The following is a 236,930-nucleotide window of genomic DNA, read 5'->3' as shown; positions in this document are numbered from 1 at the left end:
TGTAGACATGGGGTCTTGCTATGTTGCCCAGGCAGGCTGATCTCAAGCTCAATCCATCCTGTGGACTCAGCTTCCCAAAGTGCTGGGATTATAGGTATGATCCACTGTGCCCCACCCTCAAACAAATTTCCATGTTGGCAACTGGAGCTAGATCTTGCTGGAGATCTCTGAAAGACAGCATGGAATCCTCGAACACCCCCTGAGGGGTGAGGCATCCAGGGCATTTATCTGCCAACCCTCAGGAGTTGGCATTTGTAGATGGCATGCACAGCCAGCTCCACTGGCCTTGGCAAAGAGAATTGCCTCCTGGAGCCGGAGGCCAGTTCCTGTGTTCAGAAGGGAAGGACATGTCTTCTGTGCTCCCTGTGTCACGAGGCCCCTTCGATAGGCATGGACCTTCATTCTCAAGTTCAGGGAACCCTGTGGAATCTTGTCCTTGTCCTCCAGAAAGAATCCTCTCCACCCTCAAGGTCCCCTCTCTCTCTCACCTCCCCACCAAGCCTCCCTGGACTCAATGTCTTCTGTCCCCTTCCCTGCCCAATGTCCACCTCTCCAGGCTCAACCTCTGTGATCCAGTGCCATTGGGGCTCTGTGGGTGGCTGGGTCCTGGTGGTTGGGGACCGTGAGAAGGGTAGTCCTATCTGTCGGGTCTTAGATGGAGCATCCAGATGGCCACCCTTCATACTGCCCCGAGTGGCCCCTGCCAGCGCCTCTCTGGAGTGTCATTAAGCTGACAGTGTTTGCCTTGCCTCTGCAGTAGGATGCATTACTGAAGTGGCCTCTTGGTCACCTAGCTCTGAATTTTCTTGGCTCCAGAAAGAGGCTGGTGGGCACAGGTCCCCCGCAATGAGGCTGTGAAGGGGAGACAGGCAGGCCTGGGCCAGGCATAGGAGGACAACTAGGGCTTCTCAGGAGCTGTCTCAGCCAAGAGTCGCACACTCAATACTTAAAATGGCTTCAGGAATCTTCCAAGACTGAAGATTTCCCCGGGCGTGGTCTAGAGCCTGTCTGCCTCAGAGCCATGAGCAGAGCCAGTCAAAAGGCTTGCAAGGGCATCCTACCCCAGACATTAAAATAGACTCTTGGGGCTGGCCGGTGGCTGGAATCTGCGTTTGTAGTCAAGTGCTCTTCCTGTGTGACTCAGCAAAGTGGGGGTGCGTTTGGGGGAACACCCGGGGCTGGGGCCTGAGCCCCCCACCCAAAGCCAGGTTTGATTCTTGCATTTCACTCCCTGCCTTCCATCCAGACAGGCCCAAGGATGCATGAGGTGTGGGATTAGCCCATCTCCATCAATGTCTGTCGCCTCAGAGAGGTCCGAAGGCTCTTAAAATGCAGTTGCCATAGCAACAGCATTCAGCCAGTGGGGACCACAGACAGGGAGCCATGGAACCTGGGGTGCTGGGATGGAAACTGACTTGTGAGAGACCACAGCTACTGCTAGAAGGAAGGGGGGCAAAGTGGGCATAGGTAATCTAAGAATCCTTGGGCAGGAGGAGTCCCCAAGGCTACCTTGTGCATCCTTCTGTCCCCAAAAAGAACTGTACCCCAACAATCTCTCCCCTCGCCGCATCCCCTGGGGAAGAAGGGAATGCAGAAATGAAATATCATAATGAGTAACAATGTATAAAAACAACAAATAATAACAGCTAATGTTTCTTTTGCATTTTCTTTGTGCCTAGCTTTGAGCTAAATCCTTTAAAAACTTTACAGGGCTTGTTGATTTTTTTTTTTTTTTTTTTTTTTACAACATTGTGAGGAGGGATTCCACCCTATTTTACTGAGAATGAAGCTGAAAATCAGAGAGGTTTGGCGGTACCTTGCCCAGTGCCACCATGAGGGGCAGAGCTGGACTTGCCCTGGGCCTAGTTTATTGGCTTTGCCTGAGCCTGCCCACAGTAGGGGCATGGCATGGCCTCCCCCAGAGATTCCCTGTGAGTGATGACATAGCTTTGAATCAGCAAAGCCTCGGTCCCTGAGAGGCTGCTCTGAGGAGGCAGAGGCCACAGGTCCCCTCCATGGGATTTTTAAACAAAGTTTGAAGCCTGCTCTGGTGGAAGAAGATGGGCTTTCAAGGAACCCCAGGTCAGCTAGTGATGTGACTGTGTACATCCCGCTGTGATGCAAGCTCAAGGGGCTGGTAGGCAAGAGGCAGAAGGAGGAGCACAGCCTGGAAGTCAGGCACTTCAGGTGCCACTCTTCCCTGTTGCTGATGGCCTGGTCACCCGAGGCAGGTTGCGTCCTCTCTCGGATGCTCAGTTTACCCCATCTTTCCAATGGAGGCATTGGATGGATGAGGATCTTTCTCATCTTGGAAAGCCCTGCTTTTGAATCCAGGATTAACAGCCTAGTGCCTGTGAATAGACAGGTGCCCTTCAGTTTTCCCATCTGTTCACTGGATTTGTCAAGCCTGCTGGGTCAGGAAGATAAGATCTCTGGATCCTTGTGTTCTGCACCAAGCCTTCTTCTTTTCCAGAGGAGTAGCCATCTTGTGAAGGAACAAAGTTTTGAAAAGACTTTTCACTGCTGGGCAGTCATGTGGGGCAGACATAGGGCTGAGCCCAAACAGAAGTCTAGGCACTTTACAGTTTGCAAAACACTTTTTTGTCCATATATTTCCCATCTGATATTTACTACAACCCTTTCGGTCACAGAGGTCATACTCTGAGATGGCCCCATTTTACAGATGGGAAGACGAAAGCCTAGAGAGGGGCAATGACTTGCCCAAGGTCACACAGCCAGGAAAGGGGCCAAGAAGGAGAAAGTACAGGGTCGGGGCCTGGTTCTGGATCAATGCCAAATCCAGGATTGTGGATGACTCTGTGTTTTGTCAGCCACTCTGAGGTAGGCCCCTCACACCCTTGTGACACAGACAGGGTGGCTGTCACACCCACTTTAGATCCAGACAGGGTGGCTGGCGGGGGTCAGAATACAGTCTGACCTCATAAAGCAGAGATGTCCTGTTCTCCAGGGGCTGTGAATTGGCCTCCAGCCCAGGACAAATTTGCCTGGTCCCAAAGCCCAGCTGAAAATAGCTCTCTGAGGCCAGAGTCCCCTGCAGAGCTAGTGCTCTGGATAGGCGGCGGGACTCCGGGAGTCCCATTGCCCTCTGCCTGGGGCACGCTGGGGAACTCCGGGTAGCCGTGTTCTTCCTTAGGATCTCCTTTCCCCATCTGTGAGATGGAGGGATTAGGTCAGACCAGGGAAGGAAAATTGGTGTTGTTTTGTATGTGGAACCTCTGACCTGCCCTCCCAGTCCTGCTTCCCTCTCTGTGCACTGACCATCCATCCAGGCACCCAGGTCGGAAACTTGCAAGTTGTCCTCAAACCTCCCCTTAACTCCTAAATTCACTCTCCTGATCTCTCTGATATCTTCTACTTCTCTCTTCCTCCATCGTCCTCACCCTCATCCCAGCCTCCATCCTCTAGCCCCAGACAACTATAACAGGGTCCTCAGTGGTCTTCCTGCGGTCACTTGGATCCCCTTTATCTGTTCTCCACCCAGAAACGAGAAGAGTCTTTCAAAATGTAAAATAATGTCAGCCCTGCTTAACCCTGAACAGTAGCACCCCATAACTCTCCAGATAGAAAACCCAACCTTCCTGTGATCTACAAAGCCTGTGTCGTCAGCCTCTACCCTCTACTTCAGCTTCATCTCAATCTCCATGTCTTCTGAGTCCCAGAAGCAATAACTTGCTTTCAGTTCCTCAGCCATTCCAAGCTTTTTCTGAGATCAAGTTCCCCAGAAGTGGACCTCGGGGTGAGGATTCAGGTACAGGTGATTCATTGAAGAGGCGATCACAAGAGAAACCAGGAAGGGAAGCAGAACAGGGAAGGGAGGGAAGCCAAGGTGCAATTTCAGACCAAGTCCCAGCCTCTGCCTGGCTGCCTGGGGGAACTCTGGAGGATATTTTACACCTCCAAGGCACTTCAGGCTTTCTGCAGAATCATGTGGCACAAAGCAGAGTCCGATAGTTCCAGGGCAGACCTTGGAAGAAAGTTGCAAGTGTGGGCCCATAAAAGATAATATTCTGCACCAAAAATATGTAAAAAGCTCTCACAACTAAATATTACTACTACTAATAATAAATTTTAAACTGGACAGAGGACCTGAATAGGCTTTTCTCCAAAGAAGATGCACAGATGGCCAATAAGCACATGACAAGATATTCAACATTACTGGCCATCAGGGAAATGCAAATCAAAACCACAAGGAGATGTTGTTTCACAGCCACAAAGATGACTATAATAAAAAGACATATAACAAGTGTTGGTGAAGATGTGGAGAAATCAGAACTCTCATACCCTGCTGATGGCAATGTAAAATGGTGCAACTACTTTGGCAAGCAGTTTGCCAGTTCCTCAAACTGTTAAACATCAAGTCATCATATGACCAAACAATTCCATTACTAGGTATATACCCAAGAGAAATGAAAACATATCCACACAAAAATTTATACATGAATGCTTATTGAGAATTATTCCTGATAGTCAAAAAGTAGAAGCAACCCAAATGTTGATTAGCTATTGAATGGATTTTTAAAATATGGTATATACACATAATGAAATATTATTTAGCCATTAAAAAGGAATGGAGTCACTTCTGAACATTTTATGAAGCCACTGTTGTCCTGATATCAAAGCCAAATATGGACATAACAAAGAAAATTACTAACCTTATGAATATACCTTATGAATATAAATGCAAAAATCTTCAACAAAATGCTAGCAAACCAAACATGACAGCATCTTAAAAGGATTATACAGCATGACCAAGTGGGATTTATTCTAGAAGTGCAAAGATAGCTAAACATAAGAAAATCAATCAGTGTAATATGCCAAATTAATGGAATGAAGGAAAATAAACCACATGACCATCTCAATCAATGCAATAGCTTTTCATGATAAAAACCCTCGGAAAAATAGGAATAAAAGTGAACTTACTCAACATGATAAAAGGCATTTATGAAAAACCCACAATGAACATCAAACTCAATAGTGAAAGACTGAAAGCTTTCTCTCTGAGGTCAGGAGGAAGACAAGAATACCCACTTGCAGCACTGCTCTTCAGTATTTTACTGTAAGTTCTAGCCAGCACAATTAGACAAGAAAAAGGGAAAAAAGGCATCCAAATGGAAAAGCAGAAGTAAAACTATTTATATATTTAAAAGATCAGATCTCATTATTTTATATCTCAAAAATCCCAAAGAATCCACACGAAAGCTACTACAGCTAATAAATTCAGCGAAATTTCAGGTTACAAGATCAACACACAAAAATCAGTTGTGTTTTTATATACCAGAAACAAACAAATCAAAAAAGAAATTAAGAAAGCAAAATTTCATTTACAACAGCACTAAAAGAATAAAATACCCAGTAATAAATTTAACCAAGGAGATGAAAGATTTATACACGGAAACCTACAAAACATTACTAAAAGAAATTAAAGAAGACCTAAATAAATGGAAAGACACACTATATTTATGGATAGGATTATTAAGATGTCAATACCACTCAAAGCAATATATAGGTTCAACGTAATCCTATCAAAATTCCAACTGCTTTTTTGTCCAGAAATAAAAAACCAATTCTCAAATTTAAAACAGATTGCAATAGGCGCCAAATGGCCAAAACATCTTGCAAAAGAAGGTCAAAGTTGGAGGACTCAGAGTTTTCCATTTCAAAAACTACTGCAAAGGTATAGTAATCAAAACAGTGTGGTACTGCCATAAAGATAAATGTATGGACAAAGGAATAGAATTTTGAATCCCAAAATAATACCATGCATCTATGGCCAATTGATTTTTGGCAAGGATCCCAAGTCCATTCAGTGGAGAAAAAATAGTCTCTTCAACAAATTATGCTGAGACAACTGAATTTCCAAATGTAAAAGAATAAAGTTGGACCCCTGCTTCACACCATATAAAAAAGATTACTAAAAATAGATCAACAACTTAAATACAAGAGCTAAAACTATAAAACTCACAGAAAAAGCCAGGTGCAGTGGCTCACGCCTGTAATCCCAGCACTTTGGGAGGCCGAGGTGGGTGGATCAGGAGATCGAGACCATCCTGGATAACACGGTGAAACCCCATCTCTACTAAAAATACAAAACAAAACAAAACAAAAAAATAAGCTGGACATGGTGGCGGGCACCTGTAGTCCCAGCTACTCGGGAGGCTGAGGCAGGAGAATGGTGTGAACCCAGGAGGTGGAGCTTGCAGTGAGCGGAGATCACAGCACTGAACTCCAGCCTGGGCAACAGAGCGAGACTCTGTCTCAGAAAAAAAAAAAAATCATAGAAAAAAACATAGGGGTAAATCTTAATGAGCTTGGATTTGCCAATAGATACTTAGATATGACACCAAAAGTACGATCAATGTAAATAAAAATGGATAAATTAGACTTTATCAAAGTTAAAATATTTAGTGCATCAAAGGAAATTATCAAGAAAGTGAAAAGGCAACATATAGAATGGGAGAAAATATTTGCAAATTGTCTATTTGATAAGAGTTTAATATACAGAATATGTGAAGAATTTCTATTACAACAACAAAAAAATACAACCCAATTACCAAATAGGTAAAGAACTTGAATACTTATTTCTCCAAAGAAGATGTACAGATGGCCAACAAGCACATGAAAAGATACATCACCAGTCAACAGGGAAATACAAATCAAAATCACAATGAGATACCATCTCGTAGCTACTAGCATGGCTATAACTTTTTAAATGCAGAAAATAACAAATGTTGGCAAGAACATGAAGAAATTAGAACCCTTATACATTGTTAGTGGGAATGTAAAATGGTGCAGCTGCTGTGTAAAACAGTTTGGAAGTTCCTCCAAAAGTTAGAATAGAATGACCTAGCAATTCCATTCCTAGTTATACACCCAAAATGTTTGAAAACAGAAACTCAAAGAGATACTTGCATGCCAGTGTTTATTGCAGCTTTATTCACAATAGCTCAAACATGGAAATAACCCAAGTGTCCATTAACAGATGAATGAATAAACAAAATACACACATATAATCCCACTTGTTTTATATAATCACATTTTGTTATATATACATATACACACGCACACACATACAATGGAATATTATCCTGCCACATAAAACGGAATGAAGTTCTGATACATGCTACAACATGGATGCACCTTGAAAAGATTATGCTAAGTGAAATATGCCAGACACAAAAGGACCAATATGTATGAGTCCATTATATGAAATATCTAGAATAGGCAAATTCATAGAGACATAAAGTAGATAAGAGGTTACCAGTGGCTGAGAAGAGGTGGGAATGGGGAGTTATTGCCTAATGGGTAGGGAGTTTCTGTTTGGAGTGATGAAAAACTTTTGGAAAGAGATAGTGGTGATGGGTGTACATTGCAAATGTAATTAATGTCACTGAATTGTGCACTTAAAAACAAAATGGTAAATGTTATATATATTTTACCACAATAAAAAGTGTTTAAAGGAAAGAAGTGCTGATACATGTAATAATATAGATGACTTTGTAAACATTATGCTAAATGAAAGAAGTTAGTCATAAGAGACTACATATTATGTGTCTCCCTTTATAGAAATGTCCAGAATAGGTAAATCTATATACAGAGAAAGTAGATTAGTGGTCACTTAGGGCTGGGGATAGGGGAGGTGGGAGGATATGGCAGTGATCCCTCGAGGATACAGGATTTCTTTTTGAGATGATAAAAATGTTCCAAAATTGACTGTGGTGGTTGTAAATATCAGTGAATATACTAAAAACCATTGAATTGTACACTTTAAATGAGTGAATTGCATGGTGAATTGGCGATATCTCAATATAAGTTGTTTAAAACACACAGACACACACACACAGAGAAGCCAGAGGAGGGAAGCACAGCATTCCTCAGTGTGATTTTGATTTGCACTTCCCTGTAGACTGGTGATGTATCTTTTCATGTGCTTGTTGGCCATCTGTACATCTTCTTTGGAGAAATAACTATTCAAGTTCTTTACCTATTTGGTAATTGGGTTGGATTTTGTTGTTGTTGTAGTAGAGATTCTTTACATATTCTGTATGTTAAAGGTATCTGGGTGTAGCACTGACAGTGTCTGCTACAAGCTCTTTCTCATCTCAAGGCTTCAAACTTTTCAACTAGCTAAGCCCTCCTTATCCTTCAGATACCAGCAAGAGGTTCAGCCTTTCCTGACCACTCCGAAGTGGTCAAAATCCTCTTTTGTTAAAAACCAGGTACTACTTCTTCATAGCATGTATCTCAATTGTCATTTTGCAATATTTTATTTAATGCTTATATCCCCTACTAAACTGTGAGTTTCATGAGAGCAGAAATTGAGTCTACCTGTTCAATGTATGCTTTGCACAGGGAAGAAACTTAACAAAATTTGTCAGATAAATGAATGAATGGATGAATGCCAGATCTTTTCGATTAGTAGGGGCTGCCTCCAGCACCTGGTTGGCTCAGTAAGAAAGAATTCTATGGTTGATTAATGATGTCTGCCATGGGTGCCAGCAGGGATATAAGTAGTAGATGTGCCCTAACTTTGCTGTCCTTGAACTAGTAGAGCCACACCTCAGGATCCCCCATCAGAGGGGGTTCAGGTCTGCCTAGAAACAAGAGTCTCACCTCTCCCCCAGCTCCCAGGAGTGCAGTTGTCATCCCAGTTGGCCTTGCTAATCAATCACACAGCCACGCAGTGCCCGTTAGGATTTGTCACTGAGCCACATGCAGGTGCGCCAGGCAGGAGCAGGCAGGCTCGTTTGCATCTCATCTACATTAAATTTGCATACACCTCCGCAGCTCCCATCTCCTTGCAATTTTCAAGTTAAAATGTCATTACCGCTCCTGTGAAGCCTGTTATTTCTTGATTTCATTCTCCCTGTTCCTCTCCCCCTACTCCCTCCTCCGCCTTAGACACTCAAGCCTGGACTGGGAAAAAGGAGGTGGGAGTTTTCGCTCGGGTTCTGCTGCTGACTCACCGGACTGCGCTCTCTAGGCCGTGTCCGTGGCTCCAGGCACAGCGGCAGGAATGTGGCTGAAAGAGCTGCCCTTGAAGCAGCCACAGGAAGGCTAATAGGAACTTAGCCACTCAGTGTTCTCCACACTAAGCACCCAATTCCCCGCTGCCAAAGCCTTTGCTCATGCTGTACGCTCCTCCCGGAAAAAAGCCTTCTCCCTTTTCTGCATGTCAAAGTATTACCTACCCATAGTAAATGTCCAACAACCTCCACCCATCAGTTCTTTTTCCACCGTGCCACGGGCCACTGGTGTAGGCTGACTGGGTGCGGCGATAGACACGTGACTCAAGGTAGCCAATAAGATTCTTTTCTCCCAGGATTTGGCTTTGGGAATCAGAGATGCTAGGTGGGTTCTGGAGGGAGCATGTTTGGAGGACCACCGTGTCCAGCTACGTCCGTAGAAAACAGAAAGGTGGTCCCCACTGAGGAAGAACCAAAGCTGACAGGCTCAGAGCCAGACTCAAGAGGCCCAGAGGCAGCAGCGGCCCTGGCTCTGGGCTCAGGCCCTTCCCTCCACCCCCAGGTCAGGCTGCCCTGCATACTAGGGTTCCTCTGGTCACCACCCTGCTCCTAAGCCTCCTCTTCCATCCTCCATTCATGCTTGGGCAAGCTCTAGGGCTTCTGTTCCTCGCCTGGGTGGAACAATAAGCAGATTTAATGTGAGCTCAATGAACTTTTTGGGGGAAAGAACTTGATATTTGACATCTCAAAGAGACCATTGAAGTTGTCATGAAGATAAAAAGCTGAACTTCAGTGAGCTTTTGTGTTTGTAGTTACACTGAGAAAAGGGAGCACGATAAACTCTTTAGAAACAGGTGTTTCTTAGGACCTTAATCTTGACATGACTATGACCCTGCCCAGGGGCCACCTCCTCCAGGAAGCCCACCCTGATGCCCCTACCCAAACCTCTCCTACATCTCTGAACCCCACAACCCTCAGTGTGTCCTTCATGCCCAGCACTCACTCCCTTAGCCTGGCCTTCATTCCCTGCAACACTGTGAGTAACCCCAGGGCAAGGCCTGAAAGCGTGAGGTCTGCCTTTTTCAGCATAGTTAATAATAACATTAATACAAAATATGAATGACCTCTTATTTACTGAGCATATATGCTATGCCAGCATTGTGGGTCATTTACCCTGCATTATCTCATTTTAATCCCCCATCACTTCTACAGGGGCCAATTGGTTCTATAGATCAGGAAACTCAGGGTTAGATGGATTAGGTAATGGGTCTGAGCTCATACAGCCCTTACGTGGTAGAACCAGGATGCAAACTCAGCAGTCTCATTTCAAAGTATATCCTACATGTAGACTTGAATTCCCCTAGGGGTGCCCCCTGACTTGAGGAATCCTCAAAAATATACCTGCCCCAGAACACTTCGGCCCTAACCTGTGGCCAATGCCTGAGTGACTGACATTGGTGCGTCTAGTACTTGGAGTTAGGCAATGACTATTCAGTAGAGAGACCAGACATCCCTGCTTGTCTTGGCCAGAACTGGTTAATGCCAACAATCACCACATCATTATTAATAGCTCTCCAAAGTGTTCTGGTTTGGCCAATAAATGACATGGTCACCCCACCCATCTGTTGTGTTTCATTAAGAACAATGTCTCCCCAGGCATGGGTGGAGGGAAGTGTAGATCTGGTGTCCTCCACATCGCTGTGCAACAAGACAGGGGCTAGGAAGTCCCAGGCTAGGGCAGCCTCACGGTCGATGGGATGTGGGGATGAGTCACAGCCGCTGTCTGATCTGCTGAGATCTGCAGGGAGGAAGCTGCTCACTCGTGCCTGCTCCTCCATGGTTCCCACGCATCCAGCTCACCCTGGGGAAGGAGCTAGGGTCCAGCTGCAGCTTCTGCTCCTCACCTCAACCCCTCTGGAAAGGGTTACCTGGTTTCCTCTCTGAGCCTCGGTTTGCCTATCTGTTAAAATGGGGACAATTGGCCGGGCACAGTGGCTCATGCCTGTAATCCCAGCACCTTGGGAGGCCAAGGCGGGTGAATCACTTGAGGCCAGGAGTTCAAGACTAGCCTGGCCAACATGGTGAAACTCCGTCTCTATTAAAAATACAAAAAATTAGCCGGGCGTGGTGGCACATGCCTGTAATCCCAGCTACTCTGGAGGCTGATGCACAAGAATTACTTGAACCCAGGAGGTGGAGGTTGCAGTGAGCCAAGATCGCACCACCGCATTCCAGCCTGGTCAGAGTGAGACTCTGTTTCCCTCCCCCCCCCCAAAAAATGGGGACAATTATCCTGGCTGCAGCTGCTAGGATAGCTGGGGTTGGGAAGTCTGTAGGGCCCACCTGCTTCCACACTTGCCAGGAACTCCTGACAACATAGCCGGATTCAGCCAGGGGCCCTGGGAGTTCTGGTTGCCAGTGGCCTGGGTCAGGAAGCTTCGAAGCACTTGAACAGGGCTGGGAGTTTGCCAGCATGCCTACACTTTCAGGGAAGGCCGCTTCCCACCCACAAAACGTGCCCCTGAGCGCGAGTGCCAGGCTTGGGGTCCTGTCCCAGCTCCACCATTCATTCTCTAAGTCACATATCCTCCTCTGGAAATGGGGGTGACAGAGGAGTCCTACCCTCTAGCACTGTTGTGGGGTTGTGCAAAGTGAAGCACTGGCATGTGAGTGCCGTGAGTGGGAGGTGGCATGATTATTAATATTAGACCCTTTTTTTTTTTTGAGACAGAGTCTCACTCTGTTGCCCAGGCTGGAGTGCAATGGTGCTATCTTGGCTCAATGCAACCTCCACCTCCTGGGTTCAAGTGATTCTCCTGCCTCAGCCTCCCAAGTAGCTGGGATTACAGGCATGTGCCACCACACCTGGCTAATTTTTTTTTTTTTTTTTTCAGTAGAGACAGGGTTTCACCATCTTGGCCAGGTTGGTCTCGAACTCCTGACCTCAAGTGATCTACCCGCCTTGGCCTCCCAAAGTGCTAGGATTACAGACGTGAGCCACTGTGCCTGGCATAGACCCATTTACATACAAGGGATTCTGAACCCCCAGAGGCCTCTGCTGGACCGCCTCAGTGGGTTCTAGTCTCAGCTCAGCCTCTGGCTTATTGTGAGACCCCAGCAAGTCCCTCCCTGTCTCTGAGTCCAGAGGTCCTCCTCCAACTCACTGTCATTGCTGGGGAGAGGATCAGATGGTGGAGGAGGTGGAAATTGAGAATGAGCCAGGTCAGGGAGCCATTGTTAATTTGACAGGGCTGCTCAGGCTTTCAGATCTCCCCGCAGAGCCTCAGCAACCCCGACCTCAGTGGTTCCTTCCACTCTGCAATCATCTGCGGCAGCCGTGTGACCCTGCTGCACCCCAGCCTCTGGCAGGGACCCCATTCCACCCAGCTGCTCTCTGAAGGCCTCTGCTCTGGGGGTCCGTGCCAGGGCCCCAGCTCCACCCTCCAGCCCACCACACATAAGCACATCCTGTGGCTTGGGAGGCATTTCCCAGCTGGTTTTGTCTCAACATTTCCCCATGTGCTTGGCCAACTCTTCTGCAAATGCTGGGGTCACCAGGGCTGATGTGTGGGTGGGAGCTGTTTGCTTTTGTTTCCTTCTTTTTTTTTTTTTGAGACAAAGTCTCACTCTGTTGCTCAGGCTGGAGTGTAGTGGCACAGTCTTGGCTCACTGCAACCTCCATCTCACAAGTTCAAGCAATTTTCCTGCTTCAGCTTCCCAAGTAGCTGGGATTACAGGCGCCTGCCACCATGCCTGGCTAATTTTTTGTATTTTTAGTAGAGAGGGGGTTTCACCATGTTGGCCAGGCTGGTCCCCAACTCCTGACCTCGTGATCTGCCCGCCTCGTCCTCCCAAAGTGCTGGGATTACAGGTGTGAACCACCGTGCGCCCGGCCGTCCTTATTGTTTGTAAGACAAAAGGCTTAACTCTGACTCTGAATACAGTCCTACTGCAGCAATGGCTCAGGGTTACTTTGGAAGGAGACCCAGGATTAAGCAGGGGCTGGTTTTGACCAGAAAAGGCTTGGATGGGTCTGGAGGGAGGAGTCTGAACAGCTTGGGCTTCCAGTAACAGGGCTGATGCTGCCTTGAATCAGTGAAGCAAGGTTTTAGGCCCAGACTCCACGTGGGGGCCTCCCACCATGAGCATGGGGTAGGTTGTATTGGCCATAGTTGGCCACATCACCCATCCCATATAGTTTTCCTACACTGTGACCTTGACTCTCCTTCTGTTGAGCAGTGGGGTTCTATGTTCCTTCCCCTTTGTGACTGCCTTGACAATAGAGTGTGACGGAAGTGACAACATGTGGCTTCCATGGCTAGGTCATAAAAATGCATTTCCACCTAACTCGCTTGGAGCCCAGCCACCATGCTGTGGGAAAACCCAAACAGTCCACGCGGAGAGACCCCTCAGAGAGGCCACACGGAGGTGCTCTGGCAACGGCCCAGCTGAACTCGCAGCTGACAGCCAGTGTCAATCCCCAGACCTGCAAGTGCGGATGCTTCCAGACGATTCCAGCCTCCAGCCATTGAGTCACGCTTCAAGTATTCCCAGCTGACATCACGTATCAGGACAAACTGTCTCTCCCTGTGCTATGCCTGCTTTCCTGACCCACAGGACCCTGCGGGTTTTACACCACAAAGTTGTGATGCAGTGATAGTAGCCAGTGTCTTGCCAGGGCCTTCCCCACCCAAAGTTCAGGGCGGCATCTCCCTTCCTAGGGGCGGCTTCACCCCGCTCTCATCACTGGACCTCACCCAGAACATTCCTTCACTGTCCAGGTGAAGAAACAGGATCAGAGGATGAGGGACTTGCCCAGAGTCCACGGCCTTCCGTGGTTAACTGCTTTGCACAGGGGAAGCTCTGACCCAGTCAGATCCCTTAGAGCAATCAGCAAACTGCAGCCTGTAGATTGGCCTCGGGACCTGTTTTTGTAAGTAAAGTTTTATTGTAACACAGCCATGCCTATTCATTGATAGATTATCTGTGGCTGCTTTTGAACTACAAAGACACAGTGGGTTCCGGCCCACAAAGCCTACTATCTGGCCCTTTACAGAAAAGGTTTGCAGATAATTCCTGCCTTAAAGATGTAAGTAAACTGCAGTCCCTTCTAAAAGCTCAAACCTCTCCAAAGGACAAGTTGAAAATTTTTTTAGCAAGAGCTCTAAGGAGATCTGGGTTCTAATCTCCGCGCCCTCTCCAAGCCTCAGTTTTCTTTTCTACAAAACAGGGCAGTAAGTGTTCCTGCTAATTGAGAGTAAATCAGGGTAAAGCGCCCCTCTGCGCCCAAGTGCCAGCATGCAGCAGGCCCTCTTGTGAGCCCCTGCCCACCCCTTTCCTTCCACCCACAGAAGTTTCCGGCATTCAGGGAGGGCAAGAAAGGAGCTGGAGCCCCCAGGGAAATTAGCTCCTCGGCCTCGGTGGCTTCACCTCATTTAGGATGTTAATTAAATAGATTTGCATAATGTGCTCACTGAGGTGTTATTTTACTTGCACGTTTAAATCATTTAATCATCTGTGTTTTCCCCTCTCTGAATCGTGATGATGCCAAGATGGGGAGGGGCTGGTGGAAGAAAGATAGGAAACCAGGAGCCTCCAGGTCTCTCTGTGTCTCCTTTCTCTCTGTCTCTGTCTCTGTCTCTGTCCATCTCTCTTCCTCTCTTCCTCTCTCTCTCTCTCTCTCTCTCTCTCTCTCTCACATGCACACACACACACACATATGCAAACACATTGACAAAATGCACTCAGGTTTGTAACCCCAATGTTCAATGCATCCACCGTCTCCATCACTGGACTCCAGCCACACCGGCCTTCTTGCCATTCCTCACACATCAAGTGCATTCCTGCCCCGGGATCTTTGCACTTCCTTGTCCCTTGGCTTTGTATACCCTTAGTGCACTCATTCCCCAGATATCCACATAGTTTCCTCTCTCGCTTCCTTTAGGTCTTTACTCAAAAGTTACCTCTTGAGAGAGGACTTCCTTGACCTCACTGTCTTATTTAGCAGTTTAATCCCTCTGTATTTTCCTGCAACGTACTTATCACCGGCCAATATTATGTATACACGTTTATTTGTCTGTTGTTGGACTCCCTTAGCAGAATGTAAGCTCCACAAGGGCAGGCCTTTAAGTTTTGGGTTTTGCTCTTTTGCTTGTTTTTGTTTGCTGCTGTCTCCCCTAGTGTTTAGAACATTGCCTGGCACACAGCAGGTACTCAATAATATTTGTTGAATGAATGAACATGCATGGAAGGTTTGCAGGTCCCCAAAGGACAGGCTGTGATACCGTGAGGTTACAGGCTGCCCAGGGATGCACACCAAGCCCCTGCCAGCTCTGGGTCTAGCCGCCAGTCTTACTATCGCACAGGCTGGGCTTTCTCCAGAAATAGAACTGTTTCTGCAATAGCTCTGAAAGCACTGACTCCACGTCAGCTTCCCCTGAGGGCTGACATTTCTCAAGCAGCCTTCTGGGGAACTGGGCAATTGTTTTGCAACTCAGGCATCATCCGTGGGGTACCCTAGGGGCCAGGCTGATAAGCCCCAGAGGTCACAGTCTGACCACAGAGGGCACCGGGAGGAAGGCTCTGGGGACACAGGGCCAGAGGTCACTGAGAGTTCTGAGACAGCTGCTGTGCCCACTTCTCAGTGGATATTTTGAGCCAAGGTCAGAGCTGGAAGCCCAAGCTTCTTCTGCACCCTTGCATAGATGAGGAAACTGAGGCTCGGTGAAGGGATTCAGCTTGTCCAAGTCTCCTGAACAGGACCAGCCTCCCCCAGGAGCTCGCGGGGCTGAGATACCCTCGCCAGCGAAGCTCTGGGCAGCTGGCTGCTCCACTGTCTGTGTTGTGTCTCTTCCCCCGCCAGACCTCAGCTCAGATGCTACTTCCTCAGGAAAGCTCTCCTTGATGCCCTCAGTTTACATCCAGTTTTTCTATTCTCAGAGAACCTCCCTCTTTCCTTTAGAGCTCACATCTCCTTGCAGTGATGACCTGATGTCTGTCTCCAGCCAGCCTCTAAGCTCCATAAGGGGAAAGACCAAGCCAGGCTGTTCTGTTCACCGCCCTGCTCCTGAGCCTAGCTCATAGTGGGTGCATAGTAGGGTCTTTAGGACTATTTGTTGAATGAATGAGCACAGCATGTGCAAAAGTGTGGAGGCGAAAAAGTGAGGAAGCATTTTGCAGACAACGAGGTGAGCACAGAAACTGCCCAGGTCCTGGGATGGTTGCTCAGCTCCTCTGGGCACCTGTAGAGCCTAGGAATCTCTTTCCGGTCTCCAGCACAGCAGCTCCTGCTATGCACTCAGCCCCAGCAGCCTGCACCTGTGTCTCTTGTGGGCTGCCCCAGCTGCCAGAATTTCCTTTGCCTGGGCATAGGGGGAGCTGGAAGTGCCCGAAAACTGATGCCTCCTCTCATTCCCTTGGGGGTGCAGCCACTACCCAATGACTGCCAGGGCAGGGGCAATAGAGACTCCGGCTCTCCTGCCTCTGCCCTGCCTGAGGACTCACCTTGCTGGCATCCCTGTACTTGGCCTCCTTCACTTCCCTACCCAGCATCCCGCCTGGCTCTGGTGTTTCTTGTACTTGGCCTCCTTCACTTCCCTACCCAGCATCCCGCTTGGCTCTGGTGTTTCCTGGGGTCACTCCCTAATAAGCCACTTTCATACAAATCCTGTCTCCGGGCCTGCTTCGGAGTCCCACCTGCAACAGCCCCTCCCACTGAGGACCCCTTTCACACCTGGCTGAAGCTTGAGTCAGATACCCCTGGATCCAATCCCAACTCTGCTTCTGAGCAGCTGTAGGATCCTGGGTGAAACTTCATTGACCTCCCTGACCTCCACAGCAAATGGTGCGGCAACAATTAGAACCAGTATTTGTAAGAAACCTGATCCAGGCCAGGCCCTTATCCAGGGATAAGTGGTCATCGTCATCATCATCATTTTCTAACTCTAAGCATCTAGGAGTCCACCACCTGTCGAGCCTCAAATGGGAAACGCATGTTCAGAAAAGCAAGCACCCTGGTCCTGAGCCGTGGACATGCCAGGAACTTGGAGGTCTTATTCCAGGAAGTCCCAAATAATCTGCCTGGCCTCCAGCTTCCCCGCCTCTGCTCCGTGTTCTTGGCCCAGCCCCCAGCATCTCCATAACCTCCTCCTGACCCTTGTCAGAGCAGAAACCTAAACATCAGGGCTTGGGGAAGCCTCAGAAAATCCACGTGGGTTGGCCCCGCTTCGTCTTTCCTCAAGCCTCCTTCAGGATGACTGGCTTCCCAGCAGCTCTTTAAAGAGGCTTCACTGCCTTGCTCCACCAGGCTTTGGCTCCTGCTGTTCCCACTCGCCTACCTGGCTAACTCCTACATATCGTTTCAAGGATAGCTCCAACATCACCTCCTCCTGGATGCCTTCCCTGACCATGCGCTTTCCCAGGTTGGGTTTGGTGCCCTCTTTGGGCACCTACATCTTCTGTTCTTGACCCAACAACATGGAGCTGGCTACACTTGTGCGTATTGATACTTGCCTCTTGTCTTGTCTGTTTCCAGGAGAATTGAGACTGGTTTGTGAAAAGCTGAATCCCAATCACCCAGCATAGGGCCTGGAATACATTAGGTGGGTAAACAAATGTTTGATGAATGAATGGATGGATGGACGGTTGGATGGATGGATGGATGGATGGATGGATGGATGGATGGATGGACGGTTGGATGGATGGATGGATGGATGGACGGACGGATGGATGGATGGATGGATGGATGGATGGATGGATGGATGGACGGACGGTTGGATAGATGGATGGATGGATGGATGGATGGATGGATGGATGGATGGACGGTTGGATGGATGGATGGATGGATGGTTGGATGGATGGACGGTTGGATGGATGGATGGATGGATGGACGGTTGGATGGATGGATGGATGGATGGACGGTTGGATGGATGGATGGATGGATGGACGGTTGGATGGATGGATGGATGGATGGATGGATGGATGGATGGACGGTTGGATGGATGGATGGATGGATGGACGGTTGGATGGATGGATGGACGGTTGGATGGATGGATGGACGGTTGGATGGATGGACGGTTGGATGGATGGATGGATGGATGGATGGACAGTTGGATGGATGGATGGACAGTTGGATGGATGGATGGATGGATGGACGGTTGGATGGATGCATGGATGGATGGAGACACCAAGCCACCTCCAGATCTTCCATCTGAGTTTGTTCCCCCATGTCAGGGAGTGATGAGTATGACCGCTCACTGTGGGTTTCACTGTGTGTGTTTTTATTTTTTGCTTTGGTTTTGGTTTTCCCCTTTTCTAAGGAAACAGTTTTAGTCCTGAGGGGCTCTGTCCTAACTCTCCCGTTACCAGGAAAGCGTGGGCCCCGGCATCACAGGAGCATCTGGCTGACACACTCCTCTTTGGGGGTGTTCCAAGCACACCCTGCACTCTCCGAAGCCTCTCCTCTCCTTCTCTTAAAGCCCTGCAGTGCGGTGGACAGCTAGACTTGAGAGTGACTCAGATCTGAGTTCTAGTCCCAGGCCCACCACTTTACCAGCAGACTAATCTTAGTAAGCCACTTCCCTACTGCGTGCCTGTTTCCCCAGCTGTTAAATGGACAGCTTAGACGTCCTTACAGGCATTCTGAGGCTCCTCTCCCTGCTTCTTGCCTCTGCAGAAAATAAAGGGTCAAAATATGTGCTCAGGGAGAGAACAGAGGTCTCTTTTCAGAAAAAAAGGCTGGAGCTCAGGGCAGGGCTGGGGGCCTCATGCTTTGGGACCTGAATGTCCTGAAAGCCCAGCCTTGGCCCTGGGAATGGTGGCTTTGCCACTGAGGCCTCCAGCAGGGCTGGGCAGGCTGAGCTGGCAGAAGAAGGAGGCTTGTTTTTCAGGGCCTGGCCTTCCCTGGGGGTGTCTCCTCCTTGGCCTGCAGGGCTTGGCCCAGCCCCTGGCAGAACCAAGCTCAGCTAGGGGTGGGTGGTACTGAGGGTGAGCCTGCCTTGGCCCGTCTCCCTCTGTGATACTGACCCAGCCCCACTTTAGCCTTCCCTGCTTTTTAGCCTGGACATACCTTCCCTGGAGGCTACCCCCCAATGCCTGGTTCTCTTGGACCAGGGACAGGGAGTGGTGAGAGCTGAGGGGGCTGCCTGAAGCAGTGACCATAGAAATTGATCAGGGCAAGATTTCTGGACATCAGAGCATGGTGGTTAAGGGCCTGATGGCCACTTTTTAAAACTCCCAGCTCTGCCTTTTGACCTTTCTGGGACTTAGTTTACTTAGTAAAATGGACTAATGATAGTATCAATGCTGCTTTTTATTTGTTTGTTTGTTTGTTTGTTTTTGAGATGGAGTCTCACTCTGTCACCCACACTGGAGCACAGTGGTACAATCTTGGCTCACTGCAACCTCCACCTACTGGGTTCAAACTATTCTCCCGCCTTAGCCTCCCAAGTAGCTGGGATTACAGGTGCAGGCCACCACGCCCAGCTAATTTTGGTATTTTTCGTAGAGATGGGGTTTCACCATGTTGGTCAGGATGGTCTCGAACTCCTGACCTCATGATTCGCCTGCCTTAGCCTCCCAAAGTGCTGGGATTACAGGCGTGAGCCACCGTACCATACCAGTATCAATGTCTTTAGGTTGCTAAGAGGATTGGTAAGTGATTGATCACTCATAACAGTATTTGGCACACAGTAAATGCTCTATAAACTTTATACTTGAATCCATGGACCCATAGAAGCCAGAAGTCTCGGCTTTTCTCTGAAGGTTGAATTCATGGGGGGGCTAGAGAGAATGTCCAGGCAGGGAGGAATGAGAAGAGAGGGAGGCTCCCTGGCAAAGTAGAACACGAGGTGCAGTGGAAGGAATGTTTCTTTGGCTAGGAAGTGGGCTGCTTTAAGTTCAGAGACCCTGGGAGTGTGTGTATGCAGTGAGGAGGCAGGGTGAGGGCAGTCCCCTGAGCTGAGCTCAGGAAAGCCTGGGTCCTAGCCCCAGTTCAAACCTGTGTTGCTGTGTGACATAGGAAAGCCACCGCCCATTTCTAAGCTTTGCATTTCCTCTCCTTCTTGGAACCATCTGGTCTCCAGGAGTTGTTTCCAGAACAATCAGTGATTCTGGCTGAACCCAGAAGACCAGCTCAGGAGCCCAGCTGAGTCAGCGCGCAGAAGATGTGGTCCTGAACTCCGCTCTGCTTGTCACTTCCCTTGTGCCCATTTTACAGATGAGGACGCAGGCTCAAAGGCTGACTCACTAATAGTTCCCCACCTGTTCGTGGCAGGGATGGGTTCAGAGCTCTCCTGCGTGCATAATAATCCACCTACAGGAAATAAACATATCTGTCACTGCAGTGCACAAAAACAACTATGTAGATTTTTACACACTGGGGGGTGTTCGTTTGGGATTATCTGATTTTTTCTTTTTCTTTTCTTTTCTTTTTTTTTTTTTTTCTTTAAGAGATGAGATCTTGCCCAGGCTGGAGTGCAGTGGTGCAATCGTAGCTCACTGCAGTCTCAAACTCCTGGGCTAAAGGGATGGGATGATCTGATTTTAAATACAGGCTGCCTCGAGTATTCAGAGTTTGCTTTTGGGGTTTCCAGGTCGACCCAGAGTGTCTCAGAGAAAAAGCAACTACCCATGGAGTAGGGCTGGAACTGAGGCACCAGGGGAGACACGGGAGATGAGGTGAGTAAATTAAGAAGCTGAGCAGACGGAGAAAACAGTGGCCAGGGGTAGGCGCTCGAATGCTGACATTCATGTCTGACCAAGCTGCCATTTCTTAGAACGCTGAGTCCAAGGTGTTGAAGTCATGTGCTCCTCAGGAGGCAGCAGTGCTTGTTTATTTAATGATGACAGACCTGACATTTCCATTTGGATGTCTGAGGCAACTCAAACTTCACATGTCTTGAACTAAATCTTCTGCTTTCGCCCCACTAAACCAGCAACTCCTGCAACCTTCCCATCCCGGGCAATGACAGCTCCCTCCTACTTAGGTCAAAACCCTTGGAATCACCTTTGACACCCCTCTCACATGCACACTCAATCTGTTAGCAAATTATGTTGGCTCTGCTTTCAAGATGTATCCAGAACTTGACCCTTTCTCACCAGCTCCCCTACCTCCACCATTGTCTCTGGCCTAGATTATTTCAATAGTCTCCTTACTGGTCCGGCAGCTCCAAGCTTCCCTGTAAGGTGATCTGTTCCTCAAGCAGTATCTGGAACATCCTTTTAAAAATCTAAGACACATTGCTTCTCTCCTCTGTTCAAACTCCTTCTGTGGCTCCCATCTCTCTCAGAGCAAAGGACAATGTCTTTGGAATGTTCCAGAAGGCCTAAACAGTCTAGTCCTCTTTGTTGGTTCCTTACAATACCTCTGGGAAGTAAGCAAGGGAGGAAGGATTGCTCCCACTTTACGGGTAGGAGAACTGAGGCCCAGAGGGTAGAGATTATGTTCTTAGGTCTGAAGCACAGAGCATCTGGGGACTCTGTCCATCACTCAGTCCCAGAAGCCTGAGTGGGCAGCTGCTGGTGCCTCTCATCAGATGGGTCCGCTCAACCCACCCTCTCCGCAGAGCACTGGCTCCCCGCCCATTCTCCAGAGTCAGACCCGATGCCAAAATAGGCTAATGGACACTGTGTGCTTGGCCGGGGCAGGCCCTCGGATTCCACCCCTTTTTAGGCTAGATCAGAGCAGTGCATGGTCCACTCTGAGCTGCTGAGTAGCCATCAGAGGAATTTAAATCCCCTAAGCCCTGGAGTGGGTCAGTCTTAGGCAGCTGACTTTGTCCCTGCTCTGACTCTGACTCGCTGAGTGAGCCTAGGCAAGTCACGTCTCTCTTCTGAGATACACTCTCTCCACCTGCATGGAGTTCTTTTTTTTTTTTTCTTGAGATGGAGTCTCGCTCTGTAGCCCGGGCTGGAGTGCAGTGGCCGGATCTCAGCTCACTGCAAGCTCCGCCTCCCAGGTTTACGCCATTCTCCTGCCTCAGCCTCCCGAGTAGCTAGGACTACAGGCGTCCGCCACCTCGCCCGGCTAGTTTTTTGTATTTTTTAGTAGAGACGGGGTTTCACGGTGTTCGCCAGGATGGTCTCGATCTCCTGACCTCGTGATCCGCCCGTCTCGGCCTCCCAAAGTGCTGGGATTACAGGCTTGAGCCACCGCGCCCGGCACCTGCATGGAGTTCTAACATTTAGGCATTGGAAGAACAAATTGATGGAACCTGGGCTGTATCCCTATGAGGCTGACAAAGAACCAGAAGCCAGAAGATATCAACGATCAACTTTTGCCATTGCCCTTAACAAAGGTCCATGGTGGAATGTCACAGGGCTCTGCCCCCAGCCCCACCTGTTCACCAGGTCTATAGATCATTTTAAGGTGGGGAGATGGCCCAGTACAGCATAGCTAGGAGGGGCAATAAGGCATTGGATATCAGAACCAGGATGTCCAAAGATCCTGACCAGCAGGACCGATGAGCAGAATATAAGCAAACAAAATATAATAAGAGTGGCTGGGCACAGTGGCTTGTGCCTGTAATCCCAGCAATTTGGGAGGCTGAGGATGGAGGATCACTTAAGGCCAGGAGCTTAAGACCACCCTGGGCAACACAGAGACACTCTGTCTCTACAAAAAAACACACCAAAAAAGTTAGCTGGGTGTGTTGGCACCCACCCATAGTCCTAGCTACTTAGGAGGCTGAGGTGGGAGGATTGTTTGAGCCCCAGCGATCGAGGCTGCAGTGAGCTATGAATGTGCCACTGCACTCCAAGATGGGTGACAAAGCAAGATCCCATCTCTAAAAAAAATTTAAAACTATATAATAAGAGTGACTGCCAACCCCCAAACTTGGACTCAAATGCCAACAACTAAGTGTGGAGTGAAGAGGTTAAGACTGAGATGGAGTGGGTTTAAACTGGTCGTTCTCTAGGGGACATTTTACATAATGCATGGGGTCGTCTTTGCACTGGGGGCTCTAGTGACATTTACAGGGCAAGAATCAGGAATGCTGGGCATCCCATAGTGGATGGGACAGTCCCACACAACAGAAATTTGGCCCACATCCTTTGTAGTTTTCAAACGTCCGCCAGATGCAAACCTACGACAACTATAAATCGGTCAGCCTTTACTACATTGCAGTACTGAAAGGTTTCTACAAGAAGTTCCGTGAAAAACTCAGTAACTTAGAAAAAGGTTGTTATTGACAAGGACACATAAATGGAATGGCAGTGAGTCAATTATTGAATAACATTCTCATTCCTCACAGCCTCTCTAGTCAATGTGTTAGACCATCGCCAACTACATATCTAGAGGAAAAGGGTTCCAGGGCATGAACGCAGTTACAGCAAAAACAGTGAAACCAACTGCAGATACTTATAACAGAGGAGATGTGTGACTCTTTTTTACAATCTTACAGACAAGTATTCATAAATTATTAGAGATGCAAGAAATCTCACTGAATCTCACAAAATGACCATAAGGATGAGCATTTTAAATTTCTGTTGTGAAAACGATACATTGAGATGATGAGGTCACCATTTGTTTTCCAGTCTTGCTCAGAAATTGTTTCCACAGGTGCCCCATGTGGCTCCTCCATAGCGTCTTGGATTAAAGCTGCTTTCATGATCTATTTGCTTGTCGCCTCTGCCTCATGAGGGATCTGAAGGCAGAATGCACCCCTCTGTTGCAGGTGGGATTTTCAAGGAAGATACATTTTCTGGGTGACCACACAGGTACCCTGGCCTATGTCATGGGAGTTCTTTATCACTGCACACTGAGGCTCACCTTCCTTATTTCCCCCACTGACAGGCTGCAGCGTGCCTTGGGGGTACTCTCCTTACTACAATTAAAGTCTTTCTTTCTGTTATCACATACAAATAAGTCAAGTCTGTTATGTCTTGCCCAAACAGCAGGTATTATTTCAATCTTCACCCTCACCTCCTGCCATTTCATTTTTTGGAACTTCTTTTGTGTCATGGCGTCTGGTCTGCTTACATCTCTGGAATCCAGACTTACTAATTACGGGCATACAGGGTTCTGGCACTTTCATTATGCCTTCTTGGGTAGTTGCGCCCAAGAACATATTGAAATACACTTTATTTTTTTTATCACAAATCACTTCCATTTTATGTCTCCTTTATATTAGAGACATTGCATTGATGTATGTATGTATTATCATCCATAAGTTTCATTTCAGACCATTTAAAGGAAAGAAAGCATAAAATATTTGATAGAGAAGGGGGCTTGGGTAATCATACTTGTGGGCTTAAACTCAGCTAGAATGTGTTCACGTGTTCATCAAAAGATATGTGGCCAGGTGCAGGAGCTCACACCTGTAATCCCGACACTTTGGGAGGCCGAGGCAGGTAGATTGCTTGAGCACAGGAGTTTGAGACCAGCCTGGGCAACATGACGAAACCTCGTCTCTACCAAAAAATTCAAAAATTAGCCAAGTATAGTGGCACACACCTGTAGTCCCAGCTACCCGGGAGGCTGAGGTGGGAGGATCGCTGGAGCCCAGGGAGGTAGAGGCTGCAGAGAGCCCTGATGGTGCCACACCACTCCAGCCTGGGTGACAGAGTGAGACCCTGTCTGAAAAAAAAAAATAAATAAAAGATACGTGCAAGAATGTTTACAGCAGCACCATTTGTAATAGTTCCAAACTGGAAACAACACGAATATCTCAAAAATCTCGAAGCTGAATGGAAACATAAACTGAGGTGAGGCGCACAAAGGAACACCCACAGCAGAAGAATCAGTCACTCACAGCTACACTCAGCAGTACAGATGGGTCTCACACGAGCATGCGGTTGAGTGAGAGAAGCCAGCCACAAAAGAGTGCGTGCTGAATGACACCACTTATAGAAAGTTCTAGAATCAGCACAACTCATCCATGCTGTTAGAAGGCAAGAAAGTGATTACCTTTGAGGGATGGAGGGTGGATGGAAGCACAACGGGAACTCCCGGGGTGATGGTCGTGTTCCTGTTTTGTGATCAGATGGGTTCAGTTTGTGAAAATGTATCAAGTTGTACAGTGATGTGTACTCTTCTGTATATAGGCTCATATTAGGGTTCTCCAGAAACAGAAAACAGAGCCAATGGGGTGTGTGTGTATGTGTGTGTGTGTGTGTGTGTGTGTGTGTGTGTGGAAAGAGACAGAGAGAGACAGAGACAGAGAGAGCAGAGAAGAGAGGAGAGATTTATTTTATTTTAAGGAATTGGCTTACATGACTGGAGACTGGCAAGTCCCAAATCTGCAGGCTAGGCTGGCAGGCCAGAGACCCAGAGAAGAGCTGACGTTGCAGTTCAAGTCTGAAGGCCACCTGCTGGCAGAATTCAGTCCTTTCCTATGAAGGCTTTCAATGGATTGACCAAGGCCCACCCACACTGTAGACAGATTGCTTCACTCTGTCTGCTGCTTTACTTTCGTGATCTGCTTTACTCAAGTCGGCTGATTTAAATACCAATTTCATCTTTAAAAAGATCGTGGCCTAGCCAAATTGACACATAAAATCAACTGTCACAATGCTATACCTCAATTAAAAAGTGATTAAAGTGGGGGGTGCTTTGGACTGAGGGTTGGGAACCACTAATTTAGTTGAAAGCTCATAAAGGGACCCACTTTTTTTTTTTTTTTTTTTCAGATGGAGTCTTGTTCTGACTCCCAAGCTGGAGTGCAGTGGCGTGATCTCGGCTCACCGCAACCTCTGCCTCCCGGGTTCAAGCAATTATCCTATCTCAGCCTCCTGAGTAGCTGGGACTACAGGCGCACACTGCCACACTCAGCTAATTTTTTGTGTTTTTAGTAGAGACAGGGTTTTGCCATGTTGGCCAGGCTGATCTCGAACTCCTGATCTCAGGTGATCTGTCTGCCTTGGCCTCCCAAAGTGCTGGGATTACAGGCACGAGCCACTGTGCCTGGCCAGGGACCCACATTTTAATTACAATCACCAAAGGGCGAGTTCTGCATTTGGTTGCACAAGCAGGAGTATTGTAACCGGATCAAGGAAGAGGATGTGTGTTCTCCCTGTCCTCCCCCCTCCCTCCTCCACCTCCTCTCCCCCTTTCTGCTGATTATTCATCACCTGGAGAATTCTAGTCATTTCTGAAAGCTATTCCTTCACAGTGACCCAGCTTGTCATGGAAGTTATGTGCCAAGGGAGTAGCCAAGAAAGAATGATTGGTATCTCAAAGAAACACGATTCACACAACAAAACAAAAGCCTTCAAAAAGAATAGGTGCCCTTAACCTCATAAAGGGCATCGATGAAAAACCTACAGCTAACATCATACTTCCTGGCAAAAGATTAGATGTTTCCCTCCCAAAGATCAGAAACAAAACAGTGATGCTCATTCTTGCCACTTCTATTCGACATTGTACTGGAGGTTCCAACCAGAGCAATTAGTTAAGAATATGAAAAAAAAGGCATCCAGATGGGAAAGAAATAAAACTATATTTGCAGATGATATAATCTTTTATATACAAGAAGATGGTAAGGAATCAACTAGAAAATTACTGAAACTAATAAATTCAGCAAGGTTGTGGAACCTGTATGTAAAATCAATATATAAAAAGCAACTGTATTTCTATACACTAGCAATGAACAATCTAAAATCCAACTGAGAAAACAAACTTAATTTACAATAGCATGAACAAGAATGAATTGTTAGGTATAAATTTAACAAAAGGTACACAGACTTGTATACATAAAACTACCAAATATTGTTGAAAGAAATGAAAGATCTAAGTAAATGGAGACACACTCCGTGTTCATGGATCAAAGGACTTAATATCGTTAAGATGCCAATACTCTTGGAATTCGTCTAAAGATTCAATGCAATCTCTGTCAAAATTCCAGCTGGCTTTTTTTTTTTTTTTTTTCCCGGCAGAAATTGACAAGATGATCCTAAAATTCATATGGAATTGCAAGAGACCCCAAATAAACTAACTACAATGCTCAGGTAATCAGGACAGTTTGGTACCAGCCTAAGGATAGACATATAGATTAAGGGAATAAAATGGAGCATGCAGAGATAAACCTTTATGCTTATGACCAATTGACTTTCAACAAGGGTGTCAAGACCATTCATTCAACAGGGGAAAGAAGAGTCTTTCAACAAATGATGCTAGGACAACTAGATATTCACATCCACACCACACATAAAAATCAACTCAAAATGGATCATAGACCTAAATGTAAGTTAAAAGTACAAAACTCTTAGAAAAAAACACAGGAATAAACTTTCATGACCTTGGGTTAATCTAAATCTTCTTCGATATAACACTAAAGGCACAAATGGCTAAAGAAAAAAAGACTGAACTTCATCACAATTAAAAAGTTCTCTGTTGGCCGGGCGCGGTGGCTCAAGCCTGTAATCCCAGCACTTTGGGAGGCCGAGACGGGCGGATCACGAGGTCGGGAGATGGAGACCATCCTGGTTAACACGGTGAAACCCCGTCTCTACTAAAAAATACAAAAAACTAGCCGGGCGAGGTGGCGGGTGCCTGTAGTCCCAGCTACTCGGGAGGCTGAGGCAGGAGAATGGCGTGAACCCGGGAGGCGGAGCTTGCAGTGAGCTGAGATCCGGCCACTGCACTCCAGCCTGGGTGACAGAGCGAGACTCCGTCTCAAAAAAAAAAAAAAAAAAAAAAAAAAGTTCTCTGTTGCAAACAGTATCATCCAGAGAGTGGAAAGACAACCCACAGAAATTTAAAAAAAAAAAAAAAAGGAAAATCACATATCTTATTAAGGGATTTGTATCCAGAGTATACAAGGAAGCTTTGCAACTCATATAAATATGCAGTGGTTTACACCTGTAATCCCAGCACTTTGGGAGGGCAAGGCAGGTGGATCACTTGAGGTCAGGAGTTCGAGACCAACCTGGTCAACGTGGTGAAATCCTGTCTTACTAAAAATACAAAACTTAGCTGGTCATGGTGGCTGGCACCTGTAGTACCAGCTACTAGGGGGGCTGAGGCACAAGAATCACTTGAACTTGGGAAGTGGAAGTTGCAGTGAGCCGAATGCATGCCACTGCACTCCAACCTGGGCAACAGAGTGAGACTCCGTCTTTAAATAAATAAATAAAAGTCATATAACTCAACCTAAAAATGGGCAAAGGATTTGAAGAGACAATTCTCCAAAGAAGATATGTAAATGGATAGTAAGCACATGAAGAGATGTTCAGCATCTTCAGTCATTAGGGAACTGTCTATCTAAACCATGAAATACGACTTCATACCCACTAGACTGGCTCTAAAAAAAGGAGAGACAATATTAAGTGTTGACAAGGATATGGAACAATTGGAAATTCATACGTTGCTAGTGGGAATGTGAAATTGTGCAACAACTTTGGAAGGCAGTTTGGTAGTCCCTGAAAAAGTTAAACATTGAGTTACCATGTGATCTAGCAATTCCACTTCTAGGTATATATATCCAAGAGAAATTTTTTTTTTTCTCTGCTAAAAATTCCTTTATTAGAGAAGAAGAGGAAGACAAGTCCCAGGAGACAACCAACAATAACTCCCACCACCACCCTTTCTTTTTCTTTTCTTTTTTTCTTTTTTTTCTTTTTTTTATTGAGACAGAGTCTCCCTCTGTCGTCCAGGCTGTAGTACAGTGGCGCGACCTTGGCTCACTGCATTCTCCGCCTCCTGGATTCAAGCAATTCTCATGCTTCAGCCTCCCGAGTAGCTGGAACTGACTACAGGTGTGTGCCACCACGCCCAGCTAATTTTTTTGTATTTTTAGTAGAGACGGGGTTTTGCCATGTTGGCCAGGCTGGTCTCGAACTCCTGACCTCAGGTGATCCACCCGCCTCAGCCTCCCAAAGTGCTGGGATTACAGGTGTGAGCCACCACGCCTGGCCTCTTTTTCAAACACAAGCAGTCCAATCTGGCAAAAATATCAATCCTTGGATTTGGAGAAAAAACTCGTAACAGGCTTCTCTGACTTTGCCAGACATCTTCCATCCACACATAGGCGGAGCCAGAGACTGTAATAAATCAGCATCAGGGGGAGGAAGCTCCAAGTTTGATGACATATGTGTCAGAATGTCTGTCTGAGTAAATTCCTGACTCTTCACCTGAGTGAGCTCTTGGAGGAGTAAACTGTTCCGCTGGCCAAAGGTAGAGAGCAATATCAAAACTCCATGTACACGCTCCAGTTGACTGAATACCATGAAGCATTCTCAGCACAACAATATAGAAAAACTTCAAAGGAAGGATTCTTCCTCTAAGTTCCACCAATTACATTACTTGGGCCTGAAACCATCTTGTTAGACTGCATGTTGAGGCTCATTATTCTAGATTTGTTTGGTGCTGTCTTTGCATTCAAGTCTTGTTTTCCAGAAGAAATGCAGGCACAATCCAATTGCAATTTTATCATCATGTGTTTTGAATGTTATAGTTAGCCTCCATTCCCCTTCCTTCTCCTTCTTAAGTATCACTAAAGCCTTCTCGGTCCCTGACCAACACCCCAACTTTCGCTGACACAAGCCTCCCCAAGAGAAATTAAAATATACATCCACACAAAAACACGTACACAAATGTTCACAGTATCATTATTCACAAGAATTTAAAAGTGGAAACAAGCCAGGCTCAGTAGTTCACGACTGTAATCCTAACACTTTGGGAGGCTGAGGCAGGAGGATGGCTTGAGCCCAGGAGTTTGAGATCAGGTTAGGCAACACAGTGAGACCTTGTCTCTACAATCAAATGAAATAAGAAAAAATTAGCCAAGTGTGGTAGCACACATCTGTAGTCCCAGCTACTCAGGAGGCTAAGGTGGGAGGATTGCTGGAGCCCAGGAGGTTGAGACTGCAGTAAGCCATAATTGTGTCACTGCACTGCAGCCTGGGCTACAGAAAAAGACCCTGTCTCTAAAAATAAAATAAAAGTGGAGACTACCCAAATGTCTATCAGCTGATGAATGGATAAATAAAATGCGGTATATTCATATAATGGAACATTATCTAGCAATAAAAAGAAATATAATTCTGATATGTGCCACGACATGGATGAACCTTGAAAACATTATGCTAAGTGAAAGAAGCCAGCCACAAAAGATGACATATTGTATAACTTGATTTATGTGAAATGTCCGGAATAAGTAAACCTATAAAGATAGGAAATAGGCTCACGGTTGCCTAGGACTGGGGAGAGAGGTAAGGAGTTGACTCCTAATGGGTATGAAATTTCTTTTTTTGGTGAAGAAATGTTCTAAAATGAGATGATGGTTTGGTGATAGATCTACAACTTTGTGAATACACTAAGTATCAAATTGTACACTTTAAATATGGTATGTTCATTATGTCTCAGTAAAACTATTTAAATAAAAAGAACGAATCCTTAACTTGTAAGTTCTATGGTAGAGATTTAGTCTAAGGAAATAGTTGCCAACAGGCTCAAAGATGTAGCGTATATCACCCAGAGTTCAGGTGCAGGTCACAGAAACCACATTCACTACTTTCAACATAAGGAGATTTAATGCGAGAAGTTGTGTTCTTGCAAAATCATGAAAAGTTCTGAAGCAAGGGACCTGGGCTTCCAGGAGTGATTCTTAGAATGTCACTACTAAACTGGCCTGCCCAGGAAAGATGCTGCCTCTGCCACCACCCAGAAGCTTGGGCACTATTGTCTTCAGGAATTTGTCACCTTAGCTTCACTCCAGCCATCAGAAGCGGCTGATGTCCCACCACCACTTCTCAACACTCAAGAGTTGGTGACCAGGCACTGTAGACACAGCTGTAGGAGGTCCCAATGGCTTCACAACTGGCAAAAGCTGGAGGATGACGTCTCTCTTACTTTTGCCTTCAAAACCTCACACAAGTGCATTTAATGGGAACTACTTAATTGGTCTCTAAACCCTAGCTGCAAGGGAGTTGGGAAATGCAGTCTTCACCCTTCCAGCCCCTGCAGTTGAGGAAGACATATAAGAGGAGGTTGAAATTGATATGGAATAAGTCAATCCACCTTCTGGGCCCAAGGCTACAGGGATGGCACTGTTTGCAGTAGTGAAAAAAATGGGAAACAACCTAAATGTGCAAGAAAAGCGGGGCTTGATAAGTTAGGATTCAGCCATGTGATGAAATTCTAGAAAACCAATAAATGTGTTGTAGAAATACATGTGATTTGAAAATGTTAGGCACACAGTGAAAAAAGGCAAGGGACAAAATTGTGCTTAGAGTCAACTTTCATGACAGTAGGAACCACATTCTCTGGTCCACTGCCTGCCACATGCTTGGCACAGGCTGAATGTTCAACAAATATTTCCTGGACAATTGAGTGATTCCATTTTTAGAAATTAAACACATAATTATGTGAGTTTGTATATACACATACACTTAAATATGATGTAGCAACACTGAACAAGATAAAACAAAATGTTAACACTTGTTCTCTTTGTTGGTGATATTTGGATTGACTTTAACTTTCATCTTTTCACTGTTCTGTATTTTATAAATTTTAAACAGTGAACATGTATTATGTGTAATTACAGGGAAATCACAGATGTTCTTAAAGCCACAGAGAGAAAGCAGGCCTGCCTCATTTCTTCATCTCCCCCAGGGCCTGGCACAGAGCTGGATCCAGAGTGGGCGCCAAGCCACGCTTGGAGACCAAGTTGACCTCCATTTGCTGCCTGAGAGATTTCAGGGTCTTTCTTTAGGAACTCATGGGTAGAGCTGGGCTTCTAAGATAATCTAGACTCTAACATAGTAGTGCTTCTCCCCATCTAAAACTGGCCAAGTACCAAAGCCATGTGACCTTTCCCAAGTGCCAGTCTTGAGTGCTTGCTGAGGCTGTCCCAGGGTGACTTCAAGCTCAAGGATCTTTAAGGGCTAGATCAACGACTCAGCCCTGCCCCTCCCGTGCACCCATCAGGTCCTGGGGCCATTGTTGTTTTGATCTACAAAGCCAGGCCTGACCTCACTGCTCCCAGCTGTGCTCAGTCAGGCAGAGGCTTTTTAGGGATTGAGAGGAGGGTTGGTCTGCCCTCTGAGGCTGCCCCTTGATATCATGAGATGTCTCTCAGGGGTTGCTTTGTTTGTTCCACTTTCACTTACACAGCCGTTAAGGTTTTAGGTCACACGAAGAGGGGAGTAGGGACCAGAATGAGAAAAATGCGAGTCCCAGTTGGCTCTGTGCCATCCAGAACCACACAGGCTAGTGAGGTAAATTACGAGCCTTGCTTTCCACAACCAGCTCTGCCTCACACTTTCTGCCAGTGGACGGGGCACTGACAATGGCAGGCCCTCTTCTTCCTCAGGGCCTTTGGGAGAATTGGAGGAGATCCCCGAGTGCTTGATGGTCAGTGCCAGCCATCACTCCACTGATCACCCCCATTAGCCAGGTGGGGAAACCAAAGCTCCAGAGAGGAAGGACACAGCTAGGGTCACACAACTGGAAAAGGAACACGTAACAAGAGAGTTTCCACATCAGCCACCATATTTGGAGACTGCAGGGCAGGCCCGAAGGGGAGGAGCAGAGAGAGGGATGTCACAGAGGACTGGAAACTGGTCCCACTGGGAACAGCTCACTTCACAGGACCTGCAAACACACCCCAGCATCAGGCTCAGCCCCACCTACAGAGACCAGGGTGGGGGCAAATGCTTCCGCCCCGATGAACGGTGGGTGCCATTTCCCTTTCTGGCCTCAATTTGCTCTTCTTTTAAAAATGGCCCAGGAGGATGATAATCACTAAATTCAAGATCTAAAATTCTGGCCAGGCACGGTGGCTCATATCTGCAATCCCAGCACTTTGGGAGTTCAAGGTGGGAGGATCACATGAGGTCAGGAATTCAAGACCAGCCTGGCAAATATGGTGAAACCCCGTCTCTACCAAAAATACAAAAAAAATTAGCCGGGCGTGGTGGCACAGGCCTGTAATCCCAGCTACTCAGGAGGCTGAGGCAGGAGAATGACCCCAATCCAGGAGGCAGAGGTTGCAGTGAGCCAAGATTGCACCATTGCACTCTAGCCTGGGCAACAGAGCAAGACTCTGCCTCTAAAAAAAAGAAAAAAGAAAAAAAAAAATCTAAAATTCCATGATGAACAATTCCAGCACTATTTTCCCAGAATGCAGCCTTGACTATGCCACTTCCCTGCTTTAAACTTTCCCATGGCTCCCTGTGTCTTAAACTGAGCCTGGTAGACAAAGACCTTTGTTGTCCAAGCCCCACTAACCTCTCCAGTCTTGACATTCCTTCCAAGTACCCCCAAACCCCAGCCATATTGTTTGACTCCTTCTTCCTGTGAATTCTTCACACTATTACTCACTTCTGTAACTTTACCCCTGTGTGCACAGACAAGTCTCTTTGCATGTCTGTTAGGCTGTTCTTACATTGCTGTAAAGGAATGTCTGAAGCTGGGTAATTTATAAAGGAAAGAGGTTGAATTGGCTCAGGGTTCTGTAGGCCATACAAGCATGGTACTGACATCTGCTTGGCTTCTAGGGAGGCCTCAGGGAGATTCTACTCATGGTAGAAGGTGAAGGCGAAGTGGGAGCAGGTATATCACATAGTAGGAGCAGGTGCAAGAGAGAGAGGGGGAAGATGCCACACACCTTTAAACAGCCAGATCTCATTAGAACTCACTCACTATCACGAGGATAGTGCCAAGGGTATGATGCTAAATCATTCATGAGAAATCCACTTTTAAAAAAAATTTTACTTTAAGTTCTGGGATACATGTGCTGAACGTGCAGGTTTGTTACATAGGTATACAAGTGTCATGGTGGTTTGCTGCACCTATCAACCCATTACCTAGGTTCTAAGCCCCGCATGCATTAGGTATTTGTCCTAATGCTCTTCCTTCCCTTTCTCCCCACCCCTCAACAGGCCCCAGGGTGTGATGTTCCCCTCCCTGTGTCCATGTGTTCTCATTGTTCAACTCCCACTTATGAGTGAGAACATGTGGTGTTTGCTGAGGATGAGGGTTTCCAGTTTCATCCATGTCCCTGCAAAGGACATGAACTCATTCTTTTTTATGGCTGCAGAGAAATCCACTTTTCATGATCCAATCACCTCCCACCAGACCCCACCTCCAACACTGGGGATTACAATTCAACATGAGATTTAGAACAGACAACATCCAAAATCTATCAGTGTGAAACGCTCCTCTTTACCTTATCTGCAAAACTCATATTCATACTGCAAAACCCATGTTGTGTCACCTTCTCCATGGAGGCTGCCCTGATCTGTCACACAGAGAGAATCCCTTTTTCATCTGGGGGTCTCTCAGGTCCCAAGCCTTCTTCCACCACGACCCTGAACACTGGTTGTGAAAATTAATTGTTGTTCTTGTTTTTTTGTTGTTGTTGTTGTTACTGTTTGGAGACAGGGTCTCACTCTGTTGCCCACACTGGTATGCAATGGCACGATCATGGCTCACTGCAGTCTCAGCTTCCTGGGCTCAAGCAATCCTCCTACCTCAGCCTCCCTCAAGTAGCTAGGTCTACAGGCATGTGCCACCATGCCTGGCTAATATTTTATTTTTATTTTTGTAAAGACGAAGTCTCACTATGTTGCCCAAGCTGGTTTTGAACTCTTGGGCTCAAATGATCCTCCCACCTTGGCCTCCCGAAGTGTTGGGGTTACAGGGGTTAGCCCATGCCAGGCCAGGAATTACTATTCGCATAGTGAGCACCTTGTCATCTGCTTTGTCCACTGAGCTGAGAGTTCCTTGCCAGCAGAAACTGTCTTACTCACAATTAAGCATACAGTAGGTACTCAATACATGTTCAGTAAATAAATTATCCAATAAGTAAATGAATCTTTCAAAAACCCCATAGCTCTGTCTCTGGTCATGGGTCCTTGGACAATGGGGCTCCTCTCTGGCCTCAGGGTTCCCAGCTCTACAACGGCAGGTAGACCAGACAGTTTCTGAGGGCATGACCGCTTTCTCCCCACAAGCTACAATGAGTCAGGGACCCCAGTAACGTCATCAGCTCACTTAGAGCCCGTTTGGCTAAAGAGGAAATTGAGACACAGTTAAGCAATCTCCAGGGTCACACAGCATCTAATGTGTGTGGGCCAAATCTCTGTCCCTTCATCATCAAGTTCCCTCCACGCTCTCCCGAGCCCGCTGTGTGGATGCAGCACAGACGGCTCAGGCGCCACACTACACCCAGGCTACCAAGACAAAGAAGAGCACGCCAGGCCGAGGGAACGACCAGTGCAAAAGTTCTAAACAGAGGACACTCCTGGCAAGCTGAAGGAATGGCAGGGAGGCCAGCTTGCCGGGGCCAAGTGAGCAGGGAGTGGCCAGAGAGAAAGTCTGAGAACAATAGGAGCAGATGGTGGAGGTCTTGGGGACCTGAGGAGAACTTTGGCTTTAATCAGAGTGAAGCGGGCAGTCACTGCAGGTTTTGAGCAGAGGAGTGGCAGGAGCTGACTTAAGTTTTAAAGAGATCCCTTTTGCTGTTGTGCGGAATACAGATTGGAAGTGGGGATCAAGGGGAAAAACAGGGAGACCTAGTCCAGGTGAAAGAAACTGGTGGTTTGCACCAGAATGATGGTGGCGGTGGCAGAGGCAGAGGTCGTGAGAAGTGGCCAGATTCTAGAGATATTTTAAAGGCAGGGCAACCAGGATTTCCTGAAAAATTGGGGTGGGATCTGAGACAGAGGAGTCAAAGCTGACCCTGGGGACTGAGCCTAGGGAATGGTGGCGTTTGTGTCCACTAAGATGGGGATATTGCGGGAGAGTGAATAGGGGGTGGGGCACATCAGGAATTTTGAGGAGGTGATTAGAAACCTGGACCTGGGATTTAAGAGTAAGGACAGGGCTGAAGATGCAAATGTGGGAGCCTTCAGCACATAGATGGCATTTAAAGTCAGGGATGGTGAGTAGACTGAAGATGATGCATGTAAATTTTAGGGCCCCTGTACTCAGTAAGCCCTTGGCAAATGATGGCCAAGCGGCCGTTGATGAGATGGTTGTCATCAAGACGTGATCCTGGAGTTAAGCTGTGAAGGATAAAAAAAGCACGAGAAACACTATGCACAAACAGGGTGTGAGCAGGGTCCTCCCACCTCCCAGCCCAGCCTTCATCCTCTCTCACCTGGACAACAGTACCACCCACCTCCTTCTGCTGCTCTTCTCGTCCTTACTCCCTCCTTAGCTAATGCTGGTATTTTGCAAAAAGCACGGGTTTCGGACCTGGGCAGATCTGGTCCTGGGCAAGTGCCTCACTTTCTGCATCTATAGTCTGTGCCAGAGCATGGGGCCAGGACCCACAGGGAAGGAATCAGACCAAGTGTGAATCCACCCAGACAGACCACAGGGCCCACCCCAGCTCCAGTGACCAGAGGCATGCTCCTTGCTTTCTCTGACCCCTACTTTTTTTTTTTTTTTTTTGAGACGGAGTCTTGCTCTGTTGCCCAGACTGGAGTGCAGTGGTATGATCTTGGCTCACTGCAAGCTCCGCCTCCCAGGTTCACACCATTCTCCTGCTTCAGCCTCCTGAGTAGCTGGGACTACAGGTGCCTGCCACCACACTCGGCTAATTTTTTGTGTTTTTAGTAGAGACAGGGTTCACCGTGTTAGACAGGATGGTCTCGATCTCCTGACCTCGTTATCCACCTGCCTCAGCTTCCCAAAGTGCTGGGATTACAAGTATGAGCCACCATGCCCAGCCTCTGGCCCCTACTCTTTACATCTGGAAATTGGGTGATGGAGCCATTCATCTTCTAGACATAGAACTACCTGAGAGAAGGATTAACTTATGGTCCTTGTCATCCAGATGGGGCTGAGAACAAACAAACGATCAAAAGGCAATCACGGCCAGGCGCGGTGGCTCACACCTGTAATCCCAGCACTTTGGGAGGCCAAGGCGGGCAGATCACCTGAGGTCAGGAGTTCGAGCCCAGCCTGGCCAACATGGTGAAACCCCATCTCTATGAAAAATACAAAATTAGCCAGGCATGGTGGCACATGCCTGTAGTCTCAGCTACTCAGGAGGCTGAGGCAGGAGAATTGTTTGAATCCAGGAGATGGAGGTTGCAGTGAACTGAGATCATGCCACTGCACTCCAGCCTGGGCGATAGAGCAAAAGACTCCATCTCAAAAAAAAAAAAAAAAAAAAAAGCCGGGGGGGGGTAGGTAATCACATGTATAAAGCTTCTTTACACAGAGCCTGGCACACAGGAGGTGAACAATGACCATCCTCTCTCACCTACCCTCAGAGCTGACTTGCAGGGGCACAGATGGAATCAAGGTCTTTGAAGCCCTTGGAAGTAATTATAAGAGTAATAAAAACAGTCAACATCTGCAGCTTTTCCCTGCGCCAAACACTAAACCATGCAATAACTCATTTATTCTTATCTACTCTGTGAGCTTGGTCCCCTCATTACCCCCATTATCAGGGTGTGGAAACTGAGGTCAGAGACATGACATTTGCAGTAGCTTGTACAGCTAGGAGCTGTTGGGCCTTGAAGCCCCAGTCGCTGTGCCTCTGAGCTTCCTGATGGGCCTGGGTACTGTCCTGTGAGCACTGGGAAGGGAGGTGACCTGCGAAGCAGGTGAGTCTGGCTTATAGGTGAGGCCCCCGTCGCTTCCCTCTGCCTACCTCTCTGTGCCCACAGGGGCTGCCGCTTAGGAAACCAAAGGGTTAATCTAATCGGAGCTTCCAGGATAGTGCACAGGGTGATTTATTTTATTTAAAAAAGTTTAAAAAAGAAACCAGCCTGTCAAGTCTTGTTTAGAAAACTGGACATTCTGAAAATATTGGTGAAGAGAGGGGGCTGCACCCCTTAGAAGATTCTTAGCAAAGGGGGGTGATGTGAATCCAAGGTGACAGGGCTTTTTTCATTTTTTTTTTTTTTAGGCCAGAAAGGCAGGAAGTACAAATTGCTCTTCTAGGGGTCAACCAGCTCTGGGCGCAAGCTCAGGAGGCCGCCTGTGGGGACTGATGGCGGAGTGAGTGCTGGGCTCCCTTTCCCCCACCAGCTTCATTTCCCTGGAATTTTTCATCCGGAAAGAAGGGCCTGATGTCTCCACTTTCACAGCCACCGCATGTGAACATCACGGACGCTAGGGGCATAGAAATTCATTACTTGGTCCCTACTTGTCATTTCACACATGGGAAACTGAGGCCCAGAGAAAGGGAGTGAGGCATTTATTCGATAACTCATCAGTCAATAAACACTCACTAGAACCTTCCTTGTGAAAGTTCCCTCCCACCAAGGTGACTGGGAAATTAGAAAGGTGGCTGTGGATTCCTTTGTGACTTTGATTTAGATTTGAGTACCTGATGTGTGGTCTGGGGCAGGTTATTTAGGCTCTCGAAGCCTCTGTTTCCTTGGTAAAATGAGGTCAATAATCCATAAACCCCACAGAGTCACTGGGAGAATTAGGCGAGGGAGCTGTCCCTGTCCCATTCAGCTGCTGAGCTGCATGAATGAAAAGAGGCTCAGGGCAGCTTAACCACATCCAAAAAATTAACTGGAAGGATGTGGGGATGGCTTACAGGTATTTGCCCAAGAGAAGTGAAGAGTCTGTCCACACAAGGAGCTGTACCTCTACGTGTATGGCAAGTGATCTCCATAATCTCCCAGAACAACCCCAGGGTCCTTCAACTGGTTAACGTACAAGTAAATCGTGGTATATTCATTTGACGGAATAGTACTCAGTAATAAAAAGGAATGAACCGCTGATATCTGCAACAACAGGGATGAATCAAATGCATTACGGCAAGTGAAGGAAGCCAGACACAAAAGGCTGTGTGCTGCGTGATTCCATGCCTACGACATTCTGGAAAGGCAAAACCATAGGCGCAGTAACCAGATCAGTAGTTGCCAGGGAAGGAAGGTAGGGGGAGAGTACTGCCTGCAAAAGGGCATAAGGGGAATTGGGGTAGTGACGGAAATGTTCCGTATCATGATTGTGGTGTAGTAACACGACTATATTTGTCGACTCACGGAACTGTATTATGGGTGAATTGCACTGTATGTAATACAACACGGGTGAATTGTATGTAAATTTTAACTCCATAAATATGACTTTAAAAAAATCAAGTAAACAGCTAAAAAGCCCAACTTTAGAAAAGATGAGAGCTGACGTAGTTCTAGACATGAACCAGCAAATTTCAACCATTATTTAGAACTTGTGTCAGAGTTGTAAGAGTCAAAATCCCAGAAGAGCGTCTGATTGGCTGACTTTAGGTCCCAGACCTGCCCTTAACTAGAGTGGGGTGGGGCCTCTTGATTGACAGTTTGGCAGTATCAACAAGACTATGGAAAAGAGCAGTCAGCCAGAGGCAAAACAAAGGACTCGTTATGCCTACAGAGAGGACACCACCAACTGGAGATGCCTGTACGTGCGTGTGGGGTTTATTATTCTGGAGACCGAGCCCTGCCCTTCCAGGACTGAGGCCAAACCTCCCGTCTCCTGTGATGCTGGCGCGAGGTGACGGCAAGCACCTCCGCAGATGCAAAGATCGGGATTTAAACTAACTGGGTCAAGTTGAATGTTCCCTCAGACCTACAGCATTCAGTTGAGGCAGACGTCACTCAAGCGGCTCATCAAACAGGCAGGAGAAACAAGTGGTCAGTTTAGCCAAACATGTGTTCAATTTAGTCAAACGAGCTCCGCCACCGCCCCCAAAGGGTCATTCATTTCCATGAATGAAAGTGTGTTTGACTCTTATTGACTGAACTGGGTGTGCCAGGCAGACACAGGCAATGACTCAGCCTCGTGGGAGGGATGTAGGGGAATGCTGTATATGCGGGTGCTTCATCCCTCCGTGTCTCCAGCAGCCCCACATGGCCATGGGAGCCTGGCCAGGCATCCACGACGCAGGCTTAATTCCCTTTGCATGCTATTCCAGCAAGCACTTCTCGGCGCCCCTGCTTCACCCTTTCTGAGCTGTGTGACCTTGGGCAATACACTGCACCTCTCTGAACCTTCATTGACACAAAATCACAGAATAGATTTTCAAGCACTTTCCAGGGTGGTGCTGCAGGAGCACTTTGAGACATAAACAGTTTGTGAAGTAAACAGAAACTCGGTGTAGCCCTCAAAATTACGTTTCTTAGATGTCATTCAGTTCTCATCTTGAATTTCTTATTTATTCATGTGCTTGTTTATGGGTTTGGTTCTGCAAGACTGTGCCAATATTAACAAAAGCATTTTAGGGGTTGATTGTGGATTGGGGGGCACATTTACTTTCTCTTTTATCTTCGACTATACTTTTTTCTATCTACTTTGCCAGAATTTCTTTATTTTGGAGTATTTCCTTTTTTAATAACAGCGCAATTCTAAATGTAAAACAGGTTATTCTTTTGTTTGTAAAATTAACCTTTAATTACCTAAGTGATACATAACATTATTTATTCACAGAAGACTTGTCTCACCTTCCAGGGAATATTGAAATCACCTTTCATTACCACCGTATTTCCCCCGGTTATGGCCCCCAACATCCCCTCCCACCCTGCCAGCAATTTGGAGTGGATTTTTCCAAACCTTCTGTATATTTACATTTACATACTGTGCATATATTTACTTACCTGTTCCCATAGAAATTGAACAGCCTGGTGGAATCGTACTTCATGGAATGTCCTGCAACGTGCTTTCTTCGCTCTACCTTATGACTTGGAATTCTTTTCATGTCCACACACAGGAGACTGTCTCTTCTTTTTTTTCAACTGCTGAGTAATATTCCCAGGCATGGCTTCTTCATCCATCCCCCTCTACTGGGCACTTAGGTTGTGATGGGTTTTTGCCATAACAAACAATGCTGTAAAGACCCTTCCTCGACACATCTCCTTGGGCACATACATGTGCAGTTTCTGTTAGATTTTTTTTAAATTTGAGAATGAGACAATATTTGCAAAGACTTTCAGAGCTTTATTCTTGGCTTTTTTATTTTAAATCGTTCAAACATTTTTGAAAACCACGTTATCAAGAGATATTTCACATACCATAAAAGTCATGCATTTAAGTGTACAATTCAATGGCTTTTAGTCTATTTACGGATTTGTGCAAACACCACCATCCAATTTTAGAATGTTTTATTTACTCCCAAAAAGAAACCCTGTATCCATTAGCAGTCACTCCTCATTCCTCCCTCTTCCTTTCTCCCTTCCCTTGGCTCCTGACAACCCCTGCTGTACCCTCTATATCTATGAATTTGCCTATTCTGGGTGTTTTGTATAAATGGAATCAGATGATATGTGGTCTTTTGTGACTGCCTGTGTTCACTTAGCCTGATGGTTTGGAAGTTCATTCTCGTTGTAGCATGTGTCAATGCATCTTTCCTTTTTATTGCTGAGTAATCAACCACCTTTATTTGAGTGCTTACTGTCTACCAAGAATGGTGACAACCTTCACGAAAATCCTGTAACGTAGGCACTGTTTTTATCACCCCCATTTCACAGAGGGGAAAACTGAGGCTTGGAGACGTGCTGTGACTCGCTCAAGATCACATAGGACAGTCCATGGCAGAGCTGGATTTGAACCCAGGCCCGTGTCCTCGTAGTTGAACCTTGCTGCTGCTAGAAGAACCTAGAAGGGAGTGAAAAGTGTCTTGTGGGGCTAATGTGCAGGTCACAAAGTCTCTCTACTCGTAGGATGGCTCTAGGTCACCATGGCAATCACTGACAATTGCCCTGTGAAGCTGCACAGAAAGAGCAGGACTGTTTATCCCAACACCAAATGGCCCCATCTGTTGTCAATGTCAGAGCTCCGGTCCTGCTTGTGCAGTTTTTCTGACCCTCCCAGCACCTCCCACCTCTAGTGTTTCCTGAGCCCTAACGTCTCCTCATCTTTTGGAGTTGTCATATCAGATGACCGTCTTTGTTAGGATCGTGTGCCAAGGAAGGGATAATCCGGTTGTCAGTTTTGATCCTATGAGAAAAGCAAATCTTGCTGCCAGAGATGGCCAGAACTCTGTTCTCCAAAAAATCCTAAAACTCCCCATTCCCTTGGGTGTCTGGATTGCTAGGAACTGGAGCCACTTCATAATAACAATAATAGAATCGACTTATTTTCCTTATCTCCCATTTCTTCTGATCTCATCCTTTGAGCCCAGCAGGATGGTGTGTCGGTCGTGTTGAGTCTTTTTTGAAGAAGAGGAGGCCACAGCCAATAAGAGGAGGGCAAGCTGGAGCCTGGAGCTGCGGCCCCTGCCTCACGGACTCACTGCCGGTTCTAGCATTTGAGCCTCATCTTCCATCGCACTCCTTGTTAAATGCAACACCTATTCCAAAGTTATATAAAAACAGCTTTCTCAAATTTCAAAACTTACCAGTGCCTGTCCCCCAGTCATAGCCTCCCATATCTCCTTCCACCACTGCCAGCAATTTGGAGTGGATTTTTCCAAACCTTCTTCTGTATGTTTTTATGTATGTACTGTATGTATATTTACTTATCTGTTCCCATAGAAATTGAACAGTCTTGTGGAATCATACCTCATGCAATGTCCTGGCTGGTACAGGGCCACTATTTACTTCTATAGTGTTTGGAAGCCCCAGCCTGACTCTGCCCTGACTTGCAGTGTGGCCTGCGGAAAGGCTGGTGCCCGCTCTGAGGCCCAGCAGCGGGTATTCCTACTCTGTGCTACCCACACATCCCCAGGTCTGTCCTTTGTTTATCTCCCAATGGTTGTCCTGGGATTGTAGAAGATGTGATTGGAGGGTAAGTCAGACCCAGATCTCTCATCTCTGGTGCAGACAACAAAGACTGAGAGAGGCCCCAGCACCTCACCCTGATTCCTGGTCCTACCAGGGGCAACTGGCACCACAAATCCTATCAAACAGAGCTCCCGGGCTAACCTCAAGAACCTGGCTTGGTTCTTTCTCTCTCCTCCTTAGAACCCCTGGTGCAGGTCATGAATTCATTCAACAAGCCTTTACTGAGCAGCCACTGAAAGCCAGAGGGGTGGAGGGAGACAGAGATACACAAACACTAGAACTTATACAAGGTAGGCTGTGACTATGTCCTGTGGGTGTGGGGCCAAGAGAGCAAGAAGGAAGTCTCTGGGTGGGTTTCAGGAGGATGGGTAAAGCCTGGGTTAAACTTCGACAGGTGAAGAGGGAAGGCCAGCCCGGGTAGAGGGCACAGCTGGAGCAAAGGCCTGGAGGTGGGTGTTTGCAGGGTGCATTTGGGGGCGAGTACTGTGTCTGGTGAGGCTGGAAGGGAGGAATGTGGAAGATGTGATAGAAGGGTAAGCTGGCTCAGCCCTGCAGGGTCTTCAGTGCCTCGTGAGGTCTGGGATGTGATTTCCACTTTTACAGAAACAGAAACTGACGCTTCGGATAAGTAAATAAAAGTACCTGCCCATGGTCCATCAAGCTCAAGGGGCTGGGACCCTATGCCAGCTGCAGGGACAGTGGAAGGGGGAGGGACTGCACTTGGAGGGTGGTACATTGTGGAATCAGAACTAAGGACAAGATGACCAGGTCAGTCTCTCCATCTGCAAAGTGGACACACTGAAAGAATCCTCCCTCCCCACGCAGATGCATGTTCTCTGTTCCCCACAGCCTGGGAGACCCAGATCCCGCCCCAGACAGGCCACTCTCTCAAAGCGCTTGAAAGGTCACGCCTGCCTCCTGATATTTTCCCTAAGGCCCCATCCTAACACCCCTACCCCACCCCCTCCCACCTCAGGGGAGTCTGCCCCACCCTCCCTATGCTCCCTCACACCAGACACTGCTCATCCCGGTTAGTCAGTAGTTGGAAGAAAAACCTCCAGATGCCCCGGCACACTCCTACCCGCCCCACCCTCCCTCCCTCTCACATCAGCTGTCCACGTCTGTCTCTGGCCTGGAGGCACCTTGTCCTCGAGGAGTGGCTGAGCTGAACCAGGGCCTGAGAGCCTGGTCATGCTGTGTGACCTTAGGCAGTGTCTCCGAACTTTCTGAACTTTAATCTTGTTTCTGTGTTTCCTTCCTTCCTTCTATTCTTTCTCCAGCTGTGGTAACTCATCCCTCCCTCAGGCCATAAACGTTTATTAAGCGTCCAGTGTATACCACACACCATGCGTTAGGAGCACAGGCTGCAGTCCTTGGAGGCCTCACTTGCTGAAAGCTGTAGAACTGGACATGGCCCAGGCCCCTGAGGACTGCCCTGGAGGGCACAGGGAGACAGGACTGACCTCTGAACCTCGCGGGAGCAAGCACAGGTCCTGCTTTCCCACCTCCTGACCGTGTGGCCTTGGGTGAGGCACTTCCCGTCTCTGAGCCCCGGGTTCCTCATTTAACAAATGATAAGAATCATACTGTGAGGTTTAAATGGAATGTCTGACTGGTAGTGGGTTATTCCAAAGTTTCTAAATATTCACCTTCGTCTCCACCTTGAGGCCTGAGAATCCTCGGGGAAGGGGCTGAATCTCTCTAACGCTGGGATACTAGGCATCAGTGGCTGTGGGAACAAGATTTATTTGTGAGACACAGTCTTTCTGAGCAACACTGACCAAAAACTCTACATTGACTGCAACCTGCTTCACCCACACACGGGGACTCTCCCTTTTCTGGAGAGAGTCCTGACTCTTGATGACATCATCATAAAGCTTAGATGATGTTTATTGAGTACTTACTATGTGACCTGTAAGCACTGTAGAAACATTATCTCTAATCCCCAGTGTCAGGGACTCTTACTATACCAATTTTATAGAGAAGGAAACTGAGGCTCAGAGAGGCCTAGTAACTTGCCCAGGGTCACAGAGCCAAGAGTGACCTCAGAGCCCTCCTGCTGTAAGCATTGCACAACACTTCCCCTGAATGGATGACAAAGGGCCCTGACTGTAGCGTCTGGGGATCTTGAGCCCATAATCACCCTCTCTGGGACTCAGTGGAGTTTTGAAACCTTTACAACCACTGAGGTAAGACAGGGCACGGTTTCCCAGTCCCTTTGAACAAATGGGAAAACTGCAGCCCAGAGAGGGGCAAAGGTACCTGGTCACTGGGACTGGAATCCAGGTCTCTGGGCCAAGCCTGGGTTCTGGTCTCTGTCTGCCACCTTCCTAGAAGCCAGTCCTTACCCCGGCTGGTCACATCCTGGGGTTGCTCAAGGCCATGCGTCACTCAGGTGGCCATAGTTCTGTGGAATGTGGGAGAGGAAGTGGGGCAGCTGGCTGGGTGCAGGACAGGCCTGGAATTCTGTGCTAAGCCCTGTGCTGGGATCCAGGAATAATCTAATGGGATTGTTCTCACAGCCAGCATCCACTGAGGGCCGACTATTTGGCTGCTGCTGTACAAACTCTCCATGAATTAGCTCACTCAGTCCTCATGACACTCTGTGCAGTGGGTACCAGTACGACCCCCATTTTACAAATGAGGAAACTGAAGCACAGAGGTTCAGTGACTTGCTGTGTAGTGGACATGGCTACACAGTGAGGAGGCCAAAATTTAAACCCAGGGCTGGGTGACTTACCCACTCTGTGTAATGAACTAAGTCCGGGCCCGCAGGAAGAGGCGATAATGATGTTCAGAACGGAGCTGCTGCTGCTGCTGATAGAATTGATGATTTCTCAAATCAAACATTTTTGGGGGCTGGTGGTGAACCAGGCACCATGCTGGACACTGTGGTCAAGAAGAGTTTAAAAATCTCGGGTAGGCCGGGCACAGTGGTTCATGACTATAATCCCAGCACTTTGGGAGGTCAAGGCGTGCGGATCACTCGAGCTCAGGAGTTTGAGACCAGCCTGGGCAACATAGTGAGTCCCCCATCTCTACAAAAATTAGAAATATTAACTGGGTGTGGTGGCGCACTCCTGTAGTCCCAGCTACTCAGGGGAGCTGAGGCAGGAGGATCGCTTGAGCCTAAGGGATGCAGGCTGCAGTGAGCCAAGATCGCGCCACTGCACTGTCTGGGTAACAAAGTGGGACCCTGTCTCAAAAAAATAAAAATAACATGCTTAGGTGGCTCCCTGTCTTCTAAGGAGCTCCCAGGCTGAGGATTTTGAAGGAAAAAAATACCTGGTAGAAAAGGCCAAACCCATCCTTTCATTGGGGGCAGGGCTGACACCTGTGGAAACATAGCCTTCCTTCCGCAGAACTGACTGTCCCTGCGCCTCCTGTCTCTCCTTGAGGTCCCAAAATAGGCAGGTTCTGGGACACTTGCTATTTCGGTGCCAAGTCTCAGGGCCCCCAGTTATTGCATGCTCGCCATGTAAGGCACCCAACATCAGTCATTTAGATTGAGTCTTACTCAGGTCTGTGAGGGACGGATTCTTGCCCCCATTTTGCAGAGGAAGAAAATGAGTCAAAATCCTGCCCATGGCCACGCTTGAACCCTGGCCTGTTGACCGACTTCCCTCTCGGTCAGGTGATTCTCCTCACCCTGCTGTTTCTCCAAGCCTCCACCAACTGTGAGGAACAGTTTCTGCAACAATCTCTGTAAAATGGGGCAATTACAGGTCAGCTGGGCTCAACATGGTTTGTGGGTTTGTTCACTGAGACTCCAGCCAGAGCCCATTTGACCCAGGGAGAAATATCCATTGAAGCAACACGGGTTTTTTTTCCCTGTTCCATATGTCATCTAGGAATGGAGATGGGGGCTGCTTCTATAGTCCAAATTCATCAATAGATATAGAGCTTGTTCCGGAATGTAGAGCTTGTTCCAGCAAAAGTGCCAGGGGAGCCCCGTGGGCCTCTGTCTCTCCAGGAACCCTTCCCGCTCAGGGCTCACAGTGGATCTGGAAGCACAGGAGATCAGGAGACCAGAGAAACCAGGATGAGAGATAGGCCCCCTGGTTGCCAGGTTCGAGAAGTCCTAGGCTGAGTCCCTGGAAGGTTGGCCATGCTCCTTTCTGGCACACGGTGGGGCCTCAAGAAAGCTCAGTGGATGGATGGATTGAGGGAGGGAGGGAAGAGAACATGGAGGGAGGGATGGATGAGGGATGAGTGGATGGATAGATGGATGGGTAGGTGATGCAAGGGTGAGTGGATGGATGGGTAGATGGATGGCTGATTAGATGGATGGCTGATTAGATGGATGGCTGATTAGATGGATGGATGGGTAGATGGATGGCTGATTAGATGGATGGCTGATTAGATGGATGGCTGATTAGACAGATACAAGGATGGGTGAGATTGGAGGATTATCTGGGTTTTGCTACAGGAAGGGACACGGGTGTGCCTGTTTTTGCAGGTGTGTCTGCATGTCTGTACCTGAGTCCATGCCGGCATGTCTACCCACCTCTGAGTAGCCACATATTTGTGTGTCTGTGGGTGCCCTCTCTGATTTTGCATCCACGTCTAACAGTGGCATTTGGTGTCCGGGAGCTCTGTATGTGCGCCAGGTGCCTGTGGACACCTGATCATCTGTGTCCACAGCTGTGTGTGGCTCGCAGTCAAGGCTACCTGGCTGTGCCAGGCTGTATCTACGTCCTGGTGTGTCTCTGCAATTTGAATCTGATGTTGTATCCATGTCACTGTGTCTGTGTGTCCAGCTGTGTCTGGTGTATCCGTGGGAGTGTATCTGTGTCTGTGTGTGTATCTCTACAGCCCTGTGTGTCTGTGTCTGCTCCCCGTGTATGTGTACCTGAGTATGTGTGTGTGTGTGTGTGTGTGTGTGTGTGTGTGTGTGTGTGTGTGTGTTGGGTGTGGGGAGGTGTTCTTGATCCCAGATCTGACCTGAGAGTCCACGTCTCTGTGTCCAGGTGCACCCAGGTTCCGTTGTGTGTTTCTGTGAAGGTGCTGCCTGTGTCTGTATCTGAGTGTATGTGTCCACGTGTCTGTTCTCCAAGGTCTGACTCTGTGGGTCCAGGTGTGTCTATGTCCTGGGCTAGTTGTGTGTCCCTGTCCGCTCCCCCAGGGGGCGCCCTCGCCCGGCCGCCGTCCCTCCTTCGGGCTCCGGTCCCCTGGGTAAGCCCCAGCGCTGGCGGCGTGGGCCGGGGACTGGGCACTGGGTGGCCTCCCAGGTCGCCGCCTTCCCGCGGGGCCCCGCCCCCGGCCCGCCCAAAAGCGGGCTATAAATTAGCGCCGCGCCCCGCCTCGGCAGTGCCAGCCGCCAGTGGTCGCACTTGGAGGGTCCTGCTGCCAGTGTAAGGAGCCACCGCCCCCGCCCCCGCCCGAACATGGCCGAGGGTGAGTATCAGAGTCAGCGCAGCCGCCACTCAGGGGCTCCGGGGCATTGGGGGTCAGGACCTGGTGGGAGCTGAATTCCTAAGTCCTGATTTGGAGAGCAACAGGCAGACTCGGCTGGGTGGGGAGGCGCCTCGATGCTGCTTGGAGCCTCAGTTTCCCGGTCCACAGTGCATAACCATTAACCCTTGCCTCCCTGGATCAGGTGAGGCAATGGAACGCAAAGGGGTCCCGGCTGGCAAGAACCACCCGTACCTAAGTGTTCTGAAGCCAGGCCAGCACCCCCTGCACAGCTCCAGGCACACATCAGGGAGCCAGCCCCCACTGACTGACCGGGGACACGTGCCAGTGGTCCGCCAGGACAGTAGTTTCCAGTTTGCAACACTGTAACCCAGTGGTGTGCAAGCCAAGCCTGGCTGAGTCCTTGGCTCCAGCGGCCAGAGAGGAGCTTTCAGCATCCTATCCGGGAGGCTTCGGAAACCAGGCTGGTTCTTCCCGCCCTCACGTTCTGCAACCCCAGACCTTGGCCACTTGTTGAGTCTCGCCTATAAAATAAGAACAACAGTGTCAGTCTTTGGTGCATCTGTGAGGAAGGAGAGGAGTGGAACAGAGGCTTAATTTCATACCTGCACCCTCCTCCCACATCCCCCCAAACACAAGCAGCACTGTCTTGGGTCCCAGCGGGAGGAATTTCTACCATGGAGGATGTCACTGCTGGACCCAGAATCCCAGCTGGCTCTTGGGTCAAGTTCATCTGGGGATGGCTTCTGCACCCATTGCAACCCCCAGGAAGGGGTGTGGTACAGGGACATGGGGCAGGTGGAGCAGGAATGGGTGGCAGGAACTGTGGACCCGCCTGACCCTGCTGTGTGATCTCAGCCACCCGCCTCCCTCGGACCCAGCTCCCAATACACTGTGATGTGTCGCTTTGGTGGCCGCTTGTCCTCAATGCATCTTCTCACCCCCCCGTGGTCAAAAGCAGGGCTCAGTGGGGCTGGGAGATCCTGGAGATGCCAGTTATGATGAGCCCCCAGCCCCGTGTCACAGTGGGCACTTCTGACGGAGGTCTCACTGGCCTGGAAGACCTAGGCCTTTTCTCAGTGCAGAAATCCTATAAATCCTACAATTCTAGACCCCAGTGTTTCTGCACCTTTGGAGCTGGGCGTGATTTCTGGAAACCCTTCTTCGGACAATAGATGGAGAAAATGCCCCGGCTCCCACAGCCCAGGGACTGGCCATATCTCCAGGGTCTTCCACGGGAACAACAATGGCCTCTTTCATACTCAAGCTCCCTGGGACTGAAGTTTCCAAAAACAACATTTTCTCACCGCAACAGGCCAGCAGGAAGTTTTCCCTTCTGGCCACTGAGGTCTCTTCTGTTGTGATTACACGGGGACCGACATCCCTGATACTTCAGTGGCGCAGAACTATCTGCCCCCAGGTTTGAGAACAACACAGGACGTGGCGAGGGAGGGTCGTAAGAGGGGCTGGAGAACGAACTGAGCTGTAGCGAGGTGGTTCCCAGGGCAGAATCCTAGGGAATGCCACAGCTCTGGATTCCAATCCCAAAGCAGCCACTTGCTCTGGGACCTGGGGCCACCTGGTGTCTTTGTCTACAAAATGGAAATCATGATAGCATCTAGGTAAGCGGAGTTGTTTTGGGATTTAAGTTGAGATAATTCACATAAAAGGCACTTTGCATGTCATTTTTGGAATAGTCGAAGGTGAGCCGGAGACCTGGGCTCTCCCACTGCAAGAACCAACTTGCGGCGTGACTCTGAACAAATTCCTGCCCCTGGGCCTCACTTGGACCACATGCTGTCCAGTGGCCCCACTCTCAGAGAGTCTGTCTTGCCCACTCCTCCTACCTTAAGGGCTTCCCAATCTTGACCTTGAGCTTGCCAAGGTTTATGAGATTTGTTTTCCCCCAAGACCCCACCCATCTGTCACCCTGACTGTGCCCTGGTCCTCTGCTCCATCTGAAACTGTAAATGGAACTTTTACATATCAAGCTTCTGTCCTGGGCTGGCCCTGGGGAAGGGGGTTCCCAACACGTCTTCTAGACTCACAGCAGCCCCTTGAGACTTCAGAGGAGGAGGCCAGAGAGGGGGAGACACTTATCCAGGCTCACACAGCAGCACAGCAGAACTAAAATCTACCTCTGGAAGTCTTCAAAGCTCCTATCATGTTAAAAATGTTTTGTGGTGGAGAATATTGAACATACATAAAAGTAGATAGAATTGTTTAATAAATTCCTATGTCCCCGTCACCCAGCCCTGACCACCGTGGCGTCTCCTGCCCTTGTGCACCTTCTCTGTTATTCGCCAGGAAATCTCAGACATCACATCATGTCATCTGTCAATGTTTCAGTATATGCCTTTAAAGGATAAGGACTCTCTTTTTTAACACAAGCAAATTAACAAAAATTCTTTGATATCACCATTATGCCATCAGTATTTAAATTTCCGGTTGTCTTGTACATGTAATAAATGTTTTAAAATACGTTTTTGAAATCAAGATCCAAATAAGATCAATACATCACAATGGGTTTACATTTCTCTTTACAGGTTCTCTCTTCAATGTTTTGTTCATTTTCTTTCTTGCAATCTATTTATTAAAGAAACCGGACCCTTTGTCAATAGTTTCCCTGTGTATGAAGTTTGTCAATTACATCCCGGTTCTATGTTTAACTTGTTCCTCAGCCCGGGGTATTTCCTGTAAATTGGACATTGGATCTAAAGGCAAAGCCCATGTCATTGACCTATACCAAATACTGCCCCTGTTTAAACCAAAAGAACCCTCTGATAGCAATAGAATAGCTCATGTTTACTGAGTATTTATTACACAACAGACATTGTACTAAGTGTTTTACATGCATTAATTCATTTCATGCTCACACCAGCCCTGGGAGGTAGATTCTACTGTTCCCCATGGCTGCTGGAGGTCACACAGCTAGGAAGTGCCACAGGGGTCACAACCTTGTGATTAAAAGATTTAGGGAAAGCTGGGCACTGTGGCTCACACCTGCACTTTGGTAGATCAAGGCAGGAGCATCGCTTGGCCCAGGAGTTTGAGACCAGCCTGGGCAACATGGCAAAACCAAAAATGAAAAAATTATCTAGGCACATACCTATAGTCCCAGCTTACTGATAAATGAAGAAATTAGTGTTGCATGCCTGTCCTCTCAGCTACTGAGGAGGCTAAGGTGGGAGGATCCCTTAAACCCAGGAATTCAAGGCTACAGCGAGCTACAATCACACCACTGCACTCCAGCCTGGGCAACAAAGCAAGACCTTGTCTCAATTAAATTAAAAAGAAAAAAGGGGTTAGGGAGATTGGGCCCCGCCCAGCCCCTGTGTGACCAGGGTTGGGGAGAGAGGTCAGTCAAAAGAATGGCCATGCTTCATGGGGAGTAAGAGGGTACAAGGCCCCCATGTCTAGGGAGGGCAGGTGCATCGCTGGGGGTCTGAAGGCTGCCCCCGAGGCTCATGCATCTCCTTCTGTTTCCATAGATCTGGTCTTGGAGAGGTGTGATCTGGAGCTGGAGACCAATGGCCGAGACCACCACACGGCCGACCTGTGCCGGGAGAAGCTGGTGGTGCGACGGGGCCAGCCCTTCTGGCTGACCCTGCACTTTGAGGGCCGCAACTACGAGGCCAGTGTAGACAGTCTTACCTTCAGTGTCGTGACCGGTGAGTACCTGCATCCTCACTCTACCACCACCACCACCACCACCACCACCACCACCACCACCTCCTCTCCACCCTGACATGTCCCAGACCCCTGACAGAGAACAAAACAAATAACTTTACCCCTCTTTGTTCCCTGGGAGATTGCCACCTGTCATTAGCCCCATTTTAGAGATGAGGGAACTGAGGCCCTGAAAGGGAGAAGATGTCATGCAGACCACCAGCTTTGTGAGCAAGGCTGTGCCTCTGGACCCCTGAGCTTCTGAAAGCCTATTATCACCAGGGTTGCAGGTCAGCCTTCAACGAGGAAAGCTGATCAAGATCCCATCTACAGGCCGGGCGCGGTGGCTCACACCTGTAATCCCAGCACTTTGGGAGACCGAGGTGGGTGGATCACCTGAGGTCGGAAGTTCGAGACCAGCCTGACCAACATGGAGAAACCCCATCTCTACTAAAAATACCAAATTAGCTGGGTGTGGTGGCGCATGCCTGTAATCCCAGCTACTTGGGAGGCTGAGGCAGGAGAATCACTTGAACCCAGGAGGCAGAGGTTGCAGTGAGCCGAGATCATGCCATTGCACTCCAGCCTGGGTAATAAGAGTGAAACTCTGTCTCAAAAAAAAAATCCCATCCACAAGCCAGGCACAGTGGTACATGCCTGTAATCCCAGCTATTTGGGAGGCTGAGGTGAGAGGATCATTTGAGCCTAGGTCTTTGAATCCAGCCTGGACAACATAGCAAGACACCACCTTAAAGGAAAAAAGAAAAAGATCCTGTCTGCCCTTTCCCATATCAAAACAACTTTCTAATCCCTCTGCAGCCTGAAATCTGTGCAACCCAGCCAGGCACCTGGATCAGGCCCAAATCAGGCCTGGGTGGCAGAGAAAGAGCCCAGTTGGCTTCAGCCTTCTATATGAGCAGTTCTGGGTCCCAGCAGTTCATTCTCCAAGCATTTGGCAGCTGCCTCAGTCTCTGAGGCTGGACAGAGAGACCTGATTCTAGCGCAGGCTGGGTTGCCTACCTGCTGTGTGACCTTAGGCAAATTACTTAACCTCTCTGAACCTGAGTTTCGTTATCTGAAAGCCCTCATATTGCAAGGTTCTTAAGTGTCTGCTGTGGGGGAGGGCCTGCGGATGTTTGCAGCTGTTGCTTATCTTCATACTGGGGCCGCAGGAATGGGTAAAGGGATGCCAAGGCCCCAGGCATCTCATCCCCAGATGCGTCGTGCCGAATTTTCTTTGTTGGCCATTCCTGGGAAAATGCCCTCAAATGCCAAATTAGTGGGGCTGGTTTCTGGTGGGAGCCACTCCCTTGAGGTCAGTGAGGGGCCACCTGGCTAGGACTCGGGATGGGAAAGGCCAGCTCTTTCTGAAGTATCCGAGGGCAGAGATGGCAGCAAGCATTCCTTGGCTGAGGCCTGCATTGACCTAGAAGGCCGTTGATAAGGCTTATCATGGGGACTGCAGGCTCGCCTCGGATACCTCCTCCATCCGTCTGCTCCCTGCCCCTGGCCTCCTGGTGGAGACACACCCATTGCCCAGGAACTCCCCCCATAAGCACCCTGGCCCCGTAGGTCACTTGCTAACAGAGCCAAGGAGCCCCCAGCAAGTCTCTGACCTTCCAGCCTCAGTTTCCCCCTCTACGAAGTGGAAAGTGAGGGTACTTGGCAGTTAAGGACTGGATCTGGTGGCCTGAGAAAAGTCAGGCTTGTGGTAGTGAAACTCACAACATCTATGGCACACCCGCTGAACGCATGCTTGTCTTGAATCCTCGCAGCTTAGAAGTTATAAAGGACTCCATTTTGCAGACGGGAAAGCTGAGGCTCGGAAAGGTAGTCACTGGCTCAGGAGGGTCAGTCACACAGTGAGTTAGGGACACAGAAGGCTTCCAACCCTGACCGCAGGGTGAGGCTTTTCATCCGTATGTCCCTGCAGTAGGCACACTGATCACAAGTGCCTGCCGGGTCTCAGTGTGTTCCTCTGTGAAATGGAATGGTAGGTGAGCTGCTGGCTTGGGCAGCCTGTGATTTCTACTTTCTTTTTTATTTATTTTTCTTTCTTTAAACTTTTATTTTAAGTTCATGGGTACACGTGCAGGTTTGTTGTGTAGGTAAACTCGGGTCATGGGGGTTTGTTGTACAGATTATTTTGTCACCCAGGTACTGAGTCTAGTACCCAAGCATTATTTTTTCTGCTCCTCTCCCTCCTCCCACCCTCAAGGAGGCCCCAGTGTGTGCTGTTTCCCTCTATGCGTCCATGTGTTCTTGTCATTTCTCTCCCACTTATAAGTGAGAACATGGATTTGGTTTTCTGCTCCTGCGCTCGTTCGCTAAGGATAAGGCCGCCTTCTTTTCTCTTCTTTTACTCTCCAGATGTCCCCTCACCTTTTTTTTTTTTTTTTTTTTTTTGAGACAAAGTCTCGCTCTGTCGCCCAGGCTGGAGTACGGTGGCGTGATCTCAGCTCACTGCAAGCTCCGCCTCCCGGGTTCACACCATTCTCCTGCCTCAGCCTCCCGAGTAGCTGGGACTACAGGCGCCCGCCACCATGCCGGCTAATTTTTAATATTTTTAGTAGAGACGGGATTTCACCGTGTTAGCCAGGATGGTTTCCATCTCCTGACCTTGTGATCCGCCCACCTCGGCCTCCCAAAGTGCTAGGATTACAGGTGTGAGCCACCGCACCCAGCCCAGATGTCCCCTTTCTTATTTCTCCTCCAATTGTCTGGGCAGCGTAGTGTTAGGTGATTAGGGTCCTGAGTTTGGGGTTGGGTGAAGGGCCACTGCTGACCTTCCCACCCCAGCCAGCTAATCTCTGTCCTCCAGTCTCCACCAACTTATCTCAAACCATAACCAACCTGCCCTGGTCACTTCCGCAGCCCCTGTAGGCAGCCACAGAGGAGCCCAGATCTCTGAGTACAGAGTGCACACATCTTCCCTGTCCAAGCAACCAAGAAATTCCCGAGGCCTGGGGAAGCCTGAGGGACAATACCAGGAAACCGGGCCCTCCCTCAACTCCACGCCTGGCCTGGGTCAGCACTCGGTTCAAGGCCTGGCCAGCTGACTCTGCTCCTGTGCGGGAACATTCTAGCTTGTGATGGGAAACTGAGGCCCAGAGAAGCAGGAGAGCTGGCTAAGGTCACTCAGCGAATGGAGCTGAGTGAATGTGAAAGTGAATGTGTGGCCTGACCCCACACATTCCTAGATGTTGTGTGTTTTCACCCAGACAGTTCGAGACCTGACAGATTCTGTTATGGGGTCCAGGCCACACTAGACAAATGCCATCCTTGTTAGAGGGATAAAGCTCTGCTTCCCTCCAAGGATGGGGTTGGGTTTGAGGGGGTGTGGCTGTGGCCGTAGGAGTGAAGTCAGCCTGGAGGAGTGAAAGTAACCCTTATGAGGCGAATAGAAGGCTTTACTCTAGAAGGTTCTGCTCACCCACCCCATCCCAGCCCGGCCACCATGGTCTGGGATAGTGGCCAGGACCCTAGGCTCCCTGTGGTCATTTGGGCACAGAGTCGTCCTCATGGTGCCCCTGGTCCCACAAAGAGGATGATGTAGAACCGCAGCCAAGGACTTTGTGAAGCCAGCTTATGTGAGCAGCGGGTGGACCGTGGGACAGCCTGTCCTTCTCCTGTCCCCCCGAGATCTGGGAAGAAAGGGGTGTGTGAGTGTGTGTGACTGTGTGTGCATGGCTGTCCCAAGATAGAGAGAAAGGGAAATGCGTTTCCTGACTTGTCCCCGAGGGTAAAATGTCAACAGCGACATTGGCAATGGGACCTGGCCCAGGCCTGATGCCACAGAGACCAGATCATTGATCCTCTGAGCGGGGACGTTTCTGAGATTGGAAGGAGGGCCCTTAAGAATTAAGTAAGGGCCACAAGCATAAACTGAGGCTGTCCTGAGCAAACTGTGATGCTTGGTCACCCCAGCGCCACCCCGCTCAGCCTCAGTTTCCATATCTGTGAAGTTCTTCAATAAAACTAGACAATCTCTACCTTCCACTCCAGTTCTCATAATCTACTATTTAGCCTGAGAATTCATATTTTTAGTGGCCCCTTCTAATAACACTGACGATCGCTCACATTTCCTGCATGATAACTGAGCTGTCACTGTTCAAAATGCTTTCTATGAACTCTCTCATGGAACCTTCGAAACAGATCCAGGAGGCGTTCATGAAAACTGAACAAGGCTAACTATGATTTCCTGAGCACTTACTATACACCAGGCGCCTTGTGGGATGCTTGGCATGCCTGTCCTCTTTAAGCTTCACAACAACCTTATAGGGAGGTACTGCCACTGGCCCCATTTTACAGATGAGAAAACTGTGGCATAGAGAAGCTAAGTAACTTGTCCAAGTTCATAGAGCCAGTTTCGAACCTGAGACTGGACCCTCCCGGGCATGTGGCCTAAGCCCGTTTTCTTCTTGGATAAGAAAGCAGATCAGAGAGGCCTGGTGATGTGGCCCAGGTCACACAGTACTCAGGGGCAGAGTGGGGGAACCAGACCTAGGGTGGGTCTGGGACCCCAAGCCTGCACGGCTACTCCCCGAATGCCAGCTCTGGAAGTCAGGGAGCATTCAAAGGCTTCCAGTTGGTCCCTGGCACTTGGGCAGGGCCCCAGAGGCCTGTGTCGTGCCTGTTAGTTCATGGTTACATTTGAGCTGGGTGTGGGTGGGGCTGGCTGGCAGGGAGGAGGGGGCTGAGGGCTGGGAGGGAGCCCCAGGGTGAGCAGGCCCCAATAATGTCAGCAGCGGGTGGGCAGAGCTGCAGAGAGGGAGATGTAAGAATAAAAATAAACTTTCCTGGGCACCCGCCCAGCCAGGCAGAGAACGTCCTCTGTCTCCTCTCCACCACCCATGTCCAGAAAGTGACCGGCCCCTCCTCGCCCTGCCCATGACTCAGACCTGCCTGTGGGGGTGGCCCTCCCCTCCACCTGGAAAAGTCCCTCAGGCTTCCCCAGGCCTCGGGAATTTCTTGGTTGCTTGGAGAGTGTGCCCATCGCTGTGCCTTTGAGAACCCGGCCAGGGAGTGTCCTGTTTGGGAAGCAGAGGCACCGTAGAAGACAACTGAGAGCTAAAGACCCACTTCAGATGCGACCTTTGCCACAAACTCCTAGGATATCCTTGGGAGACCCCCTTCGCTCTGAGCCTCAGTGTTCTCACCTGGGCAAGGGGTCTCAAAGGAAGCAGGTGCTTCATAAAGTGTAAAAGGCTGTAGGAAGGAGAGGGGTGGTTATGACCAGCATCTCAGAACTGCCTGTGGAGATGCGGGGGACAGCAGTTGGGGGGGCTCAGGGAGACAGACACCTAGAGGCTGTGTGGGCCAGCCAGCATCCTCCGCTGGCCTACCGCAAGGGGCTCTCCGAGGAAGGAGGTCCCTTCCTGCTCAGTGTCTGGGCTTCCTTCTCTGAGGGAAAAAGCGGGACGCTAGCAGGTAGAGGATTTAGGCAGGAAAGGGGGGCCCTGGGGCATCTTGCCTAATCCTTGTTTTTTTTTTTTTTTTTTTTTTGGAGACGGAGTCTCGCTCTGTCGCCCAGGCTGGAGTGCAGTGGTGCGATCTCAGCTCACTGCAAGCTCCGCCTCCCGGGTTCACGCCATTCTCCTGCCTCAGCCTCCCGAGTAGCTGGGACTACAGGCGCCCGCCACCTCGCCCGGCTAGTTTTTTGTATTTTTTAGTAGAGACAGGGTTTCACCGTGTTAGCCAGGATGGTCTCGATCTCCTGACCTCATGATCCGCCCGTCTCGGCCTCCCAAAGTGCTGGGATTACAGGCTTGAGCCACCGCGCCCGGCCCTAATCCTTGTTTATGCTACACAAATGAGCCAGGCAATCCCAGAGAGAGGGATGGGCTTGTCCCAAGTCACGTCATTGCAGAGCGGTGGAATGAGCCTTGGCTCCGGGTTGCCTGGCTCTCTCTCAGGAGGACTCTCTAGTTGAGGACATGTGTATGCCTGTGGTTTTTTATGCATTCCCACAAAACCACCCCGAAAGGCTGGGGTTCTGAGCCCCTCTTTACAGATGAGGAAACTGAGGCTCAAGGAGACAAAACTTCTTGCCAAAGTTATTTCAGTGGTTCGTGGCAGAACTAGGCCTGGACCCCAAGCCGGGGGACCCCAGGTAGGTGCCCTGCCGTGCCAGCCCTGCCACCCCTAGCTCACAGCTACTGCTTCTCCCTCCACAGGCCCAGCCCCCAGCCAGGAGGCCGGGACCAAGGCCCGTTTTCCACTACGAGATGCTGTGGAGGAGGGTGACTGGACGGCCACCGTGGTGGACCAGCAAGACTGCACCCTCTCGCTGCAGCTCACCACCCCGGCCAACGCCCCCATCGGCCTGTATCGCCTCAGCCTGGAGGCCTCCACTGGCTACCAGGGATCCAGCTTTGTGCTGGGCCACTTCATCTTGCTCTTCAATGCCTGGTGCCCAGGTGAGCCACACGCCGTCCACTCACAGCGTTGGGGTGGGCAGGGCTGGATCCGCCCATGGAGGCCACTGGAGGTGGGAAGAACAGGGGATAAGAGACACACATCAAAGTGGACTGGGTGGGGCCCACTGTGCTCCAGCCTCACAAAACCCTCAAGACATGAGTACTCCTGTTATCCCTGTTTATAGAAACAAAATGAGGCCGGTCTCAGTGATCCATGCCTATAATCTCGGTCCTTTGGGAGGCTGAGGAGGGAGGATCACTTGAGTGAGCCAGAAGTTAAAGACCAGCCTGGGCAGCAGAGCAAGACCCTGTCTCTACAAAAAAAAAAAAAAAAAAAAAAAAAATTTAACAGTAGCTGGGTGTGGTAGTGCACGCCTGTGGTCCCAGCTAATTGGGAGGTTGAGATGGGAGGATCATTTGTGTCCAGGAGGTGGAGGCTGCAGTGAGCTGTGATTATACCACTGCACTCCAGCCTGGATAACAGAGTGAGACCCTGCCTCTAAAAAACTAAAAATACAAAGAAGTAGAATGATATGCCCAATTCCAGATATTTACCAAGGGACTTCATTCACTGTTTGAGGCCTGTGTATTCCCAGACCACTATGAACTGGGGCTTAGCGGCGACTTGGTTTCAAAAGCTACACATCAGAAAAAGGGTGCCCAGCTGATGCCCAGGCCCGGGCACTATGTCCTGGTTCTGTTTCATGGGGCCCTGTTTTTGTTTTTTGTTTTTTGAGACAGAGTTTTGCTCTTGTTGCCTGGGCTGGAATGCAATGGTACGATCTCGGCTCACTGCAACCTCCGCCCACCAAGTTCAAGCAATTCTCCTGCCTCAGCCTCCCGGGTAGCTGGGATTACAAGCATGTGCCACCACGCCTGGCTAATTTTTATATTTTTAGTAGAGACAGAGTTTCACCATGTTGGCCAGGCTGGTCCCGAACTCCTGACCTCAGGTGATCCACCCGCCTCAGCCTCCCAAAGTGCTGGGATTACAAGCATGATCCACTGTGCCTGGCCGAGGTGGGCAGCCATGTTTTAAATCTCACCCAGACTGGTTTGGGGAAGGGAAACGGGGAGTGAGGTTGGGGGGAGGGCTGAGGGAGGGGGGTGAGTAGGAGCAGTTTGACTGTCCAGCTGCCTTCTTACGCACTGTCTCAGTCGGGCCTCTCAACAATCCTAAGGGTGACATGACAGCGTCCCCACTTCACACACAGGAAACTGAGGAGGCAGGGGTTGCCCATCACCTCCCCAGGCCTCGATTTTCCCATCTAACTAGCAAGACAGTCGGGTCTAATGATCTGTTTCCTTTCTGCTCTAATGAAACAAAGCAGGGGGACAAGCATCGTGGGCCAGGCCCCTCCTGGGAATTGTGTGTCCGTCCTCAAAAGGGCGGAAATTCCGGCCTCCTGGCTGTTAGACCACCACCTTCTTGCTGGCCCACTGCTTTATCTTTTTTCTTCTTTATTTTGAGGCAATTTATATTTGAGCAGAAAGCTTTTAAAATTTTTCTCGTTTCCATATTTTGACTTTTATTTCCCAGTATAACAGTAGGCCATGACAGCATTCTCTTTAGAAAAGCTTCAAGCCCAGGTGCAGTGTAATCCCACGTCTGTAATTCCACACTTGTAATCCCTGCACTTTGGGAGGCTGAGGCAGGGGGATCACTTGAGCGAGGAGTTCAAGACCAGCCTTGCCAGCATGGTGAAACTCACCATCTCTATAAAAAAAATACAAAAATTAGCCTGATGTGATGACACACACCTACCTGTAGTCCCAACTACTCAAGAGGCTAAGGTGGGATCATCTCTTGAGTCCAGGAGGTTGAGGCTGCAGTTAGCTAGGATTGTGCCACTGTACTCCAGCCTGGGTGACAGAGAAAGACTCTGTCTCAAAAAAAGGGGAGGGGAGGGCTTCAAGACTACAGAGAAACGGCCTCACCCTTTGACCCCTCCTCCTGGGGGAACACCATTGTTAGATATTTTGCGGGGGCTCCCCTCCTTAGGCCAGTCTGCACGTGCCTGGAGAAACTGCTGTATTGTTTAGGGCTCTGTCTCTCTATCACAAACATAAAAGGATCCCACCGTATACATTAACCTACAACTTGGTTTTTTCCCCTTGCAATACACTGTGAGGATCTGTCCACATTGGTCTGCATACATGTGTTCATTCATTCTTTCTTTCTTTTTTTTTTTTTTTTTTTTTGAGACCGAGGATCTCTCTGTCACCCAGGCTGGAGTGCAGCAGTGAAATCTCGGCTCACTGCAACCTCTGTCTCCCGGGTTGAAATGATTCTCCTGCCTCAGCCTCCCGTGTAGCTGGGACTACAGGCATGCACCACCACGCTGGGCTAATTTTTGTATTTTTAGTAGAGACGGAGTTTCACCATGTTGGCCAGGCTGATCTCAAACTCCTGACCTCAGGTGATCCGCCCACCTTGGGCTCCCAAAGTGCTAGGATTATAGACGTGAGCCACCATGCCCGGCCACATCTGCTCATTCTTTCTAAGGGCCTCGAGTGTCCTGTGTCTTGCCCATGTGGATGGTCTAGCCCCCACTGATGGACAAGAGGTTGTGCCTGGAGGCTCATGGCACGCAGGGACCATGCGTCAATGAGCACCATTGCTTCAGACCCTGTGGCCAATGGAATGATTTCTCGGAACAGAAGTAGCCTTACTGGATCCCCCCGCCCCATAGGTTTGTTTTGAATTTTAGTCAACTGCAGAGGGTCGCAACTAGTTGGCAGCTCTGCCAACAGGACAGGAACATGCCGGTGTCCCCACCCTTGTCCACACCACAGGGTTTCAGAGTTCAGGGAATGGGGAGCGTGGTTCTGGGGGATGGCCCCCTTCCTCCTGCTTGGCCTCACCCGGCGGGTTGGAGTGGCGGTCAGCCAAGCGGCACAGTGACTAAAGTGACCCACATCCCGGGGCGGGAGCTGTAGAGCTGGTGATGCAGAGGCAGGAAGTTGGGCTGGGGTGAGCGCAGGAGCGCTACGGGAGGAAATCAGTCTGATGGGTGGGAAAGGGCCAGGTCTGCCTGGAAAATGGGACCCTCTTATACGTCAGCTCCAAGACCAATATGATCGAGTGCCAGTTATATGCAAGGCTTCACGTCCCCAGTGCCCCCACCTTTACCAGATGGAGACCTGAGCTGGGGACGTCACAGTCTTGGCATCCTGAGCTGGGGTGGGGACAGTTCAACAAGTGCTGACACTCATTCTAATGTTGAAACACTGTGGGTTGTCCTTTCTCTTTCATTCTTTATCCCACATCCTCCGGCTGCTGCAGAGCCATTATAGTTCATTGACTTCAGGGTTAATTTTTATAGAAGTTTCCAGAGCCAAAGATCAGAATACACAAGAGACTTGGCCTCTTTCCCATTTTTCCTCACTGTGATGAAAGTGGGGGCTGCTGGTCGCCGCAGATGGGCATGACAAAGCCCAGGGGTCTGAGGGTCCGGCAGCTGCTTCCTTCCCAGGCCACCTTCTCCATTAGACCTGACAGGCACAGTGCCTGGGGCCCGAGAAACTTTTAGGGGCCCGTGAACATGTTTTAATTTAATTTAAAATCAGAAGAAAAAAATGAACATTTAAGTTGAACAATAGGTTTTAATATGTAATACTGAGATAGCTGTCATTAACCAAGGCAGTCATTTTTCAATTACTTGTTTTCTCATGGAGGAAGGAATGCATGAAGTCAAGACTGCCTGCGGCTCACCAAAGTCATAATGCGGCTCCAGATTGCCCTTTTCTTGGCCTCAGTTTCTTCACCAGTGAAGTGGAGTCAGTAAAGCCCGCCTGATCTTTGGCCTCCTACCATCTGGTCCCAACTTCCTCAGCCCCCTCTTCTCCCCTCACTGGCCACAGACAACTAAATGCCCTGCATTTTCCAGCAGCCAAAACTTTGTTCTTTCTGGTCCTCTGCTTAGAATGCCACCCTCCAGGTTCCAACTCTCTAAACCTTAATCATTTTTCAAGACAGCATTCAGATGCCACCTCCTCCAGGGAGCCCTCTGTGACTCCCTCAAGCTGGACAGGACCCCACCTCTCCTGAGCTGCAGGAATCCTTTCTTGGCCTTCCCCTCTGCTACTGAGCTCTCTCTCCCTTGAATCATGCGCCTCCCTCATGCTACCTCAGGGCTTTCGTTTCCAAAGCACCTTTCAGATCTGCATTTTGGGCTGGCACAGTGAGATGTTAAGGTGGGCAGAGAAGGCAAAGTAGCCTACCCAGGGTCACACAGCAAATGAGGCTCAGGAGTTTCCTAACTCCTGGTCCAGTGCTCCTCTGTCTTTAGTCTCAATTTTCCTAGCTATAAAATATTCCTGAGCCTTGGTTTTCCCATCTTTAAAATGGGGCTTTCAAGGGTCCGTTCCTCATAAGGCTGTTCTGGAGATTAAATTTATTAACACAGGCCAGACATTTATCACAGGTCCCGGCACGTGGTGAGTGTTGGAGAAATGGCAGCCTTTGTTGTCACTAACCGATAACACCTTATCTCACTGATGTGGGATTATTCCTTAATGGTGACTTTCTCTAATTAAAAGAAGGATGGATCTCTGAGACACTGGCTTGGCCTAGGGAGGTGGCACCCTTGACTGCCAGATTTGCGGGGACCCTGGGGCCTCTGCAGACCCAGAGCTGAGGTCCCTTTCTTCCTGCCTGCAGCGGACGCTGTGTACCTGGACTCGGAAGAGGAGCGGCGGGAGTACGTCCTCACCCAGCAGGGCTTTATCTACCAGGGCTCGGCCAAGTTCATCAAGAGCATACCTTGGAATTTTGGGCAGGTAAGGGCAACACCTTGTTTCTCCCAACCATCTCAGGCCCTTCTGTGTGCCTGACCCTGTGTCTGGGGGCAGCCAAAGCTGCATAGGTGGGAGTGAGTCACAGAGTCACCCACTTCATGCTGTCATGGATGCAAAGGCCCTGAAACAGCTGAAGGTTCAGAGAGGGCCAAGGCTGGCCTGAGGTCACACAGCAAAGGTGGTGGCCCTGGATTCAAGGTGGGGAAAGAACTAGGAGAGCCTTTGGGAGCTGTGAAGTTGGTTGGTATCCCGGGAGGGGGGAAGAGGGAACAGTAAAGCTCATGTATTTAAATAATAGGCAGTACTTAGAGGGCACTCGCTGTGTGCTAGGCATGTGCTAAGAAGGGGCTTTAAACCCTCACCCAGATCAGTGGTTCTCAGGATCACTGAAAGACGGTGTTAAAATACTAGGGGGTGAGAATTTGCTCTTCAAACAAGTTCCCAGGTGATGCTGATGCTGCTTGTCTAGTAACCGTACTTTGCGAACAAACAAGCCTGAAATTTAGGGACTAAAAACAACCATCACTTATTATTTGTTACAAGTCTATGGGTCAGCCGTGCATGGCTGTCTAGGCTGGGCTTGGCTGGCCTCAGCCGATGGCTCATCTGTTTCATGTGGTTTCTCACTCTCCAGCCGGCCAGCCTGGGCTGGTTCTCTAAACCAGTGATGATAAATTTCATTTATCATCCATCCACCTGTAAAAATTCTTGAGACTGCTGGGAAAACTCACAAAGCAAGAACTATTGCACCCCTGGCCACTCAACCTCCTGGTGTGTTAGGAGGTATTGGCCTCCTGGGGTGGGGTTCACCCTGAGGCTTCCCCCAGCAGCCTCTGGGGCAGGGTTCAATGTTCAGGCCTAGAGGGTCCTACCCTGAAACCATAGGGAAATCTTCCCTGTATGGTCTCAGGCTCTGACCAAAGTTTTCTCATCTGAATATTGTCATGATAATTGCAAAACTGTCTGCCCAGCAACCCCATAGCCTGCTGTGGGATAGAAATGAAATGGGGGTATGACCGTGATGCATAAAATACATCAGAAAATGAATTGGCTCTGATTTTTCATGGCTTTTTATTCTCTCCTGAGAAGGAGAACAAAGTCAATTTCTTCCTTTATTTCCCAGGGTCCTGTTTTGTATCCGGGCTTGTGCTGGGCTATGGGACATAGCCCTTGCAAAGCTTCTGAAGGGGATCACAGTCCAGGAAGATGAGACTTAGAGGAAGGAAGGAATAACAGCCTATGGGGATCGGGGGGACTTCTTGAAGTAGGGAATATTTGAGCTGGGCTTTGAAGAACAAATAGGAGTTTGCCACGCAAGGAGGTGTGTGCACGATATCCTAGGCCAAGGGAACTATGCATGTGAAAGCTCAGAGGTTGGAAAGTTTACGTCACGCCTGAGACGTACGTTGTAGCTTGGGGCATACCTTGTGTGTGAAGGAGCCCCAAGAGATGAGGTGGGAGAAGCCAGCAGTGTCCAGGTTGTGGAACAGCCCTGAACATCAGGCTGATGGCAATAGGGAGCCACAGAGGGTTCACGCCATGGAAGGCTATTGTGCAGCTTGGAGGGAGATCCGGCCCAGGAAAGGACCACAGAGGTGGGGGGAAGAGAGCAGACAGAAGGGCCCCGCAGGTGGATGGTCCAATGGAAGGTGGCAAGAAGGGGTCCTGCTTTTGAGAAAGATGACATTTGAATGGCAAGGCTGAGATGGTGTGAGCCCTGCAGAGAGCAGCAGGAAGCGCATTCTGAGCAGAGAAATAGCACGTGCAAGGGCCCTGGGACAGCGAGCCTGGGCAGAGTGAGTATGGGTGTGAGTGGTGAGAGATGAAGTCAAAGAGGGGATGGGGGCAGATTGTGAAGGGCGTTGTGGGTTGCACGGGGAAGTCTGGGTTTTACTGTGGATACGGTTGAAACAGAAGAGTGATGGGACTGGCTTTCTGTATTTAGAATCTGTCTCAGTTCCCATCAGAGCAGTGTGTGTGGGCTGGGTCGGAGGGGGACGAGGGGCTGACATCAGCTCTGCAGGGTGGGCCACGCCTTGGGGAAGTGGGAGATTTGGCTGAGCAAGAGGAGAAAGGGACAGTGACAGGGCCCAGGGTGACCCTGAGGGGGAGCCCCAGGGACACTGGGCTGCCCACTCCATGGGCTCCTGCTCCAGATTCCCAGGTCCCCTCAACCAGGTCCTGGATGAAGATTGTCACCCCCTTTGTCACACACTCATGGCTCACCCAGTCATTGTCCCACTCCATTCCCTCCTGGGCCAAGAGAAGCTGCCACCAGAGGGATCTGGCAGACTCAGCTGGAGCCTCGCAGTCTGCTGTGTGGGACAGAGCAGGAAACAGTGGAGGCTTCAAGGCAGGCTTCCTGAAGGAAGTGCCTTCCTAGCTTCCTCCTTCTTCTCTTGTTTCCTCTGACACAGTTTGAAGATGGGATCCTAGACATCTGCCTGATCCTTCTAGATGTCAACCCCAAGTTCCTGAAGAACGCCGGCCGTGACTGCTCCCGCCGCAGCAGCCCCGTCTACGTGGGTCGGGTGGTGAGCGGCATGGTGAGTGAGTGGCAGGGCCTTCCAGGGTGGGGCCCACAGGGGGCTCCCGCAGGCCCCTCCCTCGCAGTGGAGACACAGGCCATTCACTGTGCTGGGCGCGGTGGGGGGACCTAGGAGATGGGTAAGTCTCGAGGAAGAGACCTTACATTGGAAAGATATGATTTACACAGATGAGGCTGATGCTGTGAGATCCCCCAGAGCAATTAATTTATTCAGTTCTTCAGCGGATGTTTATCAAGTACCACTTGTGTCCTAGGCACTGGGGATACAGCTGTGTACAAGTCCCGTGTGATCTCTAACTTTATGGAGCCTGTGTTATAGAGGGTAGGGGAGAGGAGACAGACACTAACCAAAATACCGTATGAACGAGCAGGCAGTCATAAATGACGGTGCACGCTCTGAAGGAACCCGAGGTGTGACAATGCTGGACCGCAGGGCCAGGCTCCGGGAGGGGCTGAGAGGCTCCCTAAGGTGGTACCCAGGAGAAGGGCATTCCAGGCAGAGGGTACAGCTGTGAAAAGGCCCTGAGAAGGGAGCGACTTTGGCAGGTTTGAGGAAGGAAGGGAGGCCAGTGTGCCCGGAGTGGAGTGAGCAGGGCCTGTGGGTGCAGAGGAAGCTGCAGAGGTGGGCAGGGGTGAGACCAGAAGGGCCTCGTGGATCGCGGTCAGGAGGCTGATTTTATTCTTGAGGTAATGGGAGTTCAGGGCGAACGACACAATCTGGGGTGGGAGACCCAAGCAGGTCTTTGTAAAACTGAGATCACGCCATGTCACTTCCCGAGCAATCCTGTGTTCTTCACAGGACAGAGTCACATCCCCAGCATGGCGTTCAAGACCTTGACCCTGCCCCACCTCCTTCTTCCCCATCTCCCTCCTGTCCCCGGCTCCAGCCCCCACCCTCTGCCACACACCGCAGTCTGTCACACCATGGCCCCTTTGCCCCTGCTCTTTCCTCACCGTGGAGCTCCCCTCCCCGCCTTTCACCCCACGCCTGCTGCGCTCACGCTCACCCAGGCGGCACAGCTGTCACCCCATCCCAGGTTCAGTCCCCGTGCTGCCCTACTGGTTGCAGGTCAACTGCAACGATGACCAGGGTGTGCTGCTGGGACGCTGGGACAACAACTACGGGGACGGTGTCAGTCCCATGTCCTGGATCGGCAGCGTGGACATCCTGCGGCGCTGGAAGAACCACGGCTGCCAGCGCGTCAAGTACGGCCAGTGCTGGGTCTTTGCCGCCGTGGCCTGCACAGGTGAGCTGCTTGCTGGGATGTGGGTCCTGAGCCCCGGGAGGAGCACAAAGAGCACCAGAGTAGGAATCAGGACATCCCTGCCCCTGCCACCAACACTCTCAATGTGCTATGTGGCCTAGAGCCTGTGACCACCCTCTCCGGTCCTTTATCCAATAGCCATTCCTCCGGTGGTGGTCAGGATCAAGGGCTATTATTTGGGAGACTGCACGGGCTCGGGGCTGAGAACTTGGGCACTGGAGCCAAGCACACCTGAGTTAAAAACCCCCACCCTCCCACCACTTGCTCTGTGACCTTGAGCAAATGACTTCTTTCTGAACCTCAGTTTCCTCATCTGGAAAATGGGGACAACATCAAGACCTTCCTCCTAGAGTGGGTGTGACATGAAGCTGCTCAGCACAGAACCTGGCCCAGTGTTGCTCTCAGCAAATATTAGCCAGTAATAACTGGATCCTAACAGTAACATCAGTGTCAAGAAACAAAGCATGTTCTAAATGTCAAGGGGGAATAGCAAGCAATTTAAAACCAAAAAAGTAAAAAAAATTTAAAACAAAAATCTTAAAAATTTAAGGCCAGAAAATATTGATGGTTGTTGCCAGGCTAATCACGGTGCTTATGAAAATGGGTTAGCATCACACACTGGCTAAGAATGTGGACTCGAGACAGGAGGATCGCTTGAGGCCAGGAGTTTGAGACCAGCCTGGGCAATGTAGTGAGACCTTGTCTCTACAAAAAAAATAAAACAAATAAAAATTAGCAGGCATGGTTGTGTGTGCCTGTAGTCTTGGCTACTCAGGAGGCTGAGGCAGGAGGATCACTTGAGCCCAGGAGGTTGGCTGAAATGAGCTATGATTGTGCCATTGCACTCCAGCCTGGGCAACAGAGCAAGATCCTCTCTCTCAAAAAAAAAAAAAAAAAAAGAGCACAGATTCTGGAGTCAAGGCCTGGGGTTCAAATCCTAGCTCTGCTTCCTACCAGCTGTGTGTCCTTAGGTAAATCACTTAACTCCTCTGAACCACAGTTCCATTGTGTGTAAAATGGGCGTGACAGTAGTGTCTTTATCCTGGGATGGTTGTGAGGATTAAATGAGTTAATATGTGTGAGGTAGCTGAGCGTGGTAGTGGTGCACCTGTAGTCTTAGCTATTTGGAAGGCTGAGGCAGGGGGATCACTTGAGCCCAGGAGGTCAAGGCTGCAGTGTGTCATGATTGCACCACTGTACTCCAGCCTGGGTGACAGAGCGAGACCCCATCTCTAAATAAATAAATGAATGTGGGAAGTGCTTAAAATGATCTTGGGCGCATGATAGAAAATACTTTTGTGATGATATTTATTGTCATGACTATCATTATTACCAGGCTCAAACTAAAAGGCTGGTCTAGGCTTCCCAGCTTTTCTGATTCCAAAACCAGTGCTAAGGCCCTGGAAAGGGTCCCTGGGAGGCCCCCAGCACATCCTCCACACCAGAGGCTGGGTCAGGGCAGCCTAACCTAGGTTCTCAGCCCGGCTGCCCTTGCCTTCTGACCCCTGCCTCTCTGCCTGGGACTGCCTGTTCCCCGTGACCTCTAAGTTCCTTTTTCTTGTGGAAACTCCCTCATCCGAGACACTTCCCTCTGAGAGCCCTAAAACACATCTTTTCAAAGAAGCCCATGGGTTTTCCTGGAGAAAACCCACAATCCAAGGCCTGGGTCCCCAGGCTCACCCGCAGAAACCCTGGTCACCCTGGTCACCCTGGGCTATGGCCGCCTGAACGTTTAGCAGCAGATCCTGCCCTCCGCTGCCCACTGCAGGGCTGTGTTCCGGTCCCTGCAGCCTCTTCCCAGGCTGTGTAGGATGGAGCCAGGGAAAACTTGGCCAAGAAAAGGGCTGTCTGACCACCGTGGCCGTAGAGTTCGTATGAAGAACCAGTGGTGAATTGGCCCGTGAACTCTGGAGCTGGACCGCCAGGGTTTGAATCCACCTCTGCCTCTAACCCCTGGGTGGACTTGGGCAAGAGAATTGATGCCTCCAAGCCTCAGTTTCCTCATCTGTAAAGTGGAGACAGTAGTGACTGATCTCATTCATAGGAAGCTCTTCATACCAGGGCGAGATCACTCCGCACAGTCTCTGGCTCTGGTTAGCCTTGGGTTTGGGGATTTCCAGGGGAGCCTGGGGTTCCAGCTTTCTCAGCCGGATCCCTCGCTGCACTTCCTCGATGTCAATGAATCAGCCAGCACTGATGGACGACGTTTGCCATAACGGGCACCGTGACGCACTGTGCTGTTCCCAGGCACCCCCTCAGTGCTTGCTCTGGGAATGAGCAGATGAGGCTCTGCCCACACCTGCGGCCTCTCTCTGAATCACCGCAAATCCCCACAAGCTGCTATTATTCACTTCTCTTACTGAGGAGGAAATGGAGGCTCAGAGAGGGCAGGGGCTTGCCCAAGGTCACACAGCTGGTGAGCGGCAGGGTCAGGCTCTGATCCAGGTGTGCACAGTGCTGGGGCAGCCTCCTGTTAGACCGTGTCCTGGGAGGCCAGGACACTATCCCTGGGGGAAGAGTGGCGCTTGGCTCCCTGGACAGCAGAGACAGGCCTCCCCCGTCCTCCGGTGTGTACTCAGGCCCGTTGCATGGTGGGATAAGAGCTGCGGTTAGGACACCAGCCTTCGCTGAGGGCAGCCTTAGGGCAGCCTTAGGGCTGAGCTCTGCCCAGGCCTCACGGGGACAGAAACCAGGCAAGAGGGGGAGGTCATAGCTGTTCCTTCCTCCTTCCTCCCAGCTCCTACAAGTCTCCTGGCAGGAATCCAGGGCCAACTGGTAAGCTCTTACCCTGGCCCATCGATGGTGGCCCCAGGGCAAAAGTCACATCACTTCTCCCCCTCTCCCAGACTCAACTTCAATCAAAGCTAGAAGTAAAACAAAAGTCCCACAGATTACATTATTACATCATCTTGTTTCTCTTCATTTTTAAGATACTTTTTCTGTGAATCTGTTACTTTTACAAGACACTTAAAAAGCACATTTTTAAAATGAGAGAGTAAAAGCACCCATAATTCCGTCTGCCAGGAGCACCCAGCGGGCCGTGTAGGTGAGATCCACGCTGGGGTTTTACTCCCTCCCCTGTGCTCCTCGCCTCTCCGAGCTGAGCTCAGCTTGCAGATTAGTCAATGTCCTGTCTCTGTTTAACATGTCATTGCAACATCAGCCCCTTTCCCAGCAAACAGGGCCTTGGCAGGAATGCAGGGCCCTCCCTCCTGACAAGTCTGAGGACCCTGGCCTGTGCTGCGACCTGCTTATAGGGCCACATGCATCCGTGTTCTCGTACATTGGGAGTGATGATGAGTCCCCAGTGGCATCACTAATACACACAGAGATGGAACCAAGGCCCAGAGAGGTGAAGGACTGGTCCCAGGTCACACAGCTGGAAGCAGCTGGGTCTCCCGACCTCTGTCCCCTTCTCTGCCTGTTCTGCTGTTTGAGTCTTTAAGACCCTATCTTGGGGAGAGTCAGTCATTCAATCACTCCTTCCCTCCCTCCCTCTTTCCTCTCCTCTCTCCTTCCTCCACTCCTTCATCCCGTTTGACAAAATAGTCAATGACAGGCCTGTGCTGGGCTCCAGGATCTAACTTAAGACAGATCCCTCACCGTCCTTGGAGGGCTAATTAAAGAATCCCTCACATGCCAGTACACTGGAAAGGATGACGCATCTCCAGCCGTGCTATGAATGCAAATGATCAGGCAACCTGAAGCTGGCAGGCAGCCTTCCAGGCAGAGGGAATGGCAAACACCAATGCCCTGAAGCTGGCGGAGGCACAGCATGCTGGAGGCCAGTGTGGTGGAGCACAGTGTGCGAGGAGGGTGTCAGGGGCCAGACCCTGCAGGGCCAAGGGCCGTGGCTAGGGCTCTGGCCTTGACCTCAAGGGCCATGGGGAGCCATGAACAATCGATCAGAGGAGTGTTGACATCAGATTTGTATTTTATTTTATTTTGAGATGGAGTCTCGCTCTGTCGCCCAGGCTGGAGTGCAGTGGTGCAGTCTCGGCTCACCGCAACCTCCGCCTCCCAGGTTCAAGCAATTCTCCTGCCTCAGCCTCCTCCTGAGTAGCTGGGGTTACAGGCACGCACCACCACGCCCAGCTAATTTTTGTATTTTTAGTAGAGATGGGGTTTCACCATGTTGGCCAGGCTGGTCTCGAACTCCTGACCCCAGGCCCGCCTCCGCCTCCCAAAGTGCTGGGATTATAGGCGTGAGCCACCACGCCCGGCCCAGGTTTGTATTTTAGAGTCTCCTGGCAACTGTGATGTGAGGGACATAGAATGGACATGGGCGACCAGAGAGGTGGGTGCCATTGTCCAGACAAGAAGGGCTGGCTCATGTTCTCACCACTCGGACAGCAGGTACAGTGTTCCCTGGAATGCAGATGGGCAGGTGGAGGCCCAGAGCAGGGCGGATGTCTGCAGGGCCAGCCTGTCCCCTCAGCCCGCTTTCTGCTCCTCTCCAACAGTGCTGAGGTGCCTGGGCATCCCCACCCGCGTCGTGACCAACTACAACTCAGCCCATGACCAGAACAGCAACCTTCTCATCGAGTACTTCCGCAATGAGTTTGGGGAGATCCAGGGTGACAAGAGCGAGATGATCTGGTGAGGTGGGGGCCAGGGTGGGATCGGAGCCCAGTAGGAAGGGCCCCGTGGAGAGGAAACCTGGGAGGGCTTCTTGGAGGAGGTCACATTTGAATTGGACTTTAGAAGTCGAGCAGTATTTGAGCAGGCTTGGGGAAGGACAGCAGGAGCCAAGGCCTACAGGGAAAGGCAACCACATACACGATGGGGCCTCAGGGAGAATCATGCAGCAAATGTTGTCGGGAGTCTGGAATGCCACATTAGGGAGGCCAGGCTTGATTCCGAAAGCAACAGGTTGTCACTCAAGGCTTCAGAGTGGCAGAGGGTGGGGCTGACAGCTGCCAGGAGGGATAGAGGGGAAGAGATGGGCAGGGGGCTGGGGCATGGCCCAGGTGGGGAGTGATAAGCCCTGAATGGACAGAAGAGAAGGGACAGAGTCAAGAAATTAGGAGGTCAAAAGGGCAACTGAGAGGGGCAAGGAGGGGAGAGGCGCTGAGAAGGGCTCTGAGGTGTAGGAGTGGGCGTCTGGCTAGAGAGGGTGCTGTGAGATGGGCCCCTGTGGGAGGAAGTACAGGGCAGTGGGAAAACGTGCTGGGCTCAGTTTGGGACGAGGTGAGTGTGCTTCTGGGGACGTGAATGGGTGGTCTGCCCGTGGGAGGTGGCGATGAATGTTACTCAGGTTCTGCTTCGTTCCCACCTCCCCCCATCCCCCCAGGAACTTCCACTGCTGGGTGGAGTCATGGATGACCAGGCCGGACCTGCAGCCGGGGTACGAGGGCTGGCAGGCCCTGGACCCAACGCCCCAGGAGAAGAGCGAAGGTGCGTGGGCGGGCACTGTCGCGTCAAACAGATGGGGAAGCTGAGGCTTGGAGAGTTAAAGTGACTCAGCTGGAGGGCGGCAGAGCTAGGAGCTCACCCGGAGACCACTGATGGGTCCACACAAGGTTGGGGGACCTCACTTACATCTTAATAACACACTTCTTGATAATCTCAAAAGTAATTCATATGCATCGCGGAAAGCAGGAAATACAGAGAAGCACGAAGAAAAAAATCAAATAGCATCTTTGTCCCCTCCCACTAAAATAAGCAGCATTAACATTCACACAAGCTTCCCCTGATTTCAAATTGTATATTTGTATGCGGGTGTATACGTGTGTGTTTATATACATACATATATAAACACACACACATATATATAGTACCTGTGTGTCTGAAAGAGAGCGTACACTAAGGCAAAATTTTGTGATGCATATGGACACTTTCTAGCAATATTTTTAAATGCATAAAATATAATACATAGCGTTACAAAGAAAACCAATTACATTAAAATACAGTTATCACAAGTTTTAAAAACCAAATTTATGATATAATAACATGCTTCTTTATAGAACAAGATCTAGCAGTAGAGTCAGTAAGTTCCATAATATAGTTGTAGAGATAATTTATGAGCATAAATTAATTTCCTGCCATCTGTGACAGCTGTAAGGTTGCAATGACCACACCTGTGGTTCTTATGAGTGACAAGTCCTAAGTGCTCCTCAGGCTGTTACGGTTGTTTCCTGCTTTTGCCATTGAAGGAAGTCCTATAGTGAAAACAAAGATACCCTTTTTTCCCCATCATAGAGTTCATAGACCCCTGAATTCTGTGGGTAGTGCCTTGGTGGATCCGTGGGCTCTAGTTGAAGACCTCCAGCGGCTTAAACTTGGAGCATTTTTCCCCAGCTCTGTCCACTTCTGAATAAAGCATTAGCATTTCTCCAGCGGATAGTTTTCTGTGATTTGAATTTTTATTTAATGTGACCGTCGCCCATCACATGGCCGTGCTAGACTGTATCTATCCAGCCTCTAGTCCTCAGCACTGGAAGTCTGCGGACAGTGTGGGGTGGTTATCAACCACACTGACATAAACATCAGGCACCCGTATTCACTTGGAGAACACACACGCCCTGGGACCGGCCCCATGCGGGGCACTGAGCTCCACTCTTAGTACAAGCAGGAAACGAGACAGATGTCCTCCTTGCTAACATGTTGCCTGCCCTTGGCTCCGTAATTTCCTTAGGATGTCTGGGATACATTTCCATTTTATTTATCAAATACTTGCATAGCATTTAGTATAGGCTATGAGTTTTACATCTATAATTCATGAATGCTCGTTAGGTGGGCCCAGATCTTATCTCCACATGAAACTGCCGCTTCGAGAAGTTAGTGACTGGCCCAAAGTCACCCAGCTAATAAGAGGCTGAGCTGGGATTTGAACCTTAAAAGCCGTGCTCCAGAGCCCCTGTTCTGAACCCTCGCCCTGTGGTGCCCTCCTAGAAGTGGAGTCCTTCCGTCAGAGGGCTGCGTGGTCCTGAGGCTTTTGGCTACATGTGGTTGAATTGTAGAGGGTTTTAGAGGATACCTCCCAAACTTTACCCAGGCCCATCCCTTCCCCTTTCTACCCCTGCCAGGGACGTACTGCTGTGGCCCAGTTCCAGTTCGTGCCATCAAGGAGGGCGACCTGAGCACCAAGTACGATGCGCCCTTTGTCTTTGCGGAGGTCAATGCCGACGTGGTAGACTGGATCCAGCAAGACGACGGGTCCGTGAGCAAATCCATCAACCGTTCCCTGACCGTTGGGCTGAAGATCAGCACTAAGAGTGTGGGCCGAGACGAGCGGGAGGATATCACCCACACCTACAAATACCCAGAGGGTATGTGCCCTCAGAGTCTTTAACATGGCCTTGAAGATAAGCATCTGGTTTTCCCAGCCCAGCAGGCTGGTGTGTGTTTTAATTGGTAGCCTACGTATAGCAATGGCCCCGTAGGCTATACTCCATCTTAAGCAATTCCTTAGAAACAGGAGCAAACATGTTGAACGACAGTGGTAGAGGATTATTCGTTTCGGAAAAGAGTTTTTTCCACAAAAGGGCTCAATTCAGTTATTAAGACACTTTTTTAAAATTGGTTTGACTCTTTTTTCTTTTTTCTCCTTCCTTCCTTCTTTCCTTCCCTCCCTCCCTCCCTCCCTCCCTCCCTCCCTCCTTCCCTCCTTCCTTCCTTCCTTCCTTCCTTCCTTCCTTCCTTCCTTCCTTCCTTCCTTCCTTCCTCCCTCCCTCCCTCCCTCCCTCCCTCCCTCCCTCTCTCTCTCTCTTTCCTTCTTTCTTTCCTGACAGGGTCTCACTGTGTCACCTGGGCTGGAGTCGTGGCATGATCTCCACTTACTGCAACCTCTGCCTCCAGGGCTCATGCGATCCTCACACCTCAACCTCCCAAGTAGCTGAGACTACATGTGCGCACCACCATGCTTGGCTGATTTGTTTGTTTGTTTGTATTTTTTGTAGAGACAGGGTCTCAATAAGTTGCTCAGGCTGGTCTCAAACTCCTGGGTTCAAGTGATCTGTCTGCCTCAGCCTCCCAAAGTGCTGGGATTACAGACTGAGCTGCCAGGCCTGGCTGGTTGATTTGACTCTCAATAAAACTTCAGAGGATAAATATTATAGAGGAGAAGGATGCATCTTAGAAAAATGAATAATGGCTGTGCTATTATGTTGCTTATTAACAAGGGGATTTATCGGCCAGGGGTGGTGACTCATGCCTGTAATCCCAGCACTTTGGGAGGCTGAGGTGAGCGGATCATGAGGTCAGGAGGTCGAGACCATCCTGACTAACACGGTGAAACCCCGTCTCTACTAAAAATACAAAAAAATTAGCCAGGTGTGGTGGCGGGCGCCTGTAGTCCCAGCTTCTTGGAAAGCTGAGGCAGGAGAATGACGTGAACCCGGGAGGCGGGGCTTGCAGTGAGCCGAGATCGGGCCACTGCACTCCAGCCTGGGCGACAGAGCAAGACTCCGCCTCAAAAAAAAAAAAAAAAATCAGTATTTCTCAGCAGTGGGACCTGTAACCATAGATGAGCAATTCCACACGTTTTAATTGCAATGTACTTGTGTTAGCGGGGCTTGAAAGTCCAGAGGGGCCACGGAGGACAGGTTCCTCAAATTTTGCAGTGTTTATTTTTGCAGTATTTGACATACAGATGGGAAAATGAACATGAAGGTGGATAGGAAGAGAAACGGGCCAAGATAAACTTAAAAATAATGTCACGAGTTCAATCAGACATGAGGATGAGGCATCTTTCTGCTACTGATGCTCGATCAGTTGCGGGGGAAAGGACTTGGTTTATTTTTAAAAATTGGATTCGAGCACATCCAACAGCCAATTCAATATAATATATAATTTCTAAGCAACTACTAAGCACAGCAGGGCCCACAGAGGGGACTAAGAAACCATAGTTCCTGCCTGGGCCTGACCCCCGCTGGCTTTCCAGGGGCACGTAGCCATACTCTAGCTGAAAGGGATAACACGGAATGAAATGATGCTCTCCCCATCCCCTGAAAGGTCTAGAGCTGGTGGTTTGATAGAAGAAATAGAGATGCACCCAACAGCACTGGGAGAAAAAAATCAAAGGAGCATAGGAGAGAGGTAAATGGAATATAAGGAAGGGAGCAATCAGAGACAGGGAGGGAAAGGATTTCAGGTAGAAGTAATCCCTGTGCAAATGCTTGAAGGTAAGAAAGATTGCACTGTATTCATGCCTAGCATGCACCAAGCACTGTTGTAGGCACTGGATATGACATAAGGATAAGTAAAAGGATTAGCCCTCGAGCAGCTCAAGAGGGTAAGTTTGAAACAGAAAACGACACCGGGGAAGGAGTGGTCAGAGAGGGCTTCCTGGAGGAGGTGTCATTTGGGGCTGGGTCTTGAGGGTGTATAAGAGTTCACTAGTGGAAAATAAATGAAATACTGTGTCCTCCTCCTGGCTCAGACATGTAAAGAAGGGGTTCCTTCAGGGCTGCCTTGAGTCATCAGGGCTCTGTGAAGCCAGCTCACCCCGTCCCAGCCCCCTTCCTATGATCTATTCTCGCTGTGATTGAGGCTCTCTTCCCAACCCCTACAGGGTCCTCAGAGGAGAGGGAGGCCTTCACAAGGGCCAACCACCTGAACAAACTGGCCGAGAAGGAGGAGACAGGGATGGCCATGCGGATCCGTGTGGGCCAGAGCATGAACATGGGCAGTGACTTTGACGTCTTTGCCCACATAACCAACAACACTGCCGAGGAGTACGTCTGCCGCCTCCTGCTCTGTGCCCGCACCGTCAGCTACAATGGGATCTTGGGGCCCGAGTGTGGCACCAAGCACCTGCTCAACCTCAACCTGGAGCCTTTCTCTGGTAAGGGCCTGTGTTCCTGGAGCATTTGTTGACTGCCAACTGACAATGTGCTAGGTAGTGACCTAACCGCTTAGCATGTGTGATTTCACCCCACAGACACTTACGTGGCACTTACTCTGGGGCAGGCCCTGTCCTAAGCACTTTATACATATCAACCCACTTAATTCTTACAGCAAGAGTGAGGGGTGGATTCTATCATGGCTCCATTTTCCAGATAAGGAGATGGAGGCACAGAGAGGTTAAGTAATTTTCTTAAGGTCACACAGTTGGGGAGTGAACCTGTCCTCTCAGCAGTTATACTGTTTGGTTTCACCTCAACTTCGTGTGACCCCTGCTGCCCTCTCCCAGTGAATTCCACTGTCTCCAGCCCCTCATGCCTCAGCAGCCTCTCCCCACGGGCCCTTCGAGAACCTCTCCTGTGCCTCTGGTTGCTCTCGGCCTCAGAGAAAAGGCTGTAGCCCAGCACCTTGGAAAGTGCCCGGTGCACTTTCCACAGTGATGGAGATGCGCTGAGTCTGCACCGCCTGTCCAGCATGGCGGCCACCGGCTCCACATGGCTGCTAAGAGCTTGAAAGGTGGCTGATGCAACTGCAGAACTTAAGTTGTTTTGTTTGTTTGTTTGCTTGTTTTTTATTTTTTTCGAGATGGAGTTTTGCTCTGTTGCCCAGGCTGAAGTGCAGTGACACAATCTCAGCTCACTGCAATCTCAGCCTCCCAAGTAGCTGGGGTTACAGGTGCGCACCACCATGCCCAGCTAGTTGTTGTACTGTTAGTAGAGATGGGGTTTCACCATGTTGGTCAGGCTGGTCTCAGACTCCTGGCCTCAAGTGATCTACCTGTCTCAGCCTCCCAAAGTGCTGGGATTATAGTCATGAGCCACTGCACCTGGCCAAAACTAAAGTTTTAATTGTGTTGAAAGTTAGCTAGCTACGTGTGGCCAGAAGCTGCTCTATTGGACAGAGCAGATCGGCAAGCCAAAGGTGGGAGCGTCCAGGCCTCTGCAGGGAGAAGTGCTTTCTTCCGGGACCTGATCGTCCCTCTTCAGTGTCCCCAGCACCAGCCTAGTTGCCTTTTTTTTTTTTTTTGAGACGGAGTCTCGCTCTGTCGCCCAGGCTGGAGTGCAGTGGCCGGATCTCAGCTCACTGCAAGCTTCGCCTCCCAGATTTATGCCATTCTCCTGCCTCAGCCTCCCAAGTAGCTGGGACTACAGGCACCCGCCACCTCGCCCAGCTAGTTTTTTGTATTTTTTTAGTAGAGACGGGGTTTCACCGTGTTAGCCAGGATGGTCTCAATCTCCTGACCTCGTGATCCGCCCGTCTCGGCCTCCCAAAGTGCTGGGATTACAGCTTGAGCCACCGCACCCAGCCGCCTAGTTGCCTTTTTAGGTAGATCCCCTTCGCTGTGAAATGGTGTCATTAGACCACCCAACCCAGCCCTGAGCCAAGACTTTGTCACCAGGTTTCCCGCACAGAGGCCTGCACAGTGGTTGTCCCCTGGGTCCCTTTCACTGTGTGGCTCTGTCACTGTGCCTGGTTATCTTCCTAAAAATAAGCCTGAGGCCCTCAGAGGAGCCCTGACCACTCAGGTCACTTAGCGAGGCAGTGCGGGGCCAGGAATCAAGCCCAGGGCTCCACCGACAGCCCCCCCACCACCCAGCAGCCCCATCCCACTTTCTACCGTTTGGAGCCCAGCAGGCGTGAGGAGGGCAGAGGGGTCTCCAGGCTGGGAGAGAACCTGGGAGCTGCTGGGTGAGACATTAGCCATCCACCAAGGGGCAGCGGAATCAAGTAGGACATCGTCTTTGGGCAGCGTCTCGCTGAGTCACCGGAGAAAATGGCCACCCCCCTGCACCTTAGCGTCCCCATCAGGCTCCTGGGGGTTATGATCTGACAGCGCAGGACCATTGGGAGTAAGAGAGTGTGCACACAATAGGCACTCGTGCCCGGGATTCAGTGTGGCCACACCTGGAGACGCTGGAGAGCCCCCGGGTGGGGCACGGTTTGCGTTTACAGTTTGTTTCCCCGTCTCTTTTCCCCGGACTCCTGCCTGTCAAACCAGTGATCGTCCCTCTCCTCTATGACGGTGCCTGGACCCTTGGCGCCCGTGGGCTGTCGTCTGGGGCACAGCTTTCACCCTCCTAAGAAAGCAGGTCTGTGTTGCGGGCGGGGCGTCTGCAGCGTTGACAGTTGCTGCCTCCTGGTTTTTCTATCTTGGGCCCACCGTGGGCACTCCTGGAGCTGCACCCCCTGGGCACACCCACTGTCAGGCCCTGGCAGACTCCTCAGCAGGGGCCAGGCCCTCAGAGGGCAGATCCTTTTGCTATCAGGACCGCCCCCAACACTAGGGCTGTTGAAAGACATTTTCTGAGGTCAGCAAGACCTGGCTTTGAATCTCGGCTCTGCTGCCCTCTGAACGCACCACCTTGGGCGCGGTGAACATGCTCTGAGTCTTAGGTCATGCTCCCCTGTTACATGGGGCGATGACATGCCTGCCTGATGCGCCCGCAGCCGTGAGGACTGAGGGAGAGGATGTGTGCTCAGGAGGTATCCGGAAAGGGCACAGCAGCGCCAACACGTGGTAGGGCCCTCACTCCTCCCTGAGGGCGAGTGCTAAGAGGTCTGGGGAGGCAAGAAGCTCATGGACCTTTCCTGAACACCTACTGTCCCAGGCAATGCTGTCAGCCCTGGGCTCAGGGGTTCCTGTGTCCCTGACACCTCGATGGTGTAGAAAGGACCTGGCCCTCGCTGCTCATCGAGGCCCCAAGAGTCTGGGACAGGATCCATCTCTACAGGCGTGTAGGGGTTCAGGACCCAAGGACACCCAAGTTCTAGTTCCTGCCACCTGCTGCCTGGCTGTGGGCTCCTGGGTATTCCTCTCCTCCACCCAGGCTACAGGTTCTCCATTCGCACAAAGGGGAAGCTGGGTTCCTCTTTTAAGAGCCCTTCCAGCCCTGTTCTCTCTCTCTCTCTCTCTCCTCTCTCTCTCTCTTCCCTCTCTCTCTCTCTCTCCCCTCTCTCTCTCTCTCTCCCCTCTCTCTCTCTCTCTCTCCGCTCTCTCTCTCCCCTCTCTCTCTCTCTCTTCTCTCTCTCTTTCTCTCTCTCTGTATGTGTATGTGTGTGTGTGTGTGTATATATATATATATACACATTTAGGAGGTCCAAGTGCAGTTTTGTTACACAGATATATTGAGCAGTGGTGAAGTCTTGGGCTTGACATTGGAGACCCAGTCCCATCGTTTCAATGCACACCCACCAGCTCCTTCTCGTGCTCAGAGCTGCTCCAAGGGGAGAAAGTGTCTCTCCTGGAATGAGTGGCAGGAGGTGAACTCCAGGCCTGGGCCAGACGCACCAAAATCACTCCCTCCCAGGCCTCTGTGGCATCAGCCCTCACCTCTAAGACACCATCGGGTCACTGAGAGCATTGTTCCGCACTGGCACCAGCCAAGCATGCTGGCTTTCCTCATCCTCCCAGGAATGTGCTCACCACAGAGGGGGTCCCTCCTGCCGGGGACCCACTGGAAGCATAGCCTTCAGGGAGGGGAAGGGGAGGACAGAAGGTCCTGGGCGTTGGCCTCTGGCTGGAAATTGGGGCTGGTCCAAGTGCCCTGTTGGAACCTCCAACGCCAAGCTCAAACTGAGATGGGTTCCCTCTAAGCCTCCATACTGCAGTTGAGTTGCCAAGTTCAAGCTGAGATGGGTTCCCTCTAAGCCCCCATACTGCGGTTGAGTTGCTTGTTATTCTTTGAAGATAAGATCTGGGGAATTTCCATGTGCTGGTGGACAGGAAGCCAGGCCCTGGACAGCTGAAAGGAATCCAGTTGCCCGCACCCCGCCTCCTTTCTCTGCTGCTTCTCTCTCTTCTCCTTCCTGCCTCCACCCTTTCATGTTCTGTCCTCCCTCATCCCTTCAGGTGGGTCACCGGAATGCAGACAATGCGGCCTCAGTGACTGTCCCCAGAGTAACCTTCTAGAACAGGGCAAATTGTCTAAAGAATGATTGAGACTGACCACACAGGTTTCCTCTTCCCAGTCAGCATCTGGCCCAAGACCAAGGCCATGGCCACTGGCTTGTGGACGGAGACTTTCAAAGGTCCAGCCCTGCCCTGGCCTCCACCTCTTAGAATAGTTGACAGTTGGGCCACATCCTCCAAGCTCCCGGAGGATAATGTTGTCCTTCTTTCCTGTGGAGCAAGCTAGAATTTCCACTCTGCACCACCAGGTCTTGACCTAGTAATTTTCACTCTCTTTTGTCCTTTTTGGCACAAAAGTTTTGGTTTTCTTCCCCAGATCACGTCATCTGATGAGAGGTTGGAGCAGATCCACCCAGGAAATGAAAGGCCAAAGGGGTGGGTAGGCCAGGGGAGCATTTTCCAAAGAGGGGGACGTGGACCACCAGTGTTCACAGTCAAAGCCTGAACCTGGAATCCCACAGTGGGAAAGTGACTGTCTCCTCCGGTCTCAATCCGTCCTTCAGGTGACCTCCTGGGGAAAGTCTCCGAGGGTGCTAATTTGCCTCTGGCCTCCCAAGTCTTGTCAATCTCTCTCTTTAGCAGTAGACTCAGGCCTGAAACTCAGAGGCCACAGCACATCGCTGTATCGGGCCAGAAGTGAATATGCGTGACTTTGTATTTTCTCTCTTTTTTTTTTTTTTACCCCTTGAGACAGGGTCTTACTCTGTTGCCCAGGCTGGAGTGCAGTGATGCAATCACGACCCACTGCAGCCTCAACCTCCCAGGCCCAAGCCATCCTCCCACCTCAGCCTCCCAAGTAGCTGGAACTGCAGGCTTACCCCACCATGCCTGGCTAATTTTTGTACTTTTTGTAGAGACGGGGTCTCACTATGTTGCCCAGGCTGGTCTCAAACTCCTGGGCTCAAGCAATCCTCCTGCCTCAGCCTCCCAAAGTGCTGGGATTACAGGCACGAGCCACTACACCCAACTACTTGTATTTATTTACTGCTCCTCCCTGCCTCCTACAAACAGACCCCAGTCTGTTTCCTTAAAAGCTAAGGTACACGAATCCTTAAAATGCTACACTACTAAGGCCCTCCAGCCTCAGTGTTCTTTTCAGAAACATGGGGCTAAGAACCACACTGCAGTGGGTGGGTTTGTTCCTGCCAGCTTCTTTCTCATCCCCACATCACTGTGCAGCTTTTGCTCTGTGATGACCTTTGGTCTTACCTCTGCCCAGCAGATGATAAGATCTAGGGAACAGAGATGAAACAGAGGGGAAACAGAGAGGGGAGGTCATCTCCCCAGGCTCACACAGCCAGTGAGTGGCCAGACCGGGCCAGAGGCAAGTCTCCCAGTCTGAGCAGTTACTGGCAGAGGTGATTCTTCATCTGTGCAATGGGTACAGCATCACGAGCCTCATGGAGGGAAATGACCTTATGTCCATGAGAGGCATTCTTCAGTGAGTGTGGACCATGTTGTTGGACTCTAAGATCTGGATTATTCATCCAGATGCCTGCACAGTACATATCAGCTGTGTGACCTAGGACAATGTTATTTCACCTGCCGGAGCCTCAGTTTTCTCATCTGTAAGTTGGGTGGTAATACAAGTACAAGCCTTTTAGGGTTGTTATGAAGGTGAAGTAGGAGCTCGCCATGGGAAGTGCAGTGCCTGATGCAGCAGCAGATGTCGGCTCTGATCCTCCCCAGGATGAAGGGCCCCGCGGCTCACACACCCTGAGTCTGGAGCGCACCAGGCTCTTCCGGGACACTCGCTCAGCTAATCCTCCCACAGCCTTAGGAGTGCCTGTGCCATGCAGATCCAAACGTCAAGGACCTGGGAGGTGGAGTGGCTCATGTGGGGTCAACCCATTAGAGGAGGCAAAGGCAGGATTAGAACCCAGGCCCGTGGGAGTCCAAGTGTGTCCTCTACCCGCTGTTCTGTGTCCACTCTTCAGCTCCTCCCTGGGAACCCTGGAGCCACAGTGGGGAGTTTTGGGATCCGCCCAGCCATTCCCCTGCTGTGTGACCCCAAGCACATTCCTTCCCCTCTCTGTGCCTCTTGGAGTTGCAAGAGGAGAGTTGGGAGGGGTGATTCTGCATCATGAGCACCCTCCTTTCTCCCCTTCTGCAGAGAAGAGCATTCCTCTTTGCATCCTCTATGAGAAGTACCGTGACTGCCTCACAGAGTCCAACCTCATCAAGGTGCGGGCCCTGCTCGTGGAGCCAGTTATCAACAGCTACCTGCTGGCTGAGAGGGACCTCTACCTGGAGAATCCAGAAATCAAGATCCGGGTAAGGGCAGGCTGGGCAAGGGGCAGGGTCCCAGGGCAGCTCAGCGCTGGGGAGAGGGCAGATCCCTACCCCCACCCCAGACACCTGCATCCCTGTAAGCTCCAGACCTTTGGTGCCTTAGCGATCCTCAAATCCTAGCCTCATCGAAGAAAAGCATCATGAAGCCTAGAGAACTGGGGACTCGTAGACTCCAGGAAAGAATCTGAAAATCCCAGAGTGATAGGGTCATGGAATTTGGGGATCTTAGAGTCACGAATCCTTAAAATGCTATACTACTGAGACTGGAAACCCCACGCACTGGGCACTGGTGAGGCAGGGTGGGGTGGGGGAGTGAAGGGCACAGACTAGAGTCTCACTGTCTGAGTTTCTACCAGGGCAGCCCTGGGCATGTGACTTTGCCCTTCTGTGCCTCACTTTATTCATCTGTTATATGGGGTTAATAATAGCCCTGAGGGGTGTTGTAAGAATTAAAAGCATATCCACAGGAAACACACAGAGCCATCCGCAGCACAGGATAAGGGCTCACTGAAAGCTCACTATCCTTATCATCGCCATCATCATCATTATAGCCCTTCACTTACAGCGCCACAGCCCAGAACCCCTAAGGGTGACAATTACACTTAAATGGTAAACAGCAGAGGGAGAGGCGGTGAGCAATGTGCCAGACATTCTGCTGGAGGCTTGCGCATATTAGCTCAGTTAATCCTCACAAGAACCCTCCGTCAGGCATTTCTCCCCACGAAGAATTCAACGTGTGCAGAGTGGAGAGTAACTTCCCCAGGTCACATGAAGAAGGAGCAGAGATCAGCCTGGCTCAAAAGCCTGTGATCTTTCCCCTCCAGACCCTGGGACAAGGGAGGCACTTTGGGCACCCCCTGGGTCACGTGGAGCCTCACTGCAGCTCCATGCAGGAGAACCTGGGCAGGTAGCACGGTCAGTGTTTTCCCAATGAAGAAACTGAGGCACAGAGGTGGAGGGGGGTGATCGTGACAGACCAGGGTACAGCTTTGTTCAGCAAATATTGGGCCAGATGACAGTGAATATAGACGGCCCAGCTTGGATCCCACCTGCCCCTGACATCTGCCCCATGCCCTCTTCCAGATCCTGGGGGAGCCCAAACAGAAACGCAAGCTGGTGGCCGAAGTGTCCCTGCAGAACCCGCTCCCTGTGGCCCTGGAAGGCTGCACCTTCACTGTGGAGGGGGCTGGGCTAACCGAGGAGCAGAAGACAGTGGAGATGTAAGTGCTGGCTGCTCTAGCTTTGGGGCCTGGGGGAAGCGGGCAGATGCCAGTGGGGGTAGAGACTGTCCTTAGGCACCAAGCCCTGGCAGAAACCCCCTCCTCTCATCTCCCACACACACCTGTACCCACTCCCAAACACCCTGGGGCTAGAGTTCCCACCGTCACATCCTCTCTCAATGCTGACACCACCCATGCACAGATCTGCCACAGACCTCCACAGTGACGTCATCCATCAGTAAGCGCTCACCTGCAGACACATGCACCCTCACATAGACAGGTATCTGCCCTCTGAATGTCCACACATGTGCATGCACACACACATGCATGCGTGGGCGTCTCCTCATAGATACCTAGCTACACACATACAAATGAGCACACACTTATTTTTTACTTTTTTACTGTAATGTAACTTATATACAGTAAAAAGCATAGATCACCTATGTACAGCTCAATACCTTTTCACACACATGGCTACCTGAGCATATACCCACTTGTGCCCCCCAAATGCACCATCCGCTTTTATGCACACGGACACACGTGTGCACACGCACTGTTCACTCTAGGAGGGCACACTGTCCAGGCCCCGCAGAGGGCCGAGAATGAGACCCACTGATGACTGTCGGCATTAGCTCGAATTCGAGGAGACGCTGTGCTGATCCTTGGAAGTCACGTGACTTCCTGGCTGGACCGCAGTACGGGGGAGCCAGGCCTCGGGCCCCTTTCCTTACCGTCCCTCTCTGGCTGCAGCCCAGACCCCGTGGAGGCAGGGGAGGAAGTTAAGGTGAGAATGGACCTGCTGCCGCTCCACATGGGCCTCCACAAGCTGGTGGTGAACTTCGAGAGCGACAAGCTGAAGGCTGTGAAGGGCTTCCGGAATGTCATCATTGGCCCCGCCTAAGGGACCCCTGCTCCCAGCCTGCTGAGGGCCGCCACCTTGATCCCAATCCTTATCCCAAGCTAGTGAGCAAAATATGCCCCTTCTTGGGCCCCAGACCCCAGGGCAGGGTGGGCAGCTTAGGGGGGCTTGTGGAAATGGAATGTGCCCCTGGCCCATCTCAGCCCCCTGAGCTTGTGGGTCCCCACTCACCCCCTTAGCTGTGAGGAATGCTCTGTGCCAGAAACAGTGGGAGCCCCGACCTTGGCTGACTGGGGCTGGGGTGAGAGAGGAAAGACCTACATTCCCTCTCCTGCCCACATGCCCTTTGGAAAGCCATTGACCACCCGCCATATTGTTTGATCTACTCCATAGCCCCTTGGGGCGTGCAAAAAAGGGACAGCATGCCCCTTGGCTGGATCAGGGAATCCAGCTCCCCTAGACTGCATCCTGCACCTCTTCCCCTGACTGCACCCAGCTCCAGGGGCCCTTGGGACAGCCAGAGCTGGGTGGGGACAGTGATAGGCCCAAGGTCCCCTCCACATCCCAGCAGCCCAAGCTTAATAGCCCTTCCCCTCAACCTCACCATTGTGAAGCACCTACTATGTGCTGGGTGCCTCCCACACTTGCTGGGGCTCACGGGGCCACCAACCCATTTAATCACCATGGGAAACTGTGATGGGCGCTACTTCCAGGATGAGGAGACTGAGGCTTAGAGAAAGAGGCGGCCCCCTCCGCACCAGTGGCCTCGTGATTATTAGCCAGGCTGGGTAATGTGAAGGCCCAAGAACAGAGTCTGGGCCTCTGACTGTGAGTCCACTGCTCCACTTATGACCCCAGCCTGACCTGAGACTGTCAGAGAGGCTGTCTGGGACCTGATCAAAAAAAGATTCAGCTGAGACAAGGAGGCAGGGAGGGGACTGGGGGACTGGGAGTCAGGGCCCTGGCTGGGTTCAGGTCCCACATCTGACCAGGTGCTGCCTTCCCCTCTCTGGGCCTCGGTTTCCTTATTGGTCAGAGGAGTGATTGAACAAGCTCATCTCCAAGGGTCCTCTCCGCTCCATCTTTGCAATGCTTTTATATGGCCCAGCCTTGTGAATAACCACAAGGTCCACTCCTTGCTCCACAAAGCCTTAAGCCATAGGCCCAGGATATTTCTGAGAGTGAAACCATGACTGTGACCACCTTCTGTCCCCAGCCCTGTCCTGGTCCCCTCCTGTGCCCAGATACCACCCTTCAGACCCCAGTTCTAGAGGAGAAGAGCCCTGGACACCCCTGCCCTACCCAGGAGCCTGCCCGCTGCAATGCCTAGACTTCCCAACAACCTTAGCTGCCAGTGCTGGTCACTAACCAACAAGGTTGGTACCCCAGATACTCCTTCTTTGCAGGGCTAAGGCCCCCAAACACAGCCCCTGCCCCTGAGGAAGCTTGGAGAGCCTATGAGTTGTCAGCTGTGATTTTATCTCCTGCTCTTTCTACATGACTGGGCCTCCCTCAGGCTGGAGGAAGGGGGGATTCTCTATTGAAGGAGATCACAGCCTCCAGGGCCCCCCCAAATCCCAGAGAAGGACTTGGAGAGAATCATGCTGTTGCATTTAGAACTTTCTGCTTTGCACAGGAAAGAGTCGCACAATTAATCAACATGTATATTTTCTCTATACATAGAGCTCTATTTCTCTACGGTTTTATAAAAGCCTTGGGTTCCAAGCAGGCAGTAGATGTGCTTCTGAACCGCAAGGAGCAAACACTGAAATAAAATAGTTTATTTTTCACACTCAAACTAGGTCTGGTCTGGTCCTTTATGAGTTTGGAGGGAGAAGGGTGGACGAGCTCGCTTACACCTGGACCCCCAGTTCCTGCCTAGAAGTCTTTCCTGAGCCTCAGCCCTGTCCCTGGGTTTAAATTTTACTGGCATTCAAGGTCCTACACAGTCTGGCTCCATCTCCGGCCCCTTCCACCAACAATCTCTTTGGGGGCCATAATTAACTTCCTGTATCCCCAGAACACCCCGCAGTTGTCTACCTCTTGGCTTTTGTGTGTGTAGTTCCCTGAGCCTGTAGTGCCCCTCCTCTCCTTTCCCTGTTTGGCAAACTCCTACTCATCCTATAATGCTTAACACCAAACTCACCTCTTCTATGAAGCCTTCCTTGATTTCTTTTCAGGTCCCCAGAGTCCTGGAATATGGACCAATTCAAACATTTATCACAGTAAATTTTACTTCCACGTTGGCCTATCTGTCCCCTTCTCCATCCTATCTGAAGCCCTTGAGGCAGGGACCACATATCTCTTAAATAGACACTAATAAATGCTGAATTGGTAAATCAATGTTTTCCAACTCAGCCCCCACAAGACCTGTGCTGTCCGATAGAAATAAAACATGAGCCACAAATGCAAGCCACATACGTAATTTAGAATTTTCTAGTGACCACTAGACCAAAAGTGACCAAAAGACTAGACTCTTTTTACTTTGAAAAGAGTAAAAAAGGCCGGGTGCGGTGGCTCAAGCCTGTAATCCCAGCACTTTGGGAGGCCGAGATGGGCGGATCACGAGGTCAGGAGATCGAGACCATCCTGGCTAACACGTTGAAACCCCGTCTCTACTCAAAAAAATACAAAAAACTAGCTGGGCAATGTGGCGGGCGCCTGTAGTACCAGCTACTCGGGAGGCTGAGGCAGGAGAATGGCGTAAACCCGGGAGGCGGAGCTTGCAGTGAGCTGAGATCCGGCCACTGCACTCCAGCCTGGGTGACAGAGCCAGACTCGGTCTCAAAAAAAAAAAGAAAAAAGAAAAGAGTAAAAAGCCATAGGTGGAATTAGCTTTAATAATGTATTTTATTTAATCCAATATATCCAAAACATTATTTCAACATGTAATCAATATAAGAATCAGTAAGGTATTTGACATTCTTATTTTTGTATTCAATCTTTGAAACATGGTGTGTGTTTCACACTGATAGCCCATCTCAATTCGAACTAGCTGCATTTCAAGTGCTCAGTAGCCAGTCTGGCTAGTACTGGATGAAGCAGGTCCAGACTGCAATTCCATGGGTGTGTGGACCTGGTCATTCATTTCATTCCCCACCATCGAAGCACTTAAGCACTCATGAGTGTCTGTTGAATGAATAGATGATGCGGACAGTCCCCACCCTTGGAAAGTCATGTCGAAAGACATGACATGCACATTAAAAATAAATCAAAATAAAAACATGACATCACGTGTTCTGGGTGCCGAATCCTTCTGTTCCTTGGACGCTACAACCTGGTGCTGGCTGGGTGGCTTGAGAATTGCATCAGTGAGTCACCGGCTGGAAAACAGAAACCGCACTACTATTTCAGGCAGAGAGGGAGTTCATAGAGGAAGTTCATTCCAGAAGTATCCAAAGGGGCGGAGGAGCAGATGGGAGAAGGAGCGTGACCTAGAAATTGGGAAGCAGCTGCAAAGCCCACGAGCTGGCGCCCACAGCCCTAGAACCAATATAGCTGCTGGGAAATACAGAGCCTGCGGAAGCCACCTGAGGCTGCAGCCAGAGGCAGGCTGGCATCTCCCCTCCCCAGGCCTCTTTCCCACTGGCAGGTCCTAACCTGAAACTGGCTGGCAAGCAGCTCTGGGAAATGTCATTTTTCAGCTTCCAGACCCCTGAAATACAGAGAGGGTAAGCAAGGGCAAGGATGGAGTAGTTGGGACCTATTGCCATTCCCTGTGCTAAAAACACTTTTACGATATATCCTCTCTACCTAATGAACTCTTACTCAGTCTGCAAAAACCTGCTCCAAGGAGGCCTCCCCTGTGAAGCCTTCCTGGTCGGTCTGCAGCCAACTGCTTTGACCTCTAGATCTCCCCAGCCCTTTACGATACTGGATACTCAGCAGCCTTAGTTAGAAATAGCTGTTTCTGTGCCTGTCCCCTGTTCCAGAGCACCCCAAGGGCAGGGTCAGGGCACAGCCCCAACAAGGGCTGCCAACTCTGGCTCCCAGGCCTGACAGCCTCCCAGCTATAGAGCAGGGGCAGGGCTGCTCCAGCCAGGGCTGCTGACACTGGGCAGGTGCACAGGCCTCCCTGATCAGCCCCCAAGCCTGCCCCACTCCAGGCAGCCCACTAGCCAGGAACCCAGGAAGGCGAAGCATACTGACTCTTTGGGGTGCATATGTCCATTTTACAGACAAAGAAAAGGAGCCTGAGGCCTTGCCCCTCAAACCCCATGTGAGGGCTGAGTCTGGGCCCCACAAGGACAGTGCTGAGCACTGCTCTTTGGCAGGTCAGGGCTGCCGATCCCCACCCAAGCTCTGCTCATAGCTTGGTGCCAGGGGCCTGGACTCTGGATCAGAGCTGGCTCTGCCACAGATTCACAGTGTGGCTTCAGGCAGGTTGTCACCCTCTCTGTGCCTCCACTTCCTTATCTATCAAATGGGGATGACACGGTGTCTACTTCCGTGACTAATACGCAGGTTCAATAAAATAGTGCACATCAGGTACCTAGCTGTCTCTCGGCACATCATCCTCCTAACAGCCAATAGTGACTGCAGGTCAGAAATCCTTACATGCATCGAGTTATTTACTGCCTTCATTTTATAGATTAAAAAAATGAGGCATAGAGAGGTTAAGAAATGTGCCCAAAGTCACACACTTGGTAAGTTTCAGAGCTGGGACTTGATCCCAGGCAGCTTCCCTCCCCAAGGCAGGGCCTAGCCTGGAGAAGGCCCAACCTCTACCAACACCCTCCCCTCCTACCATGTTCCAGGGCTCTCAGGGGAGGCGAGCCATGCAAGCTCTGACAGCCCTCAGCCCTTGTGGAGAGGGGTTCTGATTGGGTCCACCCTCCCTCCCCTAAAGACTTTCTTCTCTCCAGCTGCTTTTGTTTACCTAGGATGCCCGCCAGCTCACCCCTTGGCCTCAAGCCAAGCTCAGAACAACAGAATGTTGATGGAGTTGGGGAAAGAGGGGCAGAGGCTGGGAGGCCAAGCCAGGGCCTCCTAGAAGCACGTTTACTTGAGGCCGGCACTGGGTCAGAACATACACTCCCCCAGCCTCCCCAGCTCCCTCCCCAACAGGCCTGGGCAGAGGCACAGAGATACATCTGGGAGTCGGAGAAGACCTGTGTTCCATTTCAAAGGGGAAAGGCCAAACGGAACCATCAAAAGCAAAAGTGATGAAAAAATGATGGTGTATCCAGCCTTGAGAATGCAGGCTCTGTGATGAGGACGCAGGCTCTGCGAAGAGAGCGCAGGCTCTGTGATGAGAACACAGGCTCTGCAATGAGGGCGCAGGCTCTGTGATGAGGACGCAGGCTCTGCGAAGAGAACGCAGGCTCTGTGATGAGAACACAGGCTCTGCAATGAGGGCGCAGGCTCTGTGATGAGGACGCAGGCTCTGCGAAGAGAACGCAGGCTCTGTGATGAGAACACAGGCTCTGCAATGAGGGCGCAGGCTCTGTGATGAGGGCGGCAGGCTCTGTAATAACGCAGGCTCTATGACGAGAACGCAGGCTCCGCGATGAGGACGCAGGCTCCACGATGAGGGTGCAGGCTCGGTGATGAGGATGTAGGCTCTGTGATGAGGACGCAGGCTCTATGATGAGAACGCAGGCTCTATGATGACAACCCCGCCATGAAGGTCACAGGCAGACACAAAGGACTACACGGTTCCACCCATGTGAAGTTCACCAACAGCTGTGATCATGCTTCCCCTGGTGGGAGACAGGCCGAAGGCAGCCTGAGGGGCTGCGGGGGCCTGTGATGGTTTTTCATTTTCTTCATCTGGGTGCTGGGTAAACAAGCACGTTCAACATGGAAAGATGTGTCCATCGCATATGCATGACGGCACTCCGTTTGTATGCATGATATACTTCAATGTGAGTTTTTAAAAAAAATACAATACTCAAGGGTTCTAAAAGTTCAAAGGGATGGAGAAAAAGGAATCAGTGTTTTTGAGTCATGCTCTGCACCAGGCACTATGCAGGGACTTCTCCGGGAGCACAGGGCATTTTTGAGGGCAGGCTTGAGGTCAGGTGCCTCAAGTCCTGAGTCCCCTCCATACCTTTTTCTGGGAGATAGGGGTTCCAGTAGGGTACACCTCCTAGGGATATTGTGAGCCTTAAACAAGATGCTTTATATGTGAAAATAAGACTGTAAGGCCAGGTGCAGTGGTTCACACCTGTAATCTCAGCACTTTGGGAGGCTGAGGTAGGAGGATCACTTGAGTTCAGGAGTTTGAGACCAGCCTGGGTAACATGGCGAAACCCCATCTCTACAAAAAATACAAAAAAATTAGCCAGGCGTGGTGACGTATTCCTGTAGTCCCAGCTACTCAGGGGGCTGAGGCTGGAGGATTGCTTGAGCCTGGGAGGTGGAGGTTGTAGTGAGCCAAGATTGCACCACTGCACTCCAGCCTGGGAGACAGAGAGAGAGAGAGAGTGATCTGGGGCGTTTGTGAGCTGGAGTGTTTGTGAGCAGGGGAGTTTGTGAGCCCAGAAAGCGGAGGGGTAGCTGGGAAGTTTGTGAGCTGGGGCTGGGGAGTTAGGCAGGGACCAGAGGTGAGCACCAGGCAGAGGTGACTTCCTGGGAAGCTGATGACATTTAAGCCTCAGGGAGATTCATCTGCAGGAGCCCCCTACCAGGAATCCCAGGAAGCCCGGCAGTGTTCACACAGGGCAGGGACCCAGGTCATTATCAGGAAACATCTGAATGCGCACAATTCTGGGAAACAGGCTCAGAAACGCTTAGAAGAAAGGAATCGAAACTTGAAAGTCTCCAGCAGTTTGTTGTGATTTCTTTTCACATTCTTTATAAATATTTACTTTTGTACTCAATTTATCATTTTCTTTTACTTTTATCTTTTTTTTGTACTCAATTTATCATTTTCTTTTATCTTCTTCTTCTTCTTTTTTTTTTTTTTTTTTGAGACAGAGTCTTGCTCTGTCGCCCAGGCTGGAATGCAATTGTGCGATCTCGGCTCACTGCAACCTCTGCCTCCTGGGTTCAAGCAATTCTCCTGTCTCAGTCTCCTGAGTAGCTGGGATTACAGGCACATGCCACCACACCTGGCTACCTTTTGTACTTTTAGTAGAGACAAGGTTTCACCATGTTGGCCAGGCTGGTCTTGAACTCTTGACCTCAGGTAATCCACCTGCCTCAGCCTCCCAAAGTGCTGGAATTACAGGCGTGAGCCAACATGCCTGGCTTCTTTTTCTTAAAGATGTTCCCTCAAACTTAAAACCATGATGTGGTATGACAGCCTCCTCTTGAGAATGACTAAAAATGAAAAAGCAAAAAATAGATACGCACATATATGTGTGTGTGTATCTACCTATTGGGGGGTGTGTGTGTGTGTATCGGGGTGTGTGTGTGTGTGTGTATATATATATATATATATATACACTCACACACATCTATATAGCCCCTAATATGGGCCAGGTGCTGATTTAGGCCCTGAGGACAGGCTTGTCCCACAGAGCATTCAGACAGACCACCAGTGTGAAGTGAGAGGTGCCATGAGGGAAGGACTAGTGTTCAGAATAATGGGGATACACACACACACACACCCCCCGTATGTGTGTATACATATCTACACACACAGTATATATGCACACATACACTGTGTGCACTGCACGCATGAACTAGGTCCTACCACACACACACACACTGTGTGTACACACACACACACACACTGTGTGTACACACACACACACACACTGTGTGTACCCACACACACACACACACTGTGTGTACCCCCCCACACACACTGTGTGTACCCACACACACACACACACACACTGTGTGTACCCACACACACACACACACACACACTGTGTGTACCCACACACACACAGACACACACTGTGTGTACCCACACACACACACACACAGTGTGTACACACACACAGACACACGCTGTGTGTACCCACACACACACACAGACACACACTGTGTGTACCCACACACACAGACACACACTGTGTGTACCCACACACACACACAGACACACACTGTGTGTACCCACACACACACACAGACACACACTGTGTGTACACACACACACACACACACACACACACACACACTGTGTGTACCCACACACACACACACACTGTGTGTACCCACACACACACACACACACACACTGTGTGTACACACACACACACACACACACACACACAAGGTGTCAGTGAAGATGTGGAACGGCAGGACTTTCCTCCACAGCTGGGAGGAGAGAGGAAGCTGGCGCGGCCACTCCAGAACACAATTTGCAGTCCCTGAATCTTCGAAAGCAGAACATTTCTCTCTCCTTGTGAGGCAGCAACTCCCTCACGGATGACCCAACAGAAATGAGCCCGCATATCCCCCAAAAGACACGTGCAAGAATATTCATAGCAGCTTTTCCCCCAAATATCCCACAGCTGAAAACAACCCCAAAATGCAGCGCTTGCTGAACGGACACAGAAGCTGTGGTGTTGTCATTCCAAGGGCCGCTACAGGAACAAGAGGAAACAGAGCGCAGCTGTGAGCAGCAGCATGGTTGAATCTTGCTAACATGTTCAGTAAAAGATGCCAGACTCTTTCTGGGCGCGGTGGCTCACGCCTGTAACCCCAGGACTTTGGGGAGGCCGAGGCGGGCGGATCAGTTGAGGTCAGGAGTTTGAGGCCAGCCTGGCCAACATGGTGAAACCTCGTCTCTACTAAAATACAAAAATTAGCTGGGTGTGGTGGCGCACAACTGTAGTCCCAGTTACTCGGGAGGCTGAGGCAGGAGAATCACTTGAACCCGGGAGGTGGAGGTTGCAGTGAGCCAAGATCACGCCATTGCACTCCAGCCTGGGCAACAGAGTGAGACGCCATCTCAAAAAAAAAAAAAAAAAAAAAAAAAAAAAAAAAAAAAAAAAGCTAGACACCAGGGCATGCACTGGATGATTGCAAACATACAGAGTTCAAAACCAGGCAAAACTCATCTATGATGTCAGAAGTCAGGAGGCTGGTTATGTTTAAGGGGTGGATAACAAGAGAGGGGTACTTAGAGGTTTCTGGGGTGCTGGGAATAATGTTCCAATTCTTTTTTTTCTTTTTTTTTTGAGACAGAGTCTCCCTCTGTTGCCCACGCTGGAGTGCAGTGGCACAATCTTGGCTCACTGCAACCTCTGCTTCCCAGGTTCAAGCGATTCTCCTGCCTCAGCCTCATGAGTAGCTGGGACTACAGGTGTGCACCACCATGCTTGGCAAATTTTTGTATTTTTAGTAGAGACAGGGTTTCACCATGTTGGCCTGGCTAGTCTCAAACTCCTGACCTCAGGTGATCCACCTGCCTTGGCCTCCCAAAGTGCTGAAGCATGAGCCACCACGCCTGGCCTGATTCTTGGCTTGAATGTCAGTTTATATGAGTATGTTGAGTTTGGGAAAATTCATCAAGCTGTAGACATGATTTGTGCCTTCTCTGTATACATGATCTACTTTAATGAAACTCTCTCCTCCGATGGTATAAAGTTTAGGCCTCTTAAAACCTGACCTGGTGATAGGGGCAGGGAGCGAGACCTCAAGAACAAGAAATAGGGGAGGTGGGGTGGGATTGTTTGGGCAAAGACAGGAAGACTGGAATCACGTAGGGGCCACCAGTGGGGGTTTGGGGTCAGGGGTTAGAGGGAGGTTTGGTTTCTGATTATTCTACACGGAGAGTCAGTCAACTTTTGCCCAGCCAGGCCTAAAGCCAAGATGTGTACACCAGCCCTGCCCAAGCTGAGCACCCTGGCACCACCAGACCCCACTACCCCTGGAAGATAACTCTTTTTTGGCCAACTCCCCCTTCATTCCTTCCCAGGCCTGGCCAACCCTGCTTGTGGAAACTCTGAGAGGCTGCCCCACACCCAGGTCGTGGCAGCCACCCAAACACTCATCACTGCACTGACAATTTTCCCTCTTCAATCATCAGTCTGATTTTTCTTTTTCCTCTTCCCTGTTTCATGAACCCAAGCTTTTGTGAGAACCTCTTGGAGGCAGACTTCAAGCTTGATGATGTCGCATCTTGTTTCATTGGGGTCCCTGGTGGCCCTGGCGAAGTGGATGGTGCTAACCTATTTTACAGATGAGGAGAGTGAGGGCCAACAAGGTGAAGTGACTTAGGGCCAAGATCACCACCCGACAAGGGATAGAGCTAGATTTTAACAGTAACTACAGGCCGGGCACGGTGGCTCACGCCTGTAATCCTAACACTTAGGGAGGCCGAGGCGGGTGGATCACGACGTCAAGAGCTCGAGACCAGCCTGGCCAGTATGGTGAAACCCTGTCTCTACTAAAAGTGCAAAAAATTAGCCAGGCATGGTGGTGCACACCTGTAGTCCCAGCTACTTGGGAGCCTGAGGCAGGAGAATTGCTTGAATCCGGCATACAGAGGTTGCAGTAAGCCAAGATCGCACCACTAAACTCCAGCGGGCGACAGAGCGAGACTCCATCTCAAAAACAAAAGCAAAAACAAAAAAAAACAATAACTACAGTAACAACTTCACTCCTACGTGTCAGCACTAAGCAGTGGCTGGCTCTGTGCTAAGCACTGTGAGTACCTTTGCCCATCCAGTCCTCACGATGACCCAGTAAAGGAAGCTGCAATTCTTATCAGTCCTGTTTTTTTACAACTGACTTTTGAAGTCTTACAGGCACAGAAAAGTACACAAATTATAACAGCCTGATGAGTTTCCACAAACTGAACCCGCCCATGGGACTCACCCCACATTACAAAACAGAACATAAGATATAATACCAAAAGCACTGGTAATAAAAGAGAAGACTCATAAACTGGACTTCATAAAAATTTAACACTTTTCCATCTCTTAGAATGTCATAAAGTGAAAAGACAAGCCATGGGATGGGGGAAATATTTGCAAAGTATATACCTGAGTCTAGCATCCAGAATATATAAAGAACCCTTACAATTCAGCAATAGGAAGGTAAATAGTCTGGGTGCAGTGGCTCATGCCTGTTATCCCAGTGCTTTAGGAGGCTGAGGCAGGAGGACGCCTTGAGTCCAGGAGTTTAAGACCAGGCTGGGCAACACAGCAAGACCCCATTTCTTAAAAAAAAACCAAAATAAATTAGCTGGACCTGGTGGCACATAATAGTCCCAGCTACTTTGGAGGCTGAGGCAGGAGGATCCCTTGAGCCCAGGAGTTTGAGGCTGCAGTGAGCTATGATGGCATCACTGCACTCCAGCCTGGGTGACAGAGTGAGACCTTGTCCCCCTCCCCCCCAAAAATGGGCAAGGGATTTGAATAGGCATTTCTCCATAAAAGCTATACAAATGGCTAATAAGCACCTGAAAAGGTGCTCGTATTCAACATCATTAGCCACTAAGAGATGAAAATCAAAACCACAAAGAGATGCCACTTCACCCCCAGAAGAATGCTATGATCCATAACACAGATAACAAGTGTGAGCGAGGAGGTGGAAAAATTAAAACCTTCATACACTGCTTCTGGAAACATCAAATGGTGCAGCTGTTTTAGCAAACAGTTCAGCAGTTCTTCAAAGGTTAAACATAGAGTTACCATTTTACCTATCAATCTCATTCCTGGTGGAATTACAGAATAAAAAACATATGCCCACATAAAAGTTGTACACAAATATTCACAGGAGCCAAAAGGTAGAAACAGCCCAAGTATCTATCAATGGATGATAGTAACATCCATTCTTTGAATGGAGTGAATAAAGGAATAAACAAAATACAGTATATTCATGCAATGGAATATTATTCTGCAATAAAAAGGAATAAAGTACTGATACATGCTACAACATGGATGAAACATGAACATGTTATTGTAAATGAAAAATGCCACTCGCAAAAGACCACATATTGTACAATTTCATTTATATGAAATGTTCAGAATAAATAAACAGATAGAAGATAGATTAGTGGTTGCTTATGGCTGTCGTGGTTGGAGAAGCAGGAGGATAAGGAATGATTTAATGAGTAGTTTTCTTTTAGGATGATGAAAATGTTCTAAAATTAAATTATGGTGATGGTCATACAACTCTTTTTTTTTTTTTTTTTTTGAGACGGAGTCTTGCTCTGTTGCCCAGGCTGGAGTGCAGTGGCCGGCTCTCAGCTCACTGCAAGCTCCGTCTCCCAGGTTTACGCCATTCTCCTGCCTCAGCCTCCCAAGTAGCTGGGACTACAGGCGCCCACCACCTCGCCCGGCTAGTTTTTTGTATTTTTTTTAGTAGAGACGGGGTTTCACCGTGTTGGCCTGGATGGTCTCGATCTCCTGACCTTGTGATCCACCCGTCTCGGCCTCCCAAAGTGCTGGGATTACAGGCTTGAGCCACCGCGCCCGGCCACACAACTCTTAAATATGCTTAAAACCATTGAATTGTACACTTTAAACAGGGGGACCTCACGATATGTGAATTATATCTCAAGCGCAGCAGTTTAAAATAAAAAGATACTCCATGCCTTTATTCATGCTGTTTTCCTACTCGAATTGTCCCTACCTTCTCCTTTGCCTTTGGATGTCCAAAAGTAACAGATTTCTAAGGCCTGACTCAAATGCCATTACAGATTTCCTTAATACGTTCAATCAGAAGCAAGTTTTCTCTCCTCTGAACTCCCACGCCAATCCACCATCATTCACCCAGAGATTATTTAAAAGGCACCTATCATGTGCCTGGCATTTTTGACATTTTACATGATTACTTAAGGGCCCATTTCATCTCTGCTACTCTACTACAAACTTTGAGAGAGAAGATTGTATCTTACCTCCTGCATACTCAGAACCAAGAAATGTGACCAGCACATAGCTGGCATTCAAAGAAGTTATGTGGAATTCATTCTAAATGTCCTTTTTCTCACATCAGCCTCCCCCCAGGAAACAAGTCCTCCATGGAATGTTCTGGGCCTGATTCATTGTTGCACGCCCTAGAGAATAGCCTAGCACTTAACAGAAGTGTGTTTGCTTCTTTGTTTTTTGAGTACACACAAAATGATTAAATGATGATGGCTTTAGTTTCTACCATGACTGTCCAGCCAAAGATTTTAAAAGGAGATGAAACCTACTTCCAGATTTGGGAGGATGGGTACAGATAAGTGCGGATTAGCAATCTAGATGGGGAACTGCAGGAAGGCAGGCATGTTACCTTACAAATATCTACTGGGAACAGAAACCATTAAAAGTACTAGCAGAATTAAAAGAGAACCAAATAGTGATGGTTGCACATTATGTGTGTATTTAGTACCACTGAACTGTAAACTTAAAAATGGTTAAGATGGTAAGCTTTATGTTACATATATTTTACAACAATTTTAATAATTGAAAAAATAGAGAAACCCAAATAGAACTTCTAGAAATGAAAAATACAGTAACTGAAACATAGAAGTCAGTGGTTGGGTTTGATAGAAGATTAAACAGAGCTAAAGAAAAAAATGAGTGAGGCAGAAGATAAATGATCCAGAATATAGTACAGAGAAGTAGATAGGTGTAAAACATAAAAGAGAAGTTGGGAGACATGGAAGAGAGGCTGAAAATATCTGACATCTATTTAATAGCAGTTTCAGAAAACTAAAAGAGAGAAAATGGGGCAGACACACTAACTGAAGAAATAATGACGGAGAACTTTCCAAAACCGATGAGAGGCACTAATCCACAAATTTCAAAAACCCCAACAAATCTCAAGTAAAGTGATAAGAATAAATCCATGTCTAGACATCATAGTAAAGCAGAAAAACATCACAGAGAAAGAGAAAAATCTAATGAGCAACCAGAAAATAAGAAAAATAACCTTGAAAGAAATGACAGAGTGAAGAAGGCTTCTAAACAGCAACAACGGAGCCAGGTGATAGTAACATGATACCTTCAATGTGCTGAAAGAAACTAATTACGCAGCTAAAATTCCATGCTCATCAGCATGTACTTAAAGAAGAAGGGTTAAATAAAGACATGCTCAGACAAAAAAGAATAGAGCGCAATCTGCTTGTTGAAACTTGTTAAAGTTTCAACTTCACGTAGAAGGAATATGAACCCTGACTGAAGGCTTGAGATGAAAGGAGAAGTGAAGAACAAAGAAACCGATCAATCCATCTTCCAGTCTAGTTGGGCATTGACTACATAAAACAATAACATTAATGTCTTGTAGAGTTTATCTTTTTAAAAGAATAGTTAGAATACACCAAAACTATGATGTGTATGTCAAATTAGAGTAGCAGTGTTCTAAGGCCTGGAAGAAGAGCAATGGTACTGATTATATTTAGACTTCAGTAAGTTAAATATTTGTGTTGTAATTTCAATGATAACAGTGCATAATCCCCAAACTAGTGGAGAGGGGAAATAGAATGAAAAAGTAATCAATCCAAAATGGGAAGGAAGAGAGGAAGGGAGAAAGGGAGTGGGGGAAGAAGGAAGAAAGGAAGGAGGGAGGCAGGGAGAGAGAGAGGGAGGAAGGAGGGAAGGAAGGAAGGAAAGAAGGAAGGAAGGAAGGGAGTAAAGGAGGGAGGAAGGGAGGGAGGGAGAGGAGGGGAGGGGAGAAATCACAAAATAAGCTAGCGGGTTAGCACCCATATACACTGATAAATTATATTAAATATCAAAAGATCAAATGCTCCAGTTAAAAGATGAAGATTCATGAAGATTAATTAAAGAGAAATGGCACAAAAATATTAGGAATAAAAAATTGGACATCACTATAGATGCCGCTAACATTAAAGAAAAAAGAGGCTATTCTGAAAAATTTTGATCCAATAAATTTGAAATTTTAAGTGAAATGAGCAACATACTAGAAGGTATAACATTCCAATTTTGATTTAAGACAAAATAAAAAACCCTAGATAGTCCTCTAACAATTAAAGAAATTGAATCAGTTGTTAAAACCCTTCCCATAAGTTGTTAAAACCCTTCCCATAAGAAAACTTCAAACTCAGATGGCTTCACTGGTAAGTTCTATCTAACATTCATCTTTGATAATCTCTTCCAGAGAACAGAAAAAGAGTGAATAAACTCCAATTCATTTTATGAGGCTGAACTACTTAGGAGGCTGAGGTGGGGGTATCCCTTGAGCCCAAGAGTTCAAGACTGCAGTGAGCTATGATCAAGCCACTGCACTCCAGCTTGAGTGACAGAGAATGAGATCCTGTCTCTAAAAAAAAAAAGAATAAATAAAAAATAAATATCAGCCTCCCAAAATTCAACATTATTAAAAAATACCACAACCCCCTAGAATCCATTCTCCTCTCTGCAGTCAGAGGGAGTTTCTCAAACATAAATCCAATCATGCATGCCCTTGCCTAGCCATTCAATGTCTCCCTGTTGTCCTTACCATGAGCTGCGTGGTCTGGTGCAGGCCTGCCTCTCTCTGTCAGTTCCGCAGTCACCCATTCTACTCTAACCAAACTGGACTTTTGTGATTTCTCAAAATATCCCAAACTCTTTCCCTCTTTAGGACCTTTGCACAAAGCTGTTTTGTTTAGGATAGTGGTGTTCTACTTATTTCTTATACCCTAAAAGTTAGAGACATAACACAGTAATTTATTGCTGGGCACGGTGGCTCGCACCTGTAATCCCAGCACTTTGGGAGGCCGAGGCGGGCAGATCACCTGAGGTTGGGAGTTCAAGAACAGCCTGACCAATGTGGTGAAACCCCGTCTCCACTAAAAATACAAAAATTAGCCAGGTGTGGTGGTGGGCACCTGTCGTCCCAGCTACTCGGGAGGCTGAGGCAGGAGAATTGCTTGAACCTGGGAGGTGGAGGTTGCAGTGAGCCGAGATTGCACCACTGCACTCCAGCCTGGGTGATAGAGCGAGACTCCATCTCAAAAACAAAAACAAAAACAAAACAGTAATTTATTATGCTTCTGGGGTTGACTGTGTCCAGCTGAGTGTTTCTTTCTGCAGTTGCAGTCAGGTGGGGGATAGGGCTGCAGTCATCTGAGGCTCGAGGGCTGAATGTTCAAGACAGCACATTCACATGGTGGGCAGTTGACTCTTGCTGTTGGCTGAGAGCCCAGTTACATGGTTGGCCACTCCATGTGGCTTAGAATTCTCCCATCATGGCAGCTGGATTCCAAGAGGAAGTGGCCTAAGAAACAAGAGTCCCAAAAACCCAGAAGCAAAAGCTACTGGAGTAGTTAAAGGTTACATCCAGAAATAAGACAGCATCACTCCTGCCTTATTCCATTGGTCGAAGCCATCACAGGTCCCACCCAGAATCAAGGCTGGAAAAATAGACTCCATCTTCTGCTGAAGGAGTGGTGAGTCACACTGCATAAAAGCGGGGGCGATGGAAGATATTGTTGAAGCCATCTTTGGAAAATGCAGTCTGCCGTCGCCAGTCTCTTCTTATCATTCATGCCTGCCCTTAAATGTTTCAGGCCTTTCCCTGTCCACCCTACCAAGGGTGGTCACTATGTCATGTCACTCTATTTTAATTTTTGTCATAGCACTTATTATTACCTGGTATTATGTGATATCATTGTATAATATTTGCCTTCCTACAGCTGAACCTAAGCTCCTTGAGAGTTGGGACTTTGTCTTGCTCAATGCCATGTCGCTCCCTCCTCATGAGGGCAGGGCACATGGTAGGTGCCCAGAGACTTACTGAATTATTGAATGAAGCTTCTGGGGAAGGGTTGCACTCGGCAGGCAGGAAGCTCTTTTGAACATCCAGAGATGAACCTTGTGAGAACAGGCTACTGCACACGTCATTGAGTTCCCTGTTACCAGCAGGGTTCATGCAGGGACAGGATGGGCTGCCTCCAGGAGTGCCAGAGAAAGAACGTGGACTCAGAGCGAGAGGCTGGTCCTTCCCCATGCTGGACCTCAGCTCTTCTCACCTTGGGAGCCAGCCTCTCTTCTTTCCTTTGGCTCCTCTTAAAGTCACCCTAATCCCTCTGGTACTCTGGGGATAATGAGCCAGGATTTACGGCTCCACCTCAATCCCTAATATTGTCACTGTCCATTCAACCTCCCCTAGGCTCTGCTTTCCAGAGAAAACCCACAACGGTTATTTCTCCTCCCTTTCCCCTAACCCCGCCCCACCAGGCTTATCTTCCTATTTCAAGTTTTCTGGCAGAGAACACAGCTCCCCGTGTGGTGGGCATTGGGCTGGAGGCCTCTCCACACACAAACTTGAGGGAGGTCACTCTGTTAAAAGCCTCCAAAGGCGCCCTATTGCCTAGAGGAATGTTTTCTCCATACCCCAGGCCCCTTAGATTAAAGCAAATCCTTCCTTGGAACCACCACCACCAGCACCACACTGAGCACTCACTCTGTGCCTGGCACTGTGTTCTGGGCTTTGCCTGTTTGACCTCACGGAATTCTCCATAATTCCTCAGGAGGCTCCTCAGGTCACATGGTATGGGGACTTGGGGCTGGAACATTCTCTGTTCAGACCACACAATTGCGAAACACTGTGTGACCTGGTTTGGTTTTGTTTTTGTAACTCTGTCTTCCAAACCATATTGTACCTGATCCCCTAATGGCACAGCACAGAGTAGTAGAGCTGCTTTTGGTGGAGTGGGGAGTAGGGGGGTCAGGAGCCCTGCCTCCTCAATGCTCCCACCTTCTTCCTTGAAGCAGCTCCCCCAAACCACTGAGGCACCACATCCATCATGCTCCCCATGGTGGGGCCAAGGAAGCAGAGCGGATGATCAGGCAGACTCTGGAGTCAGAGAGCCCTGTGCTTTCCAGCTGTGCAAACCTGGGCCTCGGTTTCCTCCTGCAGCATCAGGCTGATGGACATGCCCACTTTGGGAGGGTTACTATGAGCATTAAACAAGTTGGGGATGGCAGGGCCTTATCACCCAGGAGGTGCGCCTTGCATGTGGGCCTGGTTTATCAGCAGTCTCTGGGGTTTAGGGGAGCTCCTCAACACCTCCCTCTGGACTCAAAACCGTAGGCCCAGGGCCGGGAGCTGAGGAGTTGAGGCAGCCCTGACCCCTGCCAGGGACACAGGCCGATCAGCTGTGCTGGCTCTACTCTCAGCTGGTGCGTTGCAGACAGATGCAGGGAGGCGAAGCTGCTAATGAATCTGTCAGTTTCCAGAATGTCCCTCCCGCCCCACCCCAACAGAATGCCCCTGCCCTGACAGGCGCCACAGGAGGGCTGAGGCCCAGCTGGCAGCAGACCCAAACATTGGCTGAACCACTGGGAAACTCTGTAATGAACGGTCCCCCAAGCTGGAGGCATTAACCTTGCTGCCCACCTGGAAGTCTGGGCTCTGGGGTTAACCCTTTCCTTCCCAGCCCCAGCCCCAGCCCCAAGAGCTCAGCTCGTGGCAGAAGGGCTGCGTTGATTATCCATTGCTGCTGAACTAGTGACCCAAAAACACAGCAGCTGGAACTAATAGTGGTTTCTCTGTTTCGTGGCTTCGCTGGGTGGTTCTGACTCAAGGGTTTTCACGAGGTGTCGGCCTTGGTGGCGGTCATCTTCAGGCTCAGCTGGTGGAGGGTCCAATTCCAAACTCATTTACTACCTGTTGGCAGTCCTCAGAAGATCTATCTCCAAGATCATCTGTATGAGTTCAAGGTTACAGTGAATCTATGATCGTACCACTGCAGCCTGGATGACAGAGTAAGAAGAAAGAAAGGAAGAGGAGAGGGGAGAGGAGAGGAGAGCGGAGGGGAGAGGAGCGGAGGGGAGAGGAGGGGAGGGGAGGGGGAAAGAAAGGCAGAGGAAGGAAGGAAGGAAGGGAGGGAGGGAGGGAGGGCGGGCGGGAGGGAAAAAGGAAGGGAAAACATCTGTGGAATTGAAAAAAAGATTTCAGTCCTTGTGCAGCTGATGAAACTACAACTTTGAAACATAAATTCGTTGGAATCACAGAACTCCAGGGCTCAAAGGGGACTCGGAAACCATCCAGCCAAACTGTTTTCTCATTTTCAGAAGAGGAAACTGAGGCCTAGAGACAGGAAGGACTACTCAGGCTGCAGTCACAAGGACAGAGATGAGAAGCCAGGCCTCTGGGGTGACCCCTCACCTGATGATTTCCATCAGTCACAAGGCCCATCTGCCTTCTGTCACCACCTAATCTTTACCACTGGCATTTGACAAATGCTAACAGGTCACTCCATCAGCCATCGGCAGAAAGGCTGAAAGTCACTGGGAAGCCTTCTTTCTGGTAAATTATTTTCTCAGTTTTGGAAATACCTAAAGAGGCACAATCAGTCTAGAAAATAGGCCAGGTGCCGTGGCTCCAGCCTATAATCTCAACACTTTGAGAGGCCGAGGCAGGAGAATTGCTTGAGGGCAAGAGTTTGAGACCAGTCTGGGCAACCTACGAAGACCCTATCTCTACAAAAAATGTGAAAATTAGCTGGGCATGGTGGTGCATGTACTGTACTCCCAGCTACTCAGGAGACCAAGGCCAGAGGATTGCTTGAGCCCAGGAGTTTGTGGTTACAGTGGGCTATGATCACACCACTGCACTCTAGCCTGGGCAACAGAGTGAGACCCTGTCTCTTAAATTAAAAAAAAAAAAAAGGAAGGAAAGAAAAAAAAAAAACCATCATTTACCCCAAATCAAGCACCAGCTCTGCTTTGGAAAACTCTCCACTGTGAGTTTCTCCCAGGTGGAGGCCTAGGCTGGTTGAGCTGGCAGGGGCCAGAGACCCTCTAGGCTAATTCCAGAAGGGGTAACTGAGGCCAGAGAGGAACAGAGACTTTCCTGAGGTCACACAGGTCATCAGTGTCGGGGCTGGGACCAGAACCAAGGCCCCTTCACCCTCAGGCCAATGTCTCCACACAAGGCTGCAGGTGGTGGGCCAGGATTAACTTAAAGAAAGCTACAGACTCTGATTCAAGACCAGCAGATTCTTCTTAGAACAAGGGGTTCTTACTGAGACCGCGGTCAGCTACGCAGACTCCTGCCCTAGATACTCATCAGAGAGTAATTCTACTTGCAAAAGTGGCAAACTAGTGTTCCAAAAAGATCCAAATTAGTTTCCAACATTTAAAATCGAGAGATTCTTACATACAAACCTAGGTTTTCAGCTTCCTCTTAGAAAAATCGGACAATCTGGCGATGCAATCCTGCATGCCAGCACCTGGTTGACCTGAGCAGTGGCTGCAGAGGCAGGCACACCGTCTGTCTCTCCTGTCCGAGTGGTCCAAATTCCCTCCTCCTCACTGCCTTCTCAGCCTTTATAGGCATTGGAGTTTGCAGCCTCTCTTCTATTTGAGTCTGCAGGATACCCTCTGTAACGTACTTCCCCGGTAAGTGGCTTCTTTTGCTGCCTCCAGGGACCAGGAGTTCACTACCAGTCTGTTCCATTGTTGGCCAGGTAGATGGCAGTGGGGAGAGCTTGACTGGAACCACAGCATATCTGAAACAGTGTGTAACAGGTCATACTATAATGCAATCCCAGAGCCTAATAAACTTTATTGCCTTATAACCAGAACTCTCCGTCCTTGTTTTGGCTGAGGAGATAAGAAATCTACCACTAGGACTTTACAGACTTGCAGGCCATTCAAATAAAGTCCAGACGCTGCTGCATTCCGGGTAAACTAGGGGCCAGGTCTGGATGGTCTTTTTGAGATTTCAAAGGCAACCATGGCAAATATCAAAAGAGAGTTTGGAGGTCCTACCTACTTTGGGTTCTTAAGCAATGACAGCTCTCAAATAAATTGCTTTCCCATGACGTGCCAGGCTGAGCTGACTCCTGACCTTGCCAGGAGCTGTCACCACCATCCCTGTGTCATAATACATGGGAGGAAGCAGGGAGGGTCTCATAGCAATGTCAAGCCACTGAGCCCTTCATCAGGAGACGGCCTGGGAAATCTGAGCAGACACTCTTTATAAAGTTCTTGGCAAGCTTCAAAGTTTGGAATGTTAAAATAGCAATGGCTTTGTTCCTACCACACTTATCAGCAGTCCAATCTCAAAGCCAACAGAAACATTAGTCTGGACTATTGGATCTGGGAGGGGCCTTATATGCTTCATCTCATCCCATTCTGCACCTTAACCAAGAAGCTCCTCATAGCACCCGAGCTGTGAAGGGTCAGCCAGCCTCGGTGGGACAACATGTCTTCCTGGTCATGGGACAGAAGCCCTCCTCACTGGAACATCCGTCTCTTGGCCCAGTTTTATCCTCAAAGCAAGAACCATTTTAATGCTCCAGCTTCATCCACAGCCATTGAACCCCACTGTCCTTGCTTTTTCTTCACTTACAGGCTCAACTATTTCCTGTCATCCATTCCTTCCTGGGAGGACTTGGTTTTGAGGCCTGGCCACCCTCCTGCAATTGGCCAGGGTCCTTCTCCAGCCTCTTCTTACAACAGCTGTGACCTTAAGAGGACACAGTTCATACTCCGGGACCTCCTGATGGGGTCCAGCTGTGCCCCATCTCAGGCTCTCATTCTCTGAGTTTGCACATATTGTTCTGTATCAGCAAACAACTTGATTTGGCAGATATGTAGCTTGTTACTTGAGCAATAGCAATTCATGAAGTCCCCACAACCTTATGAGATAGAGCCTATTATTATCCTTCCCAGTGTACAGATGATGAAACCAAGACACAGTGAAGTCACTTGGCCAAAGAGCAGGTTAGGTAATAAGTTCCAGACTTCAACTCAGATTATTGGAGTCTGGAGCTGCTGCCTGTAAGCACCCCAGTACTGTCTCTCATTGCAGTTGTTCATGTTAAACATGGGGACGAGGCTTCCAGGGAGATCTGGAAATACTTAAGCCTTCCTGATACATCAGCCCCTTGTCAAGAATTGATTTGTCCCAAGTCACCCAGTTCTGCAGTGATGGAGTTGAGACTTCAACTGGGTTCCAAATTCAGGGCTCTTTGCCCAAGACAAGAGCACGTGAGTGGACTAATCTGATTTAATTGAAATAGAAACAAATCCTCCAGGGTAGCAATGTCACAGAGATACTATCCAGGGAAGCAGAATGCATGTAACCTGGCTTTGAGCCCAGATGCAGATCTGACAGGCCACAATGACACAGTGGGCCCCCGGGCCAAGGAAAGGAGAGAACTGCCCAATCTAAGTATCTGAGAGTTTGAAAGAGCACGTGTTAGGAAATACACAGAAACCTCATTAATTCAGAGCCCAATAACTCAGAAGCCATCACGATCTCTGTGGGATGAGGTACATATCGCATTAATCTGGAGATTGGCAAACTCTTTCTTGTAAGGGGCCAGATAGTAAAGATGTTGGGAAAGGCAGACACAGCCTGCTGGCCCTTGCATGGTTGCATAAGAGCCTGCCTCTGGCCTGGAACATTTCCACACAGGAAAGTAAAGAACCCTCAAAGCCTGTGCTGGGTATATCACCTGTCTTGGAAATGTCTTTTCCTGTTCTGGGCTTGATGTGTACTTTTTTTTTTGTTTTTTTTTTTGAGACAGAGTCTCGCTCTGTCACCCAGGCTGGAGTGCAATGGCGCGATATCGGCTCACTGCAACCTCCGCCTCCCAGGTTCAAGCGATTCTCCTGCCTCAGCCTCCCAAGTAGCTGGGATTACAGGCACCTGTCACCATACCTGGCTAATTTTTGTATTTTTAAATTTTTTTAGTAGAGATGGGGTTTCACCATGTCAGTCAGGCTGGTCTCAAACTCCTGACCTCAGGTGATCTACACCCCTCGGCCTCCCACAGTGCTGGGATTACAGGCGTGAGCCACCACGCCTGGCTGATGTATACTTCTTTAGTCTGCTTAGACACGGGTGCCGTATGACACCTGGCCAGCCCACTGCTATATGTGTTCCTGGCAGAGAGGGAACAGAGTCCCTCACCTGCAGCACAAAAGGGGGGCTGCAAGAGTGCAATAGTGAGCATTGGTTCCCGAGCGAGACCCGCTGGCCATGGGGGACTGATGCTCACTATTGAGGCTGATCTTGCTCTGTCTCTTCTCTAGGTGAATAAAGCATTGTGCCATCCAAGGCCTGTGCAAGTGGCTTTCTTGGCAACCCCAGCACCTGCAAACCATGCAGTGGATTGGCATTCTTGGACTGCCGCTGCTAGTGGCAGGCATTAGAACGCTTTGCTATCCTCTGTGCAGTGGGGCTACTTCCTCTGGAGGTTGTAACACGTGTCACATGCTCAAAATATTCTAGACATTGTGGGCCACCATACAGCCTTCGTCTCAACTACTCAACTCTGCCGTTTTATGGCAAAAGCCGCCACAAACAACACATAAACAAACAGGTGGGACTGTGTTCTAGTCAAACTTTATTTACGAGAACAGGCCAAGGGAAGTTTGCTGACTCGTGCACTAGCTATGGGAAAGGCACATCACCATAAACAAACCAGGCTCTCACAGACTGCCAAACCTACTTATAAGAACTTGTCAGGCCAGGTGCGGTGGCTCACGCTTGTAATCCCAGCACTTTGGGAGGCAGAGGTGGGAGGGTTGCTTGAGGCTAGGAGTTCAAGACCAGCCTGGGTAACATAGCAAAATCCCATCACTACAAAAAATTTTAAAAATCAGCCAGGTGTGGTGGCTTGAGCCTACGAGTTCAAGACTGCTGTGAGCTATGATTTTGCCACTGCACTCCAGCCTGGCTGGCAGAGTGAGATCCTGTCTCAAAGAAATACAAAATAAAAGAAATTTTCAAACTTTTAAGCAGTACCCGTTTGCCCACCATGGATAAGCAATCCTTAGTGATTCATTAAATTAATTAATTAATTATGTCTTGAGATGGAGTTTCACTCTTGTTGCCCAGGCTGGAGTGCAGTGGTACGATCTTGGCTCACGGCAACCTCTGCCTCCCAGGTTCAAGTGATTCTCCTGCCTCAGCCTCCAGAGTCGCTGAGATTACAGGCGCCCACCACCACGCCCGGCTAATTTTTGTATTTTTAGTAGAGATGGAGTTTCATCCTGTTGGCCAGGCTGGTCTCAAACTCCTGACCTCAGGTGATCCATCCGCCTCAGCCTCCCAAAGTGCTGGGATTACAGGCGTGAGCCACCATGTCCGCCGTCTCAATAAATTAAAACAGTAAAATTTATACAGAGAGAAAGAGAGAGAGAGAGAAGCAAAAAGAGCTCTACTTCCCAGCAATTTTAGCCCTAGTCCTTTTGACATAAAACAATTACTACACTTGTGCCAACTCCATAGTCTTTGAAGCCCAGTGGCATTGCTCATCTTGCCTGAGCCCCCACAACACTGGGAGAGGTGGGTAAAGCACAACCCTCTCATGTGACAGATGAGGACATTGAGGCACAGCATAGTCATATATCCTAGATTCCAGAATTAATAAAGTACAAGTCAGTTCTCAAATTCACATCTATCAGGTTATAAACTTGACTGTCCTTTCTACTGCCCAACATTCCTTCCCTCACAACTTTAAGAGTAATCAAATCATTTCTTTTAAAATAGAATATTGTTCACATAACATTGCATTAGATAAGCCCAGATAAGTGAGATTTTATCGCGTAGGTTCCCTGTAGTTTGCGGTAACAAACAGCAACAATTCAAGAGGCAGGAGGCAGCAGCAGAAACTTGGAGAAGTATTTCCTTTCTTGGACCTCAGTTTCCCCTGGTGTAAAACAAGGCTGCAGATCTTCTACATTTGGCATTCTCCAACAAGCAATACAGGGTGATGGAAAGAGCTGGAGACAAGAGGGACTTGGGGCTAAATCCTCGTTCCATCTATACCAGCATCACACTCTTGGGCAAGTCACAACATCCCTGAGCCTCTGTTTCCTCATCTGTAAAGTGGGGATATTGTGAAGTCACAGGATTATTGTGGTTAACAAATGGTGGGGAGGGGGGAGGAGTTTACAGATACAGCCCAATAACTGGCTCATCACTTCATAGGTAGTCAAATGTTCACTACTCACTTCAGAACCCTGCAGCATGATTTGCAAATATTCTGTGGGGTGGGGCTGTCTTTCCTTTTTTATAGGGTCCAAATGAAGACTTTCCAGTTCTTAATTTTGAGAAAGTCCAATTTATGTACTTTTCTGTTGCTTGTGCTTTTGGTGTTATATTTAAGAAGGCTTTGCTGAAACCAGGGTCATGAAGATTTACTCATATTTTCTTCGAAGAGGTTTATAGTTTTACTTCTTACTTCTAGGTCTATGATCTATTCTGAATTGATTTTTATGTATGGTGTGAAGAAGAGGCCAAACTTCATTATTTTACATGTGAATATTCAGTCGTTCCAGCACTGTTTGTTGAAGAGGCTATTCTTTCCCCATTGAAGAGTACTGGCACTGTTGAAAATCAATTGGCCACAATGTGAGGATTAGTGCCTAGACGCTAAATTCCATTCAGTTATGTCTGTCTTTATGACAGTACTACACAGTCTTGATTGTTGTAGCTCTGTAGTAAGTTCTGAAATCGGGGCTCACAGAGTGAGTCCTCCAACTTTGCTCTTCTTTCTCAAGATTGACAATTTCCATATGAATTTTAACATCAGCTTGTCAATGTCTACAAAAAAAGGCCTGCTGGAATCTTGATAGGAATTGCATTGAATAGGTAGATCATTTTGGGAAGTATTTGTGTGTGTGTGTGTGTATATATATATATATATATGTTTGTTTGTTTGAGATGGAGTCTCATTCTGTTGCCCAGGCTGGAGTACAATGACACAATCTCGGCTCACTGCAACCTCTGCCTCCCGTGTTCAAGCGATTCTCCTGCCTCAGCCTCCCGAGTAGCTTGGATTACAGGCACCCACCACCATGCCCGGCTAATCTTTGTATTTTTAGTAGAGACAAGGTTTCGCCATGTTGGCCATGCTGGTTTCAAACTCCTGACCTCAGGTGATCTGCCACCTCAGCCTCCCAAAGTGCTGGGATTACAGGCATGAACCACTGTGCCCGGCCGTATTGGCATCCTAATAATACTGTTTTCCAATCCACAAACATGGGATGTCTTTCTCTTTATTTAGGCCTTCTTTTCAACAATATTTGTTATTTTCAGAGTATGACTTTTGCACGTCTATTGTTGAATTTATTCATAATTATTTTATTGTTTATGATGCTCTTGAAACATTTTCTTAATTCTATTTTTTCTATTTTTTCCTTTTTCTGTTTTTGGATTGTTCATTGCTAGTGTTTAGAAATACAATTAATTTTTTTTTTGTATATTGGTCTTTCATCCTGCCACTTTGCTGAACTTGCTTATTAGGTTCTAGAAATTTTTTAGTGGATTATTTAGGATTTGCTGTATACAAGATCATGTCACCTGTAAATATCAATAAAATATCAATAGTTTTACTTCTTCCTTTCCAGTCTGAATTTCTTGCCTGATTGCCCTCACCAGAACATTCAGTACGCTGTTGAATAGAAATGGAGAAAAGCATCTTTGTCTTTTTCCTGATTTTTTTTTTTTTTTTTTTTTTTTTGAGACTGAGTGCAGTGGCGTGATCTTGGCTCACTGCAAGCTCTGTCTCCCGGGTTCATGCCAGTCTTGCGCCTCAGCCTCCTGAGTAGTTGGGACTACAGGTGCCTGCCATCACACCATCACACTTGGCTTTTTTTTTTTTTTTTTTTTTTGTATTTTTAGTAGAGACGGGGTTTCACCGTGTTAGCCAGGATGGTCTTGATGTCCTGACCACATGATCTGCCCGCCTCTGCCTCCTAAAGTGCTGGGATTACAGGTGTGAGCCACCGCGCCCGGACTGTTCCTGATTTTTTCTCTTTTTAGTTTTTAGGAGACAGGGTCTCACTTATGCTGCCCAGGCTGGTCTCAAACTCTAGACCTCAAGCAATCCTCCCACCTCAGCCCCCAAAGCACTGGGATTATAGGTATCAGCCACTGTGCCTGGTCTTAGGGGGACATTTTGTAGTTTTTCATCATTAAGTATGTTGTTAGCTATGAGTAGTCCATAGAAGCTATTTATTAGGTTGGAGCAATTGTCTTCTATTCCTAGTTTGTTGTCTCCACGAATTCTACTATGTTGGGTTTTAATTTTCATTCAGTTCAAAATACATTCTGATTTCCCTTTTGATTTATTTTTTACCCATATTTTGTTTGGAAGCATGTTACTTAGTTTCCAAATATTTGGGGATTTTCCGGGGATCTTTTCAGTATTGATTTAACTTTTTTTTTTTTTTTTTGAGATGGAGTCTTGCTCTGTCGCCCAGGCTGGAGTGCAGTGGTGCAATCTCGGCTCACTGCAGCCTCCGCCTTTCAGGTTCAAGTGATTCTCCTGCCTCAGCCTCCCGAGTAGGTGGGATTACAGGCATCCACAATCATGCCCGGCTACGTTTTGTATTTTTATTAGAGACAGGGTTTCACCATGTTGGCCAGTCTGGTCTCCAACTCCTGACCTCAGGTGATTTGTCTGCCTTGGCCTCCCAAAGTGCTGAGATTACAGGCATGAGTCACTGCGCCTGGCCTCGATTTTAATTTTCACTGTGGTCAGAGAATGTACTTTCTTTCTATGACTTGAATCCTTTAATTTTTTTTTTAAATAAAAATTTAGTCAGTTTGCTAGAGAACTTTTGAATTTTTGTTTTATGGCCTAGAATGTGGCCTATATTGGTAAATCTTACTTGGATACTTGAGAAGAATTTGTATTTTGCTGTTGTTGGGTAGAGTACTCTAGAAATGTCAATCAGGTCAAGGTTAACGGTGTTGTATGAGTCTACTACAATCCTGACTTTCTGCCTACTTATTGGTCTTAGTCTGCTCAGGCTGCTATAACAAATACCATAGACAGGATGGCATAAATAATAAGCATTTATTTTTCACAGTTATGGAGGCTGGAATTCTGAGAACAGAGTGTTAGTCTAGTTGGGTTATGGCAAGAACCCACTTCATGACTTGTAGACAAGCCACCTTTCTGTGTCCTCACAGGATGAGGACAGAGAGAGAGGGGGCAAATTCTCTGTGTTTCTTCTTATAAGGGCAGTAATCTCATGATGAGGGCTTCACCCTCATTACCTAATTTTCTCCCAAAGACCCCATCTCCAAATACCACCATATTGAGGATTCAAGTTTCAACATACAATTTTTGGAGAGGAGGGAGGACACAAACATTTAGTCTACAGCATTATTCTATCAATTATTAATATAAGGGTATTGAAATATCCACTATAATTGTGATTTGTCTATTTTCTTTGCAGTTCCATTGGTTTTTCCATTATATATTTTAAAACTCTGTTATTAAATGCATAAGTGTTTAAGATTATGTCCTCTTAATTGACCCCTGTATTATTGCAAAATGACCTCATCTATCCCTGATAAATACTTCTTTTCTCTGAAATCTAGTTTGCCTGATATTATTTAGATTTTTTTGTCTGATGTAGGTATGATATATCTCTTCATTTAAACTATTTGTGTCTTCATATTTAAAGTTTGCTTCTTCTAGGCAGCATATACTTGGTCTTGCCTTTTTTTAAAAAATCCAATCTATTGGCTGGACACAGCGGCTCACGCCTGTAATCCCAGCACTTTGGGAAGCCAAGGCGAGTGGATCACGAGGTCAGGAGATCGAGACCATCCTGGCCAACAAGGTGAAACCCCATCTCTACTAAAAATACAAAAAATTAGCTGGACGTGGTGGTATGTGCCTGTGGTCCCAGCTACACAGGAGGCTGAGGCAGGAAAATTGCTTGAACCTGGGAGGCAGAGGTTGCAGTGAGCCGAGATCATGCCACTGCAATCGAGCCTGGGCGACAAGGCAAGACTCCATATAAAAAAGAAAATCCAATCTAGCTCTGCCTTTTCATTGAGATGTTTAGACCATTTACATTTAATGTGATTACTGGTATGATTAGGCTTTAGTCTATCATCTTGCTATTTATTTTCTATTTGTTTATCTGTTTTCTGTTCGTTTTCCTTTTTCTGTCATCTTTTGGAATAACGGAATAATTTTTACAATTTCATTGTATCTCCTTTGTTGACTTCTTAGTTACAACTCTTAGTTTTGTTATTTTCGTGGTTGTTTTAGACTTTTAGTGTACTTGTTACCTTATTACATTGTACTTTCTTTTTTTTTTCTTTTTTTTTTTTTTTTTGAGACGGAATCTCCCTCTGTCGCCCAGGCTGGAGTGCAGTGGCCGGATCTCAGCTCACTGCAAGCTCCACCTCCCGGGTTCATGCTATTCTCCTGCCTCAGCCTCCCAAGTAGCTGGGACTATAGGCGCCCGCCTCCTCGCCCGGCTAGGTTTTTGTATTTTTTAGTAGAGACGGGGTTTCACCGTGTTAGCCAGGATGGTCTCGATCTCCTGACCTCGTGATCTGCCCGTCTTGGCCTCCCAAAGTGCTGGGATTACAGGCTTGAGCCACCGCGGCCGGCCACATTGTACTTTCAAGTGATATAACGCTTCACAAATACTATAAGAACTTCACAAGAGTATAATTCCATTTATCCCCTTCTGACCTTTATGTTGCTGTTGTACATTTCACTATTTTTCCCAAATGTATTATTATTTTTGCTTAGTCAATTGTCTTTTAAAGAGATTTAAATCAGGTAAATATTATATACTTTCCTATGTAGTTATCATTTTCAGTGCACTTTGTGTAGATTCAGATCTCCATCTGGTATGATTTTTCTTCTGTCTGAAAAGACATTTCTTATTGTTCAAGTCCAGTGGTGATGAATTCTTTCAGTTTTTGTTGCTGTGATAGCCTTTATTTCACTTTCATTTTTGAAAGAAATTTTTGCTAAGTATAGAATTGTAGACCAATGTTGTTTTGTTTTGCTTTGCTTTGTTTCTTTCAGCACTTTAAAGATGTTATGGTATTTTTTCTGGCTTACGTAGTTTCTAAGAAGTCTGATGTCATTCTTATCTTTGTTCTTCTGTATATAATGCTTCTTTTTACCCAATTACCACTGGTTCAGCAATTCAACTATGATGGGTTTTAATGTGTGTAGTTTTCTCATGTTTATCCTTTTTGAGGTTTACTGAGCTTCTTGGATCTATGGCTTTATAATTTTCACCAAATTTCTTTGACATTTCTTCAAAAATGTTTTCTGTCTCTTTCCCTCTTTCCTCTCTTTTCAGTATGTATTTTTGATTGTCGGTACTGTCTCACAGGTTCCTCCAGTTAGTCTTTGTCCAGACTTTTCTCTCTGTGCTTTATTTTGAATAATTTCTATTTACACGTCTTTAATGTTATACTAATCTTTTCTTTTGCAATGTCCAATCTGCTGTTAATCTCATTGAGATTAATTTCAAATATTCTTCATCTCTAAGAATTTGCTTTGGATTTAAGTCATATACATCCCATGTCTTTCCTCATTATGTTCATGTTTTCCTTTATCTCCTTGAGTACTTGTAACATTAATAGCTATCTTAAGACTTTTGTCAGCTAATTCAATAATCTGTGTCATTCTGGGTCTACTAATTTATTTTTCTCCTAGCTCTGGGCCATAGTTTTCTACTTTTCTGCATGCCTGGTGACTTTTTGTTGGATGATAAACTCAGTGAATTTTACATTGCTGAGTGCTAGGTTCTGTTGTATTTCTTTAAATAGGGTTAGGCTTTGTCCTGCCATGCAGTTAAGTTACCTGTGGATCTATTTAAGGTCTACTGTTAAGCTATTCTTTTATGGCAAGCTGTGAGCAGCTTTTACTCTAGGGATAATTTAGCCCTACTACAAAAGCATAATCTTTTTGAGGATTCTACCAATGCTGTCTGTATTACAAGGTCTCTCCCCATTCTAGTTAGTGTAAACCTTAACTATTCCCAGACTTTTTTGAGTTCTGGGAATTATCTGGTCTATTGCTTTCTGTTTGTTCTTTCTGTTTGATCTCATGGTGTTTCATCCCACACATGTACTGATTGGAACTCTCTTAAGGGTCAGAGGATCCTCTGCAGAGCTCCTGAGCTCTGTCTCTGTTCAGATACTTCCTATTATTTTTCCCTGCAAGTTCCAGCCACCTCAGCCTTCCTGACTCACTTAAGGGTCAGGGGACCATCTACAGAGTTCCTGATCTCTGTTTCTGTTCAGAGACTTCCTGTTATTTTTCCCTGCAAGTTCAAGCCACCTTAGCCTTCCTGAACTCTAATTTCTGTCTCCTCAATTCAGTGATACGATGGATCTCTGGTTCCCTATCTTTGTGCTGCACACTGGAAGTGCCCTGAATAAGTAAGGTAGGCAATCATAGCCTTCTATCTGTTTTCCTTCTCTCAGGGATTTACAGTTCTGTAAATCTATTGTCCAATGCCTGAAACACTTGTTTTATATATTTTGTCTGCTTTTATAGTTGTTTATAGTAGAGGGCAATTCCCACAGAATTTAATCCTTCATAGGTAGGAATGAAAGTCTCTTAGTTGTTTTCATTATTGATTTGTACTTCAGAATATCATTTAACTAATAGATGATGACTTTATGAAAGATTGGTAGAGACTTCTAAGAAAATTGTGTTTGGCTGGACATGGTGGTGCACACTCGTAGTCCCACCTACTCCAGAGTCTGAGGTGGGAGGATCACTTGAGCCCAGGAGTTCTGGGCTATGCTGTTTGGGTGCCTGCAATAAGTTTGGCTTTAATATGGCAAACTCTTGGGATTGGGGGACCATCAGGTTGCCTAAGTAGGGGTAAACCAGCCCAGGTCAGAAATGGAGCAGGTCAAGACTCCCATGCTGATGAGTAGTGGAATTATACAAATTAACTCATAATGGATCAAAGACTAAATGTAAGAGCTAAAAGTATAAATCCTAGGACTAAATCTTCATGATCTTGGATTTGGCAGTGTTTACTTAGATATGACCCCAAAACAGGCAAAAGAAAAAATAAATTGGAATTCATCAAAATTAAACCTTATGTGTATCTGATTAAGGGTCTAGTATCCAGAATATTTAAAGAATGTTTCCAACTCAACAACAGAAAAGGTAACTCAGCTCAACAATGGGCAGAGGACTTGAACAGACATTTCTCCAAAGAAGATATACAAATGGCCAACAAGCCATTTGGCCATGTTGTTATGGCCAACATGACAAGATGCTCAACGTCATTAGAAAAATGCAAATCAAAACCACTTCACACCACTTCATGCCCATTAGGATGGCTATTGTTACGGCTTCAATTGTGTTTTCCTCCCCCACTCCACCCCCACAACAACCCGGCAAAAAATATATTGGAGCCCTAACCCCAGCATCTGTAAATGTGACCTTATTTGGAAATAGGGTCTTCACAGACTTAATCAAGATGAGGTTATTAAGGTAGGCCTTAATCCAATGACTGGTGTCCTTAAAAGAAGGGAAATTTGGACACAGAAACTAGGGAAGATGGCCATTTAGGGAGACTGCGGCAGAGGTTATAGTTATGTTGCCACAAGCCAAGAAATGCTTGGAGTTACCAGGAACTGAAGAAGGAAAAAAAAAAAAAAAAAAATCCTCTTCTAGAGGCTTCAGGGGAAGCATGGCCCTGAAAACACCTTGATTCTGGATTTCTAGTTTCCAGAACTGTGAGACAATAAACTTCTGTTGTTTTAAACTACCCAGTTGGTGGGTTTTTTTTATGGAGCCCTCGGACACTAATACAGCTATAATTTTTAAATGAAAAATAACAAGTTTTGGCAAGAATAGTGTTTTTTTTTGTTTGTTTTGTTTGTTTTTAAATTTTACTTGTCAACTTGGCTGGGCCATGGAGCTCAGACATTTGGTCAAATGTTATTCTGGATGTTTCTGTGAAGATGTTTTTGGGATAAGATTAACATTTAACTTGTTGGATCTAGAGTAAAGCAAATTATCTTCCCTAACCTGAGTGGGCCTCGGCCAATTAGCTGAAGGCTTTAATAGAACACAAAGACTTTAATAGAACAAAAGAACACAAAATTCCTCCCCCTAAGCAAGAAGGAATTTTGCCAGCAGATTTCCTTTGAACTGCAACTCTTCCCTAGGTCTCCAGCTGCCAGACTACCCCAACAGATTTGGGATTTGCCATACCTCCACAATTGTGTGAGCCAATTCCTTAAAATAATTTTTTCCTTTTCTTGATGTATGTTTTTCTAGAGAACCCTGACTAATACAGTGAGGATGTGGAGAAACTGGAAGGCTCATACATCGTTGGTGGAAATGGAAAATGGTGCAGCCACTCTGGAACACCATTTGGGGGTTCCTCAGTAAGCTAAATGTAGAATTACCATGCGACCCAGCAATGGCACTCTTAAGTGTATACCCAACAGAACTGAAAACAGGTGTTCAACCCAAAACTTGTAAGTGAATGTTTTCAGCAGCCCGATTGGCTGTTGCGAAGAGGTAGGAACAACCCAATTGTGCACCAACTAATGGATAAACTGTGGCATATCCATACAATAGAATATTACTCAACCGTAACAAGGAATGAAATGCTGATATATGCTACAACATAGATGAACCAAGCTTAAAAACATTATGCTAAATGAAAGCAGCCAGGCACAAAAGGTCATATATTGTGTGATTCCATTTATATTAAATATCCAAATAGGCAATTTCATAGGGATAGAAAGCAGGTTAGTAGTTGCCAGGGCCTGGGAGTAGGGGATAATAGGAGTAAGCTTAATGTGTACAGGGTTTCCTATTAGGGGGATGAGAATGTTCTGGAACTAGATCGTGGTGACAGTTGCACATCACAGATGTGCTAAATGCCACTAAATTGTACACTTTAAAATAGTAATTTATTTTTTGAGATGGAGTTTCGCTCTTGTCACCCAGGCTGGAGTGCAGTGGCGCAATCTTGGGTCACTCCATCTCCCATCTCCCAGGTTCAAGTGATTCTCCTGCCTCAGCCTCCCGAGTAGCTGGGATTATAGGCGTGCACCACCACATCTGGCTAAGTTTTGTATTTTTTTATTAGAGACGGGGTTTCACCATGTTGGCCAGGCTGGTCTTGAACTCCTGACCTCAGGTGATCCACCTTCCTCGGCCTCCCAAAGTGCTGGGATTACAGGCATGAGCCATCGGGCCCGGCTAAAATAGTAAATTTATGTTATACGTATTTTACCACAATTTTGAAAAATATGTTCACATATACATAGGATTATGAACTCACAATTTAATGAACAAACTGAGGTTGTGGAAATGAACTTTTTAAGTAACAAAAATGGAACGGTGAACCAAGAATTAAAGGTCTTAAAATGAATCATATGTGTGTAACCAGCACAGTACACAAGCAGGATTGGGGAACTGCAATCGCAAAGCAACTTTGTCTCCTAATGTCCCTTGAAATCCAGTTCGTGGTGCTCATGTATAGTCTAACTCTCAAAGTAAAACCCAGGCCTCCATAACTTCTCTAGTCATTTTTATTTTAAAAAATTCCTGTAGTCACACTTAAAGTGCAAACAGTCTCATTTCAGAGATGCAAATGTGCAATCCCATTATAATCAAAATAGCCTATCACGTGAAGGTGACTCCTCTGGGTGTGCTGGGGGCGGGAGGCCAGCATCCTGGAAGCGAGGCCTCCCTTGTTTAAGGACAGAGCAGTGGGAGTGAAGAAGTAGCAAGAGACAGTCCTTACTTAAGGTGTGGTGGTGGTGACTGGGCGCTGCTGGGCAAAAGTTTAACAGCTTCCTTCCCCCACAGGTTCCTCAGATGCTCCTTGCAGTGGTTCCTCTCCTCCCTTCCCCCAGTCTCCCATCCTCATCTCCCATCACCTGGGGTCTCTTGGGGTGAGGCTTTCTCCCTGGCTCTTTGCTCTCTACTCCTTCCTCAGCACTGCGAGTCTGAAGTTTGTCTCCTTGAAACCCCTAGCCTCTTGCCCAGGCTCTATCACCCCAGGATGCAGGCCAGTTCTACATGCGTGCTCTGCCCTGACAAACTCTAGGAGTGGAGACTGCACCCAGACTCTCCCTTTGTTCGTCATCAAACTTAGCCAGCACTGGCATCTCATCCTTTAGACTCTTCCAGGCAGGGGTCTGTTTAATCCATTCCATCAGATCAGGGATACATACTAAGCTCCGTGGAGGCCCTTTTCCCTAGCCTTGAGATGAAGTGTAGGTGGCACCCACTGCTCCCACTAGGGAGACGCCAAACATGCCAATGGCTCTTTTCAAATAATTCTCACCCCAAATCCTCTTCCTTTATCTTAACTCCTGACTCTTCACACCCTTCATGTGGGTGAGGGGGGTTGAGACTGACAGGTTTTTGACCGCTCTGTTGTAAATGCTGCAGATGGTCTAGCCATGTGGTCTCTATTACTCCTTCCAGCAAACATCTATTTTAATCTTGTTACATGTGTTTATAAATACCTGCATTCATTATTTAACATAGTAACAGCCACCACTGAGTCCCTAATTTGTACCAAAGCACTAGGCCCTTTTTACAAACATTTCAGTTATTATCAAGTATGTTCGTAACTACTTTATCTATTTCATAACTAAGAATTTGTATAGATAGTATTTTAAAATCTATGGAGTACATTATTCAGGTACTGAGTTTAAGATTCTCTGTGGGAAGAAATATTCTGAAAACCTAGTCACAGGACTTCAGATCTGGAAAGGACTTCAGAAGTTATGTCATCAACCCCACTCATTTCCTGTAAGCAGCAGCTGAGGTCCCCAAGGGCTGAGTGACTTGCCCAAGGTCGTCACAGTGAGAGGAGATGAGAAGATATGAGTTATCACTCACCACAGCTGCCTCTTATTCACAAAAAATACTAAATGGGTTCCTGCTAATTTTAATATTTATCAAACCAATGGTGGAAATGAAGTTTTAATGCAAAATAACTATTTCAGAGTCTAAACAAATGGAACACACTGGGCTTTCAACACTACATAAAGCTGTATGAATCCCAACCTACTGTACAGGAGAATAATGGATTCTTAATTGAATCTGTGCCTCAGAGCGGAAGCATGATTTTTAAATGGAAAATCCTACAGAGGTAGCAATGAGAGATGAGCTTTAGCCAGATGAATTATTCCAGGAGAAAGTAAAAGAGGAAACCATGCTAGCAAATGGCTTTTTCTTAAAGATCCCAAATAAACCAAACACAAATTTTGTGCAGTGAACTACTGTGTTTACTCCCATCTTCCTGGCCGTGGCAGTGTCTCCTGTGTCCTGATCTTTACAGACTATGGTCTCCAGGGTTTCCTATGTATACACAGCACAATGGTGATACTATTCATTTCTTTAACAAATAGTACTGTGCGCCCAGGATATGCCATCCAGAGTTCTCAGAGACTCTGGTCCCGTATGCTTCTTATGCAGCACAACAATCATATGCCTTTAGGGCTCGCAGCAAGCCTAGAAATAATTTAGTCCAATACTACATTTCACAGATAAGAAAGCTGAGGCTGGCTGTGGTGGCTCATGCCTGTAATCCCAGCACTTTGGGAGGTCAAGGCAGGGGGATTGCTTGAGCCCAAGAATTCGAGACAAGCCTAGACAACATAGCGAGACCTTATCTCTAAAAAAGAAAAGTCAAGAAAAGAAAACGATTGGCCAGGCGTGGTGGTAGATGCCTGTAGTCCTAGCTACTTGAGAGGCTGAGGTAGGAGGATAGCTTGAGCCAAACAGATTGAGGCTGCAGTGAGTTAAGGCTGCACCACCATGGGCAAGAGTTAGATCTTGTCTCAAAAAGAAAAAAAAAAAAAAAAGAAAGAAAAGAAAAGAAAACTGAGGCCCAGAGAGGAAAACACCTTGCCCAGGAAAGTCACAGAGTTAATGGCTCTAATCACAAAGGATGAGCATTTTGACAGATTCGTGGACTCTCCGGTAGCTCTGTCTTCAGCTCTGAGGACCTCAGAGTCATTTTGTAGCCTGAAGTGCTAATTAAACCAGAAGAATCATGGACTTACTATTTATAGCCAGAAGTGAAGAAATTAGGCCATGAAACCTGGGGACACAGAAGGAGATCTTGTCTCTTGACGTTCACATATAACATCCAACTTTCATATTTTAAGACAGAACTTGGGTAATGCAGTCTCGATTTTCCTAATACTGGACTTATTTGGGTTGCAGTCTTGAACCACACTTACTACAAAGGTTTTTGCACCATAAGACAAACAGATAAACCCATTTCTTCTGGCAGATGCTGCCATTACCCAGTGGACAGGTTTATGATCCTTTCAAACATATCACTTGCTTCAAAAGGACCTAATTCAAACCATTTTTTGTTATTTTGAGAGCTTTAACCAGCAATAGAGTCAATATGCTTTCACTCCATGTACCAGTGAAAAGGACAAAGGAGAGCTATGACTGTTTTTAGGAGACACACCACTTGGGTTCGCAATTATCTCATTTTTTGTCTTTTTACTGTTCAGAGTGGCTTTCCCTGCACTGCCAAAATCAAATCGCTCTCAGGAGGCCTACTGGTGTGAACAAAGGCGCGAAAATCAAAGAACTTCCAAGTTTTAATCTGTCAGAGATTGGCTGTGAAGTACGGGGGAAGCGTCATTGAACCTCTCTCCACCAGTTCCCACTTCTGTACAACGGGGGTAAAACTATGGCGGCACCTCTCATGGGTACTGTGTGGATTGCCTAATTAAAGCTAATTAAGCCCCTGGAAAGAACCAGAAAATACTATGTAAGTGCTGAGTATTTATGTGCCACTAACAGACACAAAAACTCCCAAGGGACAATATTCTGTGCAGACAGCACATTCTCTATTGGTGATTACTAATCAACCACTGCTTACAAAGAAAGGCAGTTTTCAGTAACAGGGTAGGTTAAAAAAAAAATCACACAATGTTGTTCAACAACACCATCTTTATTCAAAAATATATATCTATGAGACATTTCAGAATATACTGCTGCCGCCAATGACAGCCTATACTTCTAAATAGTCCTAAATTAATATACAAATTTAAGCTTTGAAAATATTCTTTAAGAAAAACAAACAAACAAAAACAAGGGAAGATTGAAGACTTTCTGAGGAATATGACCTAAAGGAAAGGTCCTCTGAGGCCTACAGATGCCCTAAGAAAGAAAAAACACAAAAACAAAAACCACCCACCCCACCCACCAAGTCACCTCATACATATAAGGAGGAAGGTTCATTTAAATTAAACAAATGAAGTAAGCACACTTTGGGAGGATGTGGACAGCAGAATTAAGATTTAAAAAACCAAAGCATTTCATCAAAACAAAAAACTAACTTCCTCACAGGAAGTTCACTAGTAACAGGTATTAAGAGGCCAACACATTCATTTACATAATTGCTAGTTTCATTTCTTTCTTTTGCTGTAATAATTATGCACTAATTGCTGGTCAGAGACTCAGTTGGATAAAACAGAGCAGTGGGCTAAATCCATTCTGTTACATTTTCATCTAGCTGATCAGAGCAAATATCTATGATCCTCTTTCGGCTGGATTGTGGCTGGTCAGATCTCACTTCCTTGGTGAAAGCACAGAGTGTCCAAGATGGGCCTGCTCCGAAACATGCTCATCTAGAAAGCAGCACACCACAGGGGGCGGGGGAGAGGTTGGGGAGTGCAGCAGCAGCAAAGATTACAATTGATCTTGCAATTTTAGTGATGTCACCTATGGCCTCTGGAAGAAAAACCTTATAGACTCATTAATTTAACAGTGACAGAACAACGGCAGTGTCAATAAGCAAACAACACACAGTCTGAATTCAAATTGGAATAACAGCTCAAACACTACTAGGTTCTACACAGAGTTAAACTGAATATCTGCTACGACTTTTCATTGTTCTCACTTCATGACAAGCATGAGAGCTTCTGGAAGGGAAGCCCGTTACGCTTCATAAACATAGATTATGTTTCAATGTGTTTAACATGTAAAATTACATGTAATTTTTGGTGATCCTGGAGATAGCAACACAAATTAATGGAGATTACAAAGCCCCCTCCATGGAATTCCTTTTTATATAGTTTGGGTTTCAGCCTCTGGTCTATAACTCCTATTACACTACTGGGGCAAATCGCTTTCTGCCCTTTCCAATGTCAAAAATAAGCCTGCCAAATTAGAATGATTTACAATTGGCAGGCTGAACCTTTACTATAAGCAAGATAAAAATCGTCTCTAACTACATTATATAGTCATAATGTCAGCTGACATGATAATAGAATTAAAACCCCCAATTAATATCCCCAACTCCCCGCTTCCCCTGCCCGAGCTATTCAATAACATCTGATGCAAGTACTCCCCATCGTGTGGGGACAAGGACCTGTGCAGTGGTGTGACCTGACAGACGGACCTGCTCAGCGTCCTATTTGCAGTGATACTCGAGTTTAGTCACCATACTGTGGACATGCACCCAGACAGTGGATTAAACGTTAGTGTGTACCCTACTCCCAGAAGAAAGGGTCCAAGTAACACCCGCACAGAGCCCAAATGCAGCACACCTGTGTGTGGGGCCTTCATCTTTTGGAGCCCACCAATGTCTGCCACCCCTAACAACTGCCTTCGCACCCACCAGGGATCAAGGCATCCTGTTTTTCAGAACGTGCTCCGACAGTGGAGCAGTGCGGTGTGGGAAGGTTGTATCTAGGAACTGAAGCAAATAAATTACTTTTAATTCATGCTTGTGTTCCCTGTTACTCTGTCTCTGAACTGTGCCTTTATGCTCCAGATTAGCTTTGAATCTTATTGCTAGATTCTCCAATCTGTTTACAAAATAAATGCACCTATAATCTTTGTGCATCACTAGCAGAAGTAATGGAAAGGGAGGATCAGAGATTTGGCAAACTCTTTATGGCAATGCTACGACAGCTGTGCCTCCAACCTTTTGGGGCAGATGTAGCTGGGAGAGCCAACATCTCCAGGACAAGTGCCTTAGTGGAAGCCCACACCGAACCTGAACAAGCCCAGCTCAGAAAGGAGAAGCTGCTTTCATGACAAAATGCTGTCATGAGCGACAAGATTCTTTTGAAAGCTTCCAGAAGTACACATGATCTTCATAACTTCTTAGGTATAAGGAGAGAGTTAAGAATGGAAAACCAACAGGGGCGCATGAAAATATGAAGTGGGAGAAAAAGTCTGTAGTCTTTGCAAATATGAATATAAACCAGATTCCAGTCGCCACTGTTCTGAACTGTGCTCAAGATGAGAGGCTGAAGAGGAGAATCAGAGCCTGAGGTTCTTTCTTGAGGCTGGGGGGCTGGGCGGAAGAAGGGATAGAACCAGGGGCTAGAAGGTTATTTCCAACCATGACTTGACCTCTTCTTTCTGCTGGTACAAACAGAAATCTGGGACATGACACCCATCCTAGTCAGTTGAAAACAGGTCCCCAGCAGAGGGCAGGGGGGCTAAGCCCCCTGTGACGTTGGGCAGCAGTGAGAGGTCTGGCAAGCTCTGAATATGGGATTTCAGTTCCTTGCGGACCTGGGTTACTCGCGCAAGCTTCTGTTTGTATTCCTAAGGAGACAAAGAGAATACAATACTGTTAAGTCTGTGCGTGCTGAGGGCCTGGGTGCTGCTGGAGCTGGGGCAGTTACTCCCATCCTCATGTTCTTCCTTGTCCCAACCAGCCTGCTCACCCTGTTCAGCTATATCACAAAGCTAGGGCTTCAAATGCTCAAAAGGCAAAACTTTCTATCAAAAAAGGAACGTAGAGTACAATATTGGCAACAGTGAATTAAATGGTATTCAACTTAGGGTTGAGATTTGGAAGTAAAAAGAAGTGACACTTAGTATTTGCATTCTCTTTTTGTCCGTTCTCAAAAGTTTCAAAATGCCTTATACAATAAAATACAGACACCTGAGCTTCACAATTTCTTTGCGGACTCCACCTAAACACGGCTAGAAAAAACACAGTGAAGTTATACTTTCTATGTCAAAGGTTGGATATTAACCTAAATTTATCATGTTTTGCAAACAAACACTATAGAAGCTCAAAATACCCCACTGCTACTCCCTGTGACCAGGGCCTCCTCATTCCATGACTGAGTCACTACAGTAAATCCCTGGTGAGGCCTCCTGACCCCTAGGGCTCCTAAAATGCCATCAGACTTCTCTCCCGAAAGCCCAGCTTTCATGAAACCACTCCCTTGAGAAAGTGAGGCACGGCACCCACTAGCTCCGTGATCTGGTCCTTCAGAGCAGAGCTCAAGGTCTTGCAAAATCAGCCCCTGCCAAGGTGTTTCTCACAACCTCCTAACCCTCTTTGTGTGGACCATTTTTTCAGGACTCCCTGCGAGCCTGGAGGGGTCTCTCTCTTCTCCTAGCCCTAGGAAAGCCTGGCCTCCGCTCCTCTGCCCTCGGACTATCTGGACTCCACCTCTCTAGGAAAATCCTTGCTCTGCATCCAGGAAACGACTCCCCATCTCCTCCTGCTCCAGAGCTCCCCCTCACACAGGGAGTGTACCTGAGCCCCTAGCAAGCTGCTCTATGCTCTCTCCACACATGAGAGACTTCTATGTTCCTCTAGAATACGAATCCCCTAATGATAGGAATGGGGCATTTTTTTTTTCTTTCCTCAGCTCCCAGTAAAAGGTACTCTTGATACATCTGCCAAGATATACAGAAAACAACCCTAGGCCATGTGAAGTCTGGGGCTGTCGGCCCCCTTGGGCTTATTTTTTGTCCTCTTGGTGTCTCTGCAAGGGTAAATAGGTCCCTGAGGCTGGGCCCTTGCTGACTTAGAAAGCCCTTCCTGCAGGAATGTAACAAGAAGCACTGGGCTGAGAGGCAGAGACCTAGATTTAGTCCTGGTTCTACCTCTAACCTGCTGTGTGACCGTGGATGTGTTCCCTTTTTCCATATCTGAAAGTGAGGGAACTGGACCATAACACTTCTTTTCAGCTTCTAAATTCCTTGATACCAGATCCCTGATGCACACCTGAAGAGGCAGAAAGCAGAAGCTAAAGAATGGGAAGAATAATGAGGCAGGAAAAAGGTCAAATGAAGAATACTTAGTTCAAGTTGTAAAGACCAAAGTCCAAGCAAGGAGTGAGAGGAGGGAACCAGGAATATCCTCTCCCCATTACTGCAGGCAATCGGTCTCCCATCCACAAGGACAGCTCCTCACGCAGTCCACAAAGGAACAGAAAACGGTAGAGAGTGAGCTCTCCTAGCAGCCCATTTCTTTCCTTTGTAAACTTACTACAACTAAAATTAAACAATGACTTATGTAAATGATTAGCAATGACTCCCACATTTAACTAGTAAGCTCCTGGAGGCCAGGACGAGACCCATCTGCTTCCCCCAGCATCCACCAGGCTCTGCAGTGTCCAGCAAACAGCAGGCATCCAGCACATGTGCCGAATGAAGGAGCCATATCTAAAACATAACATCAGGCATAAGCATGCCACATGAAGTAACTCCTGAGACTAAGACTTCGGTTAATAGTCACCTTTCACACTCTTGAAGTTGAAAACTATTTTCAGATTTGAGGATCTGAACCCCCTTTCTCCCACAAGTACTTTTCTTCTTTGGCTGTTTATACTTCAAGGGAAATTAATATATAGGATGAAGGTGACTAATTCTCTATTTCTGGACATGGATTCATCTAATAAACTTCTCCTGAACTGAAGGTACAAAAAGGGTAAAATGGCAAAACAACTACACAACAGGGACTTCCTGCCCCCACCTGAATTCTCTGACCAAAGCTGACAAATCAAAGCCACCTCGACTCAGAGCCAACCACTCTTGGCAACTAGGGAGCCCTTCAGTTGAAGGAGTCTCTCAAGAACAGTTTGAAAACCACCGAGTCTCTGGAAGCTGAGCTGGGATCAGAATCCAAGACTCCTTACTCTTGAGTTATCATCAGACCAACCTGGCAAGTTCACTGAAGCTAAAATGGAAGGCACTTTGATCTAATTAGACACCACTTTAAGTTCAACTAACTTTCTCCTAGGGAATTTCTTAAAAATCCCAGTTGTGGCCAGATGCGGTGGCTCACGCCTGTAATCCCAACACTTTGGGAGGCCGAGGCGGGCAAGATCCCCTGAGGTCAGGAGTTCAAGATCAGCCTGGCCAATATGGCGAAACTTCGTCTCTACTAAAAACTACAAAAGTTAGCTGGGTGGGGTGGCGGGTGCCTGTTAATCCCAGCTACTCAGGAGGCTGAGGCAGGAGAAATTGCTTGAACCTGAGAGGCAGAGGTTGCAGTGAGCTGAGATTGCGCCATTGCACTCCAGCCTGGGCAACAGCGAGACTCCATGTCAAAAAAAAAAAAAAAAAAAAAAAACCCAAAAAACGCTTTTCTGTTTGGAAGGGGGTATAGGGTGGGGTACAGGGGATTCCTATATATCATGCTTAGGCTGATATTATATTCCGGACATTACCGAAGAAACTCATTTAACTAAAAAGAAATGTGTTCCAGTCTTCAGGCCACTCTGGAAGTGGACGGATCCTGCCCAGAGCTCTACATGCCACTGGGTGACTCTTCTCGTAGGGACGCCTATTGTAAGAGCAGGCGTAGGAGGAAGGAATCACTAGAGAAAAGCAAGAGTGACAGTGAGACTGTCACTGAAAAGGATTAATAAACATCAAGGCTGGCCTGGGCACGGTGGCTCATGCTTTTAATCCCAGTGCTTTTAGAGGCTGAGGCAGAAGGACTGCCTGAGGCCAGGAGTTCGAGACCAGCCTGGGAACTACAGTGAGACCCTGTCTCCACAAAAAAATAAAAAACACAAAACACTGAGGCTGTACAAAGAAAAGATCTGTAGGCTAAGAGGTTTAAATGTATCGGCAAGGACAACTGGGTATATACTCGGAATAACCAAATACAGGTAGCAATTGCCTTTTAAACTGTTAAAACATGTACCTGTTTAACTGGGACAGTCAAATGACCCAGATTAATTTCCTGAAGAGAGGCAAGCAGGCTGGAATTCATGGCAAGCTCTCATTAGGTTACACTAAGGCTATAGTAATTTTTATAGTGCACTAAATAGACTCAAGTAGTAACACTGTGATTTCCCACTCCCCACCCCTGCTTTTACAAACAGATTCAGGCTTTCCAAACAAAGTCATCTGCAAACCTTGCCATGGACCAACAAAAGAAATTAACAGTGACTCTGGGCTAGACAAGGTGGTTCACGCCTGTAATCCCAGTACTTTGGGAGGCTGAGGCAGGTGGATCACTTGTGCCCAGGAGTCCAAGACCTGTCTGGGTAACATGGCAAAATCCCATCTCTACAAAAAATGCTAAATTAGCCAAGCGTGGTGGCACACGCTTATAAGTTCTAGCTACTCCGGAGGCTGAGGTGGGAAGATTGCTTGAGTCCAGGAGGCGGAGACTGCAGTGAGCCAAAGGAGTGATTCCAAACAAAACTCCCCCAAACACAACTCCAGCCTTCACCTGCCTCTGAATTCTCCGGTTCTTAAGCTCTCTCAGTTGGGTCTTGCAGATCCTCACTAGCTGCCTTTTCAGGTTATTCTCTTTGGGTCTCGAGAGATGAAGGAGAAAGGTCTCAGGAAAATCCAAGAATCTCGTGTCTCAATTTACCAGCTTGCCTTCTCACACAAGTGCAGTTCACGAGCTCTGCTGCCAGAGGGCTCCTCAGCTACTCCTGCTCTCAGAAGAAATCCGGGCCTCTTTTCCACATCCCACAAAAACTAACTCCAACGTGACGAAACCCACTCAGATTCTTCTACCTCGTCTAAGTGTGCTGTATCCCATGATCTCTTTAGTACACCAAGTACCACTCAGGGAGAAAAATGATGTGCCCAGGTGGTCACATGCTTCTTGTTTCAGACACTTTATTCTTGTATGTAACACAGGACTAAGCCTTTCATCCAACACCCACGCTCCTTGCCTAGAACTGGAATTCAAGAGCTCCAGTCCCGTGCCATTTACAGCTGCAGGATGACCCTACTGTAGCGTTCTTGCCCATCAGTCTCCTCTCCCGACCAGCGCACTCTTCTCAACCACAGTGCACAAGGCTCTCTCCAGTACTCTCATCTTCAGAGGGTGCCTTTCCTCCACGACCAATCTTATGCAAGAGAAGACAAGGCAAGCCCAGGCAGTCTGGTTGCTATTCCTCTCCAGTGCATGCATTATTTATACTGAGAGGTGGGGGACTGAGGTGGGACTTCCATTCAGCGGCAAGTATCTACTGTGGCAACCTTGCTCCAGCCCAGAAGAGCCGTGGGGTGTTGAGGGGGCCCTGAATAGGGAAGAATCATATCTGACTTGCTGCAGCAAACCTGTGTCTGGATCCTCAAGAAGGGGAGGTGGAGAAGGTGGCAGGCACCTTCGAGAAACTGCCTGGGTTTATTTGACTGTCGAGAAATGTTTACAATGTAGAGGGTAAGGCCCAATGTGTAGTTCTGAGATAAAGCCTAGGATTTACGCTCCTGGCAAAGCTTTGGAATCTTGCTGCACAGACTCTCTAAACTTGCAGGAGAAAACGTGTCTATAACATTTCCCTGCTTCCTGTGGATCCAGCTGACACCATGAACTCCACCCATCACGGAGCACCCAGACAATCTGCTGAAGGGAGCAGGGCTTACACATTCTTTGCCTTTTTTGGTTAGAGAAGCCAGACCTGACACACTGCAGATGAGCTCGGGGATAAGAGGGCTAGAAATGACAGGGGCTGGCATTGTAATGCCCTTTCCACAGGAATTTCATTTTCAAAACAAAACTATAAGCGTTTCCTCTGGCAACACATGTAAGAAACAATGATCAAAATGTAAACATTATTAAACCTATTTTCTTTCTTGCTAAGAAGTACTTACATAAGAAAAAAATATGTAAGAAATAACGCCATGGGCAGGGGCTTGACTTGGTAAGACAAGATTTCCAGTAGAAGACTCCTGGAAATCTCCATCATCTTGCCCTGTTGTGCTACAGGACATATGGTATATCAAAATTACCCACTGCTTGGCTACCCCCAATTAAGAGTCATAAAGGGTTTTTGAAGCAGTTTACGAAGGCCCCAGTTTTAAAGGTGACCTGCCACACTGAATTTAAGTCAAAGGACTGTTTCATAGTATGGAGGTTGAGAGAGCCAAGTCCAAACGGGAAGCTGACCCACACCCCACCAATATTTAACACACCCGCCAAGCCCCCTCATCCTGCCAGGAGGCTTACCCCTTGCTACTAAGGCCACAGGACCTACACTTGAAAAGCACAGCCTCTTAAACCACAATTTCATTCACTCATTATGCTTTTGGAAAATACAATATATGAATATTTGGATTGAAAATAAGAGTGCCACTTTTACATTTTCTTCAAAGATCCAATGCGGGAACAAAAAACCACTACTGACCTGCACCTCTCCCCCAGCCAGCTCCACGTTCCCATATGACCTAGTGGCAGCTGTGACATTTCGAAATGATACATTCTAGGGTGTCACAGCACAGTGGGAGCTGCTGAGTAAGACGCTGGGGAAGATACAAGTAAGAGAAGAAACTGTGGCTCCAATCCCAAAACTTAGGGCCTCTCAGCTCCACCATCAAAACCCATAATAAAGGTACACACAAAGTATTTCCCAAAAGGAAAAACGACAAAATGGCTATAACTGGAGGAATGTTCTTGGAGCAGTCCAGCCATCCACAGGAAAAGCCAAATGGGAGCAAGCTTCTTAAACCTGAAATTGCACCAGAAAGCATTTTCAGGGTGCTGCTTTCTCCTCAGAGGCTCCTCTACACAAAAGGTGATAAGGGAGCTTCTACTGCCACAACAAAACCCCGATCGCACAGGGACATGCAGCACCAAGGGGAGAATGAAAAGTCAGTGTCTACACTAATTAAAAAAAAAACAAAAACTAAAAAAGGAAAATACATTTTAGGATTGGACAATTTTCGAGCCTTAATATAATCATAAAGCTAAATATTTTCAATTTAACAGATGCTCATAAAATGCTTCAAAAAGATACGGATTAATAAATGGACCTAGATCCTTCACAAATCCTTACATTTATGGAATGGGGTCCCTCATTACATAAAACTAGCAAAACCAAAATACTAAAGTATAAGAGAAACCATTTAGTTCTTTTAAAAGTAAACCATCAAAAATGTATGCTTTACACAAGTAACAAAGACTCCACAAACTAGCTTCTTTAAGGACTATTTTAATGGAAAGCCAGGTTATTGATTTTTGTGCAGACAAACATCAAAGGGATAGACAAAGGTTTCTCATTTTAAGCCAAATACTGGTAGAGTCAAGCATTCCTGGAGGACAGCTGAGAAACAAAGGGTAGAAAGGAAAACCACAAACACACAAAAATTTTTTTTTGTACTTGTGTATTTGGTTGTATCACATACAATTCTTTTAAGCAATGTTTATTGTAATTTTAAGTGCTGGCAGGTCTGCCCAGGGTAAGACAGTCTGTAGGTTACTGTACTACATTGGAATACAGCTCTCTCTATAAGCAACAACAACAAAAAAAACTCAGTTCCTTTCCATTAGCAAACAAACAAGAAGGTTATGTTTCCTAGCACCTCCAAATCACTGGGAGTATGTCACATCTTTTCTACTGGAGGGAGACGGCTTTGGCAGAAGTCAGAAAATACAAGTTCAACCCCTACGCACACAAACTAGAAAACCTAGAAGTCATGGATAAGTTCCTAGAAACACAGAATCTCCCGAGATTGAACCAGGAAAAAAATTGAAACCCTGGACAGACCTATAACGAGTTCCAGAATTGAATCAGTAATTTAAAAACCTACCAACCAAAAAAGGCCCTGAACCAGATGGATTCACAGCCAAAATCCACCAGACATTAAAGAAGAGCTGGTACCAATCGTACTACTGAAAGTATTCCCAAAAAATCAAGGAGGGAGTCCTCCCTAACTCATTCTATGAAGCCAGCATCATTCTGATACCAAAACCTGGCAAAGACACAATGAAGAAAGAAAACTTCAGGCCAATATCCCCGATGAACACAGATGTAAAAATAAATGAAATACTAGCAAACCGAATCCAGCAGCACATCAAAAAGCTAATCCACCATGATCAAGTAGGCTTTATTCCTTGAATCAAGGTTGGTTCCGCATATGCAAATCAACAAATGTGATCCATCACATAAACAGAACTAAAAACAAAAACCGTATCATCATTCCAAATTTCAATAGCTGCAAAAAAGGCTTTCGATACAATTCAACATCCCTTCACGTTAACAGCCCTCAACAAACCAGGCACTGAACGATCATACCTCAAAATAATAAGAGCCATCTATGATAAACCCATAGCAAACACCATACTCAACAGGCAAAAGCCGGAAGCATTTCCCTTGAGAACCCAAGGATGCCCACTCTTGCCGCTCCCGTTCAACTAGTACTGGAAGTCCTAGCCAGAGCAATCAAGCAAGAGAAAGAAATAAAAAGCATCCAAATAGGAAGAGAGGAGGTCAAACTCTCTCTCATTGCAGGCTATATTATGATTCCATAGCTAGAAAACCCCATAATATCTGCCCAAAGGCTCCTAGTTCTGATAACGTCAGCAAAGCTTCAGGATACAAAATCAATATACAAAAACCAGTAGCATTTCTATACACCAACAATGTCCAAGCTGACAGCCCAATCAAGAACACAATTTCATTCACAACAGCCACAAAAAGAATAAAATACAACTAATCAGGGAGGTGAAAAATCTCTACAAGAAATTACAAAACACTGCTCAAAGAAGTCAGAGACAACATAAACAAATGGAAAAACATTCTATGCTCATGGATAGGAAAAATCAATATTGTTAAAACGGCCATACTACCCAAAGCAATGTACAGATTCAATGCTATTTCTATCAAACTACCAATGACATTCTTCGCAGAATTAGGAAAAAAAAAAATTCTTGCATGCACAGCATCTACTAACAAAAGTAAAAACAAAACAAAGAGAAAACAATATTCCAAAACTGACCTTGACCCAATAAAAAGCCCAAATAGCCAAAGCAATCCTAAGCAAAAAGAACAAAGCCCAGGACATCATATTACCCAACTTCAAATTATACTGTAAGGTTACAGTAACTAAAACAGCATGGAAATGGTACAAAAACAGATTCAAAGACCAATGGAACAAGGTAGAGAACTCAGAAATAAAGCTGTACACCAGCCAGGCACAGTGGCTCATGCCTGTAATCCCAGCATTTTGGGAGGCCGAGGCAGGCAGAGCACCTGAGGTCAGGAGTTCGAGACCAGCCTGATCAACATGGGAGAAACCCCATCTCTACTAAAAATATAAAATAAGCCGGGCGTGGTGACGTGTGCCTGTAATCCCAGCTACCCAGGAGGCTGAGGCAGGAGAACTGCTCAAACCTGTGAGGCGGAGGTTGCAGCAAGCCGAGATCACTCCACTGCACTCTAGCCCGGTGGACAAAGCGAGACTAAAGTCTCAAAAAAAAAAAAAAAAAAAAAGAAAGAAAGAAATAAAAATGTACACCTACAAGCATCTGATCTTTGACAAAGCTGATGATAACAAGCAATGGGAAAGTATTTCCTGTTCAATAAATGGTAATGGGATAGCTGGCTATCCATATGCAGAATATGCAGAAGATTAAAACTAGACCCATTCCTTTTACCATATATAAAAACCAACTCAAAGTGGATTAAAGACTTAACATAAAACCTCCAACTACAAAGACCCTAGGAGAAAACCTAGGAAATACCATGCTGGACATTGGCCCTGGCAAAGACTCCCAAAGTAATTGCAACAAAAAAAAATTGACAAGTAGAATCTAATTAAACTAAAGAGCTTCTGCACAGCAAAAGAAACTATCAACAGAGCAAAAAGACAACTTACAGAATGGGAGAAAATATTTGCAAACTATGCCACCATCAAAGGCCTAATATCCACAATCTATGAGGAACTTAAACAAGTCAATGAGCAAGTAACAAAAAACTCCATTAAAAATAGGCAAAGGACATGAACTGACACTTTTCAAAAGAAGACTACATGCAGCCAACGAGCATATAAAAAAAGCTCAATATCACTAATAATTAGATAAATGCAAATCAAAACCACAATGAGATACCATCTCATACCAATCAGAATGGCCATTAAAAAGTCAAGAAATAACAGATGCTGGGGAGGTTGTGAGGAAAAAGGAACACTTATAAAGGACTAGTTAGAATGTAAATTAGTTCAGCTACTGTGGAAAGCAGTCTGGAGATTTCTCAAAGAACTTAAAAAGAACAACCATTCAACCCAGCAATCCCGGTACATAACCAAGGGAATATAAATTATTCTACCATAAAGACACATGCATGCCTATGTTCCAACACAGCACTATTCACAAGAGCAAAGACATGGAATCAACCTAGATGCCCATCCACAGTAGACTGGATAAAGAAAATGTGGTACATATATACCATGGAATACTATGCAGCCATAAAAAAGAATGAGATCATGTCCTCTGCAGCAACATGGATGAAGCAAACCAAATATTGCATGTTCTCACTTACAAGTTGGGAGCTAAACACTGAGTACACATGAACACAAAGAAGGGAAAAATAAGACACCTGGGACTACTTGACGGTGGAGGATGGGAGGAGGGCGAGGACTGAAAAACTACCTATCAGGTACAATGCCAATTACCTGGATGACAAAATTATCTGTACACCAAATACCTGTGACACACAATTTACCCATGTAACAAACCTGAACATGTACCCCTTGAATAAATAAAATAAATAAAAGTTGGAAAGAAAAAAAAAAAAGAAAATCTAAGTTCATATCCTACACTTCCACGTGCCTAGGATATAACATGTGACAAACTCACTGGGCTCCTATATATGAGATGGGAATGAAACAATGCCTATGGCATGGGGGAAGCTTGGGTGAGAACAGGCACTTGCTAAACTGTTCCATTTAAATCAACAGATCTGATGGAGAAAGCAGATCATCACCACTACACCATAATTGGGGTAATGGTATCTTAAAGGGAACAATTCCTACTGAGTCTATGCCCCGCAGAACAGACATACTGTGAGCAAAAGGGAAGGACTGGGAAAAGAATATCATGAGTAAAAGTGGGATGTGTCCATTCATAATTACTGTCCCAACCCCAAGAATTCTCAGAAAGGCTGCTGGTAAATTTTTGTTGGGTTGAAGTTTGCAAAGTTACTGTGCTTGAAATTCTCACCCCTCCCATATTCTATTATTTTATGAGCAATACTTAATCTTCCTGATTTATGTCAGGAAAAGACATGCAGAGTTGAAGAAAAAGAATTAATGGGATGCAAGATCCTTTCTCCCAGAAACAAGTTGACTATATCCTTAAAATTTAGCATATTTACTAGAAGCTGCCTTGAGAAAAGGAAAGGGTCTTTGACCAAGGGCACCTCTTTTTCCTTAAAAGTCTACCTGGAATACTGGGAAAAAAAAATCACAGAATTTTTAAACTTGGTCACCTCTCCTTTCCTTCTCTTTCCTTGGCTTGGAGAGTGGCAGCGCCATCCATCAAAATCAGACACTAGGCCTCATCTAGTGTTTATCCTGATTTTTTTCAGTGCTCAGATCTGTTGCTTTGGCCTCCCTGTTGCAGCCTCTCCTTCAATTCCTCTCCTATGCCTCTGCCAGGTTGACCTCCCACCACCATCTTCCATAGCTGAGCAGGCGCCACGCCAGCGTGGTTTTTGCTCCCTCTCAATTTTTCGTGAATCTGCCTCCCTTCTCTGCGTCTTTGTCTCCGCTTCCATCACCTTAGTCCACTCTGCCATCACCTCTCCCCTGGATTCTTGCAGTAGCCTCATTACTGATCATCTACATCTGCTCTTATGCCCTAGAATCCATTCTTCACAGGGCAGCCCTGTGATGTGTTCAAAATGCAGCTCTGAGCATGTCATTCCCCTGTTTAAACATTTAAATAGCTTCTCATTATTCCTAGTTCTTGGAATATGGGCCCAGTGGCCAGGTGCAGTGGCTCATGCCTGTAATCTCAGCACTTTGGGAGGCTGAGGCAGGCAGATTGCTTGAGTTCGGGAGTTTGAGACCATCCTGAGCGACATGGCAAAACCCCGTCTCTATCAAAAATTTAAAAATTAGCTGGGCATGCTGGTTCATGCCCAGCTACTGGGGAGGCTGAGGCAGGAGGATCACTTGAGCCCAGGAGGCCAAGGCTGCAATGAGCCTTGATCGTGCCACTGCACTTCAGCCTGGGCGACAGAGTGCAGGCTGTCTCAAAAAAACAAAAAAAAAGACTATGGGCCCAGCTGGTGGCCTGGCCCCTTCCTGGGCCCCATGACTTGGCCCCTGCTGACCTCCTCAGCCACATCTCTTGTTGTGTCCCATGGCATTTTGTCTGCACTCGGCCTTTGATCTCAGGCTTTACATATGCTGTTGCCACTCTCTGCCCAGGACACACTTCCCCTTGTTTACTTTCCATCAGTTATCTTTACCTAGTTAATTCCCATTCACCGTTTGTATCTCATATCAAACAGTATTTCCTCACTCAGGAGTTCAAGACTAGCCTGGTCAACATGGTGAAACCCCGTCTCTACTAAAAATACAAAAATTAGCCGGGTGTGGTAGCGTGCACCCATAATCCCAGCTACTCAGGAGGCTGAGGCAGGAGAACTGGTTGAACTCAGGAGATGGAGGCTGCAGTGAGCCGAGATTGCGCCACTACACTCCAGCCTGGGCGACAGAGCAAGACTCCATCCCAAAAAAAAAGAAAAAAAAAGGTCCAGAATGAGAAAAGGCTAAAGGAATGGCAACATTTACAATACAGGCATGGAGAAAAGCTTATTGAAAGATGAAAAAGCAGAAAAACCAGCAGAAGGTGGTACACAGAAACCAGAAAAGGCAAACACATTGTAATACAGTAGTATTAAATACTGCAGAGAGGGCCAAAAAGAGAAAGGGAGCCAAGAGGCAGAGACTAAGAAGTACCTTTTGAGTTTTGAGATTAGACCACTGGGGGCGGGGGTGGGGGGGAAGAGGGAAATTCTGAAGACAGCCACTTGGGTGGAATGTAGACATGCATGCCAAGCTTCAACAGGCTGAGAAGCAGAGGCAGCAAGGGAAGTGGATATGGTGGCAGTTATAAAGGGAGGGTGGTGCAGAGGGTATGCTCATGTGAATGTGATGATTTCTTTTAAACACTGGAGAGACAAAGCATGCTACATGCTGAGGACCTTCGGCTCGTTTACTGGAGACTTCTCACGTGGACAGGAAAATAAATTGGCCCTAAAGGTCCCATGTGACAAGGGAAGGCAGAAGTTAACAACTTCAGATTAGTTAAGGTGTTGGAATCTGTTGTCCCAGGAAGGTAAATTGTTACTTTATCAATGAAAAGCCACATCAAAGAAAAAAGGCTGGGAGTACAACTGGCTTCAACAGAAAAAGCCAGAAAGAACCTGGAATATGCAAAGCAGATCATCATCACTATACCATAATTGGGGTAATGGTATCTTAAAGGGAACAATTCCTACTGAGTCTATGCCCCGCAGAACAGACATACTGTGAGCAAAAGGAAAGGACTGGGAAAAGAATATCATGAGTAAAAGTGGGATGTGTCCATTCATAACTACTGTTCCAACCCCAAGAATTCTCAGAAAGGCTGCTGGTTAATTTTTGTTGGGTTGAAATTTGCTAAGTTATTGTGCTTGAAATTCTCAAAGTAGCTACTGGTTGAATTAAGCAAAGAGAGCTGACCATACCTCTTCCTACAGATGTTTAAAGATAAAGGACCTGAATAAGGAAAAAAACAAATAAGGAGGCTTGCACAGCCATCATGACAGCTGGCTAGTACCACCCTCTTCACATAAAGCATGCCATATCTTTGGGGCTCATGGCTTTCATCTGCAAAGGTTTCACTTGACTCCTGATTATAACCAGAATACTTTGCCTGATCTCAGAAAATGACTCTTTCTGATCTATTTCAAGTCTAACATTTTAGAGACAGAAAAAGTCAGAGATTCACTTCCAAGATTGTAAAGTATGCCACAATCCAATTTTAACTTTCTTCAAAATCCCAATTTTAAGTGGCAGTAGAAAGCCCACCTTAACAGTAGTAGGAACACTTATAAAGACTAAAATAGAATCTTGCTCAAAATAACATGCGTCCACTAGGTCAAATAGGCAGCTCAAATTTCTGCAATCTGAACCTTGCTCTCAAAATTATGCTCACTTAAGTCAATGTTATAGAAGTCTGTGCTATTTTCACACAGCTGTCTCAAATGTAAACAAGATCATTTAAAAGCCAGAAGAGGGCTCCATTAGTCTAATTAAACTATTCCATGTTTACTCCTTCATAAAACAAAAGACTAATCCTTAACTTGTATAGAGGTTTATACAAAATAAGCTCAATGAAGTCCTAGATTGGTTAAGTTGTTTTGGAAAAGACAGGAACTCCTACAGCAGGAACGCATTCTGGTGGCAGAGACCGTGAAATGTATATGACCTTCAGTGTACTTAAAAGACAAGCAGACATCCGCACATATACATAGAACCACTTCTAGAAATCTACAGGAAGAAAATAATCCAAATACTGAAAGTTAGCCTAAAGCTAAGAGACAGAGACAGAAACATACAAGTGCTAATACAAATAATCATTAACTATCCAACCACAGGTATTCAAGCAATCATTTACAATGTTTATAAAGTTTTTATTTACAAGGGAAAATAATCATGTTAAGAAAAAAGCATGACAGAAAACTATCTGCACGTTATCATTCAGTTTAATTTTAAACTAAGAGGAAAAGGAAATATGCAAAAATTAAAAATAGTTATCTCTGGGTAATGAGACTAATTTTATTCTTTATACTTATTTGCTAAGTTTCCTCTGATGTATTATTTTTATTAAAAAAAAAAAAACAAAACCCTGAGTACTAGTTGAATGCGAGTGAATGTTCTGGCAGGCAGGAGTCATAAGAGGCCCAGGTGCTGTTTTAACTTCATATGTATATGCATTTCATAAATACGAAAAATTAGTGCCACATACACCAGCTGAAACTCAGTTCCATCAAGCAGGGGTTATACTGCCTACAAAAGTTGGGCTACAAATATGAAAATGGTACTATGGCTAAAAGCATGAATTCTTGCTGGGAAAGCTTTAAAACCGTGTCACTTTTTCAATGTAAAGTCTCAAAGTCTCAAATGTTAGCAAATCATGTTCTTAGGTCACTAAGTATGTGAAGTACATTATAATGCAGCATTACTTTCCTGGGGTGAAAAAATCATAGGTTTCACATTGTAATAAAGAAACACACACACCCAAGAGATAAAAGCTCCAGCTGTAAATTGCGCCTGAGCAATAGGGTCAGCAGACTAAAATGAATAAAAGAAATCCAAGGAACTCCAAATCGCTCACAGAAGCCCACACATCAACTAAAAAAAAAGGCTCCCATATCAAAGTAGGGGATGAAAAGGCAAGGGAGAGCAGTGAGCACACTACGGCCCGCTTCGTGGGAAGGGACTGAGTGCAAGGCCCCGTAATCACTTGGCAGCAGACTGACCTGTTTCAACAACTATTCTAACAACCTGGGTGCTGACAGAGCTGCCAGCCTAGAGAGGACAGAGCTGAATACTATGGAAGGGCAGTGAGTTTAGAGGACTGAGAGGAGGGGGCCAGCACTAGGCAGGGCCTCTCAGATCCCAGGGGAACACAGTGGATGATCACTGTAGTTAGGAGTCAGAAGATCCTGGTCCTCACTGGCTTCCTCTGTGACCCTGAATTGCTCATATAAACCCAAGGACTCTTACCTAAAATGACGATTAGATCACCTGCTCCCATCTGTCCTTACCGTAATAGGACACTGAGTTACTGGCTTTGATCATCACAGGGAAGATGAATTTACTCCAAAGTTCACAAAAAAGGAGCTCTCTATCTCCCCCTACTGCCTGGCCTAATATTGAAACAAAAGCTTCTAACCATCTGCACCCTGCAGGGAGGTGCTGCCAAAAACAACAATCTGCATCGTTTTGGTTTAGCACTCCCTCAACTGTAGCCAAAGAATTTCTCAAGTTGTTATAACCACAATCAAACAGAAATATGAAGAGTCATAAGGCAATGTTGGAGTCTGAACCATTTCCCCCTTCCCAGCTGTGTTGCCTGAAGTTAGAGGCTCTACTCCTGAGTAGTCATTACAGCCAAGGGGGAGGTGCCAAGTGAGGAGAAACATCAGCAGTTTTAAGTTCATGAGCCAATTTCTCCCCTCCTATCAGAGCAAGAGCATGAGCATGGGTACAGCAAGGGAGGTACTTAGAACCTCGGTGGCAGAGTAGGTTCCTTCACACTTAGAATGCTTTCATGTAACCATTTTATGATCCCATATAAAATGTCATTTCTCTACAACAAGAATCTTGGAAATTGTTTACATGATTAAACTTTGGCTACTATTCTGCGTAAGATGTCTTCCTGCTGTTGATGTTGCAGAATCAAAATTCTGAAATCAAAAACTAAAGTACAAATCTGATGAAGTTACCAGATGTCTGCCTTGGACTCTATCCTGGTCTGCAGCTAACTCTCTCTCTCTCTGTTTCTTCACCAATTCAGAAGTCTGATTATATGATCTCTAAGGTTCCGTCCAGCTCAATAATCCTGCTAATCACTTTACCTAGATATCCAGGTCTCTATGTGTCACTTTACTTTGTAAAGCTGCTGTTGTAACTGTGCCCCGATGACTTTGTTGAGTCCATACATGAAATACTCCTATCTTCTAGAGGTGGGGGTTAACACTATTGAAAGGTGATACCACTGCCCCCCATTTGTGGTCCTGATACCTCGACAGGGCCTTTATAATATCCAATGCATCAGTAAATGACACTCTCCAAGAGTGTTTTAAAATTCTGCAGCAGAAATTAAAGACTTAAATAAATGTGAAGACATCCCCTGTTCATGAGTTGAGACACTGCTAAAATGGCAATACTGCCCAAGTGACCTGCAGACTCAATGCATTCCCTAGTAAAACTTCAATTACTCTTTTTGCAGAAATGGAAAAGGCGATTGTTAAATTCACAGGGAATTGCAAGCAATCCTAAATAGCCAAAACAATACTGAAAAAGGACTCTGAGAACTCGTACTTCCTGATTTTAAAACTTACTACAAAACTACAGTGATGGAGATAGTGTGGGATCAGCATAGGATAGACATACACATTAATGGAATAGAACTGAGAATCCAGAAATAAATCAATACATCTATGGCCAATTGATTTTTGACAAGGGTACCAGGCATTCAAGTGGAGGAAAGAGTAGTCTTTTCAACAAATGGTGCTGGGACAAATGGATATCTATAGGCAAAAGAATGAAGTTGGTCCCCCCCTACATCACACCACATGCAAAAACTAACTCCAAACAGATTAAGAACCTAAATTTAAGAGATAAAATTATAAAATTCCTAGAAGAAAATACAGAAAAAAATTATCATGACCTGGGATTGGCAACAGATTATTAGATGTGACACTAAAAGCATGAGCAACAACAACGAAAATAGATGAATTGGAACTCATAAAAATAAAAAACTTTTGCACATCAAAGGATATTATCTAGAAAGTGAAAAGACAACTTATAGGAGAAAATATATGCAAGTCATATATGTGATCAAGGTATATTATCCAGAATAAAGAACTCTTACAACTCAAAAAAAGCAAACAACCTAATTTGAAAATGGGCAAAGGAATTGAATACACATTTCTCCAAAAATACATCAACAGCTGACGAGCATACTGAAGAATGATCAGTATTGTTAGTAATTAGCAAAATGCAAATCAAAACCACAATGAGATAAACCTGCACATTTAGGTCGTCCAGAATAAAAAGACAGACAACAACAAATGTTGATGAGGATGTGGAGAAACTGGAACCCATGCACATTGCTGGTGGGGATGTAAAATGGTGTAGCTGCTATGGAAAACAGTCTGATGGTTCCTCAAAATGTTAAACATAGAATTACCATATGACCCAGCAATTCCACTCCTAGATCTATACATACCCAAGAGAAACGAAAAGATATGGCCACAAAAAAACCTCCACATGACTGTTTATAGCAACACTATTCATAAGAGCCAAAAGGTGGAAACAACTCAAATGTCCATAGACAGGTTATAAACTGTGTCACATCCATACAATAGATTAGTGTTCTACCATAAAAGAGATGAAGTACTGACACATGCTACAACATGGGATGAATCTTGAAAACATCATGCTAAGTGAAAGAAGCCAGACACAATTATGTTGTGGAACTTGATACAATACTGTGAATGTACTAAATGCCAACAAAAATCTGTGCACTTTGAAGTGTATGGTTAATTTATGTTATATGAATTTCACCTTAACTAAAACAAATCTGCAGCTTGTAACAAATTTCTCAAGAGCTCTTCCCTGTGTGGCATATCATCTTTGTGTGTGCACCATGTGGCACGTGCGTCAACACAGGACTATCTCCTTTCAGTTCCAGATCACTGACAGTCAGACACCACGATCTGAATAAAAATCGCAGTTAAGGCCAGGCATGGAGGCGCATGCCTGTAATTCCAACACTTTGGAAGGCCAAGGCAGGTGGATCGCCTGAGACCAGGAGTTTGAGAAGAGCCTGGCCAACATGGCAAAACCCCATCTCTACTAAAAATACAAAAACTAGCTGGGTGTGGTGGCGTGCGCCTGTAGTCCCAGCTACTAGGGAGGCTGAGGCACAAGAATCGCCTGAACCTGGGAGGCAGTGTGCTGCAATTGCTCTACTGCACTCTAGCCCTGGGCAACAGAGCAAGAGTCTGTCTCAAAAAACAAACAAACAAACAAAAAAATCACAGTTAAGAAGGTAAAACTGCAGGTTCCTGACCTTTTTTCTTTCCTTAATACTTGTACAAATAGGTTTCTTTCTCACACACACACTCTTCCCCATGCACTGATCATGCTAATGGAACATGTCTGTATTATGCTTTATTCACACTGACAAGACAGGAACCCTATCCAACCCACTCAGACTATGTCTTATGAGCTTTGAGCAGACATCTGGGAGTAATGCAGTCACCTCTGTGAACCACAAACAAAGCTTATCTTTGCTCTGGAAGTGAAGCTAGAAGGCTTTTCTGGTACCTTTGGCCTCTGCCTTTTTGAATGGGCTTTCTTCTATACCCTCCACATTCTCTAACCTCCTCTTTGGGCTGCTATTTGTGCTTCCTTCCACAAGCCTTCTTTTCCATTTCCAGGTTTTCTTATGTTCATGACAAAAACATTAGCAACAGATTTTCAGCAGCATTCCTTCTACCCTTGCCTGGTTTTTAAGGCCCCACATCATACGCCAAATCAATCATGACACCCAGAAGCAAAAGTCAAAAACAAACAAAAAAAGATGATTCTCTCAAAACAAAGCATAATTCTGCTTAAAGGAAAAAAGAAAAGTAGCACAAAGGAGAAAACACACAGAAATTTCTAAAAATGGTTACCTTTCCGAACTAACATATTCTTTACAACCAATCATTAAATCCGATTTGTTAAGTCACTTTTAACGCAAACTAAAAAAAAACCCTTTTCTCTATAGAAAAAGGTTACATCAAGTGATGGATTTCAGTCAAAGAACAAATATTTATTGAGGAACAAATATGTTCCTGGCACTGCGAGAGCACTCAAAGAGCACACAGTCTAGCAAACTTCGGGAGACCTGCTGAAGGCATTATAGTTTCACAAACTGTCCATGATTTGATAAGTCTCACATTTTTAATAAGCATCTGATCAAATTATTATTAGCATCTTCATTTTTTTCTTGGTCTATTTCAGTGTAGACACAAGTGAGAATATTTTCCTTACTGACAATCTTTCTTGAATTCTACCTTAACCCCTTGTTTGCTGCTGTTTCCCCCTGACTCGAGCATAAGCCCCTTGAGGGGAGAAGTGCATCGTGCCCATCTTTGTTGCCAACATCTGGTTGGCACAGACTTTGCTGACTCCCTGAATGAATACATAGCTTCCTAAAGAGCACAGACCTTAATCTCCCCCTGGTGGTCTCCAGCACTTCCTTTCCACATCTGCCTTTGTCCTTCTTCAGATACCGTCTGGTCCAGTCTAACTGCTCCCCATTTATAAACACGTTTCTCTTCTTCAACTATTATTTCCTTTTACAAAAAGGTTTTATTGCTTGACGGCAAGTTTGGACCTACCTTAAACCACAAACAGAACCACCAACTGCCTCCTTAATCTACATTATGTACAATCAAGTGGTTTGGCTTTATGTTCACCTGTGCTGTTTATGCCAGAATATGATTTCCTGGAGGGAAGAAACACAATCTCCTACTTTGAGTCGTAATTCCCTCTTTTACATCCTAGGCTCTGAATCATCATACGCCCAATCCTGACATGTAGGAACCACTGACGTAAAATTCCCAAGTGAAAGAGAAAAAGATGCTTATTACATAAAGATACAAAATTAAAAAGGAAAGCACAAAGAAACCTAAGTATATTAGAGCTTTGGGAAGAAAACAGACTCCCAAGCAAATAACCACTTCTCCAAAGAGTTCTGAGAATTTCATGTATGTATACACTGAAGGCAATGAAAAGATTAAAAAATAAAATATTTAATTAGCATTCTGATTTGGCAGTTTTAAAATGGACTGGCTGTGTTACAAAAATGAATGCTAAAAAAGTGGGTATACTTTATGTACTGCCCCATCACACAGACAGACTTTTGGACAATTTGAAGGAATTCACAGTATTCATGCATCTTTCAAGTGGCATACATTTATCAAGTTGGGCCACCACCACAGGGATGTGATGGGACAGGACCAGTCTATTACAGGGTGAGAAAAATCTTAGGTTCAGGAGAACAGACTGCCTACATTTTTAGCAAACGTGGATAAAGAAAAGAACTAAAACCATCTCTCAAATCTTATATTGTGAGGCGGGCTGATCACTTGAGGTCAGGAGTTCGAGACCAGCCTGGCCAATATGGTGAATCCCTGTCTCTGCTAAAAATAAAAAAAAATAAAAAAAATTAGCCGGGCGTAGTAGTACATGCCTACAATCCCAGCTACCCAGGAGGCTGAGACGGGGGATTGGTTGAGACTGGGAGGTGGAGGTTGCAGTGAGCTGAGATCACGTCACTGCACTCCAACCTGAGTGACAGAGTGAGACTCCATCTCAGAAAAAAACCTTATATTGTATCTAGTCATTTGCTTTCTTTAATGCAGCAAATCGGCTCTATTTTTACAATAAATGGTTCTGCTCATATGCCTGGGAGACATGGTTTGAGATAAGAACCTTCAGTTCAGACTCTGTACTTTGGTTCCAGTGGTGGGGCCTTCCTGTTCCGCTTCTTCAGCAACGGAATGCCAACACCATTCCACTGAATGAACCAGGCAGAGCAATGTAGACTAGAAAGTTACAGGACGCATCCAAAGCTCTAATCTGTTTCTCCACCTTAATGCCCTCTCATGGTGTCCAGCAAACCACTAGTTCTACAAAAACCAGAATGATTCCCCAACAATACACAGAGGAAAGTGCAACTATGGGGAGGGAAAACAGAACAAAGAGTTAACCAGCTCTACCAACCCGATCTCCTCAAAGACTCTGCCCTCTATGGTTGCTTGCCACGTTCCACCCAACAACAGCTGCTCATGATAATCAATGTCTGACAGATCAGAGAAAGCCCTTAATGTGTCGCCAAGGGGCAGTTCAACAGATGGCATGGTGACTTACAACCAGAATCATTAATTACACTCTCTTATTAGTCCCGGGGCACAGTGCTGAAAATGCTTCCTCAGTGAAAGATGAGCATTTCAGATAAATGACCGTCTGGTACTGCCTGTGAAACTCCCTTTAGGATCTCTGGTCAGTGCCGATGTCTAAATCTAAGCCGTAGGATGTTGACAGCCCTTTCGCACCTTCCACATTCAAGCAGGCTACGAATGTGAAGTTCCTGCTACCACTATGCAACACGGTTCCCAGAATCACTGCAGGTAAGGATACGGTAAAAAGTGCCTGCCACTCATTTCCCCTCAAGTCAGATGACCGTGCTGAAAGGCAAATACAATGATCTCAGCCTCAGAGCTAGCTCAATGTTCCCTCCTTCTGTGCCAGAGCATGTTTCCTGAGCATGGAGGTGACATGGCTCTCCTTGTCCCTTGTCTACTCTGAGAGGGATTTAAGAAGTATTTCTTGAAATACAACATGACCGGCTCTCTAACTCAGAAGTGTCCTCCTTTACAAAACCACTGGCTGCAACTCTTTTCCATATCTCTTGAAAAAAGAAGAGCAGACATTCCTGAAAAGGAAGTGCAGCAGCCCGGGGCAGCAAAAGTTCCCAAACATTCACACTGCTGGCTGTGTTATCCCATGGGACCAAGCACTGAGGGTAAACCACCATGCACTTAACTACGAAACCAAACAAGTGTATGGGGAGGAAATGTTTCTGAACTCCCTCCCCAAGGTCACTCGGACTAATGTCCTCAACCCAGGGTAGAAATGAGTTCTTCCTCTACAGTTTGAGAACTGTGCTTTATAAATACTACTGTGAAATTTAAGAGCTGACTACAGATAGATCTTGGAGGCAGACAACTTCTCAGCCACAGCATGGATACAAGTCAGAAATAAACCTCCAAATGGCCAGGCGCGGTGGCTCATGCCTGTAATCCCAGCATTCTGGGCTGAGACGGGCGGATCACGAGGTCAGGAGATCGAGACCATCCTGGCTAACATGGTGAAATCCCGTCTCTACTAAAAATACAAAAAATTATCCGGGCGTGGTGGTGGATGCCTGTAGTCCCAGCTACTCAGGAGGCTGAGGCAAGAGAATGGCATGAACCCGGGAGGTGGAGGTGGCAGTGAGCCAAGATCGTACCACTGCACTCCAGCCTGGGCGACAGCGAGACTCCATCTCAAAAAAAAAAAAAAAAAAAAAAAACCACACACACACAAAAAACAAAACAAAAACAAAAAAAACCTTCCAAATGCCTTAAAAGAAACGTTTTTCAGCACTTCCCAACTACCACCAAACATACTCTTTGGTTTTCACTGATTTGCTATTGTTTTTATACCTCAATTTATAATTTTTTTAAACATGAGTTCAAACGAAAGCAGTATTAAGATCCTAAGGTTGTGATTAAGAGTTCACTGTTTGTTTCCTACAATCCAGTTTGTTCTGTCCTGGACATATAAGAACATGACTTCAATTTTTAACTGTGCTCAAATAACTACAGTATCTGATGGATATTCAGAATTCACATCATGAATTTTTAAATGATAAAAATGTTGTTAATTAAAGCATAATAAAAACCTCCTAATGTGGGCTACAGGAAGGGAAACGTGGACAGTCTGGGTCTGCCTTTTAATGGACTCACCTCTAGCTTTTTCTCCTTCTCGGACAAAACATCTTTCTGATTCTGGGTATACTCCACCAACATCCGAGCCAGCTGGCGACGGTCCTCCAGCTCTGCCGCCAGGCGCCCGTTATATTCTGCTAGTAACAGACATGCTTCATCTACTGTTTTTGAAAGACGTTCAGCTGCCTCTTTGTCTAAGTACAAATGAGATCAAAAAATAGAGAAAATATACAAATCACATAGGTATGATTAGAAACATTTCTGGGGGAGGTTAACAGTTTCTCTCCCAATATACAGAGTCTAAGAATAAGCCAGAACCTGTGGACAAACAATGAGTTGATTGATCAAGAAATCCAAAGGTATTCACCCTGTCAGCAAGACAGGACACTACTCAATTACCCGAGGTAAGGAAGTGGTACAAGGGAGGAATCTGGCAAAGGCTTTCTAAATGCCTGTTCCTGCAAAAGCTCTCCAGACAAAACAAGCAGAAAGAGATATTGAAGATCATCCGTGAAAAAATCGTTCCTTGCCTCTGAGAATTTCAAGTGCTTTCATTTATATTACAGTTGGCCCCCTATATCTGTGGGTTCTGTATCTGTGGATTAACCAACCATAAATGGAAAATACTCAGACCAAAGAACCCCACAAACCAATAAAAATAACGATTAAAAACCCACAATTTAAAAAATACAGAATAACAACTATTAACACAGCATTTACATTGCATTAGCTATGATAAGTAATCTAGAGAGTATTTAAAGTATATGGGAAGATGTTCGTTGGTTATAGACAAATCCGACACCATTTTATTTAAGGGCCGTGAGCAACCTTGGATTTTGGTATTCTCAGAAGGTCTTGGAACCAAACCCCCATGGATATGGAGGGACAACCGTATTTCATTAAGTAGTCTTTTTACTTTCCATTGGAATAAAAAATAGCGTGCACTTTATCTCTTGGGTGTGGGAACTAAGACCTCCTCCCCGCCAAAAAAACCCTACATGACAGGTTTCAATATGCAGTCAGCTAAGATGCTGGGACTCGAAGCCAGATCTCTAAAATGATCTATAGTACTCTATCTCTTAAACTATGTAAGCCTTGGACCTGGGGATGAATTTCTTCCTACATGCAACAAAATGTAAAGTCTGATAAGAAGGAGGTTTGTAAATGTTTCTGAACATGACTCACAGCAGAAATACACTTATGTAAACACAAAGAAAAATGAAAGCAGGTTTCATAAAATACCCATATACCCATTCTTACTATGTGTGCTCTATCTTCTATTTTATTCCTTTTCCTTTTTTTTTTTTTTTTGAGACGGCGTCTTGCTCTGTTGCCCAGGTTGGAGTGCAGTGGCATGATCTCGGCTCACTGCAAGCTGCACCTCCCAGGTTCAAGCCATTCTCCTGCCTACACCTCCCGAGTAGCTGAGACTATAGGCGCCCACCACCACGCCCATCTAATTTTTTTGTATTTTTAGTAGAGACGAGGTTTCTCTGTTAGCCAGGATGGCTTTATTCCATTTTTTAAAATCTGTTGGTCATTAGCTACCAGACTGATTTCATATCCAATTAATGGGTTGTAACTCATGTTTGGGGATGGAAAAACATTAAGAAAGGGTATTACTGGGAAGAAGTGATAAACAAAGGAGGATCTGCATTTACAAAGAATTGACATAATTAATTACCTGTGGGTGGTGATGAGATTAGAATTTTAAATATGTATACCTCATTTTTAAAAGGCCTAAATAGGTCAAAACAGTAGGTTGGTGCTTTGAAACAAAGGGCATCAGAGACTCCCGCAGTACCATGGGACAGTTCCATGACACTCCCTATGGATACAGGCTGTCAGAGGGGAGAGCTCGCGTTCTCCTAGGGAACTAGGATTTCAGAATTCCCAACACAGTAGCTCTGGCAAACAGCCATGTGGCTTTTAGATGCTTTCTTAATGTGAACATTGCAAGAGGAACTGCTGAAGGATTCCAGATTGGGTGGGATGCCAAAGATTAGGCACCTCTACCCTCCTCAGGGATGGGAAACAAAAGAATGTCCTTGGTGAAAGGGAAGAAGTGAGCCGAATGGAGCACAAAGGAAAGAGATCACCTCATTCACAGAGGATAAAGGACCACCAAACTTCTCCCAGCTCAGTGGCTCATTCCATGAGCAAGCTCCTGGGGTGGTTAGGTTGGTTTTAGTTTTGTTATTGCTTGACTGATCATTTTTTAAAAATGGTTAATTCACTAAGATGTTTAGGTGCCTGTGGCAAAAAATGGCAAATACTAATTTTTAAGATTAAAAAGAAAATCAATTTGCAGCCTCAAGAACTTTTACAAAGGAAATAATTCATTTACACAAATTACAACCCAGAAAAGTAACTTATAATAATTTAGTGAGTTACACAAAATATGCAGTGAAAATGCAGAAGCCAGATGCTCACTTCAGGGGACCTACCCACGTTGTCCGCACGCTCCCTGCTCTCCTTCACCCATCAGAGTGGCAAGTGCCTCTTTCAGCCAGTCCTCCAAGCGGCATGCGCATCCCATTTCCTCTCATCCCATTTCCTCTCGTTTCCTCAAAGACTCAACTTCTGCAGCCGTCCCATGTCTTCCCTACCTCAGCAAATTCTCTCTCTCCCTCCTGAAGACCACCACCAGCACACAAACCTGCTGCCATGCATTCCACCCACATACCACTATCCCACTACTGACCTGCTTCCCTGCTCCCCCTTGGAGCTAAACTCTTTTCAGAGAAGTGTAGCCACCTGCTCTCCTCCTGAGCCCACCCCAACCGGGCTTTATGCCCACCAATCCTCTGCTCAAAACCTTCCAATTAGTTTAACAAATTTGAGTTCTTATAACTAGGCTCTTAGAAACGGTAGAGAATAAAAAGGACAAAAACTTTCTGCCCTCAAATTTATATTATCAGGTAGGAAGAGAATCAATATACAATATTATGCTTACTTATCAGCTGAAGAGAACTACAGAGAAAAATAAGGCAGAGGAGAAAGAGTAGGGCACTGGAAGCAGAGGGGGATCAACATTTTCAAAAAGGTGGCCAGGGTAAGCTTCGCTAAGGTGATACGTAAACAAAGGCCTAAGAAAATGAGAACCAGCTTCGTAACTATCTGGGAGAAACATTTCAGACAGGGGACAAGTACAAAGGCCCTAAGAGGAAAGAGTGACTGGCGAGGAACCCATATGACTTGAGCAGTGAGTGAGGGGAAAATAGTAAAAGTCTACATGGTAACAGAGGCCAGTGAAAGACTGGCTTTAAAGCTGGGCAGGGGGCTCATTTCTGTAATCCCAGTGTTTTGGGAGGCTAGGATAGGAGGATTGCTTGAGCCCAGGAGTTTGAGGTTACAACGAGCTATGATCAGGCCGTTGCACTCCAGCCTGGGCGGCAGAATGAGACTCTTATCTCAAAAAAAAAAAAAAAAAGGCTCTGGCTTTTACTTTGGTGATGGGGGGAGTCATGGGGGTGTTGTGTGGAGCAGGAGACATGATCTGACTTCTACTGAAGAGGATCACTCTGGTTACTATGTTAAGAATAGAACGATGGCTGAGCAAGAGGAACAATGACGCAGCACGACCAACTGGGAGGCTACTGCAATAAATCAACTGAACATGGCAGAGACCTGGACCAGGGAGCAGTGGTAGAGGCGGTGACAAGGTATCAGATGCTGGTTTTGGTCCCAATCAACAGGAATGATGAGGGCCATTTACTGAGATGGGGAAGACCATGAGTGAAACAAGTTTTAGAGGAAAGGTCAGAAGTTCAGTTTGGGGCAGAGTAAGCCTGAAATGCCTATCAAGATATCCAACTAATAAAACTGAGTAGGAGGTTGGATATATGGGTCTCAAGTTCAAGGTGGAAGGGTCAATGCTAGAGATGTAAATTAGGAAATCATCAGCAGAAAAACTCTTATTTATAGTCATGAAATTGGGTGAGAATGGCTGCCAGTGAAACCAGCTAAAGCAGGGGGCTAATATGAAGAGGTCAAGGAAGAGTGAAGAAACCAGCAAGGAGGCTGAAAAGACACAGAGAAGAGGAAAGCTAGAACAATGTAGGGTCCTAGTTCCTACTGCTACTGTAGCAAATTACCACAAATTTAGTAGCTTAGAATATCACCAATTAATTATCTTATGCCTTGCCTTATCACGGCTGCTTCTTCCATCTTCAAAGCACATTGCTCCAACCTCTGGTTCCACGGTAATACCCCCTTCTCATTCCCCCTCTACCACCTTCCTCTTACAAGGACCCTGTGATTACACTGGGCCCTCTTAAATAATCCAGGGTAATCTCCCCATCTCAAGATATTTAATCACATCTGCAAAGTCCCTTGGCCATATAAGATTACATACACATTATTCCAACTACTACACCAAGTGAAGAAAGTATTTTCAGGAAGAAGAAATAATCTACTGGGCCAAATACTACTGGGGTGAAGTTAAGATGGGGGCAGAGAATCCACCACTGAGTCTAGCAGCAAGGAAGTCATCAGCAACTGGGAGGACGGGAAGTGGAGAGAGAGCACAGGCAATCCATTCAGGTGGTTTGGCTAAAAAGAACAGAGAAATGAGGCAGTAGCTAGAGGAAGATATGGGGTCAAGAAAAACATCTTCCCATGTGGGGGAAACTTTCATGTTTTTATGCTATTGAGAATGATCCAGTAAAGAGCAAAAAATGGAAAATGCAGGAGAAAAGGGGAGCACTGTTGGAGCAATGACCTTGGCTAGATGAGAAGGAGCAGATCTAATACACAGAGAGACGGGTTTAGAAAAACAGCATGTCCATGCAGAGAAATAGGAGGAAAAGTCAACTCAGACATGTTAGTTTTCCCCAGCCACATTCCACTGCACAGGTACAGGAAAGGAAGAGACAAAAAGCTAAATTTATGAATGGTGGTTGCCAGGTGATACAGGAAGTGAAAAATTATGAGTTATTGTTTAATGGGTATACAGTTTCAGTTTGGCAAGATGAAAAGAATTCTGGAAACTGGTTGTATAACAATGTGAGAATACTCAGCACAACTAAACTGCACACCTTTATGTTATATGTAGCTTACCATTTTATATGTAGTTTATTTTGTATGTAATTTACCACAATTAAAAATCAAAATAAAACAAATATTTTAAAACGAAGCTACATGAGACCTTTAGGTCAGTGAAATAGAGAAATGAAATTACATACATGGCTAGCTTTACATTAACTTGCTTGCAATTTTTGCAGATTATGATTTTGATAGTAAGAATAAATGAAGTAGTCCTTTTAGTAATAAGTATTTTTAAAATGTGATTTAACCTGTTTAGGTATTTTGCCAGGAAACTACACTGAAGGGAGAAAGAGAAGAAAATGGGTTGAAGGTGTGCGTGAGGAAGTGAAGACCACTCCAATCTGAGTAAAGAAGAAAATGAGGACTTGAGGGCCAGCAAGAGGTAGGGGGATCAAGAGACTGCAGGTCCCAGTGGGGTGAATTGCTGGGGTAGGGAAGCAGAGTGAGGAGCTAAGATGCTTCTTGCGTGACTCAGAAGGCCTCCGAGCAGTGTTCTCCAACCCAGTACACCCACTGCCTGAGGTCTTTCCCTGTGCTGCTTCCTCTGCCTGGTGGCGCTTCCTTCCCTTGGATATCCTCATGGCTTGCTTCCTAATTTTTCGGGTCTCTGCTCAAAGTCATCTCATCAGAAAGGCTTTCCCCAAGTACCTTTAAAATACTACTAATACCGCCCTCAATCATTCTCTGCTCCCACCGCCCTGCTTTATTTTTCTTCTTGACACTTCACTTGAGGGGATATAGGTGGGCCTCAAATATTTGTTGAGGGAAATATTTCATCAGTGACCTTTATTTCCTTTAGATATATATGGAATAAGTTAGAGAAGCAGCCAAGTCAAGGGACTGAAGTGGGAAAATGGTGGCCTGAGATAAAGCTTAGGATTCAGAAGACAGTGGAATGAAAGGTCTGAGTTTTTGTAAGGGGAGGAACATAGGCTTTTCAGCCTAGGTTAGAATCCCAAGATCCACTACTTGTATGACCTTGGGCAAGACACCTATCTTCTCAAAGCCTCAATGTCCTATGCAATATGGAGACACACATTCAGTCATCTCCGAAGACTATCACAAAGAACAAAAGTACGGGTGCAAAGCATACTGTCAAGATTAGTTCATGCTTCATTCCTTCCTTTCAGTTTCTCATGCAGAAAGCAGGAATCGTGTCAACTGCCCCTCCCTGTTTAACTAGGGAGGTCACGATTAGGGCAAAATGACATGTCTAACACACACCTGAAATTCCTGGCATTGAAGGCACTATCATCTGCAGGGCTTGTCAGAGAGCTGGGTACAAATCACATAGCCCTGAATCATACTTTTTTTTCTTTTAGTAAGAGGGTTATGAGTCTAATAGACAGAATAATACCTAATCTCCCCCCACCCACCCCACACGCACATAATGTGTACTATGTTTTTAACAGACCTTATTTAGAGAGCCACAGGTTGTGGTACACCAGCATTTTTGCAATAATTCCTAGAATCACTATTCAAGCTCTGACTATTTCAAGTTTCTTTGTTCACCATGTGAGTTATGTTTGCAAATCCCAAGATGGTAGAGCATCCAACACAACATGGAAAGTAGTCTATACCCGCAAACATAAGTATGGCCTAGGGTTAGTTGCATTAGTTATGTCACTCTTTCCTCACCTTTCACCTAAACTCTACCTTCTCACCTGTTATTTTTTCCAATAGAGAAACATCTTGCACTTCCTGGGGCAGAGAAGCAATTTTCTGTCGGACAGTAGCATCCCCTGATGCGGCATTTTCCAGATCCTGCAAAGCTTTGATTAGTTCCTCAGTCTGTAAAATCAAAACACAAACAACACTATCCATTAAGACATGGGGTTTAAAGAAAATTAGTTGGAGTTAAATGAGGTGGAGGCAAATTCTAAAAACAGTCATTCCTGCCATTTCTTAAAAAAACTGTTCTTAGCCCCAGAGCTTACATGCAAGCCAATGTCATGGATTCTAAGAAAATCTACAAAATTAGTTATCTAAGTCCATGGCAGGACATGAATGAAATTCTGAATAATTATTATTATTTTTTTAATTCTAAAAGAACATGTTTTTGGCAATTCAGAACAATGAAGTTTGTATTGCTTAATTTCAAATGATGTATCATTTCCAGTATAGAATAAAGGTATAAATATCAGATGTTAACAGTTGTGTGTTGTGGCCAGGTGTGGTGGCTCACACCTGTAATCCTAGCACTTTGGGAAGCCAAGGCAGGAGGATCACTTGAGCCCAGGAGTTCAAGACCAGCCTGAACAATATAGCGAGACCCTGTCTCTAGAAAAAAATAAAAATAAAATAATTAGCCAGGCATGGCGGCATGTGTGTATAGTCCCAGCTTCTTGGGAGGCTGAGGTAGGAGTATCACTTGAGCCCAGGAGGTTGAGTTTGCAGTGAACTGTGATCATGCTACTGCACGCCAGCCTGCGTAACAGAGCAAGATCCTGTCTCCAGAAGAAGGAGGAAAAAATTATATGTTGACTGATCAACCTACTTCAAGTCTTTCTTGGATTTTCTTGACAAAATGAATGTCACTCCCAAAATTAAATGCATGGAACTTATTATAAACAAATGGGGAAAAAAACAAGAAAAGTAAACCAAGGATGCACTTTCTATATATATCAAAAAGGAGTTTCTTAAACTGTCAGAAAACAAAAAATGCTAACAGGCCACTCCATAATGACCAAGGAGTAGCTAGCTCCGTAAACAGTAGTTAGATTACCCCGAAAGGTAATAATGTAGGCTGTCGTCTTTAAAGTGTTTAAATGCAAAGATACATGACCTAACACTGCTGTCATTTAATCCCTAGCCTAACTCAACATTGTAACATAACGCAAACTAGACATGCTTCCTATTTACATAGGCTTTAAGCACGACCATGAGTAATAAAGCTGTTTTAGGCAAAGTAAGATGAAGCGCCCCTTGAAAAGAGCATGGGCGCTGAAGTCAGACACACCTGGATTTAAATTAAGACACTGGTCAAGTTACTGAAACTGTCACCTTGCACCTAAATTCTCTGACTGTAAATAGATAAAATGAACCAAGACAGATTTCATAAGCTAACCTGTATAGCCAAATAACACGAACACATGGTTAAAGACTAACTCCCTGTTTTAATATTTAATAGGCTATAGTGCAGCAAATTTGCTACTGACACACAGACTGTCTTTAGATATTAATGAGTTATTTACTTTCTAAAACTACCATGCTACTGGAGACAGGCCATGGTAGAAGACTTTTGAATGTCTTTGTAATATTATCTATCCCTTTCTCCAAAATCTATTTTTAAAGAATACTCTTAATTTCTAGGATTGAAAAAACCAAGTTCAAGTACTTTATAAAACATAAGCCCATCCCAGAGTCATGGCACGCAAAGAAACAGTGACACCTGCCATCCGGCAAACTCCTCTGGGCAGAATGATGCACAGGGCCCCTGAGAGGTGCCCTCTGAAGATGCCACACTGGTGGTCACTGGCGCCACCTTGTGGCCATAGTCTTCAACTAGAGGTCACTTTAAGCCACTCTTCCCTACTCTCTGGGGTCAAGACCTACCAAGAGGGGTCCTGCAGAAGGATCCTGAGGAGAGTAGCTGCCAGGGTAGTCGTCATCCTCCTCCTCTTGAATTTGCTGAAAAGTTCGTTTCAGAGATTTCTTCTCTTCTGTTGCTAGAGGAAAGGTAAAAGGGATAAATTTGAGCCACATATCCTGTAGTAATAAGAGTCACATGCTATGCACAATGGGCCACATGTAAAAACAGGGCTGAAGGGGTGCACATTTTCGGAATGGTTTAATAATAACCTTTATGCTAGTTATTTTAAATTGATTGTAGTTCCCTACATTACTGAAAAGAGTCAAACAGGTCTTTGTCCATCATCTCGGATTGATTCTCTGGTAAAATACTATGGAAAACAGGCATCTAAAGTGAACCTTACCCAACTATCACACTTGAGTAAGAAACTCATGGGACAATACAATGAAGCAAGCCAACGTGTGCTAGGGTTTACAGAGAACATAGAGAACATATTGCGTATAAAACGGGATATGTTATGCTTTCCAGGGATCATGTCAGAAAACAGGAGAGAAAATTTTATCAATAAAATTTTGTCAAAAATTCCAAACGCAAATATTCTTTACACTATTCCCCTAAAAACAAAATAAATCTAATTTACCTTAAAATTAAAATAACCATTACTGAGACATATGATTGATACTACTGAGAAAAATTACTTAAGTTACCATTTTAAATTTAACCACTTTTGAGGCTGACAGGTTACATTATTTATTATCTATCTGCACCGTATGTTTTTACATTGTTATGACAGATGTGTTAATTCCAAAATCATTCTTTTTGCATCAAATTAGACAATACAAAATAAATGCCAAACAACTGTGGGAAATAAATCTAAATGATAAATTCTAGTTTAGAAAGTAAAGAAATATTGGACACAGCCTGTGCCTGGCATTGCAAGTTTCTTTTTAATCTTTCCAACAATTTTAAGATACAGCATCTCCATCTGACAGGTGAGAAAACAAAGGCCAGGGAGGTTAAATGACACTTATGGTATGACTCCAAAACCTGTCCTCCTTCCGCTGCACTCAAATTACTTAGCACCATACAGGTACCCTCTCATTTAGCAAAAAAAGGGGGACACCAGGCACCTGCTTCAGATACATACACATGTTTTGCTTATACATTTTCTTCTGGAACCAAGCCATGTAGAACCAAGCCTGTTCTCGACATTATATACATTATATACTAACTGACCAAACTTATGTTTGAAGTGAAAGCCAGGTCAATATTATGAGTTTTATTTTTATTTTATTTTTTTTTAGATGGAGTTTTTGCTTTCTTGCCCAGGCTGGAATGCAGTGGCATGTTCTCAGCTCATTGCAACTTCCGCCTCCTGGGTTCCAGCAATTCTCCCACCTCAGCCTCCCGAGTAGCTGGGATTACAGGCATCTGCCACCACGCCTGGCTAATTTTTGTATTTTTGGTGGAGACAGGGTTTCATTCACCATGTTGGCCAGGCTGGTCTCAAACTCCTGGCCTCCAGTGACCCACCTGCCTTGGCCTCCCAAAATCCTGGGATTACAGGTGAGTGCCACCACGCCTGGCCAAGTTTCATTTTTTCTTAATGTTTTTGTCTATTACAAAAAAAGGAGACAGCAACATCTGCAATACAGGACGTCCTCCCCTCACTTTGCGCATTCTATTATACACAGATTTGTTATCATGGCTTCGTTAAATGACACCAGTCCCTCAATAAAACAAGTTCGAACTTCAGTTACCATGGCATATTAACTTGAGTAACTGCATGAAGTACAAATTTTGCTATTAACTTCAGCCCCCAAATCATGATCAGTGACCAATCACATCATTCTTCAAGTCTATCAGTGATTGGTCACTGCACACCTGTCATGCAGGTCACACAAAGACAGCAAAGCGCTTCACTGGGCTGTCTCCTTATCTCCCAGTGATAACACCAACGACATTTTATAAAAATGAATGATCAGAAGAGGGTATTGATCATAAAGATGAACGTGGAACAAAGAAACTGAAATAAAAGCTAATGCTGGAACTGAAATCCCAATGGCACATCAGTGGAGATACAGAAGAAACAGCAGGTTGCAGGATGCTGCCACTGCCAGCATCAGAGGGAGCCTAGATCCATGGCCAGAGGAACTTGTAGAGGCCAACTTAGCAATGAAGAAAGTGGGAGTGATGAAAAGAATGACAACATCCTAGAGGAAGAGATGCTAACAAATAAAACTGCATGCTAAAGAAACTGAGAGGTATTTTACAACACTGAAAGCATAATAGATAAAATGTTGGAAGCTGATCCAAACAAAATACAGTATGACAATGTGCAAAGCCACAGAAAAGATGTTTGCTCTGTATATATATATAAATTATACCAGAAGGCAACCCTTGTTCAAACTACTCTTGATAAGTTTGTTACAAAGAAAACACACTTGAATTCTCAATGTTTCTAATTTGTTGTTACAGCATATTAAATAACTATTAGTTTACTATCTCTTTTGTTTCCCTACACATTTGGAATCAACAGGGAGTTCTTAATTCTTTGACAAAAAAATTGTAAAAGTCACAGAACAATCATAATTTTCCCCACTGATTATAAAGATTGCTTTGCCTGGGTTCAGCCTGCACAGTAATGGTTATAGTCCTGCACTACTATGCAAAGCAAAGATTGCTATATTTTTAATATGAAAAATCTTATTAGGATATAATTTACATAAGAAACACCTAACAGTACTTTGTACATAGCAGCTGCCTAATTAATGTGTGCTATGACCCATGCAGACATTTAGCCACTATGGCATCAAAACGGTCACATGGAAGGAGTGGCCATTAGAAGCTAAGTACAAACTTCAAAATTTTTATACTGTTGTGTTTGCTTTCAAGCACCTAGAGGAGTGCTCAGTAAGTAACTATTAGATACACCAAAGAAAGCAGAAAAAAATTATAAAACTTGAAATCCTTCCGTTTTCAAACTCTCACACAGAAATTATTACATATAAAAACCAAACACTACCTCAAGACACTTAGAATTCCTGAATTTTGGCACTGGGAGGACTTAGACCTATGCCTTTGTTTCCCCCAACTCAAATTTTCATGAAAATATCTAGGTCCACAAGTTGCAGTTTGCCCAAAGTCAGAGAGTTTGTTAGTGTAAATCTGGGTGCTACAGATCAAAGCCTCCTTACCTGGAGTTCTCTTTGCCACTTCACATTGCTGCTCACGAACAGCATTACGAGACTTAAAATAAGAAATCATTTTAGGACCACTTATGTCCTTTGCCATCCTGATGGCAGAGGACACAATAGGTGTTAACTGTTATCCTACTTTTCCAGTTTCCTCCTCTTTCCATTTGGAGGACCTATTGGTGCTACAAACCTAAGATTTCTGGACATGAATTACTAATCATTTCCCCCACAGGGCTCCTCATTCCCTGAGCTACCTATTTCCATTACAAACACTTTCACTGTCCTGTCTTCCAGGTACAAGGCCTTAGAAACCATTAGAATCTATCCCAAGGTCCCAATTTCTAGCAGGTTCCATACCTCAGACGGATGCCTTACATACTCCCTCTCTCTCCTCCTTCCCCTACACAGCCTCTTACCAGCAATCTGTCCTTTGTCACAGCTGGTTGAGACCACTGTCTCCCCACCTCTAGTTGCCCCTTTCCCAAGTTAGACTATACAGTTGTCCCTCAGTATCCATGGAGGATTGGTTCCAGGACCGCCATGGAGACCAAAATCTAGGGATACTGAAGATCTCATTACAAAATGGCATAGTATTTATATATAACTTACGCACACATCCTCCAATATATTTTATGTCTAGATTACAGTACCTAATACAATGTACATGGTATGTAAATAATTGTCACAGTTTTGTTTTTAAAATATGTATTATTTTTCCCCAACATAAATTCAAAATGCAGTTGGTTGCATTTGTAGATGTGGAACCTGTAAATATGGAAGACTGTATTCTATTTTTAAATTAATCTTCCTAAAGTGGAGTGCCCACTCCATCGTGTCCATATTCATAAACCTTAAGGGGCTTCTAATGATTTTACAGATTCCTCCTAAGATCAAAGCCTAATGATGGCAATGGTCTCCAACTCCCACAGCTCTTGGGCCTCTCTTAAAGCACCTGGCCTTGCTACTCTGGCCACTGGCAAGCGTTCTTCTCTGACAGGAGCACTTAGTGTCTTATTCCTCTACATCCCTACAGTACCTAGGAAAGGGCTGACAGGTCAGAGTTTGAAACCGCTTGAAGGGAGGAGTCACAGAGCTTGGAAAACGCTAGTGCTAGGCCAGAAATGACTATCGCTGCTACGAAGTCAGCAGTTATGGTGCCCAGTATTGTCAGTCTAGTCAGACAGCCATTAAAAATAACTTAGGATTTCCAGGTTTCCTTTGCAAAAGTTATCCATTGTTTTAAAAATTAAAATTATTTTAAAAACTAGAATATTTATCAGTCCCATTTCTACATCTGAATTCAAGGTAAGCCTTCCACTATCAATTCAGCTTCTACCACGGTATACATTTACACTCCCTTTTTTACTCACTTGACCACTCTGTTTACAGGCAGGACAAACCGGGGGGTAGCCAAAGTCCTTCTGTCCTCATACTGGGTACCTTCTATTCTACCCTCCAACCTGTCCCTGTGTCTCCAGCAGGCCTTGTACTCAGCTAACCTTAAGTAATCCTCGTTACCTAAGGGTTTAGAGTATGCCTCTTACAACCTGATTGTGGGAGAATTTCAGACACTGTGGCAGACTGTGAAACTAATCTTAAGGCAAAAAGCTGGCCTGCAGGCTCCCAAATCACATTATAATATGTAGCCATCTACCGTAAAGCTGGATCTTCTAGAGGATCCACTTGAAATTTTCTGTGATTTAAAAAACAAATCAAAACACCCTGTCTGAATGCAGCGGTGTTTACAACTAATCGACTACAATCAGTTACAGGCTTTTTTGTTCCTGCTCTACTCCCACTGCTTCAATTTACTAGTTAACAACAATAACAAAAAACACACATATGTATTTTACATTACTTTTATAATGAGAAAAGGATAAGGAAATATTGTTTGCAACAGCTCCCTCATTCTTTGCTCCATCCCTGCATAATAAAGGACATTTTAATAAGGCACATTAAACTTTACTTGTGGAAAGAAGAGAACCTGCAACAAATAAAGGTCTAACACTTGAGGCACAGTTCTACCAGCTGTCTACCCTTATCATCTCACTGAACTGAGTAGCCAAATCCAGGCATAAACCCAGGGAAGTTGTGCCTAGAACTCATACTCTTAGCTAACATGTTCTCCAGCCTTGCACAAAGTCTGGGGGACTGAAAATATTAAAAACCTCTTCTTATTTTTGCTACCAGTTCATATATAGAAACTCAGCATATTAGATACTAGAACTGGCGGGGCACTGGCAGGGCAAACAAAACTCGTATCATCACCCCACTGATAATATCTTACCTGCATTATCTCAAGTAATCCTTATCATAACCCTATAAGGTATTACCATTAATAGCCACATTGTACAGTGAGGATCTGAGCTTCAGAGAGATCAAATGCCATGGCCAAGGTCACAGAACTTTAGAAATGACAGCTAGGGGACAGGTGCGGTGGCTCACGCCTGTAATCCTGGCACTCTGGGAGGTCGAGGTGGGCGGATCACCTGAGGTTGGGAGTTCAGGACCAGCCTGACCAACATGGAGAAACCCCGTCTCTACCAAAAATACAAAATTAGCCAGGCGTGATGGCACATGGCTGTAATCCCAGCTACTTGGAAGGCTGAGGCAGGAGAATCACTTGAACCCAGGAGGCAGAGGTTGCAATGAGCCGAGGTTGCACTCCAGCCTGGGCGACAGAACAAGAATTCGTCTCCAAAAAAAAAAGAAAAAGAATGACAGCTAGGATTCATACTGTGGAAGCCTGAATAGCTAAACTATATTAAGATCCAGGAAAGCTGGGTAACCTACTCACAAATTCCTATCAAAATTCAAGTCTATATTGAAATCATGTGCTTTCAGGAAATACGACAGTGTGAAGAATATGAGCTTTAAAGTCACATAGGCCTGGGAATTCACCACTTATCAATTATTTCTCTCGGAATAAAATTACTATACCTTTTTGAGCCAGTGTCCTCATCTAAAGTATGAAAATAGTACCAAATTCACAGAGTAGTTATAAGGATCTAAAACAAATTAACGTGAAAAGTAACCAGCAGAGGCTGGTACATAACGGATGCTCAATAAATGCTAGTTCCTTTGTATCTACCCTCTCTCTCTAAATCCTCCTACAACCATATACTACATGAGTCACATGTGGCTCAAATAAAAAAGTTCCACTCAGTCAAGCAACACCTTGAGTATTCTCAAGAGTAGAGAACTTCTCTCCTTTTCTTACTCTAAAAATTTTGTTTTTAACTGACAAATAATAATTGTATATATTTATGGGGTACAGTGTGACGTTGAGACACCTTTAGAACACCTCGAGAGACAGGTTTATAAACTTAATACCCAGTTCTACAACAGAATTCCTAAGCTCATGCATTCTCCAATGTTGTAAGAACTGTCAAAGTTCCACAGAAAAATTTTTATTTCAGAGGTAAACTTTATGAAGTTGCCTGAAGACAAAGAATTACCCATGAATCAAAGCTGGAATATAAAAGGACTACTCAAATCTGGAAATAAACTTCTCGAGAACTCATCAATATTTGAAAGGACTCTGGTAAAATATTCTGATAACTCAGGTCCAGAGAAGAGAGTGAAGACAGAGTGAGTCGGCTGGGACTAACACATATGCTGAAATCTTTTGATGTGTGTTTTCATCTTTATAGAATAGAGAAAGAGAAATTATCTTTAGATCAGCATTATCCTCTACCTAGAGGAAACTGCCTCTGTTATTGTTAATGTCTGTCTAGACTCTCAAAAAAAAAAAATCAGAAACCCAACGAAGCTATTTCCAATACTATCACTGCCACAAATTCCACACATTCCCAGAATGCAAAACTATTCCTCACTCTTCTCTCCCTCTTTCCTATAGCATCTAGTATAGCTGTTTACTCAAAGTGTGTGTCCAGCAAATGTACATTAAATTGAAATTCAACATTAGCTTCAAACATCCTCTTTCAAGGCTCTCCTACTTGCCCAAAGGTGTTTTTAAAAATCAGCACTGTTTACCAATGAACTCTAAGGCAGAGTAAAGAATGCTGAGCAATTCCCCAAAGCTGTACTGAAGACCTCCGAAGGACACAATACAAACACCAGAATCCAAAGCAGGAAGCATCTTGCTTTTCAGAAGCTACCTACCTACCTGAGTGATCCTAAAATTATCTTCTAGCAACATGTAAACCAAGTAAAACAACAATGACCTGCAGTCTGAAAGCACTTATGTCATTCACAGAAAGCCTCTAACCTTTGGTTTCACAGGAAAGTTACCCACTGTAAAATGCAAATAATTTCAGACCTGGAAAGGATCACCAAGGGTACACAAAATGGTTGCTCAGTGAAGGATACTGTCACACATGCTAATCGTGACTAGGTTCTATAGCAGATCCATGTACAAAGTACCAGAGAACAAGGAGGGAATGACCACATGAGCCCTGACAAGCCAAGGAAGATGTCAGAATGAGAGTTGCATTCTTGGAGAATGAGTTCACCACACAGTGAAAGCAGTAGAAGGACATCAAGCAGAGGTAACAGCAGATGCAAAGGAAGCAGTGCCAACAGAGCATCCAGAGGGGAAACTGTCGACAATTCAGTTTGGCCAAAGAATACAGTGTAAGTGAGGAAGCGGCAGGAGAAGAATCTGGAAAAACAGGCTACTTCAGATAGAAAGGATCTTCAATACTATCAGTACTTGGACTTGATCCTCCAGGAAACAAGTATGTATGCAGGCAGACCAGACCTGTAGCTTAGAAACATGTCATGCCAACTAGAATTAAACCACAACTAACCAGAAGCCAAGCAACTAAACACCACGTGATCTTACTCTTTAAAGAAAAACATAGGCCGGGTGCGGTGGCTCATGCCTGTAATCCCAGCACTTTGGAAGGCCAAGACAGATGGACCACGAGGTCAGGAGTTCAAGACCAGCCTGGCCAAGATGGTGAAAGCCTGTCTCTATCAAAAATACAAAAATTAGCTGGGCATGGTGGCAGGTGCCTGTAATCCCAGCTACTCAGCAGGCTGAGGCAAAGAACTGCTTGAATCCGGGAGGTGGAGGTTGCAGTGAGCCGAGACCACCCCACTGCACTCCAGCCTGGGCGACAGAGCAAAAAAAAGAAAAAAGAAAAAGAATATAAGCTCTTATTAAGGGCTTTGCAAAATTCACACACAGATGCACTTCCTAAAGATACCCTGGGTTCAATAAAGATCAAAATCAATTTTCAGCCAGGCGCGGTGACTCACACCTGTAATCCAGCACTTTGGGAGGCCGAGGCGGGCAGATCACTTGAGGCCAGGAATTTGAGACCAGTCTGGCAAACATGGTGAAACCCCATCTCTACTAAAAATACAAAAACTAGCTGGGTGTTGTGGCGGGTGCCTGAATCTCAGCTACAAGGGAGGCTGAGGCAGGAGAATGGCTTGAACCCAGGAAGCAGATGTTGCAGTGAGCCAAGATCACACCACTGCACTCCAGCCTGGATGACAGGGTGAGACTCTGTCTCCAAAACAAACAATCAATCAATTTTAGACAGACACCATGCTGACAATCATAAGGATATGTTTCAAACGCACATCTACATTTAATTAAACCAAGTTCTTAAAAAGCTAAGAAACTTATCCAAGGTCCTATTGTAGTTAATGGCAGAGCAAGGACAAAATCTTAGTCCAGGCTACTTCCTAGTTCACCACAACTCTGAATAACTTCATTGTTCCTTTCCCCGTGCAAGGAAAGTCTCTGAAAGACAGAAGCAAGCCAAGGAGAACAGAGAGCAAAAGTCAGGGTGTGAGAGGATGAACATCATGAATACTAGAACCAGGCTTACACGCTGTGAGCACTACATAAATTCTCACCATCGTTCATGATCATCTCTCTGAAGAATCATAAAATCGCTGGTGGTTCACAGCAAACCCCACTGCAGCTTTTCATATGTGATTCGAAAGTAGGCAAAGACCAAGAGCTGTAAACATGTGGTGATGTTTCTACCTTTGGGGGGAGGGCTCTTGGAGTCCTCCATAGACAGCTTCAGCTGCTGTATGAACTCGCCGCCATACACACTTCGTTCTTGCCAGATGTTCAGCAATCTTTCTAAAGGTTTTTTACAGCCTTCATCTGCCTCTCTGCCCAGAAAAGATGAAAAGATATATATAAGCTTAAGATTTTGTTTTTAATTAGGACAGATCTACTTAAAAAAAAAAAAAAAAAAAGAAATCAACAGCTGACTAAATGATTTACACATTTAAAAGCAAAAGAATAAGGTACATATTCTAAAACTTGGATACCCAAAACCTGACCACAGACTACATTCTTCCTGTAGTGGGAGGGATCATGCCATAATCGAAATCAAATAAGACCAAAAGTCAATGGCCAATTTTTAGACAGAAAATTATCAAAACTCCATCTTATCAATTGTGATAGCTTGCTTTTTAAAGACGACGTTAATTAAAATGTGCTGCCAGACATTCTGCTGGAAATTAAAAGTGGATCAGAACTCTTACAGATAGAAAACTGATTTTAAAAAACCAGATGTTTAAAACAGGAAATAAATTCACTGCAACCCATCAACCCTAACACACCAACACCTCTACATGTATAAACACAATCATATACATGTATATGTTAAGACTCATTCCAGTTCTAACCACTTCATAATCATTTTAATTGTGGGCTAAGTCCATAGTCCAGGTTCACACAAAGGTATCTGATAATCTCAGGACACACTTAATAATGCAGTTCTTCAGAATTTATATCAAAGGATATGAATTAGAAGTAAAATGTTTTCCCTTGACATGTTAACTCCTGAAACAGGACATAAAGGACCATAACTAGCACTCACTGAGAACCAATTGCCTACAATAAAATGTCAGACAGCAAGCAGAAGATTGGGTTAGACTTTCTGAAAGCAAAGGGAATTCAGTCACCACCCACTGTTACCGTGAATTGTTCTGTTTTGTGAGGTGGTTTAAATAGCAACGATCTTATATTGAATGACTTTAAACAAGAAGGGATACCTCGACATCTTAGTATCTAAGTTAAATGGCTTTTAGTAGGAACTTCAAGAAGAAACCATGCCAAATTCAACTGAAATGGGAACTCTATTCACACCCAACCATGACAACACTTTAGTAAACTCAAGGCGAACGGAGGTTTCAGCCTCACCCGGTCAGAGCATCTTTCTTATGAATTACAGGTGGTCAATTTCACTGACTAAAGGACTCAATCAGGGTACATAACAATTAATTCTTTTTTTGTTAAACTTTTTAAAGTCAGAAGTGAGGGTCTGGTTAAAAAAAAGAGGAAAACATTTCTACTGCTAAGTTTAAAAAGCTTAAAAATAAGACCCAATTACTTGATATTTGTGATAAAACACTTTTATTCCACCTTCAAAATATATCCAGAAATGAGTTACTTCTCATCTTTTCCTCTGCTATCAATCTGGCCCAAGGCACTATCATCTCTTGCCTGGACTACTACAGTAGCCTCATTACTGGTCTCCCCGCTTCCACCCTTGTCCTCTTACAATCTACTCTCGAATTTTCAAAATATCATTTTAGCTGCTGTACTAAGGCAGACCACGTCACTCCTTTGTTCAAAATTGCCAACATTTCTTCCCAGTATCCCTCAGAATAAAAGTCCTTATAAAGACTCCAAGGCCTTTCCCAACCCAGCTGTTATTTCCCTGGCCTCATCTCCTACCCACTCTTCCCCACCCCCATCCTGCAACCTCCTGCCTCAACAGCTACCCTAGCGTGGCCTCAGAGCCTTAGCACTAGAAAAGTTTGCTTTGCCTGAAACTACATTCCCCATGTGGCCACCCACAAAGCTCCATCCTTCTACTCCTTCAGGCGGATGTTTAGTCACACCACCTTCGGCATGTCATTCCCTAATCTCCACGTTGAAAATGACACTCCCTGCCCCTACTCAATTTTTTTCCATACAACTTTTCTGGTATGTTGTATATTCAATAGTTTACTTTTTGTTTACATGCTTTCCATTTGAACGTAATTTCCACAGGGGTGGAGATTTGTCATTCTCTCCCACTGCTATATGCCCTTGAACAAGCACGATAAATATCTGTTAAATTGTAATCTTTTTCAAAAAAATGTATATGGGTTTCAGTAAGTTATACAGTTACTCAACTTTCAACAATCATCTTACTGTATCAAGGTCATGTCAGAAATCAACTAAGCACTCCTCGGCTCCATCAATGAAGGTTTACAGAATACAAAGAATAAGAAGGCCTGGGTCCTGAACTCTAGGGCTCGACTCAGCAACCCCTCAGACCTGTTTAGTCTCCTTTCCCTACCCGACCTGGAACTTTGCATTCCAGCAACACCCACCCGTATGTATTTGCTACTCAGAATTTGTTCTCTCATGTGCATGTATGTGCCTTTGTTCATGCTATCTCTTCTTCAAATAGAACCGCCAAAATCGAACAAGGCAAAGGGAAAGGAGTAGTTCAGGTAGCTGAAGTATATGGGGGAATGTGGGGAAACGGCAGAAGAATCTGGAAGCCCCGAATGCCATATTAAAGCATGTGGCCTGCAGGCAACGAGAGGTCCCTGATGTGATCAAGTGTATAGCCTAGAAAAATAAAGTCATTATAATTAATAAAACCAAATTGCAACTAATCAGAACTTAGTTAACGAACTAGCTGGTACTTTTAACATACAATCTGTTTGCTGCAGATTCTCTATTCACTTAAAACAAGGAGAAACCATTATCATGAGAATAAATTCTTATCAAGGATTTAGTTAAAAAATAGGTGGGTATCACAACACACACACACCATCCACCATTCCTAGGGATACTTGGGACTCCATTCAGGCTAAGACTGGTTTTGTGTACAGTTTCAGGCACAATGGAAAATGTTCAAACCTGTTATAAACGCAAAACATTTTCAAAAGGCTTTTACTACTAAAGGCCAAAAGGGGGGTTCCAGTTTAATTAGTGAATGTAACTAACCAGGACAGATATTTCCTTGAGCATTGTGGCAAATCAAGGTTTTGCTAGATAAGTTTCAAAGTTATAAATAAAATATTCAAGAAATCTTTCTACTGATTAGGTTTTGAAGGAAGTAGCTCCAGTGAAATGGAAGTCACTTTGGTATTTGGAATCAGACACAACCAAGGTAATAAAGCCATTATATAACAGAAAGAGCAGTATTTTCAGTATACTGTATACAGTATACAATAACTCCAATCTAAACTGAGAAATCTTTAAATGGAAAAAAAGACTAAACCATCTTTGCCATCAATCTATGAATAAAGTGGAAGATGGCAATAATTACATACACAACTTATTACACTGAACACTCAGTATTTTAATTCTGATTAATTAAAATTCAATCCCTTCATTTTTCAATATAGATAGCAAAACTGACCTTTGAGAGTGAAAAATGTGTATGACACACACAAACAGAATTGCTGCTTGACGTGTCAGCTGGACACCTGAGGCCCTGCTAAGCCAGCCTTGGGGGCCTTTTCTTCCTCCACAGTTCTACGGCACTTTTTCAGTACAACCACGGTAATTTGTACAACTCTGTCTTATCCCATGCACAGCAGGCCTATGGTAGGCCTACTAAGGGCAGGAATTCTAAGTATTCCCTACACTTCCAACAGTACCTCATGTAAAGCTGGTTCAGAAAAGAGTTAACATAGAAGGCCAGACTGCCACCCTTAGGGAAGTGCTTGGCTAGCGTCTGGGAACTTGGGATTTCAGAGTGTCCCTACCATTTCCTAACTGGTAAGGGTGGTTTACTGGGCCTAAATTGTTTGTGCAAGCAATACAGTTCTTAATGAACACCTGATTTACTTCTGGGAGCCTAGAATTTTGGCAGAGGGTGTCTACATGACCAATCCGATAAAAACTCTGGGCACGGAGTCTTTAATGAGCTTTCCTGGTAGGTTACACGTCATACACATCACAACTCAGTGCTGGAGGAATTAAGTGTGTTTGTGTAATCGCACTGAGAGGAGACTCAGAAGCTTACACCTAGAGTGCTCCAGTCTGCTGCAGGCACTGCATGCACATCACCCTCTGCTGCTGCTGCTTTGGATCCTTTAGCTGTAATGAATCACTGCCATGACTATGACTACATGATGAGTCCTGTGAGACCTTCTAGGGAATCACCAAACCTGGGAGTGGTCTTGGGGCCCACAACAATAAATAAACATCATGTGGGTAACTCCCAAATTTATGTCTCCAGGAATCAATTCTCTACTGAGCTTCAGACTATTTTATCCACCTACCTATCTGGCATCACTCCTTGGAATATTCACTAGCCATCTCATACTCGGCCTGGTCAAAACAAAACTCGTGATTTCCTCCACCAAATCTTTTCCCCAATCTTCACTTCAGTAAAGGGCACCATCAGTCATTCACTTACGTCAAAAGCTAGAAATCATCTTAGATTTTTCTTTTCACTACCAGCTCCCACTCAACACCTATAAATCCTATCAGTTTCACACTGGAGAGGTGGGGATCCTCCCACGAATGAAGCATTCAATAAATGGAAGCTATTAGTATCTTCCCATTGCTTCTGGGTCCTAGCCAATGTCACCTCTAGCCTGCACCACAGCAATATCCTCCAAACTCACGTCCCCGCCCCTCCCTTGGCCTTTACAATCCATCCCTCCACACTAAGCCACTTTTAAAGAGGGATCTTTTAAAAATGTATGTTGGAATATATCATTCCCCTGCTTAAAACTCTTCAATGACATCCCATCAGAAAAAAATCCTAACTCCCAAGTCTCACAGGGTGTACGTGACTGGTGCCTGTCCACCTCTCAGACCTCATCTGGATGCCACTTTTCCTTTGCACACTATGTTCTAACCACACCAGCCTTCATTCTGTTTCTCTTAGCAGGCCAAGATTATTTCTGCCTTAAGTTTTTCTTAATAGCTGCTCCTGCTTCGCACGATTACCTCAAATGTCATTTCCTTAGAGGCCTTCCTGAACCACACTGCCAGCGAGAGATCCTACTCTAGAACATCACTCTATTTTACTATGTCTGTATTATCCTGCTCTGAAAGTATCTTGCTCATTTACTTGTCTTCGCCTGCCTTGTTCATTGCTGCTCCCCCAGTGTCTGGATTCATACTTGGCATATAGAAGGCACTCCAATACATATTGAATGAAAAATGACATGGACAGCTGTCTCCTCACTGGGAAGAAAACAAGGCACTTGCATGAAAAAAAGTTTGCAGTCTGGTTAATTAAATTGCTATTCAAATCAAATCTATCCTATGAACTTGGCAGCTTTGTCAGACTTGAGAGTTTTTTTACTATTTGTTGGGGATGGAGGTATCTTTTATCATAAAGATATCCCTCATCAATTTAGTCAATAGTGACGGGTCAACTATCTTTGTTCATCAACTGGCCACAAAAAAAAGCATACAGAAAGTATATGTTAATTAGGCTACTCCTACTGTGGACAAGCTGCATCACGGTTGAAGCAGAGATGTTGGACTTTCTGTCCTAATAATGGGGTATAAGAAAGGAGATTGGAAACATGGGTATCCTGAATATAATATCCAAGCAGGATCTTAAAAGAACCAGAAGAAAGCAAACAGAAAGGAATTTGGGCTATTTTATTGAGAAGGACCAGGTTTATCTTCCCTGCACTGCCACTGAATCTGCCAAGATACCTAAAACCTGGCTAGTTTTTAAGGTGTTCCCAAGTGAAAAGGAATTTTTAACCCTGGTATTGCCCACCCCCTTTTCCATCCCTTTCTATTTACTTTTTGGTTTCAGAACAGCTAAAGATTACAGATTGTTTGTTTGTCTGTTTGTAATTTAGAGACAGGGTCTTGCTCTGTTACCAAACCTGGAGTACAGTGGTATAATTATAGCTCACTACAGCTTTGAACTCCTGGACTCAAGCAATCCTCCTGCCTCAGCCTCCCAAGTAGCTAGGACTACAGGTGCATACCACCATGCCTGGCTAATTTTTAAAAAGTTTTTTGTAGACACAGGGTCTCACTATGCTGCCCACGCTGAAATTTATAAATAAAACTGTTATGTTTACTATCGCTACAAGAAATCATTCCAGCCAATTCCCTAGACCAAACCTCTTCCATAATGAGTTAACATTAATTAACTCATTTAACAAATATTTACTGAACACCTACTCTGTGTCAGGGCAGACCATACTGTTGCCCAGCTCCTGGGACACCATTTACGTGGAGGCTATATAAATGGTATTCCTTCAAGCTACATAACTAAGCAGCTCTGTGCCAGACACTTTACTAGGTGCCTGGAATATAGGAAAAAACATATGATCTAATGAATGAGCAAAGAATGTGGAACAGGCATTGTACTATGTACTTTTAAACATACTGTCTGTCTTTACCCTCCCAACAACTCTTAGGAGATAAGTGGTACCCTCCCCCTTTTAGCCAGTTAGGAAATTTGGGTTCAAAAGTTAAGTAACACATCCCAGGTCACTCACATAGTGTCTGAGGCAGAGTTACCATCAATTTCTAAGAAATTGTGAATTAAATCTCATCAAAGCAAGAAAATCTGTCTATTTCAGATAGCTCCTCTAGTAGTCTGTTCTAAGCTTACTCTGTTATGAAGATGCAGTATTTTTTTCAAGTTAATAACACATTTTCCTACTTCAGTGTCCATGCTGATCAAAAGGTGAGCCAGTTATGTAGCTGACCAACAAAAACCATCTTTTTCATCTCTACAAAGCTAGGCGTCATTTCTTTCTCTTGGATTTCTAATTTTATTCCTTCAAACTTTTCAAATCCTGTAAGGAAAGCAGGACTTCATTTCTCATTTAAGGCCTTTCACTATATTTTAGACCTAATAACAATTTATGTTTAACCTACTAGTCTCCCCATTCATGTTTCCCAATTCCTTTTGCAAATATCTGTTTATATATTTACCTATAAACATAATATTCTAATGAATGATAGCTTTTCTTTGCTTTTCCTGGGCACCTAATTTGAGCCTACAGAAAGCTTTTGTTTTCATATGAAGTAATTTATAAGACTTTTAATCCAATGTATGCTTTCTATGGTATTAGTTATGTGTGTGCCACTCCTCTCCACCACAAAACACAATAGCATCAGGCTTAATACAAAATAGCCAGATCAAACACCTACTTTCCACACTAATAATTACTATTATTGCAGTTACAGTAATGACTACTATTTTTAGTAAACTAGACATCTAGAAATCCAGAAGGAAATAAAAAGGAAGGCATTTGGCAATTAATCACTTGCTATTACATTACTAAAAGGTTCCCTTACTAGTTAGCTTTGTTTTTTAATCATAAGCTAATGAGACAACTCAACCAAACCAAGGAAAATATCATAACCAAGAAATAAATTCAAAAAATGAAAATGAATATATCTAGAAGAAAAGATATGCCAGGCTGAATCTCTTAAATGTATCAGAGTGTTTACATGTCTCGATAGTTCTTGAGGGCTCAACAAAACACAAAACCACAATTTGGCCTCCACAACTCTCTGTAAAGTAGGAAGTTGTCAATTTACAAAGGCTATCACAGAAAAAAAACCAAAAAGGTGGAAAAGGTAATGAATTTAAAAACAAATCCAAAAACAGACAACATACCTGGCAACATGAGAAAAAGCATCCACAAGGACAGATTCAAATTCTCTAGTGAATTCAGGTCCTTTCCTTTTACTGTTCTGGATGACATCATTCGCTAAATATAGAAAAGTAAGCTTTCTATTTGATTTGGCTGAAAAAAAGAAAAGAAAAGAATTTAACTTACACCAAAGAAATTCTCAATTCACAATTCTTTTGCTGGGCTGCTCCTAAAAAAAACATTAAGACAAGTATTTTCTACCTGGGGGGGTCAAGTAGATATGTTTAAAAAGACAACCTAAGGAATAGGTTTGGGAATACCGTTTTGGAAAAGAAAAAGAAAAACAATGGGCCATCTTCATTTCTGTGTTGTTTAAACCAGGGTAATTAATTGATAGTAAAAATTAAGATAATCCAAAGAGAATTCCTAAAGGATAAGCAGTCAATATTAATGTTAAAACTAAGGCTTTTATTTATTGCAAAAATGAGCAATTTCTAACTCACTTTTAATTATCAAATATTCCAGAATGAAAGACTGAGTTGGCCAGATGTGGTGGCTCATGCCTGTAATCTCAGCACTCTGGGAGGACAACATGGGTGGATCGTTTGAGGTCAGGAGTTTGAGACCAGCCTGGCCAACATGGTGAAACCCTACCTCTACTAAATATACAAAAATTAGCTGGGTGTGGTGGTGGGTGCCTGTAGTCCCAGCTACTCTGGAGGCTGAGGCAGGAGAATCGCTTGAATCCAGGAGATGGAGGTTGCAGTGAGCCGAGATTGCACCACTGCACTCCAGCGTGGGCGACAGAGCAACACTTTGTCTCAAAAAAAAAAAAAAAAAAAAGACTGAGTTAGGTTTCAATTTTAAAATGGTTTCACCGGGCGTGGTGGCTCATGCCTGTCATCTCAGCACTTTTGGAGGCCGAGGTGGACGGATCACCTGAGGTCAGGAGTTCGAGACCAGTCTGACCAACATGGAGAAACCCCGTCTCTACTAAAAATACAAAATTTGCCTGGCATGGTGGCGCATGCCTGTAATCCCAGCTACTCAGGAGGCTGAGGCAGGAGAATAGCTTGAATCCAGGTGGTAGAGGTTGTGGTGAGCCTATATCATGCCATTGCATGCCAGCCTGGGCAACAAGAGTGAAACTCCATCTCAAAAAAAAAAAAAAAAAAGGTTTCTTGTAATTTTGCTCCTAAACTGAGAATTTCTCTGATACTCCAATAACCATAATCAATAATACAGAAGAATCTCTAGGTGCACCAATAGATATTAGCTCAAATACAAGTATACATTAACACTACATTCTTAATGAAAATTTACACACATGTTAAATCTAGATATGCAAAATTAGGGCTTTCACAAAAACCGTAATTCTCTCTTATTTATGTGAAATGTGGTTATATTCACTATTACTTTATATGTATCATACGTTAAAGCATAAAAACCTCATGCAACACGTCTGAGTTACAGTTGCTTTGGGGAACATTACTGAATTTCCTGGCTTCTATGCACATAATTTCTCAACTATAAAGTTACATCACTATGATTTTTGGTCCCAGTTTTCTTTTAAAAGAAATAAAGAAGAACATAATTAGATGTTTCAAAACACAGAGTTTTCTCCAGCGCTAAAGTACCTGAAAAACACAAGCTCTTTATTAATCTTAACACACCTGAGTAGTCCTTGCTCTATTTCTCTCTGAAACCAGTTTTTGAAATGTACAAATCATGTATACGTCTGACATAGCAGGCATAAGATCTGACATTTTAAAACGTAGCTACAGGAGGCTGGGCACAGTGGCTCACGCCTGTAATTCCAGCACTTTGGGAGGCCGAGGCAGGTGGATCACCTGAGGTCAGAAGATTCAAGACCATCCTGGCTAACACAGTGAAACCTTGTCTCTACTAAAAATACAAAAAATTAGCCAGGCATGGTGGTGACCACCTGTAGTCCCAGCTACTCAGGAGGCTGAGGCAGGAGAATGGCGTGAACCCGGGAGGCAGAGGTTGCAGTGAGCCGAGATCACGCCACTGCACTCCAGCCTGGGCGACAGAGTGAGACTCCGTTTCAAAAAAAAAAAAAATACAAAAATCAGCTGGGCGTAGTGCCAGGTGCCTGTAAACCCAGCAACTCGGGAGGCTGAGCTGGACAAATCACTTGAACCCGGGAGGCGGAGACTGCAGTGAGCCGAGATCGCGCCACTGTACACCTGGGCGACAGAGTAAGAGACTCCGTCTCAAAAAAAAAAAAAAAAAAAAAAAGAAAAAAAAATTAGCTACAGAAGAATAACCCAAGTTAAAAACAAGATTTTAAAGGCATATTACAGTTTAAACTGATGAAACTGATGTCTTAAATGCTCATAAAATTAAATATGGATACCCTGAATTGTTTTAACCTTTTGGTAATAGCCTAGTTTAGAAGGCCAACTGATAATACTAGGAACCTGGCGCTTTCTTCAACTGTTCTAATTATTATTCAAAAGCAGAACAAAAGTGTCAGTAGTTACAATACCTACTGTTGCTACAAAGGTATGATATGATTACGGCAAATCGCGCTTTTTTGTTAAAGCAAACCTTGCTCTGCAAAGTTGATGTAAGTGAAACTACCACACCTGTAATCCCATGCAAGTTAGCAGATTCAAAAGCAAAACAGAACTTCAACAAAGCAAACTTCATTAAGTGGAGCTTTAAAATTCCATACATTTTATGTTAAAAAACCTAGAATCCGTATTGTAAAATGTCAATGCGGACATTTAAGACCTGATATACTTTTCAGTAGACAAACAAGGTATCTAAGGGCCTTGAGAGCCAACGTTTTCACTGTTTACAATGCCAATTAATTTTCATCACCCCAGAACTTAACAATGGGGATTTATTTACATATTCAACATCCTCAACAGTCAACATAAGCACCATGTGTGTCAAAGTGATATGACAAAACCCTAGAGCTCCTGAGCACACAGTCACAATACACACAACATGCACACCCTCCATTCCAATCCTGGGGGACAACTCACTTGTTCAGATTTCCTAGATGACAGAAACAGGTCCTTTCACCCACTACCCATGCCCACTCCAAACTGGTCAAACTAGTTGTTGAGTAAAATTTAAACAACTGGTTAATCAAAACTTTTTACTTGTTGACTGGTTTTGGCATCTAGAGAAAGTCTTAAAGTAATTCTGGGATAAAAGCCCATTTACCTATACTCAGGCCAAGATACAAAACACCATTAAAAATACTCATTTAGGAGCACTTTACACCAAACCTATTCCATAAAGAAGGGGAGACATTCTACTTAGAACGGAGCTCAAATGGGATAAATTAAGAATTATTCCTAGAAAATGGAAAGATAACACATCAGGAATAGAAGTATTTAAGCAAGAAAAAAGTTAATTTCTGTAAATCTCATATATTTTGAAGGCAACTCAGAGACAGTCTGTGAGCATCTCAGCTAGGAAAAATGACTTCACCCTAGATAGAACCTACAGGGCTAATCAATCTGAACATTAGGGCACAGAATCCTTTTCCTTTAGTGTGGGGGCATTTTCAGTTCAAGAAAGCAGCATGGATATTTGGAAGCTAGGTCTTGATGCTTGGAAGAGCATCTTTTTTTAACTCTGCACTGTCCAGTAAGTTAGCCACTAGCCACGTGTGGCTACTGGAACACCTGAATTGTAGCTGGTAAAAATTGGTAACTAAATTTTCAATTCTATCTACTTAAAACTTTAGTTCCTTAGTCACACATTTTAAGTGCTCCATAGCCACATATGCCAAGTGGCTACCTGTTGGATGGCACAGATAGAAAACGTTGCTATTATCACAGAAGATTGTATTAGATAGCGCTGTTTAGATCCTTCGTTGTTATCAAAGAAAGTTGTATTGGATAGCGCTGTTTAGATCCTTTACCCAACCATGAATATTCTATCAGAGACCATGATTTAATTCCTATTTTTAAACTATGTAACAGGCACCAGGCTATATCTTGTGGTGTTACAAATAAACAAGAAGGTCTAGTTTCTCCCTCAAAACATAATCTAATGACAAAGATGTAACCAGTTCAAATGAACAGCTAGTAGGAACAAATCAAATGCTAAACTGGTATGACGGGTGGAAGGCACTCATTAATTCTAATAAATGAAAGCACTACAGTTTGGTTGGGGTCAGGTGACCACCTTCACTTATTAAATGCACCGAGACACTGAGTACTTGAAAAAGAACACATTTTGGCATCAGGCAGCCCTGGGCTCATGTCCTAGCTATATGTCTCTGGACAAGGCATTTAATCTCTCTATACCTTTATCGTCTCATCTATAAAATGAGGATAATAATGCTGGCCTACTTGCAACATAAGGCTCTACCATATAAGATTAGGGATAACGGAGCTTCATACTCAAATGTACTCTCTAATTTGCTTTTTTTCAGTAACTCAACTAGCGTGAGGTGAAGAATCAAGAAAGAGTCACGAAAGAAGTGACACCTGGCTGCGCGTGGTGGCTCACGCCTGTAACACCAGCACTTTGGGAGGCCCAGGCGGGAGGATCACGAGGTCAGGAGATGGAGACCATCCTGGCTAACACGGTGAAACCCTGTGTCTACTAAAAATATAAAAAATTAGCCGGGCGTGGTGGCGGGCATCTATAGTCCCAGCTACTGGGCAGGCTGAGGCAGGAGAACAGCGTGAACCCGGGAGGCGGAGCTCGCAGTGAGCCGAGATTGTGCCACTGCACTCCAGCACGGGCAACAGAGCGAGACCCCGTACATCCACTTGAGACGGACTTTAACTGCCTTTTGAGGTCCCACCCAATAGAATTCTATACAGTGGCAATTCACATCTCAGCAGACTCTACAAATAATTTCTGAATGGCACACTGGGGTACATGAAGAAGGCCCCATAAACTCCAGGCTCTACCTCTCCCCGCAACTGCCCGAAAGGCTGCAGGGATCCCTATCTTAGTACAGTACGCAATACTTGGAGGGTCCCTGCTAAAGGGCTAGAACTGGGTCTTCTAAAAAAAATCATGGATTTTGGTGTTTGCCAGCCTGATGTAGTCTGAGCCTCAACAGTTCAAAACCCTTGAAAATACCACTTAGCCACTTCAGTTTCCTCGCCTGTAGAGCAGGACATCTGTGGTGTCCTCAACTCACCGATAGCAGAGAATACTTGTAAAGCCACTTCCTTTGTTATAAAGGCCTACCACATATAGGGTGTCCGGAGCAGCTCGGAGCTTCATTTCTTCAGTCTTCCATTATGAAACTCATCAGGGAGTGCAGGTGCCCATCTTTCCCCACCAGACCGTAAGCAACTTGAAGGCAAAGACCATGCCTCACAGTGAGTAATCAAAAGTCTCATCTCACCATAATCTGTTGAATGCCTACAATGTGCCTGACCCCGTGCTAAATGTTCATTTGGATTATCCTGTTTACTTCTCACCACGAGATGAGTCTCAATTTTTCCTCTTCTGCAAAGTTCCTACTTTATAGGGCTTCAATAATTTTTTTTGATGGCAATGTATGTAAAGATATCAGTACTGCACTTCGCATGTAATAAAGACATAGTAAGTATCAATTATCCATTCTGTAGATAAGAAAATGAAGGGACAGACAGGTTAAGTTGCTGGGGTCAGTAAGGCGGCAAAGTCAGACTTAAATTCTAGGCAGTTGGCAGAGGCAACACGCTATAAGTGTCCAAGCCAGTGCCTGGCACATAACAGACTGAGTTCAATGAATGTCTGTCAGAACCTGAGCAGGCCCTGAAATCAATGACAGCTGCATGAGAGGAGAGGAGAGGAGAGGTAAGGTCTGGGTCGGGTGGCTCCTTAACCTAAGACGGGAAAGACTATCTACTTCACAGGGCTGTTCTAAGGACTGAGTGTGAGGATATATATACAAAGGTCTTAGGATAGTGACTGGTATGGAGTAAAGGCTTTGTAGGGGGTAGCTATCCTTGCCTCCCTCTTACAGATGAGAAAACAGAGACACAGGGAGATGAAGAAACTCTCCCACTATTATTCAGCTGGCAAGTCGCTGAGCCAGCCAGCACTCGATCTGCGGAGTCTAACTCCGGAGCCCACTGGCTTTTACTCCAAATACCCAGCACTGGGCCTGACATGCTAGGGCCAGTGCGGCGCTGAATGCAGCCGAGATAATAACAGCCACAGATGTCAGGCGGAAACTGAAGGGAAAATGGCTTGATGAACTCTAAGTCTGGACACCTGAGTCCCAGTCCGTGGAACCTCAGACAAGTACCTTAAACCTTCCCGGACCTCAGTTTCCTTCTTCGAGAAATGGGGCTAACCTTGTCTCCCATCTCAGAAGCTCGATCAGGCCTGGAAAGCAAGGCTCAATGAAGAGGCTTAGAAGGGCCTAACGTGTGGGTGGGCGAGAGGACAACCCGGGGACCGTCCAAGGGGTGGGGAGTTGGTGTTTACCTTTGCGGAGCTCGCGGTGCCACACGGAGACGATGGGTCCCGCGTGCTTGCGGTGGTGGATGAGCCAAAGGGACAGGGTCTGCACGCTCTGCTGAGAGTTGCTCAGCTCCGAGAGCTTCTTCTCCAGCGCCGACTCAGAGAAGGAGGACATGGTGACGGCAGTGAGGCCCGGCAGGGAGCGGCCTGGGCCGCCCAGTGCGGCGGGAAGAGCGACGGCACGAGGCCGGGACCTCACCTGACAGGCTGCGGGACTTTTTACCGACTGACAGACGGCCAGGGGTGCAAGGAGGGGGAGGGGATGGGTCTCCGCAGTAACAGCCGCCCGCGCCGCCGCCACAAGATGGCCACCCGACCTCTCACCCTACCGCGAGAGCGGGGTCAAAGGGCAAGGGCCAGAGCAGCTGGGCACCGAGAGGCGTCGGAGCTCTAGAAAACCGTCCCTTTGAAGGCGACGGCCTGTCTGAACCTCGCGCAGACGACTTCGAAGGAGACAGAGCGAGGGAAGGAACGTAGTTCCCCCAGCCCCCGGAAAGGGCTTTGACCGCTCAAGCCCGCACGCCTGCGCAGTGGATCTCGCCGGAACCCTTTTTCCCGCTCCCTCGGAACCTTTCTGGCGCGGTACGGCGCGCTACTTAGCGCGTCACTTCCGGCGAGGCAGAGGAGGCGGGAGAGTGAGGGAAAGGCTGGAAGACGAGGTAAGGGAAGAGTGGCGGGAACCAGAGGGAGCCCAACAGCTGGGACCCCGTAGAGGGGTATCCTGAGGGGACACTGAGGCTGAGAGATCATGATATGGGTATGGGAGGGGGGTTTCCTTTCTAATCTGGCGGGCCCCAGGCCGCACCTTTCCTCCGTACGTGTTCGGTTCTCTGGCTGTCCCCAAAAACACTTAGTTTTGGTTCTTCCAAGCCACCCACGTGCCCTTTTCATGCCTCCAGGCCCTGGCGCTCGTTCTCTCTCCGAAAGTGACATCCCCTTTCTCACCTGGTGAGCTCCTACTCAGCCTTCCGGAGCACCCTTTAATGTCCGATTCTGACCTTTTAGTCTGTAACAGCGCCGTCATGAAACACATTTGGGCTCTCAGCTCTTAAGTGGGTTCTCAGGGTGTTATTACATGCTGCTCTTGCCTTCTGGGGGTCCAGTTGACTTTTTCGAACTTAAGTGAGGTGTTAACTTTAGGGAAAAGGTGGAGGGAACTAACTTACCCTTCCCAATGTGTCTGCTGACCTCATGTTAAGACACGCTATTTGAGGCCTGGCGCAGTGGCTCTTGCTTGTAACCCCAACCCTTTGGGAGGCCGAGGCGAGAGGATAGCTTGAGGACTGGGGTTCAAGACCATCCTGGGTAACATAGCGAAAATTAGCCAGGCATGGTGACGCTCACCTGTAGTTCCAGCTACGCGAGAGGATCCCTTGAGCCCAGGAGTTAGAGGTTACAGTGAGCTGTGGTCGTGCCACTGTACTCCAGCCTGGGCGACGGAGCAAGACTCTTGTCTGAAACAAAACAAAACACTCTGTGAGACTCTAAACCTTGACCCTTTTTTTTTTGAGTGTTTAAATCCCAGTTATCAAAGCAGGAGAGAAATATCTTTCTTACTGCCACAGGGGTGATGGTAGGGAGTTAAGTTATAGACGTAAGAGAGTTTTAAAATTTCGTGATCGTGGTATAACTTCCTAGTTGTGGGCAGACTGTAGTTTAGGAGACGTTCTTCTGATTGATACCTGCTTTTGCTCTTATTGCACTGTATTGCAGTTCTTTGCTTACATGCTTTTACCCCTCCTCCAGACTAGAATCATAATCATAGCTAACACAGTGAGAGGTTACAATGTGCTAGACACAGTTCCCACACAGTAACTCATTTAATCCTCACATCAAAGCTATGAGGTATTATATTATCCCCCTTTTGACAGCTTAGGAGAGGTAAAGAGAGGTTAGGCTCAGAGAGGTTAAGTGACTTACCCAAGATCACTTTACTAAGATTTGAGGAAGGGGCTGCAACTTAGCCATCTTTTTGGCTGCAGTTCCTGATTTATCAAGTGAGTTAGTGTAAAAGAGGTGAATCATCTAAAATCATACAGTGAGTATCTAGTCATAACTGAGGGCTTTTGTGTCAAAATTTAGGTCTTCTTTCCATATTAAGTAACAGTGTCATATGCTGAGCGCTTTTATACCAAGTCACTGTCTGTTAAGCAGATTACATACTTTTTAAATTTAATTCTTACATCAGTCTTAGGAGTTGAGATTATTATTACAATCACTATTTGATAGACCAGAAAACATAAAGCATGGTTAAGTACCCTATGTACTTGGACATAGATAGGAAATAGCAGAGGCAGGAGTCAACCCAAATTCTTGATTCCTGAACCAATAGTTTATTCATTCATTCAGCAAATAATTTTTCACCACTTACATCCAAAGCACTTTTCTAAGCTAACAGACAAAATCCATGTCCTCGGGAACTTACCTTCTACTGAGAAAGACAGAAAACCAAACATGCAAGTTTAGAATAAGTCAGAAAGTGGTAAGTAACTTCAATAAAAATCAAGAAGGTAAGGAGGATAAGGAATGTGTATGTGTAGGTGGGCAGTCTTTTATGCTTCTCGGAGAAGGCTTAATTGATGAGGTGACGTTTCAGAGAACAAGCCATATGCCATGGTTCCAGGAAGAGGGAAAACCAAGGTTATACCATTTTTGGCATTTTGGAGGAACAGCAGAGAGGACAATAAAGCTGGAGTGATATGAACCAGAAGGGTGGCTGGAAATTAACTCAGAAAAGTAGAAAGGGACTGCATCACATGGGGACTTGTAGGCAATAACGTAGACTTAGATGTTACTCTGAATGAAATGAAGTCCATTGGGCAGTTTTGCACAAAGAAGGAGCATTGTGGCTATTAGGTAGAAAATAAGACAGTAAGGGTGCAAAGGTAGAAGCAGGAAGAACCAGTCTGGCAGCTGTTGTAGTAACGGTGAAAGGATAACTCAAACCAGGGTTGTATCCGTGGAAGTGGTAAGAAAGGGACAGTTCTGGGGATATTTTAGAGGAAGAGGTAACAGGATTTGCTGATAGATTGGATGTGGGGTGTGAAAGACATATGAGAGTTCAGATAGCTCCAAGGGTTTTGGCCTAAGCAACTATAAGAATAGAGCTTCCATTTACTGAATTACAGAAAAGAGTTGGTTTGGGGAGTAAGAGCAAGCATTTGTATTTGGACATGTCCATTTGGAAATGCCTATCTGAGTATAGATGTCTAAGGGGCAGTTGGGTTTATGGGTCTAGAATTCAAGGAAGAGAGATCTGGGCTAGAGATAAAAATGCGAGAGTCGTAACAGGGAATAAGGTGTAAAAAGAGACTGAGTCCTAGGACACTTCAATATACAGAGGTCTGAAAGATGAGGATGATAAGATTATGTGATTTTTCTTAAGCTTGTTAATAGCTTGTTAATATTAACTACTCTAATTGATTTTCAAATATTGAGCCAGCCTTTCATCTCTGAAATATACCCCACTTTATCATGGGGTGGGTGTGGGGTGTGTGTGTGTGTGTGTGTGTGTGTATTCTACATACTGCTGAATTTCCTAATATTTTGTTTAGGATTTTTGCATCTATATTCATGAGAGAAATTGGTCTATAGATTATTTAAATTTTTGTATTGCCTTTGGTTTGGCATCAGGATAATACTGGCTTCATAAAATGGATTGGAAAGTGTTTCTTCTTTTTCTGGAAGAGTATGTGCAGAATTGGTGTGAATTCTTCATTAAATGTTTGGTGGAATTCTCCAATGAAACCATCTTGGCTTGGAGATTCCCTCCTTCACTCCTCGCTTCCCTCCATCCCTCCCTCCTTCTTCCTCCCTCCCTCCCTTCCTTTGCTTCTTTCTTTTTTTTCTGGAGTTTTTAAGTGACAAATTCAGTTTCTTTAAAAGTTATAAAGCTGTTAAAAATAATCTCTTTCATATGGTGGTTGTGTTTTTTGAGGAATTAACCACTTCATCAAAGTTGTCAAATTTATATGGGTAAAGCTATTTGTGGTATTCCCTGTCTTTGTTTTCTGTTGCTTATAACAGAATACCTGAAACTAGGTAATTTATAAAGAAAAAGGATGTATTTCTTACAGTTATGGAGGCTGAGAAATCCAAGGTCAAGGGACCACATCGGGTAAAAAACCTTCTTGCTGGTGGGGACTCTGCAGAGTCCCAAGGCAGTGCGGGATATCACAGGGCCAGGGGGCTGAGTGTGGTAACTCAGGTCTCTCTTCCTCTTATAAAGCCGCCGGTTCCCATGATAACCCATTAATCCATTTATGAGGGCTTATAAGGACTGCACTTCCTAATACATTGGGAATTAAATTTCTGCATGAGTTTTGGAAGGGACAGATATTCAAACCATAGCATTCCCATATTACCCTTTTGATGTCTGCACGGTCTGTAGTACTATCCCGTTTTATTACTGATATTGGTAATTTCCAATATCAGTGTCTCTTCTCTTCTCTCTCCTCTCTCTTTCTCTCACTCACTCGCTTGTCAATCTTGCTAGAAGTTTGTCAATTTTATTGGCCTTTTCAAAGAACCAGTTATTTATTTCATTGTCCTTCTCTGTTTTCTGTTTTCAGTTTCGTCAATTTCTGCTCTTTATTATTTCCTTCTTCTGCTTGCTTTATTTCGCTCTACTTTGTCTAGGTTCTTGTGGTAGGAGTTTACCTTTTTTATTTGAGACTTTTCCCCTTTTCTAACATATGACTTAGTACTATTAATTTACATCTCAGCATGGCTATAGCTGTATCCACAGATTTTGGTGTGTTATATTTTCATTTTCATTCATTTCCATGTTTTTTTTTTCTAATTTCCCTTCCGTGGATTATTTAGAAACATGTTGTTTAGTTTCCAAGTATTTGGAGATTTTCCTGTTATCTCTCTGTAAGTGATTTCAAGCTTGATTTCATTGTGGCTGGGGAATGTCACTCTGTATGATTTCAGCTCTTTTAAATTTGTTGAGGTTTGTTTTATGGCAGGATAATCATCTCTCTCAATATATGTTCTATGAGCACTTGGAAAGAATGTAGGCCAGGCATGGTAGCTCATGCCTGTAATCTTAACACTTTGGGAGGCCAAGGCAGGAGGATCCCTTGAGCCTGGGAGTTCAAGACCAGCCTGGACAACATGGCAAAACTCGGTCTTTACAAAAACACAAAAATTAGCTGGGCATAGTGGCATGTACCTGGAGTCCCAGACACTCAAAAGGCTGAGGTGGGAGGACTGCTTGAGCTCGGGAAATTGAGGCTGCAGTGAGCCATCATCGAGCCACCGCACTGCAGCCTGAGCAGTAGAGTGAGACCCTGTCTAAGAAAACAAATAACAACAACAAAAGAATGTGTAGTCTGCTGTTGTAGGATAGAGTGTTCGATAAATGTCATAGATCCTGTTGGTTGATGGTGGTGGTAAGTTTTTCTATATCCTTGCTGATTTTTGGTCTGGTTATTCTATCCATTGTTGAGAGAGGAGTATTGAAGTCACCACCATCCATTCTTGTGAATTTATGTGTTTCTCTTTTTAGTTTTGTACATTTTTGTTTCACACGTTTTGCAGCATATGCATTTTAAGATTGCAGTATGTTCTTAGTAGATATACCTGTTATTCATTGTACTCTGTCTCTGGTAATTTTTTTCTTCTTTTGCTCTGAAGTATACTTTATCTGGTACTAATATAGCTAATCTTACTTTCCTTTGATTAATGTTTGCATGATAATATCTTTTTCCATCCTTTGATTTTCAACTTGCCTCTATCTTTCTGCATAGTGAGTTTCTTAAAGACAGCATGTAGTCGGATCATGTTTTTAAATCCACTCTGACAATCTCGGTCTTTTAATTGATGTATTTAGACCTTTTATACGTAATACAATTATAGTTGACCCTCTGTATTCATGGGTTCCGCTTCTGTGCATTCAGTCAACTGTGGATTGTAAACACAGTAGACCCTTGAACAACACAGATTTGAACTGTGGTGGTCTATTTATATGCAGATTTTCTTTCCTTTCTGCCAGCCCACCGCCGCCTCAGCCTACTCAAGGTGAAGACTAGGATAAAGACCTGTGTAATGATATACTTCGAATAGTAATTGTGATCTTCTTTTCTTTCTTTCTTTTTTTTTTTTTTTGAGATGGAGCCTTGCTCTGTTACCCAGGCTAGAATGCAGTGGTGCGATCTTGGCTCACTGCAACCTCTGCCTCCTGGGTTCAAGTGATTCTTCTGCCTCAGCTTCCTGAGTAGCTGGGACTGCAGGCACCTGCCATCATGTCTGGCTAATTTTGGGATTTTTGTAGAGATGGGGTTTCACCATGTTGGCCAGGCTGGTCCTGAACTCCTGACCTCACGTGATCTGCACACTTCAGCCTCCCAAAGTGCTGGGATTGCAGGCGTGAGCCACCGGGCCCAGCCTGTGATTTTCTTAATAACATTTTCTTTTCTCTAGCTTGTTTTATTGTAAGAACACAGCATATAATACATACAGTATGTAAAATTATGTTAAACAACTGTTTGTGTTATCAGTAAGGCTTCCAGTCAACAGCAGGCTGTCAATAGTTAAGTTTTTGGGGAGTCAAAATTTATAGAGATTTTTGACTGCTTGAGGGGGTTTGCACTCCTAACTCCCACATTGTTCAAGGGTCAACTGTATTTGAAAAAAATAAAAAAAGATAACAATACAACAGTAAAAATGATACAGATTTAAAAACAATATAGTATAACAACTGTTCACATAACATTTACATTGTGTTAGGTTTTGTAAGTAATCTAGAGTTGGTTTAAAATATATGGGAGGATATGCATGGTTATATGCAAATACTACACTATTTTCTATAAGGGACTTGAACATCCTCTGATTTTGGTATCCATGGGAGTCTTGGAACCAATCTCTGGTGAAAACTGAGAGATGACTATGTTTTATTTTTTTCTGTTTATTCTCTTTTTCGTTTATCTGCTTTCTTTTTCTAGGCTTACTGTGGATTACTTGAATGTTTTTTAGAATTCCGTATGATTTATCTGTGATGTTTTTGAGTGTATCTCTTTGTATGTAGCACTTTTAGTGGTCCTTCTAGGTGTTACATTGTGTGTACATAACTTATCTTTACCTAGCAAAGTATAGAAACTTTATTTCCTTTTATGTCTCTTTACTTTCCCCATTTATCATATAAATGTCTTAAACATTTTCTCTGCATACATTTAGAACCACGTCAGACAGCATTACAATTTTTGCTTCAACTGTCAAACATGGTTTTGAAAACTACTCAAGAGGATAAGGAAAGCCCTTATAAATTGCATTTGCACATATTTTTGTATACCATGTCCTTTCTTCCTCCTTAATGTTCCAGGATTGCTTTTCTTTTCTTCTTTTTTTCTTTCTTTCTTTCTTATTTTCTTTTTGTTTAGAGAACTTTCTTTAGCCATTCTTTTACAGTAAGTTGACTGGTGACAAATTCTCTTTGTTTTCCTTCTTCTCAGAAGTCTTGATTTCCACTTCATTCCTGATGAACATTTTTTGCTGGGTATATGGTTCTGCATTGATGTTTGTTTGTTTCAGCACCCAAAAATTATTGTGTAACTTCTTTCTGGCCTACATGGTTTCTGATGAGAAATCTATTGTCATTAGAATTGTTTTCTCCCTTCTGGGCAGGGTGGCTCGCATGTAATCCCAGCATTTTGGGAGGCTAAGGTGGGTGGATCACTTGAGGCCAGGAGTTTGAGACCAGCCTGGCCAACATGGTGAAACCTTATCTCTACTAAAAATACAAAAATTAGCTGGGAGTGCTGGTGCCCGCCTATAATTCCAGGTACCCAGACGGAGGCAGGAGAATTGCTTAAACCTGGCAGGTGGAGGTTGCAGTGAATGTATATGGCGCCGTTGCACTCCAGCCTGGGTGACAGAATGAGACTGTGTCCCAAAAAAAAAAAAAATTGTTTCTTCCCTGTAGACAAGGTATAATTTTTCTCTGGATGCTTTCAATATTTTTTGTTATTAGTTTTCAGAAATGAAATTATGAAGAGTCTTGGGATAAATTTCTTTGGGGTTCACTCAGCTTCTTGATATATAGATTTATGTCTTTGCCAACTTTATGGCATTTTCAGCCATTATTTCTTCGAGTACTTTTTCAGCCTGCCCTCTTGGTCCCACAGGTTCCCTGATGCTCTGTTTATATATTTTTCAGTCTGTTTTTTCTCTTTTGTTCAGATTGGGTAATTTCTATTGTTCCATCTTCCAGCTCACAGATTTTTTTCTTCCCTCCATTCTGCTGTTGAGCCCATCCACTGAGCTTTTTCTTTGTTACTGAAATTTTCAGTTCTAAAATTTTCACTTGTTTATTTATATCTTCTATTTCTTTGTCGAGGCTTTCTATTCTTTCATTTGTTTGAAGTGTATTCATAATTGCTTATCGATACATTTTAATCATGCTGCTTTAATGTCTTCCTTAGATAATTCTAACATCTTTGTCTCTATCATCTTGGTGTTGACATGTGTTTATTGTCTTGTTTCTTTTTTCTTTTTTTGAGATGGAGTGTTGCTCTTGTTGCCCAGGCTGGAGTGCCATGCCGCAGTCTTGGCTCACTACAACCTCCGCCTTCCGGGTTCAAGTGATTCTCCTGCCTCAGCCTCCCAAGTAGCTGGGATTACAGGCGTGTGCCACCATACCTGGCTAATTTCTGTATTTTTAGTAGAGATAGGGTTTCACCATGTTGGCCAGGCTGGTCTTGAACTCCCGACCTCAGGTGATCCACCAGCCACAGCCTCCCAAAGTGCTGGGGTTACAGGTGTGAGCCATCACAGCCTACCAATTGTCTTTTTTCATTCTGTCTGAGTTCCTCCTGGTTCCTGGTATGATGAGTGATTTTTATATTGAGATCTGGACATTTCTATATAACGTTCTGATACATCTGTTGAGGCTGTTTAGTCTTCTGTTTAGGCTGTTTAGTCTAATGTTTAGGATAGTTTTCTCTGACACCGTTCCTAATCTGGTAGGAGAAGGGGGTCTGTATCTCATCACTGCCAGGTGGAGGTAGAAGTCTAAGTTTGTCATTCAGCCTCCATTGACACCCAAGAAAAAGGTCTCCCCATTACTGCTGGGTGGAGGTATACTGCTGGCTGGGTGTGGCGGTTCCAACTCCCCACTTGGTCTCCACTAACATTGGAGTGGATGGAGGTGGCATCATTACCACTGGGCAGTGGTGAAAGTCCTGACTAGGTCTCCTCTGATGCTACCTCATTACTGCCAAGTAGGAGTGGAAGTTTAAGGCAGGTGGAGGCTGCCTTATTTTCTGTAGTGTTTGGCTGGAGTAGAGCGTTTGCTGTCCAAAAGTTTTTTGTCTTGCGAGGGTGCCCATTCTCCTACTCCTTTGGCTAGAAAGAGCAGGTTGGGGTTTTTGTGTCTGTGCCCCTTGGTGCTTCCCGGTTGCCAGCTTCTTCAACTCCAGGGCCTGGGTCTATGAGGCAGAAAGAAAACCCAGGGAACTCAGCACTGTGTCACTCCCCAGGTCCCGGGGTCCCTAACCAGTCTGCTTTCTTCTTGTATTTGCTTTATATATAATGTCCAGGGGTTTCAGTTATATTTAACAAAAGGAATAGGGAAATGTATGCCTACTCCATCTCCCCAGACGCTTAAGTTTTCTATTTATATTCATGTGTGTGTGAGAGCAGAATTTTTGTTTATATTAATATTTATAAATAAGTGGGGGGAGGGCAGGAGGTCGTTCATATATATATTCTATGTACACTCTCTTGAAGTTAAGAATCCCTCTTTTAGAATGTACTGCCTAGCAAAAAAGGTCCTGTCTAGTGGAGGGAACAGGCACATAGTATTAGTGTAATACAAGACACAGCTTCACATATTTTCTATAAGGGACAGCTGTAAACTAAGCATTATGTGAGCCTAGAGTAATTTCCGGAAATATGTATGGGAAGTCTCCTTGATTCCCCTCCTCTGCATGTTCTTCCTGTTCTGCAGTACACTTCCCTTACAGTGTTAGCCTCTCTCGTTAACATTGTATCTCTTCCCTTGTCAAGAATTTAGCACACTGTATGGCAAATAGTATATGCTAAGGAAACATTTCTAGATAGAGGGAAAGATGAGTAGCAATCAACAAAACTTCAGAATATGCTGAAGGGTTAATGTTTATCCAGCTTATTTTACTTATTTATTAAACAGTGAGTGGGAACTGCTTGGCAGACACCAGCAGGTGCTGGGGAAACCACAAGTAAAGCTGTAACACTATACCGTTCAGCTGGGGAGACAAATAAACTCATCATTTTAACCCAAGATAGTAGTCCTCCAGTGTACTCTGAACAATGCAACCAGATGGATTATTGAACAAGTACCTATTTCATCATATGATTTGTTCTTCAGAAGGGAAAGCACATAGAGAATATATACAGTGCAAGGTTCCCACACCTCACTGGCCATGGGGCTGACCTTGCAAAGTTTTAAAATTGTGGATTCCCAATTATACCTGCTCCCCCACCACATTGATTCTGATTCCGTAGATCTGGTGTGGAGCCCAGGAATCTGTACTTAAATTGTTCCTCCTTGATTCTGCTAAACAGCCAGGTTGGGAACCTCTGGCATAGTGGAAAGAGTATATACAGCCTTTGGAGTCAGGCAGGCTCGAGATGAAGCCCAAGTGTGACACCTGCTTGCTGTGTGAACATCACTGAACCTCTCTGAGCCTTGTGCTGCTTAGCTTGTGGATGAGGAATACATTAAATACCTAGCACATTGCCTGATGTATGATGGGGTTTTTTTTCAACAACAAAAGAAAAATGTTTTCCTCTTATTCAAGAACTTGTATTGATGATTTTTATATCTGAACTCCTATCTCTGGGCCCTAAACCCAGTCGTTCTTTCCATAGGCTAGTTATTCAAAGGTGGAAATTTTGGAGATTGTCTTATCCAGAAGTTTATTTTATATTGAAGAAGCTAGAATTCATGGAAATCACACAGCCAGGTACTGTAAAAGTCAGGGGTACAACCCAGATCAGTCCTCCAGTGTACTCTGAACACTGCATCCAGATGGATTATTGAACAAATACCTATGTCATCTTACAACTTATTCTTCAGAAGGGGGAAAGCATGTATAGAGAGAGTATATACATGTTCCCTCTGTCCCAGTTCTGGAAATAGCCTAAAAGTGGGCTAGAGTACAGCCAAATCTAGAACTGTGATTACCCCATGAGAATGAAATCTAGCAGCACTTTCCCAGTGTAGACTAGATCAACTATATGTAGGAAAAACTCACCCCAAGAGAAGAGCATGGTAGGTTTCATCTAGAATCCAGTTCAGAATAGCTGATACCAGCGCTCTACAAATGACAGAACCAGATCTTGCATTATGACCACTAATTCAACGCCCATTTATTGAATACCTACTTTGTACCAAAAGCAATTAAGAAACCAGTCAAAAATCACTGATTCTAGTATTCCATTGAAGGGAGAGAAACAGTAAACAAACAGGTAGATAATCTGGTTTGAGAGCTGGTGTGAAGTGCTAAGGATGAAAAATTTAAAGGCAAGGAAAGGAGATGAGGAGGAGTAAGCATAGGTAGCAGTGTTAAATAGGGGTGATCAGACCAGGCCTCACTTGAACAAAGCCCTGAAAGTGGTAAAGGGGCGAGCCCTGAGGACATAGGGGAGAGGACAGCAAGTGCAAAGGCCCTGAGCAAATGATTTCATCTGAATTGCTGTGTGAGGCCTGGCTCACCTGCCACAATGGCATCTCTGTCTCATCTCTGCCTTTATTAGGTGCTATGGCTTTTCTCCCTTCAGGCCTTTGCTTGTGACAGGACTTTAACCTTGAGCAGCCTTCCCGCACAGCCCAAAGTGTATAGTGCCCTAGCCCAACACAGATCCTTCTCCCTCTTCCTTGTTAGTATTCATTGTTTCCAAATTCCTTTTGCACTTTTTTCCCTCCCCTTTTCCCTTCTTGATTGTATGATACAATAAGTACGTTGGGATCTAAGTATCTGTAAAGTATAACACCGTGTCCTGTACAGATTGTTCCATTTGTCTTCACGACCTTTACACCATAGCCCAAGGATCTTATATAGCCCACCCCTGTTACAAGGCAGAAAGGTCGGGGGGAGGGGAAGAGGCTTGCCAGGGGCAGTGAGTTCAGTTATGCTGTCCAATCACAGATCTCATCTCCCACCTCCCCAGTGGCTGCTTGCCAACTACTTTCCAGGACCACAGCGGAGGGCCAGTAAACTAGAAAGGGTTTAGATGTCCATTAGCAGTCAAGAACTGTTTAGTCATGCTTATGTTCATTCATGTTTATTCAGTCACTCTCTGAGCTCTGGGTGGTTTTGTCTGCTCACCCAGAGAATCCGTTTGTTCTGAATGCCTCATCCCAGTATAACTTTCTGGACCAGAATGCCCCTGTTGCTATTGGTTATAAACATCAAACTTTGGTGTAGCACCACTCTAAGTAATCAGGGTGCATTTTATAGGAATAGAATCTAGGATTCCTAAGGCTCTAAATCTCTAAACAATTCTTTCTGTAATTGACATATTGTCACACAACTGTGATTTCATGGCCATCCCATAAAGCTGTATGATTGCCTTTTATAGTCATGTCAGAGTAGCAATGTGTTATGCTGTCTTCCTTAGAGAAAGCTGGTTTATATATTTCTGAGCCTATAACCCAGTCTTTTGAAGATCTCTGCTTGTGGTAAGTCTTCATCTGTATAGTATTTCATTGAGAGAATATACTACAGTTTATTTATCCATTCTGCTATAGATAGGCATTAGGGTAGTTTTCATTTTAGGGTGATTGTGTATAGTGAATTCCAGAATACATCTTTTGATAAGCTTATATATACATTTCTATTGGGTATATATCAAAGAATGGAATTGCTAGATCATAGAGCATATATATATTCACCTTTGAAATAATAGATACTGCCAATGAGTTTTCTGTACTAGCTGCACTGATTTATACTCCCACCAGCATCGAATGAGAGTTTTAGTTGCTTTGTATCCTTGCCAGCACCTAGTATGTTCCCTTTTTTCAATTTAGTTCTTCTCATGGATGTGTAATGGTATTGCATTGTGGTTTTAAATTGCATTTTCCTGACTAATGATATTGAAAGTCTTGTCATATGTTTATTGGCTATTTGGCTATCCTTTTTTGTGATATGTCTATACAAGTCCTTTTTTGTGTTTCTATTAGGTTGTCTTTCCTTTTTAAAATGATTTTTTAAAAATCTTTTGTATATTATAGATATGAGTGTTTTGTCAGATGTGTAGCAAGTGTCTTAACATCACTTTATGGGTTGCCTTTTCACTCTTTAATAGTGTCTTTTGATGAACAGAAATTCTTAAATTTTAAGGTAGTCCAATTTCTCAGTTTTTTTCTTTATGTGTCCTAGTTAAGAAATCTTTGCCTACTCCAGGATCACAAAGATGTTTTTGTCTGTTTCCTTTGGAAAGCTTTATTGTTTTACATTTCACATTTAAATATGATGTGATGGAATCAAGATATATATACATATATTTATATATATATATATTTTTTTTTTTTCATATGAGTAGCCAAGTGACATAGCACCTTTAATTGAAAAGGCCATTATTTTCACCCCTTCACTTACTGTCACCTGTGTCAGGTGTGTAGGTCTATAGCTGGACTCTCTATTCTATGTGTGGTCTATTTCTGAACTCTGTTCATTTTTCTTTATGCCAAGTATACACTGTCCTTTAATTATTATATCTTTATAGTAAACTTGAAATCAGTTAGTGTAAGTTCTCTAACTGCATTCTTCTTTTTGAAGATTGTCTTTTCTATTTTAGGTCCTTTGCATTTCTCTATCAGTTTTAGACTCAGGTTTCTGCAAAAATCCTGCTGGGATTTGATTAGGATTATGCTGACTCTACCAATGGTACCAAATCCAGGGACAATTTTTGTCCTTGACAGGACATCTAGCAATGTCTGGAGACATTTTTGTTTGTTACACCTGGACTAGTGCTACTGGCAGCAGATAGATGGATGGCCAAGATACAGAGGCCAAGGATGCTGCTAAATGCCTTGCAATGCACAAGACAGCCCTCCACCAACAAGTAATTATCCTACCCAAAATGTCAGTAGTGCTACTGTTGACAAACTCTGCACAAATGTAATCGCTGTTTCAGTTGTACTACAGACTTCTCTGCCATCTTACTTTTTGTTTTCAATTTGGCTCACTAGTTTTGTTTTGTTTTTTTGCATTTTTGCCCTTTGATTAATCAAAAATAGTATCCCATTTTTTACTGCCCTGTAATCTTATTAGGTAGGTATTCTTTTACAATTATTTTAGAGCTTACTCTACAGATTTCAACATGCATTTAACATCTTGACATGTTACGGTCTAATACAGATTATTTTATCACTTCATTATACTACTAGACTCTTAGACACTTAACTCCTTCCCCCCCCCCACCTTTTTGAATTATTGTTGTCTTGCATTTTAGTTTTATATATGCACAAACTACAGAAGACATAATAGTTATTGTTTTGTACAGTTCATTTTTTATATATTTACCTATTTCATTTTCTTCATTCCCTCTTACAGTTCCATGCTTCTGTCTAGGTTTATTTTCTTACATTGTTTTTTCTTTTAGTGCTGCCTGATAGCAATGAATTCCCTCAGGTTTTGTTTGTCGTAAATATCTTAATTTCACCTTCTTTTTTTTTTTTAGACGGGCTCACTCTGTCACCGAGGCTAGAGTACAGTGGCACAATTACAGCTTACTGCAGCCTCAACCTCCCAGGCTCAATCGATCCTTCCAACTGAGCCTCCCTGGCAGCTGGGACTATAAGTGCACACTACCACACCTAGCTAATTTTTGTATTTTTTGTAGAGATAGAGTTTCACCATGTTGCTCAGGTTGGTTTCAAACTCCTGGGCTCAAGTTATCCACCCACTGCAGCTTCTCAAAGTGCTGGGATTATAGGCCTGAGCCACCCAGGCCCAGCCTTACCTTATTGAAAGAGGTGGTTTTTATAGGTTTTAAAATTCACAGTTGGTTGCCTAGTCCATAGATTTAAAAAAAAAAAATCGAAGTTGGGAGTTATTTTCTTTCAGTACATTAAAGATAGCATTCTATTGACTCCTGGATTGTGTCGTTTCTTTTGAGAAGTCAGCTGTCATTTTTATTGCTTCACTTTTTCAGGTTTTCCTCTTTTTGTTTTTCAGCAGTTTGACTATGGTATCTGTGTGTTCTTTTTTTTATATTGGCCAAATAATTGGGCTGCTGAGTTTTTTAAATCTGTGGGTTGATCTCTTTAATTTGTTTTGGACATTTTAGTATTGCTTCTGCTCTATGCTGTCTTCTGAGACTCATTTATTCACGTCTTTTCTTCCACATGTCTTTTATGTTCTTATCTGTGTTTACCATTCATTTTTCTAATTGAGTTTGAATATTTTTTATTGACCTGTCTTCCAAATCATTAATCATGTCTCCTGCTGAGTCCAATTTACTGTTAATATCTTATATTGAATTCTTAATTATAGATACTGTAGTTCTCAGTTCTAAAGTATCCATTTGATTTTTTTAAATAGATTTCAGCCAATTCCGTGGTAAAATTATTTATCCTTTCATTTACTTTGGTCATCTTTTCCTCCATTTCTTGACTTTATTAATCTTGGTTATTTCAAAGTGCTTGACTACTAAACTTCAATAATTGGGCCATCCACAGGTCTGTTTTTTCTCCTGATTACCAGCTATGTGCATTTACCTCCACACATGCTTAAAAAACTTATTATATACCAAACATTACATAAAAGTATCATAGCGGCTGCATATATCTTCCATCAAGGTTTGCCCCTTTCTTTTGTTAACTAAATACTTCAGTCTAATCTGACATATTTCAGGGATTGAGTTGGGTCACTGTTGGGTTGCAATCCTGGTAAGCCTCAAACTTAGTTTGGTTCATCCTTATTAGAGTATGATCCTCCAGGGCTTTCAGTTGAAAGCCTAATAGGCTGTTTGTCTCCTTAGACATGAAAGCCTTTGGGAGGTTCACTTCTGCCCGTAAGATTTTCAACTTAGTTATTTAGCCTATCACTACTTCACATCATTTCAAAATTGACTAAATGTCTTGAGGAAGACCCCAACCAAGTAAGTATTTCAAGTCCGTCAAATCTCCAGTTTTGTTACCCTAGCTTTGAAGAATACCAAAATCTCTACTGGCTTGTCTCCAGCAGCAGCCTTCTTCCAGAAGTTGGGTATTTTGAGGTCCCTCGAGGCTGCAGTTTTGTCTCTCCAGCCCCAGGTGACCATTAAAAGCATTGTGGTTTCTCTTTCCCCAGTGATAACCACACCCTATTCCCGAGCCCACGTCCAGGATCAACAAATGCACCAAAGGCTCACGCACGCATGCCCACACACACACCCACCCACCCACACACAAGCTATTGATTGTTGATTCCCTCTGAACATTCTGTCTGTTAGTCCATCTAGTCCTTGTTGCTTCCACAAGTATTGGATGCTTTAAGAAATGATTTTTGTAATTTATTTGACTTTTTCTAGACATTGGCAGGAGTATTAGCCTGCCAAACCATACTAGAGCCTACTTGGAAGCGGAATCTGTACAGATGTTTTTGAGGGCTTGCCGTGTGCCAGATGCTCTTCTGGCTTCTAGGTATAGGATTGTCCCTGCCCTCTCAGAGCCTCTAGTCTAAAGTAGGTAGGACAGACATATACATAAATAATACAGCTTGCCAAATACTGTCATAGAAGTGTGTACAGGGGTAGGAAAAAGGAGACAAATGTAAACTAGCACCACCTGTTTAGAAAATTGCAAGTTTTATAAATTTTACATGATTGCAGGTTAGAGATCAAGTGATAGAACAGTGAGAAATGAGGTTGGCAAGACAGGCAGAAGCCTGATGGTGAAGACCCTGTATGCCATGGTAATGGTTAGGTATAGTTTCTACCTAGAAGTATCTGCCCTTCATGCAGGATGGAGAACAGTTTAAGAATTAAGCCTAGAGAATTGCGATCAGATTTTTCTTTTAGAAAGATTACTTAAGTGTCATTGTGAGATGTGAATTCAAAGAGGGCAAGAAACAAGCCAAAGGGCCAGAGAGGAAACTGTGAGAGTTGACCCAATATTAAACACATCAGTTGTCATCAACAGATTTGAAAGGTGTCAAAGGGGTGGAATTGATGAAATGTAGGGAATGCTGGGATTAAGAAGGGGTGAAAGAAAACAGATTCTATGGTTTCTAGCTTGACTATGAATCACCAAGGGAATATGGCAGAAAGTGATGAGGTCAATGTTAGACATACTGTGTTTTCCCGTTTCATTAGCTCTACTACGGTTTTTGTTATGTAATCTGAGAATGTAGTTTAGGAACCACCACCCTGTTGAGGGGCAGACCCCAAGTTATTTTCTTGAAACTCCTACAGTGAAATAAGAGAGCCCTAGGCCATTGCCTTCACCCTGTATTTTATAAGACACCCTCTGATTTTGTCTGTTTTGTATACTGGGCTTCCATTTAAACATTGTATTTGAAGAAAATTCTCCATACTAAAAGAAAAAACACTCCTCAGCAGTGTAAGTATCTTCTTCTGGTAGGATATGTGGCTGATACCCTCTCCTGCATGTTGTTCTTCCATCTTGACAGAAGAACATCTTCAGCGGCATTTGGGGGCCACATCCTTTATTTGCAGTAAGTAGGTGCTATTCCACTGTCTTCTAGCATCCATTGTTGCCAATGAGGAGTTCACAGCCATTTATTTTTCTTTTATATGTTATTTGTCCTTTCCTCCTCAAAGGAATATGTGATTTTTCTCTTCATATTTAGAGTGAAGGGATTTTACCAGAATGTGGTCAGGTGTGTATCCTTCAGGGTTTTAGGTCTCCAGATAAATCTTTTTGCAGCTAAGGGAAATGTTTCTCCTTTCAAATTACCCCTTACATGGTGGTTCTCCCAGATCTGTCCTCCAAGTCTCACGGTTTGCATCTGCATCCCTGCTTTGGGTAAGATAGGTCTACTTGATCTTCTAGGCCACTAATTGGGTTTCTGCAATTAACTATCTTTTTAAAAATTTCATCAGTGGAGCTTTTTTGCATGTGGAAAATTATGCTTTTAATTCTAAGAAACGTCTTTGGTGTCATAATTGAACTTGGTCTTATTATTATTATTATTATTATTATTTAAATTCTCATCTGCCTCTTTTTCTGGTTCTGTTAATCTAAGATTCACCAGCTCAAGGAGTGCTGAAATGCTTTTTCTACCCGTGACTGCTGGATCCCGTTAAGCAGTTCTCTTCCTTCCTACTTCTTCATCCAACTACCAGTATCTCAGGCAGGGAGGTGGCAAAGCAGCCTCTGGTTCATCAGTGTATGAGCCAGTGCACCTGGGATGTCATTAGTCCCCAGCCAAGCTTTGTGGCTGCCATGCATGGCATTTTTCTAGCCTGAGATAGGGAAGAGTCAAGCTTCTTCCCTTCTCTAGCTTCTTGGGGCCACAGAGAGCATGAGATACAGCCCCACGAAGCCTCACAGAGATGAACAGTGCCCGTCCTCATAGGGTTCCAGGGAGCTCAGTAGGCTTAGACTCTCAGCGTATCAGAGTCCCCTCCCAGGGAAAGTTTGGCACCATCTATTTCTCTCTCTGGACTGAGCAGGCCTTGCTCATGCCTGCTGGGCACAACTTGCCTGCCAATCTATAGCCACCGAGTTCAGGAGCATTCATGGAACTGGGGGTAGAGAGAAGCAGCACAAGCACTTTCTTAACCTCTTCAAAAGCCCCCAGCAAGTAGAGAAAAAAGAAAGACCACAAGACCACCAGACTAGATGATCTCTAAGCCTCCATCCAATGCCGACATTTTACAGTTATACACATTTATGGTCTCCAACTCAACTCAGTCCTCAGTACCCTTGGGCCACACTTTATGTCTTCCCAGCATGCTCTGCTTCTCCAAAGGGAATATTTGAGACTTTTATTTCTCTCCTCAAGCCCTCTGTTTATCCTCCTCCTTGTTCACTGTCAGCCCATGACTTTGAATTTCTCTTCACAAAAAAAAAGACAGACTCAAAAAGACAGACTCTCGGATATTGAGTTGCTCTTTGCTTTCCCGTAATCCTTTCTCCTTTGCCTGCTTGCCTGCCTGCTGTCCATCTTTCCATCCTGCTGGAATCTGTCTTCTCCTGTGTGTTCTGTGATAGTATGTGCTCCCAGTTTTCCCATCTCTCTGGGTAGCCCCTTTCGCTTTATGTTGCTGTCAGTCTCACCCAATTTTGATCCTTCTCCTGTATTACAGGCTCCTGGGGGATCTTTTCAGTGCATAGAGTTGACCATATCACCCCTTGCTTTAAACCTCTTAATGACAGGAACAGACAAAACATGTCTGTAGTGATAGAAGTCAGAAAAGTGGTTACCTCCAGGCAGGCGAAATAGGAATTGACTGCAAAAGGACCTGAGGGAGCCTTCTAGGTTGTTGGAATTATTCTGTATCTTACTTTGGGTAGTGGTTACATTGTTCTATACCTACACAAAAATTCACTGAGCTGTACGTTAAGATAGTGCATTTTACTGTACGTATACCTCAGTTTTAAAAAGATGAAACCTGAAGGTTTTTTTTTTTTTTTTTTTTTTTTTTTTTTGAGACGGAGTCTCACTGTCTCCCAGGCTGGAGTGCAGTGGCGCTATCTCGGCTCACTGCAAGCTCCGCCTCCCGGGTTCATGCCATTCTCCTGCCTCAGCCTCCCAAGTAGCTGGGACTACAGGCACCCGCCACCATGTCTGGCTAATTTTTTTGTATTTTTAGTAGAGACGGAGTTTCACCATCGAGGAAGATCAAGGATGATCTCGATCTCCTGAACTCATGATCCGCCCACCTCGGCCTCCCAGAGTGCTGGGATTACAGGTGTGAGCCACCACGCCTGGCCAAAACCTGAAGGTTTAAATCCAAAATCCTGAAGGTTAAAATCCAGACTCCTGAAAATAGTCCACAGATTCCTATTCCTTCCTCCCTCAAGTCTTGCCTCGAACATAATTTTCTTGTGAGACCCATCCTGGCTTCCTCAGGATATGACTTCCACACTCAGGACTGGAAGCCTAGGCCTGTCCTAATCCTGAAGATACTTTATTGTAACTGTACATGTACTTCCCTCACTAGACAGGGGGCTCAGTTTGTTTGCAGCCCTGGTGCCCAGTGCAGTGGCTGGCACATAGACCCTTGGTAAATGTCTGTTGAATGAATGAATGCAAGTTCACTTCATACTTGCTTTGAACTTGACATTTTTACTGAACAGTTTCCTTCCTCCAGCCTGCAGGATGTTTCCTCAGTGAGGGGAAGGCTGCTGCACAATGGCAGTTTTTGATACTCCTGAGGAGGCCTTTGGTGTCTTACGTCCAGTCTGTGTTCAGCTCACAAAGACCCAGACAGTGGAGAATGTGGAGCATCTGCAGACTCGACTACAAGCTGTGAGTGACAGTGCCCTTCAGGAACTTCAGCAGTACATCCTCTTCCCTCTGCGGTTTACCCTGAAGACCCCAGGTCCCAAAAGAGAGCGTTTGATCCAGAGTGTGGTGGAATGCCTCACATTTGTCCTTTCTTCAACATGTGTGAAAGAACAAGAACTTCTCCAGGAACTCTTTTCAGAACTCTCTGCTTGTCTGTATTCACCCAGCTCCCAAAAGCCTGCGGCTGTGTCTGAGGAGTTGAAATTGGCTGTGATCCAGGGACTTAGCACATTAATGCACTCAGCTTATGGGGACATCATTCTGACTTTTTATGAGCCCTCCATTCTGCCACGTTTAGGATTTGCCATATCTTTGCTGTTAGGCCTTGCAGAACAGGAGAAATCAAAGCAAATTAAAATTGCTGCCTTAAAATGTTTACAGGTTCTACTCTTGCAGTGTGATTGTCAGGACCATCCAAGGTCGTTGGATGAACTTGAACAAAAGCAGCTGGGGGATTTGTTTGCCTCTTTTTTACCTGGAATCTCAACTGCACTGACCAGGGTTATCACAGGAGACTTTAAACAAGGTCACAGCATTGTCGTATCTTCCCTAAAGATCTTTTACAAGACAGTGAGCTTCATTATGGCTGATGAACAGCTCAAAAGAATCTCAAAGGTCCAAGCAAAACCTGCAGTTGAGCACAGAGTAGCAGAGCTGATGGTTCACAGGGAAGCAGATTGGGTCAAAAACACTGGCGACAAGCTGACTATCCTTATTAAAAAGATAATTGAGTGTGTTTCTGTTCACCCACACTGGAAGGTGAGGCTGGAACTGGTAGAACTTGTGGAGGACCTTCTTTTGAAGTGTAGTCAATCATTGGTCGAATGTGCTGGTCCCCTTCTGAAGGCCTTAGTGGGACTAGTAAATGATGAGAGTTCTGAAGTCCAAGCCCAGTGCAATAAAGTTCTGAGACATTTTGCAGATCAAAGAGTAGTGGTGGGCAGCAAAGCCCTTGCTGACATCTTGTCGGAAAGCCTGCATTCCCTTGCCACATCTCTTCCTCGCCTAATGAACTCCCAAGATGACCAGGGCAAATTCTCTACACTTTCCTTGTTACTTGGTTATCTGAAACTCTTGGGTCCAAAAATAAACTTTGTTCTCAACTCTCTGGCCCATCTCCAGCGCCTTTCCAAAGCACTCATCCAAGTTCTAGAGCTAGACGTGGCTGACATCAAGATTGTTGAGGAACGGCGTTGGAACTCTGATGATCTGAATGCCTCTCCAAAGACCTCAGCCACACAGCCTTGGAACCACATCCAGAGGAGATATTTCCACTTCTTCACTGATGAGAGGATCTTCATGCTCTTGAGGCAGGTTTGTCAGCTACTTGGTTATTATGGGAATCTTTATTTGCTTGTGGATCACTTTATGGAACTTTACCGTCAATCCGTGGTTTACCGGAAGCAAGCTGCCATGATCCTTAATGAACTGGTTACAGGGGCTGCTGGGCTAGAGGTCGAGAATCTTCATGAAAAACATATTAAAACAAACCCAGAGGAACTGAGAGAGATTGTGACATCTATACTTGAAGAATACACAAGTCAAGAAAATTGGTATTTGGTTACCTATCTGGAAACTGAGGAAATGGGAGAGGAGCTGATGATGGAACACCCAGGCCTCCAGGCCATCATGTCTGGTGAACACACCTGCCAAGTTACATCTTTTCTAGCCTTCTCAAAGCCAAGTCCCACTATTTGCTCCATGAACAGCAACATCTGGCAAATATGCATTCAGTTGGAAGGAATTGGCCAGTTTGCATATGCACTAGGAAAAGACTTCTGTTTGCTCTTGATGTCAGTCCTTTATCCAGTAATGGAGAAGGCTGGAGACCAAACCCTACTCATCAGTCAGGTGGCTACCAGCACCATGATGAATATTTGCCATGCTTGTGGCTACAACTCCCTGCAGCACCTGATCAACCAAAATTCAGACTATTTAGTGAATGGGATCTCTTTAAATCTGCGTCATCTGTCTCTGCACCCTCACACCCCAAAGGTCTTGGAAGTCATGCTGCGGAACTCAGATGCTAACCTGCTTCCTTTGGTGGCAGATGTGGTTCAAGATGTCTTGGCCACCCTGGACCAATTTTACGATAAGAGAGCTGCTTCCTTTGTCAGTGTTCTGCATGCTCTGATGGCAGCATTAGGTACATTGAGAGCCCTTTTTAATGCTGATGTGTGGGGGACAGGACTCAATCTCCTAGTTTGCTTAGCCTTGTTTTTTGCATTGTTTGCAGTGATGCTATGGGGGACATTTGAATCATTGTCTCTCCAGTCCCATAGGTTATGGTGGAGTTTCACTGTTTATCTTTTATACTTTCAGTAATCTCTACCATTTATTGAGCTCCTGCTCTATGCCAGGGATATAAACCCTGCAGACTAAGTGCAAATATTATTTCTATTTTATAAATAAGAAAAACTAAGGGTCAGTGACATCCTACTTAGCCAGAGTCACACAATTAATAAATGATAAAATCAGGATTTATGACAGTTCTTTCCAGTATGTCAAACTGCTTCTGATGATGCATAGCGTTAGCAGTATCTATGCTAATGAAGAAGAGATATAACATGAATTATTCAGTCCACATATAGTCTAGAACAGTACTGTCTAAGAGAAGTTTCTGTGATGGTAGAAATAATCTTTATCTGTTCTATCCAGTACAGTTACCACTCTACACATGTGGTTCGTGCACCTGAGGAACTGAATTCTATATTTTACTTAATTTTAATAGCCACATGTAGCTAGCGACTACCACACTGGACAGAGCAGGTCTAGAAACTTCCTTTTAACCTTTTAATTGTGTGAGTTGGTTTGAGTTTCTCTTCTTCTCTTTGATCCTATTGGGTGCTTGCCAGAGATGTTAGCCACTATTAGAATGGCAAAATTGGCTGAGCACGGTGGCTCATGCTTGTAATTCCAGCACTTTGGGAGGCCAAGGCGGGCGGATCACAACGTCAGGAGATTGAGACTATCCTGGCTAACACAGTGAAACCCCATCTCTACTAAAAAATACAGAAAAAAATTAGTTGGACGTGGTGGCGGGCGCCTGTAGTCCCAGCTACTTGGGAGGCTGAGGCAGGAGAATGGCTTGAACCTGGGAGGTGGAGCTTGCAGTGAGCCGAGATTGCGCCACTGCACTCCAACCTGGGCAACAGAGCAAGACTCCATCTCAAAAAAAAAAAAGGCAAAATTTTGGACTTCAATTATAAGAAAAGGAATCTTTCAACTGGATAGTCAGTCTTTCAATGAGAAAATAATAAGCTGTATAGCAGGGTCCCTTTTATTTAAAGAGCATATTTCCAGTATTTATCTCAGTATTGCTAATAGCCTCTGAGGCAGGTGGAATGGTCACTGGCCTCATTTTGTCAGTTGAAAAAGCCAAGACCTTGTAAGAAGCATTCTCATGGAAGGTGACTGGGGCAGGGACAGTGCCCTGCCGTGTAGCTAATGCCATTTCCAGTGTTTGTTTATTCATGCATGAGCATTTGCGTTCAGCATAAATGTTCCTTTTTTCATTCATTCATTCATTCAAGAGTGCCTGCCATATGTTAGACACTGTGCTAGGTAATGAAGATAGAGCAGAGAACAAGACGAATAAACTCATGGAACTTCCCTGCCACTGCAAGAGAGATGATAAACAAGTAAACAAATCATTAGACAAGCTCACTACAGATTCTGATAAACACTGTGAAGGAAATAAACACCTCGATGTAACAGGCACAGGCTTCTGTAAGTTCAGTGGTCAGGGAGGGCCTCTCTGAGGAAGCAACACTAAAGCCGAGACCTGAAGGATGAGAAGGGCACATCGACACATATGGGGCTGTCACGTTGTTTTTTTTTTATTTTTAAGAACATTCAGGCCGGGTGCCATGGCTCACACCCATAATCCCAACACTTTGGGAGGCTGAGGTGGGTGGATTGCTTGAGCCCAGGAGTTCAAGACAAGCCTGGGCAACCTAGTAAGGCCTCGTCTCTACTAAAAATGGGAAAAAATGAGTTGGGAGTGACGGTACATGCCTGTAATTCCAGCTGCTTGGGAGGCAAAAGCAGAAGCATCACCTGAGCCCAGGGAGGTCAGGGCTGCAGTGAGCCGTGATTGCACCACTGCACTCCAGCCTGGGTGACAGAGTAAGACTGTCTTAAAAAAAATAGAAATAAAAATTCAGGTGGGAAGGCCCAGAGGGAAGAAGGGGCATGGGTCTTTGGAGAATGGAAAAGAGGCCATTGTAGAGAGTGTTGCAAGATGAAGTTGGAAAGAAGGGCAAGGACAAATCCTGGTAGGGCCTTATGGACCAAGAGAAGGAGTTTGGATTTTATTTTGCAGCCACTTGGAAGCCTGTGTAGTGGGCTAGTCACTGGGGAGTCAGCCATGAATAAGACCCACCTGGACCTGCCCTTGTGGAGGCCCTCATAAGGACTGGCAGGTTGCTTATGCAGACTAAGGCTGGCTTCCATGGGCCAAGTATATCCCACCTGTACTGCTTTAGGGACCTACGCTATGTTTCAATTTGAAATTTCTATAAAGTAGTTTAAGAAAAGCCCTGTGAAATATGTCTTTCAAGAGGTATCTGAATTTGGGCCTTCAGAATTGAATTGCCTTAGATTGCTGATGTCTTCGATCATCTCTGAAAGAGGAATGTCAAGACTCGTGTAGCTTTGTAGTGCTTTAAAAAGAAAAAAAAAATGAGGTGGAGGGAGAGGGTCTGCCTTGCAGAAAGGAAAATTGGATGGTTCAAATTGAGTGTGGGGCTTCCTTGGAACAGAAGCAAACTTAGAGCTAGCTTTTCTGAAAGATTTGAAATAACCCAGAATACACTTGCTTTTTGAACAGGAATTAGTGCTCAGGTGGAGTTGTTATAGTCACTCATAAATCAGAGGAGCACCTTTTGCTGTCATTTCTGTTTGTCATCGAATTATCTGACAGCCACTCTTTTAAGATGGGTGTGGAAATGTGTTCTCAGAGAACTTTGGAAAGGCCTTAGAAGAACCCAGTAAGAGTTTTAGGAAATTGAGTTATCATTAACATAGTGTGTCACATGCAGTGACTAAAAAAGCGTTAGGTGCCACGGTAAGGGCAAGAACCATCAGTTAATTACTGCGAATACCAACTGCTGGTTGGCTGATTATTCATAACAAGAAAAAAATAGGGTAGCTTTGAAAATAAGTGTTTATGTCACATACTACAGAACTTGGAGAATGTGCAAGTCCATCCATACATGGCTGCTGCATTCTTTTTATGGCTGCATAGTATTCCATCATGTGTCTGCACCGTAGTGTATTTAACCAGTCCTTTCTTGGTAGACATTTTGGTCATTTCCGGTCTTTGGCCACCACAAAAAATGCTGCATTGAATATCTTTGTAGGTCATTTTGGACATGTCTCCGTCTATCAATAGGATGAATTTCTGAAAATGCTGGTTTAAGGGTATAACGTTTAAATTTTTGAGAGAGTATCAAATTGCTCTCTAAGAGGTTGTACCAATTTAAACTCCATCAGCGATGTATGAGAGTGCCAGTTTTGCCACGCCCTCACCCACACTGTATATTACCAAGCTGTTGATCTTTGCTAATCCAATAGGAGAAAAATAGCACCTTATTATAGTTTTAATTTGCATTAAAAGTGAGATTGAGCTGCTTTTCATATGTTTAAAAGCCATTGTGAGCAAAGACATTTTAATGTCTGGCACCAGCCTTGAATCTAGAAATAATCTTTGCAGCCTGTCTAGTCTTAGCAGTGTAAATGCTGGGTCTGGGTTTTAACTATTTGGGAACCAGTCCCTTAGAGTGCACTAAGTACCTGATAGACAACTGGGGATGCGGTTTGAAGAATGTCATAATGGATCCCTGGGTGTAGGAACCTCCGGCTCACACCTCACGCATTTGCTCTCTGATACTCCCAGTTGCCTGGCCCTGTCATCTCCCATCTGCTGCTGCTCTTGCTCTGTGCAGATGCTTTTTGATAAAAAGAAGATTAGCAGGTGCTAAAGGTTATCAAAGTCTTTTTCCCAGCTGTCTGCAAAAGGAGGGTACTGGACCAGAGCAGTGATTTTCAGACTGTGGGATTTGTTGTTGTTGTTTTATTCTTTAAGTATTGAGAGATTTTTTTGAAATGAAGCCTTTGGGGAACCCTGATATACCAAAAAAAAGATTGAAATTCGAGCTGAGTTGGTTGAAGGAATAGAGACCCTAGAACCCATGCCCGTAGCCCCCCGTCTCTTGGTGCCCTCCCTGTTGTGATCCATAAGACATTTCTGTGAAGCCCTAAGGCTCCTCAAGGCACAGTTTGAAAACCACGGGACCCAGTGATGTTTGAAGTTTATTCTGTGGTAACTTATCAGAAGTATTTGAGCATCACCGAATAGGGAAGACTTTGGAGAGAAAACAGCCAGCTTTCTGAAGCATTTTATGTCAGAAATACAGTGTGAGACCATCCATCCTTAAGGCTCTGTAAAGCCTGTATTCTGCTAATGAGTGGTATATTCTGTACTCAGAATTTTGTCACTTGGACGTGTTTGCCAGTCTTGTATATTTTTTCCTTTGCATAAACTTTGAGCACCCAATATCTTTGTAGGTCATTTTGGACATGCCTCAGCATATCAATAGGATGAATTCCTGGAAAAAAATGCTGGTTTAAAGGGTTTATGTTTAAATTTTTGAGAGAGTATCAAATTGCTCTACTAAGAGCCTTTGTGGAACTCTGACATACAAAAATGATTTGCAGTTAGAGCTGAGATGGTTGAAGGAATAGAGATGCTGGATCCCACACTGGGCATATTGGATTTCCAGTGGTGACCAATGGAACATAGAGTCTAATGGGAGACTCAGACACTGAATAGGACACACAAATAAATAGATACGCAAATGTATAATCACATATTGTGATGAACTGATATGAAGGGAAAGAGCAGAGAGCTATATAAGATATCATGTAAGTGACCTAAGTTAAACAGGGTAGTCAAGGGAGGGCCTTATCGTGCAAGTTCTATGTGTTCTGAGATGTGACTTGGAGCTAACCAGATGTGAAGTAGATGGGAGGAATTCCAGACAGAACAGCATATGCAAGAGTTCTGAAACAGGAAAATGCTTGCTGCATTGGGGGAACTGGAAAATAATGGGTTAATGGTCAACTGGGAGGCCGGAGAGCCAGGCAGGGACTGAATCATGTGGGGGCTGTGCAGGCCAGGGCAAAGAGCTTATTCTGTGTGAAGTACTCATGCCTGCTGTTAATAGCCAAGGTGATCATTGTAGCACTTTATTTACAGCCCAGTGGTTCCCAGACACAGGTAATCTCGGGCACCTCCAAGAGCAAAGTTTAGGAGAGGAGGGAAGTCATTTGAACCAAAGACCAGCAACTCTTGAGAAGAGCACCACCACAGCTGAAGACATCGAACAGTTTTTGCTGAACTACCTCAAAGAGAAGGATGTGGCAGATGGAAATGTCTCAGATTTTGATAATGAAGAAGGTAACTTGGTTTTTTTGGCTTAGCTGTTTTTTTCTTTCTGAAACAGATTATTGTAAAAATGGTGAAACATCATTACAGAAAGGGTAGAAATAAGAAAAGTCACTCATAACCTTACCAGGCTAACATAGTTGTTCCCCTGTTTTGTGTAATCTTTTTCCATTCTTTTCTGTTGCAAAACTGTTTTTACGTGGTTGCAGCTGTGTACCCTTTTTGTGTTTAGTTATAAGCAACTCTGTTGCTGTTGAATTTTGATAATTAATGCTTTAATAGCTGTTACTAAGTGTCCATTCCGCTGTAGGACATTTAGGTTGCTTCTGGCTTAATAATAACACTAATAAACAGTGCTGCAGTGGATGATTCTGTGCATGTGACTTTTTTTTTTTTTTTTTTTTTTTTTTGCATATTTCTTTAAATTCCCAAAAGTAGGATTTCTGGGTCAAGGATGTGAACATAATTTAATGCTTGCCAAATTGCCTTTCAAAATGGTTGTGTCAATTTATACTTTTCCTTCGGCAGTGCAGGATGAATACTGGTTTCACCACAGCCTTACCAACATTGGCTATTTCCAGTTTTACTTCTTCCTAAATTAATAGGTGAAAAATGGTTCTTGTTATCTACCTTGCATTTCTTTGATTACCAACAAGGTTGAATGTCTTTCTATAAGCTTCTTTCCTAACAGGTTTTTTTCCTTATGGCCATTGTCTATTCATATGCTTTGTCCATTTGTTTATTGGTGGGAGGAGATTGCAGTGTTTTTCTTACCAATTTATATGATAAAGAAGGGAGTTCAGGCTAGTTGAAGCTCTGGCCTGTTGTTTTATTCACAAGCTCAATCTGGAGCTTCAGGTCACGGAAGGATTAATAAATTATTAGAATCTTCTCTGCAAATATAAAATGCCAAGTCATAATGAGCTTGGTGGTCTCAGAACCATCCTAAATCGAACTGAGTCCCAAATTAGTTTGTTAGGTTGGAATAAAACAGATTTCTTTTTCTTTTTCTTTTCTTTTTTTTGTTTTTTTCCTCCTTTTGGTGATCTCCACTGTGAGATTCTGGTGAACTGAAGCCAGTACTTCCAGCAGAATAACATGAAATAGTAGCTCGACACAACTCACTGCAACAAATGCCTTCTAAATAGCAGAGAAGCATCACAGGACCCAAATAACGATTTATGCAGAGTTGAGTCATTGCTCTCCCCAAGAACAGAGTTTTCTGATCAGAAATCTATCAGGCTTTTTCTTCTCAGATTTGTTTCTTGAGCCAACCCAATCCTTTTCGTGAACTGCACCCTTCACCCAAACCTGGAAATGCTGAAGCAGTGGAGGCATTCTGATCCCTCATAATCCAGATTTGCCATTCTTGTTCAAAATTTGAGCACTGTCAGTGAATCCATTCCTTCATGATTAGGATCTTCTAGTGTTAGTTGATGTTCACTTAGAGCAGACTGAAGGAGTCAAACCCTTCTTCCAATACCAGGAAAATCCACATCCCTCAAATAACATTCTGCAATAGGTGAATTTCAAACAACAAATTCCCCTCTGGGGAAAAAAGCACAGGCCTATCATCTTTATGCTTATCATTCATCAAGTACACACCACACACTTGGCATTCTAAGGAATGTTTGCCTCAGTGCTGGCTTGACATGAGTTTTTTGTTTTAAGCACATAAAAGCACCTTGTATATCTGAGGTCCCTTTCTCCAAGAAATCCAAGCATTCTACAAATGCATTTTCATTTATCTTTTCAGCATCTGTTAGAGACAGGTGCATCCTCTACTGTAAGAGTCTGTCTTTCCAGCAGAGGGAACTGAAATTGGAAAAAGTTAAGGGAGCAGTGCTCTGCTCAGTGGAAATGAGCACAGCTGGTGATCAGGGTTGGAATGAGGCTGGGGCTGTAAGTAGATCAGGAAAATTTTTCAGGGTAGGGATTTTGGCCTGGGTTTCATGCAATTCTCAAATCTTGTGATGTTTCCATTTACAAACTTACATCTATCTCATGCAACGCAGCACTCTAAGCAGTGAGAATGATAATGGCTGGTAATATCTCATTTAGTGCTTTCAGTAGCATGTGAGGTATATGTGCTGTATCCCTTTTTTTTCCAGATGAGGTAATGTAGGATGAAAGAAGTTGCTAATAGGTTGTAGAGGCAAGACTTGATCCAACCTCCTCTAACCAAACTCCATGCCCTGTGAACTACACCAAGCTGCCCTTATTACCTCACCTACAAAGATAAGTAAGGTTTGATTCTGGCCATCAGAAGTTCTTACAGCCTGATGGAGAAGACAGACGTGCACCCCTTTTAATCAAAGGATGAACCAAGAGGAGACGAAAAAGTGAAGGACAGAGCAGAGGCCAGCCATGGAACGTCCCAGCTTCAAGGCTCCACACGAGAACCGTATCTTTTTTTTTTTTTTTTTTTTTTTGAGACGGAGTTTTGCTCTTGTTGCCCAGGCTGGAGTGCAGTGGCACGATCTCGGTTTATTGCAACCTCTGCCTCCTGGGTTCAAGCGATTCTCCCGCCTCACCCTCCCAAGTAGCTGAGATTACAGGCGCCTGCCACTATGGCCGGCTAATTTTTGTAATTTAGTACAGATGTGGTTTTGCCATGTTGGTCGGGCTGGTCTCGAACTGCTGACCTCAGGTGATCCACCTGCCTCAACCTCCCAGATATCTTGTTTTTATCTTAAATATTCATTAATGGAAATTTAGAAAAGACCAAAGGTATAGGGAAAAAATTTAAGTCATCTGTTGTCTCATTACCTTGTCACTTTTAATATTTTGCTGTACTTCCTCCCATGCAAAAATGTATGTAGTAGTGTTCATGCTGCATATGCAATTTTGTGTTGTGCTTTTTGTCTTTTTAAGACAATATTATTTTATAAACATTTCTCTTGTTGTTAAAACCCATGCTAAGCCTGGTGTAGTGGCTCATACCTGTAATCCCAGCACTTTGAGAGGCTGTGGCAGGGGGATTGCTTGAGCCCAGGAATTGGAGACCAGTCTGGGCAACATAGTGAGACCCCCATTTCTGTAAAAAGAATTTAAAAATTAACCGGGCATGGTAACACGCACCTGTAGTCCTAGCCACTCAGGAGGCTGAGGTGGGAAGATCACTTGACCCCATGAGTTTGAGATTGCAGGGGGCCGTGTTCACACCACTGCACTCCAGCATGGACACAGCAAGGCCTTGTCTCTAAAAAAAAATAGGGACCTCATAAAATGCCATTATATGGCTATACTATGGTTTCTGTACCCATCATTCCCCCTTGCATGGAGGTGTCTCAGTCCATTTACAGTGCTGCTGTAACCAAATACCTAAGACTGAGTAATTTATAAAGAACAGAAATTTAGGTATCTCTGTTTTATCACTCATACAACACTGCCCCTAGTTGTGCTTTTTTTCCAGAGGAACAGTCAGTCTCTCCCAAAGTGGACGAGAATGACACCCATCCAGATGTGGAGCCACCACTGCCGTTGCAGATCCAAATAGCCATGGACGTGATGGAACGCTGCATCCACTTGTTGTCAGATAAAAATCTGCAAATCCGCCTGAAGGTCAGTGCACAGCTGCTTCTCTGCATTCTCAGAGCAGTAGGACTAAGGTGTGGCCTGGTTGGCAGTGGCTACACGGATGAGCATGTAGCTCCCCTTATGTCGTAGTCCATGTGTGGTGGCCAAGAGAAGGCATCCAAAGGAATTTGTCTGTGGGGTGACAGTTTTACATCTTTCTGTGTCTGCTCAGATGCCAAAGGGAGCTGAATCTCCTGCATTAAAAACCACAAGTTTTGGGGATTCACTGAATCTCCAAGGAAAAGAAAGCCATGTGCTTTGGGAAGGATATTATTTTCTCAGCTATGTAGGATGCAGGTTTTAATACTTTAAAAGATCATTCTTCCAAGCCTGACACTAGCCCTTATCTCTCTTTCTGTTTTCATCCTAGGGAAAACTTGAACACTTCCTAATATAGCCTGACATGCTGGCAGTTTGCCAAGCAGCACCCCCATCAGCAAGGGCTGGAAGTATACAGTAGTGACTGCAATAACAGGACAGTGGGGTGGGGTAGAAGTGGGGGCCAGGGCTTTCCGAATCACCCTGGAGAAGATCTTACACCCAAAGGGAAACAGCATTCCTCCCTACCCCCAGGCAGGAGTGAGAAACACAACTGTCAGCCGAGCGCAGGGCCTCACGCCTGTGATCCCAGCACTTTGGGAGGCCAAGGCAAGCAGATTACCTGAGTTGGGAGTTCGAGACCAGCCTGACCAACATGGAGAAACCCCGTCTCTACTAAAAATACAAAATTAGCCGGGCGTGGTGGTGCATGCCTGTAATCCCGGCTACTTGGGTCGCTGAGGCAGGAGAATTGCTTGATCCCAGGAGGCGGAGGTTGTGGTGAACCAAGATCTCGCCATTGCAGTCCAGCCTGAGCAACAAGATCGAAACTTTATCTCAAAAAAAAAGAAACACAACTGCCTTAGTGACTCACTGTTAGTGATGAGGGTACATTGCCTTGCTCAGGGGTGATGGGCTAGGAAACCCTGATCACAGATTATCTCAAATCTCAGGGTCTGTGTTTTGTGGAGTTTGTTTAGTCTTCCCAAGACAGCTCTTAGCATTCATCTGTTGTTCCATTCAGCAAGCACTTAACCTTTTACCTGCACAGCTTTAATGTGGGTGCCTGGCTGATGCATTCAACATACTCCTGTATATCCTTCAAGACCTTCCCTTTTGTAGAGGATTTGTAGCAGCTGTATACATACCATAGTTATTAAGAACATCAGCGTTGGAGTCAGACCTACATACCTGAGTCAGTTCAAATCCTGATTCTGCCTCTTATTAGCCATGTGACCTTGAGTAACTTAATTCACTATTTTGAGCCTCAGCATCTTCATCTGTAAAATGAAGATGATGGTACCTACCTCACAGAGTTGTTGATTATAAATATAAAACAGCATTAAAAAAGACACATATACTCATTCATGTACTAAATGCTTATTGAGGACTAGTGCAGGTCAGGTGGAGGGTGTGTAGAGGGGATGATGCAGACACGATCCCCGTCTTCACGGAACTCCCTGTCTGTTGTGGGGAGAGAGGCAATACACAGATTCATACATATTGGAGAAAGGCTGTCAGGGAGCACGCAGGAGGAGAAACTGAAACAGCTAGGGGAGACCGAGTTCTGTTACCACTACATGGAGAGGCCCAGGAGGCAGGTTCTGTTTGATAGAAAATAGTAATTCACCCATGCAGCAGGTATGTGTTGGGAACCTACTCGGTGCAAAACCCTGCTGACTAAGACAGAGCTTACCTTCTGATTTAGCTTACCTTCTGATTTACCTTCTGAGGTCATCAGGGAAGGCCTCTCTGAGGTGGTAACATTTCTCAAGGCTGAGAAGGAACCTGCCCTGCAAAGATGCAAAGAGAACATTCCAGGCAGAGGGGAAACGTGCATCTTTGAGTGAATGAAATGTCATGTAACTTGTCCCATTAATAACAGAGCTCAAATTCCAAGCCTGTCCGTGATACCACAGCAATTTCCACTCTGCTCCCCTGCTCCCCGCTGTGCAGCCGAGCTTTCTTTTACTCCTTTGCCTAACTATTCAACCCTCAATGGCAGGGCCTCTTCTGTTCCAGTTTCAGTGCGGACCAGCACATAGTAGGCACCCAGTAGGGTTTACTGCTTCGTGTTGGCTGGCTTCGCTCTGTCTTGCTGACTAACGAGAAGTTGCCCTGTGAAGGTTGGCCGTCTGTGCGGGAGGGAAGCCTGCGCTGACCGTTGTACTGACCGCTGCAACACTGATGCAGGCCGTCTCTTTTCAGTGAGTTTGAGATGTAAGAGATCAGGAAACAAGGAAGGTAACTGATATTCAGTTTACGTGCAGGGTAGCCCAACCCTTTCTGGTGAGATTAGCCTGTACCTCAACTGCCAGCTGGGCCTCTCCATGTAGTGGTAACAGAACTCGGTCTCCCCTAGCCACTCAACTTTCTCCTCCTGCATGCTCCCCATCTCATTCAATGGCACGTGCATCTCTTCAGTTGCTACCCCTGAACCGAAGCAGCTCTTTTAAAACCCTCACTTCCCCTCCCCAGTATCCAGTCTTTCAGCAATTTAAGCCATGTCATCTCCAAAACAGATCTCCAGTCCTTTGACTTCTCTCCTCTGCCGCCATCATGTGGCCACATCACTTTGCTCCTCTCATGTGGATCCTAAAGGGCCTCTTTGTTTCTCTCTCCCCCTTCAAGTCTCCTCTCTACTCAGCAGCCAGAATGACCTTTCTAAAACATGAATTGTATCATGTCACTTTCCTGCTTAAAACGCTTTGATGGCTCCTCACTGCACTTAGTACAAAATATAAAAAAACTCCTAACAAACCCCTTTGTAGTTGGTCCCCATTTTACCTCTTCTCTGTAACGCTCCACGCTGCCCTTCTCTCACTTCTTATGAAAGCTCTGTTCCACCTCTGAGTCTTCCTCATCATGGTTTCCAGTTGCATGAATCTTCACAGAACTAACTCCTACTCATCCTTTGTGTCTTCTTTTAGAAGCTCCTTCTTCAGCGAAGACTTCCCAACAGTCTGTGGTTTAGATCCTTCCCCTCGTTTCTTTGCATTTCACCTTTGACTTTCCTTCTTGTCCCAATTGCTAATCATCACTTCATTTAGGCGTTATCTAATTAAGGTCTTTCCCCAGCTGACCACGAACCCTGCGAAGGCAAGGAAACGTGTATATTGTCCCTCTGTGTCCCCTCAGTACATAGCTAGTGCTTGGCATGTAGTCAGCACTCAGAAAACAATTATCCAATTAATACATTTCTAAACATTATTCTTTGAAAATGGTGACTTGATCCCAAGTATCTGTTTTCAAGCCTGTACCATCTGCTGAAATCATGTCTCTTTCAGGTCTTGGATGTGCTGGATCTGTGTGTGGTTGTTCTGCAGTCCCACAAGAACCAGCTGCTTCCCTTGGCTCATCGGGCCTGGCCCTCACTCGTGCACCGACTCACACGGGATGCCCCCCTGGCAGTGCTTAGAGCCTTCAAGGTACTGCACCAGCATCCCCCATGGTCTGTTGTGAGGGTAGAGTTAGTAGGCGCAGAGCTCACTGGGGCCTTTTGGATTGGTTCTCTTCACCTGATTGCAATGTCACATACTGTGAAGAAAGTATAGAAACATAAGAAAAGCACAAAGAAGAAGGTAACAGTCTCCTTTTGAATTTGAAGCAGATGAACCAGTAGATGAAAAGGCCAGGCTGTAAGCTCAGCACTCCTCCACACAGGAGTTTGTCTCCTTAAAACCACTTTGCAAGGTAGGTATATTGTCTTTACTTTTGGCGAAGGAAGAAAGAAGCTCAGAGATGTTAAGGAATTTTCTCACAATCAAACAGCTAGTAAGTGATAGGAACCCAGAGCAGTGAGTTCACTCCATGTTCTTTGCACTGCACAGGAGTCAAGGTGAAGGGGCGAGGTTCTAGCAGTGGGTGTCCTCTGCCCAGCTGAGTGATGCTGGCAAAACCCGGGACCACCCATTTTCGTGTTGGGCTTAGGAACACCTAGCCCACCTTTCTCATAGTGTTGTCAGGGATAAAATGGGACTATTTGGTGAAATGCTTTGAAAAGCTAACAGTCCTATATATATGTAAGTCCTATATGTATGTATATATATTATTCTCCCTGGCTTAGTTTAGCTTACATTAGCATGGATATTTTAGCTTATTTATATCCTTTCTTGTTCTTCAAAGCCCTTAAGGCAACCTACAGAGATACATACCACAACAAGCTACCGTAAATTAGAAGAAGGTGCGTAAGATGAAGCAGAGAGAAAAGATGTGTAGGGATACAAAATGAAACTGGTAATGCACCAGATACAGTTGGCCAAAGTAGTTTGATCTTCTGTAAATTCTTCAGCATATACTAGACCAAATTAAAATATTAAAAATTAATGTTTTTTTCCCAAAACAAAATTCACAAAATGACACGCGTGCTTGTGTATGTATGTGTGCCAAAAAAAGAGGAAGATTAAGGGGGAGGGAGGTAGGTATTGCTAAATCTTATCCAGATGTACTGGGGGGTGAGAGGGGTTGGTGAGACTAGGTTGTCTGAAATAACAGCAAGCAAAGAAAAATGAAAAAAATATAAAGATGTGTGCACGATAACTGAGGCTGCTTTCCCCATGCACAGACACAATGATGACACCGAGGTCTATAGAAGCTGTGCCATTCAGCTGAGGGACCTGAAATGAGAGCCTTGTTCTCTGCAAAATCAGCAAACACTCTGTGCTGGTTATGCCTTGCTTACCAATTTTTAAAGAAATTCCTATTATCCTGTATACTCAGTCTTGTGCAGCAGGGCAAAACATTTCAATATGTTCTGCTAGAGAAAGTGTAAAACAAGACATGCAAAGAAACTATCTGTTCTGAAAGATAGAATGAGGGTGATGTGCATAAGAGGTTGTACAGCTGAACAGAAGGATCACCAAGTCGGCTGCAACTTCAGGGACCCTGCCTTGGTTCAGCCCAGGGACCTCGGCCTAGTCACCAACCTCCTGATGCCTGCATGTGGCAGCAGCTGGGCCATAGTGTTCATGGTTGCTCAGCTAGCTAGAGTTAAAAGCATATGTATTTTCTCAAGGGATGTTAGGAAGATTCAAGAAATGATCTATGTGAACTGCTTTAAGCTCTTCTCTCTTTTTTTTTTTTTTTTAACAAAAATGGGAGGGAAATCAAGATATTAATCATATTATTCATCCAACCCAAGATTCCTTTGAATTATTCGCTGTGTAATCTGTATTTATGGATAGAAGCAACCATGCCTTGGGAGCAGAGACCTCCAAATTCATAACTGTCAGAATCACAAACCATGGGCAAGGAATTAACAGCAGTAATTCTATTTTTTTTCCAAGCAGAGACCTAGATGAAATTGAATTACCAAGCGTTCTTTAGTTCTCTTGCTGCCTTGACGATGTTCACTCACCAGGTTGGGGGCTGTTTCTGCAGGTTTTACGTACTCTGGGAAGCAAGTGTGGCGACTTTCTACGCAGCCGGTTCTGCAAAGATGTCCTGCCAAAGCTGGCTGGCTCCCTAGTCACCCAGGCCCCCATCAGTGCCAGGGCTGGACCAGTTTACTCGCACACACTGGCCTTCAAGTTGCAGCTGGCTGTCCTACAGGGCCTGGGCCCCCTCTGTGAGAGACTGGACCTAGGTGGGTACCAGGCAGTTCCAGCTGGACACACACTCAGCATCTGTCTCACCCCTGCCATCATGCCCTCTGCTCAGTTGTGCCCCACCCCCCCCCACCCGTGTACCTCCTTCCGTCTTATTTTGGCCTCATTTGTCTGTTTATCTTGATGTGTTCTTTGGCGGGATGGAGTAGAGAGCCCAGAGCATCTTGCCTAGCTGTTGCAGTTTCTGCAGACACAGTTGGTCACTGCTTGTCCCAAATGAAGTGTGAGGGCTGACGCTTGTTTTGTCTTTTCTGCAGGTGAGGGTGACCTGAATAAAGTGGCTGATGCCTGCTTGATTTACCTCAGCGCCAAACAGCCCGTGAAATTACAAGAGGCTGCCAGGAGGTACGTCTGCCTGATCACCCGCGTCCCTTTACGTTTGTTCTAAATTACAGATGATTTGCTAATGGCAAGCAGAGTTGAGGCATCTCTGCTGTTTTCTCTCTCTCCCTGCCAGGTTAAGATAATTTCTTTAACTGTGCCAGCACTAGAGATGGTATTTTTACTAGATGTGTTTCTCTTTGCCGGTAACCTTTTCCTCTCCTGCAAAGTCAGCAACAATTCCAGAGGGTCAAGAAGCAGAAAGACGGTGTGCTAGAGAGACTCAGCACCCTCCTGGTTGGAGGGGAATCTGTTTCTAGGCCTGGAGACCAGGTGCCTGGCACTTCTTCATGCCTTGGCTCCTTCAACAGCAAAGTGAAAGTGCTGGGTTCCTGATACGGCATACGTCGACTCCACAGCAGGTCTTAGATGGGCATTGGTGCCATGAACCCTCAAAAGTGCCATGCAGAATTGTTTGTGTGCAGGCAGGTGCACATGTGCCTTTTTCTAATAGGGACCATTCATAGGTTCTAATAGGAATCTGTGACCCAAAGAACATTAAGAGCTGCCAGACTAATGGCTTAAAGGGCCTTTTCTGGTTCTGAAACTAGGTGATTCCAATTTCTAAGAGTTTGACCATGCTTATTTGAGAAAAGCTGTATCACCTCTAGGAGAAGAAGCTATTGCTGGTTACTTTAGGACTAAGAGCTGAAACTCTCTGAGCACAACAGCATTCCCCAGACGTGAGACCCAAAGTCTACTCTGCCCCTCTTCTCCCAGCGTTCCTTCCAGGCGGGAGCAGCCTGCATCCTGGAACTGCCATCCCAGGATGTCTGCTGCTGGGGCGAAAGCTGGGCCTGGCACTGTGTGCCGCTCTGGGCCCTGCAGCTCCTCCAGCCTCACCAGCTTCATGCCTGCAGCAGAATCCCTGCTTCTTCCTAGCTTCTCGAGGCACATCCCTGATCCTCTTCAGTGGGGTGGGAGTTAGGAGTCATCTCATTCCCTGAGGGGCGGAAAGGCTGCTCTGACTGTGCAGTGAGGAGAGCCAGCTTGCCCCTTATAAACCTTGCACTCCCTGGGAGTGATGGTAATATCTTCTTGAACTGATTTATTGTCCTTTGCTGTTTTTTGCTCTTGATTTCCCATTTCCTTTTTTCTTCCTGTCCCTTTCCCGTCACATCCCTTAGTCCCAGAATCAGTCATAGTTTTGTGAGCACAGGGGCGCATCCTAACCAGCTTCTGTCCCCAGGCATTTTTATTCTGTAGAGAATCAACTTAGGGTGAAAATAGTTCTCCCTGGGCGGTGCCCCTGGAGCTGATTGTGCTGTGATTTAAAGTGCAACTCAAGAACATAATGAGTTTATCTTGAAGTAAATTCTTTTAGATGCCTATTACAACCAAGAGTTACAAAGGTCTAATTTTCACATTCCCCATTCCATTCTACTTTTCCTATACCCACCCCATCCCTTCCTTCAAGTTTAGAACCATCAAATAAGCTAATATTCTCAATTCATTATCTTTTCATTTCTAATTCTCTTTTCTGCCGCTGAAAGCAATTAAACCCGGAATTGGACCTTGCTGAATCTTGAGCTGGTGTTCAGGGAGCCTCAGGTGGAGGAACACGCAGCCCCACCACTTGACTGCAGCTCCCTTTGTTTGCTCCAGCACATTCCGTTCAGCGGCTGAGTCAGATGGCCTCCCTCCTGATGGGCAGGGAGCGGGAGGAAAAGCTAGGTGGATTGCTTCACACATATCACCTGCAAACTTATCTTGAAGTCAGGGGGAAGAAAATCAGTCTTGTCCTTGATCCAAAATTAATAAGCTCTTTAAGTGGGAGAAGAAGCTTGAGACAATAGGAAGCCTGGTCTCTCTGTGAGCCTCATTACCGCATGGAGAGAGGGGTGGGCGGGTGGGCCGGCCACTTAGTATTGAAAAGTCATACCTGGCAGTTGGGTGTGGTGGGTGGCTCATGCCTGTTATCCCAGCGCTATGGGAGCCCGAGGCAGGCAGATCACGAGGTCAGGAGTTCGAGACCAGCCTGGCCAACGTGGTGAAACCCTGTCTCTACTAAAAATACAAAAAGTTAGCTTGGCGTGGTGGCAGGCACCTGTAATTCCAGCTACTCAGGAAGCTGAGGCAGGAGAATCGCTTGAACCTGGGAGGCGGACGTTGCAGTGAGCCGAGATTGTGCCACTGTACTCCAGCCTGGGCGACAGAGTGAGACTCCATCTCAAAGAAAAGTCATACCTACTGGTACTGAGGAACCAAGTCCCCTGCATGAGGTGGAGTCCCCATCTCAGCACATGGCCCTGCCATCCATCCCGTTGTTTGTTCTTAATTCTTCTCTGACCTTCACACCCCACATCCATGACCAAAAGTAAAGCCTGCCTACCTCACTTGGAAAATTGCTTTCAAAATGACTTCTCTCAAAACGACACCTCCAAGCCACTAGGTCAGGCCAGGCTACCATCATCTCCCACCAGAACGACAGACCTCACCACCAGTCCCACTTCCATTCCTGCCCCTCTAGGTGTTCTCCATACCGCAGTCAGAATGACACACTTACATATGCTTACCCTTGTGGGAGAAGAGAAAGCTGTGTTCTTTGCAAGGGCCCAAGCGGGAACCTTGGCTTAGTATTCAGAAAAGCCAGAGAAGACCAGAGGTAGTGGGTTTCCAACCCTGGGCAGATGACCAGCTTGCTTTGGAAATGGCTCTCCTGTCTGCCAGAGGGCTGGTGAGGGAACCTCTCAGGGCAGGAGGCTGGTGCAAGGCCTTATGCATTCTGGAAGGAGATGGATATGCACTGGCCCTGTAGAGCAGCCATGTCTGTGGGCCCCTCTGGCAGGTGGGCTTAGGACCTCTAAGGGGGCGCCTTCATCGAGTTTGGGTGGAGGCAGACTTAGCAGCCCCATGAGAGTTCCTCTTTATGTGCATCACGCTTGGGTTTTTCCTTGCTCCTGTTTGCTTTTCCTGGCTCCAAAGAATGACCAAACCAGTGTTTGCTTTTTTAATTTGTCATATTAAATATAGCCTTTGTGGCAGGCTTTTACATCCAGGCTATAAACTCTAGAAATGGAAATTGATCAGGGGGTGGTTGATATAACCGAGGTTGTAAATGCTAAGAACAGAGATGCCATTCCAGTTTAATGCTTTTATCTAGTGAATGTGCCTTGTATGGAGGGGGCATAAATCTTCCAACTGGGGGAGGCATGGGGGAGGGGCAGGAAGGTGAGGGCAGGGTGTGACCTTGCTGTGTGTTACCACCAGGTGTCACTGTTAACTGGCAATGCAAAAAAAAAAAAAAAAGCTCCCCCAAAGTCCCTCTAGTTAAGTAACTTCAATGGGTAACAAATGTGCCAATCATATTTGTGGTGTGGGAGGAGGGCTTAGCATACCAGGAGCTAAAAATAAGACAGTGTCCCTGAGGGTAGGCATTGGATTACAGACAACAGGTCAGATCAGCCACGCCCCCATCTCAGCTGACTGCAGTGGCAAACTTTGCTGATTGAAATTCTCAGCCTCCAAGATGTCTCCTGGCATGCCCTGGGCCTTCTCAGTTCCGTGCCTTTCTGGCCATGTAGCTTTTCCCTCCTGTACATGAAAGGAATTTGAAAAGAGAGCATACATCCCAAATTTGTTTTTCCTTGAAGTCCATGCATGTACTTAGCCTAGTTGAACTCTATTAAAACCATACTCCTTGAGCCAGTCTCTTAGCAGACTCTGAGATTCCCTGGCTTTTGCAGTGAGGTTTTACATCATCCAATGAACCTTTTTACCCTGGGCTAAAAGGAAACAAAACTAGACAACACCTATTTTTGAAAAGATGAAGTCAGGCCATGTGATGAGGCTCACACTTGTAATCCCAGCACTTTGGGAAGCTGAGGTGGGAGAATCACTTGGGCTCAGGAGCTCCAGACCAGCCTGGGCGACATGGCGAAACCCTGTCTCTACTGAAAATATAAAAATTAGCCGGGCGCAGTGGTGTGCACCTGTTGTCCCAGCTACTTGGGAGGCTGAGGCAGGAGGTTCACCTGAGCCTTGGAAGGTCGAGGCCATAGTGAGCAGTGATCACACCACTGCACTCCAGCCTGGGTGACAGAGTGAGACCCTGTTTCAAAACAAAGAAAAAGAAAAAAGGATGAAGACAGTGCCCAATAAGTCTCATAATAGAGGAACAAAGCTTTTAGGATGCTTGGCCTCCACCCCTAGTCTTACCCCCACCTGCTAACCCCAGAGCCCAGATAGGGATGCAGGGTGCCAGCAAGTGGTGACCAGCTGGTATACCTTCTGGCCACACAAGTCCTGGATGCTGTTATTGCTGTAGCCCCTGATGGGGCGCTGGGGAGGTTGCCATTCCAGCTCCCTCTGCCTCGCCATTGTGTGTGAGAGAAAAAGCAGCAGTCTTGGTTTGGACAAACCGAGGTTGAGATCTTACTGGCCATGTGACCTTGAGCAAATGATTTAGCTTCATTTCATTTTCTTCCTCTGTAAACTGGGGGAGATGAAAACCTCATTCTCATAGGGTCCTTGTGGATGAATCGCATTAGTACGTTCAGGGAGTCTCCAGGTACTGTTCTAGGGACTGGAATTAGAGAGAACAAGATAGGGGCCTCTGCCCTCTGCTTATGTTCTGAAGGTATATTTACATCTGTGTACACACCTATGTGGGGTACATTGTATGTAAATTTCCCAAATAGGTGATGCATGATGTGTATGTTACACATAGACACATAGACACTGACCACAGAATTTCTAGTTGTAAGCCTGCTTCATCTTTACTAAAATCTGAACTGGAGATTTCACCTCGAAAGGTCTTTTTCATGTTAATTGTGCCACCACGGTTTGCAGAGGTCAGGACCAGGTTTGAAGGTTCATTTACTGACTGACTTCCCTGCTCTCTTTCTAGCAGTAGGATCCCAACCCATCAAAGAACCAGCTGGTGCCTTCAAACCCTGGACAAACACAGACTGGCACAGGCTCATCCATTTCATCCCCGTCAGAGCCCCAACTCCTCTCTTTACCCACACATGAGCCTATTATATTTGAACGGATGAGGAGCCACAGAGGTGATCCATTAGTTCAGCTGAGCTTGAAATTAGTAGCTCATCGCCTTAAATGGTGTGGGCAGTTTGGCTGAGCTGGGACTGCAAAGCTGTTCCCCCTTGGATTGCACCCAGCATGGAAATGAGGGCACACCTAATATTTTTTCCTTTTGACACTTGATTAATAGTTGACAAATCCAAACCCAAGTAGTTAGCTTTCCTATTATCCATCTTTTGACAGGCATTGCTGCTTTTCTTTCTGAGTCCCATTGTTCTAAAAATACACTCAGATCTGAAGCTGTTCACTCTGCATATATAGGCCTGATTTCATGGTGTCAAAGATAAGAGACATCTGGCAGGCAGATTACAAACCAAGTGGGTTGCTGGGTTTCAGAACTGAAGGCAGGGACCTCTGGGCTACTTAAATCTACTTAAATTCAATGCTGCCAATTCTGTCCCTACTTCCTTAGTGTTGTCATGTCACCGATAACCTGCCGGGGTCAACCATCTTACCACCCAGTAGGAAAGCCAAGCATGGGGTGTGTGTGCACAGTGCAGGCCGTGCCAGGTTGGGAGCAGAACGCTCTCGATGACAGATAGAGCCTGGTCGCAGCACTGCCGGCACAAAGTGGGTTCTGGTCGTCAGAGGCTGTGGTCGACCACAGGGTAGTCATTTCCTCACTCTGCAGGCTCTGCCATCCCTCTCGAACACCTCGGAGACACGGAAGTAAATGTTGTCTCAGTACTGAGTAAAGTAGCCAGGGAGATGATCTCTATTGTCTTATTATATGTGTGTATTTTAAAAGATTCTTATTAGGTCTCTTATGATGAGCCAAGTGCTGTGTTGAGAGTTGAAGATTTTCAAAGGTAACTACCAAGGCCTCACATTGTTGTTCGATAGCAAGATAGCCTTGGACAAATTAATTCACTTCTCAAAGTCTCTGTTTTCTCATCCATAAGACTGAAAAGAGCATATATATTATTTTGCTTATTTCACCTACTACAACAATGACAAGGATTCAGTAAAGTCAGGTAGCACATAATACCACCACAGAGTAGAAGTCACTAAATAGTACTTGTTAATCATTATTTAAATTTCTTATTCCAAAAATGACTTGGAACATCTTATAAATTGTTTGCAACAAAGAAATGAGGAAGGAAGCAAAGAAATTTTTTAAACGGAAAAATAACAGCAAAAGCAAGATGAGACCCAGTTGAGGTTAATATAGACAATCCAGTTAGAGCCCTGCACTCTTGCCAGAGAGGAGCTTTCAGAGTGGCTCTGTGCATACTGACAGACAGCAAAGAGGAAAATGATACAGGAAGTACCTGAATAAGAGTTTTTTAAAAGAAAAGGAAAGAAAGCTTTTCAGAAAGAAGCATGGATTTCCTTATTACTGAGGCTTGAGGAAAATTTCTCCATGGGTCATCTTAAAAGAACACTGGGTACTATCGTGAGTAATATCCTCAACGTCCTTGCAGTAAATACAGAAGTACATTTCCTAGAGCTGTTTCCGAAGGCATCCGTGAGTGGAGACTACTGGCTTAGTGCCAAAGCACAGATTACAGGAAAACAGTTCAGGCAGGAGGGGGGCAAGATAGGTAGGCTGCTATGAAGATGTCTTTATCTTCAAGGGTACATACCTTCCAGGGAGGTGCAGGAAACTGAATGTGGCAGGAACTGAGTGCAGCCAGCTGGGGGAAAGGTCCGAGTCAGCCCTCACAGTGCTCAGCACAGAATGCCACTTTGAAATCTGTGCCCAACAGCACTGTCGTGGGATCTAGGCTTGCAGGGTTCCTGGAGGCAGGAGAACTGGCCAGATGGAAAGGGCCACTTTTAAATCTCGCCCTAGTGGGATTTAAACCCTCCTAGGTTCTGGCTTATTTTTGAATTGTCTATAACAGATTGGGCCTCTCAGTGCCATATCCTTTTAAATATGCACAAAGCAATGGAGTCATTCCTCTGCATTTATGATACTTTATCTTGCGGCACTTCAGGGGTATGGTTAACATCATTTGCTTCTACTGGTGTTTATGGTTTTCAAGCCTGCCCTTGTTGCATTTAAATATTTTTGATATGAGTCTCTGTGTGAGTACGCATATTGGTGTTAGATCAATAGATGAATGGTTTTGAACAGGTAAATATAGTTAAGTCTAACAAGCATGTATAGCTGCAAAGGTAATTGGTAGTATTTATTTGGGGAGTAACTCGTTGCTTCAAGTCATAATCCTCCATTTCCAACATTTAGAAACAAAAAACGACCTCCGTGCAGGGGAAGATAGCTAAATGGAATAGCAAGAAAGGACAGGCTTGAAATACTGGTTAACCAATGAACCGAGACCCATTAGAGTAAATTACTGAGTATAGAAACATAGCCCCACTGCTTGCTGGCTAGGACGCATCGACACCCTGAGCATCCATTTGTTTAAAAGGAAACACACGGCCTCATCTGCAGCATCAGCATGTACAGAGTGATGGGAGAAGAGATGGCCAGAGAGAAGGAGAGTGTGGAGGCTGTGCTGCCAGAGAAGGAACAACGGGAACACCAAAATAACTTAGTGGATATGCCTGCTTTCCCACAAGTGAGCTTACTTTCCCACTGCATTTAGCGGTGCCCACATAGAGAGAGCCTATCGTGTTCCTAAGGAGACATTTCTGAGTAACTTCTTTAGAAGCCCCAAATAAATAAGCAAACAAACAGATCACAAAGCCACATGTTCTTTACCACTGGCATTTACCCTGACGGCTCATGAGAGCATTTTATAAATCCAGAAGGAGACGGAGAACAGCAGATCCCTCAAGCAAGTAATTGACAGAGGAAGAATAGCGTGTCACCCAGGAGTGCGGGAAGCCCCGCATTTCAGTTATAGTTTATTTAGCTTCACTGGGCCTTCATTGGCTGGCGGTTTTCTAGAGCTCCCTTTGAGCAGATGTTGTCTAGACAGAGATGGTGAGAACATACTCTAATATTCGCTCCTACAGCAGAGCAGAGGGGTTTCTTTTTGGTTTTGCCATGTTGGGAGGGTGGGGGTGGATAATGATCCAGTGCCCATGATTGAAAACTCTCGTGGTCTCTTGGAGCTGCCAGGGATCTTAGAACTGATCTGGTCCACCTGCTCTTTACAGAGAAGCAACTTGCTGTGCCCCTTCTCAGGAAGCCATGCCTGGTGCCACCCCGCACATCACTTCTAGGATGGCCCTTGCCACAGTGCGCCATGGGCCTCTGTGATCCCTTGTCTACCCCAGAAGACAGGGAGCCCCGAGGGCAGAGCCTTTTTTGTCCCTCTGTCTTTGTGCCACAGGCACCTCAGTTAGTGCCTGGGCTGGACCGGGCTCTAGTAAATGTTTGATGAACCACGAAGAGATAAGACTTAAACCCAGCTGACCAGATTCCAGGAGCACGTTTCCTCCCTCCCCATTCCCGCCTCCTTGCCCCCAGCTTGCTCACTAGGAGCACCCCCATATTGATCATGAAGGAAGGAGCCGCTTCTGGTTTGGCATCTGGAGTTTATTAGGTACTTACTGATAGCCGTCAGTTGTAGATAGGGCTGAAGTGCAGGCAAATGGCTGCCTGCATAGAGTGAAATTCAATAAAACCGCATTTTAAGTGAAAAATCAGTATAAACACCAGGCTTCTTTGCCATGGAAACAGGTTGCTTAGAAACTGCCTAACAGCGAGTTCTAAATTTTTTAAAGTCAAGTTATCATTTAAGCTACACGGCCCTACAGGTTATTGAGAGATAATCACTCGCCTCAGGACACTCGGAGGCATGCGGCACAGCTGAGTGCCTCCCGATACTCTGGGGACCAGATAATCTCTTGATAACTGTGCTCCCTGGAGCCACTGATTTGGGCCTGGGGGAGGAGAAAGAAATTTTTGTTCAGGAGTTAAATGGTATACATACATTTTTTAAAAAGTGTTTCTCTTTGGGTTTGAAAAAAAGATGGAACTGGCCATTTGGCGTGTTCAAGAGCCATCCCTGCGCATCGCAAGATGTATTGGGAACATTTTCCAGGCAGTTACCCCAGTCACTTCAGAGCAGAGGTCCTGTCTTTGTCTTCTGGCTTTGGCTTATGCAAAAGGAGTTTTCAACAACTTCGCCATTCAGCTGTTCACTCTCGGGGGTCCCTCTTCCCAGCTAAGGCTAGGCAGGAACTGGCCCCAGGACAAAGTGGCACCAGAGTTTGGAACAAGGCCTGGTGCTAAGCACTTAGATCAGACCTCCTGGGCCTCAGGCTCAGCTCCCGGGGGCTTAAAGCCAACAAGGGTGTAGGTTTGGAATTTGTCGCATTTAGAGTTCAGCAGGCCACATGCCTCTCGGGGAGGAGAGCACAGCTACGCCTGCCAGCCACCTGGTTGCATGGCATGGCATTTGCTCCCCACCTCAGGCATGCAGAGGACAGAATATATTGCATCTGTTTCTTCCTGAAAATAATGGGGAAAATTAGAACACCACTGACTGAGAACTGGGACCCCCCCCGCCGCCCCGCCACCAAGTCAGTATGGAGAAAGTTACGAGTGAAACAAAAGACAAATGTTTTGCCCTTTTCAGGGTGTCTGAAAATTATCCATGGCATGGCAATGCTGCTAAGGTTGGTAGTGATAATTATGCCTCAGACTCTCTGTCTCCCTCTCTCTCTCTCTCTCTCTGTCTCTCTCTGGAAGGAAAGAAGGAATACTGTTTTCGTTACATACTTCAAAGTGTTGTCCTGCACCCCCTCTCCTCTGAGCTTCAGAACAAACCTGTGAGGAGAGTGGGCCAGGTGTGATCATCTTTGGAGAAAGAGGAAACAGGTTCATGAGGCAAAATAACTTGCTCCAAGCCACAGAGGTGAGAGACGGAACGTGCATTCCTGCCGTTCTGGGGCATCTGCCCCTTTAAGAGCAAAGAAATGAGACCCAAAACAATCCTTCCAAGAGTTTGGCTCTTGCTTAATAAAAGAAGGTGAACTTTGCACATGTTTTCCCTTTGCTTTTCTGTTAATATTTTATGTGGGTATCTTGCAGGGCAAAGAGAGTGGCTTATTTTCTTTCCTTTCCTGCCAATGAATACAACATTCATATTTAGCATGTTAAAAAAGAGCTCAGAAAATGAACATTGTAGCATTTTCATGCTGTGTAAGTCAGAGCGCAGCTATGACTGAACTGGGTCGCGTGGCACCACTTTGCTGGGTGTTGCCCAGATAAAAATATTCCTTGAAGCTGGGAGAGCGCCATGCTGTAGCTTGAGAAATTGTTCCAGCTCTTGAAAGGGGAAAAAAAATCAAATGAAACCATTTGCATTCTAACAGTCTTTGGCACCAGGGAAAACTGTCAACTGTGTCACGTGTAAACAGAAATCTGCTCACCGGTTTTGGTGCATTTTTTCATAATTTCCCTTGCCACTCTAATTATCAAAGATATTTTTATTTTTAAACAAAAATTGTCTCCCACGCAGGCCTCATCTCCTTTCTGCGGTGAAGTGGAAACGATGAATTAGAATATTCTAATCACTTCTCCAACAACCACTGTGGAGGTTATAAACACAAGATTATCCTAAGCAAAGGAAACTTAAATTGTTTGGGCACAGAACAGGCCAGGAAAAAATTCAGTAGGCTGGGCCCGGTGCTCACACCTGTAATCCTATACTTTGGGAGGCTGAGGAGGGTTGATCACCTGAGGTCAGGAGTTCGAGACCAGCCTGGCCAACATGGTGAAACCCCGTCTCTACTGAAAATACAAAAATTAGCCGGGTATGGTGATGGGCGCCTGTAATCCCAGCTACTCGGGAGGCTGAGGCAGGAGAATGGCTTAAACCTGGGAGGTGGAGGTGCAGTAAGCCAAGATCGCACCACTGCACTGCAGCCTGGGCAACAGAGTAAGACTGTCTCAAAAAAAAAAATGCAAATTCAGTGCCCTTGTCCACCCTCCCCACTCCCCCACTGCCTCCCTGGCCTCTTTAGTGTATGTCCATTACACCTAAGGATGATATCAAGACTGGCTTCATGGTAAGACCCAAATCCCCTGAGGGTGCAGGTCTTTCATATTAGTGAAATTAAAACCCAGAATTTACTCCCACTTAGCAGGCATTGAAGTTCCTATTTAATGCCGAACAGTATGCAAGAGGCTCCTCAGAATAATTGCCAAGAATAAAATGTAATTTATCAAATAGATACTACATACTGTTAATTGGTAAATAGGGGTCACGTGTGCTAGACTGTGTAGGGCTTGATCTGTGCTTTAAACCTCAGCAAAACCCTGAGTGAAGTACATCCCCCATTTTTGAAATGGGGAGGCTGAAACAGGGCAAGTTGAATAACTTCCCAAAGCCACATGGTTAGTGATGCCTCTGATAATTTGAATCCTGTTAATAATCTTCCTTGTTCCTTCCTTGATGGTGAGAGTTTAACCCCTCCTTCAGATCCTTTTGTAGAATTTTAAGTATTCTAGAGAGGGGTGTCGTCTAAAGTCATTCATGTGCAATGTAGTAACTCGCCATGTCCTCATTAAAATGAGAACTCATTCATTGTTACGTGGACATATTGCACGGGAAAAAAAGATAAAAGAGAAATGAGAACCTGTTCAGTCAACATTAACTGGATGCTGACCACATGCCATTCCAGGTGCCGGAAATACAGCAACCTACAGAACAGATGTGGTCGCTGGTCCCTGCCCTCGGGGAGCTTGTGTTGTAAGGGAGATGATCAATAGTCAATATGTGCTGGGAAAGGTGTCCCGAAAGAGAAAAGTAAGGGGCAGCCTTACTGGGGCACAGTGGTATGGGCAAAATGGCATGGGGAGCCCAGCCTCTGAGCAGGCAGTTGTGAGCTGAGATGGGCAGACTGGCTGGGAGGTCCCGCCCACTGTGGGAGGGCCCCATTCTTCCAGGGATTGCCAAGCCAGACTGAATTGCCACCGCGTATGAAGTTTACACTTGGACTGCCCAACACAGTGGCCCTGGGCACATGACTGATCTTTCAGAAATAGTATTTGAGCAGCTAAGAGGCACAGGTTATGACCCCAAAGTTCAGACTAAGGCAAAAACCACCCTCGGTGGCTGTGTGGCGTTCAGTAGCGTGGGCCCTTGAGCTCTGTCCCTGTCACGTGTCAGAGGACATCAGTGCTCTATCTCTGCCAAAGGTTACAGAGCAGGGCTCAGCCAGTCCTGCCCCAGGAGAATAAAGGAGCCCTTTGCCAGCCTGCCAAAGGCGGCATATTCTGTGGATCTGATCCCTGTGAGGAAACAGGCTCCTCACACGGGAGCCATGAGTGTCTGTTCGCACCACCAAGTATCCATGGCTCTCAGCCAGAAAGGCTCCAACTGCCAAGTTCAGCACCATGCTGGAGGACCGTAATAATGAGGCTTGCTCAGGGCCCCCGAGCAGGACAGGGAACCCTGCCCTGGGCCTGCCCCTGACCCTGGTCTGGGCCTGTGAGCTGAGCAAAGCCTTTAAGAAAGGGTACACTCTGTCATTTTTCTTCTTTATGAAAACTCCTGCTTTATACTCTGGAATTCAGCCTCTTTCTTTGCCAAGAGCTTGTTTGCTGTCAATATTGTTCTGCTTACACTAATTACTGGTTTTCTGTATGTCAGTGGATATGAAACTGTTACCTGTATTTCTGTTGGGCTTTGGGACCATCCTACTGGTCTTGTCTTATGAATTCAAGTGGGTTATTTCTACTATTTGAAGTGACTTGATATGGTTACCGGTTTCTTCTCAAATAGCCCGGTAAATAGCCTCCTGGTTGGGGCTGTAGCACTCCCCACCTTCCCTGCCCGTACCCTCTACTCACTCCTTTCCATCTCTCCACAGCGTCTTCCTCCACTTGATGAAGGTGGACCCAGACTCCACCTGGTTCCTCCTGAATGAGCTTTACTGCCCCGTGCAGTTCACACCTCCCCACCTCAGCCTCCACCCCGTGCAGCTGCGCAGGGCCAGCGGGCAGCAAAACCTGTACACGGCCAACGTGCTCCACCTGCTCACAGAGCTGCAGTGACCCTGCTCCCCCACTACAGAGGCCACCGATCCCTCCTCCCCTGCCAGCCAGAAGTTGGGCTGACCCCACCCTGGCCATAGGCGGTGGCAGTAGCAGCAGAAAAGGTGAATTAGCCAATCGATTTGTAAATTGATCAGTTACACAACTGCTTAGAAATGGATTGAAGGGAAGTAGCTGACTGTTATTTATATTTCATACCTTGTGTTTTCAAGTGACATTGTCTGGTGGCTCTAAGGGTTTAACTCCTTAGCCTGCCATCTCTATAGCCTCAGCTCCCTCACAGGTAACATGCACACACAGACACACACAAGAGGTCAGTTCCCCTCCATCTGCATACACCTCCCTCTCTTCAAATAATGAGATGGAACTAATTTTGTTGTACCTAACCTGTTCTTTGGGAAACAAACGGAAATAAAGACACTTCTTGGATGAAAAGTATGACCAAGAGCTCACTTTGAAGTTTGTTATTTAAACTGGGTGGGGTTTTTTCTTTTTTTTAAATGAGTTTATATTCTTGAATGGTTAATATAGAACCATGGTGTAAAATCCAAATCCAAGCAGTACAAAACAGAAAACAATAAAGAGTAAATCTCCCCTCCCCATTTCCCAGCCATCTGGTTTCTCTCTCCAAAGGCAAACACTCATAACAAAGTTTTGGATACTTCTTAAGCAGGAGGTTAATTTTTTTTAACTTTTTACTATGGGTAATAGTGTAATGAAGTCCCATGTCCCCATGAACCGGACTTCCCCGGCAGGCAGCATGTGGCCAGGCTTGCTTCCTCTGTGCCCCGCCCACGTACCTCTCTCTCCACACCCCGTATTTTTTTGAAGCAAATCCCAGATGTTACATTGAAACTTTTTGAATGTAAACCACAATACCATTATCACACTTAACCAAATTAACAATGACCCTTTAATATTGTCAGATATTGTCAGTGTCTAAATTTCCCCAGTGTGTTTGGATCAGGATCCAAATAAGTGATGTACGTTGCTGGTATCAGTATGTTCCCTAATAAATCTCTTTTAGGCCGGGCGCAGTGGCTCACGCCTGTAATCCCAGAACTTTGGGAGGCTGAGGTGGGCAGATAAACTGAGGTCGGGAGTTCAAGACCGGCCTGACCAACATGGAGAAACCCCGTCTCTACTAAAAATACAAAATTAGCCGGGCATGGTGGTGCATGCCTGTAATTCCAGCTACTCAGGAAGGCTGAGGCAGGAGAATCGCTTGAATCTGGGAGGCAGAGATTGCGGTGAGCCAAGACCATGCCGTTGCACTCTAGCCTGGGCAACAAGAGCAAAATTCCGTCTCAAAAATAAAAAATAAATCTCTTTTAATATGTAGATTCCCCCTCCACCTCTCTCTCATTTTCCTTGTAAGTGTTTTGGTGGGGAAACATGGTCATTTCTCCTATAGCGTTTCCCACCATCTGGATTTATTGATTGCATCCCTATGGAGGTCATTTCATGGGCCCCTCCTATCACCTGTGTTTCCTGGCCGTTGGGAGGCAGAGTAAGAGTCGTGATCAGGTCTGGGTCTTCTAGCTTTGTTTTTGGCACTTCTCCATAGGTGGTGTTATGTACTTCCATCGGGAGGTGTGTTTGTCTGATCTCTTACTGTGTCGCTAGCAACCATGGAACCATGGTGATCTCACTGGGATCCACATGCTCATTAGCGATTGCAGAGTAATGCTGTTCTAATTCCGCCATGCTGGCTTGCTTTTAGCCAGAGTCCTGTGTAAGGGGAACCTTCCCTTCATCAACCATCTGGTAACCTACTGGTACAGTTTGTATAGAAAAGGCAAGATGGCACCTGCCTGTAATCCCAGCTACTCGGGAGGCTGAGGCAGAAGAATGGCGTGAACCCAGGAAGGCGGAGGTTGCAGTGAGCCGAGATTGTGCCATTGCACTCCAGCCTGGATGACAGAGCGAGACTTTGTCTCAAAAGAAAAAGCAAGATAAATACTTGATTTTTTTCTAGCTGAGAAATTTAAAACACACAGATTATGTAAATTCAGGCGCACATCCCACCCCAGCGCCCCCAAGTGTGCTGAAGGATCCCAGGGATGATGAATGCTTCCTCACAGGTGCATAGTGAGGCACTGGCTAGATCACAATTCCAGTGACATAGATAGTTCCCAAACTCTTAAAAAGCCCAGAGGGTGCCTGGCATGGGAACATATTGGTGTGAGGGTCCGCAGCCAGCTCTGGAGAGTTCCCACTCACTTCCGTCTCCACTCCACCCTGCAAGGGCAGAGTTATGTCCAGCTCCAGTCTCAGTGGCAGCAGCCTGGCTCTGGTCTGGCTCCTGAGCCCTCAGGGAACTCTTCTCTTAGGGCTTTTTTCAGTTCTGCAGCCTGTAAAGTGGAGGGACTGGGCCAGAGGGGGAGAAGAACCCCCTGAAAGAGCAAGATAATCACTTAAACTCTCTTTGAGCTTTAAAATTCTGGGATGATTCCCTTTGGAAAAAGGGAGGGAAATGCCTCTAATTGCGGAGATGGTGAAAGGATTCACAGCATTGTTCCTAATTCCACTGGGGACCCAAATTGATAGGCTAATTCAGTCTCCAGATTCTGACAAATGAGAAAAACAGGTCAGGGAGGTGGCGTGACGTGCCAAGCATTACTTAGCTCTCCCAGTGAGATTAAAGTAGCTTGTCTTCACAGAGCACCTGGGTGTGGCAAGCCCGATGCTGTCCTGAGAGGCCAGGAAGATGTGCACACTCATCCTGATAAAAACTTGGGCTCTGGGAAAGCTCTCCAGGAGATAATCGGCATAACAGGATACACCATGGCTCTCCGAAAACCCACTTTTCCCTCAAAGAGTTAAGCTATCTCAAGTTGTTTTCAGATTCTTGCAGGCAGATTGTTGCACTTGATTTAAAAAAAAAAAAAAAAAAAAAAAAAATCTCATTAGAGTGCATCTCCAGTTATGATTATATTCAGGCAACTTTAATTTTGAACCTGTCCAACCGACTCAGTCTAGTTCTTGTTAACATAAGCTTTGCAAAATACTCCATTCCCCCTGTTAAAACTTGTGGAGCAATAGGGGCTTCTTATTTCATTCAGGGTGCACCAGCACTTCAAGTATTGTTTGGGTCAGGGTTAGGAGTTGGTACAGAATGGATAGGTCGATACTACAAAGTCTCGAATTTCAGGTTGAGATGTTTGAGTCATGATCTGCAGGCAGTAGAAGGCTCCTGGAGGATGCAGGAAAGCGTAGACCTGGACCCAGGGGATCCTTGGAGATGGCTGGAGGGGGGTGGCTGTGGTCTTCAGGAGGCACTGTGTTGTGGGAGGAGCATGGATGATTTGGAGTTCCTCAGAGCTGGGCTTCATTTCTGACTCTGCCTCTCTGTAACTGTGTGACCTTGGCCAAGCCATTTTAATTCTGAACTGCATTTTCCCATCTCTGAAATAGAGCTGTTGCCTCTGCCTCTTCAGGCAGCTGCATCAGAGGGGATGAATGCAGTAGTGTTTCTAAAGCCAAAAGAAGTCAAAGAAGATGCCACAGAGACCTTTATGTATGGCCTGTAAACGCTAATAGATTGACTCTGGCCCTTTACAGAGAAAGTCTGCAGATACCTGTTGTAGACGACCAAGTTTGGTTTGGGGCTGGGCAAAGCACCGGCTGAGCCAATGAGAGCAAATCCTAGGATTTAGGCTGAGGTGGGAGGATCTCTTGAGCTCCGGAGTTCCAGGTCAGCCTGGGCAACAGTGCAAGACCCCGTCTCTAAAAATCCAACCCAATCCTAGGTCTTTGCACTGTGCCTGGGGCTCTAGCAACGTCTTTCCCCTGCTGCCCATTTCTTTGTTATGGCTGCAATACACACTCCTCTTGACAGTTACAGCTGAGGAAGTAGATGGTTAGGTCTCAGCATGTACCACCCAGAAACTAAAATAGAACCACAGTAGGGGGAGAGAATCAAAGAAGGCTTCTAGGAGGAGGTGACTTCCTAATGGACAAGTAGATTTCAGCAGACAGAATAATGGGCATTGCAGAGAGGAAAAATAACATGCCCAAAGACCTGCGGGCATGCCTGCCACTATCTGTACACATCATAACTCAGTTGGGAGTGACAGGAGACCCAATTCAAAATTGGCTTGAGCAAAAAAAAGGATCTTGGCACACAGAACGAAGAGGCCCCGCTGGCACAGCTCCCCCAGGCTGTCCCTGTGTTCCGATGCTGCTTTCCCCAGTGGTGGCTTCACTCTGACTCCAGGCTCCTGTTCCTTCAGCGTCACACACCCAAGTGAATGGGCACCTCCTAACAGCTCCAGCCAAAGGCCTAGGATTGGGTTGGATTTTTAGAGATGGGGTCTTGCACTGTTGCCCAGGCTGACCTGGAACTCCGGAGCTCAAGAGATCCTCCCACCTCAGCCTAAATCCTAGGATTTGCTCTCATTGGCTCAGCCGGTGCTTTGCCCAGCCTCAAACCAAACTTGGTCATCTACAACGGGTGTCTGCAGACTTTCTCTGTAAAGGGCCAGAGTGAATCTATTAGGGTTTACAGGCCATACATAAAGGTCTCTGTGGCATCTTCTTTGACTTTTTTTTTCTTACAATGTGTTTTGTTTTGTTTTGTTTTGTTTTTTGAGACAGGGTCTTACTCTGGTAGCCCAGGCTGGAGTGCAGTGGTATGATCTCAGCTCCCTGCAGCCTCAACCTCTCAGGCTCAGGTGATTCTCCCACCTCAGCCTCCCAAGTAATCTGGGATTACAGGCGCACACCCCCATGCCCAGCTAATTTTTCATGGTTTTAGTAAAGACATGGTTTTGCTGTATTGCGAAATAGGCTGGTCTCAAACTCCTGGACTCAAGCAATCAGCCCGCCTCAGCCTCCCAGAGTGCTGGGATTACAGGTGTGAACCACCATGCCGGGCCACAATCTTTTAAAAAACAGAAAAATTCTTAGCTCAAGGGCCTCACAAAAAATAAGCCAGTGGCCTTTGTTTTTTTGTTCATTGGTGGTTTTTTTGTTTTTGCTTTGCCCTCTGACCTTAGTTTGCCAACCCCTGAACTGCAGCATTCTCGGGGACAGGTCTGGAGACACCCACACCATATGGAGAAAGAGTTGAGGTGGAGTGGTTTCCCCTAAAAGAAAGCACTGTATTTGGTTACCAGGAAGAGAGATGCTGGGATTGGGGAGGGCATATGTGACAGGCACTCACCACCCTGTATTTGTGGCCTGTGACACGTGTGGTGTGGCAGTGAGTGTAAGGAGGTTGTGGGCGCTGAGGCCACATTTATGGAAGGCCTTGAATGCCAATCTGAGCATCCCGGCCTTAAGGGATCAAGAAGTGGCCTTGGAAGGTTCTTGAACAGGTGAATAATGTATTGAAAGCAGGATGTTAGGAATATTCATCTCGTGGCAGCATACGGGAGAAATTGGAAGGGAGAGAGACTGGCAATGAAATTGTATTTCTGAAAGTCCCAGGACGAGAAAATGTACCTCTTCCATCAACCCCAAACTGTTTGACATGCCATGGTTCATGGGCAACTTGAGGCACATAAATATGTGCTTTAAAGTTTAAAAGTAAGAAGTCAGATGAATGGAACCTCTGATGAGGCTTCCTCCGGCTGGTTCCAGAGATTTGAGGAGCCCTAGAAATGATTTTCCACAACTCCAGCTGTGATGAGCAATGCAGGGTCCCTCTCCTTTTGTGTGGCTTACCCAGTCCTGTGCGTTGGGCTTGATTGGAAGCCAGGTGCCCGTATTGCCTTTCCTCCAGAGTAAGGAATAGAGGCCAAATTTCAGAAAATAATTCTGAGTGATGGTGGACTCTGTGGAAGCGTTGATTGCTTTATAAATGGCATTCTCCTCTCTGCGCTCCCCCATCTCCCCCCCAGTCTCCCCTCCTCCACCACTGAAGTTTGGAGGCTGCGGCTTTTCAAATTACGCTTGAAAAGCAGCCTGATTTCCCACAGGAATCATCTCCTAGATTAGGAGCTGTTCTACCTTTTCCGACAGTTTTACCCAGAGTACAAAGCCAGTCTGCAAAGGACGAGGAGGGAGCAGTGCCCTCCTCGCTTCAAAGCTTTCAGCACCAGCCGTTTATGAAAATGTCTGTCTCACTGCGGCCCTATCCCGGCATCTGGGGCTGCCTGCTTTTGCAGCAGGAAAGAGTTAAAAAACACTGATGAATGGCTGCCTCCGCCACCCACTTCCGTTTCCCCTCCTTATATAATTTGCCATTCTTTTTGCACAACAGCTCCTGGGTCTCAACCTGCTCTCTCAATCAGTACCCTCACGTCCTCAGCTTCCTCCCACACAGGCGGGCTCAGAAGTAAGGGAAGCACCTTTCAGAATCTCTGAGGCTGTTTCCAAGGGAAAAGATGGGCGGGGGGAGGCAGGGAGAAGTAGTGGAGAAGAGTCAGAAGTTCCTTCATGAAATAAAACATGTTGCGTTCCCCGGGCGTAGGTGTGGGGGAGGAATAGGCCTCGGCACACCCCACCTCTTGTTAGCCCATCTTCTCATTGTCTCATGGACCCCACAGGGTGCAGTCACGTGTTTCACCCCAGACCCTGCCCCAGTTCCCTGGAGGGAATCGAACTGTGCCACAGCTCACGGGTGACCTTGGGCATGCTCTTCCCCTCCCTATGCCTCAGCCTCCCCATCTACTAGGTAAAGAGTTTGAACCAATCAGTCTCCAAGCATTGTTCCACCTCCTCAGCATCTATAATTTGATAATATAATGTTGGCAAGTATATAGGGAGACAGGCATGTACATTGGCACAAGGTCTTTGGGGGTCAGTTGGGCAGTATCGACCAAATTTGAATGGACACACCTTTTGATCAGTAATTCTGCCGCTTAAGTATGTCCTACTCACACATGTGCACAAAGATGTACATGCGTAGGCAGTTCACTGCGACATCGTTCCAAATTTTTTAAAAGTCACAAATATTGAATGCCTAGTATGTGCCAGGCTTTGTGCTTGATGCTTTTCCTCAGTATCCAAAGACTGGAAGCAAAATATAGGAAATAACCTAATCACAGT

The 236,930-nt window shown here is 45.7% G+C and overlaps 3 protein-coding genes and 4 long non-coding RNA genes across 20 annotated transcripts; 4 read left to right on the top strand and 3 right to left on the bottom strand.

Moving 5' to 3' along the window:
* Positions 1-47,905: 47,905 nt before the first annotated feature.
* TGM2 (transglutaminase 2) lies at positions 47,906-86,637 on the top strand. 7 transcript variants are annotated; one of them, XM_015149037.3, is made up of 13 exons: positions 47,906-47,993; positions 51,503-51,682; positions 57,857-58,099; positions 62,763-62,881; positions 65,317-65,445; positions 66,517-66,694; positions 71,176-71,311; positions 72,006-72,109; positions 73,741-73,983; positions 76,227-76,499; positions 82,582-82,742; positions 83,844-83,980; positions 84,731-86,637. In XM_015149037.3, the coding sequence occupies exons 1-13, from the start codon at positions 47,984-47,986 to the stop codon at positions 84,879-84,881; spliced, it is 2,064 nt and encodes a 687-aa protein (XP_015004523.1). In that variant the 5' UTR covers positions 47,906-47,983; the 3' UTR covers positions 84,882-86,637. The 7 variants fall into 7 exon arrangements, with proteins under 7 accessions (XP_015004523.1, XP_077807919.1, XP_077807918.1 ...); XM_077951793.1 differs by having other exon boundaries at positions 82,582-82,836; positions 83,798-83,980; XM_077951792.1 differs by having other exon boundaries at positions 82,582-82,836; positions 83,789-83,980.
* Positions 54,061-58,099, bottom strand: LOC144332158 (uncharacterized). Its single transcript, XR_013399932.1, has 3 exons — positions 57,468-58,099; positions 56,640-57,153; positions 54,061-54,643 (listed from the first exon to the last, which is right to left on the bottom strand). It is a non-coding gene; the product is annotated as an uncharacterized LOC144332158 (long non-coding RNA).
* Positions 86,638-87,663: 1,026 nt separating the features above from the next.
* On the bottom strand, positions 87,664-90,741 carry LOC144332156 (uncharacterized). The gene is made up of 2 exons (XR_013399930.1): positions 90,306-90,741; positions 87,664-90,145 (listed from the first exon to the last, which is right to left on the bottom strand). It is a non-coding gene; the product is annotated as an uncharacterized LOC144332156 (long non-coding RNA).
* Positions 90,742-110,766: 20,025 nt separating this feature from the next.
* Positions 110,767-179,792, top strand: LOC144332159 (uncharacterized). The gene is made up of 2 exons (XR_013399933.1): positions 110,767-111,279; positions 177,775-179,792. It is a non-coding gene; the product is annotated as an uncharacterized LOC144332159 (long non-coding RNA).
* RPRD1B (regulation of nuclear pre-mRNA domain containing 1B) lies at positions 122,326-179,785 on the bottom strand. 6 transcript variants are annotated; one of them, XR_013398577.1, is made up of 8 exons: positions 179,433-179,785; positions 173,027-173,156; positions 165,427-165,560; positions 156,285-156,397; positions 154,394-154,520; positions 147,699-147,874; positions 123,606-124,956; positions 122,326-123,554 (listed from the first exon to the last, which is right to left on the bottom strand). XR_013398577.1 is itself a non-coding variant. In XM_077948242.1 (8 exons), exons 1-8 carry the CDS (start codon positions 179,581-179,583, stop codon positions 124,807-124,809), a joined length of 945 nt encoding a protein of 314 aa, XP_077804368.1. In that variant the 5' UTR covers positions 179,584-179,785; the 3' UTR covers positions 122,326-124,806.
* LOC144332157 (uncharacterized) lies at positions 157,538-165,651 on the top strand. The gene is made up of 3 exons (XR_013399931.1): positions 157,538-157,672; positions 163,049-164,504; positions 164,888-165,651. It is a non-coding gene; the product is annotated as an uncharacterized LOC144332157 (long non-coding RNA).
* Positions 179,793-180,074: 282 nt separating the features above from the next.
* On the top strand, positions 180,075-230,372 carry TTI1 (TELO2 interacting protein 1). Of its 3 annotated transcripts, none has more exons than XM_001090407.5 (8): positions 180,075-180,127; positions 199,719-202,061; positions 207,177-207,377; positions 210,781-210,929; positions 214,271-214,411; positions 216,363-216,567; positions 216,847-216,934; positions 229,751-230,372. In XM_001090407.5, the coding sequence occupies exons 2-8, from the start codon at positions 199,760-199,762 to the stop codon at positions 229,932-229,934; spliced, it is 3,270 nt and encodes a 1,089-aa protein (XP_001090407.4). In that variant the 5' UTR covers positions 180,075-180,127; positions 199,719-199,759; the 3' UTR covers positions 229,935-230,372. The 3 variants fall into 3 exon arrangements, with proteins under 3 accessions (XP_001090407.4, XP_077807914.1, XP_077807915.1); XM_077951788.1 differs by having other exon boundaries at positions 199,218-202,061; XM_077951789.1 differs by having other exon boundaries at positions 180,075-180,184; positions 199,705-202,061.
* Positions 230,373-236,930: the final 6,558 nt, after the last annotated feature.

The sequence above is a fragment of the Macaca mulatta genome, chromosome 10, assembly GCF_049350105.2.
Source record: "Macaca mulatta isolate MMU2019108-1 chromosome 10, T2T-MMU8v2.0, whole genome shotgun sequence".
Classification (NCBI taxonomy): domain Eukaryota; kingdom Metazoa; phylum Chordata; class Mammalia; order Primates; family Cercopithecidae; genus Macaca; species Macaca mulatta.
The sequence above is the reverse complement of the archived record's forward strand: the minus strand, read 5'-3'. Positions and strand labels throughout refer to the sequence as shown.

Bases quoted from the DNA above. Each gene is read 5' to 3' on its own strand.
- TGM2 (XM_077951790.1), top strand. From the start codon at position 47,984: ATGGCCGAGGGTGAGTATCAGAGTCAGCGCAGCCGCCACTCAGGGGCT. The intron at 51,683-57,856 runs GTGAGTACCTGC...CTCCCTCCACAG, and splicing joins TACCTTCAGTGTCGTGACCG to GCCCAGCCCCCAGCCAGGAG. The intron at 76,500-82,581 runs GTAAGGGCCTGT...CCCCTTCTGCAG, and splicing joins CAACCTGGAGCCTTTCTCTG to AGAAGAGCATTCCTCTTTGC.
- RPRD1B (XM_077948241.1), bottom strand. From the start codon at position 179,583: ATGTCCTCCTTCTCTGAGTCGGCGCTGGAGAAGAAGCTCTCGGAGCTG. The intron at 147,875-154,393 runs GTGAGAAGGTAG...ATTTGTACTTAG, and splicing joins TCTATTGGAAAAAATAACAG to ACAAAGAGGCAGCTGAACGT. The intron at 124,957-147,698 runs GTGAGTCCATTA...TTGTCTCCTTAG, and splicing joins AGAAGGAGAAAAAGCTAGAG to GAATACAAACAGAAGCTTGC.
- TTI1 (XM_001090407.5), top strand. From the start codon at position 199,760: ATGGCAGTTTTTGATACTCCTGAGGAGGCCTTTGGTGTCTTACGTCCA. The intron at 210,930-214,270 runs GTCAGTGCACAG...TGTCTCTTTCAG, and splicing joins ATCTGCAAATCCGCCTGAAG to GTCTTGGATGTGCTGGATCT. The intron at 214,412-216,362 runs GTACTGCACCAG...CTGTTTCTGCAG, and splicing joins CAGTGCTTAGAGCCTTCAAG to GTTTTACGTACTCTGGGAAG.